Source organism: Prionailurus viverrinus, chromosome E1, assembly GCF_022837055.1.
Source record: "Prionailurus viverrinus isolate Anna chromosome E1, UM_Priviv_1.0, whole genome shotgun sequence".
Classification (NCBI taxonomy): Eukaryota; Metazoa; Chordata; class Mammalia; order Carnivora; family Felidae; genus Prionailurus; species Prionailurus viverrinus.
In genome coordinates, this window is record NC_062574.1 from 38812412 (window position 1) to 39059145 (window position 246734).

At 42.4% G+C, this 246734-nt stretch overlaps 3 protein-coding genes, 1 long non-coding RNA gene and 2 other non-coding genes across 21 annotated transcripts; 3 read left to right on the plus strand and 3 right to left on the minus strand.

Moving 5' to 3' along the window:
- Positions 1-18518: 18518 nt before the first annotated feature.
- KPNA2 (karyopherin subunit alpha 2) lies at positions 18519-29203 on the minus strand. 4 transcript variants are annotated; one of them, XM_047833625.1, is made up of 11 exons: positions 29066-29203; positions 27637-27713; positions 27341-27478; positions 25054-25142; positions 23980-24248; positions 23397-23491; positions 23031-23294; positions 22097-22330; positions 21655-21837; positions 20020-20169; positions 18519-18869 (listed from the first exon to the last, which is right to left on the minus strand). In XM_047833625.1, exons 2-11 carry the CDS (start codon positions 27709-27711, stop codon positions 18777-18779), a joined length of 1590 nt encoding a protein of 529 aa, XP_047689581.1. In that variant the 5' UTR covers positions 27712-27713; positions 29066-29203; the 3' UTR covers positions 18519-18776. The 4 variants fall into 4 exon arrangements, with proteins under 4 accessions (XP_047689581.1, XP_047689582.1, XP_047689584.1 ...); XM_047833626.1 differs by having other exon boundaries at positions 27637-27734; positions 29066-29189; XM_047833628.1 differs by having other exon boundaries at positions 29070-29164.
- Positions 29204-29235: 32 nt separating this feature from the next.
- LOC125151999 (uncharacterized) lies at positions 29236-37239 on the minus strand. The gene is made up of 4 exons (XR_007147002.1): positions 37089-37239; positions 32600-32711; positions 31255-31399; positions 29236-29544 (listed from the first exon to the last, which is right to left on the minus strand). It is a non-coding gene; the product is annotated as an uncharacterized LOC125151999 (long non-coding RNA).
- TRNAR-CCG (transfer RNA arginine (anticodon CCG)) lies at positions 33560-33632 on the plus strand. The gene has a single exon. It is a non-coding gene; the product is annotated as a tRNA-Arg (tRNA).
- Positions 37240-49019: 11780 nt separating the features above from the next.
- Positions 49020-54486, plus strand: CE1H17orf58 (chromosome E1 C17orf58 homolog). The gene is made up of 4 exons (XM_047831684.1): positions 49020-49161; positions 51539-52096; positions 52340-52531; positions 53505-54486. Exons 1-4 carry the CDS (start codon positions 49086-49088, stop codon positions 53693-53695), a joined length of 1017 nt encoding a protein of 338 aa, XP_047687640.1. The 5' UTR covers positions 49020-49085; the 3' UTR covers positions 53696-54486.
- A 4194-nt stretch (positions 54487-58680) lies between these two features.
- Positions 58681-205942, minus strand: BPTF (bromodomain PHD finger transcription factor). 13 transcript variants are annotated; one of them, XM_047831670.1, is made up of 32 exons: positions 205094-205942; positions 164193-165015; positions 155295-155518; positions 150789-150995; positions 150060-150248; positions 133859-134044; positions 128471-128658; positions 125963-126318; positions 125357-125488; positions 113458-113587; positions 112569-112707; positions 109071-109250; positions 105706-108016; positions 101346-101470; positions 100190-100318; positions 98289-98439; positions 97822-97945; positions 96085-96331; positions 95561-95722; positions 95192-95343; positions 94178-94286; positions 88164-88381; positions 85068-85290; positions 83474-84390; positions 81796-81878; positions 81256-81481; positions 74466-74800; positions 71439-71612; positions 70499-70691; positions 69579-69663; positions 64899-65085; positions 58681-59609 (listed from the first exon to the last, which is right to left on the minus strand). In XM_047831670.1, exons 1-32 carry the CDS (start codon positions 205719-205721, stop codon positions 59573-59575), a joined length of 9570 nt encoding a protein of 3189 aa, XP_047687626.1. In that variant the 5' UTR covers positions 205722-205942; the 3' UTR covers positions 58681-59572. The 13 variants fall into 13 exon arrangements, with proteins under 13 accessions (XP_047687626.1, XP_047687629.1, XP_047687636.1 ...); XM_047831673.1 differs by having other exon boundaries at positions 97903-97945; positions 133859-134047; XM_047831680.1 differs by having other exon boundaries at positions 83903-84390; positions 133859-134047.
- On the plus strand, positions 76301-76373 carry TRNAK-CUU (transfer RNA lysine (anticodon CUU)). The gene has a single exon. It is a non-coding gene; the product is annotated as a tRNA-Lys (tRNA).
- Positions 205943-246734: the final 40792 nt, after the last annotated feature.

Sequence of the window (246734 nt, forward strand, 5' to 3'; positions counted from 1 at the left end):
CAGTCAGAGCCCACGCACGGAGGAGAAAGCATTACTCTCGGAGAACAGAGTTGCAAATATGGAAAAAGAGAAGCCTGGGACAAACCCTGTGGTGTTGGCTAGGAATTGGACGTATTGGTGTGAACTCATGTTGGTGTGAACTCTTTCCATACATAGGGACATAAAAGTAATTATAGAGATGAGTATTTAATAGAGTTTCAGTTTTGCAAGATGAAGAGTTCTGTGAATGGATGGTGGTGAGGGTTGTACAATGTGAGTGCACGTAATGCCGTTGAAATGTACACCTCAAAATGGTTAAGACGGTAAATCTTATGTGTGTTTCACCCTAATTTTTAAATATAGTAAGTAGGGGTGCCTGGGTGGCTCAGTGGGTTAAGCGCCCGACTCTTAATTTTGGCTCAGGTCATGATCTCACGGTGTGTGAGTTCGAGCCCCATGGCAGGCTCTGTGCTGACAGTGTGGCACCTGCTTGGGATTCTTTCTCTCCCTCTCTCTCTCAAAAAATAAATAAACTAAAAAAAAAAATGTTTTTAATCAATAAACTAATAAGTAGATGTAGACACAAATGGTTGCGTTCGTGTGCATGTCATGTTGCATGTGCTCTGCTGTGTGTGCAGATGTGTATACACACCTACACTCACAAGTGTTCTCCCCTGAGAGGGCCAGGGAAGCCTCACCCTGGTAGCAATGAGCACACCCAGCAGCCAGATCTTGACTTCTAAACACCATTCGCACTGAGATGAACCAGGGTCCTTGGAGAAATGACTGATTTCCCAGGGCCGGGACAGGAAAAATGCGAGATGAGCCTAGAACATCTTGTGCTAGAAAGCTCAAAGAATGACAGGCCTGGCAGAAGGACGCAGCAATTAGTTTGAGTGGGCTCCCAGTGGCCAAACGGGGAATGGTGATCAAAATAAGTAATGAGAGTAACAGATTATAACCCACTGAAGCTGAGAGTGCACGCAGACCTTCCGTCTCTTGCCAAGATGGAGAGAAGGTAAGGTGGCACTTGGGGGAAGAAGGACGCTCACTCTCATTTTCCTTTTTCCTATTTTGTTTTTAAATGCTGAGTGGAAAGGACATGACACATAGAGCAAACTAGAGGCCCAGAAAATTCCTAGAGAGACTGTCCAAGGCATATGGACTTTTGAGATCTGTCCAGTGTTATTTCCTGTTGGTAGGGAGGAAAGATACAGGGGGTGCCATGAGGAATGGAGTGTGGGGCGGGGGGAGGGGAGCAGGAGAGAAGGAAGGGGGCTGGGCCACCAACTGCTGCTTGCAGCAAACCCCCTCCCCAGGTGCTGAGGGGCCGGGGCGTTGGGGGGGGGGGGGTGGTGAGGGGCCTCTGGGAGCGGCCTCTGCCCTGCTGAGTGGAGGTGCCCCACATCTGGTTCACATTGAAGGGTAAAAGCAAATGGGTTTCTGAGCTGGAAGGAGCCCAGAAGACTTGGCCAAGCCATGCTGCTTGGACACCAGGGCACAGCATCACCTCTTCCATGGGTCACCGGGCCTGGCCAGCTCCCAAGGGCCTACAGAGAGGACGTGGTTGGAAGGAGGCCATCTTCTCTGCTTAGAACCACGTTATCCAGGACCAGCTCTGCCTAATGTACAAAACAGCCATGGGTCCAGAGGGGCTGGTTCTGTGACGTGCACATGACTCATTTCAGGCCGGGAATGAGGCTGGAGTTGCACACGCACCAAATGTAACCACCTCCACCCACAGGGATTGTTTGTTCTTGTCATGGTGCCTCCCTTGGCTGGGAAGAGGCAACTGCTCGCTGGGGAATCTTGAGCAACTTTCTTAACTTCTCTGAGACCGTTTCCTCATCTGTATAATGGGAATGATGGTTCCTTCTTCGTGGGGCCATGGTTAACCTATTAAAGTCACTGCATGTAAGGCACAGTCATGGCTCCAGAAAGTCCTCCATCAGTGTTTGCCATTCCCATTGGTCATTTGGATAGCAATCTTATCTCTTCTGTTGGATAGTAAATGTTTTAGGGGAAAAGTAGGACTTTGTATTCTAGGCTTTATGCCCCAAGTACCTTCCATGGCCGTATCAGGCAGGGGGCAGACAGATGCCAGTTCACTTTCCAGTTTTGCTATTTGGTGGCTGTGTGACTCTAGCAAGCTTCCTTAACCTCTCTGAGACCCCATTTCTTTCTCTGTTGAGGTGGAACCCTTCCCCTGCATCCCTGGGGTTGGCAGAAATTGACAAGGTAAATGCCTGTCAGGGGATGGTTTATAGTATAAAATAGAGTATATATTTTCCTTCCCAGACTCATTTAAAAAGCTCAGAAAACAGTGTTGGATTGAAGGGACGCACATCAGGGACGCATCTTTTAAAAACCGCCCAGCTCTGGCCCTTTCTCTGCCCAGCATTAGCGTCCTCAAAAATCAGCAGCAGCCAGAAGAGTGCTGATTCATTCTGGGATGAGCACTGGGGCTCAGCGTCCCAGCCGGCACCCCTCCGCTTCCCATCCCGGCCTCGCCTCTTGTTGTCCTCCAACCTAAGAAAGGACATTGCTTCTCCACCGGATGGAACCAGCTTACTCTTCCCCAGTGACCTCCTGGGAGTTCAGGGGGAGCCACACAGCCGAGGTGGACACGCGTGTCCGTTGCAGGGCCCTGACCAGGAGCCAGGCCTGCAAAGCAAAGCAGTCTGGGTTCGGGGACACCACCTTGGTGCTTAGGAGAGGAAGGCGAGGCCAGAAGAGCTGGCTGCACCTTGGCAAGTCATTTGACCTCCTTGTGCCTTAGTTTTCGCATCTGTAAAAATGGACGCTACCCACCTTACAGAGTGTGATGAGGTTTTCCTGAGAGGTTCGAGTATGTAAGGGCGTACTTAGTGCAGTACCTGGCACATAATAAGTGTTTAGCGAATGCTCGCCATTACGAATATTAGCTCTCGTTTGGAATCTCTCCAGCCCTAAATAATTCCTGCGAAGCAGCTCAGAAGTTGCCAGGATTCAAGCTCTGATTTACCCAGGCTACTGGGGGAGAGAGAGAGAGAGAATCTGTCACTTGCTTTCTCTCACTTCCATTCTCAAGTGAGAAATCCAGTATTCCACCAACATCTAATCTACTCCTCTAAACCAGCCAATCCGCAGATGGAACCAGGATCCAGGCAGGTAATTAAGTCTTAATTCCTCTCATCTGATCGCTCAGATCCCGCCACACATATTTAACCCTCCCTTTTTCCCCAAATTTTATCAATCCCCCAATCACGCACTTAACTACCAGCCCCACCCCTGCCTCCGCTCAGCTCAGTGTAACCAACACACAAAATTGCAAGCTTTCACTTGAAGCACTTTCTTTGAAAACATAAACAACAACAACAGCAAACAAAACAAAACAGAAAAAATAGCCTTTCCCCACCTCTGTGAAATCCTAGATTAAAAAAGGATAAATTTGATATATAATTATAACTATTACATATAACAAGATAATTATAGAAATTATTTCTGTGTGTGTGTGTGTGTGTGTGTGTGTGTGTGTGTGTGTACACTCAACCAGGGCTAAGAGACTGCTTGTCACACTCAAGAGTGAAATGGAACAAATTATACAAACTTTGCATGAGGAGAAAGCTAGGAGAATCACGTTACGTAGGGTCATGGCTTCTCTGAAGCCGCTGTTGAAATCGACTTCATGACCGGAAAAGAATGTGATCATAGATGAGGATTGAGGACAGGCTGAGTAACTGCTTAGAGATTTGGGGGTTAAATCATTCTGTACAGCTTTCAAAATATTGCACCCTCAGAGCGCCTGGGTGGCTCAGTCGGTTAAGCCTAGCACTCTTGATTTCTGCTTGGGTCATGATCTCTCTGTGTGTGAGTTCCAGCCCCCATTGGACTCTGCCCTGACAGGACAGAGCCTGCTTGCGATTCTCTCTCTGCCCCTCCCCCCACAAAGTAAACTTTAAAAAACATTACACCCTCCAAAATAAAACAAACCCCTATCTAAGCATCTATCTGACATTTTTTGCCCCGGCCTTAAACTCCTGTCTTTTCAACTAACACTAATTGAGAGCTTACTTGTTGAGCTCTTTAGTCCATTCCTCCTTAAAACATCCTTAGGAATTAGATAGTAGCTTCATCCCATTTTGCTGAGTTAGAAGTGAGGCACAGAGCAGTTAAGTAACTTTCCAGAGGTCACACAGCTATGAAGTGCTAGAATCAGAATTCAGACTCAAATCTGTCTGATTTGAGCCCATGTTACTAACCACTAAGCTCTACTGCCTCCTTGTGGTGGTTTTTCCAGTTGGGAAGCCGTCAGCACCTTTTTCGATCCCTCCCTATGCTATAACACCCAGAACAAAGCAGCTCCCGTGTTGTTTGGCACAGCAAACCCCACACCCTGTATTCACATTTTCAACATGCAAAACGTTAACCCACCATGAGAAAAAAAAAACAACACATTTCTTTCTTTTTTAACCAATAACTTCTACTTTCTCTGATTTTAGACCATGATAGGAAAGCGGTTTTTTTTCATTTCCTATGTAAGACCAAAAGAATTCATGGTCAACTCACGGTATGTTTTGGAAGCTGTTAGAAGTCCTGGGGGTTGAGTCCATTAGGAGGAGCGTGGTGACACGTGGCCCAGTTTGGGTGACTGTGTCATTTCGACACCTGGATCCGGAACACCGGAGTAGGTTAGTGTCCAAAGCTTTAGAAACTTCTTTTTAATTCACATCGGTGTTTTAGCTACCTCATAGGGAGGAGGGGTTATTTTTTCCTGTTAAAACCTTCAAAGCTCAAAGTTTACGTTTTTGGCCTCAGAGGCTGGTTTCGGAGCGTGGCAGGTGAGGCCTGGTCACCGGAGGGGGAGGGTCCTGACTGGGGGAGAGGTTTGAGCCCTCTGATGGGATGAGGAAGGAACAAATGTGGCCCCCTTAATTCGAAGAGTAGAACAGAGCCCACAGTGGGGGCACCTGGGTGGCTCAGTCGGTTAAGGGTCGGACTTTGGCTCAGGTCGTGATCTCATGCTTCATGAGTTCAAGCCCCGCATCGGGCTCTCTCCTGGCTCTCTGCTGTTGGCACAGAGCCTGCTTCAGATCCTCTGTCCCCCTCTCTCTCCCCTTCCCCTACTCATTCTCTCTCCCTCTCAATAAATAAATAAACTTTTTAAAAAAGAAAGAAAGAAAGAACAGAGCCCATGGGGTCTGGGTGGGCTGGGTTGAATTGAGGCCTGATTCGGCATTTGCTTCCTTACCGCATGGTGTGGAGGGTGAACGGTGACAGAAAACAGTTCAAGAAGAAGGTGGAAGAGAGAGTTGGGGAGACCCACTGATGGGAATCTGAGGCCCAGAACAAGCGTCAGGACAAGGGCAAGAGGGTTTGCAAATAGGGAAAATAAAATGATTAGAAGGATACAGACATTTGTTTCCTTTACCTTTTGCAAACGTGTCTGCCTCCGAATCCAAGCTTTCTTTCGGCGTGAACTTCGCTGAGAACGGCTGGCAGGCCCCTCAGGCAAAGACCACCTGATGACAGGGATAATGGCTGAGCTTTATTGGGCACTCAATGGGCACCCTCCCCTGGGCTAATGGGCTAATCCCCTCCTAAGCAGTGACCCTCACAACAACCCCCTGAGGCGAGGACTGCTGGCCGTGTTAACAGGTGAGGAGAGTGAGGACCAAGAGGTTAAGTAACGTCCCAACATCACAGCAAGTGGGTGACTAAGCTGGGGCAGATGCTTCTACACCAGACATGCTACCCTCCACGCCGCCAGATGCCAATGTTGGCAACTTCTCCCTTGCAGGTCCCAGGACCAATCCGTGCCTTCTCTTCATTACTCCCAAAATGAGTTGACGAAAATGGGTTTCTGAGTTTTCATGGACAACATCATGTGGGGGGGGGGGGGGGGTGTTTAGCGGTGAGTGATTATTTTGTGCATATCACGTGCCTGGAACTGTTGGAGGTATGGGGGTGAGTACGAAGTAAAACGCTGTGTGTGCAAATATCTGTGTTCTCTTCCTGGACACGTCACTCAACGACACTTCCCACACTCCTGGGAAGTTACACGGGACCGTGGGATTGAGTTCTGGCCAGTGACATGTGGCCAGAAGTGATGAATGGGACCGCCGGGCCTGGTCCATCAGAACCTGCCTGTGGTCACCCGAGCTCTTTCTCTCTTTGTTTGGTTAATCAGGGGCAGAGACCTCCAGAGAATGATGGAGCCAGTGGATGGAAGAAGACTAATTCCCTGAGTGAGCTTATAGAATGGAACTCCCCTACACACACACACACACACACACACACACACACACACTCCAACCTGCATCAGAATATGATATGAGTGGGGTGCCTGGGTGGCTCAGTTAAGCATCCGACTTGGGCTCAGGTCATGATCTCGCAGGTTTGTGAGCTGGAGCCTGCTTGGGATTCTCTCTCTCTTTCTCTCTCTCTCTCTCTCTCTCTCTCTCTCTCTCTCTCAAAATAAATAAATAATTAAACTTAAAAAAAAAAAAGAATGCGGGGGCCCTTGGGTGGCTCGGTAAGTGTCCGACTCTTGATTTCTGCTCAGGTCATGATCTCACAGTTCCTGAGTTCGAGCCCCGCCCTGGGCTCAGCGCTGGCAGCATGGAGCCTGCTTGGGATTCTCTCTCTCCCTCTTTCTCTGCCCATCCCCCACTTGCATTCTCTTTCTCTCTCCCTCTCTCAAAATAAATAAATAAACCTAAAAAAGAACAGAATGTGATATGAGCAAGAACTAATCCTTTTGTGTTAAGCCACTGAGATTTTTAAGTTTGGCCTATAAACAAGGCTTTTTCTAATAAGAAATAGTATTATTGCAAAATGAAACAAAATAAAGGGGTAGAGATTAGGGAAAGGGGTGATGTCTTGGAAGGCCTTTGGAGGAGGTAACATTTGAGCCAAGACCTAATGATGAGAAGAAAGGAGCCATATGAAGATATGTGCAGAGACTCCTGCAGGAATAGGGAACAGCATGAGCTAAGGTCCTGTGGCGGCAACAAGGTTGGATAGTTTGAGGACTAGAAACAAGGCCAGTCTAGCTGGAGCACAGTGAGCTTGGGAAGGTATGAGAGAAGAGGTCAGAGATGTGGGCGCCAGATGGGGGCCAGTTCACGGAAGGCCTTATAGACTACAGTGAATTTTACCCGAGGTTGATGGGGAGCCATTGGAAAGTATGAAACAGAGGATAGGGTTTGTGCTTTAAAAAGATCCCTCTGGGGGGCATCTGGGGGGCTCAGTCGGTTAAGCATCCGACTTCAGCTCAGGTCATGATCTCACGGTTTGTGAGCTTGAGCCCCGCGTCGGGCTCTGTGCTGACAGCTCAGGGCCTGGAGCCTGCTTCGGATTCTTTGTCTCTCTCTCTCTCTGCCCCTCCCCCACTCGTGCTCTGTCTCTGTCTCTCAAAAATGAATAAATGTTAAAAAAATTTAAAGAATAACATGAAGACCATTTTGTCACATTGGTGCACATTCTCTCTCTTTTCTATGTATATGATTTATATATATATATATATAATTTTATATACTATACATAACATATATAGTATATGTATGCTTTATACAGTATATGAATATATAATTTATGTTTCTATGTATAACTTTCTAAAGATTTTTAATTTTTTTAATGTTTATTTTTGAGAGAGAGCACACACGTGCACACGAGGGAGGGGCAGAGAGAGGGAGACAAAGAATCCTGTGGAGGCTCCATGCTGTGACAGCTCAGAGCTCGATGCAGGGCTCGAACTCACCAACTGTGAGATTCTTTTTTTTTTTTTTTAATGTTTTTATTTATTTTTGATACAGAGAGAGAGAGTATGAGTGGGAGAGGGGCAGAGAGAGAGGGAGACACAGAATCCAAAGCAGGCTCCAGGCTCTGAGCTGTCAGCACAGAGCCCCATGCGGGGCTGGAACTCACAAACTGTGAGATCATGACCTGAGCCGAAGTCAGATGCTCAACCGACTGAGCCACCCAGGCACCCCAACTGTGAGATTCTGACCTGAGCCGAAGTCAAGAGTCAAATGCTTAAATGACTGAACCACTCAGGCACCTCTTTAATTTTTTTTAAGTAATCTCTACACTCAACATGGGGCTGGAACTTACAACCCCAAGATCAAGAGTCACATGCTCCACCGACGGAGCCAGCCAGGCACCCCTATATATATTCATAATTTTTAACATTTTTTCCCTCTGAATTATTTTAGTGTGCGAGATCCATACTCCTTTACGGCTAAACACTTCCGGGTTACCATCTAAGGGCAGGGAAGCCTTTTCTGTACAACCACAGTACAATTTCCAAACAAGAGATGTAACATTGATATAATGATAATATCTAACATAGAGTTCATATTCAAATTTTACTAGTTGCCCTTATAATCTTATTAATGTCATTTTTTTTCTCAGTCAAGAATCCAATCTCAGATCATGGACTGCATTTAGTTGTTGTTATGGGTTGAACTGTTCCTCCTTCAAAAAGTTATGTTGAAGTCCTAACCCCAGGACCTCAGAATGTGTCTTTATTTGGAGATAAGGTCTTACAGAAATAAGTTAAAGTGAGGTCATTAGAGTGGGCACTAGTCCAATATGACCGGTGTCCTTATAAAAAGGGACAATTGAGAGGCACTTGGGTGGCTCAGTAGGGCAAGTGTCCAACTGTAGCTCAGGTCACGGTCTCGTGGTTGGTGAGTTCGAGCCCCACGTGGGGCTCTGTGCTGACAGCTGGGAGCCTGGAGCCTGCTTTGGATTCTGTGTCTCCCTCTCTCTCTGCCCGTCCCCGTTCATGCTCTGTCTCTGTCTCTCTCTCTCTCTCTCTCAAAAATAAATAAATATTTGGGGGGGAAGGTTTAGAAATGAAGTTCCCCAATATCTTTCTAGGGGCCCAATATCCCTGTGGCTGCCTCCTGCTGACGGCTGGACAAACAGCAAGGGACAGCCCAAGGTCTCCCTGGCAGTAAGGCCTTGAGGAGGAAGGAAATAAATAGCTGCTCCCTGAATAGGCCCTGTGGGAGAAAAGGAGTACTTCGCTCTCTTCACTGAAGGGAAAACAGGACCTCAAAGCTCTGGGGCCCAATGAGGAACGATGCAAAAGTGTTCCTTTTTCAGAAAGACCACTCCCTAGATGCACGATGCGTCTGATTCCCAGGGGATGTATGGTGTGGTGGCAGGTGTCTCCAACACCCCATGGCTTTGGAGAATGTCGTCACTGCAGATGCATCTACAGCAGGGCTGAGCCAGGAGCCCAGGGTGCTCCCAGGAGCTTGGATCCTAATTTGCATGGGCTAAAAGATCACCAACATGAGATTTCGGGCTGAGAGAGGACACAAGCCAACGGCAAATCACTTTGAAACCTTAGACCAGGGTTTTCCCACCTCAGCGCTATTGACATTTTGGACCAGATAATTCTTTTTTTTTTTTTTTTAATTAAAAAAAAAAATTTATGTGTATTCATTTTTGAAAGACAAAGAGAGACAGAGCACAAGCAGGGGTGGGGCGGAGAGAGAGGGGGGATACAAAATCTGAAGCAGGCTCTGGGCTCTGAGCTGTCAGCACAGAGCCCAACGTGGGGCTCAAACTCACGATCCGGGAGATCATGACCTGAGCTGAAGTCAGACCCTCAACCAACTGAGCCACCCAGGTGCCCCTGGACCAAATAATCCTTTATTGTGGGGGTCTTTCCTGCAGCCTCCCTGACCTGTACTCACTTAGATGCCAGTAACATCCCTCTCTCCAAGATGAGACAATCAAGAATGTCTCCAGACAGTCAAATGTTCTCTTAGGAGGCAAAAATTCCCCTTGACTGAGAACTATTACTTTAGATAAAAATTAATCTTCGGAGAGGCTGGGTGGCTGAGTCGGTGAAGCGTCCAACTTCAGCTCAGGTCATGATCTCATGGTTCATGAGTTCGAGCCCCGAGTCAGGTTCTGTGCTGACAGCTCAGAGACTGGAGCCTGCTTCAGATTCTGTCTCTCTCTCTCTCTCTCTCTCTCTCTCTCTCTGCTCCTCCCCCACTCACCTTCTGTCTCTCTCTCTCTGTCAAAAATAAATAAACATTAAAAAAATTAATCTTAGGGGTGCCTGGGTGGCTCAGTAGGTTAAGCATCTGAAGCTTGATTTCGGCTCAGGTCACGATCTCACAGTTCGTGGGATCGAGCCCCATGCCGGGCTCTGCGCTGACAGCCCGTGACATCATCGAGCCTGCTTGGGGTTCTCTCTCTCCCTCTCTCTCTGGCCCTTTCCCCAATCACACACACACACTCTCTCTCTCTCTCTTTCTCTCTAAAAAATAAATAAATAAAACTTTAAAAAAAAATCTTAGACTTGTTCATTTTTTTTTTTTTTTTTTTTGCAATTACCTGAAATCTTGCTCAGAAGTCTAAAAGACCCAACTGCAAAAGCAGTATCTGAACCCTGCCACTGATTGTGGCAAAAAGCAAATCAAAAGGCAGTTAATGACATGGCGTCTCACTTGCTTTTTCCTTGCAGGCTCAGTGACATCAGGCAGTCCGCTTCCCTCGCTCTCCACTGTTTGCATTCTTGCCGAGCTGGCCGGGTAGAGCAAAAACCTCAGAGCTGGCTGCATTTCAGAAACGGCTGCAAGGACTCTCGGGGGCTTTCCAAGCTTAATTAGTTCTTATTTGTAAAGTTCCTTAGGAAGCTCAGGCCAGGATGCTATGGGAAGCCCAAGTCACTCGGGTTCTCGCCACACTCTTAAAAAGAACATTCCCGCCCGAAAGGGCTGGGAGAGCCAGAAAAAGAGCTTATAGGAGGGAGCGTGTGTGTTGAATAGTGAGGGAGGCCTTGTGAAGCGCATTTGAGACCGTAAAGAAAGAGGGTAATACTTTCCAACTCTCTGGGCCTCCTCCTATTCTCTAGAGCAGGAAATTATGTAAAGTATTTCCTGAACAGCTGAAGTATGTTAGAAACGTGCTAGCGTCCTCTACATTATCTCCAGGAAATAGACGCTGAAGAATTTCTTTGCCACAAGGAACTATTCGGGTGCCGCTGCCCACTCTCACCTGAACGGGAGGCATGTCTGCTCTGGGGGGTGAAGACAATGATCTTTTTTAGGTCGTTTTGACGTCATATTCAGTATTGTAAAGAACATGGCCTGAAAGAGAACTCTTCGTGTGTGTGTGTGTGTGTGTGTGTGTGTGTGGAGAGAGAGAGAGGAATAGGAATAGGAATATGAAAACTTTCTCTGCCAGGTAATTTAGCAACGTCAGTAACAGCTTGCTCGTTATCTACTTATCCTCACTTAATCTTCGGGCGGGGTAAGGATGAGGTCAACCTCTTCTGTTTCAAGCATCATTCTAGAAAGTGCAACCAAAGGAAACTGATGAGCCCCATCCCACCTCTGGAGATTTGCCCTCTCCAAAGCCTGAGCCCATACATCTCCCAGGGTGGGGGTCTACAGGCATCCTGCCCCAGCAGGCCGAGTTTAAGCCGCCCGAGCCCATCAACCGCGGGACGTTGGTGGGGTCACGGTACGAGGGCCATCTGGGAGCCAGCTGTGACTTTGGCTAGCAAGTTCCCCTGGTCTCCTGTGAGAAGGGAGCGGCAGAAACACCAGAGGAGAATGACAGTTGTTACCTCCAGAGCAAGGAAGGAGGCCGAGGAAGGAAGCCAATTCCTCAAGAGAATGACAGATCCGATTATGCTGGTGAAGGCCAGGCAAGTTCCCTGCTTCCTAGTATCAGTTAGGAGCCCTTTCCCCAGTGGTAGCGTGGCCCGGGATCCAACAACGCTCGGGAAGTGTGCGATTTGCCTTTCAGAGACCTGGCTGTCAGCAGGAGGGTGAGAAGCCAGACGAGTACAGTTTATACTGCCCACCCTCTGGGGCCTGCAAGGGAAGCTGAACCGGAGGCCAGACGGAGAAAGACAGACCCCTGCCATCTTCTCTTTCCGGGGACAGAGGCACCACATTCTTACTGTGTCAACCACACGCCATCTCTTAGGGACAGCAGATAAAAACTCCCGTTCAACCAGACTCCTTCCGTCCAATTATAGCTAAAGTCATTGGTCTGAGGTCTTAAACTACTTGTATGAATCCGGGCACCCGGCTGGCTCAGTCAGTAGAGCTGTGATCTCAGGCTCATGAGTTTGAGCCCCACTTTGGGTGAAAAGATTAAGGGGTGGGGGGGAAGCATTACGGCAGGAAGTGAGCTCAGATGGTGACATTAACAACAACAAAAAAGTGCACTACAAATGTGCAGAAAATAAATTGGAAAGATCTAGACCTGAAGTTTGTACTGTTTTGAAGGTGGCTGCCCCTTTGAGAATCTAATTTCCATCAGGCTAGGAGCCCCTTTTCTGGAAAAGCTCATGGACACGTGTTTCGCAATACCTTGCCTACAATTTCGGGGACTCGTGGGCCCCATGAAGGCCTACCCTGAGTCTCAGGTTACTCAGGTTAAGGATTCCCATCTACGAGAAAAGGTACAACCTAATGGTGGAACTTTAGGCTATTCTTTTAATTTTTAGGGCGTTCCGAGTTTTTAAATTTTCTAAAATTGGTATTACTTCCGTAACCTGGAAACATTATTTTACAAACTTACCAAAAAGTCTAAAGAAAAGGCAAAAACTTCAGACTCACTAAATGAAGGTTTCCTCACGGTGACAGAGACAAGTGGTTGAGAGGCCGGGCGAGAAGGGTGCAGGATGGTCACGAGTCACCTAGAACTGTGGTCTGAGTCAAAGAGTTTGAAAAGAGCTTCTTTTTCTACATGTTTCCCCACATCTCTCCTGTATTCCAAGAGTTGTGCAAAAAAAAAAAAAAAAAAAAGGTATGTGCTTTTTTGAAATGCTTATTTATTTTTAAGAGACAGAGTGCAAATGGGGGAGGGGCAGAGAGAGGGAGATACAGAATCCGAAGCAGGCTCCAGGCTCCGAGCTGTCAGCACAGAGCCCGACGTGGGCCTCGAGCTCACAAACCGTGACATTATAACCTGAGACAAAATCAAGAGTCGGATGTTTAACTGATGGAGCCATCAAGGCACTCCTTAAAATAAAACCTTAAAAAAAAGTACAGTAAAACCTTGGTTTGCAAGCATAATTCCTTCTGGAAACGTGCTTGTAACCCAAAGCACTTGCCTATCAAAGCGAATTTCCCCATAAGAAACAATGGAAACTCAGATGATTTGTTCCACAACCCAAAAATATTCATATCAAAATGATTTCAATACTGTAATATAGGGGCTCCTGGGCGGCTCAGTTGATTAAGCATCTGACTTAGGCTCAGGGCATGATCTTGAGGTTCGTGGGTTTGAGCCTCGGGTCGGGCTCTGTGCTGACAGCTCGGAGCCTGGAGCCTGCTTCAGATTCCGTGTCTCCCTCTCTCTCTCTACCCCTCCCCCATTCACACCCTGACTCTGTCTCTCTGTCTCAGAAATAAATATTTAAAAATTTTGTTTAAATACTGTAAAATAATACAAAATAATAAAGAAAATACAAAATATAAAGAAAATAAACAAATTAACCTTCACGTACCTTTGAAAACCTTCCGGGCTGGTGTGAGGGAGACAAGAGAGAGGAGGGTTATTGTGCAGGACGATTTTCACTAACACTAGTGGAATCACTGCTATCTATCGGCTCCATGGAATCTTCTTCTGAATGGGGACCATTGCATACACTGGCACCGATGCTGACCAGACTATAGTATTAAGAAACTCTTGTCCTATACTGTATTTAAGATAACTGGCAATCAGGCAGCAGAGGAAAGGGTCTCTATCTGCAGGCAGCCTGACCTAGGATGAACCAAAGCATTCGTAAGCTTATTCCTCTATGGAAAAGCAAAGAACTGTCCGCAGGTGCTTTGAAGTGACAAAAAAATACACTGTGCCCGTCGTGGGCACCTTCCGACATCCTGACCAATCACTGATTCCTGCCAAACACCACAGCCTGAGACAAAGCGTCCAAGCATGGGAGACGATCACCCACAATCCCGTAGTAAGAGAGAGAGAGAGAGAGAGAGAGAGAGAGAGAGGAGAACCATTGGCTCAGTTGTGATCGTGTGACGTTCGGGGTCATGTACTATTCATATCGCAAGACATCGTTTGTTTATCAAGTTAAAATGGATTAGAAAGGTTTGCTCGTCTTGCGGAACACTTGCAGAACAAGTTACCCGCAACCGAAGGTTCCACTGTAATAGTAAACAGCCTAGAAGGTAAAATCTGTTCTGTGGTAACACTACAGCCTGAGCTATCAATATCACATAGTATTGACTGTCTGTAGAGAACTTATTTTAAACCAGAGATCGTGCTACTTTGATGGCCCAAAGGCCATTCATTCACTAACCTTCAGAAGAGGCAGCATTTGAACTCAGGCAGATCCGGCTCCTAATTGCTAGTCCTTTCCACTGCACATCCCAGAGCTAGGATGGGGAGGACATTTCCGGTTGTGAAAAGCCTGGACGGGATGCACAAAGTGATTGTTAGGAGAGGGTTTGGTGCGCACAACTCCCCTCCTGCACAGCGTTATGAAACTGTCCCAAATATCTAGGAGGAACTGGGCGTTTATAAGACACCAGAATTATGCTTTCAAACTAGGCCAGCAACATGCCATTTAACATACAAATGCTCAAAATTAAATGGCTCCTCTGCCCTCCCCCAAACCCTCCTTGATAGCTTGAGTGTTTTTTATCATCTTTATTAGCAGGGGTTATGAGGTTTTACATCAGTGATGTTACTAAACACTTTTCACTACACTTTCTCTTGGGGGAGAGGGGGTGGGGGGGGGGGTGCTTCAGGATTTGGCCAGGTTTTGTTCATCACAAATTGGGTCAACAGCCCAATCTCAGAAGAAAGCGCCATTAATGACATGTTTCAAAGGGCTTTCCAAAATCAGCCAGCTGGGTTCTGACAAACTGCAGCAGGGTGGAGGGAGGCAAGGAGTAGCCAGCTACACTCTCCTTAACGGCCTTCTGAACCTGGGGTACTGCAACCCTACAAGGTTTCCAACTGCCCAACAAACTGAAGCTTTTGCTCCTAGAACTATTATTGGTAGGGGAAAAAGGAACATACCGCCATTTTGGTTTAATTGACCTGGTTCTCAGAGGCAAAAAAAAAAAAAAAAAAAAAAAAAAAAAGCAGCAATTTGAGGCCAAATGCTAACGCAAAATCCTAGCTAACACTGAGGATCTACTATAACAAATTATCCACAGCTTTTATCATTTCAGTAATGATGCAGCCACAGAAGGGTTGAAGAAGAGGGAATAATCCGACAACCTTAAGAAATGTAATGTTTAGGAGCGCCTGGGTGGCTCAGTTGGTTTAGTGTCCAACTTTGACTCAGGTCATGATCTCACAGTTCGCAGATATGAGCCCTCTGCATCAGGCTCATGCTGACAGCTCTGAGCCTGGAGCCTGCTTCGGATTCTGTGTCTCCCTCTCTGTCTCTGCCCCTCCCTGCTCTCGCTCTCTCTCTCTCTCTGAAAAAATAAACATTAAAAACAAATGAAATATTTATTCCCTACTTTGGTCCAAAAATAGTAGCTTGTGGGGCACCTGGGTGACTCAGTTTGTTGAGCATCTGACTCTTGATTTCGGCTCAGGTCATGATCTCACGGTTCATGGGATCAGGCCCCGTGTCGGGCTTTGCGCTGACAGCATGGAGCCTGCTTGAGATTCTCTCTCCCTCCCTGTCTCTCTGCCCCTCCCTGGCTCTCTCTCTCGAAAATAAATAAACTTAAAAAAAAAAAAAATAGTAGCTTGATAGGATATTTAAAGCTGATACAATGTAGCAACAAAAAGGATCAAAAATACTTGGTGCAATGTTTAACAATAATCGATGTTCAACCTCTAACCACAAGGTAACTCTTTGAAGATTTTTGCAACAAGCAAAGTGTTAGTTTTTTCTTTGATACTTGCCTCATGAAAATTTAAGTACAACTACTACAAAAGGGAAACAGTAATGGGCAAAGAGATATAAATTATTAAAGCCTCAAATGGGGTTTAAAATTGATAGGAGCGGGGCGCCTGGGTGGCGCAGTCGGTTAAGCGGCCGACTTCAGCCAGGTCACGATCTTGCGGTCCGTGAGTTTGAGCCCCGCATCAGGCTCTGGGCTGATGGCTCAGAGCCTGGAGCCTGTTTCTGATTCTGTGTCTCCCTCTCTCTCTGCCCCTCCCCCGTTCATGCTTTGTCTCTCTCTGTCCCAAAAATAAATAAACGTTGAAAAAAAAAATTATTAAATAAATAAATAAATAAATAAATAAATAAATAAATAAATAAATAAAATTGATAGGAGCTACTAAACGTTGTGCATTAACAAAAGCAGTTTAGACATTAACACTCTGTGAAAGAGAAAAAGGTCGGTGGCTACATAGCATTTTACTGGACTTTTAAAACTCAAGCTGAACATGAAAACTCATTCTCAAGAGATAGAAAATTTTATCCAGTTAAGTTCAATAACAACATACAAACGCCTCCGTGAATTTGAACTCCAAGGAAACTAACATGCTAAAAATGTTACCTAGAATATGAAAATGTATTTCTGGCAATCAGCTGTCTCCTGCCCATTACTTCACTATCGCGTTATGCTCTCACTCGAAAAACTACAGACCTTACACTTTTTACTAGTGTGCATTACACCAGTCCCTCTAAGCCCACTAGGCTCCACCTACCTTAAAACACCTACTGTGTCCAGGTTTACCTCCACATTATCTTTTCTCACCTTCAAGACTTCTGGACCCAACATCTAAGGGACTTGCAGTGGAGCAAGTAGGTGGGACAGGGAGGGAAGTCTGTGCGGTTTTGTGACTTCTCTCCTGCCTCCTCTCTAGGGAAGGCTTTGTACAGAGAAAACCGAGGAAATGACCAGGACTCCCAACAAGAGGCCCTAAGCTTAGGAGGGCCCCATGTAACGCAGCTTAGCATTCCAGATGAAAACCCCAGCTGCAAGTGCTTCACATAAGCATTAGCCAAAGCGTTCTTGATTTCTACACCCAAACAAAGCACTAAATATTCTAGCATTCTCTATCTCTACACCCAAACAAGCACTAAATATTCTAGCATTCTCTATCTCTACACCCAAACACTAAACATTCTTTTTCATAGCGGGAACTTCAAGAGTCTGTTATCTGCAAAGGGCAAAATGGATTCACGTGTAGGTTGATGGATGAACTGGGGTGGGGGAGAGGGAGAGGAGGGGCAGAGGAAGAGTATCCTTACGTGTGTACCCACCGAGAGAAGGTAAGTGGGTATCTGTTGCATTACACTACTGACTTGAAAAATTATCTTATTTTACTGACTACAGTGCCCTTTGTGGTCATAACTCGTTTTTTAGTCTTCAACCCAAATGCCCACCTCCACCACCACAGCTCCTGACCTTCCGTGGGAAAACAAGCAGGCAAAGCTGTTCGATTATCAGCAGTGGAGACTTGGCTCAGTATGTTTCCACCAAAGGGGCAACAGACAGAAGTGCTTATAAGTGTTATTTCATTTGTCCTAAGACTTTTGGGGCCTGTAGTCAACCTTCCCTCCCTCCCCCAAATCCATTTCCTACACTGCTAATAGCATAACTAATCCTTATGGTGGCTTTCAATCCAGACTGTATGGGAGTATATGGGAATCAAATTCAAAAGAGGACATTTAGACGTCCACTCCTTACCAATTAAACACAACTTCTGGGTAAACTTTCCCAGGTGACGTCAAGGCACAGCTTTTTTTTTTTTTTTAACTTTTTTTTTTTAATGTTTATTTTTGAGACAGAGAGAGACCGAGCATGAACAGCGGAGGGTCAGAGAGAGGGAGACACAGAATCGGAAGCAGGCTCCAGGCTCCAAGCTGTCAGCACAGAGCCCAACGCGGGGCTCGAACACACAGACCGTGAGATCATGACCTGAGCCAAAGTCAGATGCTTAACCGACTGAGCCACCCAGGCGCCCCAAGGCACAGCTTTGAAACCATGTTCAGCCCTGAAGTTTGGGAGGAGTGAATTCCACTTCTTGCTCCGAGATACTTGTGATTTTTTTTTTTTTTTTTAACGTTTATTATTGGGAGACAGAGCATGAACATGGCAGGGGCTAAGAGAGGGGGAGACACAGAATCTGAAGCAAGCTCCAAGCTCTGAGCTGTCAGCACAGAGCCGGACGCGGGGCTCAAACTCACGAACCGGGAGATCACGACCTGAGCCAAAGTCAGTCAATTAACCGACTGAGCCACCCAGGCGCGCCTAAATTTATTGTTTTTAATCCCATCTCCCTGGCCAGTGAGATTTAAGGAGATACTGGCTGAGGGCTTCTGGGAAATTTTGTTCATTTTTCTGTGAGAACTTCTGAAAAATTCTTTTCTAGCTGGTGTGTAGAGGATATGAAGTCTGGAAGCGCCAACAGCCATTATTTACAAAGCCGCAGCCTAGAACAAAATGGGAACTCAGAAGTGGGCGGGGAAAAAGTGATCACCCCTATATCCTTGATGACATCACAAACCTCACACCAGGCAACGTCTCCAACCAGAACCACACCTCTGGTTCGTCACATTGGTTTGGCTGGGTCACCCTCATCTGCAAGCTTAAGGACCCCAAATTAGAAAGCAGTACACAGAAACAGTGAAGTAAGGAAAAGGGTGGAATTTAATCTTTATTTACAGGACACTGCAAGATATGAGATTCCACAGAGAAATAAGAAACCCACCGAGAGGAGAAGCTTCATACAGTTTGTACAGTTCAGAACTGTTCAAGTATAGTTTCCATTGTAAAAAGTGCTACAATAACAAAACACATTTAAAAAGAGTTCTTAGTAGAGAAAACAGTAAGACAAACTTATACCAAACATAGTACACAACAAACAACTTTATGCCTCAGCTGTACAATCTAGAAGTTAAAGGTCCCGGGAGTGCCATCCTGAACTTGGAATGTGTAGCTTTCAGAGGTAGTTTCTGGCACAACATTTTGATCTTCTTCTTCCTGGAAGTATTAAAAAAACAAAACCAATCAATATAATCCCGCAAGTATGGCACATTTCTAAGCAGCAGCCTGCCTAGAAGTCTGTATTTACTCCTAAGGTCTTCACCTACGTTACCCCTCTAATCAATCCTATAACGTATTTCAGTATTTCAAATAGTGATCGCAGAGCTGCTGAAAACTTGCCAATTCAGGAGTGCCTGGGAGAAGATTCTGAATGGATTCAGGAATGCTACCACAAGAACAAAAAAAAAAAAAACAACAAAAAAAGATTTTCTTCCCCACCGGCCACTTTCCAGTAGGAAATGAAAAGGCTTATTAACTCCTGAGTGTAGTGATGGGGTTGGGCCCCTCCTCCATCAACTCCTACACAAACTTACTCTCCAGACATTCTAAAATCCCTATAAAGCTATTCATTTGAAAGTACAGTGGTGATTTAAAAAAATTTTTTAAAATCTCTCAAGATATGATCATCAAGCCAAATATTTGAGGAGCAAACATATACATTATGTCCTACTCACAGTGATATTTTGCTAAATTTAACAAGGTCACGAGGCTCATTTAAAAAGTCTAAGGAGGGGGCGCCTGGGTGGCTCAGTCGGTTAAGCAGCCAACTTCAGCCCAGGTCATGATCTCGCGGTCCGTGAGTTCGAGCCCCGCGTCGGGCTCTGTGCTGATGGCTCAGAGCCTGGAGCCTGTTTCAGATTCTGTGTCTCCCTCTCTCTGACCCTTCCCTGTTCATGCTCTGTCTCTCCCTGTCTCAAAAATAAATAAAATGTTAAAAAAAATAAAATTAAAAAAATTAAATTAAAAATTAAAAAAAAAAATAAATAAATAAAAATAAAAAGTCTAAGGAGGGGCGCCTGGGTGGCTCAGTTAGTTAAGCATCCGACTTCAGCTCAGGCCATGGTCTCACGGTCTGTGAGTGCGAGCCCCGTGTCGGGCTCTATGCTGTCAGTTCATAGCCTGGAGCCTGCTCCTGAGATTCTGTGTCTCCCTCTCCCTCTCCCTCTCTCTCTCTGCCCCCCCCGCCACTCATGCTCTGTCTCTATCAAAAAATGAATAAATGTTTAAAAAAAAGTGTAAGGAAAAAATCTTATGGGCTTGACTTTGTGTATTTTCCAACTTCTGTTAACACTACCCTGTTACTCACCTCTACAGAGAAATACTTCTCAATCAAGTTTAGTGAAGCTTTGTACACAGACTCATTTTCATGGTTTTGTAGCGCTTCAATTTTGTCCAAACCTCCGCATTCTTCAATCATTATACTGAGTTTCTCAGTTTCACCTAGTTTCTCAGCAGCCTAAAAAACATTCTCAGTTTACTTGAATTTACTGAATGTTCCATTTTAGTGATAAAAACAGTTTATGTTTGGCTGTTGATATATGTATCAGACATACACTTGGAAGTTCCTGCCAATAACCCTATGAGATCATTTTATCTCCAGTTTACATTTTTTTAAAAATTCAAGGTGATCAGGTGCACCTCGGTGGCTCAGTCTGTTGAGCATCCAACTTCGGCTCAGGTCATGATCTCATGGCTTGTGAGTTCCAGCCTGGCATCAGGCTCTGTGCTGACAGCTCAGGGCCTGGAGCCTGCTTTGCATCTCTGTCTCCCTCTCTCTGCCCCTACCCCTCTCACGCTGTGTCTCTCTCTCAAACATAAACATTTAAAAAAAATCTTTTTTTTTAAATTCAAGGTGATGAGATCTGTACTTGCTCTCAGCAGCTACTTCTGGAGATCTCAGAGATCTTCCAAGTAGTTCTCAGTAATTTCTTTGCATCAAAATCATCCGGACAAATTTAAAAATGACACCATATCGGGTTGCCTGGGTGGCTCGGTAGGTTAAGCGTTCGACTTCAGCTCAGGTCATGATCTTCAGATCAGGTTCATGGGTTCGAGCCCCGCGTCAGGCTCTGTGTTAACAGCTCAGAGCCTGGAGCCTGCTGTGGATTCTGTGTACCCCCCTCTTCTCTCTGCCCCTCCCTGCCCCTTGTACTCGGTCTCTCTCTTGCTCTCTCAAAAACAAACATTAAAAAAAAAAAAAAAAAAAACCCACTACAGCACCTCAGATAACACCAAAGTGTAGTCAAGGTGGAGAACCACCATCTAAGGGCAAAGATGGCCTATGCTGCATAAAAACAAATTTCCCTGAATGGATTATTTGCTGACATCAAGAATTTATTAGTATAAAAATGATATTATGGCCTTTTTTAAAGTCCTCAAATTAGAAGACAAATATTTACAGATGAAATAACTTTCTTCAAAATAACTTAGAGAGGGCTTGGGTAAGGCAAAGTAGGAAAACAGGCCAAATGTTGACAAATTATTTATGCTGGATGATGAATACACCAAGCATCATCATTCTAGACTCAACTCTTTGTAGGTAAAATTTCCATAATCAGAAGTCGTTAGGTAGGACCTACCTCCCACCAACCACTGTGACTAAGTGCCACACGCTAGGTCAATTAGGAATAGAATCAGAAAAAAAACAATTAGATAACTAAGTCATCAAAATCTAATTTCACCAAAATTCAGTAGGATATTGGAGAATTAAAGATTCTTGACAAATTAGATGGGAATGAACAGTGTCCACATACGGATTTGATTTCAATTCAGGTCATCCACTTAGATCTCTTATAATCCCTTGTCACGTCTTACCAAGAGTGTGGCCCACATTAAAATAGCCTTTCTAATTCTGTGGCCTACTAAGTAAACTTAGCTGCCCTACCCTGAGTTTAAATCACTTATCATCAAGCCCAAATTCCAATGCTACCTTAACACCTACCTGAAAGATGTTTGAAATGGCATCCAGAATAACCAGAATGATTTTGGTATCTTTTGCAGTTAAGAGGTTCATCAATGGTTCTATTATGCCACAGTGAACGAGGTATACAATCTGCTCAACTGTTCCGCCACTTGTATAGTTGGTCACAGCCCACACAGCTTCCTTTTGTGTCTTAAAGTCTGCCTAATAAACATAAGGAAACAAGTTTACTTCAGAAACGATTGTAAAACTAAAATTCCAAAAGTATTGTTTTAGAAAAACAAGGACACAAACTACCAACTGATTCCATCCAACCTTAAACGTAAGAGGTCACTGGCTACTATTTAGCAAAGAACTACAAGTAGAACCAGCACTGGCACATCAAGAATCTTATCAAGCACAGCTCTACCAAGTGTCCATCCATAAATACTAACATCCTTCGATTAAGTTAAGACTTCATCACCTTAGAGAGAACACCAACGAGGAATGGAACTAATCCATGATTCACAACTTGCTGTATCTGGTCCTGGCGACCAGCTGTGATGTTTGACATTGTCCACGTAGCTTCCTTCTGAATATTAGTTTTGGGGTTCGTTAGTAGGCTGGGAAAGACAGCAAGTGCTCCCGCATCTATTACAACCTGAGTCTGTTCATCTGTCCCAGTGACAATATTTCCTATGGCTCTTAGCGCAGGAGTCTGAAAAGGAAATGTAGATGCCAGCTGTTAACTTTTATTTTTTCAGCACTGCTCCAAAAGTCTATACCCCAAAGGTTTTGTCAAGTCAGAGCCTCATCATGGCCCTAAAATAGGTAATATGTCAGTATCAGTTTATTAATTGACCATGCTTATGTTTTCTATTCTCATCTAAAAGTTAACAACTGGGGTGGGGGCGTGGGGTGGGGAGGTGCCTGGGTAGCTCAGTCACAGTCAGTTAAGCATCCGACTTCAGCTCAGGTCATGATCTCATGGTTCGTGAGTTCAAGGCCCACGTTGGGCTCTGTGCTGACAACTTGGAGCCTGGAGCCTACTTCGGATTCTGTGTCTTCCACTCTCTCTGCCCCTTTACCACCCACACTCTCAAACATAAATAAACACTCTCTCCCTCTGAAAAATAAACATTAAAAAAAACTTAATGTTAACAACTGGGGCACCTGGGTGGCTCAGCTGGCTGACTGTCCAAATCTTGATTTCAGCTCAGGTCATGATCCAATCAAGCCCCCCATCTAGCTCCCCATGGCGCGTGGAGGCTACTTAGGAATTCTCTCCCTCTGCCCCTTTCCCCTCGTCAAACTCTCTCAAACTAACTAAACTAAACTAAGCTAAACAACCAACTAACTAACTAACTAACTAACTAACTAAATAAATAAATAAATAAATGATAAAGTTAACAACTTACCACAATGGGCAATTCAGTAGCTCCTAGAAGCTTCACAAGTTGGGGCACAACTCCTGTTTTCACGACCATTTCAATCCGTTCATTTGGACCATCAGTAAGGTAGGAAATGGCCCAGCAGGTATCCGCTAATACTTCTGGATCATCATGATGCAGAAGACGAACTAAGGTAGGAAGAATCTGCTCAACAGCATCTAATGGGGGTGCAGGATTCTTGTTGCGACAAAGGTTCGAAAGTGTCCAAGTAAGGTTCCGTAAGTAACCACACTGAGGGGAAAGAAAAATGCAATGAGAGGTCCTCTGTATTTTGAGGAGATGGGAAAAACTGGAATCAAGAAGCGAGTAACCGGACTTATGTTAGTAACTTACTGCTAAAGACGACATATCAGGAACAGCAAGGAGAGCCAACAGCGGGTCAACTGCACCATACTTGATAACCAAGTCTCGGAAAACTGAACCATCACCTAAACAAAGGCAAGGTTAGTTTGTAAACTATTTTTCTAGCACCATTAGTGTACAGTGACTGAATGCGTCTTAACACAAAGACAACACTGGGAAATCCCTAACTTACTTAGCCACCACTTTCACCCCTGATAAGCATGGAAGCAAAGAAACTTAAATCTTAACACACAGGTCACTATTACTTACGATAAGCCACTTCTTCCAACCTCAGTAGGATTAGAAACAATCAGTCAAGAGAATTTTAAATCTGGGGCGCCCGGGGGGCTCAGTCGGTTAAGCATCCGACTTCGGTTCAGGTCACGATCTCAAGAGAGTTCGAGCCTTGCCTTGGGCTCTGTGCTGACACCTCAGAGCCTGGAGCCTGCTTCAGATTCTGTGTCTCCCTCTCTCTCCCCCTCCCCCACTCACGCTCCCTCAAAAATAAACAAATAAACATTAAAAACACAAAAAAAAACCTCTCTTAAAAAAAATCTGTTTTAAATCCAAGTACCTGCAATGTTTCCTAGAGCCCATACAGCTTGCTCACTGATGTGGGCATGGGAAGAGGCCAACAGAGAAATGAATGCTGGGATAGCACCTCCATCTACCACAGCCTTGGTCTGTTCTGATGTACCGGAAGCAATGTTAGTGAGGGCCCAAGCAGATTCGAACTGAATGGGGCTACAATCAGTTCTGCCCAAGAAGGACACAAATTTTGGAATCAAACCAGCTCGGATTATGTTGTCTATGGGAGGCTGTTTTTCCCTAGAAAGCAGTTTCCTAAGGGTAAGCAAAAAGAAAAATGAAAGCTGAAGAGGAATAACAAGAGTTTGTGTAAAAATCGATTTAAAATGCAATTCAAGAGTTTAGAACTATAGATAACCTTTCAAAGTCATGCAATAATGTTGAGATATCATGGAATTTAAGAGGAGATTAACAGACTGGTTGCAATGGTGCTACCCAGGTGGTGTCTTTAACTACCTTTTATCCAAAACTGAAGAATTACCGGTAATGGAAATTAGCCTCTTCGCTGCATCCGCAGAAACTACTTTAGATCTTGTCACTTTAAAATTTCGGCAGTCTGACAGAATTACACTACCAGTGGGGTGATCTGTGTTTCCCTAACTACTGGTGAAGTTAAACATCTTTTCCTTCATCATTTGTCACTTGGATTTTTGAGCACAATGTCAAACTATAGAAATTATTAATTCTGTTACAAATGTCACAAAATACTTGCGTTTGATGGAAAGTGAGTAAATGCACCATTCTAAATGCATGTGCCAATCCCACTTACTGATTCCTTTCTCTGACACCACTTTGAAATGCCACTTTAACAAAACTTTGTGATTTACTTAAAAGGTATACCAAAACGTTGACAGTGATTATCACTGGGGGTGGGTGCGACTTGAGGCAATTACAAAATTACAGTTTCACCTACGGAAAGACTCTAATGAAATCAGGCTTTTGGCCAAATTAACCTTTATTTTACCCATGCCATCTGTCTGTCTCTTTCCCAATAACAACAAAAATCTAAAAAGGCTGGTATCTTAGTGATGTCATTCATGCTATAGCCGAAAAGACTTACCTAGCAGCTTGAGTAGCCTGGAGCTGGCTTTCCAAATTGTTGCTATTTATGCCTTTGACAATGTCATCAACAGACCAATTGACAGTGCCCTGCAAGGACGATGGGATCAATTTTGCAAATTATCATTTTTAAGATTAAATATAAACAATAAAATCTCTACCTGGCACTGTGAAGACCTTTTCTGTGAAGACCTTCTTAAAATCAGTTACTGTAAGTTTAGACTTACGCGGAATTGTGCCCGTTAACTAAATACCCATTATTTTAGATGTAGAAGAGCATTCAAACTTGGGGTTATGAATCCCTGGAATCTCGAATTATGGAGTATTAAAGCATTTTGTCACTCAAAGAGGAGACTGTGAACAATCTAGTAAATTAAATTAGAGCAGTTTGGACGTTGTTCTGCATTAGTCTCAATCACCCACATTCAGATACGCTGTCAGGGAGAAAAGGATGCAGTTATATAGGCAACGTGCTAGGAATTTTCACATCGAAGCTTATAATCTATGCATTTCCACAGTACAGTGCTACAGAAATGTCTCATGTTGTGAACACCACAGAAGAACTTGAGAACCAGTACTACAGTTAACTCAAAAAGACAGTGCCCCTTTTTCCATAAGAGCTTACAACTTGATAAGGGAAATGGGAAAAACAGACACCATAAAATAAGTGGCAAATATACACACATTCACTCTCCATTTGTGATGCACAGCTGGGGTGCTACGCGAATTCTGAAAAGGGGACATTTTTCCTACCAGGTTGATCAAGGAGTGCTGTAAGAAGATAGGATTTGAATATAGTACTCTACAGATAGCACATAGGTACTACTTCATGAAAAAAAAATATTTGGAGCTCTACAGGAAAGCATAATGTAAAAAAAGCAGGAAAGTTCCCAGTATCTTTTAAAGATAAAAAAAAAAAAAAAGATAATCTGAAAGTCTAAGATGGATCGAATTTACAAAAATAAACCTTCCAGGGGCACCTGGCTGGCTCTGTGAGCGGAGCGTGCAACTCTTGATCTCGGGGTTGTGAGTTTGAGCCCCACATTGGGTGTGGAAATTACTCAAAAATAAAATCTTAAAATAAAACTTCCAAGAACATGGATTTAAAACTACCAAAGTTTTTGAGGTGTGTGGGTGACTCAGGTTAAGCGTCCAAAACGATTTAGGTTCAGGTCATGATCTCACACTTGGGGAGATCAAGCCCTCGTCAGGCTCTGCATGGATAGCACGGAGTTGCTCGGGCTTCCCCCTCTTCCTCCATGTCTCTCCCACAAGTGCACGTGCGCTCGCTCGCTCTCTCAAAATAAACGTTAAAAAAAAAAACCTACCAAAGTTTTTTCAGCAGAGAAATAACAAGTCTAAACAGTATTTTAAGAATATTTTTAGGTATATAGTGTGTGGCATAGAATGAAGGAAAAGATAAATTAGAAGATCACTGAAAATATTCCAGGAGAGGGGCACCTGGGTGGCTGAGTCAGTTAAGCGCCGGACTTCGGCTCAGGTCATGATGTCGTGGTTGGTGAATTCAAGCCCCTCATTGGGCTCTGTGCTGACAGCTCAGAGCCTGGAGCCTGCTTCAGTTCTGTCTCTCTCTCTCTGCCCCTCCCCTGCTCATGCTCTGTCTCTCTCTCTTTCAAAAATAACATTAAAAAAAGTTTTCTTTTTTTTTTTTTTTTTTTTTTCAACGTTTATTTATTTTGGGGACAGAGAGAGACAGAGCATGAACGGGGGAGGGGCAGAGAGAGAGGGAGACACAGAATCGGAAACAGGCTCCAGGCTCTGAGCCATCAGCCCAGAGCCCGACGCGGGGCTCGAACTCACGGACCGCGAGATCGTGACCTGGCTGAAGTCGGACGCTTAACCGACTGCGCCACCCAGGCGCCCCAAAAAAAGTTTTCTTTTAAATAACTCAGGAGGAAAAACATCTGAACAAAGATGGTGGAAAATACAAAAAAATAGAGAACATCCAAAAAATTGGAAAATGATTGGTTCTGGACACACTAACTTTCAGTTAACACTGGAATGGCCAGTCAAGGTACCGAACTGGTGGCTAGAAATGCAGGGAAACCTCAAGGGAGTTTAGAGCTAAAGGAGACCTTGGAATCAGTTATGGAGAGTGGGCAAGAAAGAAGACAACTCATTAGAATTACTGATTGTGGACAGAAAAAAAGATCTTCGCAAAGTTGATAGTTAAAACCATTAGGCTAGGAACGTTATTTAAATTCCTAAGAAAAGCACCATATTGATCTTCTGAATCGACCATAACTCCTAACCTACTACGTATTTACCTGGTTGTTGCGGTTTTCCTGCAGTGGGGAAGTTGCATCATCAGGAAACGAGCTTACGTTTCTCCTTTTCAGCATCTGGTCATCCTTCTTAGCTTTCCTCAGCTCCACATTAACTTCTATTCGGCGGCGCCTCATTTCCTTGAAAAAAGACATACCACTTCACCTATTGTATCAGTTTTTCTGGCCAAGTGAGAGCACTTATTTCAAATTTCCTCCAAGTTTTGACCCCTTCCCAAGTGTCTTTGCATTAAAAAAAAAAAAAAAAATAGCATAGGAAAGCAACAGAAGGTACTCACTGTACTGTCTTTCCCCTTGTTCTTGAATCTGTTAAGGCGGGCAGCTGGTGAATTAGCATTCTCGTTGGTGGACATGGCTGTGAAACAAAGGGAGAAAGCTAGAAGACAGAGGAAAGGTAAGATTTCTCCATCATTTTGCTTGGTCAGTAAGAGGAGCATTAACAGAATCATCAGGCATGTATTGCATCCACACTTGTCTATTAGAGGAGCAATTTCCGCCTTCAGCACTACGAAGCACTGAATTGGCCAAACTGTAGTAGTCCCCTCCCCTCCCAAGGGCCGAGACTTCCTGGAGCAGGGCTGTCCATCAGAAATAGAGTGCAAGCGGTATAAATTTCAATTTCCAGGTCTGCATTTTTCAAAAAGCAACAAATGAAATTAATTTTAACGTCTTATTTAGCCCAACACACCCAATATATTCTCATTTCAACATGTTATAATATTTCGAGTCATTGAGATATTTTACACTTTCTTCATACTAATCCTCCGAAACCTTGAGATCCTGTGCGTACTTTAAGCTTACAGCATATCCCAATTTGGACCAGCCACTTGGGTTGGCTGGCTACCACACTGGGCAGTGCAATTGGACTATTTCAATTAAATAGTTAATTGAAGACAAAGTAGGAGAACTGAGCTCACAGTTAAAATCAATGTCCTAGGGGAAATAAATCCAATATCCATCCTCTGGAGGCTCTATCTACTGTTTTTAAGTGGCCAAAATAGGTACATTCTCCACACTTGAAAATTAAGGAGAAACCTGGCTCCTCATTACACTACGGAACCTTCCCTAACATTTCCCGTCCACACTGAAAACTTGAGACGCAGTTGTCCACCTTCAGCATCTCATTTCATTTCCAGGAATTTCGAGTGAATGCACTTAATTAGGCGGATCTCAACTGTGCTTCATTCAGACTGAGATCTTTAAGAGCAATCGCCAAAAAGTGCCAAGTACAAGTCCCCCTTACAATTTGTTAGCTTTCATTCCGTGTTCTTTGACGAAACGGTGTCACAGCCCGCCCTGGGCCTGCGTATTAAGAGAGAGTTCTTCCAACTGCCACCCCCATCGCCAGGCCCTGCCCCTGCCCCTGCCCCCCACCCGGGAAGACGCAGCGGGGAACGGGCGGAGGAGGGGGCCGGGCCGCCTCCCCGGACTCTAGCCCTCGGGCCTCACCGATTTGCCGGGCCGCGAAGCGCAAGGGCTCTCCGCTGCGGTTCGCACAGCCGCGGCGCCCTAAAGCCCAAGCACTCGCATCGCAAAACAGCCGCTTCGTCAACGAACGACGCCCCCGAGGCCTCGTCAACGAGGGAGGCCAAAGCCAGGTCGGGCGTGTACTCGGGCCCTCCCCTCCCGCCACCCGCAAGCGGAGCGCGGCCCGCAGCCCGCAGGCCTGCCGTTACGCTCCGGCCGGACTCCGGCCCGAGTTCGTACCTACACGGCCGGCTCAGGATTCCACAAGAGGCGGTGCGAGGCGCGCAGGGTGCAGGTCAGCTGCCCTGAAAACGTCCACCACGGCTCAGCCCAAAGACGGTGTGGCTCGTGCTGCCGGCCGGCGCGATTTAAATTTCCCGGTGTCCCCGCATTCCGATTGGCTGGTTCGAGTCTACGCCGTGTGCCCATTGGCGGATTTGAAAAACACGTTAGGGGGGTTGGTCATAGGGCCAAGAAGAAGCGAGGATAGCATCGCGAGATATGGGAGCGGCCGGGCAATCCCAGAGCACTTTGCAGTTCGGAGAGGAAGGACTCCAGATCCCAGCCTGCAGCGGGCAAGTTCTCCGCCCTGCTTTGGCCCGAACCTCGGGTCTTTGCAGGGAGATTATGCAAGTGACGTCGCTCGCTGCTCGTTTGCCTGGGCGGCTGCTTCAACCAAAACACCACAAATGATTTCCAAAATGATTCCCTTTAAAAACCTTGACATAGAGGAGGTAGATTAAAAAAAAAAAAAAATCTTGATATAGAAACATACCGCTGTGCGTTTTTTCCCTGCTAGGACACGGAAGGAACTTGGCAGGGGTTTCTGACCATTATGGAGAGAAGGGATAAGGCAGGCTTGTGTTACATTTTTTAGTTTTAATTTTTTTTAGCTTGTGTGGTAAAAGACTGCATAGAAGCCACAAATATGCTAACAAAAGGCTTTTTATGGCTTTTTCTTCAGACACTCATTTATTTTTCAATAATTTCAAATACAGAAGAATTACAAATCTTTATGCAGATTTGCCAAATTTTAACATTTTGCCACCTTTGCTATTTGTCTATGTACACACACGTGCATGTGTGTATAATACATGTATGGCTTTTACATTTACTTTCCAAACCATTTGAGAGTAACTTTCAGATATCATGTCCAAATACTCCAAATACTTAAGTGTGTGTCTTCTTTTTTTTTTAAGTTTATTTATTTTGAGAGCACAAGAGGGGGAGGGGCAGAGAGAGAAGGAGAGAGAATCCCAAGCAGGCTCCACACCATCAGCACAGACCCCCGACTTGGGACTCAATCTCACAAACCATGAGATCATGATCTGAGCCGAGATGGAGTCAGTTGCTTAACCTTCTGAGGCACCCACGTCCCCCTTCAGTGCGTATCTTCTAATGACATTCTCTTATATGACCACATCACAGTCATCAAATTCAGGACAAATGAATTTTTTTTTTTTTTTTTTTTTTTTTTTTTTAGTAATCTCTACACCCAATGTGGGGCTCAAACTCATGGCCTGGAGATCAAGAGTCACATGCTATCCTGGCTAAGCCAGCCAGAGACCCCAGGACAACTGAACTTTGATGCCATCATTTATTATATAGTCTGTGTTCAAGTTTTGACAATTGTTCCAGTATGTTCTATGTGGCATTTTACACATTTCTGAATAACACGTTTGCATTCTCTTGCCGTGTACTTTTTTTTAAAGCATCATGAATGGTTATCAGAGCATCAGAATTAAATCTTTTTGGTTTTCTTTCTGGAATTTTTTTTTTTTTTTTTGTATTCTTAAAAGGGTGTTTTTAGAAGTGTTGTACTGGTTTATTTTTTAATATTAATAAATTCACTACAAATTATTTACGATAAATAAATTCATCTATTGTTGAAGCCATTTTGCCAGCCTCACTCATTGTGTCGCAGCCATGGGATTCATAGACGGTTGATTCTACTCCCACCTACTCAAGCAGCATGATCCCATCCCCCTAAGTGCAAAAATGTGAAAGGAATTCACCCCGAAACCGGTCACTGCAAGGGATTCTCTTGGCTACTGTGAATGGTTTAGAGGCAGGCATGTGACCTAAATTCATTCAGTGGGGAAGCCTATGCCTTTTGTTTAATGACTGGAGGTAGGAAAGCAGGCTCTGTTCTTCTGAACTGGGGGATGTGAGGCCTAGACATCTGAATAGGACAGTTGTAGAGAAACTATGAAAGCTCTGATCAACAGCCTGCCCTACCTCTGAAGGTTGCAATTATATAACTTTGCAATTTTGTCATCCGACACGCTTTCTTGGTTGTTTAAGCTGGTTATATCAGGTTTTCTTTTGCTTCAAAATACGGAGTACTATGTGCCCAAAGCTGTTCTAAATGTTTTACATATATTAATACATCTAATCTTCACAACTCTGTGTTGTACCATTATTATTACCTGTACCATTTCACAGAAGAGAAGACTGAATCGTGAGTGGTTAAGTAGCTTGTCCTGGTTCACACAGTCAGTAAATGGTAGACGGGATTCCGACCCAGGCTGCCTGGCTCTCAACCACTATTCTATACCCTCACCTGAAAACAACCTGAAACAGAAATACAATGTGGAATCTGAGAGAGTTGCCTTTGAAAGATACAACGTTCCCCTGGGGTAACCATAGACCTGCCCTCTTAGCTCCATCTAGTTTGGATGGAGATTCAGGAGAGAGCCTTGTCTGGCCAGGGCCAATCAGTACCTTCCTTCCCCAGACACAGGAATTAGTTTGGTGATAACGATGCAGCATAGTGCAATAAAATGTCTACGGAGGCTTTTGAGTGTGAGATATCCTCTCTCTTCTACAGGACTGTGTGTGCTAATAGTATAGCTGGAAACTGCTTTCAGGGAAGCAAACCCCAGTGTGCCCAAGTCTGAATAATTAGTTTGTCAAATTGTTCTTTCAAGTAAAAACTATGTTCCACTGAAAAAGTTAGTTTAGCCTGCAACTCAAACATCACACAATTGTTTTTTCTTCAAGAGAAAACCATTGTGGGGTGCTTGGCTGGCTTAGTTCCTAGAGCCGGCAACTCTTGACCTCGGGGGTTGTTGAGTTCGAGCCCCAGCTGAGGTTGGACATTGCTCACAAATGAAATGTTAAAAAAAAAAAAAAAAAAAAAAAAGTGCAGGGGCACCTGGGTGGCTCAGTGGGTTAAGTGTCCAACGTCAGCTCAGGTCATGAGTTAGCGCCCTGCGTTGGGCTCTGTGCTGACAGCTCAGAGCCTGGAGCCTGTTTCAGATTCTGTGTCTCCCTCTCTCTCTGCCCCTCCCCTGTTCGTGCTCTCTCTCCCAAGAACAAACATTAAAAAAAACATTTTTTAAAATAAAAAAAAGTGCAAAAAAAAGAGTCAACCATTGTATTTTGGTATGTGGTAGAAGTGATTTATGCATATTTTGTCACACAAAATATTTAAAAGGTGTGCACTCAAGTGTGGGGATTTAATACAATTGACAATTCTTACAATCATCAAGGATATTCTTAAGTGAAGCTGGCTACCTCCACCCCCACCTTTGCCAGGGCACAAACATGAAGGATGACTATTACTACTTTGGTCCCACTGCCGTGGTTCACTGAGATGTGAGTTTTACCCACTATCATTTCTGCACCACCAATGCTACATGATGAGTGAATTGTTATTTACTAAATAGCCTCCTAGTTTTCCTTAAAAGCATTTCCTGAACGACTCAGGGTCCACAGGTAATAAAAGTGACACACTGACACACAGACACATAAAATTTGAAAGATACATACCAATATGTTAACAGTGGTAAGCTCCAAATGATAGAATCATAGTCAATTTCAGTTTTCTTCATTTGGTTTACGCATACTTTATACAAGTTTACAACTAACAGGCGTTAGGTGTCTAAGGAGAAAACGAAATTGTGTATTTTTAAAAACCACGAATGCAGCATCTTTACATGCAACACGCATAGACATACTGGGCGTGGAAACAAAGTCTCTAAGTCTTTATCCAAGACCTAGGATGGGATAAAAACAAAATCCGTATTATTTTTGTATTGACGGACGTTGTTAAATCCATTTTCCCTTTAATCCGGAGGGAAAGAAGAGACGAGGGAGGAAAATGGATGTAAATGAGTAAGGGAGAAGGGCAGATTTGGGGGAGGAAGAAAAAGCCTGTTCACCCTGGAACCCCCCAACCATTATCACATTGTGATAATAGTTTATCACAATGCTGTATGTAGAATAACTGCGGGAAAGAAAAGGGAGGAGGAGCTATAAGGGACGGGAAGGTTGCGGGTGTGTAGGTGAGGAAGGACCTCAGGCTCTGCGACAGGCGGCACTAGGCGGTCCCAGGGAACTTTGTAAAATGCAGACGCCCGGGCCCAGCCAGGGAATCAGAACGGAGGGAGGACAGGCATTGGAATTTCGTTTAAAGTTCCCCAAGAGCGCGGAATGCGCAGCCAGGACAGACGACCTTCCGACAAGAACCGTACAGGTAGGAGGCCGCCCGGAGCTGCCCGCGTGCCGGCCACGCAGCCCCGGGGGCTGTGGGGTAGGCAAGGCCACGCGCAGGCGCACGGGGCCGCGGGCGACGGGCCGGGCTCAGCGCAGGGGGGCGCAGGCGCGCGGGGCCGCCGCTGGGGGCGGCTCCCAAATCGTACGGCGCCCGTCTCGAGGCCGCGGAGCTCGGGGCGGGGCGCGATGATGGCATCGCGTAAGGAGACGGTGTGAGAACCCGGATCCTGTGGTGACCCAGTGGCCTAATGGATAAGGCATCAGCCTCCGGAGCTGGGGATTGTGGGTTCGAGTCCCATCTGGGTCGCACCGAGATTAGTTTTGGTGGAGAGAAAGGCGGTGATGGGCACTGACGGCAGTGAAGTAGATTTTGAATTGTGGTCACTTCACGTCTCTACAGCGATCTCCGAGAAACAACTGAATTTACAAGTTAGGAAATGTATGCCCGCGCTTTAAAAATAGCGCAGTTGGGACCTTGCGAATGAAGGGTGAGATGGGGGCCAAAAGAGGAGCGCTTAACTTCTGCTTAGATTATAATGGCTTCTTATTAAAAGAAAAAAATCATTAGAAAGCACGAACTAGACACATGGCATTACCTCTTTTTGTCTACCGTTTCAAGCGTAGCATGGACAGCCACACATCCAAAACCTCCCCATCCTACTCCAAAGGGGTAGCGCGAGTAAATCCAACTGTGCTGGCTCCAAACGGATTTATTTTCAGTACTAAGGAGAATTTATTGAGAAGCAACAGCGCTGTTGCAACGGACAAATATAATAAACATTTTACGGTTTCTATCCTGAAGCGTTATGAACAACAAATTGTATTTAGGACCTATGTTTTTTGGGTATGTGTAGGGGTGTGTGTGTGTGTGTGTTTGGTTTGCAAATTAATGTAGTAAAAGAAATACAGAGTTTAATCTTTTCAGACCGGTTCAGTTGACCAGCTTGAAAATTTTAAACTCTTCTTGCAAAACTTGTACAAGAAGAGTATCACTGAGTTAATTCCTACTCTTTAAAAACAACTAAATACTAAATGCGATGTGCCATCCTGGATTTCAACCGGAAACAGGAAAAGGATGTTAGTGGGAAAAACAGTAATGTACCAATGTTGATTTCTTCATTATGTCAAATGTACATGGTAATATAAGACGTTAACATTAGAGGAAACTGGGTGAACGGTATACGCGAGCCCGCTGTTCTACCTTTGCAACTTCCGTGTAAATCTGACATTATTCCAAAGTTAAACTTTTATTAAGAGCTCAACAAACGATGGAGAAATGTAACTGATATCTTTACCCCCTTTTTAAGATTAGGAATGTAGTGGTGAATTTTTAAACCAGAACTCATTGGTAAAGATCAGATAAATTTCAGCATCTGGGGACATTGGACAGTGACAATGCCTCCCGGGTTCCCAAAGGCAAGATGGCTCTCCTAGCAGAATACCCATCCCCAAGGACTGGGCAGGACAAACTCCTCACTGGTTCTCTGCCCTTCTGACTTTTGACTGGCCTGCTTAGGCTTCCAGAATGCTCACCTGACTCTCCCACGCCATTCCTCTCCTTCAACCTCCTTCTCAGCCTAGCCCCTTCTCTAAGGTAAGTGTTTTGTGGCTCACTCACCACCGTTCATTTAGCTAAAGTCAGCAAACATTGAGTGGCTACTGAAACCCCCAGACCCAGGTCACTTAATGCAAATTCCACACTTTCCTCTCCCCTCACTGCTGTCATCTGCTCCGTTTCTTCCCTTTCCCGTGTCAGATGCAGACTTGTCCTCCTCCAGTCACAGCCCAATCTCTTTCTGACCTTGCGCTGAACCCATCCCCTCCCTCTTTAGGAAACACGTCTGGCACTCAGTGGACCCTCAAAAGGTAGTAGCCCATGAACGTCCCTCTTGCTTATGCCTTTAGCTTGCCCCATTACTGGCTCTTTCCACTGAGCCCAGAAACACTCTCCAGTTTCTCCATTCCTTAAAAGCTCACCCTTGGTCCTGGGTATCTTGCACGAGTCCTGGGGTGCTCCCTCTGTGCAGCCTGGGGGCTTCGCTGGCAGGTCCCCACGTGCCCAGCGTCCCCTTTGACCCCACCTGCCATGCTCTCCTCACTCTTCCTGCTGATGGGCAAACTCCTTGAAGGTGACCTCTTTTAAACATTTATTATTTTTTAATTTTTAATGGTTATTTATTTTTGAAAGAGAGAGAGAGGCAAAGAGAGAGGGAGACACAATCTGAAGCAGGCTCTAGGTTCTGAGCTGTCAGCACAGACCCCGACGCGGGACTCGAACTCACTAACCGCAAGATCATGACCTGAGCCCAAAGTCAGATGCTCAACCGACTGAGCCACCCAGGCGCCCCTGGCAGACATGTTCCTGACATTGAAGCCTGCGTTGTCCCCAGGAAGAGCTTCACTCAAAGCTTCATGGTACATTTCAACGGTTTACTCTTTTACTTTACTCATCCGTACTTCAGTCATAGCATTGATGGGAGCAAAGGTGCCTGCCGGGCCGGCTTCGAAAACACCGACCTCCACATGGCCCACAGGGACAGTATCAATACCATGAGTCCTGCAGATGTAGAGGGGGTGATGCCAGGGCTTGTCAGTTGGACGAGCTGGTGACAGGAGGCGACCCAGAGCTTCAGGCGATGAGGTTCCCCTGCACTGCCCTGTTATGGGGGACTTTCTACCCCCCCGAACCAAGCCATGTTAACACCTGGCTCCACCGTGCTGTCACCATTCCAACCAGAAGTTGGCACAAATGCCACTGTCAGGCTCGGAGCCAATTTTCTTAATGTAGGTGTAGATTTCCTTAATGTTCTCATATCTCTTCTGGCTGTAGGGAGGGTCCTGTAGGCCCCCTCTGCTAACACCACAATGAGTTGTTTTGCACCCCGTGTGTAATCCAGACGAGCATGCTCACCGGTCTGCCCATTCTTGGAGGCACCTGCTTCAAATTCACCAGCACTGGCAGCAACAATCAGGGCAGCACAGTCAGCCTGAGATAGGCCTGTGATCATGTTTTTGATAAAGTCCTGTGCCCTGGGGCATTAATGATGGTAACCTAATACTTGCTGTTTTCTGGTTGTTGGTTTTTTTTTTTAAATTTTTTACAATCTATTTATTTATTTTGAGAGAGACAGAGACAGCATGAGCAGGAGCCAGGGAGAACGAGAGGGAGAGAAAGAGGGAATCCCAAGCAGGCTCTTCACTGTCAGCACAGACCCCGACGCGGGGCTCGAACTCACGGACCATGAGATCATGACCTGAGCCGAAAGTCAGACACTTAACTGACTGAGCCCCCCATATTAGAGCACCCCTAATACTTGCTGCTTTCAATGGCGATACCACACTCAGCTTTCAGTTTTTCCAAGACCCAGGCATAGTTGAAGGAGTCCTTTCCTGTCTCAGCAGACTCCCTCTCAAAGTTTTCAATGGCCCAGGAGTGATACACCTGCCCAAATCTACACGTCCGATCATGGTGATATCGATGGAAGTCTTTCCTTTCCCATTTTGGCTTAGATTTAGTGGTGGATTTCAGGGCACCTGTTTCCTGGCAGTAAACTTATGCCCCCCCCCCAAAAAAAACCCCCACTAGATTGTGAATTTTTAAAGATCACAGACTCTCATTACGTTTCAGAATATAAGAATATAAGGTGTGTGTCCTTGACATTATACAAAGAATAATCTGGCCCCTAATAGTGCCCAAATCTAAGAACTCTCCTAGAGGCTTGACAAACAGGGATGGTCTGAATATGTTACTGGTGTTACTTACGAAAAAACACTTCAGGGCTTCACCAATCGTCCCATTTCCTATCATTTTTCCTTTGTCCCCAAACAGTCTCAGGGGCAAACTGAGGAGTTGGTCAAAGGTGTTTCCAAATAGGCATCTGGGGGTGCTCAGAGTAAGCTTGGTAGGAAGCTGCCCTTGCTGAGGCCCTTGTTGAGTTTAGTGCCTGACTGTGCAGCCCCAGCATCACCATGGGAGGCAGGCTGGCATGCGAGGCAACAATGGCAGAACCCAAAAATGCTGGAATTTGTTGTGTAGTATATAAGCGGGGATGTTTGTACCCACTGGCATTATATTACTGTGGGCCCAGTTATTTAGAGAAATCCATGTTCCCCATGGAAAAGATATATTATGCCTAGAATCTACAATAGCATGCTTAATAAATGGAAGAATATGGCAAAATTCAGATATTTGAACTTTTTGCATAAAATTCTCCCTTTCCTTTTAATTGAGTTAGACAAATACCAGCCTTTTGCCAGGATCATGACCTTTTTTTTTTTTTTTAACATTTATTTATTATTTTTGAGACAGAGAGAGAGCATGAACGGGGGAGGGTCAGAGAGAGAGGGAGACACAGAATCTGAAACAGGCTCCAGGCTCTGAGCAGTCAGCACAGAGCCCGACGCGGGGCTCGAACTCACGGACTGTGAGATCGTGACCTGAGCCGAAGTCGGACGCCTAACTGACTGAGCCACCCAGGCACCCTGGATCATGACTTTTTGATCTCTACCCCCAATGTGGGGCTCAAACCCATGACCCTGAGATCAAGAGTCACATGCTCCATTAACTGAGCCAGCCAGGTGTCCTGATTTATTTTAAATTATAGGCTGTTCTATTTGGGGGTTAAAAACATAATTGCTACCAACATATAACTTACAAACAGAAAAGTCATGTATCGTAAGCATGCAGTTCAACCATGTTCACAAACTGAGCACACTTGTATAACCAGCACCCAGATCAAGAAAGGGGATATTACTCACTGCAGAAGCCCCCCACCCTTGACCCCTTCCAATCACTACCTCCTCCAGGGTGACCAGTAGCCTTATTTCTAACAGCCTTGGTTAGTTGTGCCTCTTTTTGTACTGGATCACTTTGGAATTTAAAAATTTTTAAGATTTTATTAAGCACAGCTATTTGTTAGTATTGTATCAGTCTGAAGTTTCAAAATTCATTTAGGAATGTCAGAACAAGGGCCAGAGTTCATATTAAAATGCAATCCAGTAGTATTAATATTCAGAAGTATCATACTTTGAAATTTACCAGATTCCAGTATTAAAACTACAGTAAAGTTAACATTTTTCTCTACTCTTCTCAGAAGCCCCACAAAAGCAACAAGAGGAAGGAGAAGAAGAACCACATGCAACATCATCAGTGAAACTAGGAGGAGACATCTGAAACCCCTCAAGTAAAAGGAGAAAGGGCTACGGAAAGCAGTGAGGAACTAACAGATTACAGGATGCTCATGGCCGCAGATGTTAGGAAAGGCCAGCAGAGGGCGCTTCTCCAAAGGGAGGGTCACAACCCGAGAAGCAAAACAATAATCCCTTGTTTGCAATGACAAGACTGGGGTGTGTGGACAGCGACTCGTCCTCATAGGGACAGATCCATGTTCTGGGTATAGGTTTGCCTTCCCTGCCTGCCGTGTGTCCGCTCGCACCACCATTCCTGGACTTACACATTGCCAGGACCCACTAGTCCAGGAACCAAGGAGAGATGGGAGTGGTCCCTACTATTATGACCCCTAAATACTCGCTGAAGAACTGTTTGCTTTCCTGGCCAGTAATCTGGGACTCAGTGGGTCTAGAGGTCCTAGTGCCCAAGGGGGAAATGTTCAGACCAAGAAACACCGTCACTGGTCCGTTCATTTGGAAGCTGAGACTGCCCCTTGGCCATTAAGGATTCCTCACGCTGCTGAATCATACACAGACAAAGGGGTCACTGTTACGGACTGAATGTTTATGTTACCCCAAAATCTGTATGTTGAAGCCCTAACCTACAATGTTATGGTATTAGGAGGAGGGCCTTTGGGAAGTAATTTGATTTAGATGAGGTCATAAGGATGGAGACTCTTTCTCTCTCTCCTCAAAAAATAAACATTAAAATTTTTTAAATTAAAAATAATCATCATTATTAACAATCATTATTAACAATAGATTTTCTTTTTTATTTCATTGTAACATTCGACAAGGAAGTCCTCAAATTAAGAAAGGACACTTTTCTCAATTTTATTATCATTAATTTAAAGGGTTATTTATTGGGGCACTTGGGCGGCTTAGTCAGTTAGGCATCAGACTTAGGCTCAGGTCATGATCTCACAGTTTGTGAGTTCGAGCCCTGGGTTGGGCTCTGTGCTGACAGCTCAGAGCCTGGAGCCTACTTTGGATTCTGTGTCTCCCTCTCTCTCTGCCCCTCCCTTGCTCACACACGGTCTCCCTCTGTCTCTCAAAAATAAATAAACATTTAAAATAATTTAAAAAAATAAAATAAAAGATTATTTCTTGAGGGGCACCTGGGTGGCTCAGTCAGTTAAACAATTGACTCTTGATCTCAGTCAGTTCAGGTCTTGATCTCAGGGTCATGAGTTCAAGGCCTGCATTGGGCTCCATGCTGGGCATGGGACCTACTTTTTAAAAAGATTATTTATTGAACTACAAGTATATGTTTATATAGGGTGTTCCAAAAATTTGGAATCAGAATTTTTTTTAACCTTCAAAATTATTTATTTATTTATTTATTTTTACAATAGTAGTTGGTATAGTCATGATAGGAGAAAGCATCCAAGAGAATGGTAGAAACCCCAAGTTGAGCATAATGATTACCTCTAGGAAGGAAAGGAAATTGGATTAGGAAGGATACAAGGGGCTTCAACTGTGTATTAGTTACCTACTGCTGCAAAAATAAATTCTTACCCCCAAATTTAGCAGCTTAAAATAATAAACACTATTAATCACGCTTTCTGTGGCCCTGGAACCTGGAAGTGGTTTTGCTGGGTGATTCTGCTCAGGTCTCTCAAAGACTTCAGTCAAGTTGTAGGTTATGGCTGCAGTCTCATCTGAAGACTCAACTGGGACAGGATCTGCTTTCAAGCTCACTTATTGGCTGTTAGCAGGCCTCAGTTTCTAACTGGCTATTGGCCAAAGCTGTCAGTTCCTTATCCCATGAGCCTGTCAATCCTTATCCCATGAGCCTGTCAAAGACTGCCTGAGTGCCCTCCCAACGTAGCAGTGGCTTTTCCCAGAGTAAATGATCTAAAAGAAGGAGAGAATGCACACCCAAGATAAGAGTTCAGACTTTTCGTAACTTAATCTTGGTAGTGTATATTATCACTTCTTCCAAATGCTGTTGGTGACTCGGCCCAGTCCTGCTACAATGTGAGAGGGACTACTCAGGGTGTGAATACCAGGAGGTGGGTATCACTGGGGGCCAGCTGTCTTGCAGACTGACTACCACCAACTATATTTATAATTTTTTAGTGTTTATTTATTTTTGATAGAGGGAGAGAGAGACAGTGTGACTGGGAGAGGGGCAGAGAGAGAGAGAGGGAGACAGAGGATCCAAAGTGGGCTCTGTGCTGACAGGAGAGAGCCCGATGCAGGTCTTGAACCCATGAACTCTGAGATCATGACCTCGGTTGAAGTCGGACACTGAACTGACTGAGCCACCCAGGCGCCCCTATTTATAATTTTTAAAAATTAAATGTTTACTCTGAAATTATGATACCTAAATTGTATTAACTAACCCGTAGTTTCTTTTTTACTTAGATCTCGCTTTGGACATTAAAATTCTTGGAATAATGGAAAAGGAGAGTAATTTTTTAATACTAAGAAAATATGAAGCCAGTATGGAAAAAAAGTTATGATTTGACAACATTGGGTCACGTATATGCGAATATTCACTGTATTATTCTCAATAACTTTCTAAATGCTTGTAATATTTCAATATCAATATTTCAATAACAATCAAAAATATCTTCCCTAGGGGCACCTGGGTGGCTCAGTCAATTGAGCTTCCGATTTCTGCTCAGGTCATGATCTTGCAGTTTGTGGGTTCGAGCCCCGTGTCAGGCTCTGTGCTGACCGCTCTGAGCCTGGAGCCTGCTTCGGATTCTGGGTCTCCCTCTCTCCCTGACCCCAAACCCCTGCTCATGCTCTGTCTGTCTCTGTCTCAAAAGTAAATAAACATTAAAATATATATAGATCTTCCCTTAAAAATGTGCAGGGGAAGAGCATACCTCAAATAATGATGACAGAACCCTGAAGACAATTTTAAGAAACAGTTACGCATTCTCAGGAAAGTATGACAAGACATACATGATCCTTGTAATCAGGAAATTACAAGAAGGCAGTAGATTGAGATGAAAGAACAATAGGATGGACCAAAAAAGAAACCAACTGAGAATTCTCTAGCCTTAAAATCCATATTGGAAGGAGCCAAAGGCAGAGTAGATAATACTGAACGTGAAATCAGTGACATGACGTGCAGATTCAAGCAAGTCTCCTAGAACAGAAAGGAAAAAGATAAAGAGATAAAAATGATGATAGAGAAGACAAAATTAATTAATCAATCAATTTATTTATTTATTTTTAAGTAATCTCTACACCCACTGTGGGGCTTGAACTTACAACCCTGAAATTAAGGGTCACAGGCTCTATCAACTGACTCAGCCAGGTGCCCCGAGAAGATAAAATATGCAGAAGACATGATCAGAAGAGCACTATTAAGGGGCGCCTGGCTGTCAGCGGAAGAGCATGTGCTCTCTATTGTGGGGTTGTGCCCAACTTGGGCACAGAGCTTACAAAGAAGATCAATATTAAAATACTAACAAGAGAGTAGGAACATTTGGCAGATTCTTAAGGTGAAAATGGTGTAGGTGTACAGATAAAAACAGCTCAATGCACCTGAAGCAAAATCAAGTTTTTAGCCTCTTGAAAGAGAAACATTTGAAGTGTTCTTCAGAAATGGTGAATATCTTTTAAACATTTTTTTTTAACTTTTTAAAAATTTTTCAGAGAGAGAGAGACAGAGAGGCAGAGCGCGAGCAGGGGAGGGGTACAGAGAGAGGGAGACGAATCTGAAACAGGCTCCAGGCTCTGAGCTGTCAGCACAGAGCTGGACACGGGGCTCAAACTCATGAGCTGTGAGATCATGACCTGAACCGGAGCCGGATGCTTAACCGACTGAGCCACCCAGGTGCCCCTGGACATGGTGAATATCAGTAGAACAAAGGGGAGGACTATGATCAATAGTATTCAACAAGGTTTTGAAAGTTCTCATTAATGCAATAAAAAAGTTACATAAAATTTGAGAACAGGAGGCGAAATATTTTTTATAGATTACATGGTTTCTTTGGGAAAACCCAAGGGAATCAGTTGAGAATAGTTTGGAATATTTTTGGATATACACAAATTAGGATATACAAAATATAGGGGTATACAAATTGTAGCTTTTCTATACATCTACCAAAACTAGTTAGAAAATGCAAAAGACAGGGGTGCCTGGGTGGCTCAGTCAGTTAAGCGTCTGACTTTGGCTCAGGTCATGATCTCACAGTTCATGGGCTCGAGCCCTGAGTCGGGCTCTGTGCTGACAGCTCAGAGCCTGGAGCCTGCTTCGGATTCTGTCTCCCTTTCTCCCTGCCCCTCCCCCACTCTCACTCTTTCTGTCTCTCAGAAATAAATGAACATTAAAAATATATATAGAAGACAAAAAGATCTTTTCCGTATTACATCAAAAATACAAAATATCCAGGAAATAAATTTAACAAGGTATGTTTAGAGCTCAGAAGAAGAAAATGATAATGTTCTAACAGAGGGAAAAAAGGCTCAAATATAGAGATATGCCATTTTCATGGACAAAAGACAATATAGGACAGTTGTCCTATACTTCCTTTACAAATGAATCTATCCATTTAAAGCAAATTCAAGGGGCGCCTGGGTGGCTCAGTCGGTTGGGCTACTGACTTCGGCTCAGGTCATGATCTCACAGTCCGTGAGTTTGAGCCCTGCATTGGGCTCTGTGCTGACAGCTTGGAGCCTGTTTCAGATTCTGTGTCTCCCTCTCTCTCTGACCCTCCCCTGTTCATGCTCTGTCTATGTCTCAAAAATAAATAAACGTCAAATAAAAAAAAAAATTTTTAAAGCAAATTCGAAAAAAATCCAACAAAATTTTAAAAATTTAGCAGAGTACAATTTGGAAAACAAAACACAGTGATAGACAATTTTTGAAAAGAAAAACATGTTATAATATCACAATATCATAATATTATAACAATGTCCTGATGTGGGCATATAGGCACGAGAGTAGATAGAGGGAGTAACAGAACAGAGTAGAAAATCTAGAAGTGGACTCAAATTTATTAGATGTTAATACTCTCAATGTTAAAGGTGACATCTCAGATTTAGGAAAGGATGGATTTATTTGCCAATTGAGTGAGACAGCTTTCTAGTTATTTTAGAAAAAAATAAATTAGATTCTTACCTCATACTACATATCCAAATAAATTCCAGATGGAATCAAGATTTAACTATAAGCACTAGAAAAAAACATATATATATATATATATATATATATATATATATATATACAAAAGACCGATGTATTTTACCATACAAAATTTAAAAGTTTGATGGCAAAAAAATCGCTAACAGGTTAGAAATCACGAAAATTCTGCGAAGAAATATTTGCAATATATATATATACTGGACAAAGGGTTAAAATTCTTGGGCTAGAAATAGCTCTTAAAAGTCACAAAAGAAATCCTAATAAATAGACAAATAATAAGAACAGGCACTTAATCAAAGAAGAAATCCAAATGGCCCATAAATCCATGAAAAGATATACAATATCACCAGCACTCAAAGGAATACAAATTAAAACAAAAAGAAACCTTTTTATTTGTTTTTTTATTTTTAAAGGTTTTACTTTTAAGTCATCTCTATACGCAACACGGGATCAAACTCACAACCCCCAGATCAAGAGTCACATGCCATACCAACCGAGCCAGCCAGGTGCCCCAGAAAGAAGCCCTTTAAAAAACAACTCTTTAAAACAGCAAGGATATCAAATAATGATGATTTGATGTCCCAATGAGGAGAAATAGGCATTATTACCTACCTACCCTGATTGTCGGTCAGCGTAAACTGGTGCAACATATTTGGGGGACATTTCAGCAATATGTGGCAAAAATATTGAAATCATCGTATCTTTCGACTCAGCAATACAATGCCTAGGAATTCAGTCATTAAAAATGACCATGGGGGCACCTGGCTGGCTCAGTTGGAAGAACATGCAACTTTTGATCTTGGAGTTGTGAGTTTGAGCCCCACGTTGGGTGTAGACATTCTTTAAAAATCTTTAGTGGTGCCTGGCTGGCTCAATGGGCAGAGCATGTGACTCTTGATCTCAGGGTCATGAGTTTGACCCCCCATTGGGCATGGAGCCTTCTCAAAACAAAATAAAATTGAAAATAAAAAAATCTTTTTTTTTAAGTTTATTTATTTATTTTGAGGGGAGGAGGGACAGAGAGAGGGAAAGAGAGTCCCAAGCAGGCTCCATGCTCAGCTCAGAGCCTGATGCAGGGCTCGATCTTATGACCATGAGGTCATGACCTGAGCCAGTTATCAAGAGTCGAACACTTAACCAACTGAGTCACTCAGGTGCCCTGAAAATAAAAAAATCTTTTTTTTTTTAACGTTTATTTATTTTTGAGAGAGAGAGAGAGAGACAGAGAGACAGAGAGACAGAGAGACAGAGCCCAAGCAGAGGAAGGGCAGAGAGAGAGGGAGACACAGAATCCGAAACAGGTTCCAGGCTCCGAGCTGTCAGCACAGAGCCCGACACGGGGCTCAAACTCAAGAACCACAAGATCATGACCTGAGCAGAAATCGAGAGTCAGACACTTAACGGGCTGAGCCACCCAGGCGCCCCACCCCCAACCAGTCATTCTTCAAACCAGAGTTTACGTGGTGTCCCCAGCCACCCTAACTTGCCCTCCACATTGCCAACCACTCCTTTCTCTCTAATGGGTACAGCTTTTTAATACTGCATTTAACACTATAATTGAATGTTATTTTTCCACAAGCGCCTGTGAGCCATGTGAAGGGAGGATTTATGCCCTAATATCCCAGGACCTAGCCTAATCCCCGGGGGGAGTAAACCTAGCAGTTGTCTTTGAAAATCTGACGAATCTGGGGAGACCCCGGTCTCCAACAAGATGGTCCTGAAATCAAAGAACTAGAACATGACCATAATTTACCTAATGGAAACTAAAGCAAATATTGTATGTACTCTTTTTGAAGAATGATTATGACTGGTATTTCTGGCTTCTAAAACAGTGTCTGGAACAAAGTATTTTGATAACAACCAGTGGTCTGTAATTCGATTCCGGCACTGACCACCCAGAGTTAGTGCAGACCCCACTATTTAAAGGGCACCGTCCACAGCAAGACTGCTCCTAATTCAGACCAACTGGCTACAGATCTAGGGGCGCTCATGATCTCCCTCAGGTGCGATTGTTTTCTACAACTCGCAGAATTCAGGAAAGCACTATACTTATGACTGCAATTTTATTATACAGGGTACAAATCAGGACCAGCTAAATGACGAGACACAGAGGGTGAGACCTGGAAGGGTCCCACATGCATAGCTTCAGTGTTCTCTTTCCACGGATTAGGGAGTGTCACCCTCCCGGCACATGGGTGTGGTCACCAACCAGGAAGCTCCACTGGATTTTCTTTGGGGTCTCATCAAACAGACTGGGTGGAATAAATCATTGGTCATCGAACTGAACCCAATCTGTAGCCTCTCTTCCCTCCCTTGGAGGTCAGACTGGCTCAAAATCCTGACCCTCTAAATGGCAGGATTGGTCTTTCTGGTGAAAGCTGGTGATAGCTCCCATCCTGGGGCTCTCAAGGGGCCCTCCAAGAGTCACCTCATTAGGATAAACTTAGGTGTGCTCCAGGAAGCTTATGAATAACTGAGACACTTCTATCGCTTGGGAGATTCCAAGGGGTTTAGAAGCTCCACGCCAGGAACCTGGCACAAATTCTTTATTATACAACACACAGTAGACGCTCAATAAATATTTGCTAAGCGGAAAGATACACTAAACGTACCTGAAATTGGCAGGGGAGAGAAAGGCAGTTAGGCTCTTAGACTCTGCCACCTGACAAGTGTATATACCTATTACGAAGACGGACACATTAGGCTACAAAAAAACCCAATACCGTTAAACATTCCAATCTTATGACAAACTCCCCCTGTTCTGGTTTCTATTACCGAGCACCCTGATGATAATTTGACTTCTCATGTGACTTGTTTATAGAAAGACAATGCTAGCCAGGCTGACGTGAGTCTGCGTGTCTGCCCGAGTTGATTTGTCCTTGGAAATTAATAAAGTGGCATCCTGGCTTACACGGATCAGTCTGAGTTCTGTGTGCCCTGCACCATTCGTGTGGTTTCTGAGTCAGATGCCGCCCCAGACCCAACCCTGGACTCTGGCAAGTTCTTCCAGGCTGGTGCCACCCCAGCAGCCTCTAGGAGCCCGTGGGAGTCAGCCAGCCAGGTCTCTCTGCCTCTACATTTCAGGGTGTGGGGCTTCAGGGCATTCACAACATTCCTGCAACAGAAGAGTTTCGGGAACACCCCAAATTGGATCTGGGAGACTTGAATATAATCTCACGCAAGCAGGTATGTCTGAGATGTGGTTGTAACTGAGAAAGCTTAAGCCTAATTAATTTTATTCCAGTTGACTTAAAGAAAGAACACGTGAAAGAAGGGGGATCTGAGGACACCTGTAAACTGGACCTCGAGAACACAAATTTCACAGTGTTTATCCGGTCCTGGCCAGAGGCTGGAGACATTGACGCTGGTATACACAGGCCTTGCAGTAACTGGAGAGATTTGCTCTTTTGGAGGAAATAGAGAACTCACCCCTCTAAAACCCGAATGAGGAAGATTAGCCCACCATGAGCTGCATTTCAGTGTTGTGCTCAACAAGAAAACTTGTGGTTAATAATTAGATCTCTGCATCCTCTTTACTGTATCCTCTCCATTGCAAATTAGTAAATGACATTCTGGTTTATACATCCTCTTTTTATGAGTTTGGTTAATATGAGTCAGTCCTACAAATCTGGTGCATTGACATAAGTGAGTTTCAAGCTGAGGAATGTTGGGGATCGGACGGCAGAAGATAGTGATCCCCTCCAACATATTGTCAGCCTGTGACTAGCCGGCCAGCTCCTCTCTAGATGAACGTATTTACCTCACTGTCTCCCTCAAACCACAATACGCGGGATTCAGGAAACTGTTCCACGGTATCCCTTAAAAAAAAAAAAAAGTTTATTTCTGGTGATCTCTACACCCAACACGGGGCTCAAACTCACACCTGGAAATCAAGATTTGCGTGCTCTTCTGACTCAGCCAGCCAGGTGTCCCTGTTCTATGGTATCCTTGAATCACATTCTCTTTGGATGCCTCCCGTGGCTCCGTGGTCTCACAACCCTTCAAAGCAGTCTGCTTTCTAGGAGATCTTGGTTGGGATCCTGAGGATCTTTTGATCCTCAAGGATCTTGAGGATATCTTTTCTTAAATTAGAATGAAGCCTGTCACCTTACAACTTTTGCCTACTGGTCCTTTCACAAAATATCACAGATGTTGTTGTGTCCCTCGGCTGCTTAGCCTCAGTTCCTGTGAAGGAACTTGGTGGTGGAATCAAGCCTCCTCACTCCCCTGTTGTGCTCCCAGCCTCCCAGGGTCTTTCTGGAAAACGTGATCCCCCCTGAATCTGGTCAGCCCGCGAGCACTATTATTTTTGAGACATGAGATACGGGTGCAGCAAAGGTTTGTTATTTCTTTTAGCAGCTACATCTCGCTGCTGGCTCGTACGCTCCAGTTGAAATGCATTCATCTCAGTGCATTTCCCCTTCCTTTTGGATTTGAAGCTGTTGGAATGAGATACACAGTGGCAAGGTTGTAGGCTTACCTTTGGGGAAGGTCCCCCTTTGGGGAGCGCCCCCTTTGGTGAATGCTGTTTCTGTTCAGCCTGAGGAAGAGGGTCCTTAGCTCAGGACTGATATGTAGAGCTGTTCTGAGAATTCAGACCTAAGCTGTGAATGAGTATATTTTTCTTAGAGAGAGAAAGAGAGAGAGAAACCGACCTACCTTTCTCGGGGAGAGGAGCCATCGTTAGAGACCTGGGAAGGTGTTTTCCTCATTTTTATCTCCTAGCACCTGGTTGGGTAAAAGGCACTCAGCATGGGCTTGATGAATCTAGCCAAGGAGATACTAATTTCAATTGAGAGAGAAGGAAAAAAAAGAGAGAGAGAGAGAGAAAGAAAAAAAGAAAGGAAGGAAGGAAGCAAAGGAAAGGAGAAGAAAAGCTATCTTGCTTAAGGCTGTTTTTCCTTCTGGTTCTAGAATATAAAAATGGCATATACAGTAAAATAGTTTAAGCAAACCTAGGTTTGGTTTCTCTTAGAATCCCTGACACATTCCCGGATGAATTCTTCCCTGTCATCTTGAATCCCTTCCACAAGCCCAAGTTGTCTTCAGCACTAATTTGCCTATTTGTTGACTTAATCTGGAAAAAACTTCCTATCACTCATTCTCCCCCCACCCTGTCCCTTAGCCCCTCAACACCCTTATTCCCTCCACTTGCCACCCCACCCTCTCCCCACCGCCCCCCCCCCCACCCCAGTCCGCAAACCCACACGGGTTTCAGGTTTAGGATTTGATGTTGTCACTGCCCACGGACATTCGCAGGGACAACTTTGAGAGGCCATGTGCTCGTCCCCCCTTAGGAAGTGGGAGAAATCCCTGCAGCTCGGTTTTGTTCCAATGGTCTGTTCAGTGAGTGATTCCCGTTTCCCCAAAGGCTGCCCCTCATTAGCATGAACGGGGGTGGGGGTGTGGAGAAGGGGTGGGGGGAGAGAAAGAGCAAAAGCCCAGGCTCAGTTTTAGAGCCTGGGAACCGTGTCTACGAAAATGACAGCTAGAGCTTTCTGGCTCCTCTGTTTGATCGTTGGATCATCTCCCGAAGCCCCAGTGGCGGAGAGAAAAGGTAAGATCGGTGAAATGCTGAGTCCTGGGAGAGGAGCAGGGGTGGGGTGGGGGGTGGGGGGACTGGGGAGAGGGCGCGCTGAAGGGCGGGACGAGAAAGGGGTCAGAGTTTGCAGGAGAGGGGACTCCCGGTCCGCGTTCGTGTTCGAAAGGAGCAAAATGTGTCCCCAGGATTTTGTGTGTCCTGGCAGCCTTTTCGGAAAGAAGCCAGTTCAGCTACTGAAATGATCTCGAGCGAGCCGGGCAGGCTGGAGAAAACTTTGCATGTTAAGTAGTTGCTCCATCGCAGAGGAGGGAAAGTGTCAAAAGGGGTCGCGGCGTGCCTTTCGGGCGCCGTGCGGGCCGGGCTCGCAGGACGCGGCGGGCGGCGGGCGCCCCGAGGAGCGCGGGGTCCGCCCCGCGCCCGGGCCCGGGTCCCGCGGGCGATCCGAGGCGCTGGGTGCGCCCGCCGGGGCTGAGGGCGACGGGGAGCCCAAATCGGGCATTTCTCCCCTCTCACTGCAGCCCCAACGAATGGCCCAGGGATACCTGAGTCTTTAAAACACACACACACACACACACACACACACACACACACACACACACACACACACAATTTCATGCATGAGATGAAAAATAAGTTACTGAGGGTATGAAACAGGGGTTCTCTGCAGGGAGAGGTTTTTGTTTTGCTTGTATTTGGATGTTCTCTTCGATTCACTATCTCTGGGAAAAATAGCTTCCGCACCTCACGGGGGCAATTCACTTTGGGTTATTTTTCCACATGGAAATTGAATGACTTCAGTGGCATTTAACACAAATATCAGACAATCTTTCCCATGACAACAGATGGTGATATCAATGGGGAAGCAGTTGTGAGGTCAACAGTTGACAGTCAGGAATTGGATATCTACCAGAACTTTATTCAGCTGTGTATGGCACAGCGTTGACCATAATGAGTCAGAATCAACCTCTCTGCAAAACATGAGCTGTAACCAGCTATTATTGCTGGGTGAAAGCTGATTTTAAAGGAGATTGTCAATTGGGCAAGATAAATCACTTTAAATGAGGTGTTGCGAGAGCTGCAAACCGGCAGACCAAGCTCTTCAGTGCAAGAGGAGAGAAATGCCAAAAACCAGCCGTTGAAACAACTGAAAAAGAAAAATAAAGACTGGTTCTTGTGCCTCCTTTGGAGGGGCACTGGGACCCAGGCAAACGGGGAGGTGATATTGTGTAACTGGGCATGGAAGGCTGCCCAGCTCCCAGGCTGGCTGAAGTTTGCTCACTAACCTGTCTGCAGAGCTGGGGGAAATCATTAATAATTCTAAAAATTTGTTCTCATGCCATAATCATTGAAGATATTTTTTTGTTTGTTGGTTTTCCTCCACCAGGGCAGGGCGGGGAGGGGGGGGGGGAATGTAAGTGATGTGTGCGTGCTTTTATACTTACCCAGGGACCTCTGCCTCCCAGCCGTGCTTTAAAAATCTTTCGTAGCTGTGGTTTACTAGTATGTGGTGTCCAAGAAGCCAGATAAAAATCCACTCACAGAGACCAAGATGACAGTGTAAACACGGATGGGAAAACCAAATAGTTCTGTTGTCAGGGGCGCTCAAACAATTAGGAGAACCTGTAATATGAGACCTTTCCCCCTGGGGTTTGCTCTTGGTACTTTCTCAACAAACTGTACATAGCAAAAAGGCGGATGTTTACATATATATATATATATATATATATATATATATATATATTAAACGGCAAAAAGAGTTTGTTAACCACAGCCGTCAGTTGTGTTTAGTCCTTAGAACAGATAGGTTGGTGCAATTTTAAAAGCTACAGATTTGAAAAGGTTCCCTAACAAAATGCAATGTTCCCATGTGGTGAGAACTTCTTCCTTGGTTGGCCTCGTTCTCAGAGGGCAAGACCCTCACCTCGGTCTTCCTGCGGGGCCTAGGAAACCCGTGCTCCGCTCGGACCTGAAGCTGGGGAGGCTTCCCTCCCCTCATCACAGGGGCGCCTTCGTCTCCCCCTCGCGTTCCCTCCCCTTCACTTCCAGGTCTCCCGGCCTCCCCATCGCTCCTCTCGCAGGTGCCTGCTAAGTTTCTACGGTCCCCCATCTCTCCTCCCCCACGGCCCTTTCTCTCCCACCCCCGCCCCTGCCATCGGCCTCTCCTCCCCTCCGCAGCCTCGTCGGCTCAGCCCGCCTTCCCACCTCCCTCAACCTCCCCGGCCTCCCCACTCGGCCTCCCCACCCCTTCCCACTGGGTCTCCCTCCCCTCTCGGCCCCTCCTCCCCTCCCGTCCCCACTCGGCCTCTCCTCCCCTTCCCACAGACTCTCCTCTCCCCTTCCGGCCTCTCCTCCCCTGACGGCCTCCCCGGCCTCTCCTCTTTTTCCCCTACAGCCTCGCCGCCCCACAACAGGAAGCCCGACCCCGGCGGCGGCCCGAGCGCGGAGGAGACGCCGGGGCCCCGGGCGCAGCCGGTCCCTGAGGCCCCGCGGCGGCCGCGCGCAGCCGAGGCCGCTCCCCGCGCTTGGTCCGAGCCGCGACGCCGGAAGCCCCCGCCGCCCGCCGAGAACCGGGCCGGCTTCCGGGAGGCCGCGCGCGCGCCCGCCGGCCCGCCGAGCCCGCGCCTCGCGCAGGCCGAGAACCGCGCCTCGCCGCGCCGCGTGCCCGCGCTGGAAGACTCCCCGCGGCGCGCGCGCGCGCGGGCCCTGCGCTTCCCGGCCGCGCGGCCGCCCGCGCGCGCCGCCGAGGATCCCGCCGGCCCCGCCCACCCCAACCGGCCGCGCGCCGCCGCGCCGCCCCCGGGGCCCGCGCCCGCGCCGCCGCCGCCGCCGCCGCCGCCGGCGCCGCGCCTCAGCCTGCCGCGGAGGGACGCGGGACCCGGCACCGAGCCCTGCGAGCGCGCTTGCAGAACGGACCTGGACGAGCGCGAGTCCTACTGCGCGAGCGAATTCGGTGAGCCCCGCCCCGCAGCTCCTCCCGGGTCCGGGCTGCAGAGCCCTGGCCGCGAGGCGAGCCTCTCCGAACCCAGAGTGCCGGGCTGTGCTCGCGGACTCCCCTAAGGGCAGACCCTGGAGAAACCCACCCACTCGATCCTGCAGTCCTCAGACCCGTGTGGACTATTTCGTGGTGTGTGCAAAACTCACTGGGGAAAGAGAGGAAATGCGTTTCTCCAAACTCTTTGTTTTTTGAAAGCAGCAGTGAACGGAATCGTGCATGACGTGGACGTGCTCGGCACAGGGATCCGGCTGGTGACTCTTCTGGTGGACCGGGACGGGCTGTACAAGATGAACCGCCTGTACATCACTCCGGACGGGTTTTTCTTCCGAGTCCACATTTTAGCCCTAGACTCCTCCAACTGCAATAAGCCATGTCCAGAATTTAAACCTGGTATTGAAACTGATCTGACCACTTTCTATACGGACTTTGTCACCACTTGTAGCTTGGGTGCCACAGCCTCGTCTGTCGGTCACCCCAGTACCGGTGGGTGGGGGAGAGTACTCGAAAATGAGTAGTTTGCAGACGACAGGCATATATTTCGGTCACTCCGATTTCAGCTCCACCAGCCTCCCCCGTGCTTCTGGTTTAAAGGTGGGAACGGCGTGTTTTGGCACAAAGGGGGCACTCAGATTTTTTTGTTGACAAATGGAGTGATGAAACAGCGTTGCCAGAGGGATGCCTAAGAGGCTTTTCGGAAAAGTTTAGAAAAGTCTTTTTTTGGAGGATGGGGGGGGTAGGAAATATCCACTCCCACATCTTCCTAGAGGTGTGCTCTGGAAAATCCTCCTGATACATTGTGATTAAGACCTTTGTTTTGTCATGTTGGCAGGTTACAGGCTGATTATCTGGTCATCTTCTAAAAGGTCACCAGACTGTTTCCACCTGTTGTTTGAGGGTGAAATGTCTGAGAATCAACATATGCAGCAAGACAATAGATTCAAGCTTAGGCTTTTTTTTTTTTTAAGGATTTTATTTTGGGGGCACCCGGGTGGCTCAGTCCCTTGAGTGTCTGATTTGATTTTGGCTTAGGTCCTGATCCCAGGGTCCTGGGATTGAGCCCTGCTTCCAGCTCTGCGCTGAGCAGCGTGCAAGCCTGCTTGAGATATTCGCCCCCCTCCCCCTGCTCACGCGTGCTCTTCTCTCACTAAAATAAAAATAATCATGAAAAAAGATTTTAGAGTAATCTCTACACCCAACATGGGGTTCGAACCCACAACCCCAAAGATCAGGAGTTGCACATTCCACCGAATGAGCCAGGCAGGTGCCCCAAGCTTAGGCATTTCTTGACAGTCTCAACATTTTCTGTTCCTTGGCTTTTAAAAGACACTGTGAATTTACATTTTGGTTACTTTTTTTTTTTTAGGCAGCAGGTATATTGTGATGGGTCACATCTACCATAAGAGACGGCAGCTCCCTACAGCTCTCCTTCAGGTCCTGAGAGGACGGCTTAGGCCAGGAGATGGCCTGCTCAGGAGCAGCAGCAGCTATGTGAAGAGATTTAACCGAAAAAGGGATGGGCAAGTTCAAGGTGCAATTCACACCCAGTGTGTTTGAAATGTACTACTGTCCTTGCCCTTCTGGATCATAAGAGACTTGGCTGTCAGCAACGAGACAGGCAAGGTCTGTCTTCGTGTAATGGGGTCTTCCTGTGGAGTGGGGCACACAGCTCCTTCGGGAAGTGATTGCGTAGTTCCAGCTCGAATCCTGAAATTGCCACTTTCTTATTTACAAAATGCTTCTTCCGTGGTATGCTTCTGAGCTGCCTGGCAAAGTTATTCAACTCTAGGGGCACTTACTCACACGGCTCAGATAACTGACCTGTCCAGTTAACAGATCACTGCTTCATGGTGTTTATTTTTAATTATTTTAATTTAAATACATTCTTCAGTAGAAATAGTTCACAAAAAAACATTTCCTTGATTTTAAATATACAACTTTGAATAGGTTATATCGCGTATCAAACCAAATTTCATACTAAAACCATCACATTTTAAATTCTGTACATAACAGTAAGTGCACTAGTCAGAAGACATATATGAAATGTCATTTAGATCAAACACTGGGGTCAGAGCTCAAGACAAGTATTAAAGTTTTACACTTAAAAAGTACTAACGGGCTTAATTCAAGCAAAATATTATTCAAACAAGTGTTCCTGATGTACCAAAATGTAAGAAATAGTTTGTTTTCATGCCTCCCTGCTCCTAAAACATATGTTGTGTGCCAAACTGGCAACACAATGTCTATCCCAATGCTAGACATGTTCTGGGCGTATCTGATGTCATTTTTCTGTTAAGACCAAGTATCATGTTTGTGTTTGTCAAGTAGTAAATCTTGCCTTGAAATCAGATCTTGGATGCACCTGTTTTGTTTGTTTGTTTGTTTGTTTTAGCCTCACTGAGCTCTAAAGGTTTAGGAAAAAGCCCTTCTCGAACTTACTCCAAAAACCCTGGAACCAATAGTCAATGACAGCTTGCAAATATGTGAATTTTAAACACTTGCCGGTTAGTTTGCAAAAGGTAGAATCACTAGCTGTATTTAATATCGATTTTATACTGGAGTCCACAAAGACATTAACAATTTTTTTTCAGAAGACCAAGCTGCACATCAGTTAATTTGAAACCTGTGGATAGAGACACGGATAATCCATGGTTGAATCCATGGTTGCATGAGGAAAGATAAACAGGAACTGAGCTGAAGGGAAAAAAAACAGCCTATGTGGTCCTAAAGGAGATGCGCTCTGGGAGCTCAAGATGTGTCTTTAGACAGTCTTGATGGCACACGGAAGCACTGTATACATGAAGGATGTTGAGGCCAGGACGATAGAGCATCCACAAGGAAGTTAGCAGCAGTAGCATTAAGATGTAACATCTGATTGTGCGGGAGATACTATTACCTGGTGTGTCCCAAACGGGGGGGGGGGGGGGGGTTAAGGGATAAAATAACTTGGAGAGGTTCTGACTGTTCTGTGGTAAAGCGTTATTCAGGGATTTTTTAGAGAATTTTCCAAAAGTGAGTCTTGCTAAAACTTACTAAAAATCATGGTAGAATTGCTTCTTGGGAATGGATCAATTGCATTGTAACACCGACTATCAGCCAGTAGAGGAAGCAGCAATTGAAGAGCTTCTGGCTGGTTTTTTTTTGTTTTTTTTTTTGTTTTTTTTAAGCATAAAGATTAACAGACATAAGTTGTGCCAGTCACAAAAACCAAAGCTGAATTTTTAAGCGTGAAAAAGCTAAGTGGTAATCTCGACCAACGCGGTGGGGAAAATTGCAAAACGGCCAAATGGATAAATTACCGGCTGGACGGTTGGAAGTTAGAATAGTTACAAGGGTTCTTCTATAAATAGCTTTGGCTTAAAAGGGAGGGGAACACATCACTTTGACAGAAGCCTGAGGGTTAGGGTTAGGGTTTGATTAGACTGATTTGAGGATAGTTTCTGAGTTTTGGAAACACACAAAACGGCAGAACTGTGTGATCTGTGTGACGCGTGGTCATACGGTTAGTGCGTACGTCCCGGCAAACACGAGCAGGCCAGCTTTTTAGGAGCTGCCCAGGGTTATGGCCATCATTCAAGACCAGGTTGCCACGAGAGACAAGTGAGGCTCCAGTGAGAGCAGTGGTGGGCGGGGGTGTGTGTGCACAGGAGGTGGTAAGACGGAGAATCCCAAGTTGGGCAAAAAAGGTTAAGAAGAATTTCATTGGCCACAATCTGTAATTTTATGGGAACATTTAAGTAGCAAATTCATTGTAGTTCCTAATCCTTTTGTCCTGATAGATTTTTCTTAGTACGTGTGTTTGTGCGCCAAAGACTAAAAGGCTATGTGCGCTGGCAGTAGTCTCTCAATAGAACACTCCATTGCCTTCGAGAGGAACTCGGTACCATCCCTCCTTTGAATTAAGCTGTTAGAACTCAAGAAAAAAAAAGTACTTGTCTTGCTTTCAGGTCTATAAAAAAAATATATGCCTTTTTTGGGCACTGACTTTTAAGTTTTTACAAGACATCATTTGGCACTGTTTGTTTAAATTCCTTCCATCGTTCTTAAGGTGGATCAAACAGCCTATATGCAGACACCTAAAAACTGGCCTACCAATTGCAATGACAATCCCCGTTTCAAGTCTGGGACTTTATTATTAAAAAAAATGGAGCTTTTCTTTAGTTGAATTTGGTCCAAATTGGATCAAATGGGGTGTGATCTTCTAAGAAACGTCTTTCTCAGTAGTTTATCCAGAAGTATCGCTCAGAATACTTCGTATTATTAAAAATACTTCTCAGCTGGCTCTTCCCCTCCAAACACTTAATAAGACACTGCTTTGCCCATGAGGTGGCGCCATTCTCACATTCAGGACTAAACTGGACGCCTCCGGGGAACACCCTCAATCACGGAAAGAGCAGGGGCCACCACTACCGTGCAGCTGTGTCTAGCTCAGCCCGTCCACGCACACTTAAAAGGTCACCACGAGGCTGGCTCCTTTAATATCAGAAACACACAAAGATGAATACAAAGAGGGGAAGAACATCGATTTACAGATTCTGGGAAGGTAGATTACAAACAACGGCAAAATCTCAGGGTCTCTAACACTCCAAGCCATTTAAAATATAAAAAGGCATTGTTTTACTTTAGAAAATAGCTCTGAAAGTTCACAAAAAATTTTTTTTAACCTATTGCAGGGCATTAGCTAAAATACAAATCCTGCAGAATCTGGATGGGAGAAAAAAGCTTTACCGGTATTATGAAAATACTTATTATTATGAAACATTTTCAAGGACTGTGAACTTGGCAGATGAGACCCCCAAGCACCAATACTTTTGGCCAAGGACACCTACTAGATGCAAATTCAGTATATTTACAAGACGAAGTAGAAAAACCCTAACCACGTATCACAAATGTGCATTCTACTACTCGGACTATTGAAAGGAAAACAGCTATAATACGTGTATCTTATGGAATAGGAGGAGCCTGTCAGAGAATACTCGTAGAAAAGCAGCTTGTGAAATTCATTATATAAGAATGTATGTTTTTCAAAAATGACTTTTGAAAGACTGAAGCTCTATTAAGTTGATAAAACTATAAAATGCCTATTTATATGGTGGCAGAAATTGCCAAAGGCTTTGTTGTTAAATGCACACATGAAACTAACAACTTCCTGGTCTGAGGATCCCCATAAAATTTACCTTTTTTTGGGTACAATTTGGCAATGCCAATGGCTACAGAAAATATATCAACCAACCAACCAACCAACCAACCACTGTTTCATTAGAAACTGCACCAAATCCAATGTCAAAAACATTACTTTATTTTTCTAGGATGAAACGTCCTATTACGTACAAAAAGAATTGCTGTTTAGAATTTGCCACAATCTGTTAAAAACATAGCAATCTATTGCCTACAGGTAGGAAAGTTCTTGCCGCAACAAGTTTTAAATGATTAAGCCCATATATATCTATATCTATATATATATATATATGAATAAATAGTACAGAAATACTGTGACGTGATGAGATGCAGAATAATTTTATAATTCATTAAATTGTAGGACTCTTGCATCAGCACAGTGCATACAATAGGTAACATTTTCTTGAAAAGTAAAAGGACAAAATAACCTGTAAATAACCTGTATTTGACTACTTCCGTGTTAGTATTTTAAGCAAAAACTCTGTTTCCACGTTTTCATATTGAGCAGTTAGTCTCCTTAAGTTTGTAAGCAGAGCTTTAAGTGACATTCGTATGTACAAAAAGGAATGGGCTTCTTGAGATAAAATGAACCCAGAACACCTGCACACCTGAGTCTGTAATAAGGAAGAACTGGGAACTGGAGCCACCTCTTTCTTTTAAGAAACTAAGGTCTGGGAAAGGCTTTGCATAGCAGGGTGATAGTAAACAGAAGGAAACTTTAAAAACATGATTAGACAAATTCCAGAAACCGGTAGGACAAAGCTAATGCGCATTAGTGCAAAATCTAGTAAAATTTTTGCAAAGCTCCACAAACCACCTACGGCAGATGTTACAGAAGCGATTATTACAACACAGTAACACAACATGGAAGGGTAGAACACCGAAAGGAAAAATCTGCAAAGTATACCTTCCTCTGTTGTTTCCATCTTTTCCCATACTTGCTTACACTACTTTTTATGAGGAAAAAAACAAACAAAAACCCCCCCCAACCCAGACAACTCAACCAATAAACAAAAAATACAAAATGGATCATGTCATCTAAAAAACGCCCTTCATAAAATAGAAGTAGCTGTCCGTAACTGCTAATTCGCCTGGTATGATATAACGTACACATGAGGGCAATGTGTATTTTGCCACATTACCTCTTTTATTAGTACGATCAATTGATACAACAGGATTAGCACCCCTGAAGATTTTTCTTGGATGTAGTGACAGTGGGCTGGGAATTCTAAAACGAAGGGCCACTATCATCCTGGAGAAACTCAGGTACAATGAAGTTCGTCGGCCTTTTGTTTACCTTGTGGCCCTCCCTTTCCCCTCAAAGGCTTACAGATAATCATTAGCGCACATTCAAAGACACCATCTGTGGGAGAAAAATGATCTCCATTTATTTTGTTTCATATACATCCATAGTTGAATTTTAATACAAAAAGAAAAAAAATTAGAATCTGACAAATGTTTACAAACAAGATACCTTCAAATAGATTTTACTCAGTTTAGCCTGGTGCAGAGTAAATGACAAATTGTACTGTTATATTCAAGGCAACAGAGTCTGTAGTCCAGGACCACTTAGCCCAACCTTTATGCAAGCTTAATTTTTATCTACCATGAACAATAAACTCATTGTTGATTCCCAGTTGTGTGTGTGTGTGTGTGTGTGTGTGTGTGTCTGTGTGCACATGTGTACATAGCAGCTCCTTTCATAGAAAGAAAAGACATCTAGAGGTCGTCTTGTACTTTTACCTACAGGAATCATGATAAGATATGGATTACATGAAACCGGGGCTGAATTTTATAAGAAAAAATAATTAGCTGACAAATGAGGGCAGCAATAAAAAAGCATCTTTTTTGCAACAATAAATAAATACAGTCAAAAGTTTTCTGTGAGACTAAACCAGCTTCTTCACTGAAGAGCAGACGTGGCATTTCCATGGAGTTACACTTGACCCCATATTATCTTTTTTCTTGCTTTCTTTTTTCTTTTTTTTTTTCTCAATAAACAAAGTTTTCCCGCTTCTGCCACAATAGTAAAACCATTTGATCTTGACAAGATAATGGTGTCGTTGACTTTGCTTTTCCCTTGTCCGTTGGACAAAATTGGCCAAGAATATAATTGGACTGTTATGACCAATAAAAACGAAGTTTAGGTCAAGTCTTGTCAGGATAACCTGACTAAAAACATCTGGCTCCTTAATTTAAAATAGTTCAGACAACCAGATTCTTGCTGTGTTTTATGTTAGGTTAACACGCTGAACTTTAAGAAGCTGTAGACTGCAGTTTGTTGTTATGAGACCTACAGAATACAGAAAAAAGGGAACAATTAAGCACCCTTCATTTTTGAAAACAATGATGCTTTATGTGGATGCCAAGGTCAGTCTGTCTGGGGGAAGAAGCAGCCATGTTCTTTCATTTACCCTTGGCAAGCAAATATATGAGAACAAGTAAGAAACTGTTAACCTACAATAGAAATTTTCACTGTACACTGAAACATGATAGTTCACTGGAAAAAGCCATTATTAAAATATATATATATATATATTCATCTAATAAAGATTATACATTTTTAGCCAATGGGACAGATAGAAACATTTACAGAGGCATTACCATTGTGGTAAAGGTGTGTGTGTGCGCGTGTGTGTGTGTGCGTGTCTGTGTGTGTCTCTGTGTGTGTGTGTGTACGTACATGCTTATTTACATTGATTCGGGGAATATGAAGAAAAAATTATATTAAAAAAAAAAGAAATAGCAGTATTAAAATCACATTTTTCTATTGAAGTCCAGAAAGTCTCCTCTCTAGTTTCACAGTTTTATTCACAACTTTCGTTAGTAAAAACCACACTCCTGCACAGCCGCCAGGACTAAGTCAGAGTGCGGTCTACTGCAGCAGTGTGGATAAATACAGCATTCCAGGAGTTTACAATTCTTAAGTACATTGTTCAACATGGCCGCTAGAATAAACCATTTACTACTGTACATATATTTTTAACATTAAAACATTAAATTAACTAGTATGAACTTTGTGGGGGGGCAATTTTGAATTAGGTAATCACGTGGAACAATAAAAGAAAGAGTGACCCCAACATCCAGTTCTGATTCCAGTTAAAAATTCAGACTAAAGATATCAGAATCTGTAAGAAAAGAAAGAACATGGATGGTATAAATGATGAATTGTAACAAAGCACAGTAATGAAAATAATGTGTGAACAATGCTAGAGATCATAAATTAAAAATGGGGAAAATATGGCAATGGAAATACTGGAAACCCATAAATCAATCCCATTTCAATGAATGGCTACATGTAGGTTTCATTCTTAAATGCCTTAAATCTGGAAAGCAACAGAAAAATTCCTTAAAATCTCCTCACATTTCATCTTATAGAATTGAGCAAACTTGTCAATTTGCTCCCACGTTCCTTAATGAAGATTCCGTGAACTCAAATAAAATAAAAAGCTGCAAAAAATAAATGGGTGACAAGCTCTCGTAAGTGGCCCCTGTACTGTGCAGACCCAGCCCCTGGACCTCCTCCTTTCCCCAATTTCTTTGTTTCGCCACAAGCCCGCAGATGCTTTCTCCTCCTTCATCGGCAGCTGCTACCATTCCCACTCTGGGTTCTGCCTGCAAGCCTGGCATGGCAGCAGGGTGGGATTCAAATCCCCCAGTTTCCACCTCACAGTTACTAGCAAAGGCTAAAGCCTTTCCAATTAAAAAAGGGCAACTATAGAAATGTAACTGGAGGAGTAACTGCAAGAGGTGCAAACAAAAAAGCAGGGAGAGACTGAAACTAAGTTGTGGTCCTCTTATCCCAATATTTACTCAGCCTGAAGCCAAGCCTCCCTAGGATCAATTACTTTGAACTCCAGTTCGTCGGCAGGTAGAGTTCTCATGCTGCTATTTCTCGTTTAAGCAACTTCATATCGCTTAAATCCTGCTACAGCAAATGATAACTAAGCTCACATAACCATTTTCCCACCTCTCTTCTTGAATCCAACTTTTACTTCTAATTTTAAATTAAATCTTACTGTGCTTTGTCTACAGGTTGATTCTACAAGCTGAACATCAACGCACTGTTTACATTATTGTGACTATGTAAATATTTTTCTCCTTGTGCCACCTACTCCTTTGCTAAGAGGGCATTCTTAGCATTCCTACACAACTTTATGGTTTTCATGGGATCTTGAATTGCCTTCCATTTTTTCCCTCTTGCATTCTTAAACTAGTAATTATCTAATGTATGAACCATTTCTCCCGCCAGACACCTTCCTCTTGAGAATGCTCCATTCTCCTGCTCCAGTTTGGACTCCCTGCTGCATTAGCCTGCTGTACCAATGTCGCCATGAGTTAGAGTGATTCATATTATTTTCCTGAACCGCTTGTTTCTTGGATCCAAGATCTTTTGTTTTCTTGAGTTATTTTGCTAGTGCACATCTTAAAATAACTTGCAAAGAAAGGATTCATGGGAAGGAGTCCCTTTATGAGTCCTTCCATGACTGAAAGTGCATTTGTTCTGCGCCTGCACTTGATTGTTTGGCTGGACACAGAATCGTAGGTTGAAAATCATTTTTCCTCAAACTTTTAGACGTATTCCTCCAAAGTCTTCTGGCATTCCATGTTGTTAGAGAAAAGTCTGATACCAGTCTAATTCTTGTTGCTTTATAGGTTGTTTTATTTTCTTTAGAAACGCTGAGAAAAACTTCTTTTATCCTTGGCATCTGGAAATTTTACAATGATGGATATGTGGGATGGACTTTTTCCCATTTGTCCAGCTGGCTTATATGTTTACCAACTGTCCTTATCATTCCATACCCCTCTCACCCCACAAGAATGAAGCCCCAGAGGGATTCGATATCTGACACACAGCAGGGTCTCAATAACCATTTGATGAATGAATGAATCTGTTCTGCTTGAACTTGAAGTCTCGTGCCTCTCATCAGCTCAGGGAATTTTTCTTGTATTAGTCTTTTGAAAATTTATTTTTCTCAGTCTTCTCTCTTCTTCTTTTCTGGAATTTCCATTGAGTACTAGAAATGCTACAATGCATTTTCTTCCTTTCACATTTTTCATTGACTTGTCTTTTTGTTCTTTACATTGAGAAAGTCCTTGATTTTAACTTTCACTGTTTACAGTAAGTTTCATTTCTTTTCTAGCCACTCCTTCTAACTGTTCTTTATTCCTAATATTCTTTTCACCATTTTGTAGATTCAAGATTTTTTTTTTTTTTTTAAGTAAACTCTACTTGCAACGTGGGGCTGGAACTCATGACTCCAAGATCATGCTCTACCAACTGAGCCAGCCAGGTGCCCCTAGATTCACTATCTCATAAAATTTCTCTTGGGACATGACTTAGAGGCTTGGTTTTTTGTTTGTTTTTCTTAAGTTCTCTTTTATCTGTTCTGCTACACCTTGACCTTTCTCTTTTACGCTGCAAGCTTTCCTTACATATCTGGTCATCCCTGGCTATCTGTTCACACTGAAAGAGAGGAAGTTGAAGGACCAGAAAGGTGCCTGCAGAGCCCTATGCACCTGTGTAAGGCTGACTGGCAAGTGTTGCCTTCGATCAAGGTTTCTTAATTTCAACACTACTGACATTTGGGGGCTGGATAATTCTTTGTTGGGGGCGGGGGCGGTCTGGTGCACGAGGACGTTTAGTTGCATCTCGTCAGCATTACTTCCCACCTCTGAGTGACCAACAAAAATGCCTCCAGGCATTGCTGAACATCCCGTGGGAAGTATGGGGGTGGGCAAATCATCCCAGTCGAGAGCCACAGCTCCAGAGTGACAGGGCCGTGGACCCAACCAAACCTCAGGTCGGGGGACTTTACTCCGAGTCCAATTCTCTTCTGCCTACTCCAGTTCTCTGCAGAAAGCTTATTCCATTTCTCCAGGGAAGAAACTTGTGTTCTTCCAGTGCTTCGGGCTGCCCACACAGGGCTGTCTGTACACAGCTTACAAAGGGTGACCAGCCCATATTCAGATCTTTAACTCCTCTCTTGCCTTTTATTGTATTTTGGACTCTTCGTGTTGGAGGCTTGCAGCAGGTCTACTGGTCAGCAAGCGGTCACCTCTGCTGAAGAGCCGGCGAACGGCCTGTGGCACCCCTGGCTTTGTCAGACGATCCTTTCATCTGCTTTCTGTATTCTAGAATCTGTGGAAACCTCGTCAGTAACATCTACCATATTCTTCTCATATTCTGAGTTTATCCCTTTTTATTCCTTCATTATTATTTTATGAGGGACTTTACCATATTGAGTAAGTCGTCCTCTTCCACTTTAGGTTCTACGGCCAATGGGTTAACAGGAGAGGATACAAATGGGAGTTTCAGAGATTCTGTAAACTCTCTTCGTTCTTGGTCTAGAGCCTGCCTACCTACCTGGTTTCCTTCCTTCCTTGCCTATACTTTTGATTCTCTAGGACACCTTAGCTAGGCTTGTCCTTCACTTTTAGTTTAGGTAAACGGATTTTAAAATGCAGTTCTTGATCTACCTTGCTGCGGGACAAGGAGAGAGACAACACCCTATGGATTTTCCTCAGAAGAAAATAACTAAGCACAGCACTGATTCTTACACTTTGATACGCAGAGTTCACTAGATAATAGAGATGCCCAGGCCCCAGACCAGCCAAGATCTACCCAGTCCGAGTACCTAGGGAGGATCAAGCATGCAAGCTGGTGGATGGGGGATGATGGTGAGTAGTGAATATCAGGGCTACAAAGTGGTGGACGTTATCACAGGAAAAGAGAACAGGGCTCTGTTGGAAAGAAGAAAGTCATGGGCTTGAGAAGGGGAGACTGAGGTTCAGAAACAAAAGGCACGAAGATGCTGTATCTGAATACCATGCAAAGTTGCTCACTGCTTCTGTGTTACCGGAGATTCAAAGTAAAGGCCGGTGGACTTAAAGTCTAGTTTTGCTCACAGGAAAAATACCCAGAGAAATAAAACATTTTATGATTTCAAAGATGTAGCAAGCATAAATTAAGGAGAAAGCGCTTAAATCCCCTTTCCTAGTCTTCCCCTTACTCTACCCTATAGAACAGTAATTTTTATGCTTTGGTAAACTCAGGAAGGGCAAGAGCTCTGTCTTGCTACTAAATTTTTGTGTGCCCCATGGCATGTTTCTTTTTTAAATATAAATATATATTTATTTAAGTATAAATATATATTTATTTATTTTATCAAGTAAACTCTACACCCAACATGGGGCTTGAACTCACTGCCCCGAGATCAAGAGTCGCACACTCTTCCGACTGAGCCAGCCAGGTGCCCCTGCCCCGTGTGGCATTTAAGAGAGCATCTTGCATTCTGTAAGCATCTGATAAGTGCTTTTTTATTAAAAAACAAACAAAAAAAAAACCCCAAAAACTTTAATTTTCAGCAGATCACAAACTCAGCAACTTCTCGTTGCTGAGTCTGTCCTCTTGTCCTTGGCAGTGTATTGTAATGCTAGAGTCTTGATTTTTTTTCTTTTTTCACGATTCTTGATTTCAAGGTTCAAATTTATCACAGACTGCACTGGCTGATCTAGACAAAAACAGTAGGAAGAACTGGAGGAACTGGGTTAATTCAGAACACGGAACGCATTTGCTCACCTGCTAGCCTTGAATCCTTTCAATTTCTGTACAAAGAATGATTCAAGAACTTCTGCACATTGGTAAAAAGGCGAGTCACTAGGATTGTAGTAACGACAGTTATCAAAAATTTTGGTCATGTCTGCCACAAATTCCGTCAGCTTTTCATAATACCGTCTTTGTACTCTTTCTTCCATGGTGGCGAGGTCTTAAAAACACAAAACACAGAACATTTTTAAAGCTTTAAGGCAGTTCCACTGTGAATACTGCCCACAGTCCTAATAAGAATATAGGTTTCCTGCCCCAGCAGCCCCTGAAACGAAGCTGATTCACCACTGGGGACTGTTCAGGAATTCATGAAGGAAAAAGGAGCACTTCTCCAATTTTGGTTTTGATTGGGGGAGTCTAAAATATAAACCGTGGCTGCTATTAAGAAGGTTCTTTTACTTTCAGTTAACGAGAGAACAGCTCTTCATTCAGTTGGGTTGAAATAAAGGAAACTACACCCACACGATCAATACGCATCTAAGCACAACACATTTTTACACGCAAACAATTATGTGTATTACATGTACAAAGAGGAGGCAATCCAAAAGTAAGACCGAAATATCTTTGGGGCTTCGTGATACCTGTATTAGATTTTAATACCATCATTTTGTTTTCTTTACTAATTTTTATTGTTACCTTATATTGGTGGCAAGTGACACCTTAACAACAATTTTTGTAATGGTTTCATTTATTTTTGAGGGAGAGAGAGACGAGAGGGCAAGCTGGGGAGGGGCAGAGGGAGAGGAAGACACAGGATCCGAAGCAGGCTCCAGGCTCTGAACTGTCAGCACAGAGCCCGATGTGGGGCTCGAACTCATGAGCCACGAGATCTTGACCTGAGCCGAAGTCGGACGATCAACCAACTGAGCCACTCAGGCACCCCAAGTGACACTAATGTAACACTTAAGGTGGCAAGGATATAAAGTGTCCACTTAAAGGGAAAAATCTTAGCTGATATGAATAAAAATATTAGTATCTAATACTACAGGTAGTATGCAGAGAGGACTAAAATCATTCAACTGGGACAAAGGTAACTGCTTTGGAATATACTGAGCTTAATCTTTTGAAATAACATTAGGTCCTAGGAGAAAGTTGTGTTTGAAGGAAAATTCCACATATGATCTCACATAAAAACCTGGGAGAATATGGGGCGTCTGGGTGGCTCAGCTGGCTAAGTGTCTGACTTTAGCTCAGGTCACGATCTCGTGGTTTGTGGGTTTGAGCCCCGCATTGGGCTCTGTGCTGACAGCTATGAGCCTGGAGTCTGCTTCAGATTCTGTGTTTCCCTCTCTCTCTCTATGCCCTTCCCCTGCTTGTGTGCTCTCTCTCTCTCTCTCTCTCTCTCTCTCTCTCAAAAATAAATAAACATTACAAAAATAAAAAAGAAAAAGGAAAAAAAAAAACCTGGGAGAATAAAAAGCTGGTGATCTCAAATCAATCTAGGTTTGACAGATTGAGAGATAATACAATTTCAAACTAAATTTCAGTGATTATTTTAGAATTTGAGAAAATGATTTTAAAGCCCAAGAATATCTAAGAAACATTTGAAAAATAAACGTAAAAGGAGAGATTTTAATCTATCAGACATTAAACAAATATTATAAAGCTGTGACAATGGAAAGTGTGGCATTATGTAGGGTGACACAAACGTTAACGAAACTATCCAAAACAGGAATAGACCTAATCATTTTCAGCAGAAGAATTTTATGTATGTCGAAGATGTCATGTCAAATAAGCCAAGGAAGGAAAATTCATTAAGAAACTGGGTTGAGGCGATAAATGATTAGCTGAACTATAGGTGCCATTGACCAATCTGGACAAAATACCTACTACGTGACTAGACTATACTTTAGCTAAACTTCTCTCTTTCCTCCAGAAGCCTTAGCTTTGACCTACTCTCATCGTAACAGACTCAGCCCTTCCTCCATAATCTCTCCTAGAAATAGGCTAATGCAGGGGGTCTGCCCCCAACCACACCACTATTCGTCATCCTAGTCTTTCTAGCCTTGTTTACTTACTTGTTTACATCCCATTCTTTCTAGCCTTGTTTACTCTTCCTTATAAAAGAAAAGCCCTTTTCTGCCTAGCCTTTGAGATGCCTACAGATCTGTGGTTGGCAGATTCTCCCTATTACAATTTCCCCACCTCCATTTATTGTAGTCATCTTCCAAACAAGGTCTGGGGTGCCTGGGTGGCTCAGTCTGTTGAGCATCTGACTTTGGTTCATGTCAGGATCTCCCAGTTCCTGGGTCTGGGCCCTGTATCAGGCTCTGTGCTGACAGCTCAGGAGTCTGGAGCCTGCTTTGGATTCTGTGTTTCCCTCTCTGTGCCTTCCCCCATTCGTGCTCTCTCTCAAAAATAAATAAACCAAAAAAAAAAAAAAAAAAAAGAAAGGAAAAGAAAAAGAAAAGTAAAGAAAAAAGAAAGAAACTGGGTTGAGGCAATTGCCTCTACAGCTGAAGAAAAAATTCTTCACACTAATGCCAAAGTAATTCCAGCTGGATTAAAATTTAAGGACAACGATGAAAACCATAAGGAGGGCTAAAAGGACTACATCATAAATGTAATTAATCACTGAATTGTGCATACTAGGTAGTTATGTTATGTATATTTTGCCACACATGTGCACGCACGCATCTGTCTCTGGCAGTGTCTGTAGGGAGCAGAAAAATACAACCGCAAACATGCTTCAGGCCTCATGAAATCCCAAGCAAGACTTGGGCACGTCTATTGTGTGCAGGGTATGGAGGCTGCACAGAAAAGGGTAAACATCTGACACACACATCATTCTTGCACTTAAATTCTGTGTGCTTACCGTCTGGCTAACTTTAATAATGTATGTGAATAGTGCTTGGATGTTTTGTGATTCCAACTTAATTAGATATCCCTTAAAAAGAAAGTACCAGGAGAACATATATGTATTTATATACCTGGGGAAGCGCAAAAGACTAAAGGCACGACTCCAGAGGCAAAATTCATAATGATTAATAGATTTAAATCCCAAAACATTAAAAATGATCATATGCCAAAAAAGTCAATAAGAAGCTTTTAAAAAACTATTTTTGGGAGAGGCAGAGTGAGTGCGAGTGGGGAGGGGCAGACAGAGAGGAAGAGAGAGAATCCCAAGAAGGCCCTGCGCTGTCAGCGTGGAGGCTGACACAGGGCTCGATCCCATGAACCGTGAGGATCGATGACCTAAGCCGAAATCAAGAGTTGGACGCTCAACCGACTGAGCCACCCATGTGCATCAGTATGAAACTTTTAAATGTCCCTGGCATATAAAGAGCCCTTAAGGAACACTGACAACAATATGAACATCCCAGAAACATTCTGTATGGGCAAAATACATAAATAGGAAACTCACATCAAGTTCAAACGGTAAGTACACAACACTAATTACTGAAGTCACACAAAGCCAAAGAACCACATTCTTTGTCCAAATTGGCAGATATTAAAATTAATACATCAGCCTATTTTCAACAATGACTCCAAGACAGAGAACGAGAGTGGTAGTACACTTCAAATTTTACTCTCTGCACCTCTGTAACATCTATACACCTAACATACTATTTTGAAATAATTATTTTCCAAGAAAATATTTCCTATCAAAAGCACGATAATACTTAGGGTTTTCAAGAGTGGAGAGAGAAGGATACAGTCATACATTATTATTGGAAACGGGTTCAATGTGCCGAAGTGCAATTCAAAAATACCTATCAAAAACGTACGGAGTATAAATACCATTTGACCCAGAAATGCTAATTCTAGGAATTTCTCCTCAGAAAACAAACAAGTGCAGGCAAATGCATGAAAGAAGATATTCACAGAAGTGTTGCTTATAACAGCAAAAACTGCACACAACTGACAACCCCAGTAATAGAGAGGTGATTAAATACAGTATCTTAATTGCATACAATGAAAAACGATGTAGGTCTATACTATAGCTCATGTGAAAAAGGTACTGATAAATTTATAAAGTATGTTATAAAACAGGATTCATTCATATAACCCTATTTCTGTTTAAAAAAAAATTATTAGAGCTGCTGATCTTATTGGTTCCCTCCTTCTCTGAAAATAAACTATTTTTTTTTCAAAAAAATTTTTTTTCAACGTTTATTTATTTTGGGGACAGAGAGAGACAGAGCATGAACGGGGGAGGGGCAGAGAGAGAGGGAGACACAGAATCTGAAGCTGGCTCCAGGCTCTGAGGTGTCAGCACAGAGCCCAACATGGGGCTTGAACTCACAGAGTGTGAGATCATGACCTGAGCCCAAGTCAGATGCTCAACCAACTGAGTCACCCAGGCACCCCTCACTCATCTTTTATATGGCTGTAGGATGCTCTGCTTCCATATCACTGATTCAGCTATTCCTCTATGACGGCCACTGATGTCATTTCTGGTATTTCTGGGATTGACAACGGTACTGTGGTGAACAACATACTTGTGCCCATGTAAATCCTAATAAATGAAATTGCTGGGTCCAAGGGAATGCAGATTTAAACTTAATACACACTCCTAGTACATCCCACAAGTTACCACACCAATTTATTCTTCCACCAGCCTTGCTCAACGTTATCGTCACGACGTATCACGCGTGACAGATAACTGCGGAAACTTCTGAAAAAAACTCCATATTCAACTCAAGTACCTACCCATAGGTTCCTTAATAACACCGTAATAATCTGGTGCGTCATTAGGATCCACTGGCTCAAGGAAAGGCCAGGCCATCTTATGGGCCTGTGATGGGAGGAGAGAACATCATTATTGTCAGGTCATTTAAGTTTCCCATTTGAATTGCTTTATCAATCAACCCTTAAGCCCCAAAAGTCAGTTTCAACCTGATAGATGAGATTATTTATAATGTAAACGTGAGTAGAGTTTTGCCCTACTTACAAATCATCTCGGGTGAGCATACTCTGTATTAACGGTTCTCAAAGGGTTGGTCTGAGGACCTCAACTGTGGGGCTGGGGCACTAGCTTAGAAGACAAGAAGTCTATACTCTCATTCCTACATGACAACCTGCCACCTGTAAAACTGGGGTGGAACAGTCACCATTGCGGACTAATGAGGTGTCAGACATGCTAATAAATAACTTCACCCACATATTGAGACCACTGTTGTCTTTTTAGTTCTTTTTTTTTTTTAAGATTTTATTTTTAAGTAATCTCTACACCTAATGCAGGGCTCGAACGCACAACCCCAAGGTCAAGAGTCGTACGCTCTTTCAACTGAGCCAGCCAGGTGCCCCCTCACTAGAATCTAATCGAACTGTTTTTCAATCTATGGTAGTGAGGAAAACTTTTCTTTAAAAATTACATTTAGGTTAAAAAAGTGAGTCGTTTTAAATACGAGTGTCAGATAAACACCATTCGAGCTAATGTGTGGATACGGTTAACCTGCTCGTGATATCGGCATGTGAAGGACTGAAGTCTGGAGTACCTCACTAGACTGGCTGGAGGTCAGTAAACGATCACAGATTCTGAGACTGGAACATTCAAACCCCAGAAATGGCTCCAGAGTCAACGCTGGCTGATTTCAGCTGCAGACAACGCACACACGGCGTCTTCTTACCTGTAAAGAACGCAGCACCCTTTTCAAACCCTCGTAATCTTTCTCCGTTAGCGGCGTGAGCACTGTCATGGCATCCTCGGTTGACTGGCACTGTGGACAGACATACTCGTCAATGAGCTCTGCCTCACTCTGCAAGATGCCCACGCAGCGCCCATGGTACCAGTTCTGACACCGATCACAGCCAATATAAAATCTGCAAGATCCGAAATGGAAATGTGAGTTCAAAACAGATGGGATCACGTTACTTACATCTACCTTAAAAAGTAAAACATGCACCTGAAAAGATTCTAACTCTGGGTATAAAATAGTTTTAGTATCACAATTGTTTTAATACTTCTGAAGACTGACATTCAAATGTGTTAATTTAGTACTTCTGATGTTAACAAAGCACTAAAAGCTTATTAAGAACACTGTGTAATATTGGAGAATATGAAGAAAAACGTAAAACATTTGATTGACTTTAAAGCTCAAAACAAAATAAAGCCAAAAATCTTTCAACTAGTACCGTATCAAATGGGAAGCTGATACTGGCCACCCAACTGGGAGCTCAAAATCCTGTAAGCTAATAACAGAGTCTCAGAGCTTTTACCCAAATTAGTGTTTTTTTCTAACCTACAATAATGCACCATTTCAAACACTGATAAAATCCAAACAAGCAGGCTGTTTTCATCTCATTCGTTTCTGTTACATATTGAAGAATCAAGTCTACCATTAAACCGTATTTTTTCCCAATGCATCTCAAACATTCGCTATGAAGCAACACAAATTTTGAAGGGGAGGTAAAGAGAGAAAAAGAGAAAAAAAATTGGAAAGGAATTTGTAATGTAAGTGTATAATATATGCAGAAAAATATCTTGCTTTTTATTAAAATAAATAAGTAACCAGTCAGAGCAATTTGGCTTCCTAAATTATTAAATATGATGCTCTTATCAGAACTCACTGTGACTCATCATAAGGTGTTCTGCAGATACAGTACAATTCCTCACTGCTGCCCTCTTGTGCCCGTTTACAATCATTACAGATGTACACATCCATTTTCTTAGCCTCCTTTTCTGTGATGCCAACACATTCTCCATGATACCAGTTAGTACAAAGATCACAGCCAATATAGAACCTAAAAGTATTCACAATGAAAATGACAATGTAATTGTCATTTTGAGCTGCATGATACTTAAACCTGTCTTCCCTGTCCTGATTCACTTTCTTACAGGATAACTTTCTGCAATGAGTCAGCTAAACATCCTGAATCCAACCATTCTACCCCTGGCAAACTACAGCATCTGACACTGTATCAAGCGTGGAAACATAAAATCACTCACATCAATTTCAACAAATACACTGTTTGGTGAAATATGGGTCTTTAAAAACATACTGGAATTGGAAAAAATAAACAACACACTGATGGTAATGTCTCCCTCTTAATGAATGTGTGTAAAACTGTAACAGGCACAAAAACCAAAGCCGAAGAATCAAAGACTTACATCTGTCAAACCTATGCCACAGAAGCCATTTCAAATTCAGGGCTATTTCTTAGATAGGTTTGAAAATGTATCTCACGATTTAAATTTGAGAACAAAGCAAAGCGCAAACACCAAGCAGAAGTTACACTACGAGGAACATGCAGGTCAGCCAGGTGCAAAAGATAAATGGTCAAAATATGGCATGAAGAAGACAACTAAGAGAGGTACATGTAGTGACTCACTTTCTACTAAGTTTTCTAAAGAAACACTGGAATTTAACCCAATGGTAACAGATTATGATGTGGGCCAGTTTTTCAGTTAATGTAACGTATGTGACAGTGTGGAGAGTGACCAGGTTAACTAACTGGAAAGGAACTGCTTCGATCCAAAACAGGGGGTACCCGGCGTGGACAGTGATACAGGATAGGTATCCAAAACAGCAAGAGGTTCCACAGTACTTGGCACGGTGGGGGTGTCGGAGTGTGTGACTGAGGGTAATCGCATTCAGCCAGGCCTCCAGGCTTTTGTAACAGAAGACCCCAAAGGATGGAACGAATGAAAAGCACCTCTATGGTAAACACAGAGTGCATTTAAAAGCGTTGACAGGAGCTGTGTAGGAACGCCATGTAAAAATCATAGCAGGAATCCGCGTGAATCATAAGGACCCGGACTGGCCTTGCTGACACGGTTCCACCAAAGTATTTCTTGGCGGATTCCCCTGGAGCGATGGAAGCAGTCCTCAAACTTCAAACTAACCTTCCAAACGAACGTAAAGGAATAACGTATGGTTGTGTGGTTCATCCTACTCCCATTAATTTTTTTCTTTTGAATTAAGACTCCTCCAGGACTTTTGCTGCCACGGGTGGGGGGTTGGGCCTTCCAGGTGTTTTGTATGTTGCCTTCACGAGATGGTGGGCTATGTGTTCTGGAAGTAAGCTCAGGACTTGAATTTCAAGTTTTAGGCATTCTCACTGGCTCTCCAAACCAACCTAGTTTGGTACAAGAGATTATAAAATACTCCTAAAAACCAGTAACTCATCCCAACTAGAACAGGGAGTGAATGAACCTGGTATACTGATATTTTAATAACACCCAACTAAAAATATGAAATATCCACAAAATAATGAGGCAATCTCAGTAGAAGGAGCACATACTTTCATGCAACTGAAGTATGACAAAGATGTTGGTGTGTGAAATGAATTTCTGTGATGTGGATGTTTTAAATAAGCCACATTTGTCTAATTACTTAAATAAGTTCCATACACAGATCTTTGTGTAAAGAAAGTAAATCATGTTCTGCTTTATTCTGTAAATCATTATTATTTTGCTTAAAGGGAGGCAACTTATATTAGAACTAAGGGGGAAAAATCAGTTAAAAGGGCTCCACCTTTCACATGATATACAATTTCCAAGAGAGACAATGAAAAGGGAAGATGCCTAAGCTGACGTGTCTAATTCACCACATAGCTAAATCTACCAACAAAACGGTGTGACCTAGAACTTGCACGTTATAATTTTAAATAGCAAGCACGAAGGCAGCTCCAATGTTGTAACTTAAAACCTCACTGAAGAGATCACAATTTTATTCTATAAATTGGTTAGGCATCCACTTAAGGTAGATATTAAGCATTGCTACTTCTAAAGAATCATATATTTTTAGCATGATCAAACATTTTGGTCCTGCAAAAAATATCGTACTTCATCTTGGCTTTAGAAAGCTGGCCTAAGTTTAAATGCTCAAAAGGAAAGCTGGACAATGGGGTGAATGATAAGGATAACAAATGAAACTGCATTAATGGATTAGTGTTTCTAAAATCTTGTATGTATATCACCAAATACAAGTCACAACAGTCAAAAAAAGCTTCCAGCTGCCATGCTTATTGTCACATTTTTGAGGGTCATTATTAAGGACTGAGTGAAAACACTCCTTGTATTTTTCTGGCTTTTGTCCCCAGTAAGAAAGTGGGAACTTTGACAAAAATAATATTAAGTTTCAGTACCCCAATACAAAAACCACAGAATTGCTTAAAATTAAACAATAAAAAACCAAAACTACTCGAACTTGAAACCTTGTACACCATTCGTATTCAGATAGTCTCTAAGATGTGATGTTATCGTAAGGTTGTGAACACATTCCAGAAAGGATGCTCTCAACTTTGGGCAGCGATAGTAACACACCTCCTTCTCCCGACAGCATTACCGATTGGTTTGGAGTTAATCCAGAGAGAAGAGGAGAAAGCAAAAGAGCAACAGAAAGCTTGTTTTTGACAGAAAAGAATACGATGAAGAACAAACACGGATCATGAACACGTAAAATACAAAAGTCTTACTCTTCTAGTGTCATGTTTAAGAACATCAGATGCAAGACCACAGAGAAAACGTTATTATCCCCACTTTCAACTACTTTCATTGACATGGCTACCAATACACTCCTTTTCTTCACAACTGGAAATTTAACAGCTAAGCTTTTAAGAAAATAAACTAAAGCTCAAAAAAGATGTACTCACTTAGATTCATCGTAAGGCGTTTTACAGATACAGTAAAGCTTTGTGTCCTTCTTAGTTTCCTTTGAGGTAGTAGAGATCATTTTCTTCTTCTTGGACTTGGAGCTCGAGTCTCTTTCCTCTTCTCGCTTCCTCTTCTGGGAAGCGGCAGGCAGCGTGGCCGTGGCCGTGGCCGTGGCCGTGGCCAGGGGGCCCGTGTGCTGTGGGGGAGGCGGAGGCGGGGGTGAAGGCGGAGGGGCCGGAGGCGCAGGCGGCGCTGCGGGGGAGGGAGCCGCTACCGCTGTGGCCTGCACCATGTCTTTTTCTTTCTTAATCCTCAGGTCTCTCTTGAGCTCTTCCTGTTGTCAATTAAAGACAATACAAAGCTGTCATCGAACTCACGTACATGTCGGACTCAGCCAGAGGACTCTGCGTTCCCTCTCTTCTCACCTCCCCTCCCCTTGTTGGAGTGGCTCCAAGGTCAGCCTCATGTGAGGGGGTTTGTAATTTTAGCGTCATCCTCACTATACTCTGAACCCAGTCAAAACAACGAGAAGTATAAAGCGAAGATTACAGAACAACTCGAGATCTGCCAGCCTCTTCAAAGGACACCTGCAGAAAGATGATCCAGTTGCTGAAAACAACGTGCCCCGGTTATTTCTGTTGTTGCTCAGAATGGGGTTACAAGTGTCTTCACCCACTAGCTAGCTGCTTTCTGGCGGCTCACCGTCTGTGTCCTTATAAAAATTTCTTTTTAACGTTTATTTATTTTTTTGAGACAGGGAGAGACAGGGCATGAACGGGGGAGGGTCAGAGAGAGAGGGAGACACAGAATCCGAAACAGGCTCCGGGCTCCGAGCTGTCGGCACAGAGCCTGATGCGGGGCTCGAACTCACAGACCGTGAGATCGTGACCTGAGCCGAAGTCAGACGCTCAACTGAGCCACCCAGGCGCCCCCATCTGTGTCCTTATAAACTGAACATGATTCTTAAAATTTGGCCTGACCAGCCACAAGTTGAAAGAGAGACAGATTTGTCTAATTTATTAGGCTCCTAGGTCTAGAATTTAAAAACGCAGGAAGAGCTATTTTATCAACACACACTCTGATATAAAGTAAAACCCTTACTTCTCTTCACGTGAAATACTTTACAGATACACGTGTTACCTAGTGCTACAACTTATTCTTAGAAATGATGATTATTTCTCTGGAAAAGGCCATTGCCATTGGCATCCATGAACAAACCTGCTGTAAATAAATCACTGCTATGACCAAGCTTTTTTTTTTAAATTTGTTTATTATTTATTTTGAGATAAGAGAGCACGAGCAGGGGAAGGGCAGAGAGACAGGGAGAGAGAGAATCCGAAGCAGGCTCCATGCTGTCAGCACAGAGCCTGATGTGCGTGCGGCTCGAACTCATGAACTATGAGATCATGACCTGAGCTGAAATCAAGAGTCAGATGCTTAACCGACTGTTAAGCATGGTAAGATCTTTTGAATATCACAATAAAAAATTTTTTTACAGTAATTTCTACACCCAACATGCGGCTCGAACTTATGACCCTGGGATCAAAAGTCGCATGTTCCAATGACTGAGCCAGCCAGGCGCCCTGTAAACATCACAAAAATTCTAACAAATAAACCTGAATGGTCCTGGTTTAATGAATCTTATTTTCTCTATTTAGCATCTAGATGGTCCGGTAAGTGAGAAGGTAAGCTGCATGACTATTCAGCAGCCCTCCTCAATGTAAAAAGTCTAAACCTTGAGTGTCATTTTCCTAATTCATATGATGCGTTTATAACGTAGTGAAATGGATTTTAGTAAAATCAAGATGATCAAGATGGTTTGGTGGGGTGGGGTGCCTGGCTGGCTCATTTGGTAGAGCATGAGACTCTTGATCTCAGGGTCATGAGTTCAAACCTCACATTAGGCAGAGATCACTTAAAAAACCCAAAGATGGTAAGTTGGGTGTACACTCGATCCCCCCTTCAAGAACACACCAATGACAGTAAACTATAAAACAGAGAAAAATTGAAAAGATAGAGCCATGTTTGAGTAAAATAAATGTCTCTATGAAATGGAAACACAATACTGAACAGGGCTAAACATGCAGGTCCGGTGGACTCCAGGTTCAGAGGTAGGAGGAGGTGGCCCAACAACAACCGGTCTCTGCAGGGAGAAAGGGACTCAACATGCTGCATGGGGGGGGGGGGGGGGGTGTCACGAGAACAGGCTCCCTGCTTGATGTGGGGCTGGCTGCTCTACACTGGGCTTCCAGGGAGGAAACAGAACTCCTCTCACTTAAGTGCCAAATGCAAATCAAATGAAAACATGTGATGTGAAAAAAGGCAAAGTCAATAACTGAATCTGAATTAATTCCAAATGAAATCAATTTTATAGAACAATTTGACCCAAAACTTCATAATATGTAGGTTTGAGATGTTCAAAGAACTAAATGAAGGTTTAATTTCTATTAAGAAATGGTAAGAAATTACTTTATCAATAAGAGAAGCAGAGAGGGTTGGAGGAAAGATAAAAAGGTGGAACACAGGACATTTTTAGGGCAGTGGAACTATTCTGTCTGTAACTTTGGTTTGACATTACACATTTGTCAAACTCCTAGGACCGTGTAACACAAAGAGTGAAACAATGTAAACCGTGGACTTTAGTTAATAGCAATGTACTACCTGGCTCATCAACTGTAACAAATGGCCACACTGATACAAGATGTTAATAATAAACGTGTGTGTGTGTGTGTGTGTGTGTGTGTGTGTGTGTGTGTGTGTGTTTTGAAGGGGGGTGAGTATACAAGAACTTTCCTGTATAATTTTTCTGTAAATTTCAAACTCTAAAAAACAGTCTATTTAACAAAAAAGAGAGACAAGCAGAAATCATACAAGAATAAAGATATAAACAGGCGCCTGGGTGGCTCATTTGGTTAAGCATCTGACTTCAGCTCAGGTCATGACCCCATGATTCATGGGTTCAAGCCCCGCATTGAGCTCTGTGCTGGCAGCTCAGAGCCTGGAGCCTGCTTCGGATTCTGCGTCTCCCTCTCTCTCTCTGCCCCACCTCCACTTGCGCTCTGTCTCTTTGTGTCTCTCAAAAATGAATAAACATTAAAAAATTTTTTTTAAAGTATAATAAATTTTCTTACTCATTAGATTATGTAATATACGGTTAAGAACACCATCCTGTATAATAGAATATTTACAGAAGCGCTGTTTTTTAAATGGCTGCACACTGTAATGAGTACAGAGACATATTCCGTATGTGTTGTCTCTAGTGTGATTCTGTTTTTGTATAAATTGAGTTTACATATGGATACATACATTAAAAATAATGTAAGTTATATTCTAAAATTATTTAACAACAGTCATCTCTGGGGGGTGCAATGACTTATAAATTTTTTTAATGTTTATTTTTGAGAGAGAAAAAGACAGAGTGCAAGTGGGGGAGGGGGAGAGAGAGAGAGAGAGAGAGAGAGAGAGAGAGAGAGAGAGAGAGACACAGAATCCAAAGGAGGCTCCAGGCTCTGAGCTATCAGCACAGAGCGTGATGCAGGGCTCGAACTCATGGACCATGAGATCATGACCAGAGCCAAAGTTGGATGCTTAACTGACTGAGCCACCCAGGTGCCCCAACTTACAGAATTTTTAAATGTTTATTTACTTATTTTTGAAAGAGAGAGCGAGAGAGAGAGTGAGAGAGAGAGAGAGAGAGAGAGAAAACGAATGGGGGAGGGGCACAGAAAGAGGGATAGAGTGGAGCCCGAGACAGGGTGAAACTCACCAAGTATGAGATCACAGCCTGAGCCAAAATCAAGAGTTGGACGCCCAACTGACTGAGCCATCCAGAATCCCTGACTTAGATTATTTTCATTTGTTGGCCAAGCTAATTGTTTTCAAAGACATCTGACTGTACAAGTCCAATTTATTTATTTATATGTAAAGAATACAGATTATAAATAAATCCCCATTCTGTGCAGAAGATGGAGTAGGAATAGCATATGACACACATTAGATGTTAAATACCAGCTGCATGAATTGAATGGATAAGTCACATTTATATCCTATTCCGCAAGCTGAATTTTTCATTCAAACTTTTCTCATGGAGAATTTTCCCCAAGGAATTAAAAACAAAAAGTACCAATTCTGCACTCACCATTTTGTTACAATGGCAGTCCATTGTGTGGACACCCAAATGCATTTAATCCAGTGGTTCCCAACTGAGGTACCTCTAGAGAGTATTTGAGAATGTAGGTGGAGGGGCAAGGCCATTTTTTGGGTTGCAGGTGACACTATCATTTAGTAAATGCTTTGGTTCTTACAGTGTGTAAAAAAAACTGACCTATGGAAAGGGCCTAAAGTCCTTCTGTTGAGAAATACCGATTACTGTGTGGATTTCAGGATGATTCCAGACTTTTATTATTATTATTATTAACATTAATTATGTCCTTGCTTATAAATCTTGCCTAATTGTTTCTTAGAAGAATTTCTAGAAGTGAAATTATGGATCAGAATATCCACATTTTAAAGAATTTTCATACACTGATGCAATGTTCTCTAGAAATACATATTTTCTCTAAAACGACAGTCTTTTCATTTCATTCCTTGGTATTTAGGTTGACTATCTTTTTGTACATTTATTGGTGTTTGGCATTTTTTAATTTGAAAATTGTGTGTCTCACACATTATTAGAGTGTTTCTTTTTTTTAATTTCAGCTTTATTGAGGTATCCCTGATAAAACTACAAGATATATTTACAGTATACATTGCAGTGACAGGATTTCCCCTCATCTAGTTAACTAATGTTCATCTTTTTCTGTTTTTATGTTCTCCTTTTTCTTACTGACTTAAAGAGCTCTTTAAATTTTAGAAATACTAATTCTGTCATAAATATGATAAAATGTTTTTTTTGTTTGCTATCTGTTTTTTAATATTGTTTATTGTATTTTCTTTATTCCAACAAAAAATTTTTTCTTCTGTCTTCAAATCTGTCTTTTTCCTTTGAAGCATTTGAGATCTGTAATGCGCGGGAGTGGTTTTCCCTACTCCAAGATTACAAAGATGACAGGCCTGTTTTCTTCTATTATTTTTGTGGTTTCCTTTTTTACATTAAAATTTTTGATCTGAAATGTATCTTTAAAAAAAACCTTCCCTACTTAAAACTTAAAATTTACTCACTTATTTTGAGAGAGAGAACACACACAAGTGAGAGAGAATCAGAGAGAAAGAGAGAGACAGAATCCCAAGCAGGCTCCACACTGACAGAATGGAGCCCAATGCAGCTCGAACTCACAAACCGTGAGATCATGATCTGAGCTGAAACCAAGAGTCGGATGCTTAACCAACTGAGTCACCCAGGGGCCCTGAAATGTATCTCACACACAAAAAAATTTTTTTAAATGTTTATTTATTTTTGAGAGAGAGAGACAGAGACAGAGACAGAGACAGAGAGTGAGAAGGGCAAGGGCAGAGAGAGGGAGACACAGAATCTGAAGCAGGCTCCAGGCTCTGAGCTGTTGGCACAGAGCCCGATGTGGGGCTCAAACCCATGCACTGCAAGATCATGACCTGAGCCGAAGTTGGACGCTTAACTGACTGAGCCACCCAGGTGCCCCTGCTATGAAATGTACCTTAATTTAAGGTGAAAGGGAATATTTGCTACTAAGAATTGGCTTTTGTTTATTGCCCTTTGACAACGGTTGTAGTCTCATTTATCTAGTGAGTGACTACCTCACTGAATCCTCTCATAAAATTTAGGGTGGGGCTGTTGATATAATATTATACATTATGATATTATATATACAATATAATATAATATTGTATCATATACAATAAACATTTTACCTTCTTTTTTTTCTTGACTTAATACACTATCTAGAAATTTCAGGAGGTAATAAATAATAATGGTGGTTTTCGGCACTGTCATCTGGTTTTTGACTTTAGTGGGAAGGTCTCTTAATGTCTCAGAGTTGTGGAACCATTGGTTGCTGGGCTGATCAATTTAAAAAAAAATACTTCTCATCTTTTTAAAATATACAAGGCACATTTAGGTATGCTTTAGAGAGCCTACTTCTAAGAAGCTGTTCAAATATGCATGAATAGATGTCTTCTTTCATTTTTAAATAACCCCAAGCAAGCAGAGGGTTAGCAATGCCTACAGGATCAATTACAAGACAAGAAAATACGGGGTCTTATTTAATGGGTGCTCTTCTTCTTCTCCTTTTTTTTTTTTTTAAGTTTATTTATTTATTTTGAGAGAGAGAGAGAGAGAGAGAATCCCAAACAGGTTCCACACACTGTCAGCGCAGAGCCCAATGTGGGGCTTGAACCCATGAACCATGGGATCACGACCCGAGCCAAAACCCATTGTTGGATGCTTAACTGACTAAGCCACCCAGATGCCGCTTATTTAATGGGCACTCTATTTTTCATTCTTCCGACACTGTTTTGTAGTTCTTGGTCTACCTTTCTCATGAAACTTGGCTTCTGATAACTTTTGGCGAGACTATGTCACAGAGAATAAACGCTATCCCCAAGAAGGTGCTCAAAATGTTTTTCTTTAAATCAATAGACTGACCTCTCTTAGAGTGGTTACTTGAGCGATTACTAGACGCCTTCAGATATAAAAGCTCTGTCGTGTTTGAAAAGACATGTGTCCCGCTGCTTTTAGTTTATGCACAAAAATGTTAAGTTCTAGAAACTAGCTGAAATGTAAAGTGTAACCAAAGAGGCAAGGGAAAAAAAAAAAAAAAGAATATAATGACATGCTAAACACTGGCCATGGAAGGAAAGGAAATCCCTTCTTACCTGCACTTGAATTTGTAGGTCTTTGTCCAGGAGCGCTCTCTTTTTTAGTATTTCCGCTTTGAGTTGTTCTTTGTGTTTGAAGAGCAGCGCGGAGAGCTTGGTGGCATTCTGCTTGCTACGTTTCTGTTCCACACTCTCTTCGCGCTTCCGTTTTTTTGCTGCCTGTTTTTCTTCTTTATCTATCTTATCCAAAATATACTTCATCACCTGGTTACAGACAATCATTCTGGAGAGAAATACACAATCCATGTAATGCTGGGCATGTCATTCTGAAAAGCTCAAGACATCATTTTTCTATGTCTCTACGGCTGATACACAAACTTTCTGTGACCGGAAAGCTTCAAAGAGTGATTCAGACCAGTTACGAGCACCCAGTATTGCCAAGTATCCACGTTTAATGAACTTCAGCCGAGATAAAAAAACCAAAACAAACCAACAAAAAAACTTAAACTCAGACGTCCTGTCCGTGTACATGCTAAAGAGGAAAGGCTGACGTACAATGAGACCCTGTGTTGCTGGGTTATAAACGTGTCTTCCTACCTTTGATTCTCTTCTCTTTCAGCTGGAGTCATGGTCTTTTTCTGCTTTAAATGTTCTATTACAGCATTATGCTTCATCACCACCTTCAGGACAGAACAAAATCCCAAAGTGCATATTTTATAATGACTACATGTTGGTATACAGATTAACAGCAGAAATCTGAGCACATGTATGTTTTCCAAAGAAAACTGTAAGAGTTTTATGTCAGAACATAAACAGAATTAGAGCTGCAATATGGCCTGAGTGCTTACCGTGTACTGGGCACTGTGCTACGTAAGCAGCACCTGACATTACCTCAATTATTCCTCATAACGACACCGAAAGGGATAATCTTATAAATGAGATTCTGAAGCATGAAAAAAATTAACTCACTTGTTTGACACGAAAAAAGGAATAGAAGCTGTAATTTTCACCTGGCTATCACGCCGCAACAGCCATTTTTGTTAACATTATGCTCTCTTCCTAGGTATTAATTTCTCCTCCCCGTCCCACTTTGCACAGAGATTAGGATAAAGACAGATATTGTAGTAATTCTAAGTTTACAGACTACACGGTACTAAAAGCTGGGTAATGATGCATTTGAACACACATAGGGCATCGATTTATAAGAAAATTACCACACGCCTTTAAAATCCCTTTGTTGTTTAAAAAGCACTTCTAACGACGTTGCATTAGAATCATCAAACGTGCTAGGAGACAGGATCTCAATTAATCCAACCACTGCAAAGGAATGTCGCTCATACGGCGTGACAGAGGTGCTGACTGCTGCTACAATGGCAATCACGTTCCAAATATCCGTGTACCAAATCAACGTGTTGTACACCTTAAATTTATACACTGCTGTGTGTCAAACATATCCCAATAAAAAATAAAATGCAAAGCGTTTCTATACACATGACCTCATTTAATCGTTACAATAGTCTCACGTGGCTGTCAAGAGAGGGAGTATTAACGAGGATGCGGAGCTCAGGGCAGAGAGGACAGTGTCGTGGACTGCGAATGGGAGACCCAGGAACTGAACGCAAGTCTCATGACTTGGGAACACTGGAAATCCACACTCAACCTCCTGACTAATGCTGAGTGGTGCACGCTGTTGACGCAAAGAAAGTTCCCCTCAGCAACGCTTCAGGATCTTGTACATGTGACTTCATTTTAAGTAGAGTAATTCCGACTCCTCTAAATTGCCTTACTTCACTAAGATGCTATCGTAGGATGCCACTTTTTATTTGAGCTATGGGATAGAAGAATCTCCACCTCTAACAAAGGTGTGGTTAGAAACGCAAATGAGTTTCAATCGTCTGTAATGTGTCCCTCACGCAAACTAAGGAGTGACAACTGCAAATAACTTCAGAGCGCTTCCGATGCCTGAGCGGCTGTAAGCTTAGTTGACCTTCAAGTCCTATATCAATGGTGCGGAAACTCCTAACTCCATCCTTCCCACCTTAGTTCTCCCCCAGTACAGGCAGTTTTTCTAATAAGCACTGATTGTCACATCCAGGAAGAGTTCCAAGCCATGGCAGTCATTCAGTGTTTTTTCGTCAATCCAGTGCTGCTTTCTAAATAGAACCGTCAATGACTTTTGTCTCCTGTAGGAAACCTGATACAACCAACACTAGGTCTACTGCACAGCACAATCATTCAAGCTACTGAACATGCTGCTTTTACTTAATAACTTTACCTGTTTCTGAATGATTTCACTTTGATTAGAAGCTTGGAGAGTGTGTTCCCGCTTAATTTCTATCTGTTGCTGCTTCTTCTTTTGCTGCTGATCCCTGAGTTGCTGAACCCTTTGCAACTGCTCTTGCACACTGGCTGCCTGCACTGTAACCACATTCTGAATGTGGTGAGTCTGCACAGGACTGCTTTGCTGAATTTGAATAGGTAACTGGAGTTTGATTTGCTGGGGCACACCACCTTGCTGAGCCTGTATCTGAGCCACAACCTGCGACTGGATCTGAGAGAGAACCTGGACTTGTTGTTGCAGCTGGGGCACAGCAATGACTTGGGGCTGCGGCTGCTGTATCTGTAGCTGAGGACGGGATGGGGATGAAACAGTAACTTGGTTTAACGTCTGTCCTGATGAAAGAGTTTGAGTTGGAGACTGTACCTGGGGTTGTGATTGTGGCTGGCCCTGGGAAGGTGTCTGAAGAGATGTATGTGGTTGAATTGGAATCGGTTGTGAGGTTGTAGTCTGAACCTGGGATTGCTGTCCGGGAGACACTTGGGATGGAGTCGATGGACGTATTCGAGTCTGTGGTGGACTTTGGACGCGAGCAGGAGACTGTCCTTGGACATTACTTTGAGGCTGACACTGTACTGCGACTTGGGGTTTGGATGACTGTGCTTGGGCGGGTTGTGCTTCAGAAGGGACATGGGATGCAACAGTTGTTGGGGTCTGAGCTTCAGGCTGAGTCTGCACTTCAGGCTGAGCTGGGGACGGGGGCTGGGTTTGGGGCTGGGGCTGAGCTGAAGGCTGAGCAGTCTGTGGCTGGGCTTCTGGAGGACTCACACTTGATGACTGAGCTGGTGGCAAGGTTTTGGCTTGTGGCACCTGTGTTGGGGGTGATAATTTACTCTGTCTTTGTTCACCTGTACCTGTGAAAAAGAAAGACCAAATGTTTCTATGACTCTACAACACAGAACCTTGGTTAAAGAAGAATCTGCAGGGGATTTCCTAAAGGTGCGAATTCTGAATTTCTGTATAGAAGACTGACACCTTAGACATTCCAGAGACACTCCAGAGACACATTTGAGTTAGGACTCTCCTAACCGGGGAGCCAGGCCCTGTCTCTAGAAATCAGCCAGGACTTCTGGGACAGGCTGACGTTAAACCCTCATTGTTTTCCTGGGGAGTGGTGAGGGCAGCCGGCAGTGGGAGGCTAACACAGTGGTTCTGGACCTGCAGCTAAGTGCAGGCCATGAGCCGGATACATCAACCTTCCCCGACATTACCTGCGTAATCCATTGGTGCCCCCGAGGCACCATGACTCCAGTGGTGCCCACAAGGCTGGGCAAGACACAAGTGTGGGCCCAGTTACCATGATACCCACTGTTTTTGACCCCCCGCCCCAATTTTCTGTATCTTTTATGGGGTGATGGAGGTGACAGGGAACCTGTAGGAACAAGAGATGCTGTGAGGTTGACCGGACAGCTCTTAGGCTCACTGGCTTCAGGCATATCTTCCCCAAGATAAACACTGGGCCTCCTTTCCCTCTGTCAGCCCAGCAACTTGTGCAACGACAAGCGGCACGTGTGCTAACCCCAAGTTCTACCTGCTGCCGTAGTGGAAACGGTGGTGGTGGTGCTGCTGGCTGCTGTGGCTGTTGTGGCCAAAGGTGTGAAGAGGAACCGCTGGACAGTACCGTTTGGCATGGCCGCTTGCATCAGCTGCTGTCCTGGGCCCGGGAGTATAGTCACCCCTTGAGGTATCAACTGCAACTGTCCAGTCGTTTGACCTTGTCCTTGAATTACTACTGTCAAACCTTGATTGCCGCCCTATGGAAAACAAAGGACAACGGGTAAACAGTGTTCAAAGCATCAGTCTTTAAGTGTACCACTTTTACGTTGGAAAGATCCTTTTGACGTAATGAAACTACGTATCTGAAGGTCTAGAGAACGGCATCGAAAGGAATTCAGATAAGCTAAAGTAACAATATTTATTTGGAAAGACTGATGTTGTTTAACGGAGAAAATATGAACTAATGGCCCAGAGTTCCAGTCCAAGCTCTCCAAATGGACAGCCAGGTATCTGTCTACAAGTAACACTACTCCTCCAGATCTAAATTTCCCTACTATCTACAAAATAAGGGCACTGAAGTGAATGACTAATGTCTCCACAAAATTCTGATTTTAAACCATCTTATATTCGTATTATTTTGTAATTTTCAAAGCATCTTTGTATATACTGTCTCGCTGGATTCTCACAATGGACTTGTGACTTCGTGGAGTGGGGAGAGAAAATATTACTATAATCTTATCACCAATTAAGAAACTCAAGGTTAGAAAGTTCAAGTCACTTGCCCAAAGCTAGAGATGAACTTAAAGGTGAGAAAAAATGAGGAACCCAGGTCTCCTGGTTTCACTTTTTCAGTATGTACCAGATTACCTATGGTGTGTGTCTGTGTGCACTGAAGGAGAAAAAGCTTAGGGTTTCGACAAGTCGTGGGTCGCTGGGCACAGGGTCGCTAATGCCCAGGTAGTTACCAAAATGGGGACCAGGAACTAAGAACTCTGTATGTACTGCCACTTCTGTCCAGGACCTGTTAATCCAGGAAAATTAACTACTAGGGACACGGCGGAGTTAGAAATCAAAGTAAAACAACCCACCCCAAATTCTCAACAGCCCAGGCTGACGCCACCAAGTTCATATACTAATGCACATATACTTTACTCACGAGTCCCTCGTTTACTCTTGCACATTCGAAAATGCATAAAACACCAAGTATAGTTTAAAAAATAATTATAAAGTAAACATCTATAAAATCAGCACTCAGGTCGTCGTCACCAGTATCCAAGAAGTCCCTGCTGAGATCTGCTCTGATCTGCGTTCCCTTCCTTTCCTCTGGAGGTAACCACTGTTCTCACTGTTACAGTATCATCACACTTCTTCATAGTGCGACTGCTTAAGTACAGACCTTTCTGGGGTTACAGGTTCACAACTTCAAGAATGCCATCCGTGAAAAACATGATGAGAATGAAGCTTCTCTTGACGGACAATGCAGCAGCCCTGTATCCTTATACAGCACAGCTGGTTTTGCCCGTTTCTGAATTTTGTGCAAATGGAATCATAATGTAAGTTTCATACTTGCTCCCTCACAGAACTTGTGGTTCTGTGTGGCCACGGTTTTTCATTTTCATTACCGTAAAACTACAACACAATTTATCGAACTGACAGTAGACAGACTTTTGGGCTGTTCTTACTTTTCTACTCTGGTGAACCATGCTGCTATGAAGACTCATGTTCATTATCCTGGTGCTCACGTGAACAAGAACTTCGTTAGGGAATACGGGAGAACTCCTGGACCAGAGGTATGCATATCCTCAACTTTGCCAGGTCACGCCTGGAGTCGTCCAAACGGCTAAACCAATTTATACTACCGCGGTTGCACATGGAAGTGTATTTTGTTTCACGTCTTTGCCAGCTCTTCATCTTGACCAACATTTCAATTTATACCAACCTCTTATGTACACGGTTCTCATATCCATTTCCCTCGTTACCAATAGAGTTCAGTAGTTTTTTTGATTTTGGATATTTAGATTTCTTCTCTCCTCGTCAAGTTCGTATGCCCCAACTTTTTTTTTTTTTTTTTTTTTTTTTTTACTGAGCTTTGCTCTTTTGCCTTATTTTTAGTAATTCTTCATGTGTTTTGGATAACAGTCTGTGTTTGTGTTACTTTTTATAATGTCTGATGAACTGAAGTTCTTATTTTTAATGGGGTTGAATTTATAAATCTTTTCCTTTATGGTTAGTGTTTTTTGTGTGTAAGTAAGAAAGCCTTTCTTTCTTATCCTAAGGTTATGAAGGTGTTCTTCTCTCTAATCTTCTGAAAGTATTATACTCTTACCTTTCACAGGTAGGACTTTTATCCTCCTGGAAAGGAGTTGGGGAGTGAGGTAGTGGCCCAGTTTCACAGTTTTCCGTATAAATTCAATTGTCCCAGCACCATTTACTGGAAAGTCTGTTCCCTTCTCAATGGCTTGTAATGACATCTCTATCATGGAACAAGTGTTCACACAGGCATGGGTCACTTTTTGCATTCTCTGCTGCGCTCTTCATCTATCTGTCCTAGTTGTCTGCACCTTTCTGTACTAATGAGTGAGGCATTACCATAAATATTTTGATATCAGGTCATCATACAGGGCAAAGCCTCCTGTTCGTCAACAGTTTTATAACTATTCCTTCTCCTTTGCACTTCCATTTTAAATTTTTAAAAAATCAGCCTGTCAGTTTCCATAAGAAAATCTCCTTGATTTTTAAAGGAACTGCATTCAACCCACTGATTACTACTAGAAGAACTGAGAACAGTTGAATCTTGCAAGGAAGCAGCTGATGTACTCAAGTCTTATTTTTCCAATGGAAATTGGTCAACTAATAATGTTTTGGTACTTAAGAGGATTATCCATCTGGCTGTTTTAGCTCACAGTCTAAGGGCTCTAGATGACTGAAACTGATTATATCTCGCCTTTAAGAAGTATTTTTGACTCTACAAAGCAGCCATTTCTTCAAAAAGTACATTTTAATCTTCTGAGAGTAAGTACCTGTTTTTAAACTTACTGCAAGAATAAAACGGATCACCTCGAGAGTTAACTAAGTGGAATTACAAATGAAGACTGGAAAAAGAGAGTTACCATGAAATGCCATTACTTACGTGGCCCTGTGTTAACTGAGTGAGTTGAGCCATGGTGAGCTTCACCTGTCCCTGTTGGGGACGAGGGGCCGGGGAGGGTGAAGGCTGCAGATTTGCACTGGATGTTCCCGAAGTTAATCCTTTCTGTCCTGGTGCTGAGGAAACTGCATTAGGGGTAGAGATCGCAGTGGAAACGGGTTGCCCTCTAATGATCTGGGTCACCACTTGCTGAGGGGCACCTACACAAACAGCAAAACGTTATGAATGCTTATATGCCCCCAGGCAGTCAACGCGTCAGGTGAAGGCACTCTTCTCAGTTTTCGAAAAGACTTATGTGATGCCGTCAGCCCAAGGATGTGCTCAGACATATATCCACGCCCACAGTCCCACCTGGTTGCCAGTGAAGCTACTCTCGCTCAGCTCACACAGCCATTCCCCAGTTCCTGCTATCTGCAGGAGACTGAAAAAACAATATTCTTCCTGGGAGGCCAAAGCTAAAATGACAAGAGGGAAGACTGAAGGAAGAAATATATATCTAATAAGCCATTTTATAAGGCTGCCTTTCCTGAGGAATATTTAAAATAAGATGACAATCTAATATATGATGACTTCATATGACTTTTAAACATAACAGGACTATTCTGAACCAACCACGTTTATGAATGAGCTCTTCCTACAGCTTTTCACCAGTTTGGGAGAACCACGGGGTCAAGATCACTATATCCTTAATATTAGGGCAAAACATTCAAAGAATGCATCCATAGTTCATTGCTTAAGAAACATCTACTGGATGAATGAATTTTAATTAGGATGGCTCAACAGTCTTCTAAAAACTTTAATTCTCATTTAACTTGCTGAAACTGGAGGAAAAGACAGGTGGAATCCGCTGCCCCCTGCCGTGGAACAGTTGCTGAGAGTAATGAGCTGGCAGCTAATTTTACATTCATAATGTCCTAATTCATTATTAATTAGTGAATCACATCACATTTATGATGTTTTACATTCACCTTCTGTCTTTTGTCCCATAGGTGAATACACAGGTATTTCTGTATGTATTTCTTTTAATGAACGGTGTTTAATATCCTTGCCTATGTATAACACTGAATGTCTTCTGTTATTCAAAATACCTTCCCCTTTATCTTTTAATAAATAACGCTACGGTAAAATCCCTGTTCATAAATTTTTATGCACTTCTAGTTCTTTCCTTAAAATAAACTCCTCTCAGTATTACTGCGTTTCTAGTAGGAACACAGTACCAAACTGAATTTTAGATAGGTTATCCCAACTCACACTCTCACCATTACTGAGATTCTATTTCACTGGACCCCTGGCAACCCTATGTACTATCGGTAAAGTACACTATTCCAGCAACCAGAAACGGTCTGATAGTATCATGGTATCTGAATTTCTTCAATTACCATAGAGGGTCAGCATTTAAATCCCTGTCAAGTCATGATGCTTCATTTGTGAGCTCTCTCTCCACACTCCTTCTCATTTCTCTATGTTTCCTACTTATTTATAGTTGATTTTTAGAGATTAAAGATATAAATTATAACTATATATTTTTCCTACTTAAAAAAAAATTTTTTTTGATGTTTATTTATTTTGAGAGAGTGAGAGTGGGCAAGCAGGGGAGGGGCAGAGAGAGAGAGGGAGACACAGAATCCGAAGCTGGCTCCAGGCTCTGAGCCAACAGCACAGAGCCCGACGCAGGGCTCGAACCCACGAACCGTAAGATCATGACCTGAGCTGAAGTTGGACGCTTAACCGACTGAGCCACCCCAGTACCCCTATTTTTCCTACTTTGCATTCTGCCTTTTGTTTCTTTTTAACAAAGTTGTGTGTGTCTGTTTTCTTTATTGTAGCTTTAGTTATTGCTTTTAAAATTTTCCTGCATTCTCTAATCAGATCTATCCTCCCAAGTAAGTGCTTAGTTACGATATATGTTGGCAGACGTCTAGCCAGCCCCCTCCCCCACAAAAATATAAACTGATTATTCTAGGATCATTTACTATAAGTACTGTCTTTCTTTCTTGATTCAAAATGACAATTTTATCACACTGCAAATTCTCACATATAATGCCTCTTTAAGTGAGTCTATTGGTTTAGTTTCCTTTGGTGACCAGTGCTGATCCTGGTCGTGTATCATATGTTCTAACAACCAGCAGCGTATGTTTTCCATCATTACGCTTTCTTCTACAACTTTTCTCCGTTATTCTCTCCCATTTATTAACATGAACCAAAAAACAAAGTACATCATGTGAAGTCAAGTGCTTTAATTTGAGAACTTCTGGACCCCACATTATGTCCCTGTACTGCAGTTTGAGGAACAATGCATGAAAAATTACTTTACTTGATTCCCCTGGTACTGATATGATGTTATCATAAACACAAATGGATTAAAGGGTTGGTAACGATCATACGATGGTCATTCGGATGATCCCCAACACGTACATGGTTGTACGTGTTCTTAATATGAAATTTATTGTCAAACTGGTTTCCCATAAAACACCCAGTGCTCATCCCAACAGGTGCCCTCCTCAATGCCCATCACCCACTTTCCCCTCCCTCCCACCCCTCATCAACCCAACAACATGTACATGTTAATTTGTTTTGAGATAATGACCAAAATGCAAATTCAAATATTAAAAAATTGTTATGGGGCGCCTGGGTGGCTCAGTCGGTTGAGCATCCGACTTCAGCCCAGGTCATGATCCCACGCTTCGGGAGTTTGAGCCCTATGTCGGGCTCTGTGCTGACAACTCTGAGCCGGGAGCCTGTTTCGGATTCTGTGTGTCTCTCTCTCTGCCCCTCCCCTGCTTGTACTCTGTCTCTCTGTCTCCCAGAAATAGATAAACATTTTTTTTTTTTTAATTTTAAAAATTGTATCACATCCAGGGAGTCTGTGGATTCCATTTTGGGAAAGGCTAGTGTGGTGGGAGGAACAGGATAAGCCGATCGATCGGACCACAATCAGAGGTACGCTACACACATCCACCCCTCCTCCACCTCTCTGGCCACGATTCCTAGAATTCCTCCTCATCTCCACTGGGCCTCACCAGACCCACTGGCCATCTGGCTTTTCCTTGACACACAAGACACACTCGTGTAATTATGGATTTACGGACTCACATATGCAAGTCAAACACATAACTGAAGCTACAGAAGGCAAAAGGGAGCAAAAGGCAAAAGGGAACAAACGGCTCTGTACATCTTGCGATCACCCAATTTTTTGTTTTGTAAGTTTCTTATCATTTGTCATCTGTAATTGTTTTTCTCCTTTACATTAGTTTTACTGTTCCCTTTAGTTACCTGACAGCTAGTTTTGAACAATAACAGATACTGAATTTTACCAATTGTTGCTGCAGCATTAAGTGAAATAATGAATCATACTTTCTTTTCTGGAGTAAGTCCTGTTTAGGCTTTAGAAAACTGACTTTAAAAAAAACCAAAACAATGGCACGTGGTTGGCTCAGTTGGTTAAGCATCTCTCGATTTCAGCTCAGGCCATGACCTCACAGTTTGTGAGTTCAGGCCCCACATCGGGCTCTACACTGGCAATGCGGGGCATGCTTGGGACTCTCTCTCTCTCCCTCCGTCTCCCCCCCACCCAAATGCATAAATAAAATTTAAAAACAAAAACAAAACAATACTTTTTATTTCATTTTAGAACTGTGCTAAAATTGCAAACTGAACGGAAAAGATTTCATCTTTTCTGCCCCCTATTCCCTGTAACTACTTCTTATAAGAAAGAAATTGCTTCCTAATCACTTCAAAGAATTTTACCATAAAACCAGGGTCTAGAATTCTTTTTTGTAGGAAATCCTCTAGCAACTTTGCAGATTTCTTTCCTTGAGATGAGTCATTGAGACTTGAAATTTATAAGCCTATATACACTTCTGCTTCATTATTCAAACATATTTAGTTCCTGAATATGGATAGTGAAAATTCTCCAAGGTCTTTGTTTTTTTTTAAGTTTATTTAGTGTGAGAGAGAAAGAGACAGCACGAGTAGGGGAGGAGCACAGAGAGAGGGAGAGAATTTCAAGCAGGCTTTGTGCTGTCAGCACAGAGCCCAATATGTGGGCTTAAACCCACGGACCAGGAGATCATGACCTGAGCTGAAATCAAGAGTGAGATGCTTAACCGACTGAGCCACCCAGGTACCCCTCTCCAAAGTCTTATTAGAAGGATAATTCTACTTGATTAAAAAAAGTTCATTCTATTTTTATAGCACTTTTTCTCATTCCTAATTCTGTAAACCAGCATTTTGTTCCCCTTTCTCAAGATTAGACTTGCAAAAGAAAGGTTTATTTTAATAACATGTGCCCTTTTCCATTTTCTTTTCCTCTTCTTCTTTCTTTAAAGATTTTATTAATCTCTACACCCAAAGTGGGACTTGAACTCACAAACCCCAAGTCAAGAGTCGCATGCTCTACCAAATGAGCCAGCCAGGCACCTTGCCCTTTTCTATTTCCTAATTATTACTTGTATTTTATTTTACTTCCTCCTGTTTTCTTTCAAGACTTATTTTATATATTTTTCTAAATACTGATTAAGACTTAAGCATATACTGGGGTGGCTCAGTCGGTTAAGTGTCCAACTTCAACTCAGGTCACGATCTTGCAGTTTGTGAGTTCGAGCCCTGCGTCGGGCTCTGTGCTAACAGCTCAGAGCCTGGAGCTTGCTTTTGGATTTGGATTCTGTGTCTTCCTCTCTCTGCCCCCTCCCCTGCTCACACATGCGCTCTCTCTCTCTCTCTCTCTCTCTCAAAAATGAATAAACGTTAAAAAAAAATTTTTTTTAAAGACTTAAGAATATGGGTTTTAGTCTGTTTTGTCCTCCAATGTATTTTAATTGCCTAGGGTAGGTGCTCAAGTATTTATTGAATAAATTTGCCTCTGAGTTTAGCTTTGGCAGCATGACTTAGGGGCTACTTAATGTGCTTGAAACTATACATTTGATGTTTCCTTCACCTAAAAGTTACTTATAAAAACACCCGTTTTTAAATTTCCAAGCAAGTAAAAATTAGCAGAATAAGTTATTAACTTCTTGCTTTACTTTGAAGAATGTGGCCTATACACCTTCTACTGTTTGGAAAGAATTCATCAGGTTTTACTATGACTCATTATGTGACCATTTTGGTACAAACAGCCCATAAATATTTAAAACCAATGTGCATTCCTGAAGGTTGAACAGTTGACATGCAGCCTGTTTCTCGTCTACAACGCTCCTGCTAATCCCTCCTTCATATCAAATAGTTTTTGCTTTATACACTCCAATGTGATCTTATTTGGTTCTTAAAGTTCCCAAATTACACCTTCGTTGCAAGTTTTTATCTTTGAGACAATGTGAAAATCACAGACTTCTACTCTGCTCAATATTATTAGTAGGGTAATCCTTATCTTCTGCCCCCAAACCTCATCCCCCTTTCTTTCTTTCTTTTTTTGGTCTTTGCCCATCTTATTATTGTGTACCTTTTGTAGTAATTCAACTTTAGGTATGTTTCTCATAAATGTACAGTTGGGATTTTCTGTTCAATCTTTTAGCGTTCAGCTTTCAATATGGCAGTTTTAACTTATTCACATTAACCAAAGGCTGACACTGTCTCTGTAATCTTTTTTTTACGCTTTCCATTTAAATGCTTCTTAGCTGTTTCCTTGATTTTATCTCCGTCTTTTGCCAAACAGACTGTTGTCTTTCCTCATTTTCTTTATTCCAATGACTTGAATTAGTATATATTCCATCTACTAGAGGTTTTTAAAACATTTTTATTAAGCAAACTTGGATCTATTTTCTCTCATCGGCACAGCCAGAGATGAAATAACATCTATGAATGTACTCCACAATGGATTAGAAATTTAGTATGCTTTGAATACTCATTCACAATGCAGAGTAGTAACCACTATATGATCACAGCCGAAGTTTTCATCCAAATTAGTGTTTTCTAGTATGTAAAGTAGCCAATACAGAGTATTATAGATTTCCCAGACTGGACGTTTAGATGTAAAATGAAAATGCTGGAGGGACGAATACCTGGCTGTACCATCACGGGTGTTCGAATAATCGCCTTTCCTAGTGTTGACTGTTGGAGTGGTGTTCTAATCACCGTCATACCAGGGCGGATCTGAGGCCCTGTGATTACCTATAAATGACACAAAGGAGAATGAATTAAAATGCTTTTAAAAGACTAAAAAAGCATGATGGACTTAGAACACAGTCTTTAAACATCCTACGTTGATAATTACATCTACAGAAATGACAAAGGCTCTTGGGCATTACATTTTAAATTATATTAAGCATCAGAATAATGATGGAATTCTGAGGGAAGAAAATTTAATCCAAATGAGATCATACAAATTCTTTGTCACTGATATCAAGTACAGCCTACAGACCAGAAGGAAGGCACAAGGCTCAGTGAAGCTCTGTCCTATAATCACCGTAGTTGTTCAGAGAAAAATGTTGGGTCGTGTTCTCCCTGAGGTCCAACACATATCTGTCACCCACAGCATACGAGATCGGAAACCAAATGTCCTTTCACAGTTTTAGAGGAGAGACTACAGAGCATATTGTTTTCAGTTTTACAGTTACGTCCAGAACATTTTCAAGTCTGCAAAACTTGAAACCTTTTCCACGATACCAGAGCCAAGGAAATGATGTATCTAATACGTGTGCATGTCGGCCGATAACCAACGAGCTCTAATGCCACAGATTCTATTTTTCATTCCACTTCTCAGTTGCATACCAAGTTTCCCTCGGGGCTCCAATGCTGTCTGCTGTTTTATATGAAGGAATTTTCTCTACAGAATCCTAGAAAGCATTTCTTCTGATTCATAAACTAATATGCTATTATGCTGAAAATTAACATTTCATATATCATTTATGCTTAGATATATAACAGATTTTTTAAAAAGTCAGTACCTTGGCATAGATGAGTAAAAGGTAAAGGAAGATGAGGAGCTAAATTAATCCTGGAAGGGGCCATTCTAAAAACTTCAACTTGATGTGGTTAACGCTTTAAAACAAAAGAAGTCTGTAAAGAATTCTTACTTGTGAAGTGCTTGTGGTTGCTCCAGAGCCTGAGGTATTGGGCCTAATTGTGACTGTTGCTGTCCTGGGCTGGAATGAAGTAAAGGTCTGCTGGCTTGTACCTGTACTTGATGGAATGATACCCAGGACTTTCTGCTGTACTTGAACAACGCCTTAAAAAAAGATGAAGAAGTCATTAGCAACTGCCCCTTTCATAACAAGCATCAGGTGTCACTGGGTTTCTGAGGAGAAACTACGTGTGGCAGGGTTTTATAGTGGGCTACATAGAATGTGAGGTCCAAGGACTGAAATCAGTGAAAAGGAAATGAAAAATAATGGCAACAGTATGATCTGGCAAATGTGAATTAAAACTCTTCACATTTCCCTTACCTCCTTGTGTTGCTGGCACATTTACAGCGACAATCTTGCTGTTTGCAGGAAGTGGCAGTTTGGTAATTACTTTTCCTGCCATAGTGACTGGATTGCCTGTAATTTGGAACGTCTGACCTGTGCTGGCAATGGTTGTAGCAGATGTGGCAGCTGTGCTGGTGGCTAATGGGGTATAAGACATTTAATAAGCTTTAGATTTAAAATAACCAGCAACGTAGTGACTTCTAGGAAGGGCACCAAGGCATGAAATGTGGCTCATTCTTGTCTTTTTAAGAAAAACATTCCTCTCCACTCAAAGTAAGTGAACTATGTAAATGTTGAGAGGGAAATAATGGAAGAGAGGAGTTTCGCTCATGTCATATCATGAATATTATCTGTAACAAACCAACTGTGGCAGCTTGATTGCTCAATCAGCTGCAGGAAGAAAACAATTCTCTAAAGAAATGTTTCATCTCAGTCGGTAAACGATCGAAATTTCTCTTTCCTGAACGAAAGCAATCTTTTCTTTAAGAACGGTCGTGTACCTGAGTTTGACTGGCCTTGCTTAACCCACGTAGCGAAGGTCTGATGGAAGTTCTTGTTTTGCTGGAATGTCACTGTCGCTGGAGATCCAACTTTGGTAGTTAGTACCATTTTAGTTCCGGTTGTAACGGAGCCACTTATGGGGGCCACCATCACTTTCGGCGCTGGGGAGATGGTACTAGTCGTACTGTTCGTTGGGGAAGTGGTGGAAGCTGCAATTGCTGTAGGCTTCTGCTGTTCCAATCGTTTCTAGAAAAGTCAGGGAGAGAAAACATGAACCGAAACAGTTCCAAATAAAAACAATACCATTCTGCAAGAAGTCCACCCACTATTTCTCCAAATCTAAGAAACTGTACCAAATTTCTCAAATATTTTATTTCTGAACCTATGTATTTAAATTTGCCCTTCAATTTAATTTCTTGATGCAGGCCAATATTTTTATGACTCTAAACCACACCTATTTTATTGAAAGTAGTAAGTCTTTCATTCAAAAATGAAGAGCAATCAAATTTTTCCAGCCTATACAAACGTCCAACCTTTCAGATGGCAAATAAAAGAGACACGGGCCATCTTATTGAAGACAGGAACACCTTGCGGCTCAGTGGTGGGATTTAGAGCACACAGCAAATGATGGGAACTGTACAACGTTTCTGGTTTACTGTAGTGTTAATTTATCCAATTATAAAACACAGGTCAGTATTTAAATAATCACTATCCAAGTTGACAAACAGGCAAGCAAGTTGAAAATTATAAGAAAACATCTTTTCTAAACTTCTTATATTACTCAGTTTAAACATTTTTTTTACAGAAAAAATATTTTAGACTATTTTACGCAGGGAAGCATAGCCTGATTACAATAGAGGGTTATTAAAGCCAATTTGTACACCTTCCATCATAGATTGCTAACATTTCCTGACCTTACCAACATGACAATGTAAGCTTCCACATGTAAAAAAAAACATAGGTGCCAATGATTTCAAACCTGATGGCAAACGCATTGTCATAATTATCTTCTTTAATGCTCAGACTGACCCAACAGAGTTGCTGGTATTATAACTTAAAGATGAGGAAACTGAGACTCAGAAAGACTCTGGCCTGGGCAGAGCTAGCTACTGCTGGAGGTGAGAGGTGTACTAAGATAATATGGCAATGCTGAACTATCTCCTGCCACTGCAAACTGCTCACCGGCGACATCACAGCCAGTCTCGACAGGAGTGCTTTTGTAAACATCCTATGCGCGTGAACAGAATGTGAGGTATTTCACACAGTTTCTCATTCCTCAGAAGAAAAGTTTAGTTTTGTATATTTAGAAATGTCATCTGATTCAATCAGTTAAAAAAAAAAAAAAAGAGACAAGGAAACTGAACACATATTAGGTAGTTATTTCCTGAGGGTGCTGAGGATATGCCTTCAAAATTGGAAACGTTGACTGCATTTGTAAATGAGTATTTTAAATACATTTTTAAAAATCACACCAAACTCTTACAGAGTTTTAGCAGAATTTGCTTTTTCATAGACTACAGAGATTTTACAGATTGGAACTTCGCATTTCAAAATTACCCTCAAACTCATGTAACACTGTGTGTCAACTATACTTTAGTAACAACAAAAAATTACGCATTGAATTTTAGATAATAGGTCAAACCACACGAATATATCAACACTGTGCTTTTGGTGTGCATGGATTTGGCTAAAAATGTCAACTCGCTGCCAGGTGGGACTAGTACCAACTCCCCCACCTGCCGGGCAGCCAAGCGCTGCTGTTTGAGGTGAGCCTCCATTTGGGCCTTGAAGTCCTCTGCCTTCTTCTGTTCACTAACCTTAGCCTGTTGCTCAACTGCTTGTGCCTTCTCTTTCTCCACTCTGCAGGAAACAAAGGAGAAATTTTATCAGAAACTACACTATGAGGCATTCGGCATCAAATATTAAGTGACATCTGGCTGACTCTCATGTTCTAAAAAGATGTGAAATTATTTCGATTTCAAAAATGAACATTAAAAGGTAATTAGAAACTGACAAGTGGATACAACACATTAAAATTAGAAATAGGACTTTAATAAGTAATATATATCTAGCACTTAAAATCCAAAGGCGAAGTAAAATTAACTAGGACATACTGAATGAATAAACTTTTAAGGTGGCAATTCTTCAGTTCTGAAGTGATAAAAGCTTCGAGTATCTGAGCACATGTTAACCATTTCCTTACCTTTCAGCAAATGCCCTGATCTCCCATAATTCCAACTCTTCCTCGGCTACCCAAGTTTCGATAATAACAGGGCCAGTTTGCTTGGGCGTTTCTGGTCTCTTTGGCCGCAATGCACTCGATCGAAGGCCTTTTCTCTGAGGTGTAGGTGTTTCTTTGGAAGAGAAATCAGAGTATTTTAAGCAATATAGCTTCTAAAATTGCAGTACTTCTGACATCTCCTCTTATATCATGAAAAACAAGAGTTGGCCAACTTTTTCTTAAAGAGCCAGATGGTAAATACTTTATATTGTGTGGGCCAGATGGTGTCTGTAACAACTATTCAACTGTGCCTTTGTTTTCATGAAATGAGCCAGAGACCATACATAAGTGAGTACATATGGCTGTGGTCCAATCAAACTTTATTAACAAAAGCAGGTGACGGGTCAAGGCTCATGGGCCAGGTCTGCTCGCTCCCGATATAAAAGGCCTAAGAGCCTGTTACATCTGCCCGTAACATTCCTCCTGGCTTCGCCCCCCCCCCTCACATGACTAATGCCTGTTCATCCCGCAGACCCCACCGTGGATACAACATTCTTCAAGAAGCCTACTGTGTTCCTCGCACCTAGTTGGGCTGAGTGTCCTTGCCATGTACATACAGCTCTGGCAATGTGTATCTCCCCATCACAGCACTGAGAAGGGGAATTTGAAAGTTGCCCGTGTAAAGAAGGGATTAGAAACTACTAACTATAGGTAAAATCTCCTAATGTAAGATTTTAAAAAGAAAAAGCAGGGAGAGGCGAGCATTGAACCTTCCCATTTGTTCAGGGACCAGAGAAGCAGCTGAAATAGCAGAAGGACAAAGTGATAAGAGCAAAGAAAAGGGACTCAAGGAGACTGCAGTGGTTTGAATTGAAGGCTCTGGGGTCAAGACTACAGACTGGTCAGAAACTTGCCTCTTCCATCTGTTTCTCTGCCTATCGACTGAGCTACTTCTGTTCCAGGACAGCACTGTTTTAATTACATTACTATTTATTTCATCATTCTACTAGGACAGGTACCCCTTATTGAAGTTCTTTTCAAAAAATCTACTCTCATTTATTCTCCAGGATAAACCTTTGAATTAATTCAATCAAATTTCAAAATTTAAATTTATACATTTTGGGACAGTTAACTTCTATTAAATAGTATGTTTATATCTAAGGACAGCATTCTCTTTTTGCCCATTTTGTCACAGATTTTTTTCCTGAATGGTTTTACTGGACTTCTAAAATAACACTGATTTTAATCTATTTATAGCTCTCGAATCTGGTCACCTGACTGAACTCTTTCTAGCGTAACAGTTTGGATGCTCGTGTCGTAGCATTATAACAACACTGTAACGTTTTCTCTGCTTCTTTGAGAATAGGGGCCACATCCAGTTCTTCCATGTCTTCGCTGTCTAATGCCCCCACGTAGGTGCTCCCTAAATGTTTCCCGAATCACTCTTTGTGCATCTTAGATCATTTCTTCCCCCTGATGTTATTTCAAAACAGCTTTAACTCTTGAGCCAACAAATGTTCAGTGACCACTCCTGCATCTGATTCTGCAGCAGGTGTCAGGACTACAACAAACCAGACGGACTCGGTGGCCGCCCTCTTGGAGCCGATGGTCTGGTGTCAATCACTGTTCCACAGCCTGATTATGAGAAGTTATTATTACAGCTCTCTGTACCCCTCCCTGTGTTCAGCGCGATGCCTGTAGGTATCACTGTGTGTCTAGTGGGATCTTGTTAACTTTATTGAGTATCAAAAGATATCTTCTTCAGAAGTTGAATGAAGAGATAAGGAAACAATTTTAATCCAATTTTAATTCATAAAAGATGTGGCCAACAGGTCAGTAACAAAGAACATTCCTTTCCTTTCTATTTCCATTCTATTCCTTACCTTTTGGTGCTTCTGGAACTCCAATGGGGCAAATGATTTTCCGGATACAATATTCAGATCGAATGCCATAAGGACCAACATCTCGCCTCTTAATTATCTCTGTCGTTGTGATTTCAGTTTCAGAGGTTTCTATGGTGATTTAATTCACATAGTATTAACAACCACCTAAAATAGTCAGAGACTAGAAAAGCACAACATCTGGTGCTTTAAGAAGGAGACACACATGGAATAAACTTTTGAAAACATTTGATGAATTAATGACTTCAGGATCATTGCTGGACTGCAACAATACTGAGTTTCTTCCTCACTGAAAATTTCTAAACTGAGCTGTTTGGGGGCAGCTTGGTTTCCGGTGGCAAACAGTCAAAATAAATAAGAGAAGAGAGAAGCAGCAAGCATAGGGTTCCGGATGTCCCAGTTTAACTGATTTGTTCTCTGTAATAAGATCTTTTAAAAATTCAGACTGATTCACATGTAAGTGCCTCACCTTATACTTTAACCCCCTTTTCCTAGCCCCCAGTATCTCACAGCACGTGCTACCAAACTTTAGCGAAGCTGTATTTTAAAAACGCAAGCCATATATATATATATATTGGGTGTTTTTTAATTTTTTTTTTTTTAACGTTTATTTATTTTTGAGACAGAGAGAGACAGAGCATGAACGGGGGAGGGTCAGAGAGACAGGGAGACACAGCATCCAAAACAGGCTCCAGGCTCTGAGCCATCAGCCCAGAGCCCGATGCGGGGCTCGAACTCCCGGACCGCGAGATCGTGACCTGGCTGAAGTCGGACGCTTAACTGACTGAGCCACCCAGGCGCCCTATATTGTTTTCTTTTTTTTTGATGGCGGTGAAGCACACATGGACGCGAGCTGGGGAGGGGCAGAGAGAGAAAGAGAGAGAGAGAGAGAGAGAGAGAGAGAGAGAGAGAGAGAGAGAGAGAATCCCAAGCAGGCTCCACAGTGTCAGCTCAGCTGGACGCAGGGCTCGAACTCATGAACTGAGCCGAAATCAAGAGTCGGACGCTTAACTGACTGAACTACCCAGGTGCCTCCCAAGCATTATATTTTAATAAGTAACAAAAATGCTTAAAATTAAGTGAACTGTCAAGTGATTTTTCTCTTTTCAACTTAGACTAGAAAAGGAAAAGCCCTTACCTGTCCGTGTGGTCCCTCCTCCTGGAGGAGCCTTGGCTGCCATGTCATCCCATCTCAGGCTTGCCCACAGTAACCGTAACATAAGGCTCACTCCAGCTAAGGACTTTACAGTCTGAAGTCTATACCTGAAAGAAAAACCCAAGAAAAACTACGTATGTATTGTGCACGCACGCGTGCGCGCACACACACGCGCGCTCTATTATTAAACTGAAGGACTATTTCTAGTTCTCATTATTAATAGTTATAATACAATTTTGTAAGCACTTTGGCTATTACATGTCCCTTAATAAAATAATTTTTTTATTCCTAGGCATACCATGCATCTAACAACTTAAAAGGGGTCTGTATGTCACTTCAAACGCCATATAAATTTGTCAAATGAGCATGTTTCATTGTAAGACCGATATGGCAAGAATTTATGAAGATCTTGTAACGTTTAGCCTAATTCCAAAATATGTGCTAGAGAAATTACAAAGGAGAACAAAATACAGAGACGTAATTGTGTTACTAAATGTGGTAAGAGTTTTGAAGGATAAAATCTTAACTAATTGATTTGTGCTGAAACAAACTGAAACTGTTTACATCTTCTCAAAACCCAAAACGAAAAGACCCCCCACAAATCCAGTAAGACCTTTCCATACGAACAGAAATTCTGTATCCAAATGGTGGTTCTGGAAAACATGAACTACTGGATGATGAATACCTGCCAATACTAGTAACACTTGAACCACATTAGTAGCTTTAGAGTTCTACAACACAATGAATAATAAAAAAGGGTAATGCTATATTAGTTATTGATCAGGAGACAAAGGAATCTGTGTGCAGGTTTTTATTAAGCACTGTGTGCAAAGTTATTGAACATTTTAGATATTCCTTTGAAAATAATATTAAAGATACATTTCAAAACGAATTTACAACGGCAATGAATATTTTGTCCCAAAATGGAACTGACCGTAAAATAGTTTTAAAAAGCCCTTGGGTCTCAATTCTCTATTAGTGGTCTTTGAGTAATTAAACACTCTGTTGACATATCCACATGCATAAATAAATAAACTGGTTGTGGTGTACAGAAAACCTATAAAACTAAAATAATTCCCTCCTCTAAGAGAGGTAGAATAAGGTGGACCTTAGACAATTTGTATTTAAGAGGCAATGCTTTCTATTCTAAACATGAAGCTGGGGAAATGAACAGTGTGGGAAGGGGACCGCTCTAGCCAAAAACTTGCTGCATGCAGCTTCTTACATTCCCATCTCCACCTGGGACACCAGTACCTCCTTTGCTGTGCTGCCGCCCTGTGAATCCTGTGACCTGGACAGAACAATGCTCGAATGGGAGGGCGAACACTAACCGCTGCAGGGGTATCCTGGGAGGGGGGAAGTACGTGTCACTTTCAGACCACACCCTACAGAAATGCCTAGGGAACTCTGGACACCAAATGGGGATGTACTTGGAAAGAGAAATGTTTCTCATTCTCTCTTCTTCCTCAGATCACTCTCTACAGTCAAACAGCAACTTCAGTGCGTCTCTATTTCACAAGGGAAACACCGCCAGGTGAGGAACACACCTGAAGCCTGTTCATTCGTGCATTCCTTGGAAGAATACTTGCGTGCCTTCCATGTGCTTTAGACTAACTGAAAGGAGCTGGAGACAGGGATGTGAATTATGATCTGCTCCTGTATCCTAAGGAGCTGTGACAGAGGAGAGCACGAGGGGCACCTGACTCGGCTCAGGGATGGGGATCAGAGCTTTGCTCGAGCCTCAAAGGACAAAGATGGGGGGGTGGCTGCACCAGGGCAAGGGACACACGTTATGTACGCTCAGGAGGAAAGTGTGCAACAGCAGACGCTTCCTCCGGGAACCACATCTGGCATGCTACGACCGGAGGGCAGGGGGGTGGCGGTGCGGCAAGAGATGAAGCTGGCATGGGAGAGGAAGGCAGAGCCAGACGTGCCGCACCAAGTGGAAGGGTAAGAGAAGAGCACTAAAGGCGATCCGTGTTAAGGCCTCGGAAGCGTCTGCAGTGTAGGATGGGTCATGGAGGGAAGTGCTTCTCACAGATGGGGGTGTACAGGCGAAGGCTGTCCCCTACCTGCCCCGCAGCTGAAGGCTTGCTCAGCTCAGTCAGAACATTCACAGGGTAGATCTGCCTTTTAGGAGGATCACTGGGGCAGAGCTGGGGAGACAACTACTGGTTCAAGGTGACAATGAAACACAGAATCAGGGCCCAGGAGAAAGGAAGTAAGGGAATGGACAGCGTGGAAGAAAAAAGAGGCCTAATGAGTTGACAAGACAAGTTTCGCTTTTCACTGCTGCTCAGCCTTACCATTAAATTAATAAAGATCAAGCATGCACCTCTGACATTCTTAGCCTCTACGCTAAGCATCAGACATAATTGATTCAAGTGTGAGTATAAAAATGCATTTCCCATGCATGATTTTTACAGCAATACACTTTTTAAAAATGCATTCTAAAGTCAAGAATAGTTTACATATTTACCCATGCCTCTGTTAGATAAAAGGGATTATGTTTCTCTCAACTTCAGCAAATTCAGACGTTAGCATGTATCTGATGGCAATATCTGTTTAAGACGTACAGGAAGGTATTTCCTTCCATTAAAAAATGAGAAATTAACTAAACAGATACCAGTGGTGCCCACAGTGCATATTAAAACATAACAATACAAGGCTCCTGAAACCCAGCCGTGCAGAAAAGGGCCCTGGGCAACACGTGATCAGAACTGGTTCAGAGAAAAGTACTTCCCAGTTGAGCCTACCTTCCACTTGAGAAAAGAAAAGAGCAGAGAGGTCGGCCTCCACAACTGCCAGGTCATTGTAATTAAAGTATTTGTACATAGTAACTTTTCCAGTGGGAAAGAAGTTACCTGCAGGACAGTCAAGGATACATTTTGGGACCGCTCTCAATGAAGAAAGCAGAAAAGTGCAGAGTAATCCTATAAATCCATGAACTGTAATGAAGAGTTCCTTGATTCCCTGCAGGATTCTGCAAATCCTTCATTGCAGGCCCTGCAGAGAAATTGTACTTTTCAGCTGTCTCTATTGAATGTGTAATGGAGTGATATTTTAATTCAAATCAAAAGATGAGTTATAAAAACCTTGGTCAAACCAAATATGACTGGTCATATTAATAAGTTAATTTCTTTATCGAGAGTACTCATTTACACTTCGTTTTGGTTTTGGTTTTCTTTGATCATACTAGCCAGCTGTAATATAAAAGAAACACACACACACACACACACACACAGGTATGATTTTAACTTAAAGAAAGTGGAACCACAGATACACAGAAATGAAGCCTAACGTGAAATGGAGTCTGCTCAGTCACTTGCTGAAATAACTTTAGGTTCCTATCAAAATCTAGCAGAAATCAAAGACTGTTCCTGACTCCTGAGCATGCCCCACACAACTCTTACGTCTTCGGTGTTTATGTTTCATCCTTTCCAGTGGTGAGGGTGAAAAGATAAAAAGACAAGGACATGAAAAAGGACACAGCAAGGACAGATATGTGAAAATGTGATATAGCAGATAAAGTAGTGGACTGGGGGTTTAGGAAAACCGGGCACTATTCCTAACTCTGTCCCTCTGTGGCCAGAGGCAAATTATTCCACATCTATAAAAGATAAGAATTTCTAAGATCCTTTCCAATATAAAACTACACGATCTTACAGCTGACAGCACTACGTACTTACGACTCATCCCCAAAGCTTAATGCCCAGAAAACCTTAATTTAAGACTATTTCTGGGTTTTAAAAACTCGTTCCTCAGGACCCTCTTGGGACCACCTCTTCGCACATAAATAACAGAGAACTCCAGAAACACATGCTTATCATGCAAATAAATTACATTAGGAAGATTTCCACATCATGATGGACCTTGTGTGATTCACAGGCATGTCTCCTGGATCTTATGTTTTTATGAATTACCTCATAGAAATAAAATACCAAACTCCAGAAAGTTGATTATCCACTTCTGTAACTCTCTCATTCCCCAGGAAAACACATGGCAGTAACTTGGAAAGTCAGACCACAAAAACAACTACGTTTTCCCTGTTTCTTCCGTCTTGTGAAAAGTAAAACTGAATTTCGTTTTAAAGAATTCCCACATATTTTTTTCAGGCTTTTAACATGTTTCCCTAAGTAAACTTTGGTACCTCCCAGCTGGCCAAATTCAAGATTCTCTGTATCTTATTTCCATTACTAACTTGGCCCATTAAATTTCCGCTTCCCTGTCTTATCTCAATTATATCTCATTTTTTACAAAAAAAAAAAGAGAGAGAGAGATGCTTACTAGATACTGCTTTTAAGACTTTCTCCCTTCCCCAAATACATTTTAAAGTACATACCTCCAAGTGATACCAAAGGTTGGTCTAGGAGAAGGATACGGCCATATATCCAAGGCAGGTTTTGCATTGTAATTAAAATAAGGGACTTCTCGGATTCCTCCTTTTCTGGCCAACTTTTTTAAGTCATCATTAGGCAACACAAATATGCTCTTCTTGCTGCTCTTGGTGATAAATTTTCTATAGGATGGCAGAGCAGTACCTGAACGAGTCTTCTTGGGTCTTGAAAACTTCATGAGTTTCACTTTGTCCCTTGTGGAATATTCTTTGCTCACGGTCATAGATGTTACCAGAGTGCCTCCTGCAGTGGTCAGTGAGTCTGTCACTGTTGTGGTGACCACAGTTTTGCTTTGCTCCTTCACAGAGATGATGTCCACGCTGCTGCCCGTGGAGGGTGTGGAAAGCTTTGTTACCGTTGTAGTGGTGGTCGTGACAGTGGATTTGGCACAGTTTTCTGTGGAAGAGACCACAGTCTGCTTATCACCTTTGGCTACTTTGATTACGGTTTTTGATTCCGTGGCCACCGTGGATGTCATAGTGGTGACTTCTGTGATGACGGTTTTCCTCTTAGACTCTCCGTTGACATTTTCGTCTTTGCTGGTAGGCAGCCCATTTTCATCAACAGAATCATTACTGAGGTTAGATTCCTCTCCAGAAGTAACAGGTGAGGGAGTAACTTTCTTAACTTCTGAGGTTTCAATTTCCATATCTTCTACCTGATTTGTTGAACTGCTTTCTGGACAAGACAGTGGAGGTGTGGTAGTATGTATACTCTCAGACTCTTTGGTTGAAGGCAGGGTCTCTAGGCCATCCTGGTAGTCACCTCCAGCATCAGAAGATCTCAGTAAACATGATTTTGTTTCCACGTTGTTTTTTTCATTAAAATCTTCCATGATGACATCACCATTCATGAACGGCTTTACAGCAGATTCTTTAATGGTCAAAGACTTAATATCATTTTCGGGAATTATTTTACTTATATTATTAAGCTTTGGTTCAACATCGCCACTTACTACTTTACTCTCAGAGATTTCTTTCAAGCATTCCCCTTTCAAATGTACTTTAGATTTATTATCTTTTCCATTTATTTGAAAGGTACTCGCTTTCTGTCCTTTCTTTTCAGACTCTCGATTTTCATTATTCTTTTTGTCAGTGCTACTTTTTAGATTGACTTGATCAATACATTTAACTGATCTCTCCTCTAATTTCTGTTCTTGACTTGTTTTTTTACCATTTGCTTCAGTTACCTTACTCTGTGGTCTCTGGTCACAGTTTCCAGTGGACTGATCTGAAACAAACTCACGTTTCAATGGTTCCAAGCCTTCAATACCTTGTTCTTGAGTTATGAACTGTTCAGAAATACTTTCACTGCTATTCTGAACAATCATATCTTCTTCACTGCTGTCTTGAATAGACATAGTATCAGAACTATTTTCCAAAGTGCTATTATATTCAGAGTCACATCCCAGTTTTCCTTCAAAGTCCATTGCTTTTGACAGAGATGGGATATCTCTATCATCGATACTTTTAGGTACTGATGGAAGTGAAGGGCTCTGGGAAGGAGAAACAATGGTGTCATTATCCTCCTGTATGAGTGGTTTTTTGTTCTTATAGATCAAAGTACCAATTTCATCTGTACTGGCTAGTTTGGAGTCATCAACGAGAAAATCACTTCCTTTGGTTTTAATCTTACTAGGTTCCTGGCCTTTACTGGTAGGTTCAGAGAGACTCTCATCTATGTCATTTCCAATAGAATTTTGTTTCTGACAGTTTGTCTCTGGACTCTGAATGGAGACGTCATCTAACGTTTGATCTTTTGGATAAAGTTTGTTTGTTGTATGATCAGGATCACTGATTCCAAGAACTGAGGAATCGCTCTGTGAACATCCCCGAATCAAATCTTCAGATTTATCATTACTTGCATTAGGGCTTTGTTCTTGTTTAATAAGCAAGTCACTTTGACACCCTTCTTTTGCTTTAGTGATTACTGGAGACTCAGAAAGACTTTTCAGAGAACTTGTAGAGGTCTTTCCGATACCCTTAATTCCACCCTCCAACTTCATCTTTTCAAGGCGCTGTTTTTCTTCCAGTGTAAACTGTTTAATTCTCCTTTCAAGAAGTCCATCTAGTTTGGATGATTTAATTTTCTTTTTATAACTAGTCCTTAGATGAAAACCCTCACTGACATTGACCACATCTACTTGAGAACTTTCCTGACAATTTATATGTGGCTCTGTTTTCACATCATCATCTATTTCCATTGGTTCTTCCTTAAAGGATTTATCATTGTCAGAATCTAAAACTTCTTTTACATCTGTGAAATAAAGACATTTATGTAAGTGAAATTTTTTACTCTCAAATGTGGAACTCATAATATTTTTATTTTAAAAACTACCAGTGGTTCTTATTTTCACTCAAGGGCTTAAACATAAATATATATTTGAAAGCTCCTGACATAGGATTAAGATAGGTCAATGGACAGGGCTAAACTTTATAAAATGTTAAAAAACACACACATATTGTAAATATTTAAATATCCTGATTCTTAGCATCTGAAAATAGAATGTTACAATGAAAAACTACTTAGCCTGTGACAGCTACTCGATACACCAGTACCTTCATGTCAGATTCTGTATAAAATATTTTGTAGTCATAAAATATCTTAAGGCTAGTATCTTACCTAGTTTTTAAAACATAGCTTTTCACAAAAGGCAATGTAAGTTCCTCAGAAGGTTGGACACCGAGTTAGCTTAATGACCCAGTAGTTCCACTACTGGGTATTTGCCCAACATGAATGTTCATATCAATATTCGTAACAGCCAGGAAGCAGAAACAACCCAAATGGCCATCAACCGATGAGTGGATAAGCAAGATGTGGCACCATCCACAAAATGGAATACTACGCAGAAATAAAAAGGAATGACAAAATCCTGACACCTGCTACGACATGGATGACCCTTGAAAACATGACGCCAGGTCAAAGAAGCCAGTCACAATGGACCACATATTACATGATTCCATTTATTCGTCATGTCCAAAACAGGCAAATCCAGAGACAGAAAGTACATTAAGGCTGGTGAGGGGAGTTAGGGAGGACTGGAGACTGACTGCTAATGAGTATGAGGTTTCTTTTTGGGGTGACGAAAATGCTCTAAAATTCACTGTGATGATGGTTGAACAACTCAGTGAAATACTAAAAACCACTAGATTGTACCCTTTAAATGGGTAGATTATCTAGAATATGAATTATGTTTCAATAAAGCTGTGATCATCAGAGAAAGACAAGGCAGTACCTCTCCCGCTGTGCGAACTAGATCCTGTGCAACCTTAGCATCCCCAGGCTGCCCTCCACCCCGGACTCTCCTTACCTTGGTCCTTCTTCTCAGCAATCCTGGAAACATCCATTTCACCTTGGTCTGCTCCTTTTGTAGCATCTGAATCTTTTACCTCATCTTTCTCAGAATCAGGCTCTGTTTTTATTTTTTTTGGACTTCGTGGACTTTTTCTTCTATCCGATTCATCCATATTTTCATCCACATTATTTTTGGCTGAAAAAGAATGAAGTATATAATAATGACAGGTATTCTGAATATTAGCAATTTACTGTAATAAATCTAGTTGAGTGGAAATTATCAAGTATTTTCAGCAATTTATACTGCTTTTTTAAATTAAACACACACACACACACACACACACACACACACACACACACACACACTGAAGACAGTATATACTTCCCTAATATGCTTGGCTGACCTAAAGCATTAAAAGAAGACTGCATTTTAGATGTGCTTCAGAAAGAAGCTTTCACATAGGACGACTATTTCAACCTGTTCGATGACTTTACAGATTCTATATCAGTGTTTCTAACATATTTTGTGTTAAAGAATCATATTAGAAGGATAAATACTTAAGTATCTTTCACCGAGACTCCATGGACAAACTTCAAAGATATCCAAGATCCAATGAAATCACAAAAGTTTGTTTACATACTTCCCCTGGCCCCCACCTCCCCCAGGTAAGGAATCACAGCATTTATCACAGAATAAAAGAGACTTAAGGGAAATGACTAAATGCAATGTTTGGCCTTGTTTGGACCTGGTTTACTGCCAGGAGTAAAATGGCCTCTCTGACACAACTGGGGTACCTGGGGTAGGAACTGAGAATCTCAAGATGAATATGTTAAATAGTGTCAGTTTGCTGACTGGATAATAGCATGATGGTTATGAATGTCCACTCTAACTAGAGAGATATATTGTACTGGAAAAGAACATGATTTCTGGAATTTGCTTTAAGTTCAAGGGAAACAACTCTAGGAAAAAAGTAGGGAGTGACAAGTGAAAGAAGAGTGACAGAACTTGATAACTGTTAAAGTTGAATGATGATTACATGGAAGTTCATTATTCTCTTTTACTTTTGTGTAGCTTCAACTTTCCAGAAGGAAAAAAAAAAAAAAAATCAAGGCTACGATATAGAACTATTGTCTAGATGAATTTTCTTAGGCCTTAGAGGCATTTCTACCTTTTCTTTTCACTTGAACCCGAATATCCCAAGGACTTAGCAAGGTGAACCTATTTTTTATTTAAATAAAAATGACTCCTTCCAAAAAGATCTGCCTGAAAGGGGAAAGAGTGCAAAAAACAAAGCCAGTATCTGTCAAGACAGCAGGATATGGGTGAGAGAAGAAAAGAATCATAGAAAACGGTGACAGGATGTGTCTAGACCCCACAGGTAACGAAACGACAAAAAACTAAACTGATACTCTCTTTCTTCAATGCTTCTGTAGTTATTTCAGAATAACTGGGCAATATTTTTTCAATGATTTCAAGTTGCTCACAAAGAGCTTTATATGTCAGTAGTACCCCATTTATAAGCTTTAAGATCCTGGACACTTAAATGGACGATTTATAAAACGTTTGGGATTTCCTCTCCATGAAAGGTCTCCTTGACAGACTATTAACAAAGGGAGCCCAGGTGGCTCAGTCGGGTAAGTGTCTGACTCTTGGTATTGACTCAGGTCGTGATCTCCCGGTTGTGGGATGGAGCCCCATGCTGACAGCATGGAGCCTGCCTGGGAGTCTCTCTCTGCCCCTCCCCCACTTGCACGCACGTGCTCTCTCAAAAATAAATAAATATAAAAATAAATTTAAAAAAACGATTAATTCATATCCGTTATTAACCCTCGCACATTAATACCTGTATTGACACTTATAAATTAATGTGCAAATCAAAGGTATACAGTCCTGAGTTAGAATGGAGGTTAGAGATAAGGGACACAGCAGTCAAGCAAGTCAAATACTCTATAGTCTTCTGATGCTGTCAAGTGTTCCCTGAACTGTGTTTCTCTCTGTTCTTTCTAACACATCTGTGCCTCTATCATATGATCAGACTAGATTAGCCATTATGATAGGGACTAATAGTTCTGAGATTATAAATTGGTGGTTACTAATGCCTTCGCCGTAATTCCTATTCTGTAGTTAAGCTAAACCAACAATGTGCTACCACCTGAGAGGAAAGGCTCCGAAGATGCTAGAAGACCAACCTGGTACCTGAACGGATAAAGGCCCGCCATTTGCACAATAGAAACCATATGCTAAGGAAACTGGATTCAAGATAAATCTGCAAAAGCCTAAATATTTTGCTTATTGATAATCTGGATTTCACTACACAGACAAACCAGGTCAGACATAAGTAAACACAGAGCTCTCTATAATTCTAAGTGCTACATGGGCGGCTGGAGCAACAAAATGGCAATAAAAAAATTGTAACCATCTTTCAGAATTTATCAAAATGTACATTTGGCTTGGATATGATCAGATCATAATAGAATTTAATATTTGCCAAGTACCTACTATCACCTAGGCTTTTTAGGAAAGAACACATTGCACCAAAGACTAGCAAATTATACTGCACAGCAAGCAGAACTACTTTTGAAAATTGCTCAGATTACAAAGGAGATCTTGCAATGTAGTGTGCAAAAAGGACAATGGAAGCCAGGAGACACGGATTCCAGTCAGGATTTTATCCCTGTGTGAACTGTACGTCACTTAGTATGAAATAATCTGCTCGTGTGCTGTGAGTTTCAAAACATATGGTCTCTTGGGGCGCCTGGATGGCTCCTTCGGTTCAGCGTCTGACTTCAGGTCATGATCTCATGGTTTATGAGTTTGAGCCCTGCATTGGGCTCTCTGCTGTCAGTGCGGAGCCTGCTTTGGATCCTCTGTCCCCCCGTCTCTCTCTGCCCTTCCTCCACTCGTGATCTCTCTCTCAAAAATACATAAAACATTAAAAAAATTATATATCTATATATATCTATAAACATAGATATACATAGTCTATAGATATAGATACATATAGTCTCTTAGTAGGGTAGTTCCCCTCTAGAGTTCTGTGATTCTAAATACTAATAAAATTGTTAGCGAGTAGCACAAATTGAGTTAATACCTCGTTTATGTGGAAGTGTTACTGAATTCTCCACCACTTGCTATTTGGTTTTGTTATGTGCCACAATGCTGAGGTTACCAGATATGTAGCTCCTTAGGAAGTCAAGTAATACTGAATTTAAGATTTCAGAAAAACAACTAGGTGGCTGAGACCTTTTTTCTTTTTTTTATTAACAAGTCCTATTCTAGCCTCTTTCTTTAACTGAAACCCTAAGTATCACGATCCTGAGAATAAAGGTTTAAATATTTTATAAAGGTTTAAAATATTTTAGAATTTATACCAACTACATTGGTAGTTCTGCCATGTTCTGTTAAAAGTTTCAGAGAAAACTTTCATCTAAAATACGGTCAGTAAACCTCATTTTGTAAGAAACAGTACAAATCAGAAACATTAATACAGGAAAAATAACTTCAATTACTTACTTCCTTCTAATGACTTTCTGTAATTCACATTAGTATTGCCTGGCAATTTAGGAACAAACCTATACACATGAGTTTTACTAATCCAGCTCCAACCACCATATCCCGTAACTCTGTATTCCTCTCCTTTTTGTTTCCAAACCTGGTGTGAATGAAAACACTCTGATTAAACAAGAATGAGGATGCTTATAAAACATATGTGGTTTTATACATTTTTACCAAACAAGATCCACAGTCAGGCAGATAAGTTTACCAATCAATTTTATTTTCAACAGGAATCACACATTCATGAAAAAACTGAAGACAGCTGAACCCTGAACAACATGGGGGTTTGCTGACCCCCCACGCAGTCAAAAATCCACGTATAACTTGCAACTCCCTCAAAACTAACTACCAACAACCTACCGTTGACCTAAGCCTTACCAATAACACAGTCAGTTAACACATATTTTGTATGTTACGTGTACTATATACTACATTCTTTACAACAGAGTAAGCTAGAGAGAAGAAAATGTTATTAAGAAAATCACAAGGAACAAAAAATACACTTACAGGTACTATACTGTATTTATCGAGACAACCTGTTTGTAAGTGAACCCATGCAATTCAAACCTGCATTGTGCCAGGGCTGACGAGACCCCTTTCTAATATGAAAAATGTAACACAAGTTTTACAGTTTTAGAACAATTTCAACCAATTAGTCTAATAGCCCACCTACATTCTACCGAGACAAACCTCTGCTTATAGAAATCGCCAGAAAGACTTACTTCGTTCCAACTGCATTAAATAAAAGACTGTGCCAAAAGCAAAACAAAATTTAAGTACCTAAAGTTGCAGAATACAAGCCTCAGAAATGGCTAACACGATTTTAAAAGACTATAATAAAAATTACCTGATGTTTAACTGGAAATGTATATTTTACCCACGTGGCTTGTTGCATCGTTTCTTCCTCTTCTTGTTTTTTCTCTTTTTTCTTGACTTTCTCCTTCTCTTCTCTTTCAATTGATGTCATTCTGTGTAACCTAAGAAGATATGAATAGAAAGAACTGCATTTAACTTTGAAACATACATTAAAAAGATAAAAATATAGTACTGCAAGTCAGGAAGTTAGAATCAAAGAATGGTTAGCTATAATCCCACAACCCAGATAACCCCAGTTCACAAAAATCAGCAACAATTCCGTAACCGGAAAAATGAAACAGCAGAAAAAGGCAAAACCATGCCATCCTTCCCATATGCCCTCCGATAAGAAATACACTCACTTATGGCTTATTCCTGCAACTACTAATACATATATACACACCAATATATTTACACAAAAGAGATATATTACAATCACAACTACACAGTTTTTAATCAATGAATAATTGCAGTAGAAGATCTTTCCATATACCAGAAGATATGGATATTCTTAAAGTATTACATAATATACACCACTGCGTGGACATACTATAATTAAACCAGTTCCCTATTAAAGAATACATTATTTCCTTCCCTCAAAAAAGACCAAAAAATCCAAAAACCTACCAACTAGTATTTCTAATTCTACCTAGCACTGGGGGGTTTAAAGCCTTTACACTAATGTAGAATTCAGGCTTTCTACATCCACAGAGAAAAGGGCTGACAAGGTTCCTGCTTTTGGGTAAGAGGAAGGAAGGACCACATTGATGAGGCCACCAGCCACTGAATAGCGCATAGGCCACACTCTTTTTCCAGGGTGGGAAACGGATATCATTGCACCCAGTAATAAGGAGACAGGCAGGCCTGGGGTGAGGCTCTACATTAAGATGATTAGACTGGAGGGATGCCTGGGTGGCTCAGTCGGTTGAACGTCTGACTCATAGTTTTGGCTCAGGTCATGATCTTGTGGTTTCATGGGTTCGAGCCCTGCACTGGGGTCTGTGCTCGTAGCATGGAGCCTGCTTGGGGATGCTCTATCTGCCCCTCCCCCACTCACGTGGTGTGTCTCTCTCTCTCTCTCTCCCTCAAAATAAATAAAACTAGACTGCATTTTTGTGAATGGGAATATTCCCCATAAACAAGGACACTGACCAAAACCTATGAAGAGAGGACCCTGTCTCTGAGACCTCTAGTGGTAGAAAACCTGCTTTATTACACCCTACCCAGATGTAGCCAATCTTGCATGCATAACTTTGTGGAAAAAAATAGAGATCTTTTGTCAACCTGGGGGACAAGGTGCTAATAAGATACGAGAGGGGAATTTAATCCTTTTGATCTCCATCCCCCCACCAAAACTCCCTACTGAGCTCCACTTTCAAGAAAGCTTTGTGCCCCTGTGAACCTAGGACCCTAGAATCTAGGCTACTGCATACCGAGAGCTCATGCCTATCAGCCGCACAACCCTAGAACAGCATTCTTCATTCTCTCCCAGTTGACGGAAGGAGAGGAAAGCGAGGAGGTTCTCCCCGGAGACTAACTTACTCAAATACCACCCGTGTGCCACTACTCGTGGAACCAGGGAGCGGGGCAAGCTCTGTAGGCGCAGCATGGTGGATAACCTGGCAGCCTCAGCCTGCCAGAGGAAGGAGTGACTGACCCAGGCTCAGGTAGCGTTTCTCAACAGAGGTTTTGTGGGCTAAGTGTTCAAATCTCTGCAAGTTGAGGTCTGACATGGCAACTGAACTATCTTCGCTGACAGTGGCCAGGAACAGAGTACTGTGGGGGGAGAATACGGGAGCAGTGACACTCTGAGAGCTCACAGCTGGGCTGGGTGCTCAGCCTGTGCTTTTGTGTTCACATGGGAAACAGGTCCATTTTCATCACCAAATATAAAGGCTCCATTTTGCTGAGGACGCCAGGCCACTGAGGTAGTATTACAGCTAATCTGTGATGTTAGCTACTCCTGAGTAAATTCTATTGCTCTCACTGCCACCAAGCCAATCTTTAGGTTTCGGCAGCAAAAACGGTGAGCTCTGAAGGAATTCAAGTCCATTTGGTTGGGCAGAAACCTGGGCTACCGCTGGCAGCCCGGAGGCCCCAGAAAGGAAGAAGCCCCATCGGGCTGGCAGCGCGTAGCCTCTAGCTGCCAGTCCATACGGGGAGGCACACGGGGTGGCAGGCGTCTCTTCTGTACCTCCATGGTTCGACTGAGAGCCTGACCGAGAGTACGGACCAAGCTTCCCTCCCACTCCTAATCTCCACGTGGTGCCCTGGGTCGTGTCGTGCCTGCTTTGCTACTACAAACAAAGCCATAATGAACAATGTTTTACGTCTTTCCTGGTAAACTTGGAGAGTGCTCACGGTGTTCCCCAGCGGTGGGGTAGCTAACTCCAAAGGTCCTTGAACTTAAAATGCTGACAAGTAAAGCTACACTGTTCTTCAGAATTGCACATTTCACGCTGCCATCAATGACAAAGCCACCGTGTTTTCCCATACCTTCACTCAAGTTAGTAACAAACTTCTAGATGATCAGCCCAAGTGAGAGATGAGAAACGATATCCCACTCTTTTGATTTACATTTCTTTAATTGCAAGAGAGTAAACATTTTGTTAATGTCTACTGGCCTTTCGTATTTATTTTTCTGCAAAATGCCTGTTCAAATCCTTTGTCTTGTCTGTACTGGACTATTAGTCCTTCTCACTTATAAAAGATCTTTGTCACTTAAGGTAACTTTCCATTTGTGGTGCAAATATTTTTCCTCAGTTTGTCATCTTTTGAGTTTGATTATAATATTATCTTTCCACTCAGAATTTTAAATACATATATCCACTTTTTTTCCTCTATGGCATCTGGGTTTTATATCTGTTTAAAAAGAAAGTATCACAACAAAAACATAAATTAATCCACGGTTTCTTATTGAAACTTTTTGGTTATTGTTTTTTAAAAAAATCTCCGTTTATCTGAATGTTTTTGCCAAGGCAGGGAGCTAGGCTGAAATTTTCTAGGTCCTGCTTCCTTCTCTGACATGCAGTGCTATCATTGCTAGATGCTCACATGTGCTTAGGCCTATTTCTAGATTCTTTGTTCTACTCTACTACCCTAAAATCTTATTTTTATTGTAGCTTCGAAAATGTTCGAATATTGGGGCACCTGAGTGGCTCAATCGGTTAAGCGTCCGACTCTTGATTTTGGCTCAGGTCCTGAGATCAAGCTCTGAGTTGAGCTTCACACAGCGCATGGAGCCTGCTCGGAATTCTTTCTCTCTCCCTCCCCCTGCCTCTCTGCCCCTCCCCAACATGCGCTCCCCTTCTCTCTCTCAAAATAATGAACACTGAAAACAAGTGTTCCAATATCTATTCCTTTCTTCCTCATACCTACTTCCCTTTTCTTGCAATTAATTTTCCTAGATGATAGATTAGTATCATTTTGATCAAGCCTGTGTGCCCCTCAAGGAGGGAAAATCTTATTCAAAATGCAAATGAATATTAATTTTAGAAGATTAATATAATTAACATAATACACGGTTTCAGAAAATGTAATATACACATCTAAACATAGGATATATCTTTATCTTTCATTTACTGAGTATCCTTTCTATCTTTTTTTTTTTTTAATGTTTTTTATTTATTTTTGAGACAGAGAGAGACAGAGCATGAGCAGGGGAGGGGAAGAGAGAGAGGGAGACACAGAATCCGAAGCAGGCTCCAGGCTCCGAGCGGTCAGCACAGAGCCCGATGCGGGGCTCGAACTCACGGACTGTGAGATCATGACCTGAGCTGAAGTCAGACGCTTAACCGACTGAGCCACCCAGGCGCCCCTCCTTCCTATCTTTAATAAAGTTTTAATGATTCCTTTACGTGATCCTAAATATTTCTTGTTAAATTCATTCCAGTTGTTTGAGTTTGTTTTTTTTGTTTTAATTTTCTTTTATGTTTATTTATTTTTTTGAGACAGAGAGAGACACAAGCATGAGCAGGGGAGGGACAGAGAGAGAGGGAGACACAGAATCCGAAGCAGGCTCCAGGCTCTGGGCTGTCAGCAGAGCCCGACACGGGGCTTGAACCCACAAGCCGCGAGATCATGACCTGAGCCGAAGTCAGATGCTTAACTGCCTGAGCCACCCAGGCACCCTGAGAGTTTTGTTGTTATGGGGATCTTTTCATTACAATTAAAAAATATATATAAAATGTAACCAGATTAAGAAAGAGAACTTTATCAATAAACCAAATACATCTGAAGCTAGTGTGTCCCACTCCCAGGCAGTCATTATCTTGACTTTAGGGTTATTATCCCCTTTTCTTTATAGTTTTACCACCCATGTGTATACCCCAAACAGTAGCAAGTTTGGCTTTTGAAAACTCAGTAGCAAGAATAAAACTAGCTGCATGAGCATAAGAGCAATGCTGTTACTATTAAAAGAAGGTTCCCAGGAAAAAATAAACCTGTCTCTGTGTCACAGCTTCCAAGAGCCTCTTCTGGTGAAATCCGAGGGTGAGGGCATGAGCAAGGTCTGGAAGACACTGGGCTCACCACACTCTGGGTCATTTGGTAGGGCTGTAAGCAGGTACGGATCCAAAGTGGACTGCTATGGACTTCCTGCTTCTGTGCCATTTGATTATTCTGTGGTATAACTTGGGAAAATTCTCAGCTCTCCCCATTGACTTAGGATATGGTCCTCTTTGGTAGGTTATCATTTGTCTACCTGGATTACTGCTTCCATGGCTTTATTGGTGCTTTATTCTCTATTGTTCCTCTCTTCTCCATGGGTTTATGCTTTAAAAAAAAAAAAACCCTTTGCCATAGTTTTCATGGAGGTAAGCAGGGAGCAAAATTAAATGTGTTCATACAATGTTATTTTCACTCAGAACTCCTACAGTATTTTCTACATAGTTACTGTCACATAAAATGCATTGTTCAATATGGCAGCCATCTTTTTTAGTTTTCAGATTGTTTCTGATAGTTTTTCAATTTTCTTGGGGTTTCTAAGTGTCTACTTAGGTCAACTGCATATAATTATGCCTTCATCTGCCAACATGTACATACATACACATATACACACACATGTATATGTATATGTATATGTATATGTATATGTATATGTATGTTTTCTCTTGACAAACTCCATCAGTTAATACTTTTAAGAAAACTTGGGAATTCAAGCTGGTGCAGCCACTCCGGAAAACAGTATGGAGGTTCCTCAAAAAACTAAAAATAGAACTACCCTATGACCCAGCAATTGCACTACTAGGCATTGATCCACAGGATACAGGTGTGCTGTTTCGAAGGGGCACAGGCACCCCCATGTTTATAGCAGCACTATCAACAATAGCCAAAGTATGGAAAGAGCCCAAATGTCCATCGATGGATGAATGGATAAAGAAGATGTGGTATATATATACAATGGAGTATTACTCAGCAGTCAAAAAGAATGGAATATTGCCATTTGCAACTACGTGGATGGAACTGGAGGGTATTACGCTAAGTGAAATTAGTCAGTCAAAGACAAAAATCATACGACTTCACTCATATGAGGACTTTAAGAGACAAAACAGATGAACATAAGGGAAGGGAAACAAAAATAATATAAAAACAGGGAAGGGGACAAAACAGAAGAGACTCATAAATATGGAGAACAAACTGAGGGTTGCTGGAGGGGTAGTGGGGGGGGGGGAGTAGTGGGAGGGGGGATGGGCTAAATGGGCAATGGACACTAAGGAATCTACTCCTGAAATCACTGTTACACTATCTGCTAATTTGGATGTAAAATTTTAAAAATAATAAATAAAATTTAAAAAAATACTTCAAGAAAAGTTAAAAAGAGGGGCACTTGGGTGCTCAGTCTGTTAAGCATCTGACTCTTGATTTTGGCTCAGGTCATGATCTCACAGCTCGTGGGATTGAGCCCCACATAGAGCTCCACACCAATAGCACCAAGCCTGCTTGGGATTCTCTCTCTCCCTCTTTCTCTGGACCCTCTTCTCCAATCCTTTTACCCAAAACTAGAAGCCCAGTGAGCCCTTCTTCTACAGATGCAGGAGGCCTGAATACTATGTTAGTGGACCCTCTGAGGGTTTAAAAGCCCTAGTGCCAGTGAGAGAGAATCAGAAATACTGACTGGCATATCCTCTCTTCTATTCTAGATGTTGGTTACTTGTGTTTTCCCCTTTGTTTTTTCTTTCCCGATAATCTCATCAGATGGGCTCTAAGGTATGTTTATTTTCTATTTCATCAAATATTTAATAGTAGTTCTTAATATTTGCTTTCTTTGAGGTGACTTGAGATGTATGCCTAGCTAACTAATTTGGAGTTTTTCCTTTCTAACGTACACATTGAAGGCTATCAATTTCCCCTAGGTACTCTTTGGTTGCAGCCTACAAACTTCAATGTATGTAGTATTCTCATAAACTCTCAATTCAAAATGTTTACTAGTTTCCATTACGATTCTTCTTTGACCATTTGTTATTTATTTAAAAGTGTATTTCTTAAAAAAAAAAAAAAAAAGAGGTTAGAGTGGGAGAGAGCCAAAGCATAAGAGACTCTTAAAAACTGAGAATAGGGGCGCCTGGGTGGCGCAGTCGGTTAAGCGTCCGACTTCAGCCAGGTCACGATCTCGCGGTCCGTGAGTTCGAGCCCCGCGTCAGGCTCTGGGCTGATGGCTCGGAGCCTGGAGCCTGTTTCCGATTCTGTGTCTCCCTTTCTCTCTGCCCCTCCCCCGTTCATGCTCTGTCTCTTTCTGTCCCAAAAATAAATAAAAAAACGTTGAAGAAAAAAAAATTTAAAAAAAAAAAAAACTGAGAACAAACTGAGGGTTGATGGGGGGTGGGAGGGAGGGGAGGGTGGGGGATGGGTATTGAGGAGGGCACCTTTTGGGATGAGCACTGGGTGTTGCATGGAAACCAATTTGACAATAAATTTCATATATTGGGGAAAAAAATAAAAATAAAAAAATAAAAGTGTATTTCTTAAGTTTCAAGCATATAGCTCTTGCATTTCTTTAAAGTTTTACTATAAATCTCTGTATCCCCAAATAATATTTTAACATGATATCAGCATATACGCTTTGAAACTTTACATAAATTGAATCCTACTCCATGTATTTTTTAAGAAAAGAAGTGTTTTCACTCTCTTGTACATGCATGAGAGCCAGTCTCGTTGACACTTACTCTGGCCTCACTGCTGTATATAATAGCCCATTACAGAACCACATCATAACTTGAAGGTGCCTCATTATGGGCATTTAGGGACTGTTACCAAATTTCACCATTACAAAATATTATCAGAAACATCTTCCTACAGGTCTTCTCATACACACATGTAAGGTCTCTCTGACGTACTTAATTAGGAGTAGAATTGCATTTTCAACTTTGTTTTTGCCAAATTATTCTCTAAAATGGTTGCAGTAACCAGTATACAATTGCTCTTTTATCAACAGTGTATCAATTCTCTTCCTACTTATGTCACATATTTACCAATACTCTTTAAATTTTTAACAATCTGATGGGTGTGAAAGAACAGACCCTAGTTTTCTTTTCTTTTTTTTTTTTTAATTTTTTTTAACGTTTACTCATTTTTAAGAGACAGAGAGAGACAGAGCATGAGCGGGGAAGGGGCAGAGGGAGAGGGAGACACAGAATCCGAAGCAGGCTCCAGGCTCTGAGCAGTCAGCGCAGAGCTCGACGCGGGGCTCGAACCCACGAACCGTGAGATCATGACCTGAGCCAAAGTCGGACGCCCAACCGACTGAGCCACCCAGGCGCCCCAGGCCCTAGTTTTCATGTGCATTTATCTCATCTTACCAGGAAGGTAAAATATGTTTTCATATTTTTTACTATTTGTGTCTCCTCTTCTGTGAATTATGTTTGTATCTGTAGCCTTTTTTCCTACTAAGTAGTTTGGTTTTTTTCTTTTTGAACTGTAGAAGTTCTTGAATATACTGTGAATACTAACCCTCTTTTGATTATAGTACCAAAAAAATGAATGTACCTTTAACCTTTCTATGGCTTAGTTTTTTAGAATGATTTATTATTACAAAACTCAAACAACAGAAAACAATCCACCATTCACTGATCTATACATATGTGATAAAACTACATAATAAAAGGGAATAACAAACACTTATAAATTATGGTTATCTCTAGGGGTGCCTGGGTGTCTCAGTCGGTTAAGCATCTGACTCTCAGTTTTGGCTCAGGTCATGATCTCGTGGTTTCCGGAGTTCAAGCCCCGTGTTGGGCTCTGCACCGGTAGCATGGAGCCTGCTGGGATGCTCTCTCCCTCTCTCTGCTCCTTCCCAACTTGCACTGTCTCTCTTTCTCTCTCTCTCAGAATACATAAATGAAAAACTTAAAAAAAAATTACAGTTATCTCTAGAAGGAGGCAGGGTAATGTAAACAGAAAGTAGATGTAATAATGATAATGTTCTTATTTGTAAATTGGTTGATGAATTCACAGGTGTTCCTCTAATTATGACCCATTATTGCTTATATATTACAATCTTATGTATGTATCAAAATATTAAACGTGAAAAAAGAAAGTCATTTGTAACTGCAGATACACAGACACATAAAGGTACACTTATTCTTACCTGATAGATAACAGCTTATAAATGGAAGAAATAATCCCACACTTAGGTACATTTTGGGACATAGTGAATGAATCAGGAAGGAAAGAAAGCAATGGAGAGTAAGAGAAAAGGATGAAGTGTGGAAGGGAGGATGGAAGAAAGGGAGAAGGAAAGAATATAGGAAAGAGGCAAAGGAAAAAGGGATGGAAGGAAGAAGAGAGGGAAGTAGAGGAGCCAGAAAGGAGAGAAGGAGGAACTGTCTTCATTCCAAAATCATAAAGAGAATCTTTTGTATTTTCTTCGTGCAGCTTTGCTTTTCACCATTTAGGATTTACTCTGCCTGGAGGGGACTATAAAGATATGGGATGTGTAGGATACAAAAAATGAAATCCAATTTTCCTCTATGTAGATAACTCAAATTGCCTCATCACACTTGTTACTGAAGAATTCACCCTTTTTAATGCTACTCTCTATCTATTATATTTCCATATATGGTCTGGTCTCTTTTTGGATTGTTTACTCTGTATCACGAGTCTATTTCTTTGTATCTACACCACAGCATTACTACCAAGTAAGTTTTGTTACCTGGTAGGACGAGTCTTTCTACCCTGTCCTTCAAATTTACCCTTTCTATTACTGCCCTTGTCCATATAAATTTCTTTCTTTAAAAAAAAATAATAATAAGTTTATTTATTTTGTAAGAGACAGTGCATGAGTGGGGAGGGGAAGACAGAGAGAGGGAGACAGAGAATCCCAAGCAGGCTCTACAGCTGTCAGCGCAGAGCCTGATGCAGGGCTCAAACTCATGAACTTTGAGATCATGAGTTGGACGCTTAACTGAATGAGCCACTCAGGCGCCCCTCAATATAAATTTCTTAATCACCTTCTCAAATTCAGTAGAAAGCCCGATGATAATTATCAATGCTATCAAAATTAATTTATGTAGTAACATGAGGAAAATTAACATTATTAAGACACTGAGTTATTCCTATACATGAACCTGAGATATATTTCCATTTATCTAGGTATGCTTTCATCTCTAGTATTGTTTTTCAACAAAAACTTTATAGTTTTCTCAAAAAAATCATAACTTATCATTATTTTTTAAATGCTCTGCAACTGTTAGATATTTAGAAGGCTCTCAAAGCTTTATTATTGACTATCACAATAAGCAACCATTTTAAGAATAAAATATCTGGTTGACTTTCTAGACTGTTCTTTAGGGCCAAATCTTAGAGGTCTGTCACCTGGAAGTTTTTGAGGAGAGCACTGAGGAAAGTGAAAGTCCTATTACTAATTTCTATTTTTTCTGAATCTCGGTGTCTAATTTTTTTTAAATTCAGAGTATTCTAAGGGCACCTGGATGGCTCAGTCGGTTAAGTGTCCGACTTCAGCTCAGGTCATGATCTCGCAGTTTGTGAGTTCGAGTTCTGCATGGGGTTCTGTGCTAACAGCTCAGATTCTGAGCCTGACTCTGATTCTGTGTCTCCCTCTCTCTCTGTCCCTCCCCAACTTGCACTCTGTCTCTCTCTCTCTCAAAAAAAAAAAATAAACATTGAAAAAAAAAATTTTTTTTAATTCAAAGCATTCTATTTTATCTCACTTCATCATATTAAAAAAGAGTTCTTTTGGGGCGCCTGGGTGGCTCAATCGGTTAAGCGTCCGACTTCAGTTCAGGTCATGATCTCAACAGCTCATGAGTTTGAGCCTCGCGTTGGGCTCTGTGCTGACAGCTCAGAACCTGGAACCTACTTCAGGTCCTGTGTCTCCCTCTCTCTCTGCCCCTCCCCCACTCACACTCTCTGTCAAAAATAAACATTTAAAAAAAAAAAAAAGAGTTCCTTCATATATATGACCAGGTGTGTCATACTAATACAAATATAATTCATGATATAATTTTATAGCTTTAAGTAACCTGTTTAGAAGACTAATCCTAATGACAAACCAGGAAGAAAAAAAAATACCTTGATTTAAAAAAAAAAAGTCAAATTCCATCTTCCATTAGAATGTTTAAAATTGAGAGATGAATTTATAAAAGGTAGGATTTAGTCACTTTAAGTTACGTTTGAGTATTGGAGTTTATTTAGCAACATTTAGCTAAGCTCTAGTTCGCAAAGCACTGATCTCTGTCACCAGAGACATGGCTGCTTAGTCCACCACCAGTAGCTTCCGGATGACCGCTGAACAGAAGAAAGTTGGGGCAGAACTGTTTTGGTCATGTCTCGAGGTAAATGGAAGAAGGAGCAACAGCCTTGGACTCTCCTTGTTCTAGCGTGATAAAAGAGATCAGTAAGAAGTAGAAAAAAGGTATTAACTGACCAGAATTTCAATAAAAATGTGAAAAAAATAAATAAAATCTTAAAAAGAAGTAAAATAAAGGTATGCCACCCATTCAGCTCTCCTCTCCCAGTGAGCACCATCTGTAGCACCTGAACTCAACCCTCTTTTTTTTAATCCTAGGAAGAATTAAATCCATCCCATTTGTGAAAGCCTCTATGAGTAGCAGCAGTTACATTCAAAATAAGAGGGAGAAAAGAAAGAAAATAAGTATCCATAAGATTTATGTGAGGAAAACACACACACACACACACACACACACACACACACACACACACACACACACACACACCTTGGAGCAATCCTTAGTAGATGAAAATTTAGCAGGTGTAAACGACTTTTCTTAAAATACTTTCCATTGAAAAACAATAAAACTTTGTAACATAAAATAAAACACAGATGTGGGAAGCAACACAAAATCTGTGTATATTAACAAAATAACAGTGTTATATGATCTGTAGAGGGGCATAAAATGATTCTTTTCACTTTGAATAGTAATTGACATTTTTTTACCATAAGCTCATAGTAGTTCTGTAATAATAACTTTTTAAAGACTAATTAAAGTTAAATCCACTAGAGCTAAAAAGTAGAATCAAGCCACAAAATTTATCTGTTTTTTTTAAGTATCTGCTGAAGCCACACAGCTCTGGGTCTACTTAGGAGATGAATGATCTCTGGACATTCAACTCTAAATCACATGCCTAGCACAGTACCTGAAACATTGTAGAATATTAAATGTGAATACTCTATTCAATAAAAATGCTTTTTATTTTAAAAAGTATTTTAATCTCTTTCCATCTTCATCCAGTCCTTTATCACAAAAAATACATATTTACTCATGTTACATATCTCATGGAGGGGAAAACGAGGCCAAGAAGAGTTAAACGTAACATGTAAATGGCCTTTTCAATACACGAACTTCCATTATTAAGAGACTAATATTCCAAAAGGGAGCGCGGCCCACCACGTACAAGGCTCAGAACTCACTTACCTGGTGTGTCCTAAAGATTCTCGCCATATTGGCAGCATCACAACAGGCTTAACCGCACACTCCAAAATAGCTAAAGCCAATGCAAATTCTCTGGGTTTGCTACACATCTGAACTGCCTTGATCCAATTCGCCCTGTATGTCAGAAGGAGAAAAAAAAATTCTTTCACTTGTTGGTCTTCAATTAAAAGCACAAGAGTTGTGATTCATGACTCCACCTCATACGGCAGATGTTTCCAGGCCAAGCAAGTATCAATACACTGCTACTGGAAGTTCCTAACTCACCGAGTCACAGATTTTGAACACTAGAAGGAATCCCAGAGGTCAGTTAGTCTTTCAACTCCTTAAATGTTCTACAGTGTTCTGGAACTTTGTCTTGCCTTCACTTGACTCCAGGGATAAAGACTTTGCTTTCCAGAAATCTTCCAAATGCTAACGCTGGTTCAATAACTTGGAAGTACACTCACATCCCTCATGTCCTCAGTGTTTTGCTGCCTAAACTGACTGCATTCAATTTATTGGTAACAAGTTTAAACCGAGCACCTGCAATAAGCATTTCGCAAATATTTAGTATATTCACAGCAATAAATGAACCTTAGTGTCCTTTACCTGTGTGAAGCCCAATTTGGATGAAGAAAGGATGAAGGGATATTGTTTTCCAGTTGGGTGATAGTCAGCCTCAGTGTAGATATGGTAAGAACTTTGGACCCATGGACAGAACCATTCCATTTGAACTCTCCTGCTGGAGTCAGACAGAATTTATGTGCAAGATGCCTTCTCTTATCATGATCTTCTCTGTGCTGGTGCTTATTCAAAGCAAATGAATTGGTGGAGTACTGATTGTGGTAGACTCGATACTTCCCTTCTTGACCCAACTTAAAATAATTGTTGATATTTCCTTTCATGACCACTTCCTTTTTGGTGCTCAACCGTGAAATTTCTCCTTGAGAGTTAACTACCAGTACCTGACCAAGAAGATAAAGAGACTCATTATTCATATCAAATATGTAAACTTGATCAACTGTCTTTTAATGATTTGTAATTTATCATTCCAAATAAGGTATACCTTATGACTGAACTTTTGAAATGTTACGTTTATTTATTTTGAGAGAGACACAGAGTCTTTAAACAGGGGAGGGGCAGAGAGATAGAGAGAGAGAGAGAGAGGGGCGCCTGGGTGGCGCAGTCGGTTGGGCGTCCGACTTCAGCCAGGTCACGATCTCGCGGTCCGTGAGTTCGAGCCCCGCGTCGGGCTCTGGGCTGATGGCTCAGAGCCTGGAGCCTGTTTCCGATTCTGTGTCTCCCTCTCTCTCTGCCCCTTCCCCGTTCATGCTCTGTCTCTCTCTGTCCCCAAAATAAATAAACGTTGAAAAAAAAAAAATTTAATAAAAAAAAAAAAAAAAGAGAGAGAGAGAGACAGAGAGACAGAGAGACAGAGAGACAGAGAATCCCAAGCAGGCTCCACACTGTCAGCACACAGCCCAACCTGGGGCTTGAACTCACGAACTGTGAGATCATGACCTGAGCCCAAATCAAGAGTCAGACGCTTAACTGACTAAGCCACCCAGGTGCCCCGTGAACTTCTGAAATTTATAAGCGAAATTAAAAGCTAAAGCTAACTGTTTACAATTAAACAACCAAGATCTTCCCACAAAGAGAATCTGTATTATACGTCAGACATTATTATTTTCATGCATCTCAAATACACACACAAAACTGCATGTGTATATCATTCACCAATCGTTAGTTCCAGCCTAAAAAACACAGGTTAGGGAAGAAGGAAACCATGGCATGTACTATTCCCCAAAAGATATATTCCTAAAAATATCTTTTCTTCTGTTCCTTTTATCATTCCAGCTTTAGCATAAGAGCCCACAGATACTTTAAAATCATGTTTTCAAACAGTTGATCCCAATCCTTTAGTGAACCATGAAATCGACAGTGGATCATATTCAACTTTATAAAAAACAAAGTATAATATACTCGAGTAGACTAGAAAACACCAGAGTGCATCATACACAGTTAGGTAAAATCCTTTTTCAGGAAACTATTGAATAGGAGTCCTGGGTTGCTAAGAAAAATGTCATACTAAGGGTCAGAGTGAAAAACCAGCTTGAAAACTGCTGCTTTAAAGCAACTCCTATAGGGGCGCCTGGATGGCTCAGTTGTGTAAGCATCCAACTTCAGCTCAGGTCAAGCCATGATCTCATGGCTCATGAGTTCGAACCCCGTGTGTCGGGCTCTGTGCTGACAGCTTGGAGTCTGGAGCCTCTTTGGATTCTGTGTCTCCCTCTCTCTCTGCCCCTCCCCCACTTGTGCCCTGACTGGCTCTCACTCTTTCTCTCTCTCAAAAATGACCATTAAAGAAAAAATAAATAAAATAAAGCAACTCCTACAATGTTTATAAAAGAATATTGTATATTCTTGCATATCTACCTTGTAAATAATTCTTAAATGTGGGAGACACATTGTGGCATTATTCTGCCACCCTGGCTAGCTGGGGGGCAAATACTAAGTCCTAGCTGGGGTGCCTGGCGGGCTCAGTTGAGGTTTTGAGTTCGAGCCCCACACTGAGTATGGAGATTACTTAAAAAAAATTTTTTTTTAATTACTAAATCCTAGCTTCGGTCTTTTTGTTCATAATCAGAGCTAGGATGCTGTGCTGTTCTGTGCACCGTACTCTGCTACTATCATGGGGCAAGCAGAGACCCATCCACTAGCTGCAGGTTCAGCTAAATTTATTATAACCAGCACTGAGCATTAGGTCATCTATAACTCTTTACTAAAGCCCACAAACAGGGTACTCATTACCATATGTGTAAAAGAAGGCTCTATCTCTTTAGAATTATATACAATAAAAGTAGCCATACAGAAAGAAAGTATACCACCCATTTATAGCATTTCCCTGCATGAACTGAAATTTGGGTACACAACTATACTTACTGTAATACAGGATGAAACTAACCACTTTCAATCTGGTTACCCACTACACTCTTGGAAGGAGAGCAAATAGAATTCAAAAGGAGGTCTACAAACTTCCCATCCCTATTTTTAAGGCATGATAAATAAAATTATTTCACACTCCAGAGATTTTTGTGTTAAGCAGAAAAAACATACCTCTTTGCCCTCCTTAAATAATTTATTTGCTTCATGGGCTGCAGCAGCCACCTGTTGGCTCTTCAGCTGACTCAGCTTGCTGTCTGGATTCCGTAATCTGGTGATAATTCGAGTTGACCCAGATGTCCCTCTTCCAGCTCCAGGAGACTCACTTATTTCTCCATTAGACTTCTCTGATTTGAAATCACCTGTTAGCAAACGAAAAGCCAAAAGTAAATGCTAAGAGTAAGTAAGTTATAACAATTTCTGATTTATCCAAAACTCATACCTGATGCACATCTAAGATCCAGAAAGTAAACAAAAAGTCCTTGAATAGCCAAAGCAAATGTATTCATTCTTAAGGGTTTTGCTTAGAAGAAAGTATGTCAGAACTTTACTGTCATTTATTATTTTACAGAAAATTCAAACATGCCAGGTTATCTGTATCAAAGCACATCTACTAGAAAACATGAAGGGCTGCTACAAATTTATAAACATCATAACTCAAAATGCACACTAATAAAATGTTGCCTCATATATTCAATGTGGATTTTGTATACAAAGTAAATGGTATAATTAATTTTAGAAAGATGTCCACTGAAATTGTTTAAATACATAATAGTTTAAAGCTTATAAACATAAATGCCAAGTGAATTTTCACCTAAGAAATCTAGATAGTTATCTGTGTATACAAGTAATTATACATGCAAAATCAACTAAATCAGGTTTTTTTAATGGTATAAAGACCTCTCACATTTTCATAATAACTTAATTTTTTTTTTTAAGTGACAGATTGTTATGCCAAAGGACATTTTCTGCTTTTCCATGAATCTCACTTTGGCTGAGAATTTCTCTACATTCTTAAAACTTTTGCATCACTATCCAATTTCCACTGGCCAGATAGCTGAACAAGATTTCTCTTTTCAATTTAAAACTTTTTAAAATTTGGGTTGCCTGGGTGGCTCTGTTGGTTAAGCATCCGACTTCGGCTCAAGTCATGATCTCATGGTCCATGAGTTCGAGCCCCACATCGGGCTCTGTGCTGACAGGCTCAGAGCCTGGAGCCCGCTTCCAATTCTGTGTCTCCCTCTCCCCTTGCCCGTCCCCTGCTCACTCCCTGGCTCTCTCCTTCTCAAAAACAAATAAACGTTAAAAAAAAAAAATTATAAAGTTTTTTAAATTAAGAATTGTGTGGCACTGGAAAATGAAAGATTAAACAGAAAACTTGCTATATTTTATAAAAATTGCATTTTGAGTAGAAAAAAAATTAGAATGGGAAAACTATTTTAGAAAATATAAAATTCAGGAAAGCATTTCTTAATTTTATCTGACCAACACCCCTTCTTTCCTTTGGAGATATGCTTTTCCCCTACTTCAGTCATATTATTCAGCCAGGGCTACAAAATAATTATCCTGCTATATTGGGTAAACAATGTCACCCAGCTTGGCCAAAGAGAGCATATCACTGCCTGGCCACAGTGACTGTCCAGATCTGGCTATGTGGCCCCAGCCATTCAGCCCACTACTCTAATTTTCAAAATCTGGTGACAGATAAAGCCTCTTGCTTTTTTAAAATTCTATTTTATTTTATGTACGTATGTATGTAATCTCTACACCCAATGTGTATATATGTATGTATGTAATCTCTACACCCAACATGTATGTATGTATGTATGTATGTATGTATGTATATAAACAACCTCTACACCCAATGTGGGGCTCAAACTCTCGACCCCAAGACCAAAAGTTGTATGCTCTTCTGACTGAGCCAGCCAGGCACCCTGGTCTTGTTTTTTGTGTTAGTGAGCAGAAAGAGTATAAATTAGGGGTTGTCTACTTTTATCTCACAACATGGAAAAAAGTTTCAACAATAAGAGACAATAAGTTATTGGGGAGGGAGGGTGGATACGAGGAAGAGAAAGACCCATGGTAACCTCGTTTGGCTCCCACGGTTCAATAATGTACCTGAGGCTGTCTGTCACTCCCTCTAGACTTCCCAGAAGCATCAGCCAATTAAATTCTCTTTTTATTGTAAGCAAGTCTGGTGGATTTCTGTCACTTACAACTAATAAATTCTAAATAATCCAGTAGAATATTTAAAAATGTTTGAGCCCAAAATATGGCACTAACTAAATCAAGGTAGGGTACAGGTATTATCAGGTGTTTTTCTGGCCCAGGTTGAAAAGCCAGAAACCTTCGATGTGTGACATCAAAGCGGTTGGTCAGACTATCAACAATTTTCTCTTGGGTCTCAGACCATGAGCCTACCAATGTTGAAGTTCATACCAAGATGTTGAACTACAGTAGCTATTTCCTGGGACCATTAATACGGCCCTACAATAAACACTTCATAGAAAGCATCTGATCTAGGCTAAATTTCCTAAAACCAGCAAGGGCAAGCACAGTGCTTTTTAAGAGAAGCCCTTCAACTAAGAACCTGAGAGTCCATCCTTTGACACTTTGCTAAGGTGCCTTTTTTTTTTTTTTAAGTTTATTTATTTATTGAAGTAATCTCTACTCCCCATGTGGAGCTAAACTCAAGGAACTAAAGATCAAGAGTCGACCCGAGGGGCACCTGGGTGGCTCAGTCGGCTGAGCGTCCGACTTTTGACTCTGTCCGACTTTGACTTCGGCTCAGGTCCCGTCATGATCTCATGGTTCGTGAGGGGAGTTCGAGCCCCACACTGGGCTGCCTGCTGTCAGCCTGCTTCCGCACAGAGCCCGCTTCGTTTCCCCAGCTTGAGCTCTCTCAAAAATAAATTAATATTAAAAAAAAAGAGTTGACCCCCAAGATCAAGAGTCACAAGCTCTTGCAACTAAGCCAGCCAGGCACCCCTGACACTTGCTAAATTGCATGCAAATAAGAGAAAGGAGGTATAAAATTCATCCTTAGGGGTAAGACTTGAAGTGGCAGAGAAAGGGAACAAGGCCTGTCTCACAGCCCGTACCCAGAGGCCACATTCCTCCCATTATAAAGGAGTGAATCACTTCCATGCAGCCTGGAGGCAGAGTACAGAGCGGCTTTAGGCCAGCCTCTGGAGCTCGTTGTTTAAGGATGGCAGGAGGCAGAAGCCTAGGCAGACTTTATTTACCTGAAGGCTAAGGAATCTGGTCTGAAGAGCAGACCCACAGAGCAAGTACGGTGGCTACACCTTCAGAGACCCTGAGCAGAGTTTCTGGGTATTAGGTGCTAGGCTGGGAACCCAGGCAATCTACCAGGGAGTGCTACTGCCAGAAAAAACTCCCCATCTGCCATGCTGAGAGAGATGATTATTTAAACCTACAGCAATCCCCAGCAACCCATTCTGGAAAACAGCCAGCAAGAACCAGGCTGCTAAAGCAGATTGGCCTCTGGAAGGGGGATCTTCCCAGGTACTTCTCACATTTCATCCACAGCCATCCTCCAAAACACCAAGGGCAGCCAGATTCACCAGAGAATACCTTCCACTATCAGGATAGCAAGTGTCATAGAAAGTTTAAATTCATAATCTGGCTCACAGATTGTGAGATTGAGAGAAGCTACACCCAGACCAAATCAAAAACAATACACAATACCCAGAAGTTCTAGATAAAGTTACAATTACCAGATGTACTTTGGGGAAGTTTTTGAAAACCTCTTCAGTTGTGGTGAGGTCTTCACAGTGTGTTCAGCAGAGACAGTTTTAAATTTGAGTAAATATGTTTGTACCAAAGGGTAGAGCTGTGGGTACTTGTTTCCTATCTTTGCAGCATCCCTCTTTCTTTGGAAAACCACTCCTACCCCGCTCCAGTCATACACTTTTGCTGGAGCCATCAAGTATAATACCTTGCCTGCCCTGGCCACAGGAGTGGGAACAATATGTCCAAGATAGGCCACTCAAATTTCTTCCTCAAGGACTTTTGATTTGGAGCAGGAGTAGGGGCCTTGCCTTTGGGTCACAGACCTTGGAAAGATAGGAATACAAACCGCTGGTGCCATCTTCCCTGCCACTTGGAAAAAGCCTGTCTGCATCAGGAGAGAATGAAGTTAACACACAAACACATGCCGATCAAAAGGTGGGAGAGAAAGAGAGGAAGACAGAAAAGCTTTGATACCTGGGGGTCCAGGTATCTGAACTTCCCAATTACATGAGCTAATTACATTCCCTTTTCACTGAAGCTACTTTGTGCTGGTTTGGCAGCTTGCAACTGAAAAGAAGTTCTAATTAAAACAGATCTCTATCTCATACCATACACAAAATTATACAGGATTAAAAACAAAGTTACAGAAGTACTATGTGAAATTACTATAAAACATGTGCATGCTTGGGGTAGGGTTTTCCTGAGTAAAACACAAAATCCAGAGAAAACTTAAAGAAAGAAATTTAACTATATAAAAATATCTGTATAACAAGATAACAGGAAGAGTTAAAAGCAAGCAGTGACTATGTAAGTATATACATAAAATCAAAGATAATAGCCAGAATACATAAAGCATTCCTAAAACTCATTAAGAAAAACTGTCAAAACTCAACAGGAAAAAACGAACAAAAGATAGGAATCAGCAATTCACTAAAAGTCCAACCAACACATAAAAAGAAACGCAACCATGTTAGTAAGCAACGATATGCAAATTTTTAAATGAAATATTTTTCACCATTAGCAAAAATGTAAACGGTGGATGATGTTGAATTCTTCTTCGTATGTATGAAGAAATAACCTATTATGTAAATTATTGGTATAAATCCCTTTTAATGTACAATTAAGCAGCAGTCATCACTATTTTTAAAATGTACCTACCATTTGACCCAGCAATTTCACTTACTGTTCCTATACTGCCAGAAATACTTACATAAATACACAAAGATATATGCTAAGGATGTTTAAAAAGGCACCACTATTTGTAACAAGAAAAAAACTGTTAACAGACTCAATGTCCACTAATAGAGAAATAGTAAATAAATTACTGTTCATCCATACTGTGGAGTACCATGCAGCAGTTAAAAAAAAAAAAAATGAACGAACTCAATTTATATCATGAAAAGGTCCCCTACATGGAAAAAAAGCAAGATGCAGAACCATACATGCAAAATGATTCCATTTTTGCAAAAAAATAAAATAAAATAAAAATAAACCTTCTTGTAAACACACATACATTATGTAACCACGTGGAAAAAAATAGAAAATGTTACACACCAAACTGCTGACAGTGGTTACCTGTGGGGAGGGGGTAGTAAAAAGATTTTTTCCTGTGTGCTTTTGCATTTTTGTAAATAAAGACAATGAATGCAAGTGCTATTCGTGCTTAAAAAAAAAAAAAAAAAAAAAAAAAAAAAGAAGCAAAAAAGGCAAAGAAAATCTAGGTCTTCCCACCCCATCAAACTTTTATTCAAAAAATTAAAAATTAAAAAAATTAAAAAGCTCGCTTGAATGGATGAAGCGTATTCTTACCTATCTCTTCTTGAATAGAGACAGGTGTATGAGACTCTCTTTCTCCATTTTCAGGCTCATCAGCTGCCTTAGCAGATTCGCTCTGGGAAGAATTTAGTTCACTGCTGCTGTTACTGTTTTCCAGATTAGGCTGGATGGAGGTAGTGGTAGCACTAGTGTTACTGCTGTCACAGGTCTTGTTAGGGTCTTCTAGAAAAATAGAATATCTGATTTTTAGATTAGAAATCACATGAAAAGCCACTGCTTTGCCAGAAAAGACATTTCGCTGTTTTAGGTTTGCATTATAAAGCTAGATTTCAAAAAGAAAAGCTGCTCACGTAGGAAGGATGTAATGTCTGAGATTTATAAGCAACACCCTAGGAGTTGTTTTTTAAGCCTTTCAGTCTATTAACTCAGACTCTTAGCATCTTAGTCTCTAGCACAAGGCAGACAGCCTTTCAGTTACCCCAGAGCTGAAGAAGAAGAATAAAGTGATAGAATTATCCCACAAAATGTAGAAATGGTTTTGAGATAATCCCTCAAAATCTGAAATTTATATTCTTTCCAAAAAGTAGTCAAACAGTATTAGGAACAGTATTAAACAGGATTATTTATCTCTAAGATTTTCTGCTTGAATTCTGTGTTCCCAAATTAACTAGAAGGTAACGCTTAAGTCATTGTAAATTTTAAGACCAATTTAATAGTTAGCAGTAAGAGTACTGCTCCTAAAAGAATCATCAAAATGAACGCTACCATGAACGGAGAGCCTAGGTCTTTCCATGGTAGTTCAGAAATTAAGAGCCTCCCTCCCTCTGTATTTCATTTTGCCACTAAGATACTTTTAAAATCAATCCCCTAAATTAAAAAGTGGTTGGCCGTATATCACAAAGGCTATCTCTAACGAATAATGAGTTCCTAGTTTTTTTTGAGAGAAGAATCCCAACAACCTGATAGGAAAATGAGAAAATCTATAAGCAGTCACAAAAGAAGTAAAACTGGCCTTGAAACATATGGAAAAATACTCACTTAATTCAAACTAACAGAAATGCAAAGAAAACTATACGGAGCTTCCCAGCTATCAGACTGGCAAAATTCCAAGTCTCACAATACATTCAGGTGAAGAGGCAGTTTGCTAACAGGCACTCCCACACACAACACTGTGAGAGTGAAAAATGGGGCAAAGCGCATAAAAAGGAACTGACAATATCTACACGTGCACTCACTCGTAACCTACCAATCCCATGTCTAGAAATCGATCCCGAAATACGCTGGCAAAAAAATACTAAATTACTTATTTACAGAGCTACTCATTCCAGCATTATTTAGAATGGCGAAAGACCAGAGACACAATGTCCATCAATGGGGCACTGGTTGAAAAAAAGGTGACACACACATGAAATATCATGCACCATAACAGGACTAGGGAAATCACGATATCCACATATGAATGGTTAAATGTAAAAAAGCGAAGTGTGAAACAGTACTTATAGTATGCCAACTTCTGTGTAAGAAGGGGAGAAAAATACAAGTTTAAGGACAGATTTTTGCCTTTACTTATAAAAATTTTTAAAACGCTGGAAAAATAACCAAAAATTAATAAAAATGACTACCTAAGAGGGAAGGAAAGGAAATGATTACCTAGAGAGGGAATATACACAGTTACACAGCTTGATTTTGGAATCATGTAACTGTTTTACATTTTTTTTAAATTAAAGTTAGAAATGCAATCCCTAAAAATTGAAAACTGAAATAAACCTAATTGTATATCAAGTTGTTGACATAACCATAAAATAAAAATTATTTTAAGTGACTTTGAAACACAGTACTTTGACTATACGTCCTTAATGGAAATACAGCATAAGGATGAATAGAGAGCTACAAAAAAAATCTGAAATGCTATTCAGTGGTCTTACTGTCAACAGTAATATTGTTATTACAAAATGGCTATGATATACAAAATAATTTCCTTTTTTTTTTTAATTTATTTGAGAGTGCACACGTGTGCATAAGCTGGGGAGGGGCAGAGAGAGAGGGAAAGAGAATCCCTCTGTCAGCACAGAGCCCAACATGGGGCTCGAACCCATGAACCATGAGATCATGACCTGAGCCAAAACCAAGAGTCAAACACTTAAACCGACTGAGCCACCCAGGCGCCCACAAAATCATTTCTTATTAATGTATACCATGGTATTAATATTAATAACATTATTATTAATGGACATCTGTATGAGAATAAAGCAAAAATGTAAGTTACTACTCTGTTAAGAGCTAATAAGGCTTTCAGTGTGAGAGAAGTGATGCAAGTTTAAAAACAAAAACAAAAAAAAAAAAGAAAAAAACACCAAAACTAAGTATGAAATCCTCAATCTGAATTGAAATGTCAATATGAATTGATGGTCTTTGTCTTTTCAAAAATACTTATTTGCTAACACCACCCACCAAAAAGGCCTAGAGGCAGTGACAGCCCAAAGCAGTAATACTCTGGGTCCAGATTGTGGTCTCTAAATATCATTCCCCACTAAAAGGAACCAGGGCTTCTTGGAGGAATGACTAATTCCAGGACTGGTGTAAGAAATACATAAGGGAAGCCCCACACGTCTTATTCTGCCAAAAAGTGGAGACGCTATCTAAGGTTACCAGGGTTATGGAAAAAGGACTCAAAAGCCAACACGAAGGGGACTGTGGTCAATATAAGCAAAATAAATAACTACAACTGAATGAAAGAAACTGAGTATATGAAGGTCCAGGATCTCAAACAGATTCTTAAAATGAGAAAGCCATGCCCTGTGTAAAAGTCCGTTAACTCATGACTCACCACTGAAGGTAACTGTTATACCAACTCCCGACTCTGAAAATTAAAATTAAAGAGAAATAATTTAAGCATTTATTCCTGCTCTGACTACAGTTCAAGGTATTCACACAGCCTTGGTTAATGAGGGAAAATTCTCCACAGAATTTCAGTTAAAAAAAAAAATAGAAAAAACAAAAATCAATGTATTATAATCTCCAAATAGATAACTATTTCTGAAATGACCATGAATGAATGAGAGGTTAACAGGAAATTTTATAATGTCACTACCTGAACTCACTGATCAATTTCACCATTTATAAAGGCAAAACAAACATACATCATATCATGAGCCTTTTGATGCTATATGGTATGAAGTACCCAGAGCACATAGCTTATGGAATATTCTTGCCAAAAACAGTTAACAATGAATGTAATCAAGCTTTTAGAATAAATTAAAGAACACTAAGAAGAAGGAAACAGACAAATTCCAAATGCAGGATACCCATAGGAGGATTACACTAGTATTCTTCAACAAGTCAACAGCGTAAAAAAAAAATTGGGGGAAACAGAGTACTCTAGACTAAGAGACTCAAGAGATGTAAAACCATATGTAATGGGGCACCTGGGAGGCTCAGTCAGTTGAGCATCTGACTCCTAATTTTGGGTCAGGTCATGATCTCACGGTGTGAAACCAAGTCCTGTGTCCGACTCTGCATTCAGCATGGAGCCTGCTTAGGATTCTCTCTCCCACTCTGCCCTTCCCCCGCTTGTCCACAGTGTCTCTCTCTCTCTCTCTCTCTCTCTCGCTCTCGCTCTCGCTCTCGCTCTCTCTCTCTTTCCCTCCATCCCTCCCTCCTCCCCTGCCTCAAAATATATAAATATTTTTTTTGAAAAGGTTCTAGGGGTGCCTGGGTGGCTCAGTCATTTAAGCATTTGACTCTTGATTTCGGCTCAGGTCATAATCTCACAGTTTGCGGGTTTGAGCCCCACGTCAGGCTCTGCGCTGATAGCGTGGAGCCTGCTTGGGATTCTCTGTCTACCTCTCTCTCTGCCCCATCCTCCCTCTCTCTCTCAAAAATAAATAAATAAACATTTTGAAAAAAGAATATATTTTTAAAAGGGTTTTAAATAATATGTAACACAATACACCTGCTATCAAAATTAAAACAACTAAAAGAGAAATATACAGTGTTTTTTTTAGCAGATCATGTAAATCAATTCAACGAAGCAAAAGCATGTGAATTATACATCACTTTGAGCTCCAGTATCAATAGTCTTGATTCCACGGTGTATCCCTTATAAAAACAAAACATGTTAGTGAACACAGGTTTCAGAGTGACAATTTACTTCAGGCAGGGGAGAGGGAGGCAGGGGATATGACTGGGGAGATGATTATAGATGCAGCTTAGTTTCAAAGCAGGACTTAGCTCTTTGTTTTAAGTGGCAGGTTCCTAAGTATTTATTTTCATTATCATTAAGCAATTTAAAACCTTAATGAATAAATTAAGGGGGACACACAATGGTCAATGATGAGTACAATTAACTAAGGATTATGATTTATCTAACAATGTACACCTAGGGTCAAAAAAGAAAACAATTTGGGGGCACCTGGGTGGCTCGGTCGGTTAAGCATCCGACTTCGGCTCAGGTCATGATCTCGCGGTCTGTGAGTTCGAGCCCCGCATCGGGCTCTGTGCTGACCGCTCAGGGCCTGGAGCCTGTTTCAGATTCTGTGTCTCCCTCTCTCTCTGCCCCTCCCCTGTTCATGCTCTGTCTCTCTCTGTCTCAAAAATAAATAAACGTTAAAAAAATTAAAAAAAAAAAAAAGAAAATTTTTTATTTCAGCAAAAAAAGGGCGGAGTAAAAAAAATCACGGGTAAAGCAAATATGACAAAATCTTGACAATTTTCTATCTAAGTGTTAGATATATGGTAGTGGGGGTGCAGCCATTATACTCTTCTCTTAACTTCTGTGTATGTTTGAAAATTTTTATAGTAAACAAATTTTATGTGGAGGATGGAAATAATTTAATATCTGACAGCTGCAAACCACTAACACAATCAACTAACTCTTGTTGGAAAAATGCATATATCTGAAACAAAAGAGGTCTCACGTGAATAATATCAAATTCTTCACTAACCATTCTTTTCACAGCTGTAAAGTCTAGATTTGTAAAGCGCAGCAGTCCTAATTTATAAAGGTCTAATTAACATCTTCTCAAATAATGAAACAATATATAAAGATAACCATCCCAAGAAAGAAAGAAAGAAAGAAAGAAAGAAAGAAAGAAAGAAAGAAAGAAATCCTCTCATTTATGAGCTCAGAGTTCAGAGTGTACTTTCTCACAGAAAAATAAGAAAAAGTGATTAGATTCTACACCAGCCCACAAAAACTTTTTTAACATAATATACTCCAAGTATGGTTTTAACTAAGAAAATACTTCTGGGGGGCACCTGGGTGACTCGGTTGAGCACCCGACTTTTGATTTTGGCTCAAGACATAATCCCACAGTTGTGGGATCGAGCCCCACGTCAGGCTCAGGCAACCCTGCTTGGGATATCCCCCACCCCCACCCCGCCCTCCCCTGTTTGCATGCAAGCTTATGCTCAAGCACTCTCTCTCAAAATAAGTAAGTAAGGGGCGCCTGGGTGGCGCAGTCGGTTAAGCGTCCGACTTCAGCCAGGTCACGATCTCGCGGTCCGTGAGTTTGAGCCCCATATCAGGCTCTGGGCTGATGGCTCGGAGCCTGGAGCCTGTTTCCGATTCTGTGTCTCCCTCTCTCTCTGCCCTTCCACCATTCATGCTCTGTCTCTCTCTGTCCCAAAAAATAAATAAACGTTGAAAAAAAAAAAAAATAAGTAAGTAAACATTAAAAAGAAAAGAAAAGAAAAGAATTCTGGAATAGGAACTTAAGAGATTCTGACTATACACATCTTAAAATTCTTTAGAGAAAGTGTTTTCTGCTAGTAGGGAGATAATGGTACTTCATAAAGAACAGGGAATCAATCCCTTACCAGGTATTCTGATATTTAAAAAAAGCCAATAACCCACTGAAAGCAAATGGGAGTTCAGATTCTATCCATTTAAACTTTCGAGGTGACAATAAGCTGAGGACTACCACAAACTCATAAAACATATAGCTTTTTTGTTAGTTTGTCCCCAGTTAATTTGTCTTGAGTGGAAAACAGTGTTTTCCTCCATTTCAGTGTAGCATACTGACTTTGGGTTTTGTTTTGGTTTTTTTCAATAATTGTTCTAGGGGCGCTTGGCTGGCTCAGTCAGAAGCGGGTACAACTCTTGATCTTGGGGTCATGAGTTCAAGCCCCACACTGGGTGTAGAGATTACTAAAAAAATTAATAAATAAACCTTAATTGTTCTAGAACTCTTCACTTCTTTATTTCATTTGGCTACAGAATTAAAGGAAATATGAACCGTTTGCTTCAAAACACCACCAAGAAGGTACTGTCTACCAACATACATTTTTTAATATTTATTTATTTTTGAGAGAGAGAGAGAGAGAGAAAGAGAGAATGCACTCACAAGCGAGGGGAAGAGAGAGAGGGAGACAGGAGGATCCGAAGCAGGCAGAGCCTAACGGGGGGCTTGAACTCACAAACCATGAAATCGTGACCTGAGCCAAAGTCAGACGCTTAACCTACTGAACTACTGAGGCACCCCCACCCCCGCAACATATACATTTCCAAATGTTCCAAAGGCCAAATGTTCTAGCCCTATGGCAAATATTGTAAGTTTTGGTACTTACGATACCATTGTCATTAGACATGATGTAAATGAGTAAAAATAAGGTAATTTTGTAGTCATCCCCCAAACCAAAAATACCCCTTGATCTTCAACGCCTGAACATTAACACCAAAGCCTAAAAAATTTCTAAGCAAAGTACTACAAAGAGAAAAAAGTAAATTTTCCTTCTGAAGGTACTAAAGGAATTTTTTTAAGGAAAAAAATGAGGTAAAATAACCAGAATGTATATGACTAGAAACTAAAACCAAACATATTAAAAAGAATAAGAAACAAAAGAGTATTTAGCTGCAGAAGTTCCCAAAGCCTTTACCGATCAACTCAGTGAGCTAAAATGTGGCTACTACATGAGATCACATCTAGTACCAATAGCTTCTTACCCACTGAATTTCCCTTGTAATAAAATGCAAAACTAAAACACAGTGCCTATCTTTTAAAATGTCATTATCTCAGAAAGTTAAGAAATAGATTAAATCAATGTTCTTTTAGTTGAACTTTATAGATGTTAGAGTTTCAATATGTCCATGGAAACGTGTTCAGACAATTATAGTTATGGAAATAAAGCCAGTTTTATCTACTACTCATATGTTCCTAATCCCAGTGATTAAATCTAGAGGCATGAATTTAAGACAGACACTGTATGCATTATGTTTGAATACAAACACTCAAGGTGGATTTGACTTTAAAATGTTACAAAGTTATGTGTCCTTCTCTCTCCACTTATGAATTTAAAACTCAACATTCTGGTACAAAAAGCTTCTCATCTAAAATCCAGGAAAAAAGTGTAATTCCTAAATTGAGCCTTTGTTAACTATAACGAAGTTATACTAAATAACATACTTGCTACATGGGGTTGTTTTTGGCAACATAAGTATTTTCATGAACTAAAGTGAAACGTCTGGAACACAGATGCAAGAAAAAAATCTAAGGAACAGGTATATTAAGAGATTAATTTTTTTAAGTGATGGCTACCAACCTTGCCCAAAATATGGCTGCCAACTTTTCAGCTTCATCTTCAATCTTAGCCACATAAAATCTTTCTGATCACTGATCGTACCCAATATGACATCATGAAACCTGCCCACTTTTCTCATGTTCCCACTCCCACAAATTTTTAGACCATAAATTTGTAATGTTTCCTTTGCGTAAATTCATCAATCATATTACATAAAAATGACAGTACTCTCTGACAAGACTTTATGTCAAAATACAGCTTGAAATACTATACATTTACTCTTTTCTTTTTTTTAAGGCTTTAAAAAAATTTTTATTTTTTTTTATTTTTATTTTTTTTATTTAAAAAAAATTTTTTTTTTTCCCAACGTTTATTTATTTTTGGGACAGAGAGAGACAAAGCATGAACGGTGGAGGGGCAGAGAGAGAGGGAGACACAGAATCGGAAACAGGCTCCAGGCTCTGAGCCATCAGCCCAGAGCCTGACGCGGGGCTCGAACTCACGGACCGCGAGATCGTGACCTGGCTGAAGTCGGACGCTTAACCGACTGCGCCACCCAGGTGCCCCAAAAACTTTTAAGCTATATCCAACGCAGGGCTCAAACCCATAATCCCAAGAGTCAGACGCTCTACCAACTGAGCCAGCCAGGCGCTCCAATACACATTTACTTCTAAAGAAATTCTAAAGTACATGTCTTTCTCAAGAGATTCTGGATATATTTCTAAGGAAATTTAAATTCTCACATTATTTAAAAAACGCCTTTCTATTCCAGAAAAGATATACAATATAAACACTAACCAAAAGCAGGCTATGGTAGCTTAGAAATGTTATTAAAGATAAAGGATTATTTTACAATGAGAAAGTTAACTGAACAAGAAATATAAAGATTATGTGCACCTAATTACACAGCCTCAAACTATGTAATGCAAAAACTGACAAAAAGAAACTCCACAGTACACTGTTAGAAGTAATTTTAAAATAACTCACAGAGAAGGAAAACAAATACTAGGAAGGATATAGATTTGAACGCCACAATTAAAAACCTTGACCCAGGGGCACCTGGGTAGCTCAGTCGGTTGAGCGTCTGATTCTTGATTTTGGCTTGGGTCATGATCCCAGAACGGTGGGATATAACCCAGCATTGGGCTCTAGGCTGGGCGTGGAGCCTGCTTAAGATATTCTCTTTCTCTTTCTCTCTCTCTCTCTCTCTCTCTCTCCATCCCTCTCTCTCCATCCCTCTCTCTCCCTCCCTCTCTCTGTCTCCCTCTCTCTCTCTCTCTCTCCCCCTCTGCCCCCCTCCCCCGCTGGTGCTCTCTTTCTCTAAACAATAAAAAAAATAAAAAAATAAACCTTGACCTGATAGTCCAATACTGCACCCAACTAAAACACATATATTCTCTTCAAGCGTGCGTGAGACACTTGTCAACATTAACCAAATACTGAACCATTAAAAAAAGCCTCAACAATTTCTCTGATTACAGTGGGGAAGCTAAAAATCAGTAACAAAACGATAACCAGAAGGGGCGGGGGGGAGAAAACTATATCATAATGAAAATTAGAAAATGGTTTAAACTCAATGACAAAGACAATATAATATTTGTGGGATGCAGCTACAACAGCACAAAAAGGAAACTTACAGCCTTGACAGCAGAATAGAAAAACATAATAAAAATAGAAATAGAAAAAATAAATAAAAACTAAAAATCATAAAGCACCCATCTTGAAGAGCCAAGAGAGAAATAACATTTTCATCTAAATGCAGAAGGATGGGGGGGCGCCTGGGTGGTTCAGTTGGTTAAGCATCCAACTCTTGATTTTGGCTCAGGACATGATCTCAGAGTTTGTAAGTTCAAGCCCTACGTTGGGCTATACACTGCTTGGGATTCTTGCTCTCTTTGCCCCTCCCCTGCTCCCTCTCTCTCTCTCAAAATAAATAAATAGATAGATAGATAAATTTTTTTTGAATGTAGAAGGATAATTAGTATCAACTAGGATACTCTTTTGAGGAGGTTTTGTTTTGTTTTGTTTTAATGCAACCAACAAAGGGCACCTGGGTGGCTCAGGTCACGATCTCAAGGTTTGTGAGTTTGAGTCCTGCATCAGGCTCCATGCTGCCAGTGCAGAGCCTGCCTGGGATCCTCTCTCTCCCTCTCTTTCTGCCCCTCTCTCACTTTTGTGTGTGCGCTCTCTCTCTCTCAAAATAATAAATAAACTTAAAAAAAAGTGCAACCCACAAAAATGCTAAAAATTTAAAAATTTTAAAAGCAGGGGAAAAAAGCCAGGTGATGAATATGTTTGTCACAGATTGTGGTGATGGTTTCCTGAGTGTATATTTATCTCCAAACTCATCGAGTATACATTAAATATGTACAACTTTTTGTATGCCAATTATAGTTCAATAAAGTTTTTTTTAAAAAACAGGAGCAGTTAAAAAAAAAAAACCACCACAAAGATGCAAAGGAAATAATAAAGACAGGATCAGAAATAAACTGGAATAAACACAGAATCAAAAAAGGATCAACAAAGCCAAAAGTTATTTTTTTTAAAGACTAATAAAAGGTGCTAACAGTTTTGTGAGATTTAACAAAGTTTTGTGAGATGATTAAAAAGAAAACAAATAACCAATTTCTGGACTGAAAAAAAAGAGAACATCACTATAGATCCCTGCAGACATCAAAGAAACAGGATGTTATTATGCCAATAAAATTTAAAATTTAAGCAAAATAGGTAGATTCCTAGAAAAATGCAACTTACTAAACCTGACATAAAACAACAGAAAATATGAATAGCCCACTATCCATCAAAGAAATCAAATCTAAAATTAATCTTTCCCACAATAAAAACCCCAGGGCCCGGGTGCCTGGGTGCCTCAGTTGATTAAGCGTCTGACTTCAGCTCAGGTCATGATCTCACGGTTGGTGGGTTCGAGCCCCGCGTCAGGCTCTGTGCTGACAGCTCAGAGCCTGGAGCCTGTTTCAGATTCTGTGTCTCCCTCTGTCTCCCCTTCCCTGCTCACGCTCTCTCTCTCTCAAAAATAAACATTAAAAATAATAATAATTTAAAAAAAGCTCCAGGACCAAGTGGCTTCATGAAAAAAATAAAAAGCCCTTTATTTAAGTAATAAATAATACCAACTCACAGAAACTCCTGCAGACAACAGAAAAAGTGGGAACTAGCCCCAACTCGTTTTGTGAGGCCAGCATAATCTGGACACCAAAGCCGGACATGGACATTAACAGAAAAGGAAAATTACAAGTCAATCTCACGTATCAGTGCAGACTCCTAAATAAAATATTAACGAACTGGATGCAACAATATATACGAATGAAAATATACCACAACCAAATGGTATTTATTCCAGGAATATGAGACGGGGTTAACACTTACAGAATCAACGTAGGAATTTCTGCTTCCAGATGGAGCAGGGGGCTGGATTTAACCCTCTGCCATGAAACAACCACAAACGGAAAAGAGACCACATAATAGAAAACAAAGGAACTAACAGGTACTTTACAAAAGAGGGTTAACCAAATGACCTATATATACACATATACTTTGTATACATGAAAAGGTGCCCAACATCTTTAGTCCCCAGGGAATTGCAAGTCCAAAGCACCAAAAGATATCCCTACATTGCCATCAGAACGGATAAAATAAAGGGGAAAAGAAAGAAGAACGCTACTGATGATACCAAATGTTAGCAAGGATGTAGAGGAGCTAGAACTCTTGTAGACTACTGATAGAAGGGTAAACTTGTACAACCACTTTGGAAAACCAGCAGCACCTATTACAGATGAGCATACATAAAATGAATGGCCCAGGAAATCCACAACTAGATTCATATCTCTAGAAAGGTACATATATGAGCATAAAAAACATGCAAAAAAATATTCATAGTAGCATTATTCACAATGGTCCCAAACTGGAAACCATTCAAATGCCCATCAACTCAGAAAATGAATAATAAATTAATAATTAATCGCCATCTATCTATATCATAGAATATTATACTGCAATAAAAAGGAATGTACTACTATTACAAGCAACATTTGGATGGCTCACACATATAGTGGAGGCAAAAAAAACTGGACATCAAAAAGTATATACTGTATGATACTATTTTTTTAAAGGTAATCCTAATTGGTGTTTCTAGAAGTCAAGATGGTAAGTACTTTTGTGGGAGTGAGGGCAGTGGCAGCTAAGAGGGGAAATGATGTGGTTACACAGGTGTGCTCCACCTGTGTAGATATTTGTAAATATCTATCAAGCTATTTACTGAATATTACTTAACCAAGTGCTATACTTTAATGAAAAAGTTTATCATAATATATCTTTCCATACCGAACACTTGCCAATCTGACAGTCTTCTACTGATAAACTTTAGTTGTTAAATTAGGTGTCTAAATACATTCTGAAGATTTAGAAAAGAAAACCCTGTGAGATGCCTTCTATCAGTTGTTATTTTTCATCCACCTAGAATAACCCCCCTCTCTAGTTCTTGTGATACCACATCTCATCTACTGACCACAGAGTGGTCAAGAATGGTAACAGAAATTGGTCCGGGGACACCACAAGGTACCTAGCACACTGCCAGGCACCATTACACTCAATAAATATTTGCTGAATAAATGAGCTCATAGAGAAAGAGAAACAGAAGGAAGCAGAGAGACACGTTATAGTCTTCTCTGAGGGTCAGAACTCTATTAGGCCTGTCTACTGCCCATTAGAAAGTAAAGTCCTCAAGGGCCTTGACTTTGTCCATTTTGGTCACTAGTGTCATTAAGTTTTACAGTCAGGGACCTACCAAAGTAGATACATTTATCTACTTTAAATGTATCAAATTCCTCTTTAAAGACTGGTGTGGTATGTTTAATTAGTATCTTTAAAAATGCTTCATAGGGGCGCCTGGGTGGCGCAGTCGGTTAAGCGTCCGACTTCAGCCAGGTCACGATCTCGCGGTCCGGGAGTTCGAGCCCCGCGTCAGGCTCTGGGCTGATGGCTCGGAGCCTGGAGCCTGTTTCCGATTCTGTGTCTCCCTCTCTCTCTGCCCCTCCCCCATTCATGCTCTGTCTCTCTCTGTCCCAAAAATAAATAAAAACGTTGAAAAAAAAATTAAAAAAAAAAAAAAAGCTTCATATTGGGGCGCCTGGGTGGCGCAGTCGGTTAAGCGTCCGACTTCAGCCAGGTCACGATCTCGCGGTCCGGGAGTTCGAGCCCCGCGTCGGGCTCTGGGCTGATGGCTCAGAGCCTGGAGCCTGTTTCCGATTCTGTGTCTCCCTCTCTCTCTGCCCCTCGCCCGTTCATGCTCTGTCTCTCTCTGTCCCAAAAATAAATAAACGTTGAAAAAAAAGAAAAGAACTATGATTTACTAAATGGTCAGGTTTCGAATTTACAGCATCTTCAGCTATCTAGCACTCTGATCCTGCTAATGGCCCCAATCCACTCTGATCACAACTACTGACAATTGCTACTATTTGCTCCCATTCTAGCTTTCTTAACACTTCTTATTCGGGTTCTCATCTAAATCAATTTTTCATGACTACGCATGAAGAAAACCACTTGAATACAAAGTTTAAATACAAAGGATCTCATTTAGAAGAATTATGTTAACTACTAGTGAGTGAATCAGTAAATGTATAATTCAACTCACCCACTTTATTATTTTTTTTACTTGCTGGGCTTTCTCACTCTTTCAAAGAGTTGACTATACAGCAATAAGGACAGTATCCAACATTTATTAAGCAGTTAACATGCGTCAGATACTATGCTAAGTCTTTTATATATATTATTTCACTTGGTGCCCTTTAAAAGTGTTAAGTCAGATACTAAGATAAGAGTATCTCCCCTTAAACCATTCTAATAACAAAAATAACAGGGGTGCCTTGGTGGCTCAGTTGGTTAAGCGTCTGACTTCGGCTCAGGTCATGATCTCACGAGCCCTGCATCAGGCTCTGTGCTGACAGCTCAGAACCTGGAGCCTGCTTTGGATTCTGCGTCTCCCGCTCTCTTTGTCCCTCTCCCCCCTCCCCCCACTAACACTGTCTCTCTCTCTCTCTCTCTCTCTCTCTCTCAAAAATAAATAAACATTAAAAAAATTTTTTTAAATTATGTTTATTTATTTTTAAAGACAGAGAGAGAGAGAGAGAGCACAAGCAGAGGTGGGGCAGATAGAGAGGGGGACACAGAATCTGAAGCAGGCTCCAGGATCCGAGCTGTGAGCGGTCAGCACAGAGCCCGATGCGGGGCCTGAACTCATGAACTGCGAGATCATGACCTGAGCCGAAGTCGGACGCTTAACCGACTGCGCCACCCAGGCGTCCCTAAAAAAATTTTTTTAAAAACAAGTATCTCAGGGGCGCCTGGGTGGCGCAGTCGGTTAAGCGTCCGACTTCAGCCACCTCACGATCTCGCGGTCCGTGAGTTCGAGCCCCGCGTCAGGCCCTGGGCTGATGGCTCAGAGCCTGGAGCCTGTTTCCGATTCTGTGTCTCCCTCTCTCTCTGCCCCTCCCCCGTTCATGCTCTGTCTCTCTCTGTCCCCAAAATAAATAAACGTTGAAAAAAAAAAATTAAAAAAAAAAAAATAAAATAAAAACAAGTATCTCAGAGAAATTAATAAGCTGGTAATAAATAACTTAAAAAGCAAATATCTGCTAAAATCTATGCAAAGTTGTTAACTCTGTTTGGTTTAAAAACCAAACAAGTAACTAGTATATGAACCCACTATAAGACTAAGACTTATATTATTAATCAATCTAAAAAGACAAATATTTTAAGAAGTATTTACTAAGGATATAATCACAATTCTAATAAAAATGGAATTTTGTTCACCAAATTATTTTGGGCCTAGTACTCTACTTTCAAATTCTGACTTATGAAGGTGTTAATGTCTTAATAATGCAATATTTTAATTAGGACCTAGAGATCTAACCATAAAATTATAAATTGAATTCTAAATCTCTGGGTCTCCAGCCCATTCAATAAAGGACTCTCACTGAAACGATCTGATAGGTATTTACTAAATGCATCTAGTGAACGGGAATTTATTATTCTCTAAACAGCTGTAATTTGAAGGAAGTTGTTAGCATTCGGTCACAATAGTCTTCACTCTTATTCCTACTTATTTGACCTAATACCCAACATTTCAAACATAAGTCTAATCTCCCCCTCCCCCAACTGACCTGTCAGTAGACAATTATAGAATTTTCATCCCACCTTCCCCTTGATAGCAAGTCTATTCTTTTCTAGGCTCAAAAATTCGTGGGAGCCTGGGCGGCTCAGTCGGTTAAGAGTCCCAACTTCAGCTCAGGTCATGACTGGCAGTCTGAGAATTTGAGCCCCGCGTCAGGCTCTGTGCTGACAGCTCAGAGCCTGGAGCCCGCTTTGGATTCTGTGTCTCCCTCTCTCTCTGCCCCTCCCCTGCTCATGCTCAATCTCTCTCTCTCTCTCTCTCTCTCTCTCTCTCTCTCTCTCTCTCTCTCTAAAATAAATAAACATTAAAAAAAAAGTTTTTTCATTAAAAAAAAAGTTGTTTTTTTTTTAAATTTGTTTCTGTATTCATTTCACCAGATAGCAGTTTCCAGACTTTTCTTCATCTTAGTGACCAGTCTCTCATTAGCATAAAACATGGTGAGCTTATTATTGTGATTCTTCGGGACCCTCCACACACATCACTGCATGTAACCTAATGTTACACTGGTGTTTTCAGCAACAGTTTACTGTTCATAGACACTCAGTTGAGAGCAGTCACACAAGCACTGTTGATCATCAAAATCCTTCAAGTTAACAGAACAGGAACACTGAGGCCTTGCAAGATTAAATAACATTGACTTAATGACAGAAGCAGATCTAGAATCAAATCTTCCAACTGCTAATGCTATCTTCCTCCCAACACATCAGAATCACATCCCCAGTATGAAATGTAGCAACGAAAATACCGCAAGTTGGAAAATATGTGATATTCTTATAATATATAGAAAAAAATCATTAAGGATTTCCATCAAGGTATTAGTTACAATTCTTAATTTCTGGTAGGATTACCAGTGTTTATTTTGTTTTACTCATTGGAATTTTTTAGTTTGCTTTTTAAAAAAATACACAGTTCCTATAATAAAAATTCTTTCTCATTTAAAAACAAGGCAAAATGAAAGGTATAACGACATCCTTCGTGTGTGATAAAACTTACTTCAAGTATAATTTTAATTTTAGAAAAGCTTAAAATATGGATTATTGGTTAACTTACATTTCAAAATACATCTTGCACAAAATGTTTTGTGACAATGGTTTTCTATCATAACATCATGGTTTGAAATGTTTAAAAAAAACCACACAAGCACATGCAAACATAAAATTAATTTGTTAGTACGTACAGAATTGGAATGGTCAAATCATTCAACACTGAGCCATTAGTATGTAAGTACTTAAAACCAAAATGTCTGCCACTATGATCTGGTGATAAAATATACAAATAAGTCTATTAGTCAAAACCAGCTAAATGAACTTAAAAAAGCATGAAGATTATGATGAGTTTCAAGCACTAACTGCAAGAATGTGTCAAACTCCGAATGTTAGGTGACAATTTAGCAATCAGGGATGGCACTTATGTAAGCAAGCAGCATGAATGAACACATACTTTAAAATTCCAGGTGACATTCAGCTCTTACTACCAAAGGGAAGGATTCCCCCCATTACAGAGGCATTGATACACTGCCCTCTGTACCTGGCACGTCCTGGGGGAGCTCAGATGCCACCTTCTTCTCTGCCATGTTGCTGCTATCATGGGTTTCTGAGAGACACCCCACGGGACTCCTCCCTTCAGAGGGACTAGTCTCTTCTGGAGAAGCATTTGTTGTGTTGTCGCCAAGATTTGCTGACACAGAGTTACCTTTATCCCCAACTTCTGTTGGCTCTACAGTAAAATGCACAACAAAACTTTAAAGATATCCTTTAAATTGCTCTAGGACAAATGGCCACATTCAATCAACTACTAAAAATGAATGATCACCAAGAAAACCTGCTTTTATTTGATGGCCATTTTGAAGCAATTAGATTTTGGGATATTTTTGCAGTAGGTAATCCAAAGAGTATTTAAAATATTAAGAACGTTTAAGTAATTAATATAAAAATGAACGTAACACATACAAAAGTGTATATTCTGGTACAAAAATAGTGATTGTTTTCACCAACAAATCTTACAGGGAAAGGGTATCTTATTAGGAAGTATAAATAGAGATATGGGTATATTATAGCAAATCTACCAATACATAAAACTCATTACAATGATTATACATGTTACAAGAGGAAAGGATATCCTAATTTCTTTAGAAATATAAAATTATAGAGGTATTAGTAATAAAAAAAAGGATTCATTTTCATTTTGAAAGCAAAATTGGAGGTTTCATAAATAACACTGATGAAATACTATTTTCTAGCCAAGTAATTTTTTTACCCTCGGATTTTCCTTGCTCAGGATCATCATCTGGTGCTTTGTCATCACCATCTTTTTCAAGGGACTGGTCTTCAAACTCCTCTCTGCTTTTCTCAGCATCTTTGGAGTTATTATTCTCAGTCTCATTCTTGTCCTTTTCTATTTCTTCTGGGCTTTTAACAATATCAATGTCTCCTTTTTTGGCTCTTATGGATTCCAAAATTTCTTCTACAATAAAAACAAAAAATTTTGTTTCCAGGTATACCAAATATAGAAAAAGTACTACAAATGTCACTCAAGAGTTTCAATACAAGTTATTAAAGTTACATATGTCAAAACACCGGAACTAAGAAATAAGGATCAAGATTACCGATACGATATTGATGCCCATAGAACACAACCAATGGGGTAATCTTCACTTCTAGAAAATATATGGTAGGGGCACCTGGATGGCTCAGTCGGTTAAGCATCTGACTCTTGGGGCACCTGGGAAGCTGAGTCGGTTAAACTCAGGTCATGATCTAGAGGTTTATGAGTTCGAGCCCCACGTCAGGCTCTGTGCTGACAGCTCGAGCCGGGAGCTTGCTCGGATTCTGTGTCTCCCTCTCTCTCAGCTCCTCCCCCACTAGTGTTTGCACGCTCTCTCTCTCTCTCTCTCTCTCTCTCTCTCTCAAAAATAAAGAAACATTAAAAAAAATTTTTTTAATAACAAAAAGTACACTACATGCTGAATTACACTGAAATATAACATGCTCATAGTAGGAAATTTGAAAAATATAAATAGAATACCAACTATAATCATTCTATGCTAGTTGGTTATTTTTTGATAAAAGCTGGTCTATTACCTAGTTAGAGAAAAAGAATTTTTTTAGAGAAGAAGAATTTAAGTACCTCAATGACCCAGGCACTGTTTTTGCATGGTATCTTGCATAATTCTCCAATTCTCTAGTGTTCCACCACATGATAATCCATAATGGAATTAACTAATTCCTCTATATTGGACACTTTTAGTTTTTCACATTCCCCTAAGTCAGACCACTAAACATTTTAATTATACATCTTATTTTGGTTTTGTTCATTAGTTAAGATGATATTATGTACATAATTTTGTGAATAGGCAAGCTCACTCTAGAAAATATTTCTAATTTAACATATTTGACAAAAACACACTTAACATTGCTTTTTAAGGGACTGGACAGTTCTTTATTATCGTACTAAAAGCTGAGAATGCAAGAATAAAAAGGAATTTGTCGATTTTTTAAATGTTTTTTTTTTTTACTTACTTTTGAGAGGGAGAGAGCACGCGTGCGAGTGGGGGGGGGGGGGGGGGGCGCAGAGAGCAAGGAAGACACAGAATCTGAAGCAGGCTCCAGGCTCTGAGCTGTCAGCACAGAGCCCGACGCGGGGCTCGAACCCATGAACCAACCATGAGATCACGACCTGAGCCAAAGTCGGACACTCAACCAACTGAGCCACCCGGGCGCCCTGAGATTTGCCGATTTTAATGCCATGATTCATGAAAGAAAACTAAGAGGGATATAGCCTGACTGAAAGTAATAAAATTTCTTACTATTTGATCTACTGTATGGATAGAAAATAGTAAGAAGGGGATACAACCTCCCCAAAGAATTCTGACAACTAAAACTTATCTGATGAAAATGTTACATATTTTTCTAAACAGATGTAACAGAAAAATACTTCCTACCACCAGATATGAATAAACACAATCCTTGGTAATCAGTCTGCTAGTTTCTGAAGACGAAGTATATTTGTATGCAACAGTATTTATATATAACAGTATGACTATAGCATTCTCAAAAAATACACATGAATTAAAGGCACTACAGACGCAGAGCATGTAGGAACAGGCTCCGATATAGCTTAAGTAGATATATTTATTAAATATAAACATTCTACTTTAAGCAAATAGAAAATGGGGAAATTTTTCAGTAAATGGAGAATGGGAAAATTAATAGGATTATATCTGTAGCAGATAACATATATAGAAGAACAGAGCCAGGCAGTTCAAGTGTACTTTCAAAGTCTTAATCATTTTATCTAAGACTAAAATGCACTATTAGAAAACACAGGTGATACTTATTAAACAAGCAGAGTATATCTGGCAGGATTTTAAAAATGGCAATAATAGCATGTCTGGAAAAAAAGTAAGGTGAAACGGGATTATGAAGGAGATTCACTTTTCACTGTCTACCCTTTTATACTATTTGAACTTTTTAAAAAAATCCTAAGTATTTATTATCTTTTACAAAGCAAGAAGTTGAGCAAGAAAGTAAATTAGGTATTGAAATATAACCCAAACTATAAAGTAAATATCCATAATCCAAGGTAACCCAAGGTAAATTAGGTATTGAAATGTAACCCGAGCGATAAGGTAAATATCCATGAGTCCACAGTGATATAAATAAATGACTGAATAATAAACTAGAAGAACAGACAAATCTCCTGTTTCCTGAAGAACAGAAAAATCCCAAATAATTTATGTAGATAGCCACTACCTCCAGGAGGGAGAGCCTAACTCTCCCCTTCCTGAGTGTGGGCTGTGCGTAGTGACTTTCTTCCCCAAAGCACAGCATGGGTAGAAGGAGTAATTTTATAGTGGAGAAACTTGACAAACGCTACCTGAGCCAGGTTAACATGATCAGTGATAAGTCACGATGACGGCACATAATCTTGGTATGATGATAAGAATGGCACTTTTCACCTCTGTAGTCTTCCTCCCCAAATCCATAATCTCAGTTGGGAGAAGAACATGAGACAAATCCAGACAGAGGGCATTCTACTAAATACCTGACCAGTACCCGTCAAAACTGTCAAGGTCATCAAAAATAAGAAGTCTGAGATGGGGCGCCTGGGTGGCTCAGTTGGTTAAGCGTCCGACTTCGGCTCAGGTCGTGATCTTGCGGTCCGTGAGTTCGAGCCCCACGTCAGGCTCTGTGCTGACAGCTCAGAGCCTGGAGCCTGCTTCCGATTCTGTGTCTCCCTCTCTCTCTGACCCTCCCCCGTTCATGCTCTGTCTCTCTCTGTCTCAAAAATAAAGAAACGTTAAAAAAATTTTTTAAAAAATTAAAAGGCTTGGACGGAGTGTTGATTTAAAATTTTTTGGGGGGCGCCTGGGTGGCGCAGTCGGTTAAGCGTCCGACTTCAGCCAGGTCACGATCTCACGGTCCGGGAGTTCGAGCCCCGCGTCGGGCTCTGGGCTGATGGCTCGGAGCCTGGAGCCTGTTTCCGATTCTGTGTCTCCCTCTCTCTCTGCCCCTCCCCCATTCATGCTCTGTCTCTCTCTGTCCCAAAAATAAATAAAAACGTTGAAAAAAAAATTAAAAAAAAAAAAAAAGCTTCATATTGGGGCGCCTGGGTGGCGCAGTCGGTTAAGCGTCCGACTTCAGCCAGGTCACGATCTCGCGGTCCGGGAGTTCAAGCCCCGCGTCGGGCTCTGGGCTGATGGCTCAGAGCCTGGAGCCTGTTTCCGATTCTGTGTCTCCCTCTCTCTGACCCTCCCCTGTTCATGCTCTGTCTCTCTCTGTCCCAAAAATAAATAAACGTTGAAAAAAAAAAAAATTAAAAAAAAAAATAAAGGTTAAAAAAAATTTTTTGTAATAAATAAATAAATAAATAAATAAATAAATAAATAAATAAGAAGTCTGAGAAACTGTGACAGTCTAGAGGAGCCTTAAGAGACATGATAAGTAAATGCAATGTGGTGTTCTGGATGCGACCATGAGACAGAAAAAGGATGTCAGTAAAAATAAGGAAATATGAATAAAGTATAGAGTTCAGGTATTATAATGTATTAATATTGGTTCACTACTTATGACAAATGTGTCACACTAACTACATTACTAACAGGGGAAACCTGGCGCAGGCTATACGGAACACTGTTCTACCTTAGCAACTTTTCCGTAACTATAAAACTATTCTAAAATTAAGTTTTACTTAAAATAAAAAAGAAAGCAAAGACTAAATTTTAAAAGAATACTATTTCTCATAATTAAAAATAGGGTTCCTAATAATAAGGTAACTTGAATTAAAGAAAACAGTTGGGGGGGCACCTGGGTGGCTCAGTCGGTTAAGCGTCCGACTTCGGCTCAGGTCACGATCTCACGGTCTGTGAGTTCGAGCCCCGCGTCGGGCTCTGTGCTGACAGCTCAGAGCCTGGAGCCTGCTTCCGATTCTGTGTCTCCCTCTCTCTCTGACCCTCCCCCGTTCATGCTCTGTCTCTCTCTGTCTCAAAAATAAATAAACGTTAAAAAAAAAATTTTTTTTTTAAATAATAAAGAAAACAGTTGGGGAAATATTAGTAATGACCGAGGCAATATACAAAATGCTAAAATGCATAGCATCCCTAATGTATGCTGGGATGAACAAGATTCTCTTGGGAAAATGAAAGTATTGGGAATTAAAATATACATATTTGAGATGTTAGTATCTTCAAATTTCGTAGTGACTTAATACCAAGAATTTATCTCAAATTTAGTGACAAGTAAAATGAGAAGATTTCCCTCTTACCATTAGCTGCCGCCAGAAAGGATTTGTTACTGCCCCGAGCCTTATTGGTCAAGTCTTCAGTTATGTCCATGTGTCGGTGGATTTCTTCACGCATTTCTTCCAGAATTTTGCAGAGTTCTGCTTCCCAGTAATCTTTATCTAGACAGTCAATTAATTCTGCAAGTTGGACCTTTGTGCTGTAGTACCAAATTTTCTTCTCATTTTCATTTTCTGTATCTTCTTCTCTGTTTAAAAGAAGAACAAAAACACTTTCTATGTTAGCTATAATGGCACTGATTTGACAGCTGCCATCTACGCAATGAAAGTTAAAGTATGTAACACAAACTGCACGTTTTAAGGTGTTCAGTATATCTGCTCATAAAAACTCCCCTCCGGTCTCATTCAAACTCGGGTTACTTTTGTTCTAGTTGAGCAATCTCTAAGTATTTGGATTTCCTAGCCCACAGCAGCTTATGATAGAATAATCTGTGGGGCCTCTGGGTGGCTCAGTCGTCGGTTAAGTATCCGACTCTTGATTTCAGCTCAGGTCATTATCTCACAGTTGTGAGACTGAGCCCTGCATTAGGCTCCACACTGGGCATGGAGCCTGCTTGGGATTCTCTCTCCCTCCTCCCCCCTCCCCTGCCCGCCCTCTCTCAAAAGAAAAAAAAAAAAAAAAAAGGAAAAAAAGTAATTTGTAATAGTGGGGAGAGAGGAATTAGTATAGCAGCAGAGAAAGGTATCTAAAAATATGACACACAGAAACAGAATCTCAAGGGGCACCTGGTTGGCTCAGTGGAAGGAGCATGCAACTCTTCATCTTGGGGTCATGAGTTCGAGCCCCACATAGCATGTAAAAATTACTTACATAAATAAAACTTGAAAAGGGAGAAAAAAGAAACAGGACCTCAAAATTCAAAGTGTGGGAGTGCTCGGTGGAGGACAGTCTTGGTTCTACTTCAGTCGACTCTGATATCATCACTCTAACCATACGAATGAAATTTTAACCAGAAATATTTAAACTATACTCAGAGCAGGTCGACACTACAATCCAGTTTATTTAAAAAAAAAATTTTTTTTTTCAACGTTTATTTATTTTTGGGACAGAGAGAGACAGAGCATGAATGGGGGAGGGGCAGAGAGAGAGGGAGACCCAGAATCGGAAACAGGCTCCAGGCTCCGAGCCAACAGCCCAGAGCCTGACGCAGGGCTCAAACTCACGGACCGCGAGATCGTGACCTGGCTGAAGTCGGACGCTTAACGGACTGCGCCACCCAGGTGCCCCTACAATCCAGTTTAGAACATTTCCATCAACATGGTATAAATGCTCTGCTAAATTCTGGTCCTTGAAGAGTGATCTCAATGAGCAATAATGTCTCGTGTCTCTTCCCTTCTTACGGACCAAGTTCAAAATGGGGAGAAGAGGAGCAGCCCCCGGCCCTGCCTACATCTCTCCAAAGGTCCCACCCACTTGTAACGGAGGTGTAGACTCCAGCAGGGATGGCCACTAACTACAAACCCAAGGCAAATTCAGGCCTACGACGGGACTATGAGAAATACATGTGATGATATTCTCTCATTCGAAAGGAGTCCAGGAGCATGTGTGTGAGGTACCTGCCGAGAGTTTAACTTTCCTGTCTACTCAACAGCAAACTCACAAAGCTGAAAGAACTAGGCTTCAAGAAAGACTTGGCTTTAGGGGCGCCTGGGTGACTCAGATGGTTGAGCATCTGACTTCGGCTCAGTTCATGATTTCATGATCTGTGTGTTCGAGCCCCACGTGGGGCTCTGTGCTGACAGCTCAGAGCCTGGAGCCTGCTTCGGTTCCGGTCTTCCTCTTCTCTGCCCCTCCCTCCCTCTCAAAAATAAACATTAAAAAAAAATTTTTTTTTAAAGAAGGATCTGGCTTTAAAATGGGTTCAGGCGTTTATGAGATATGCAACCATGAAAAAGACACCACCTCTCTGAGCCTCACCTAGCTGCTAAAATGGGAATAACAGTATCTATTTTCAGGGTCGGCAATAAGAATTAGAGGTGTTGTAATAAGGCACAGATTGTAGTACCCAGGCACATTGTTAGTAATCAATAAATATAAAATATGATTACTACTATTAAGGTAGTAAATAAATAAAAATTGAGCAGAATTCCAGGAATGAATCATCCAGTAATTCTAAAGAAAGACGGGACATATCAAGTCATGGATAAATAAATGGATATCGAAATTATCAAAACTTTTCAAACATTAACAGAAAAAAAAAGAGCAAAGCGAGATAGCATTTAAGTTTTATTTAAGTAATCTCTACCCCAAACCTGGGGCTCGAACTCATAGCCCTGAGATGGAGTCGCATGCTCTTCCAACAGAACCAGCCAAGCACCCCCTGCTTTGCTCTTTAAAATCAGCATCTGCTAACATATGAAATTAGTATATTGCTCTGTTAGAAGCTTTCTAAAAAATTGCTGAAAATCATTTTTTTTTTTAAATCTGCTCTATAAGGGTATTTTTACTGACTTCTCATGACTGAGTGATGACAACAATCTTATCCCAATTTACAATGTTAAAGATGTCAGAGTCCTCTAATCAAAAAGACTAATAAAATGCTTTCAAAAGGCAATACGGTATCAAAACTCTAATTAAGTGACAATATCAAATCAGAAAGTACTTAGCTTTGAGCGTAAGAGTTATAGGACAGCCTGATTATAATCTAAAATATCAATCTTAAGGATTTCACTGTTATAAAGACGTTAAATTCTTTCTTTTACAATGTGCTTTATCCTCTTTATTCAGAAATATCTACCAGTTTCAATGAAACAAGAGAAACATTCTGTATAAAAACATTTTGGGGTTAGAAAACAATTTACAAGCATAAGATTTCAAATGATTTCATTTTCACATGAAAATGGGGTTCTATGGGAGCCAATTTAATTAAATGGACATTCTATTTTTTCAAGTAACTCACATACTACTGAAAAAAGGTTCCTAATAGCTGACTTAATCCATATAGACACCTGCATAATTTCCATTTAAACAAAGAATAATTTCAATTTTAATCTTAAGTTTCATCTTAGAGGAGAACTCACTACTCCATATAGCAGTCCGCTCTGGATTGGAATTGCCCTTTTAGAAAGTTCTTCCTTTTAATGTCATGACACAAACCTGGTATTTCCGCCAATTAGGCCTGGTTCTGCCTGCTGGAGTTACGTGAAATAAAACTAACATATCCTCCACACACAGTCCTTCAAATCTTTCACTTCAAATCTTTCACATCTGTAATTTTGCTGTTTTTTCTCTTCAGGCCAAACATGCTCAAATACTTTAATCATTCTTTTTTTTTTTTTTTAAGTTTATTTTGAGAGACAGCACGTGTGGGGGAGGGGCAGAAAGAGAGGAAGAGACCGAGAATCTCAAGCACTGTCAGCATGGTGTCCAATGTGGGGCTCGAACTCATGAACCATGAGATACTGACCTGAGCCAAGACCAAGAGTCAGACGCTTAACTGAGCCACCCAGGTGCCCTTAGTCATTCTTTACAGCACATTTTCCAGTCTTCACTCCCCTGATTTTCTTCCCTTAAATGTCCCTCTACAAATGTGGTGCCCAGTAACTTTCTTATTCTGCTCATCAAAGGTAATACACAACACTGACAACTTTTTTCTTCTTGAAGCTGTAGAAGGATAAATCTGTTAAAAGCATAAAGTAACAAAACAGTGAACAATAACTGCTAATGTTTTCAAAGAAAAGCTGTTCTGTTTTTGTTTTTGTTTTTTTAAAGCAATGTCTGTGCCCAAGGAGGGTCTCAAACTCAACCCTGAGATCAAGAGTCACGTGTTCTACTGACTGAGCCAGCCAGGCACCTTGTGAAAAGTTGTCCCAATGCTTTTTTTTATTGTTTTATTTTCATTATTTTATTTTATTTTATTTTATTTTATTTTTATTATTTTATTATTTTTTTCATTTCCACACCCAACATAGGGCTTAAACTCACAACCTGAGATCACAAGTCACATGCTCTACTGACTGAGCCAGCCAGGTGCCCCGCCAAATTGTCCCAATACTTGAGGACTTGGGCACACGTTGTCAGAGTTTATATCATCAAAATTATTTGTTCTAATTACAAAAGTGACAAAAGCTTTCCTATATAAATATACACCGATGTGTATGTATATTTAGTTTGGGGGTCAGAATGTGGTTTCTATTGACGCTCTGACCCTACAGTGCCTACAATGTTCCTTCTGCACACCCAAACTGGCCTGGCTTTCCTAAAGACACTAATCAGCTCAAAGGAGCTCACAGGGTGGCAGGGAAGACAGGTTGGAATGAAAACGTCTGCCAAAAACATAATTAAGAGCAAACATAAATATTACAGGTCTCCATGTTAAAGTCTGTTTGGCTTTCACTCAGGCAAGACAAGGAGGAGGTTAAGACTAACAATAAGTCTCCAGTTTCATTTTTAAACAAACCCACAGAAACTAAGAGTAAGGAACAGTAGTAGTGGGTTGAATGGCATCCCTCCAAAATTTATGTCCATCCGAAACCTTAGAACGTGACCTTATTTGGAAACAGGGTCTTTGCAGATACAATGTGATTAAATCTGGTGTCCTTGTAAGTGGAAGAGAAGACACAGGGACACACAGGAAAGGTGATGTGAAGGTGCGGGCAGAGATTCGCATGGTCCATCTGCCTACAGGCCGAGAAATGTCAAGGGCAGCCAGGGACCACTAGCGCTTGGAACAGTCTCCCTCAGAGTCTCCAGAAAGAACCAGTCCTGCTGACACTGAGGTTTCAGACTTGTGGCTTCACAACTGTGAGAGACCAAATTCCTGTTGTGTGAAGCAACTCCGTGTATGGTGATTTGTTACGGCAACCCTAGGAAACTCAACTTTCGGTACGGGGGAGATGGAGCCCTCTGACAAACACCTAAGAATGGGAACATGGCTTTGGAACTGGCTGATGGGGAAAGGCTGGAGGAATTTGGAGATACTGGATGGAAAAGGCTTCGGCTTCCTTGAAGAGACAGAGGTAAGCAGAGATTGGAATTATGTTGCTCACGAGCCAAGGAACACTTGAGCCACTAGAAGCTGGAAAAGGCAAGAATGGATTCTTTCCTAGGGCCTCCAAAGGGAACACGGCCCCACTGCCACCCTGAGTTTAAACTTCCAGCCGGCACAACTGCCAGAGAATAAACTTCTGCCACCCAGTTTGTGGTACTTGGTTATAGCGGCCGCAGGAAACCAACCCAGCTAGGGATTTAGCAGTTAAAGCACCAGCTAGGTCAGGCAGTCCGAGCAAATCAGGAGCACACATTCTGGAGCCAGAATACCTGGGACTAAATCCTGATTCTGCTACTTATGACTAGTTGTGCGACACTGAATACATTATTTAACCTCTCTGTACCTCAACTTCGGTCTGAAAAATGGGGTGGCAATACTTCTATCAAAATGTTGTTGTGAGGACTGAGTTCAAACACATAAAACACTTAGAATGCTGCCAGCGTCGACTGGGTATAATAATGCAGAGTTGCTACTATTTTCTTCATCTTATGAAGTATGTGATGTCTACCTTAAAACGAATAATTACAAGTGGGATGGGTGTTTAAAAAAATAAATAAAGGAGGGGCGCCTGGGTGACTCAGTCAGTTGAGCATCTGACTTGCTTTTGACTCATGATCTCGCAGTTAGCGGGTTCAAGCCCCAAGTCGGGCTCTGCACTGACAGTGCAGAGCCTGCTTGGGATTCGCACTCCCTCCCTCTCTCTCTGCCCTTCTCCCACTCACGCTCTCTCTCTCAAAAATAAAAATCTTAAACTTTAAAAAAAAAAATCTTTCAAGGTGCAAAAGGGAAAGAGGTTCAGGGAAAGAAAGCCCTAGGAAAGGGCCTATATAGGCCAAGACTTGAGAATAAGCCAAAAGATTCTGGATGTTTTAGTTTGTTGTTTGTTTGTTTGTTTATTGATTGATTGATTGATTGGGGGGGGGGTAATGGGAAGCAAGAGAATTAAATGTACAAAATTAGGGAACTGTGAACTTTCTGTTAAGAGCAAATGGAGGTAACTGAAAGGTTTTTCAACTTGAGGGAGAAAGAGACCTGATCCAAATTGCTGAAATCATCCAGCTATGGAACAGAGACTTGAACTGGGTAGTGGGGAGTTACACACAGGGGCAACTACTAAAGGAGTCCAATCCAGATGATGTTGGCTTATGTCACGATAAGGGCAGCAAGAATGGAGAAAATCAGATTCAGAATTTAAGGAGTAATTAAAAGGTATAATAAACAATACAAAACAAAAGCCTATTCCTGAGTTTCTTGCTTGAGCAGCTGGTGCAATGGTGATCCCATTTACTACAGATAGAATCAATGGGTGAAGGGTAGGTAATGCGGGGGAAGTGACGAGTTCAGTTTTGGACATGTTGTGTTTGAGGTGCCTGCTGTGTGAGGCGGCTTACGAGCTAGAACGGGGAGGTATGGGTGCAAAGCAATATAGATTTAAAATTATAATTTAGTACATTTGAAAATGAAAAAAAGTTTTTAGGTATATTTACTTATTTAATCTCCACCCCCAACGTGGGGCTCTAACTCACAACCCCGAGATCAAGAGTTGCATGTTCCTCCGACTAAGCAGGGCCAGGTGCCCCCAAAAAACAGTTTTACTTTTTTTAAAGTTTACTTATTTATTTTTGAAAGACAGAGAGAGAGAACATGTGCACAAGCAGGGGAGGGGCAGAGAGAGAATCCCAAGCAGGCTCTGGGCCTATAGGAAAGATAGCGCTGCAATTAAAAATTGGTTCACTACCCCAGACTTTGCTTTAGGTATGCCCCCCTTGGGCAATAAGTCCACTGATTTATCATTTTAACCGTCCAGGGAGAGTATATACCAAATCTCCACATACTGTCAACTGAATAATTCACATGGTTTCAAGTTTCACCAGGCGTCCACATATAATCTACCACAAGAGGGCATCACACTGAAATTGTCTTATTTTAATCTAACTTTTAAAGAGATGTAAAATTTACGCAAATTATTGACAAGGAACACTTAATTATCACTAACAGTAATATTTAAAGTTTTGTATTTGACTTGGGGCACCTGGGAGCCCGATAGCGGGCTCGAACTCACAAACCGTGAGATCATGACCAGAGCCGAAACAAAAGTTGGGTGCTTAACCAACTGAGCCATCCAGGTGTCCAGGATTTTATTACTTTTTTTTTTTTTTTTATAATTACTCCTATCTTATAGGTCTTTTTAATGTTTATTTCTGAGAGAGAGAGAGAGAGAGAGAGAGAGAGCACGTGCGAGTGCACGTGAGCATGAGCGGGCATGAGCAGGGGAGGGGCAAAGAGGGGAGACGGACAGAGGATCTGAGGTGGGCTCTGGGCTGACAGCAGCAAGCCCGACACAGGGGCTCAAACTCAGGAACCGTGAGATCATGACCCGAGCTGAAGTGAGACGCTCAACTGAGTGAACCACCCAGGTGCGTGCCCCTTATTACTTTTTTAAAGGAGGAAGATTCTAAGAACAAAAGAGCTCTTAGAAAATAAAAATATGATAGTAAAAAAAGAAAATCTAAATAGTAGGGCTGAAAGACTAAGACAGGGAAATCTTCCAGAAAAACTGAACAACACACATATATACTCACTCCCTCCCTCCCTCCCTCCCACCCCAAAGAAGAAAAAAGACAAAGAGGAAAACTGGAGGAAAAAGGTAAGAAAATCAGAAGACCAAAACAGGAAGACCAGTGTTCAACAAAATAATAGCACAAGATAAATACAACAGGGAAAAGGAGAGGAGGAAGTTCTCAAGACAAGTTCTCAACCGAAGGACTCAACTGCCAGATTTGAAAGTGCCCACCAAACACCCGGCGGATAAAAAAAGGACTCAGACGAGGCCGTATCACTCTAAAACTGCAAAACGCTACAAGCAAAGAGAAGATTCTAAGCTTCCAGGTAAGTCCCGACAGGTCACATACAAAGAATCAACGAACAGATTCCGATTTCTCAACAGCAACACTGCAAGACGACGACTGCACAGAACTGAGGACCTGTTCACTCTGGGCCATCTTCGTAAGTGAAGGGGGGGCCTGGCTGAGACGCCTCCCTCTACCTGGCGAGGCTTGCCCAGGCGCCGAGGAAGTTCCTGCTTATCTTCTCCAAGCCCTGCTCAATGTTCCTTTCAGCCCACCACTGGTTTTATAAGATCTGACCTAATTCTGAGAGCTGCAAGAAGGCTGTGAAGACTTCAGAAGCTGAAAATACAAAGCAGCCCACTCCCTCCGATCGTATTTCTACAAGACGTCAAAACCAAGTCCATACTCCGACCCTGCCCGACACGTGACCGAGGTAAATGCTCTGCTTTCCCAGACGGTCTCCTGTCCTTCCCCCTGACCTGCCTGGAAGAGCCTCTTGAAAACCCTCAGAAAAGCAGAAGTCAGGCTGCGACCATGAGTCTGTAGAGCTTCTCTCCTCCTGGGAGACTACGGCCAATGATGACAAAACCGATCTTTCCTCAGACGGCTGGTTGGTTCTTGCCGGTCCGTTTTACGTATGGATGTAGCGAAACCGAAACGAGAGGAAAATCCTAACACCAAAATAAGGGTGGCGATCGCCTCACGATAGGCTGCAGGGATGCAGGGAATAAAGTCAGGGAAGGGCCCCCCGTGGCACCTGCCTTGTAACAGTCTATCTCCCATCCCAGGCAATTAATACCCTGGTGTGTAATTCGCATGTTTTCGCACACTCTTCTTTCCCTACAACTTAAAAAGCTGTTTTAAGGTATGTATTCCTTCAAGTCAGAAACTACTTAACTACGTAACTCGTTATTCGATCACAAAGGTTTATATTCCATCAGCGGCCGAGCTCGGTTTTCTCAGTCAGGAAGGAAACTGGCTCGATTTTAAACACACACAAAAATTAAGACCGTCACACTTACATTATGAGTCTCCGGTTTAGGAACCAGTATTTCCTTCGACTTCGGTCATAGCCAATAGGTTCGTGTCGAATGTACGGTTTGTTTTTTTGGATTTCGGCGACACAGTCGGTCACACCAGGCACCTTATGCGCTACGCAGACTTCACACTGCCACTCGTCCTCCGGCACCTCCTCGAGAGGCGGCTTCACACATTCCAAATGGTACACAGCCGAGCACGTCTCGCAGCAAAGCAAATCCCCAAGTTTGTGGCAAACCCGACAGTGGTCGTCATACTGGATCACCCCTTCAGACATCAACTCCTCCCGCGCAATGTTGGTGGTAAGAAACTGATCGACTAAGAACTGCAGAACTTTGATCTTGTTCTCTACTGGTCCATAGGGATAGTCCTCTGCTTCTTGGTAAGGAAGAACGTGATGGTACTCCTTATCGCTCTCACAGTACACCCGCAGCACCTCCGGCCACGTCATCCCGTCGATGAAATAGAGCGTGGAATTAACGCTGTCTTTCAGATCAGCAGGTCCGAAGGTAGTATTGGAAGTGTCCTCCTCGCGCAAAACCGCTTTCAAGAGCACGACGTGCATTTCCGCCATAAGCGTGCACTGCTCCTGACTCACCAGAGCCGCGCAGAAGTCCTCAAAGCGAAAAGGAGACAACCTTAAAACGGTGCCAAAGTTCCGCAGTACCTCATAAATGGCAATGACATTCATTATATGCTCATTAGGCACCATTAAATCCTCAGAGGACTTGGGAAATTCAAGGGGCGGGATGTCTTTTTCTTCCAATATCGGAGAACGAGGCCGATGTACTCTCGGTTTTCGCCTACCTGCAAATAAAGAAATGGCATAATTACAAATCAATCCGTCATTTCTGCAAACTACGGTTTTCTAGCTTCTCCCTGTCTGGACATACACCTCAAAAAACAGATAAGCACACTCCGATTTTTCTAATAACTGTCAAGTTAAAACAGGATCAAGAAGCAATGATTCAGCTCTAGTTTTTAAGTCAAAAAACATCCGAACTCAAAGTTTTCCCATTGTATCACAAACTAGAAGTAAAAAAAAAAAAAAAAAAAAAAAAACAAATTTAATTGTAATCACCTCTCAATTATCTAGAGGGGGTAAGTGGTTTCCAGGTAACTATGGTAAAAAGTAACAGTGCACTCAGTGAAAGATCTGTAAAGAACATAAATGAGAAAAAAACATCCCCATGTGAGGTAACAGGCACAAGAGAGCTCACACTGCGTCAGCTGAGATACAGAAACGGCTCTCGACAAACAGGAAGTTCTCTGGTATAGCACCCCTTCTCCTCTGCCAGAAATGCTTCCTGAGAGCCACGTATCGGAGAGTTCCACAGTGCAACACAAAAGTTAGGGCCGAGACAGAAAGGCAGAAGAAAGGAAGAAGTAAAAAAAGAGAAGAAAAAAGGGAGGCTCACCTAGGAAACAGACACAGATTGTATGCATTTTTTAGCAGTGGGTTAAGCAACTGTAGGTACCTGTTATGAGATGTGATGTCCAGGAATATATATGTATATATATAAATGTATCAATATACAACGCATTTGAGAGCTTAGTTTGTACGAAGCATATAGGAGCTCATCTAATTTTCTGAATGAATCTATGAGGGATTTTAATAAGCCCCACTGTATAATAAGAAAACTTGTTGAGGGGCACCTGGGAGGCTCTGTTGGTTGAGGGTCCGACTCTTCATCGAGGCTCAGGTCATGATCCCAGGGTCGTGGGATCGAGCCCCACATTGGGCTCCAAGCTGAGCATGAAGCCTACTTAAAATATTCTCTCTCTCTCTCTCTCTCTCTCTCTCTCTCTCTCTCTCTGTCCCTCCCTCCCTTCACCCCTCCTCCCTGCTTGCGCTTGTTCTAAAAATAAATTTTAAAAAGAAAACTTGTTGAAACAAGTGTCTCCTAAACAGCTGTGCCTATATTATTTTTTTTATTATTACTTCCAATGATGTTTACAGAATAGGAAAAGTATCTTTAAATATCAGAAACAATTTTAACAAGATAAGTTAACCTTAATTCACTGTTGTACAATTAGCTTCTATCAACCATGATTTGGGGCTACTGGTAACCTCTGAACTGCCTGCCCCCTCCCCCATTCCTGAGACCTCCTCACTTTGAGCTTAGTCTCATGACTAAAAGGGTGTAGGGTGTCAGGAGAAAAAAGCATGCTAAAGAATATAAAAGGTGAAGATATTTTAATTTATCCAATGCACACCCAATATTCATTCATTGAAAAGATTTTCCAAATAAAAGTGTATCCGTTACTTTCTGCAGAAAAAAGTCCAAAGGATGACCCTGGGCCAGACACTGTTGGTGAGCCTCCATCTCGGCAAACTTCACGAAAGTGATACCATCTACACAGATGCACTTTTCACAGATTCGATTAAATCCCAGAATCACCGTGATAATAAGCACCATGATGGGTAACCCAGCCCATTTTAGTGCCTCCTGGAAAATCTGGGCTTCATCTGTATAAATATAAATGAGAGAGAGGAGTAAAAGGGAAGGCTGAACCTAGAGGGATTCCCTCAAATAAGAGAAGAAACAAGTCCGCAAACAAGACAAAACTGCTTACAGACCCAGTCTCTGCATTCCCTCAGCTGTTTATGCAAAACACTGTCAAAGAGCATCCTCCAAGTAAAGAATTCCAGAAGGAAGGCTGGAAAGCAGTTCTGGGACCAGAATGTAGAGTCTTTAGGAGTCTGTAGAGTACTTTATTCTGGCAGTGATGAGGGTTACCAGGTTTTTTAAGCAGGGCAGGGACAAGGGTACACTGTTCCAGAAAGACTTCTCTGGCTTCACTGAACAGAAGGAACAGGACAAGGAGGAAGAGACCAGAGACAGGGCATATTCTGCAATTAAGCAGAAGATAAAGACCTGGATTCCGAGTCTGGCTGTGAGAATAACAACAAAAAGATGGGTCCAAGTGACTTATGGAGAAAGAAACCAACTGGTGTGGAATATACCACCACCTTGAGATTTAACTCTGTATTTACCATTATGTTCAAAAGCTTATTCTAATCTCCCCAGGCTCTTCTGAATTCATGTAGCCTTCTGTGAACCATGTTACCTCATATTATATTACCTTTTCATGGTATCTACTCCATCTCCCCAGCTGAACACCCAACTCTTTTTTTTTCTTTTAAGTTTATTTATTTTTGAGAGAGGGAGAGTAAGAGTGCACAGGCCGGGGAGGGGCAGAGAGAGAAAGGAAGACAACAATCCGAAACAGGCTCTTGGCTCGGAGCTGTCAGCACAGAGTCCGACGTGGGGCTCAAACCCACCAACCGTGAGATGACCTAAATCGATGTCGGGCGCTTAACCTACGGAGCCGCCCAGAATGTGGCATATTTCTTTCATTAGCAGTATTTTCCCAGCATCATTCCCTTTTAAGAATTTCCCTTCCCCACGCCGTGATTGCGATGGGGCCCCAGTCACAGTATGGCATGGAGATATGACCCAGGGCAGGCCAGCAAGACTCTCCTTGGGATTTTATATTCAGATGAGAAGTGCTCTGAAGCCCTTTCTCTCCATGAATGAGGCCAGAGCTGTCCATGGCTAAGTCATCTCTACTTCCCTCATGGAAGAAGGGAGTAAAGACGATGGACAAAAGCAGAAGCGACATGTAACTACTAACAATTCTTGAGTCCTTGGTGGAACCTATCCTTCGGATTTCCCAGTTACGGAAACCAAAACCATTTCCCTCGTGCGTAAGTGAACATGTTTGTCTTCGGTCACTTGCAAACGAGAATACTTAAAAAAAAGTATCTGACACTGTATATACAGCAGGCTTTTTATAATGAGAAACACAATAAATTACTGAAGACTATCAATGAAAGCAGTTAATGTTAAAAAAAACAAACTGCTGATAGGAATCTATTTTAAAGCGGTAACAGAAGTATTATCTAAATTAATTTAATGTCTAATTTTAAAGCATCAGCTTTCATACATTCTGAAAGACTTTGGATAACCATTGCATAGATCTGAATTTTAACGGATTATATAACTTCATATTATTAATCAGCTAAAGTTGGGGCACCTGGGTGGCTCCGTAGGTTAATGTCCAATCCTTGATTTCGGCTCAGGTCATGATACCAGGGTTGTGGGATGAAGCCCCACATCGGGCTCCCGGCTGAGTGTGGAGGCTGAGTGCGAAGGCTGCTCGAGGTTCTCTCTCCCTCTGCCCCTCCCCCAGGCTTGCCTTCCCTCCCTCCCTCCCCACTCTTCCTTTCTCTCTCAAACTTAAAAAGATTCTCTGCCCCTCCCCCACTCTCTCGCTCTCTTTAAAAAAAAAAAAAAGCTGAAGTCTGTTCATTTTGTTGGTTTTAGAAATAAAAGGGAAAAAGGCAAAAAAAAAAAAAAAAAAAGGCCCATAAGTTCTACATTCTATACATCTAGCTGGAAACCACGAAAGAGCTTCTATTCAAATCATGACTATAGTCATGTACATAGTAAACAGAGTGAGCACTTTTGAAAGTTAACATTAAATATAGGTCAGTTTCCTCTGAAGCATTATTGGGAAAGTATAAATTATTTCACATTTTAAAAGGCAATTTGGCAAAATCTATCTGAATGCATAACCCTTTGACCCAGCAATTCAACTTCCCAGAATCTATCCTACAGATATACACATATGCATTTAAGTAAGTACAAAAAAGTCTAGTGCAAGGGTTTATGAAAGTTGAAGTTTTGGGGGCGCCTGGGTGGCTCAGTAAGTTAAGCAACTGACTCTTGATTTTGGCTCCAGTTGTGACCACTGGGTCGTGGGATCTAGATCTGTACTGGGCTCTGCCCTGACAGTGTGGAGTCTGCTTGGGATTCTCTCCCTCTCTCTCTCTCTGCTCCTCTGCCATTCACATTCTTTCTCTCTCAAAATAAATAAACTTAAAAAAAATTTTTTTTAAGTTGAAGTTTTGTGGGTTTTGTTTTAGCCTGAATATACATCAATACCTAAATGAATTATGAATTATGATACACTTACACAATGGCAGTTGGAAAGAATAAAGTAAAACTCATATATGCTGAAATGAAAAAGACTTTTTTTTAATTTATTTTGAGACAGAGAGAAAATGAGTGGGGGAGGGACAGAGAGAGGCAACGAGAAAGAGAGAATCCCAAGCAGGCTCCACACCATCAACACAGAGCCTGACACAGGGCTCAATCCTACAAACTGAGATCACAATCTGAGCCAAAATTGAGTTGGACACTTAACCGACTGAGCCACCCAGATGCCCCAAGAATCCTTAATATTTTTTAAGTTAATTAATTTATTTATTTATTTATTTGAGAGAAAGAGAGAGAGAGAGCTCACACATGGGGGAGAGGGGGAGGGAGGGAGGGAGGGGGAAGAGAGAGAGAGAGAGAGAGAGAGAGAGAGAGAGAGAAGAGAAGAGAAGAGAATCTTAAGCAGACTCCACACCCAGTGCAGAGCCCAATGTGGAGCTTGATCCCAAGGCTCTGGGATTGTGACCTGAGCTGAAATCAAGAGTCAGATACTCAACCAACTGAGCTACCCAGGTGCCCCAAGAATCTTTTTAAAGTACTTGTTTCTAGGATTTCAAGATGTACTACAAAGCTGTAATCATCAAGACAGTATGGTACTGGCACAAAAACAGACACTCAGATCAATGGAACAGAACAGAGAACCCAGAAATGGACCCACAAATGTATGGCCAACTGATCTCTGACAAAGCAGGAAAGAAGGTCCAATGGAATAAAGACAGTCTCTTCAGGAAGTGGTGCTGGGAAAACCGGCCAGCAACATGCAGAAAAATGAACCTGAACCACTTTCTTACACCATACACAAAAATAAACTCAAAATGGATGAAAGACCTAAATGTAAGACGGGAAGCCATCAGAATCCTCGAGGAGAAAGCAGGCAAAAACCTCTTTGATCTTGGCCACAGCAACTTCTTACTCAACATGTCTCTGGAGGCAAGGGAAACAAAGCAAAAATGAACTATTGGGACCTCATCAAAATAAAAAGCTTCTAAACAGCGATGGAAACAGTCTGTAAAACTAAAAGGCAACTGACAGAATGGGAGAAGATATTTGCAAACAATGTATCAGATAAAGGGTTAGTATCCAAAATCTATAAAGAACTTATCAAACTCAACACCCGAAAAACAAATAATCCAGTGAAGAAATGGGCAAAAGACATGAATAGACACTCCTCCAAAGAAGACACCCAGATGGCCAACCGACACATGAAAAAATGCTCAACATCACTCATCATCAGGGAGATACAAATCAAAGCCACACTGAGATACCATCTCACACCTGTCAGAATGGCTAACATTAACAAGTCAGGCAACAACAGATGTTGGCGAGGATGCAGAGAAAGAGGATCTCTTTCGCACTGTTGGTGGGAATGCAAGCTGGTGCAGCCACTCTGGAAAACAGCATGGAGGTTCCTCAAAAAACTAAAAATAGAACTACCCTACGACCCAGCAATTGCACCACTAAGCATTTATCCATGGGATACAGGTGTGCTGTTTCAAAGGGACACATGGGGTCAGGTTCAAAGGGAACATTGGGGTCAATGTTCATAGCAGCACTATCAAAATAGCCAAAGTATGGAAAGAGCCCAAATGTCCATCGATGGATGAATGGATAAAGAAGGTGTGGTATATATATATATACAATGGAGTATTACTCGGCAATCAAAAAGAATGAAATCTTGCCATTTGTACTATGTGGATGGAACTGGAGGGTATTATGCTAAGTGAAATTAGTCAGAGAAAGACAGATATCGGATGACTTCACTCATATGAGGACTTTAAAAGACAAAACACATGAACATAAGGGAAGGGAAACAAAACTAATATAAAAGAGAGGGGGACAAAACATAAGAGACTCATAAATATGGAGAACAAACAGAGGGTTACTGGGGGGAGGGGGGAGGGGCTAAATGGGTAAAGGGCATTAAGAAATCTACTCCTGAAATCACTGTTGCATTATATGCTAATTTGGATGTAAATTTTAAAAAAATTAAATTAAAAAAAAATTAAAAATAGAACTACTCTACAACCCAGCAATCGCACTACTAGGTATTTACCCAAGGGATACAGGTATGCTATTTTGAAGGGGCACATGCACCCCAATGTTTACAGCAGCACTATCAACAATAGCCAAAGTATGGGAAGAACCCATTGATGTCCATTGATGGATGAATGGGCAAAGAAGATGTGGTGTATATATACAATGGGAGTATTACTCGGCAACCAAAAAGAATGAAATCTTGCCATTTGCAACTACGTGGACAGAACGAGAGGGTATTATGCTAAGTGAAATTAGTCAGAGAAAGACAAATATCATATGACTTCACTCATACGAGGATTTTTAGAAACAGAACAGATGAACACAAGGGAAGGGAAGCAAAAAGAATATAAAAACAGGGAGGGGGATGAAACATAAGAGACTCTTGGGGCACCTGGGTGGCTCAGTCGGTTAAGCATCCGACTTCGGCTCAGGTCACGATCTCATGGTTTGTGGTTCGAGCCCCACATCAGGCTCTGTGCTGAGAGCTTGGAGCCTGGAGCCTGCTTCGGATTCTGTGTCTCCTCTCTCTGCCCCTCCCCTGCTCGTGCTCTGTCTCTGTCTCTCAATAATAAACGTTAAAAAAAAAAATAAGAAAATTAAAAAAGGAAACATAAGAGACTCTTAAATATGGAGAACAAACAGAGGATTACTGGAGGGGTTTGGGGGGGGGATGGGCTAAATGGGCAAGGGCCATTAAGGAATGTACCCCTGAAATCACTGTTGTACTGCATGCTAACTAACTTGGACGTAAATTAAAAACATAAAATTAAATAAATAAATAAAGTTCTTGTTTCTGAGAGGGAGAACTGGGAGGGCAGGGGGAAAAAACTAATTTTTTTTTTACTTTTTTATATTTTTTAATATCACATGCGTATATTTTTATTATGGTAATTTAAAAGGAAAATGTTAAACAGGTATCTGTGCACACATATGAAACATTAATATTCAAATCAGTAAAATGACACTGGTACTAATGGCTTACTGATGGTATTGTAGGAACACAAATATAAGATCACTATGCCAAATTCAAAGATTCAGGTTTATAGAACTGAGCGCAAATTAGAATGTACAAAGAGAAAACTCAGAATTAAGCCACGTAAGCCCCTCAACTGTCAATCATCAGCATTAGCAAATCATTTCAACGGTTCATTAAAATGTATCTATCATATGCCACCAAGGATTACACTCATTACCATTTTCAACGCTATTCTAATATCTAGCAGATATATTAAATTTTCCTGTATTAAAAAAGACGGGGGCGGGGCGCCTGGGTGGCGCAGTCGGTTAAGTGTCCGACTTCAGCCAGGTCACGATCTCGCGGTCCGTGAGTTCGAGCCCCGCATCCGGCTCTGGCCTGATGGCTCAGAGCCTGGAGCCTGTTTCCGATTCTGTGTCTCCCTCTCTCTCTGCTCCTCCCCCGTTCATGCTCTGTCTCTCTCTGTCCCAAAAATAAAATTAAAAAAAAAAAAAAAAAAAAAGACGGGGGGGGGGGGGCGGGGGCGGGATTGACATCTGCCTCACTAGTTATCAGGACAAAGCAAACAAGACCACAGTGAAATACTGTGTCATACCCATCAATGGACACAGACTTAAAAATCCAACTAAGTAAAATCTGGGGGAGAAGGCAGTACAATGGGAACAGCAATCCACCATCAGCAGCACTACATACGGACACCCCCAGTTCTGAGAGTAGCTCAGTACCGGTTAAGATGGTGCACATAACCCTCAGAGAACAGTCTGCAAACTCCATGTTCATGGCCCAAAGTAAAAAATAACATTTTACATCTCAATCCAGCACACAACACCAAAGCAAAAGTCCTACAAAACGCTACTCTTAACCGTATGTCTTATAACCTCTTCTCTTCTGTCCTAACACCGTCTATTCTGTCAACTTTCAAAACATGCTGGCTGCAGTCCACAGTTTGCAAATCACTTCTCTAGGGAAACCTTCCTTGTGCATATGCAGAGTATTCAATTTGTTTAAAAGAGCAAATAAGTAGCGAATCAAACTAGAAACAACCAAAATGTTCACCAATAAGGGAAAGATTAAATTGTGGAACATACACTTGATAGGATTCCAGAGAGCAGTCTTGAGTAATTTAGGGCTACATATGTCAGCACGTATCAATCTTAAAAACAAAACACCATGGGACAAAAATGCTACAAAAGGATAAACAATTTGAAACCACGCAGAACTGTTTTATCTGCTGCTTATGGGAAAATACACATGTACATACATAAACGTCCATAAAGTAGTAAATAACCATAAGAATGTAATTTTCTTGGGCCGCCTAGGTGGCTCAGTTGGTTAAGCATCCGACTTCGGCTCAGGTCACGATCTCACGGTTCATGGCTTTGAGCCCCTGTCAGGCTCTGTGCCGACAGCTCAGAGCCTGGAGCCTGCTTCAGATTCTGTGTCTCCCCCTCTCTCTTCCCCTTCCCCGCTCACACTCTGTATCTCTCAAGAATAAATAATAAAACATTTAGGGGCGCCTGGGTGGCTCAGTCGGTGAGGCGTCCGACTTCGGCTCAGGTCACAATCTCACAGCTCGTAAGTTCGAGCCCCTTGTCGGGCTCTGTGCTGACAGCTGGGAGCCTGGAGCCTGCTTTGGATTCTGTGTCTCCCTCTCTCTCTCTGCCCCTCCCCCACTTGTGCTCAGGCTCTGTCTCTCAAAAATGAGTAAATGTAAAAAAAAAAAAAATTTTTTTAACATTTTTAAAAAAAGAATGCCTTCTTTTTTTTTTTATTTTTTAATTTTTTTTTCAACGTTTATTTATTTTGGGGACAGAGAGAGACAGAGCATGAACGGGGGAGGGGCAGAGAGAGAGGGAGACACAGAATCGGAAACAGGCTCCAGGCTCTGAGCCATCAGCCCAGAGCCCGACGCGGGGCTCGAACTCACGGACCACGACATCGTGACCTGGCTGAAGTAGGACGCTTAACCGACTGCGCCACCCAGGCGCCCCAAGAATGCCTTCTTAAAGGCAGGGAGTTTTGTCTGTTGTTGCCATGAATAGTGGCTAGCACACAGTAAGGTACATAATAAATATTTATTGAAACACTGTGTAGTTTTTAAGTGCTAGCCCACACAATTGCACAAATGTCAGAAATGTGCTTTTACTCCTCACTATGTAAGTAAACAGAGGACTACAACTGGAACCCCTGGAACAGTGGTCTGCAAACTTTGTATAACAGAATCGCCTGGAGAGCTGACTCTGGTTAAAAGAGTTGGATTTAATGGTTCTAGAATAGAGTCTCAGAATGTGCATTTCTAGTAATTCCCAGGTGCCGCTAACTGTGCTGGTCTGAGGCCCACGAGTTAAGAACCATTGCCCTACAACTCAGAAAGGCTATCCCTCTGAGATCAGACAATCAACAATACACATCAGATTAAATGCACTAATTTCAAAGAGTACCTTCAAACCATGCTACTCAAAATGCGACTGGCATCATCCAAGATGCCTGCAAGAAATTCAGCAGCTCAGGCCCCGCTCCAGAAGGGTCTCCTACAGAAGGATTTGCAGTTTCTCTAAATCTTCAGGCGATTCACATGCTCATTAAAGTTCGAGAAGCTGCCATGAAGCAGCCGTCGTAAAACTGGAGATGCAGCAAAGTCACATAGTAAGCTGTTAGAAGTCGAGTGTCAACATGCATCCCAAATTTACTGAACCCCAGGTTAAGCTCAGTAATCTGTATTTTTATCTTTCTCCCCAGATAACTCCATTGTGCAGCGAAGTTTGAAAACTACTGCTCTCCAGAAACCGGATATCTCCCCTCTCAAACAGAACGTAAGGCTTTCATGGAAACTCAGGCAAGAAAACTAAGGGGTTGTCTCAGGAGGCAAGACTGGAAGAGGACTGATTTACAAGACAGCTGAAGCCTAATCAAAGACTACAAAGCCTACAAAAAAGAAAATGCCAAGGATGGAAAGTGGTCTGCATGAATTCTGGGGGGAAAAAGAGAACCAAAGAGGAAGAATGTGTCAATGAATTTCCAGCATAGTCTAGGTTAAGGGAGAGAATTTCGTGCCTGAAAATAAAGATTCTGGCCCATCTGAAATGTTACTACTTTAACAGAAGAAATGTGTTACTATGTATAGATACTTAAAAAAAAAAATGACCAGACTTGCAAAACTTTCCACTCTTTTGTATTTCATAATAAAAGTCTAACTGAACCTGATAGGGTGTTGTAGGGATGCTCTTTTTTGAACGCTTTGGAAGAACTGGTCAACAGTTCTCACCAAGTGTTAACTTTTGGTCGGGGGCCCTTTTCTACATATCTGGGTTTTTAAAATATGCACTGTGGGCACAATCTGCACTTGTTTGGTTAATTTCTTGCTCTTTTTTTAAAGACGTTATTTTTTTAATGTTTATTTATTTGAGAGAGAGAGAAAGAGAGAGAGAGAAAGTGTGCGTAAGTGGGAAAGTCAGAGAGAGCAAGATACAATCCCAACCAGGCTGAGCACAGAGCCCAACGCGGGGCCCAAACCCACGAACCGTGAGATCATGACCTGAGCCAAAACCAAGAGTCTGATGCTAACCAACTGAGACACCCAGGAGCCCCCAAGATTTTATTTTTAAGCAACCGTTACACCCAACATGGGGCTTGAACTTACAACCTTGAGATCAAGAGACACACACACACTCCAACTAAGCCAGAGAGGCACCCCTAATTTTTTAATTAAAGGGGGGGAAAAACCCTTCTCTTTACACTTTAAACAGAAAATGCCTTAATTTGCTAAAGTTGTGAGAAATCCCAGACCTTTTCAAGGCCCTGATCAAATGTCACCTCTTCTGTTCTCTCCTGTGCCTCCGAGAACAGTGCTTCCCTGGCACTTTGTACAGCTCTCCATTACAGTTTTGAGTACATTTATACTACAGGCAATCACTCATGTGCCCCCAGCTCATTTGTTGACTTTTTTAGAGCACAAATCATGTCTGGCTTACTGAGTAACTAAAAAGTGGTTGTTCGGTGACACCCAGAAGCAACACTACTTATACAAGGTGGAGGTCCAGTGGCGAAGTCATGCCAGGATTAAAACCCTGATGCCACTATAGATTTTTCAAAATTTAGCTTATAAGTTTTTACTGAATTAATTCTATCTAGAAAATTGTCTGAAAGTGTTCAGACTTCTAGACCCCATAACTCTCTATATAATTTGTGTTTCTAGAGGGAAAAAATGTAATATTGTCTCCCTATTTCTCATCAGTATCTGAGAGAAAAATAGTATGAGTATAGGGGGTGAAGAAAGATCATTTTCATCAGAATACTCTAGATCTAACAAAATTTAATTACTTAATCTACTGTTACACATACATAAACTATGGATACATAACAAAATATCACCTATGATACCTTTACTAGTCATTTTTTAAAAATTATGAAAATGATTTGTCATAAGTAAAAAGGATTCCTCCTTTCATCTTTCCCATTCTGGCTCAGTCCATAGAGCATGCAACTCTCCATCTCGAGGTCATCAGTTCAAACAAGCCCCACGCTGGGCATAGAGCATACTTTAAAAAGTGTGTTGGGGGGGATGCTGGGGGGCACCTGGGTGGCTCTGTAAGTTAAGCATCAGACTTCCGCTCAGGTCACGATCTCACAGTTCGTGAGTTCGAGCCCTACGTGGGGCTCTCTGCTGTTAACACGGAGCCTGCTTCGGATCCTCTGTCCACCCCCCTCTCTCTGCCCCTCCTCCGCTTGCACTCTCTCTCTCAAAAAATAAATTAAAAAACCTAAAAAAAAAAAAGTGTGGTGGGGAGAGGAAAGGCACCTGAATGGCTCAGTGGGTGGAGCATGTGACTCTTGATCTCAGGGCTGTAAGTTCAAGCCCCACATTGGGCACAGAGATTACTTAATAATAATAAAAAAAAAAATTAAAGAAAACGGTACAGAAAATTTGTTCTAAAGTTCCTTATTTTTAATTATTTCAATTACTTGTTTTAATTTTTTCAATATATAGAGCTAACAGGAAGTATGTTACAGCCTGAATACAGAATAAGATTAAATAAAAAATATTAACTGTAAAACTGACAAAACTTGTAGTTTTGAAAACATCAACTGAAACAAAAACATCAACTGAAAAAAATGAAAAAACGTCAACTGAAAGAAAACATCAACTGAAAAAAAAAAAAAAAACAAGAAAACATCAACTGATACCTGGGATACAAATTACTATAACAATTCACCTATTTTTACCTCGCCTTTCTGAAAACATCTAACACCTCTGGGCACATCATTCTTCAACTTCCTGCTGCCACCTACAATTCAATTTCCTTGACCAGTTGTTCTTCCGTCATACACTGCTTTTCCATGTGGGCTCTCCCCAAAACGTAGTCCTCACCACATTCTCTGACTTTCCCTCAATTATCAGTGGACTCAATTATCACCAAAATACCAATGACTTCTAAATGGATTTCTCTACCCAGACCTCTCTTCTAAACCCCAGATACATTATTTCTAACTGCCTATTCGCTATTTTCAACAGGATGTCCCAGGTAAACTCCTGTGGTAGGAAATGAAAACGAAATGAAGTTATAAAACTTTAATTCAAAACAAAACTTTAAAACCCCTAAATGGAACAGATATTTTATAATGATAAAGGATGCAGTCCACAATGAAGATATAAAAATCATAAACCTCCATAAAACATAAATGTGGGGCACCTGGTTGGCTCAGTCGGTTAACCGTCCAACTCTTGCTTTCAGCTCAGGTCATGATCTCACAGTTTATGAGTTCGAGTCCTGTGTCAGGCTCAGCATGGAGCCTGCTTGGGATTCTCTCTCTCTCTCTCTCTCTCTCTCTCTCTCACTCTGTCCCTACCCCGTCTGCATGTGCATTCACATGCATGATCTCTCTGTCTCAAAATAAATAAATAAACTTTAAAATAATAAAATAAAAAATCTGAAAAAAAGTTGCTGCATGAATTAATAAACCAAATAAATTGGCATCAAACTGTATAAAGCAAAAATGTAAGAAATCTAAGAAGAAATGGACAGAAACAGAATTACAGCAGACTTATGACACTTCTTTCTGTCCTTAACATATCTAGTAGACTGAATCAATAGTTACATGGAATGCTGGTTACAAATTCAAATGTGTACAAAGAGGAAGTACAAGGAAAGTAAGAGGACAGAGGTATCTACAGGGTCCATTTAAACTGGAATTGACTTGGATGCCTGGGTGGCTCTGTCGGTTAAGCATCCAACTCGTTTGACTCTTGATTTCGGTTCAGGTCGTGATCTCAGTTTGTGGGACAGAGCCCCAAACTGGGCTCCGTGCTGACAGTGGAGAGAGCCTGCTTGGGATTCTCTGTCTCCCTCTCTCTCTGCCCCTCATGCTCACTCTCTCTTTCTCTCGCTCTCAAAAATAAATAAATAAAAATTAAAAGAACGCTAATAAAGTGTAAAACCTGGGTGAAGGAATGTTTGTTAGAAAATTAGTTACTAATCACCAAAACTAAATCAAAACCAAGAAAACAAACCAGTAATGATGAGAAATTACATGATCGTCTCAAAAGAAGCTAGAAAAATATTTCATAAACTACAATAGCTACATCTGATTTAACAACAAAAAAAAAAAACATAAAGCAAACAAAAATAGGTGAATATACTCACCACAATTAAAGATCTCAAACCACCAGCCAGCATAGCCATTAACAGTAATATATTGGCATCAGTCCATTAAATATGAAAAGCACAAAGATGCCCAGCATGACAACACTGTTTTGGAAGTAGTAGACAATACAATTTGAAAAAGAAGAAAAGGAGACATAAACATAAGAAAAGATTGGGGGTTTTAGGATTTTTTTTTTTTTTAATATTTTTCACTTCATGAGTCCACAGCGGAAAATTCAAAAGTGGGAAATTCATTTAAATATATCATAACTCATTAGCTAATCCTCAGTTTCTTGTACAGCAATCATCCACCATTTCTTGTATAGATTTAAATTGCATTTAACCTAATAACTGCAACACTAACAAAAGCCTTATAGGGGCGCCTGGGTGGCTCAGTCGGTTAGGCGTCTGACTTCAGCTCAGGTCATGATCTCGCAGCTTGTGAGTTCGAGCCCCGCGTCGGGCTCTGGGCTGACGGCTCAGAGCCTGGAGCCTACTTCAGATTCTGTGTCTCCCCCTCTATCTGCCCCGTCCCTGCTCATGCTCTGTGTCTGTCTCTTGATAGTAAATAAATGTTATAAAAAAAAAAAAAAAGCCTTGTAATGTACAGTATAGATAAAATAACATGAGTTTACAGTATTAGAATGTTCACTTACCAATATTATCATCATTTCTTTTTGTCAGTCTTGTAAATTTCTACTTAATGTTTGTATACCTTGCATTTTCCATATTTCATTTCAAAATTATCACTAAGAAACTAATAATTCAGGGGCACCTGGGTGGCTCAGTCAGTTGAGCGACCAACTTCAGCTCAGGTCATGATCTCACGGTTCGTGGGTTCAAGCCCCACATCGGGCTCTGTGCTGACAGCTCAGAGCCTGGAGCCTGCTTCTGGTTCTGTGTCTCCCTCTCTCTCTGCCTCTCCCCCACTCATGCTCTGTCTGTCTCTGTCTCAGAAATAAATAAACATTAAAAAAATTTTTTTTAAAAAGGAACTAATGGGGCACGTGGGTGGCACAGTCGGTTAAGCGTCTGACTTCAGCCAGGTCACGATCTTGCGGTCTGTGAGTTCGAGCCCTGCGTCAGGCTCTGGGCTGATGGCTCAGAGCCTGGAGCCTGTTTCCGATTCTGTGTCTCCCTCTCTCTCTGCCCCTCCCCCGCTCATGCTCTGTCTCTCTCTGTCCCAAAAATAAATAAACATTGAAAAAAAAAATTCTTTATAAAAAAAAAGAAACTAATAATTCATATGGATATGTGTATATGTGTGTGTGTGTAACTAATTACTATGTAAATGTACTAGAATTTGAAACGCATTGATTGAGGTAATTTGATCTGTGTCAAAGATGCTGTAAAAAATAGGATCATTCCTCATTTCTCCCTCTCAATATTTTTATTTTATTTATTTTTTTCTAAATTTATAGCCAAGGTAGTTAGCATATAGTGCAACAATGATTTCAGGGGTAGATTCCTTAATGCCCCTTACCCATTTAGCCCTTCCCCCCTCCCACAACCCTTCCAGTAACCCTCTGTTTGTTCTCCATATTTGAGAGTCTCCTATGTTTCATCCCCCTCCCTGTTTTTACATTCTTTTTGCTTCCCTTCCCTTGTATTCATCTGTTCTGTGTCTTAAAGTCCTCACATGAGGAAGTCATTTGATATCTGTCTTTCTCTGACTGATTAATTTCGCTTAGCATAATACCCTCTAGTTCCATCCACGTAGTTGCAAATGACAAGATTTCATTCTTTTTGATTGCCGAGTAATACTCCATTGTATATATACACCACATCTTCTTTACCCATTCATCCATCGATGGACATTTGGGCTCTTTCCATACTCTGGCTATTTTAATAGTGCTGCTACAAACACTGGGGTGCATGTGTCCCTTCAAAACAGCATACCTGTATCCCTTGGATAACAGATGCTTAACCCAGTAGTGCAATTGCTGGGTCATAGGGTAGTTCTATTTTTAATCTTTTGAGGAACCTCCATACTGGCTTCCAGAGTGGCTGCACCAGTTTGCATTCCCACCAGCAGTGCTAAAGAGATCCTCTTTCTCTGCATCCTCACCAACATCTTTTGTTGCCTGAGCTGTTAATGTTAGCCACCTGACAGGTGTGAGGTGGTTATCTCGTTATGGTTTTGATTATTTCTCTGATGATGAGTGGTGTTGAGCATTTTTTTGGATTACTTGTGTTTTGGGTGTTGAGTTTGATACGTTCTTTATAGATTTTGGCTATATGTTGTTTGCAAATATCTTCCCCCCATTCCGTCGGTTGCCTTTTAGTTTTGCTGATTGTTTCCTTCGCTGTGCAGAAGCTTATTTTGATGAGGTCCCAATAGTTCATTTTTGCTTTGTTTCCCTTGCCTCCAGAGACACGTTGAGTAAGAAGTTGCTGTGGCCAAGATCAAAGAGGTTTTTGCCTGCTTTCTCCTCAAGGATTCTGATGGCTTCCTGTCTTACATTTAGGTCTTTCATCCATTTTGAGTTTATTTTTGTATATGGTGTAAGAAAGTGGTCCAGGTTCATTTTTCTGCCTGTCGCTGGCCAGTTTTCCCAGCACCGCTTCCTGAAGAGACTGTCTTTATTCCATTGGACATTCTTTCCTGCTTTGTCAAAGATTAGTTGGCCATATGTCTGTGGGTCCATTTCTAGATTCTCCATTATGTTCCACTGATCTAAGGGTCTGTTTTTGTGCCATTTAAGATTTTTTTAAGCTTATTTACTATGTGAGAGAGAGTGAATAGGGGAGGGGCAGAGAGAAAGGTGGGGGAGAGAGAGAGAGAGAGAGAGAGAGAGAGAGAGAGAGAGAGAATGAATCCCAAGCAGCCTCCTCGCTGCCAGCACAGAGCCCAACACAGGGCTAAAACTCACAAGATCATGACCTGGGCCGAAACCAAGAGTCAGCTGCTTAACTGAATGAGCCACCCAGGTGTCCCCATAAGAAAAGATTTGTGCATATGATTCATATTTGCAGATGATACAATTTCATTTCTAGAAAATCCACCTCAATCAACAAATAAGCTACTAGATACAAAAAAGAACAGGTGAGTAAATACAAAGTTTACTTCTAAAATACATGGGCTCTCCACTAGATGCTCCATGAGAGCAGAATATTTTTTTAAGTTAATTAATTTTGAGAGAAGAGCGTATGCACATTCATCAGAGGCTTAACCTACTGAGCCACTCAGGTGCCCTGAGAGCAGATATTTTTGTAGACAATTTTATTTAGATATAGTAAGATCCTATTGTATAAGAGAACTACAAAGCCAATTATAGATATAACGATATGTATGTTTCTACACGTGACTATTCATCATATACATACACACATTCAAAGACGGGTTACCAAAGGAGAGCAACCAAAATATTAATGTAACCTTCTGACTTTTAAATTTTTTTGTTTCTTTCCTGATAAATGGGAAAAACAAAAGTAAAATTCTTACTAGACTTTCAGAAGTGTTATTTTAAAAATTCAAAACTTTCTTCCACTTTTAATGATCCAAATCACAGATTAATGAACATCAAGAGCTCAAAAGAGGGTTGGCTAACCATGACCGGCCACAGCCTTATTTTTTTTTAAATAAAGTTTTATTCGAACACAGCCATGCTTACTTGTTTACTTACTGTCTATGGCTGCTTTTGTGCTACCATAGCAGAGTTAACTAGTCGCAAGAGGGTCTGGCTCACAAAACATAAATATTTACTATCTGACAATTTAAAAGACAAAGTTTGACAATCCCCTGCCAATAAGATCATGTAGTCCAGGCAACAGTTTACAGATGAGTAAACTGAGGCCCACAGAGGAATGACTTTTCTAAGGTCAAACTCAAGCTAAGAAGCAATAAAGAACTCCATTCCAGCCTAGCCAGAAACTTCTCAAAACAAACATCTGCCCCCTCCCCCAGTCTGGAAGCTAAACCTCAGGCTCTCAAAACACACATATATTTACCAGCAAATGATGAGGCCTAATCCATATCCAAGACCACCTACTAAAGGTCTCAGTATAGTTGGCTAGATTCTAGAAAGAAGTTAATTTAAAAACCACATGGGGGGTGGGGGAGGGGGGCTCATTCAGGTGAGCATGTGACTCCTGATTTCAGCTCAGGTCATGATCTCACGGTTCGTGAGTTTGAACCCCAACAAGGGCTCTGTGCTGACAGCATGGAGCCTGCTTGGGATTCTCTCTCTTCCCTCCTTCTCTACCCCTCTCCTGCTTGCATGTGTATGTGTGTGTGCTCGTGCTCTCTCTCTCTCAAAAATAGATAAATAAACTTTAAAAATATATAAACAAAATAAATAAAATAAAAACCACATAAGCCTAGGGATGTGTACTGTATAGCATGACTACAGTTTTAACAATATTGTATCATATACTTGAAAGTTGCTAACAGAATAGAGCATAAAAGTTCTCATCACAAGAAAAAAAAAGTATAACCATGTAGTGATAGATGTTAGCTAAACTTACTGAGGTAATCATTTTGCATAACGTGTATGTATTAAATCATTATGTTGTATACCTAAAACTAATACAATATATGTCAATTGTATCTCAAGTAAAAATAATTAATTTAAAACTTAAGTATACATTAGGGAAGGTTTAAAAACAACCAGGTGATGAGAGCATAACCTAGTTCAGCCTATTAAATATTACCCAATAATCCCACTCTTAGGAATCTACTCTGTAAGGGCGGCTGGGTAGCTCAGTTGGTTAAGCATCCGACTTTGGCTCAGGTCATGATATCACGGTTCGTGAGTTTGAGCCCCGCATAGGGCTCTGTGCTGACAGCTCAGAGCCTCGAGCCTGCTTTGGATTCTGTGTCTCCCTTTCTCTCTGCCCCTCCCCCGCTCATGTTCTGTCTCTCTCTCAAAAACAAATGTTAAAAAAAATTTTTTTAATAAATAAATATCACTCAACAATCCCACTCTTAGGAATCTACCCTATAGAAACACTCAGTATCTAAGTAACTACAGATACATCTCTAGCACATTTAGGACAGCACATTTCAATAGGGCTAAATGGTTTGTTTTTTTTCTTCTTTTCTTTTCTTTTCTTTTCTTCCTAAGTAAGCTCTACACCCAACGTGGGCTTGAACTCACCACCCCAAGATCAAGAGTCACATGCTCTACCAACTCAGCTAGCCAGGCATCCCTCAATATGGCTAGTTTTTTAAGGCAAATAAATATTAACAGCAAATGCAGTTATGTACTAACAAATTTTAAAAAGGCCATTTCAAGTCTTTAACTTACATACTTGAACCCTGTAGGCATTTGAGGTTGTAACCTCTGCCATAAACAATCTCCACTGTTAGGTTTTTCCTGAGACACGGGGAAGATTCACAACTTAAACTACTTAGGCAATTAAGGACAATACATCTGTAAGGAGATAATCTTCTAAGTTTACAGCAGAAATCAAAGGCATTTCATCTGGATAATTTTGGACCAAAAAGTTCAAATATGTATCTGAAATTACAGTAAAACTGCTTTCTAAATTTTTTATTATTTGCATAGCACTTTGTTTAAATTTTTTTTTAATGTTTTTATTTATTTTTGAGACAGAGACAGAGCATGAGCAGGGGAGGGGCAGAGAGATGGGGAGACACAGAATCTGAAGCGGGCTCCAGGCTCTGAGCTGTCAGCACAGAGCCCGACGTGGGGCTCAAACTCACGGAGTGTGAGATCATGACCTGAGCCGAAGTCGGATGCTCAACTGACTGAGCCACCCAGGCGCCCCTATTTAAAATTGTTTTTAATGCTTATTCATTTTTTTGAGGGGGTGAGGGGCATAGACCAAGAGAGACACAGAATCTGAAACAGACTCTAGGGTCTGAGTTGTCAGCACAGAGCCTGATGCAGGGCTTGAACCCACGAACTGTGAGATTATGACCTGAGCCAAAGTCGGACACTTACCCACCTGAGCCACCCAGGTGCCCACATAGCACTTTAAAAAAAGCAGAATATGGTCATGAGTCGGAGAATAATATGGTCATGAGTCGGGATAATTTACTGAATAAGGCTTCAAGGAGTATGTGAAAATTATTTCAGTGTCTAGAAGAACAGGGGAAAATGCTTTGATAGGAGATGCTAAAATTTTACTACCTATTTTATTTTTTTTTTTTTAATTTTTTTTTTTCAACGTTTATTTATTTTTGGGACAGAGAGAGACAGAGCATGAACGGGGGAGGGGCAGAGAGAGAGGGAGACACAGAATCGGAAACAGGCTCCAGGCTCCGAGCCATCAGCCCAGAGCCTGACGCGGGGCTCGAACTCCCGGACCGCGAGATCGTGACCTGGCTGAAGTCGGACGCTTAACCGACTGCGCCACCCAGGCGCCCCTTACTACCTATTTTAAATGTTGGGACTATTTCCTCAGACAAGTCTTGATATCGCTGTGCGAGCTATTAGAAGGAAAAAGGACCAGAAGAGAAATTCCACACAGATTAATATGTGCATTTCTGAAATACTTTTTAAGCTCCATAAATAGAATATACTATAAACAGACAGATCTCAAAAGGAGGCAATGTTAAGACACTGAAATCTAGCAGGAAGCCATGACAGGAAAATATAGAAATTGAACCTAATGAACACTGCCATTTGGTATGAATTTCTCTCGGCCAAGCAGTCTCCCAAGTATGTGAATTCTAGAAAACATCGGTGAGCAGAAGGGTCTAATAAGCATTCAGTTTCTTAGCAAACCTCAGAAGGTTTCACAGTTGCAATTTAACGTCAATTAAGTAACAAAAGAATCCTACTCAAAAAAAAAAAAAAAAGTGATGTGTTTTCCTTGAAAACTATTAAATAATTTGGCCAGAGTTTCCGGAGATGTTTTATACAGCAGAATGAACACCCTGGAACACACCAGTATCTCACAAGTCAGTTCATACACCAACTGTTAAACTTTTACAACACTGCAATACTCTAAATTATCAAATTAAATTTCCCAACCCAAACCTCTAAATTGGAATCCTTATTTCCCTTCCGTCCCACATCTATGACTCTTAGCTTAATTTTATCAGGATTGCGGCAGATTTTCTAAAACTAAGTATTAACTGATTGCCTCTTCCCCCTACGACCAAGAACAACAAATGTAGTCATTTCAAAGATGATCCCAAGTCTGACTGCAGAGATACCAATTACATATGCAAATAGTGCTGGGCTGACGGTCTCAATAAAGGAGGACCAGGGCCAAACTATTGGAGCTACCCAGGCCATGCAGGATTCAGAGGAAAAAAGGCTAGAGGAAAGGCTAGAGGAAAAAAGATGTTAGGTAAATGAGCAGAGTCTAGCAGAAGCTAACTACAACAGTGCAGTCAGTCAAAGAGAACTTTCTGCAAATAGTATTAAAAGATCCAAATGTTTTACATCTATGTTTGTGCAATATGGGAACCACTAGCCACATATGGCTACTGGGTACTTGAAATGTAGCTAATGCCGCTGAAGAACTGAAGTTTGAATTTTATTTAATTTAAATTTAAATAGGCACACGTGGGGGCACCTGGCTGGCTCGGTTGTAGAGCATGAGACCCCTGATCTCGTGATTGTAAATTTGAGCCCCCCCATGTTGAGTATAGAAATTACTAAAAAAAAAAAAAAAAAAAAAAAATCTTAAAAATAAATTTTTGGGGGATGCCTGGGTGGCTCAGTTGGTTGATCAATGGACTTTGGCTCAGGTCATGATCTCACAGTTTGTGAGTTCGAGCCCCACGTCGGGCTCTGTGCTGACAGCTCAGAGTCTGGAGCCTGCTCTGAGTCTCCCTCTCTCTTCTGTGTCTCCTTCTCTCTCTGCCCCTCCCCCACTCATGCTCTGTCTCTAGCTCAAAAATAAACATTAAAAAAACATTTTAAATAAATAAAAATAATTTTTTCAATAAAGAAATAAATAAATAGCCACATGTGGCTAGTGGTTGCCATAATGGACAGCACAGAACTAAGAGTGAAAAGAATCCAGAGACTTTCTTGAACTCACACACTCTGCTGAACAATTACCTCTGCTGCCTATTCATACTGGAGACTGAACCAGGCACTAAGGGGAGGGAGATGAATGAGACCCCGCCCTAACGTAGGTTCTCATGAAGGAGACAACCATAATTGACAGTCCATTTCAGTAAAATATCTTAAGAAATAAAGATATAATGATAAAGGGGTCAAGTAATCTAGAGGATAAAATAATCTCTCCTAAAAGCTTATGTACTTAATAACAGAGCCTAAAAATACTGAGACTAATAGAACTCCAAGGAGAAACAGGCAAATCCTAACAACAGTTGTGGATTTCAACACCCCTCTCTTAGTAATCCGTAAAACAAGTAGATGAAAACCTAGCAAGGATACAGACCTTAACAGCACTGCAACCAACTTGGCCTAACATTTATGGACCACTCCACCCAAGAGCAGAATACACCTTCTTTCCAAGTACACTTGGAATATTCACCTAGAGAGACAGTATTTTGGGGCACAAAATAAGCCTCTAAAAATGTTTTGCAAAATTAAAGGCATACAAAGTATATTCTCTGCACATAACAGAATTAAAAACCAGTAACAAAAAGATACCTAGAAAATCCCCAAACGTTTGGAAACTAAACAACATGTAAGTGTACAAGGTTCTACAGGGTAGAGGAAAGGTAAAAGAACTTAGCCCTACCTGGGGAAAAGAGAATAGTGACCAGAGAAGGCAAGCTGGACAAGGTGATGGCTGGGTGGCTAGGAGTTAATCATCACAGCAGTATAAAACGATAAGGTGTGTGAGAAGAACGACAAAGAATTCCGTACCACCTGATGATCAAATTCAAGGTGAAGAGAAATGAGTTGTGAATAAAGAGAAGTAAGATTTAGAAGTCAATTCATCCTTGACCCCTTTCCTTCTTTCGCCACACCCCACCTAACCAATTTATCACTAAAATGAGTCATTCTAAACCTTAGAATATTTTTTTGGATTATTTTTCTTCACTCCTACTGATACCAACCTAGTGCACGATCTGTCAAGTGGTTTACTTCAACAGCCGAGTTGCCTTCATCCACTCATATCCCACTCCAATTCGTTCTCCATTCTATAGCCAGAGAGACTTCTTTAAAAGCACAGATCTGGGGGCGTATGGCTGGCTCCGTCGGTGGAACAGGCAACTTTTGATCTTGGAGTTGTGAGCTCGGGCCCCAGGTGAGTGTAGAGATTATTTTTTAAAAAAATAAATCAATAAAACCTGGGTGTCTGGGTGGCTCAGTCAGTTAAGCATCCAACTTCTGCTCAGGTCATGATCTCACGGTTCTTGAGTTCGAGCCCCACATTGGGCTCTGCACTGACAGTGAGGAGCCTCCTTGGGATTCTGTCTCCCTCTTTCTCTCTCTGCCCCTCCCCTGCTTGCTCTCCATCTCTCTTTCTCAAAAATAAATAAACATTAAAAAATAATAAAAATAGATAAAACCTTAAAAAATAAATTAAAACACAAATCTAATCACATTACTTCTTACTTAAAACCCTTCACGGTTTTCCCTCCAGTCCACGGCACGTGATGATCCTAGGGCCTACAATCTTCTTTCCTCTCTTTAATTTTGAGCTTAACTGTCAGCTCTTCAGGGAGGCTTTCTCTGACCCCCACAGACTAGATCATATTTACGTGCCCCCTTGCAAAACACTTCTCTTACTGACGCACTGTGCCTTCCCTGCCACATCAGGGCAGGGGCCTTATCTGATTCATTCTCAGCTCTATTCCAGATAGTGCCTGGAACACAGCAGGCACTTAATAGTTTTTTTTAATTGAACAAATCAATGAAGCAACAGAAGATGAAGTTGGGACATAAATGAAATGAAAGCAGGTCAGGCAGGCAAGCTGGTTCCTTCAAGAAGCCAAGTGATGGATGAAGAGGGCCTGATTTAGGGAACCATTAGCATGAATGGACAGAAGAGTTAAAAGATATGTGAACTGAATAGGACCTGATGACAGTCCTGCACACTGAGGGTGAGGCGTAGGGAGGAGTTTGTTACTTCCTCACTTCTGACTTGGGCAATTCAGTGGGCAGTGCCGTTATTTGCCGAACAAGGAAATGGGACGTTGGGAGTGGTCACTAAAGAATGAATTCTATTTGGAACACGTTCAATGTGATGTGTCTATAGAAGATCTAAGTGGAGGGGTGCAAGAAGTATTCACCCACTAATGAGTTAAAACACAGGAAAGAAATCATGACTACAAATAGATTTTGACATCAGAGGCCACGAAAGTATTAAATTTTATTAGCAAAGAAATGCAAATTCAAACAAGAGAGCTTTTAACCCATCGAATGCAAAGATGCTTTATAAATAACCAGTGCTGGCAAAATGACAGCTGGTGAAATAGATATTTGTATACGGCTGGTGAAAATATATTTACTGTATTTATAATATAATGGTATATCATGTTACATACATATTATAACATGCATAGTATATATTACATATATGTATTTTACATACTATTTATAATATATTAATAATACATAGTGAAGCCTTAAAAAAAAATCAGGGATGCAAACCAAGATCTATCTAAAAGAATAGCCACTGAAGGCAACCATAGCCAGTAAACAGAGTACAGCTTAACTATTTTGACAAAGCCTTAGGATGGAATCTTACGTAGTTATTAAAAGTCATATTCTATCAGTCTTCTCCTATTACAAACATCCTATATGCGGCACTTCAGTGGCTCAGTTGTTTAAGTGTTCAACTCTTGATTTCAGTTCAGGTCATGATCTCACGGTTCAAGCCTCGAGTCAGGCTCTGTGTTGACAACACAGAGCCAGCTTGGGATCTTCTCTCTCCCCCTCTCTCTGCTCTTTCCCTGTTGGTGCACATGTGCTCTTTCCCAAAATAAATAAGCTTTTAAAAAATGCTATACCTAATTACATAAATCCTATAAACCAAAGCCAGACTTTTTTTTTTTTTTAATCAGCTTTATCATGACATGTTCCACTTTTAAAACACTCAATGACTGTCAACTAAGTACCAATTTCTCAGACTGGCATTCATTCAAATTGGACCCAAATACAATCTCCCTTTCTCTATAGCCTTAGCTGAACACTCAAACCACAAGCATGTAGACCCTAAACAGGCATCTTTCTGTCCATCTGTTATAATTCATATCCTCCTTTCTCTTATTCAACCTCTACTTGGAGAAATCTTACCCAACTTACAAAGCATATCTAAAGTTCAACCTTATTCTTGACACTGGTTCTGATCTCCCAATAGAACGTGACTTCTCTCCCTAATTTCTCTTTTTCTTACAACACTTACCATGGTCTACCCTACATTATAGTTATTTTTTTTCTTATCTTTATTTATTTTTGAGAGAGAGAGAGAGACAGAGAGAGACAGAGCATGAGTAGGGGAGGGGCAGAGAGAGAGAGAGGGAGACACAGAATCTGAAGCAGGCTCCAGGCTCTGAGCTGTCAACACAGAGCCGACGCAAGGGCTCAAACTCATGGACCACAAGATCATGACCTGAACAGAAGTCGGACACTCAAGCAACGAGCCACCCAGGTGCCCCATGTTATAGTTATTTATGCACTGTGCTATCATTCCTTCTTCAAAAGAATAAATGCCCTGAAAGCAAGGACCATTTCTTTTTGGGGTTTTTTTTTTTTTTTTTTTTTTTTGTCTGTTTGTTTGAGAGAGAGAGAGTGGGGGAGAGGGGGAGAGGGGCAGAGGAAGGGGGAGGGGAGAGAATCTTCAGCAGGTTCTATGCTCAGCATGAAGCCCCACACAGGGCTTGATCCCACAACCCTCTGATCACGACCTGAGCCCAACTGCACCACCCAGGTGCCCCTGCAAAGGCCGTTTCTTATCCGTGTCTGCATCTCTTTGAAGTTTTTAACCAGTACCCTGCACACTAAGTATTAAATTTTTTAAACTTTTTTTATAATTGCATTGTAAGTAAATACTTACAGAGACTTTATATATGACTAAATTATAACATAAGTTAACATCCTTTTCCTCTTAACACTTGGAAAATTAACAGTGAAGAAATACAAAAGGCAAAGACATACTAGAACAAAGAGAAAAAAACACAATGAGATATCACCTCAGAACTGTTAAATGGCCATTATCAAAAAGGCAAGAAATAACATGTGTTGGCAAGGGTGTGGAGAAAAGGGAAACCTTGTGCACTGTTACTGGGAAGGTACATCAGTACAGCCACTCTGGAAAACAGCATGGAGGTTCCTCAAAAAACTAAAAATAGAACTACCCTACAGCCCAGCAACTGCACTACTAGGCATTTATCCACGGGATACAGGTGTGCTGTTTCGGAGGGCACATGCACCCCCATGTTTATGGCAGCACTAACAACAATAGCCAAAGTATGGAAAGAACCCAAATGTCCATTGATGGATGAATGGGCAAAGAAGATGTGGTGTATACATACACAATGGAGTATTACTCGGCAATCAAAAAGAGTGAAATTTTGCCATCTGCAACTATGTGGATGGAACTGGAGGGTATTACGCTAAGTGAAATTAGAGAAAGAAAAAAATCATGTGACTTCATTCATATGAGAACTTTAAGAGACAAAACAGGTGAACATAAGGGAAGGGAAACAAAAATAATATAAAAACAGGGAGGGGGACACAACAGAAGACTCATAAATATGGAGAACAAACTGAGGGTTACTGGAGGGGGTGTGGGAGGGTGGACGGGCTAAATGGGTAAGGGGCACTAAGGAATCTACTCCTGAAATTGTTGCACTATATGCTAAGTTGGATGTAAATTTTTTTAAATAATAAATAAATAAATAAATATAAATAAATAAATAAAAATTTGAGTGGCTAACAATATAAAAAAAGAGGTCTTAAAAAGTTCTCATCACAAGAAAAAAAATTTAATAATTTTTTTACACTGTTTTTTTTTTTTTTAATGTTTTTATTTATTTTTGAGACAGAGAGAGACAGAGCATGAGCAGGGGAGGGGCAGAGAGAGAGGGAGACACAGAATCCAAAGCAGGCTCCAGACTCTGAGCTGTCAGCACAGAGCCCGACACGGGGCTCAAACTCGGACTGTGAAATCATGACCTGAGCTGAAGTCGGACGCTTAACCGACTGAGCCACCCAGACACCCCTACGTTTAGTTTTGAGAGACAGAGTATGAGTAGGAGGGGCAGAGAGAAAGGGAGACACAGAATCTAAAATGGGCTCCAGGTTCCAAGCCCGACGCGAGGCTTGAACTCACGAGCTGTGAGATCATGACCTGAGCCGAAGTCAGACACTTAACCAACTGAGCTACCCAGGTGTCCCAAGAAAAAAAGTTTTTAACTACATTAAGTGATAGATGTTAACTTATTGCAGTAATCATTTTCCAATATATATCAAATCATTATGTTGTACACAACTACTTTAATGTTATATGTCAACTGTATCTCAAGACAAGTGGAGAAGGGAGAAAGTAACAAAAAAAAAAAAAAACAGAGGAGAGAAGAAGACATAAGCAGTAAAGCAATTTTTGAGAATTTGTGGAATGTGGAACTGGGAGAAGAGGAATCTGACTTCGCAGAGAGGAAGAACTTTCAGAAGTGGAGGGGAGGAATCAGACAGCTAATTCAGGGTTCCTAATGGGAAATTTAGTGACACGTGCATACACGTGAGAGCCCTAGCCACCTTCCGTCATCTAATTTCCCAGGATACTGGGCATACACACTCTCTCAGACCCCTAAGTTCCAGCCACAGGCAAGAAATTTAAGAAATCTTCCCTTAAGAAAGCAAACAGACTCACAGGAGAAAAATAAAAAAGAGAAAAATGAAAATACACAAAAATAAGAAATACTGGTATCTGGGGTTCCACCAAAGAAAAGGAAGTCTCACTCCCCAATCACTTTACAGTGAAACTTACCAGTTGAGAAACCATGGCCACCCATTACCCAGAGTGGGTGCTATTCAGTGTCTCACTCCATGAACAGCTAAGGTTCATGGTATCCAAAAAAAGCCTCCACTATTAAGGAGAGAAAACTGAAAGAGAAGAATGGAATCTGGGGCACCTGGCTGGTTCAGTCAGTAGAGCATGTGACTCGATCTCAGGGTTGTGAGTTCAAACCCCACATTGGATATGGAGCCTACTAAAACAAAACAACAACAACAACAACAACAACAGCAACAAATTGGACACCTGGGTGGCTCAACTGGTTAAGCATCTGACTTTAGCTCAGGTCATGATCTCGCTGTTCATGGGTTCAAGCCCCACATCGGGCTCTCTGTCAGTCAGTACAGAACCTGCTTCAGATCCTGTCTCCCTCTCTCTCTGCCCCTCCCCACTCATCGCACACACTCTCTAGATCTCTCTCTCTCTCTCTCAAAAATAAACATTTAAAACAAACAACAACAAGCAAAACAAAAAGAATGGAATCTGAGGTAACAAAAAAAAAAAAAAAAGCTCAAGAAAACTATAATAAATGTCATCAGAGAGATAAGAAGATAAGAAAGGGCATTACTTCCAAGAAGAGGATGATCTAACATAGGAACAGAGGAAAAAGCTTTGGGAAGTTATGTAACATAAATAATTATTGTTAGCTAAACTTTCCAAATTCAATAATAAAAATTAAATATTTCAGTAATTCAATAATTAAAAATTGGGCAGAATATTTCAACAGACACCTCACCAAAGATTTGCTTCACAGACAAGCAAATAAGTATATGAAAAGATATTAAGCATCATTAATCACTAGGTAAATGCAAATTAACATGGAATTAACATGGCGGTGCACAGCCTTGTATGTGTTTGCCAAAACTGAGAGTCAAAATTATATACTAAAAAGGGTGAATTTTATTATATATGAAAGGTGTACTTCAATACTTTTTTAATTACCATTAATAAGAAACATAAGAAAATATATCGTTAAACAGGATGCTTCTATAAAAAGGCAACAAAAAAAAGCAACTTTTAGAAATTAAATAACTGGGTGCCTGGCTGGTTCAGTAGGTAGAAGTGTACAACTCTTGGTTTCAGGGTCATGAATTCAAGCCCCATGTTGGTCATGGAGCCTAGTTACAATAAATTTTTTTTTTTAATTTTTTAACGTTTCTTTTTGAGAGACAGAGAGACAGAGCACAAGCGGGGGAGGGACAGAGAGAGAGGAAGATGCAGAGTCCGAAGCAGGCTCCAGGCTCTGAGCTGTCAGCCCAGAGCCCGATATTGGGCTCAAACCCACGAACCGTGAGCGTTGGTGGTACAGTGGTGAGCATAGCTGCCTTCCACGAACCATGAGATCTTGACGTAAGCCGAAGAAGGACACTTAACCAACTGAGCCACCCAGGCACTCCATAAAAAAAATTTTTTTAAAGATTAGAAATTAAATATCTGATAGCTGAAATAAAAACTTAACAGAAAGTCTGGAAAAGAAAAAGAAAGAAATCGCCCCGAAAGCAGACCAAAAGGACAAAAAGACAAAAAAAAAAAATCTAAAAAGACAAGAAACTTAGTAAGATCAGTCTAACAGATCCAACACCGAACTAGGAGTCCAAGAAGAAAACAAAGCAAATTTGGGGGCAAATGAGCAAATAACAGAAAAAACTTTCCCAAAATTAAAGAACACAAATAAATCTCCATTTTAAAAGGGCCCACCAAAAGTGCCAAGATGGCTCAGTGGGTGGAGGGTGTAGAGTATAGGAGTCCTGATCTCAGGGTCCTGAGTCTGAGCCCCACACGTGGTGTCCAGTTTACTTAAAATAAAATAAAAAAATTTTTAATTAAAAAGAAGGGAGAGGGACCACCAAGCACCCAGCACAATTAATGAAACAAAAACCTACATCAAGGGATATGGTATTACTGAAAAACCTCATGAAAGTAGAGACCATAAAAAGAGCCTAAAAACTTTACAAAGGAAAAAAACAAGTCACACGTGAAGAAAGTCATCAGAATGGCCCTAGACTTCTCAGCAGCAACACTAGATTCTGGAATACAATCAAGCAACTCTTTCAAGTGAAACTGATTTTTAAATTTAGGATCCTATATACCCAGCCAAACTATCTATCAAGTATTAGAGTTGCAAAGGGCATTTTAAACATAAATGATTTTTTTTTTTTAAGTTTATTTCTCATGCACATCCATTCTTAGGAAGCAACTAGAGGTTGTGCTGAAAAAGAGAAGTAGATCAGGAAAAATGTAAGACTCAAAAAACAGAGTCTAGGGGCGCCTGGGTGGCGCAGTCGGTTAAGCGTCCGACTTCAGCCAGGTCACGATCTCGCAGTCCGTGAGTTCGAGCCCCGCGTCAGGCTCTGGGCTGATGGCTCAGAGCCCGGAGCCTGTTTCTGATTCTGTGTCTCCCTCTCTCTCTGTCCCTCCCCCGTTCATGCTCTGTCTCTCTCTGTCCCAAAAATAAATAAACGTTGAAAAAAAAAATTTAAAAAAAAAAAAAAAAAAAAACAGAGTCTACATGGGGAAGCAGCAAAAAAGAAGTTCCAATGTGATGTTCAAAAAATCTACGAGAGCAATCAGTTCAGGTGAAAGCGTAAATGGAGAGGGGTGCAGAAGGGAGATCAACAAGCAAAAAACATGGAACTGTTATTTTTTTTTAAACATTTTATTTTTAAGTAATCTCTAAACCCAATGTGGGACTCAAACTCACAACCCCAAGATCAAGAGTCACATGCTCTACCAACTGAGCCAGCCAGGCACCCATGGAACTGTTACATTTGACAGTTTAGAAACTAGGAGATATTTTACAGACTTGACAGTGCACTGGGCTAGATACATAGAACATTAACCAAGTAAAAAAATAAGGCAATGAACTCCAGGAAAATAGTTAGTAATAATAATTATAATTATAGCACGGTATTTGGTTCAACTGTCAATATTTACATACTTATGATAATGTAATATATTCCTCAACATTTATCCAAAAATCATGCTATAATGAGAAGATATGGAAAAGGGTAATTATAATAAGGCTAAATCTTCATCTATCATTAACAAAGTCAAAAGAGAAATGTCAGAAACTGATAAACCAAATATAAGCATATTATTTTAAAATATTGTGGTAAATCCCGGGGGGGGGGGGGGGGGGTACAGCCACAAGAATTGAAAGTCACCTTTGGAGGGGTCTTGGGTGGAAAGAGGTAGAGGCAGGGAGCTGCTTTTGTTCACTATGAGCCTTTAATACAATTTTAATTTATGTTACCTATGTTCATACACTACCTTGATAAAGACCGTGACAGGGGAAAATCTTGCTATATATCAATTAAAAACAGTTTGTTTGATATAATCCTAGTTGTACCTTTTTAAAAATATGTAGGTAAAAACATGTTATAGGAAATGGTATAAAAACATTCCTGGTAGTTACCTCTGGTTGGTGAGATTATAGATTTTCATTTTCATCTTTGTATTATGTGTATTTTCCCAAAAGAGTAAATCTGCACTATTTTTATAATTTTTCACCACAATTCTTAAAAACAACTTGAAAACAGATGAGCTCCCCGGGGAAGAAGGGAGATGGTGAGAGGGCCATGCATGGGCTGGTTTGAAAACCTGGAAAACTGGTGTTGAAGGAACAGGCAGAGAAAGGCAGCACGAACTACCAAAGAGTTAGAGTAGCAAGAGTGCTTTCTATTACTTTAATGACCGCTGCAAATAACTGAAGGAAATACATTATTTATAATAGTTCTGGAATAAGTCAGATGTGAAGTAAACCAAATTTTTTTAATGGGTAAGTTAAACATTCAATATTTCTTTTTGGGGGGTATTAAAGCTCTGTTTTAATGCATATTTTTACTTAAATGGGGTCCTCAAAATATTTTTAGACCTGGCGAATAGGATGACATCTTCTGACAGAATAAAATACTACTTCACTAGACTGGAATTAAGGCCCTGATATCTTCACAGAATCTCCATCTTCAGTTCAGGAACGTATCAACAGATAATAATAGCTACTATCTGTTGAATCTTTATGCCATGTGCCACTGTCCGAGGCATTTCACATGTATTAACCATTTAATCCTCACAACACCCTGAATCAAATGCTATGATATCTCCATTTTATGAGGAAATGAGCAAAGTGAGACACTGTTAAGCAAATGGCCCATTCACCACAGAGCCCAGATTCAAATTCATGAAGTCTGGTCCAGATTCTCCACTTTAAATCTCTATGCTCCATGCTACCTCTTTAGATCCTTGACACACACAAAATTTATCTATACTCCTCAGATTCTCATACATCTTAACAGCCTAAAATTTTGTGGTGGGCTCACACACGCAGGTGCCTGCCACAAGTCCCTACACTCACAGTGTGGAAATCAATGGTATGACTCCACTCACAGTAGTCTTCTGACAAATCCTTCCGGAACAAATTATCCAAAATGACCTAAGGCAGTCCAAAAATCACAGATAATATGAAAGACTTACAAGCCAGCTCTCATTCATCGTAAGAGAACGGTTTTAAAACTATCGTAACAAAATGTCTGATCAAAATGATTTTATCAAGACTGTATTTATAATGATCCGCCAATTCCACTCCCAGGTTATACCCTTAAGAAATGAAAACACTGTGGAGACAAAAACCTATACACAAAATGTTGATGTCAGCATTATTCGTTAACAGGCAAAAAGTGGAAACAGTTCAAATTTCCGTCACTGGACGAATGGATAAACAAAATGTGGTATGTCCATATAATGGACTATGATTCAAATATAGTACTGCTACATGCTACAACATGCATGAGCCTTCAAAACATTATGCTAAGTGAAAGAAGCTACATGTTGTATGATTCCATGTATATGAAATTTCATCCAAAAAAGACAAATCAACACAGAATGAAAATAGTTATTGTCAGGGGGTGGCAATGGAGGAAAGAGAGAACCGGGAGTGACTGCTATGGGTATGGGTTTCTTTTGGGGGAAGATATGAAAAACTGGTATGAAATTAGGGAATGCCGATGGCTGCACAACTCTGTGAATATATTAAAAAACACTCGATTAGACACTTTAAAAAAGGGTGGATTTTATGAAATATATATATTTATATCAATAAAGCTGTTGTTTCAAAAAATGGAATTATTGGGGGGTGCCTGGGTGTCTCAGTTGGTTAAGCGTCCGACTCTTGATTTCAGCTTAGATCATGACCTCACGGGTTTGTGAGTTCAAGCCCCACAGTGGACTCTTTGCTGACAGCATGGTACCTGTTTGGGATTCTCTCTCTCTCTCCCTCTCTCTGCCCCTCCCCCATTCTCTCTCTCTCTGTCTCTCAAAAATGAATAAACTTAAAAAAAAAAAAAGACTTAAAAAAATGGAATTATTGGGGTTCCTGGGTGGTTCACTTGGCTAAACCTCTGACTCTTGATTTTGCCTCAGGTCAAGATTTCATGGTTAGTGAGATCCAGCCCCAAGTGGGACTCTAAACTTATAGCATGGAGACTGCTTGGGATTCTCTCTCTGCCCCCCTCCCACTCATGCATGCTTGTGCGCAGACATGCACATGCTCTCTTTAAAAATAAATAAATAAAACATTTAAAAAATTAAAAAATAATAAATACTGTTTGAGAGTTATTCAGTAATTTAGGTGTCCAATCAATGTTAGCTATTACTGTTACTATTTTAAAAAATCATTCAGTAGTCAAAACGTAATATTTGAGTAACAGAACTTAATAGCTAGAAAAATATAAAATAATTTTACATATACCAATAAACAAAACAATTAAAACATAATTACATCGAGTTATAGGCACTTTCATTCTTTCTATATGATTTTACATATACGCACTTTTAAAGTGCATTTTGCCGGGATGCCTGGCTGGCTCAGTTATCTTGGGGTTATGAGTTCAAGTCCCACATTGGGCGTAGAGATTACTTAAAAAGATAAAATCTTAAAGTGCATTCTGCAAGTGTAAGTTTTGTGTTTTCTTTTTTTTTTTTTTTTAATTTTTTTTTCAACGTTTATTTATTTTTGGGACAGAGACAGAGCATGAACAGGGGAGGGGCGGAGAGAGAGGGAGACACAGAATCGGAAACTGGCTCCAGGCTCTGAGCCATCAGCCCAGAGCCTGACGCGGGGCTCGAACTCCCGGACTGCGAGATCGTGACCTGGCTGAAGTCGGACGCTTAACCGACTGCGCCACCCAGGCGCCCCAGTTTTGTGTTTTCTTAAAGAAATGTTCTGCCTCCTGAGGCTTAACCATTTTAAAGAACTGAAAGCATGAAAAAATTAGAATGAGGGTCAATGCTAAACTAGTGCTCAACTATGAAGTTGAGCCTATGATATAGGCTATAAGCAGGCATTCAAAGAGAAAAAAAGACCAAGGTGAGCAACAGTACTCTGGGAAGACTTCTGGGAGATGCCTCCTGGAAAGCAGGAAGCGGGATTCGGGGTTCAGGCTTGGCTAAGGGGCAAGAAGGGAGGAATCAATTCAATGCAAAGAGGGTATCTGCTAGGATCTGCTCCGGTCTGAGTCCCCCACCACAATCACCACCTTACAGCCCCTGTACACCCCCTCCAGGGATCCGCAGACACAGGGAGCACACAAGGTACTGAAGACGAAAAGAGAGTCTACTAGACTAGATCAGAGCTCCTGGCCTCAACAACCCCAGTCCCGCCGTCCGTACACATTTCAGTACATAGGTCCACTTCCAAGTACATCCCGGGAAAGAAGATGAACGCAAACTGTACACAAGACAGCGTACTACTGCATACCTCAGATGTCCCTGCTCGCCACTCACAGATCAGGCTGCCCAACTTTTTAATAACTCGTTGAGGTCCTCATTTTCTTTCTTTTACTTCTCATGTTTAACCTCTTCAGATACAGATACATGAAAACAGATCCCACTCATTTCCCTTATAATCCTGAATTCCTATTGCCACTCAAAACACGACCGTTCCTCCAGAAGCCTATGTGACGCGTTCCTCTGTCTACACTTCTGATGTTGTCGAGGCCTGGAGAACTCTGAGGAACCTCCTGAACTGATCTTCCATTCAGTGCTTCCAAACCCCTCCGGATCCCCACTGGCTACCTCACCCTCCAATCCATCCTGCAGAACAGAAGCCATGCTAAACTTGCTAACATCCTACTAAAATCATACTCCACTTGTTTCCAGATCTTCTGATCGATCACCAATACCCGCAAATGAAACAGAATTGAAACAGATGGGGTAGGGGGCAGCTTCAGAAACTACCTCCTCCAGTAATACTCTCAATTTGGGGGGAATGAGCTGGCTGCAATGGTGACTTAACAAAAGTCTCCATGATTTGATTTGGTTTTGTTTCATTCTCCTGCGTGCTGCTGATGGGAATACAGCACATCCCCCGGGTGTTCCAGGAATGAAAAATGACAGAGGATCACTGATCCAGCCTGATATTTACCCTACAGATGAGAGTCGGAAAGTACAAACACTATAGCCTGGTTCTCTAGATACTGCCCAACGACAGACCTTTACAGTTTGTTTGTTTTTTTTAATTTTCTCTTAATGCACATTTATTTTGAGAGCAAGAGCGGGGGGGGGGGGGGGGGGAGAAAGGGAGAAAGGGAGAAAAAGAGAGAGAGAGAGAATCCCAAGCAAGCTTTGAGCTGTTAGCACAGAGCCCGACGTGGGTCTCAAACCCACGAAGTGTGAGATCACGACCTGAGCTGAAATCAAGAGCCAGATACTTAACCAACTGAGCCATGCAGGCACTCCTACAGTTTCTTATTTACATGCTCATGCTCTTGCTAAACCAGGTTACTGAAGACTGCCCACACTTTAAAATCAGTGCCTAGCTGGCTCAGTCTGTGGAGCATGTGACTCGTGATCTCAGGGTTGTGGGTTCAAGCCCCACGATGGGTGTAGAGGTTACTTAAAAAGAAAATCTTTAAAAAAAAAAAAAAAATCAGTGCCTTAGTTCATGTTCCTCCCTCCCTTGGTCTATCCATCATCACCTTGCACATGCCCATCCAGAAAGCATATACCCACACCAACTCCCCCAAAGAGGGTATGATCTCATCCTCCTCTAAATCTCTACTGCATTTTGTAGTTGACTTGTAGCAATCAGGAATTACACAAACACTGAAAAGATACTTGGTTGACACTGGTTGGAATAAATAATGCCAAACCAGTAACAAATTCTGCTTCAGATAAATCTACAGTTCGTTCATGGCACAGAGGTCACTGTTCTCTGTCATAATCCTTAGAGGATATAAATCACCTACTCTCCCAGGGTACCACCAGGTCTTTGGCTTTCTGAAGTCATCAGAGGTTCCAAATTTCATAATTCCAACTAAGTATAATACCTCAGAAGTCCCACACAAGTTATATGAAAAAAAAAAAAATTCAGTTTCAAGTATGATTTAATTTTTTTAATTTAGCAAATGCTTGATTTTAAGGTGCTGCCAGAATTCCACCAAATGCCTATTAAAACACATTTTTGGGGCGCCTGGATGGCTCAGTCGATTAAGTGTCTGACTTCAGCTCCGGTCATGATCTCATGGTTCATGAGTTCCAGCCCCGCATCCGGCTCTCTGCTGTCAGCACAGAGCCTGCTTCAGACGCTCTGTCCACCCGCTTCCCTCCCCTGCTCGTACTTTCTCTCTCTCTCAAAAATAAACATTTTTAGTTTTTTTAATTTTTTTTTAAACATTTATTTACTTTTGAGAAACAGAGACAGAGCGTGAGCAGGGAAGGAGCAGAGAAAGAGAGGGAGACACAGATCTGAAGCAGGCTCCAGGTTCTGGGATGTCAGCACAGAGCCCGACGTGGGGCTCGAACTCACAGACCGTGAGATCACAGCCTGAGCCAAAGTCGGACACTTAATCGACTGAGCCACCCAGGCACCCCACTCAAAAATAAACATTTAAAAAATAAATAAAAATAAAAAAAAAAACACATTTTCTATATAGTCTTTCTCAGTGTGTTGACAAAATATATCATAAAACCTACAGGCTAAAATATTCTAAATTAAACAATAAAAATAAATAAAAGAATTTTTGGCCAAATGCCTCTAGCTGAAAAAACTAGATGATTTCAATTTTATATTAACAAACTGTCATCTCTATCATACTGTCATGTGAATACCTTATGTACCCATTTAAAATTTTCCTCCATAAAAGGTAAACCTTTAACTCTCCAATGAAAAAAAACTTGTTAATCTATGATTTTAGGGGTACCTAGCTGGCTCAGTTGGTGGAGCATGCCATTCTTGATCTCTACCCATTGGGAATAGAGATTACCAAAAAAAAAAAAAAAAACCAAACAAACTTAAAAAAAAAAACTTAAAAAAAAAATCGATGGTGGGGGGCACCTGGGTGGCTCAGTCCATTGAGCCAGTCTTGATTTCGGCTCAGGTCACGATCTCACGGTTGAGGAGTCTGAGCCCTTTGTGGACCCAAATACAGAGCCTGCTTGGGATGCTCTCGCTCTCGCTCTCTGCCCCTCCCCTGCTCGTATGCGCTCTCTCTCTCAAAATAAATAAACTTTAAAAAAAATTGACGGTTTTAGAAAAGTAAGCTTGCAGTACCAACCAACGTCTTTGCATCATGAATAGTCATATTACCTACATAGTAGTCAATAGACGAATAAACTAGTGAATAATTTCTTTTGCTGGGAATTTAACATGTTAGTACTTAAGCCAAAGTTCTAGTCTACAAAAATTAATCAAGTTGTTCTAAATTACCAATAAAGAGTAATCCTTTGACAGTAGCTTTGACAGTACAGGATTCAAAGCCACCAATCCTAGTTCTTTATGTGCTCTTGGGATATCAAGTCCCACAATGTTTTTTTCTTCCCAAGCATACACATATACACATTTAGCTGACAGCCTCCTTCCCAGCCTTTATTGTCTGGAAGCACAGACAATACAACCAATGAAACTCGTGCTCAGCCTCAACAACTCACTGTCATGCACTGTTACTCATTCCAGCCAAGTGGACATATTCTCAAAGTTTAGAACACAAAATGCATGATCCCTTTTACCCTAATCTTGAGAAATAATGTGCTTTAAAAAGTAAATCATCCAACAAGTTAACACCACATCCAATAAAGAGAGGCAAATGCCTGGCAGGTAATATGAAGTAGCCGTACGAAATAGGAAATAGTGTAAACGAAACACACTAACTCTGCTACTAAAAACACTCACTGGTCAAACTATCAAAATTTACTTAGACTAATTTTTAGTTTCCCAAATCCCCAATATTTAGGAGCTATGGCACCCATTGCAGAATTATCAAAACTTCCATCTATTACAGCTCTTACCTAACAATCATTTATCTAACCAATCTTTGATGAGTGGCTGCTATGTGCAAGATACTGTACTAGGAACTGCAAGGGATAGAAGATTAATACAAAAAGATATAATCCTTAACTTCATGTAAACATAGGACAAGAATCCTACCAGGTAGGATACAAATATCATTAATAAAAACAAAATGTCACGGAAATACACAAATATACAAGTTTGCTTTTTGTTTGTTTTTTTTTTAAAGGAAACCTAAACACAAATTGTAATTTAAGTCGGCATACACACAAGCTCTCAACCCTAAGTATTGCCTGCTGGTCCCTCAAAGAGAGGTCAAAGTTAGCTGAACAACCCTGCCAAAATGCCTCAGCTCTGTCTAGCCCCAAATAACTTGCTCAGATAGTGTAATTCAGTCTCTATGGGTCTTTCAATTCTGGGCAGAAAGAACCACATGCGATTTCGTAAGGTAAAAACTATTACTATAAAAGATACTAACTTGGCGAGAAATGAAAAGTGGCATGCAGTTCCTTCTACGTGCAAGACATAAATGCTTGAACTTGATTCATTCCCTTCAATCTCCTCCCAGCCTCCCTTCCTTCTCCCCACCCCCCCCACCCCCCAACGGGGCAAAGGCAGGCAACTATTCTGTCAGGCAAAAAAATTACCTTCTGCACTTGCTGTTAAGACAACCCCTATGAGTCTAGTCTGGTTAATACACTCCTCCGTAAGTAGTTAAGCATTTATAAAAAAATGGAAATATTTTAATTGAACCTCTTCTGCTACCCTAGTCTCTTTTTAAAACCAGTGACACGCCTTAATTACTTTGTTAACATCCTATTTCTTCATAAACTTAACTTTGTAAATGATCGTAAAACTGGAATCTAATTTAGGTAATCCAGACTAACGAAAATGGAAAGGAAGACTCTTGTAGATTATTGTTACAAATTACATTTTTTTTCACAATTTAGTAACCTGCAACTGCGTATTTAATACAAAGCAGCAATTGTGTGTTTGAAATCAAAACAAAACAAAACAAATGCATCTCAGCACCAGCCCAGAGAAACTTTCTGTGAGAAAACAGGAGAGAAGTCACCCTGGAGAAATTCATTACACATCCAAGGAAGACTTATCCTTAGAAACAGAATGGGGGAAAAAAAAAAAAGTCATTTTGTAATAAATCCCCACGTACTTCTGCTGTGTAACTTAGAAGTTAGTCCAAAAGTTCACCTTCAGGAATTATGTCTGCATGATCAACTATACATCTTCTGCAACAGGTGATCCGAAACTGCATTTCTCAGGCGAAGCAAAGGGATCGAATTAGCTAAGCCGCGTGTTGCTAACGCTTTCCTACTTTTATTTTGGATTTTACCAAAATGACTTGGAATCGAATGCACTGCCAAATTCGTTTTGGTTTCGTCTGGTTTTCTACGTTGCTTTTTAATCAGCCATTTACTCGCAACTGTTGCACGAGCCCATTAGCACCCGAGAATAAAAACAAACACACAGGACCAGATAAGGCTCCCCTACTAACCCAACTGATCCATTTCCTTAACACAATTTTAAAACCACACTGCTAGGAGTGTGAAGAGAGGCATGTTTTTGTGTATCTGTGTGCCACAATCTGTCTAAATCCTCAATTCCCTTTTAAGGAACAGATATATAATAAAAATCTAAAAGAAACCACATTAGAAATGCAAAGAGGTTTGCAAAACAAGAGGCTTCTTTCATTCCAAAAACCAAACCAAAACAAGGGGAGAAAAATGAATGCAATGGAAATGTGTGTGCCAAAGTTTCAATCCTGCCCGGTGGAGACACTGCACTGGCACAAATTTTGAAGAGGAAAAAGAGGGGGTTGGGGGGAGAGAAAGAGAGAGCGAGTGTGTGGCCTGCAAACTGCAACAATGCAATCTCCATTTTGAACAATGCGCCTCTTTCCTCTTGTAAATCTAGTTTTTTGCCACTTGATGTGCCGTCGCATTTCCCCTCCGTTTGGGGGGGGGAGGTGGGGGTGGGGGGAGACCAGAGAGGGAGTGAGCAAGGGGGGAGGGTAGAGGAGGTGGGGAAGGAGTCTGCAGCAACTGGGCTGGGTGGGTACCTGGAGTGCTGCTATAGGTGCTATGGCTCCTGAAGCTGCTTTCCGTGCAGTAACTGGCGTCGTCGTCGTCGTCTTCCATCTCCTCCGGATAATCGGAATCATCGTCGTCCTCCTCCATCTCATCCTCCTCGTCGTCCTCGGAATCTTGGGTCTCCTCGGCGTCGCCGTCCTCCTCCTCCTCCTCCTCCTCCTCGGAGACCATGTCCTCCTCCTCCTCCTCCTCCTCTTCGCTCTCGTGGTCATCGTACACCACTTTGTTGACGGCCCTCCGGGCCGGGGTGGTCCGGGCCAGGTGGCCGCCGCCGCCCCCGCCCCCCGTCCTGCCGCCCCCGCCTCCTCGCCCCCCCCGGCCCGGGGCGCTGGTGCTGGGGGGGGCCGGCGGCGGCGGCGGCGGCGGCTTCCTCCGGCTACTGCTGCCCCCCCTGGGCGAGCTCAGCCGCGTCTTGGGCGCCACCTCAGCCTGGGCGGCGGCCCACCTGCCCCGGCTGCTGCCGCGGTGCCGCGAGCGGAGCCCCCCGATGGGTCCGGACGTGGGCGGAGGCGGCGGCGGCGGCGGCGGGGCCGGGGTGCAGCGCTCCGCAGCGGGAGCCGCGGGCTGCTTGGGCGGCCTGCCCCGCCGGCCCCTCATGTCGGAGCCGAGGCGGGGGGAGAAGGGAAAGCGGAGGGGGGAGGGGCGGGCGGAGGGGTGGCGGTGGGGGGCGCCGGGGCCGGGTGGGGAGGCCCGCGGGGCCGGGCGGGAGGGGCCCGGCCGGCGGAAGCGGGTGGAGGGAGAAGGCTCAATCCGAATTGCTGGGGCCCCACTCCGGATCGCCTTCAGCCGCCATCTTGTTTCTTCCCTCTCGCTCGGTGACTGGGGGAACCGACAGCGGCCGCAGGCCCGGAGCGCGGTCACGTGAGCTGCGCCGCCGACGAGCCTGGGACGGAGCGAGGCCGCGCGGCGGCCGCTAGGGGGAGCGCGGGAGCGCCGGGTCGGGGGCGGGGAAGCAGGGGCGCCTCCGCGCGGCGCGGCGCGGCTGGACCGCGGACTCGGGCGGCGCGGCGGAGAGGGGCGCGGTGCTCGCGAAGTGCCCCGGGGCACTGGCCGGGGGAGACCACTGCTTCGGCGGAGTCCCCGCCGGCGCCTGGACTCAGCAGATCCTCCCTCTCACGTCTCCTCTTCCCCGGCTCGGAGAGGAGGGCAGGAGCGGCTCCATACTCGTCCCCCGCCCGCCCCCTTGGGGGAAACTGATGCTGAAAGAGCCAAAAGATGTCCGGAGGGGGCCTCCTGCACCAGCGCGAGAGGGAAATTAACCGGGGCCCGGGGAGACGAGCCCCCAGAAATGTGAAACTCCTAAGACCTGGTTCTAGACAATCCTAAAATTGATCCCAATGACAACTACCCGGGGGCTGTGCCAGGAACCACGCCCTGGGCTGCCAGACCCTGAGGGAAAGTCGCTCTGAGATTCAGTGGATAAAATCCCCACCCGAAGAGCCTCAGCCGCAACGCAGCTATATTTCAGTCTCCTTCCACCTTTCCCAGTGTTCCAGCTAGAAACTCGACCACCTTGGCAAGAACTTTCCAATTTCTTATTAGCAGTAGAAAGGATGACTTCCCGCCTAAAACCTAGTTCGAAATGTTGTGTGTTTGTGTTATCTTTTCTGGAAATAATTTTAATTTCTTAAAAGTCACTAGATCTCAGCTTAGCCCAGGGAACGAATCATGATGATGAAGTGTCAGGGACCGCCAGACCAAGTCAGGTGTTCAACTCACAGGAATCAAGGTCAGCTCGGGATTAGAGAAAAGTTTTATACATATATTAATATCTATCAAGGGGCGTATGGGTGGCTCAGTCGGTTAAGGATGGGACTCTTGATCTCAGCTGAGGTCTTGATCTCAGGATCCTGAGTTGAAGCACTAAGTTGGGATCTGCGCTGTTCCTGAAGCCTACTTAAAAAAGAAAAAAAAAATCGAATATGTGACAACCAAAAAGTGATATATTTTTTTATGTTTTTATTTATTTTGGGGGGAGAGAGAGAGAGACAGAGCACGAGCTGGGGAGGGGCAGAGAGAGAGAGGGAGAGAGATACAGAATCTGAAGCAGGTTCCAGGCTCTGAGCCGTCAGCACAGACCCAAGGCGGGGCTGGAACTCAAACATGAACTCATGAACCTCGAGATCATGACCTGAGCCAAAGTCAGGTGGCTAACCGATTGAGCCACACAGGCGCCCCCAAAAAGTGATTTAAAAATAGTTAGGAGGATCCTGTCCACCAAGTGGCTTAGTACAACCTAGTTAGAAGAACAGAACACAAGTGAAATGAAAATGAAAATACAAGCATTAATTGCCAAGTAAACTCAGTATAATTCTATTTCATCAAGGGTGGCAAATTTATAGGCCTTCAAGGACCACGTAAGCAAAGAAAACAAAGTGGGCAAAGTGAAGACTGGCAAATGGAAGAGCCTGTGCTTTGTTTACAGAGGGCAGCTATAGAAATATGGGTGTAAGATGGCCAGATCTTCAAATTCTTCAAGAGAAGGTGGAAGTGTGCATTTCATAGGAAATCTCTTGGTTTATATAGGGCAACCAAGTCGATTAAAAAAAAACAAAAACACGGGGCGCCTGAGTGGCTCAGTTGGTTGAGCATCCGACTTCAGCTCAGGTCATGATCTCATGGTTCGTGAGTTTGAACCCCGCGTCCAGCTCTGTGCTGACAGCTCAGAGCCTGGAGCCTCTTTGGATTCTGTGTCTCCCTCTCTCTCTCTCTCTGTCCCTACCCCGTTTGCACTCTGTCTCTCTGTCTTCTCTCTCAAAAATAAACATTTTAAAAAATTAAAAAACAAAAAACAAACCACTTCAGACTGGTCAAAATAAATGCAGTTCAGATATAGCCCAGAGTCTACAAGTTTGCAACCTGTATCCTTCACTATGTAAAGCACAGCATTCTGGGACATCTGGCTGGCTCAGTTGGTAGAGCCAGCGAAGTGCCAAAAGTTGGTAGACTTCTAATTTCGGGGTGTAGGTTTAAGTCCCACATTGGGTGTAGAGATTTCTCAAAAACAGTCTTTAAAAAATAAAATCTTTAAAAAAAAGTTTAGGGGGGCGTGGGTGGCTCAGTTAAGCATCCGACTTTGGCTCAGATCATGATCTCACAGTTCGTGAGTTCGAGCCCTACCTTGGGCTCTCTCCTGTCAGCGATGAGCCCATTTGGCATCCTCTGTCTCCCTCTCTCTTTGCCCCTCCCACCTCCCCCCCTCTCAAAATGAAATAAACATTTAAAAGAATCTTTTTTTTTTTTTAACGTTTATTTATTTTTGAGACAGAGAGAGACAGAGCATGAACAGGGGAGGGGCAGAGAGAGAGGGAGACACAGAATCGGAAGCAGGCTCCAGGCTCTGAGCCATCAGCCCAGAGCCCGACGCGGGGCTCGAACCCACGGGCTGCAAGATCGTGACCTGAGCTGAAGTCGGACGCTCAACCAACTGAGCCACCCAGGCGCCCCTAAAAAAATATTTTTAAGCACAGTGTTTTATATACTATAGGGAATACAAAGATAGTAAAAGTACGGACAGCCTTTAGGGTTTGCAAGCTAGTAGTGGAGGAAGACCTTTATAAAAAAAAAAAAATTAGATGCCATAAACCGAGGCTGGTTGGTTGTTTTTACGTAAGCTCTATGCCCAGTGTGGGGCTTGAATTCACAAGCTTGAGATCAAGAGTGCCATGCTCTACCAACTACGCCAGCCAGATACCCGAGAGGTATTTTTGTATTACTTGGAGGTTTTAGTTGCAAGCAATGGAAACTGACTCTAGCTCATTTAAACAGAAAAGGAACTCCTGAGAAAGATATGAACACCTCCAGAACTGCTGGGTCCAAGTATAAATGGAATCCACGCTCTCGAGCTGTTGTCTTCCAGCTGGCTGGGTAGCTGTATTCCATGGACCATTCACTACAAAGCCAGTTGTCGGGGTCCACAACAGGGCTAGGAGTCCGATAGGACAGCCGGTTTCTTTCCTCCTTTCACTGTTTAGTTCCTTGGTCAGATGCTGTTTTGGACCCAATGTTTGCATACCCAAAAATTCATATGTTGAAACTGTACCTCCCAATGTGATGGTATTAGGAGATGGGGCTGGGGCGCCTGGGTGGCTCAGTTGGCTAAGCATCCAACTTCAGCTCAGGTCACGATCTCACAGTGAGTTTGAGCCCTGCATTGGGTATTGTGCTGACAGCTCAGAGCCCGGAGCCTGCCTCAGACTCTCTCTCTCTCTCTCTTTCTCTCTCTCTCTGCTGCTCCCCCACTTGCACTCTGTCTCTCCCTCTCTCTCAAAAATAAATAAACATTAAAAAGAAAAAGATTCCCCAGACTATGGTAATTTGTCATAACAGCCCAAAGTGAGTAAGACAGGTGCCATGATGTATACGTAAGATACCGTGATGGCGAATAAGGTCTGTAGTAAACCCATCCAAGATGGCGACGGTAAAAGCATTGCTGGTGGGAAAAGCAAATCCAAATTCAGTGTAAGCCTCTTCCCAAAGAGGCTTGACTCACTGTACCCACCGTGATAGAAAGAATCCATTCTAATGATTCTTGCAAACATGGGCACTCAGCAGTAGCAACAGCCAGGTCAGCCTCACCGAGGAGAAACCCATGTTTGTGTGACCCCAACAAACAGGCATTAGCTTGACTAGAAAAGGAGCTTGATCTACAACCACAAGGCGGGTCTTCTTGTCCACCAGCTTTAACCTTCTTTAGCCTCGGGAGCATTCTGGTAAGTGTTCAGGCAGGACACAAACGCTCTTACTTTCTCGGTCTGCTCTGAGAGGTTCGTCTATGTTCTCTCACTCAGACCTTGTCACCAATCTAAGTCCCTGACCACCTGCCCACGAATTGGTATAGAGTCTTTCTCCAGGCAAAGAGGACCACGAGAATACCCCTCAAAGCTCTACCCACTGGGCGATTCCCTTGTGCCATTGTCCTTCCAGGACCATTTGCAAGCGCAACTATAACCCCTTAGCAATCCACTCCCGGCTGACACCATCTGTAAAACAAGCTCAAGGGACCTCCTTCGTCACATGGTCATAGGACTTTCCCAGGAGGCCGCGGTTGTGAATTGAGGGAGGATGATAGTAAAATGTGAGTAAACATATTGGGAGTTGCACGATTGTGTCTTCTCCAAAAAAATGCTCAGGCCTGCTCTTATATATTCCACGTCCTCTTGAGGAAGGGAGGACTCCTGGGCACTTGATGGCCAATGGGGACAGATAACTCGGCTCATGATAAGCCATGTAGGTTACATGGTCACCTGGTACTCCAGGGCCAGACTGTCGATCTTGCCAGGGCCCAGCAGCAACTTAAGAACAGTTTCCAGAGGGGCACCCGGGTGGCTCAGTGGGTCACGCATCTGACTCTTCATTGCGGCTCAGGTCACGATCTCACAGCTCGTGAGTTTGAGTCCCACATCCGGCTCTGTGCCGACAGCTCAGAGACAGGAGCCTGCTTCAGATTCTGTGTCTCCTTCTCTGCCCCTCCCCAACTTGTGCTCACTCGCTCTCTCTCTCAAAAATAAACATTAAAAAAAATTAAAACACAAAACAGTTTCGAAAAAGGAGAATGGTTGTTAGCCAAAGAGAGCAAGCTTTGCTCCAAAAACCCTAAGCACATCATAGTGATGCTCTTTTGGGGGCCTGCCACAGGCTCTATACAGCATCCCAGCATGTGGTTGTTCACGGAGCACCAACGGACCCACTGGGTCATGAGGAACCACTTACATTGTTCCTTGCATTGCAGCCTAGATCTGCTGAAGAACCTTTTGCTTCGTGCTGTTGCTCAACGTTTGCGAGCTTTCGGGTCATTTAGAAACTGTGTTAGGGGCGCCTGGGTGGCTCAGTCGGTTAAGTGTCCAACTGCGGCTGAGGTCGTGATCTCATGGTTGGTGAGTTCGAGCCCCTCGTTGGGCTCTCCGCTTCGGATCCTCTGTCTCCCTCTCTCTCTGCCCCTCCTCTGCTCAAGTTCTCTCTCTCTCTCAGAAACAAATAAATAAATAGAAAATGTGTTAAAGCAGCATATATATAAATGTGGTATATATTTGTCTTGTGAATCTAAGAGAGTCGCCAAATATTCAGCACTGTCGGAAGAAAGCTCCACACCCCACAGTCAAAATTTTCACATCCATTGTATGTTCTATGGTTACAGCCATTCACTCTTCTAAAGACTTGCCTTTAATTCCAGGTGATGCATATTCTGTTGAATTATTTTGCCGTGAGATGTTTAAATCTCAAATCTCGGGGCGCCTGGGTGGCTCAGTCCATTAAGCGCCTGACTTCGGCTCAGGGCACGATCTTGTGCTTCGTGAGTTCGAGGCCCGCGTCGGGCTCTGTGCTGACAGCTCACAGCCTGGAGCCTGCGTCCGAGTCTGTGTCTCCCTCCCACTCTGCCCCTCCCCTGCTCATGCTCTGTCTCTCAAAAGATAAATAAATGTTAAAAAATAAAATAAAATAGAAAATAAATCCCAAATATTAGAAGCAGCATTTTCTCTATCATCCAGCTCAAAAGACTCTCCAGAAAGTCACAGACCATCCCCACCCCATTTCCCTGAGAGTCTATAGACTTCATCCAGTCTGGTTCCAATTTCTTTATCCAGTTGGGTTCTTGGTTGTAAGCAACAGAAACCAACACTGCCTGATGGAAGCTCACAGGATCTCTGGGAGTGCCCAAGAACCAGCCTTTGAGTATGCAACCAGGAAGTGCAAAATCAGGCTGGCGATAGCCTGGTTGTTGCCTCCTGGCACAGGTCCCAGCTTGTCCTGGTAACACACCGACACTAGGCCCCGGGCACTGCCCCACAGCGCTGCCAGCTTCCAGTTCCGAAGCTGGGATGTGTGTGCGTGAGTACAGAGTCTGGCTGCAGGGAAGGCCGGGAGGGGAGGACCTGGGTTTCAGCTCCCATAATGTGAAGGGTTCCTTCCCCCGGGGAGGGGATATAGACCGAGGGAGATCTGACACACAGAGAAAGAAGTCAACACGAGTTGACTTGGACTTGAGTGACTCAGAGAGTGATGGATCACAGACCTGCTGTTAAGACTCAGAAAGTCAGCATGGGCGCTGCTTTAGGAAGGAAGTGATTAGCTCTGTGACCTTAGCTCGCTCAACCCTGGCGGAGCCCGGGCTTCCTCATGAATAAGTGAGGGGGACTAGGTTAGACCTGTGCTTTCCAATCCTTTCACATGCCAGCACCCAATGGAACTAGAGGGTCATTTCAGGGGCATACTGCATTTGTAAAAATAAAGTGTTCTCTTCCTAAGTACAATGGTACTAAAAATTAAACTTAAACATATAGCGGTAGATAGAAGATATCAAACAGTGAATTTGTAACGCTTCCCCACAAGCCCTTTTTTGTATTAAATGAGAAACTTGCATTTGAATCCCGGGACCTAACTTTATATTCTCAGCTTTGTGTTTTAAATAGCTCTTGCAATTCCTGATCCAGACGCTTTAACAGTGATCTCTTTAAATGACAAGAAACTGTTTGCAGCAGTAGGTGATAAAAAAATGGAAGCGTCTTTTATAACCGTTGCAACACTTACCACGGTAGAAATTATACTTCAGTTATATTTAAAGCTCTTCCTTTTCTTTCATTGACAAATGCGCCCATGAAATTTCTTGTGGATGTTAGAGCCAATCAAACTTTTTCGTGGCTAGTATTTCCAGATAACGAGACACAGGCATCATTAGAATGGTCACCTCACGGCTTGTACATCGTTTGCGGCACATCAGCCACAGGCAAAATTGTCCAACATAAAAGAGCGCGAGGGGGCGCCCGGGTGGCTCAGATGGCTCGGGTCACGATCTCGAGGTGTGTCAGCCCCGTGCTGGCGGTGGGGAGCCTGCTTGGGATTCTCTCCCCCCACCCTCTCTTCCCCTTGCTCTCTGCCCCTCCCCTACTTGAGCTTTCTCTCTCTCTCTCTCTCAAAATAAATAAACGTAAAAAAATAAAAGTACGCGAAGACAGTTTCTGAGCTTCTGCGCTAGGATCTTCACCCCTACGCCCTCCCACCCCCCCACACACACTCACCCATACCCCCCTCTCCACCAGATTGCTCCCCACAACCCTTGGGCACCTGGGTCACAAACCCCTCCAGCCTCTCTATGTGGACACTGATGTGCCCTGCAGCTGACTGCCAATGGTTGTCTTTTGCTCACTATCAGACCGCACTCTCTTAAGGCCATCAGAGAATGAGGCCATAGTGGACAGAGAGGTAAAATGTCCGGGGAGGATGATGAACTCCGAGGGCAGGGAGGATGAACATCTCCACCTGCCCAGATCTCATTCACCGTGCTCTAGTGTGTGCCATAGCTCCCTGGTGTGGCAGGTCTGGATTCGGTCATCTCTATGCTTCCTTCCAATGCTAACGTCTATGATCATGATCCTGCCATGGTTCATACTAAGTAGGCTGGATTTGGCTTGTTGGTGGGGAAATGAAGTGGAAATGTCCAGGAGATTGTTTGAAATGCGGACGGAAGCTCTGAAGAGATTGACACTGGAGGTAGAATTTGAGAACCGGCCTCACTGAGATGTAAACGGCGGCCATGGGGGTAAATTAAGCCGTCGTGGAAGAGAGTGCAGAGAGAGTACCTCGTACAGACTTTGGGGAATCGCTTACATTCCAGGAACTAGAAGAAAAGGAAGAGAAGTCTAGAGACAGAACAGCCAGTATTAATAATGGCTCTGGGGTAAGGCGTGGCCAAACGGAAACCAAGAACTGATTGGGGACACTGGGCCCCAAACCTGCAAACCTCAAATTCGACTTTTCCTCCTATCTCTTTAGCCACTCCCCTCATTTCTTTTGTGGATTTCTTTCCCTACACCTGTTGGCTCACATGTCATTTTCAAGCTGCTGTCCTAATTACAAATTTCCCAGATCCTCTAGGCCACTCCCTTGACTTCACGAGCCACCATGAGTTCACGTCCCCCAGACCAGCCCCTGTTGTCCAGACCTAGGCTCCGATTGCTTGTTTCTCAAGCAACCTTTTGATTGGTTGTCTCACTTCCCTGGGAGCAGGGAAAAGTCCCCCGAATCCAAGCCTAAATCTTCTACTCACCTAGTCCTCTGTGTGATGCATCAGTCCTTACTCTGGGAGGAACACAGCCTGGCTCCTGCCGAGAAGACAAACCTCACCTAAGAACTTTGTAGCCTTGGAAGTTCCCTGTGCAGTGAGATAGGAGAACGTATCCCAGTTTGCTAAGGACTCTCTCCCAGTTTGGGTACCCAATGGCTGGCATCCCAAGAAGTGCCTCAGGTCCTGGCAAACCAGATGGGTGGTCACCCTACAGGGGGGCGTCCTTTGTGAGGTTGGCAAGGGCAAAGTCCTGGAAAAAGAGTGGCTGTATCTATCAAGAACCTACGTTTTGAAGACTGGGGACATGGGATGGAGGGGCAAGTATGTTCTAGCTACGCCCTAGGTCCCTTAGGGCCTTTGCAGAGGTCTGCAGGAGCAGGTGGGGGCAATGAGGCAGAGAAATTTGGGTACAAGGTGAATGTAGCTTCATTAAACCCACAGGCTGGAAAGGCCCAGGGACGTTGGGGATGTATTTACATAGCCAAGATGAGACCACATACACCCCTTTTGTTCAGTGCCTTTGTATCTGTGACTCTACAATATGTTCTCACAATTTAATGGCTGCAGAATGCTCCAACAAGAGGATTTTGCTGGTTTCAAATTTTTGCCGGCACTTCACAAACATCTTTGTGCTGACAGCTTCTTTTGCTGTATGTAAAATTCGTGTTGATCCGGCTCAGGTCATGATCTCACGGTTCATGAGTTCGAGTCCCGCATCAGGCTCGGCGCTGAACGCTCCCTCTTTCTCTGCCCCTCCCCGGCTTGCTCTCTCTCTTTCTCTCTCTCAAAAAAAAAAAAAAAAAAAATTAATTAATTAATTAATTTTTTAAAAACATGAAAAACTTTTTTTAAAAAGTTTTTTGTCAGGGCAGCTGGCTGGCTCATTCAGGAGAACATGCAACTCTTGATCTCAGGGTTGTGAGTTTGAGCCCCACGTTGGGGGTAGAGTTTACTTAAAAACCAAATTAAAATTGGGGAGCCTGGGTGGCTCAGTCGGTTAAGCGTCCGACTTCGGCTCAAGTCATGATCTCACAGTCCATGAGCTCGAGCCCCATGTTGGGCTCTGTGCTGACAGCTCAGAGCCCGGAGCCTGTTTCAGATTCTGTGTCTCCCTCTCTCTCTGACCCTCCCCCTTTCATGCTCTGTCTCTCTCTGTCTCAAAAATAAATAAACGTTAAAAAAAAAAATTAAAATTTTTGTCAACAGTAATTCAAACATATCATTGGTTAAGTGTATATATGATGAAATGTTATCTCATTTAACCCTCTCAGCGCTGCTCTGGATTAAGTATTATTTCCCCTAGGTAGAAACGAGAGCCTAGGGATTACATAATTTGTGTAGGTCACATAGCTGGTGCACGGAGCCAGGATGTGAAACCCGAGGCACCATACGTGTTTTAAAATATGCTGATGGCGAATTCTGATTCGTTCAGGGCTGCATCGACTCTTGCCTGGGTTTGCTATACTGAGCCTTACAGATGCGTCTCTTTGTTTGTGGTCATATGTTGAGCAAGTGATCACATGTGTCTCTCTTTTGCACTTTTCTCGCCATGTTGTATTTGCTTGTTCACACACCTCCACCTGCAAGTGGAGAGAGCCCCTTAGGGTAGAACTGCCTCTTGTTCATCTCCTTCCAGCGTATCTAGCATGATGGAGGAGAAACTGAAGAGAGACTCGTGGTTAAAGGCACAAAAAAGCCACCGATTGGTAGCTTGAGACTGAAGGGAAGGACTACTTCAGGGTTGAAGGGACTGGAACAGCTTGATGGGTGAAAGCTGATCATTTTGTAGGTGCTCAGAGGAGGCGGTATCCCTGGGGGGAAAGGACTTGAGCCAGGCAGACAAACCATCCTGGCCTGTGGGAATGGGGGAAGCAAATTTAGGGGGTTGCGAATGTCCATGGGACACCTTCCCTTACTCAATAAAGATTTACTTTTATTATTTATTTACTTATTTTTAAATAGGCTCCGTGTGCAACGTGGGGCCTGAACTCACGACCTGAGATCAAGAGTTGGATGCTCCACCAACTGAGCCAGCCAGGCGCCCCACTCAATATTTATTTTTATTTCTTTTTTAATGTTTATTCTTATTTTTGAGAGAGAGGGAGACAGAGTGCGAGTTGGGGAGGGGCAAAGAGAGAGGGAGACACAGAATCGGAAGCAGGCTCCAGGCTCTGAGCTGTCAGCACAGGGGGCTCGAACTCACAAACCGGGAGATCATGACCTGAGCCGAAGTCGGACACTTAGCCACCCAGGTGCCCCTGAACTGTACGCTTTAAAATGCCTAAAATGGGGGCGCCTGGGTGGCGCAGTCGGTTAAGCGTCCGACTTCAGCTAGGTCACGATCTCACCTCTCACGGTCCGGGAGTTCGAGCCCCGTGTCAGGCTCTGGGCTGATGGCTTGGTTTGTTTCCAATTCTGTGTCTCCCTCTCTCTCTGCCCCTCCCCCGTTCATGCTCTGTCTCTCTCTGTCCCAAAAAAATAAATAAAAAAACGTTGAAAAAAAAATTTTTTTTAATAAAAAATAAATAAATAAATAAATAAATAAATAAAATGCCTAAAATGGAGGCAGATGGGTGGCTCAGTTGGTTGAACGTCCGACTCTTCATGTCAGCTCAGGTCATGATTCTAGGGTCACGGGATGGAGCCTGGAGTTGGGCTCTGTGCTGAGCGCAGAGCCTGCTTAAGGTTCTCTCTCTTGCCCTCTGCCCATCCCCCGTTTGCTCTCTCTCTCTCCAAAATAAAAACAATTAAAAACTTAAATGCTTAAAAATAAATAAGTACATAAATAAAATGTTTAAAACGGTAAATGGATTTTAAGTTAAGTGTATTTTTCCATGATTAGAAAACTTATGCTTAGTGAAAGAAGCCAATCACAAAAGGCCACATATTATATGATTCATTCACATGAAATGTCCAGAATAGGCAAATTCATAGAAACAGAAAATAGCTTAGTGGTTGCTGGGAAATGGAAGAGGGGAGAATGGGGAGTGACTGCCAATGGTCACCAGGCTTCTTTTTGGGGTGATGAGAATGTTCTGGAACCAGATAGTGGTGATGGTTACACAACCTTGTGAATACACGAAAATCTACTAAATTGTACCTTTATTTAAAAGGGTGAATTTTATGGTATGTGAATTATATCTTGATAAAAATTAGTAAGAAATACGTAAGTGCTTCAAGGAATGGGGGAAAGTTATAGGTATGCTTCAAGTCTTCTTTTTTTTTAATTTTATTAAGTTATCTCTACACCCAATGTGGGGCTTGAACTTACAACCCGAGATCAAGGGTCACATGCTCTACTGACTGAGCCAGCCAGGTGCCCCACTTTAGGCTTCTTGTAATCAGTTCTCTTCACCCTTTCAGCAAAAAAATTTATTTTCAGCCGACAGTGTGTTGTTTTGTTTTGTTTTAAGTGAACTGTACCCCCGACGTGGGGTTCGAACTCACCACCCAAGATCAAGAGTCACATGCTGCATGGACTAAGCCAGCCAGTCTTATATTATTAACTATTATTACCTCTGATAATTCTGATAACTGTTATTACCCATTAGTAAACTTTCTAGTCCCTTTTCTAAGATTTAGAGAGACAGACACACACACAGAGACGGACACAGAGAAACAGAGAAAATATGCAAGGTGATTTGTGGATCTGTTTTCCTTTGTGGTTTTTACACTCTTCAAAATTAAAAACGTATTTTTAATGTTTATTAATTTTTGAGAGAGAGACAGAGACAGAGTGCAAGCGGGAGAGGGGCAGAGAGAGAATCCAAAGCAAGCTCCAGGCTCTGAGCTGTCAGCACTGAGCCCGATGCAGGGCTTGAACTCATGAACCGCAAGATCATGACCTGAGCCAAAGTCAGACGCTTAATGGACTGAGCCGCTTAGGCGCCCTGATACTTTTCAAATTTTTTCTTTTACTGTGTCTCTGCTTCTACACCTTCCTTTTTTTTTTTTTTTCTTCCCCTCCATGGACTTTCTTTCTGTCTCATTTGGACTCTGCTTAAACTGACCTAGTTTTGTCTTTAATCAAATCTTCAGGAACCAATTCATTACCATTAGAAATGATCTAACAAGCTTCATTTTGATCATTGTTAAAAACCCTTTTTTATTTTTGGATAACGCAATCACAAAGTAAAGAACGCTATCATTTATTTGACCGGTAAAAGACAACACTTATGAATAAAATTTGAAAAAAAACATATGCCAGCAGGTTTACCTTGATGATAAAAATGATTGCAGCTGAAACCTGCATCAGCCAGACAATGGTTTTAGATCTGCCGTGTGCCCTGAAAGCCGTGAAAAATGTATCGCCCGGCATCTTGATAAGGAAATCAATTACCTCCCTCATTCTGAGTGAAGGGAATGAAAAGATTAAAATAATAATAACAACCCAAAGGGCAAGGATAAAACAAACTGGGAAGAGACGCACATTTCAAGCTAGTGTTGCTTTGCCTGAAAATAGACTTTATGCTTTCAAATATTCACAGTGATTTTTAGTCCTTCATTCCCGAGTCTCAGAAGCCACTGGGAACACCCATCCTAGAAGCAGCCAGCTGCCAGCCTTCAGCCACACCCGGTGCCATTCTTCTGAGATTGTCAGGACAGTTACAGGGTCGCCTCTGATCCTCCCTACCACAGGCACACCATTCAAGAATCCGGAGCCCCCCCCCGCCCCCCCCCCCGCCCCGTGGGCCTGGCAGTACAAAACAAATTTAGTTTCCGGGGGGGCAGTGACACACAAGCTTTTTTTCTAACCGGGGGCTCCATCATACTCTTTGGGACCTCGCTGCTCCCTGAACAGCCCTGGCAAATAGGCAGTGAAACAAGTACAAGTATATCCAAGCCCCATTGGGTCTTCCTAACAGGTCATTTTCCCTGAGCGATACGGGGACGGAATATTTTTATTTCCTGACCGTGGAAAGCTACCCCGAGTAACATCGGCCCCTTCGTTATCTCCTCACCCTCACGAGTGCCGCTTTCTCAGCCAGGCAGCTAGACAGCCAACGTCTTAGGAGACTCCAGCTTTTATTAAACATTTATTTGCTTTACTCCAAAGTGAATGCATGTGAGCTTGGTCATAAAACGAATGACCTTTTTTTAGGGGAAGGGAAGGTGGTGAATGAAACATGGGACTCATTTGCCAGCTGATGCTGGAGGCATAGAGTAAATAAAGAGGCTATGGGGAGAGCTCCCCACGCCTCAGCTGGGATGGTGCACCCGTGGATTGAGACTAGAAGGAAAGGGTCCGCTTTGCCCTGCCGTGGGAACGCAGGCACACACACAGGCACACACACGCGCACACAGTGGATCACGCTTGAGGGCAGTCATGGCCAGGCTGGACCTAATTTCACAGGCTCTGCTGTTTGGAAAACTAGAAGCAGATCACAGAGGCAGGGAATGGAAGGCAGTCTTGCAGACATGCCTCAACCTGTTTGCAGAGAGGGGGTCCCCTGGTCAGAGCAGTGGCCCAGAGATGGAAGAAACAGAAGCACATCTAGCAAGGGGCCTCAGATTGCCTGTAGCTCTGCCTCCTTCCTGACCCCTCCACTAGGGGACCCTGGGCTCAACGTAACTGAGGAGGGGGCTGGCCAGGCTGCAGGACTCAGGGGAGGAAAGTATAGTGGATCCTCAATCTAGCCCTACTTGCAATCCTTTCCTTAAGGATGTCAGCTGTATCTTTGGCCTTTGAACACTCAGAGTACATTTTGATCAAGAAGAATTTTTTCTTTAAGTTTGACTTATTTAACTAATCTCTGCACCCGATGTGGGGCTCGAGCTCACAACCCTGCAATTAAGAGTTGCGTGCTTTTCCGACTAAGCTAGCCAGGCGCCCCTTAATCAAAAGAATTTTTAAGCTGTGTCATGGAAGGATTCGTGGTAAGGCCAGATTTGAAATGTTTTACGAAGAAATCAGGGTGTCGTATTTAGAACCCAGATCACTCTGGATCTAAGGGGATGGGATTTAAACACAGATTTCAAGATAGACCTGGAGCAATTCAAAGACGTGGCAGTGCTCTTAGGCTTGGGCGATGCCCCTGTTCTCTTCCAGGAGATGAAAGGGACCAGGCTAGCCCTCAGGACATCTTCCACCAGGTAACATCCTCCTCCAGACCTGCCTGAGCCTCCGTCCAGTGGTTCCAGACCAACAGCAAGGGCGCCACCTCCAGGCCAATCCCAAGAAGTGTAGTTTGGTGATCCAGACTGATGTTCCTGGACACATCTGTGTATCCTCAAGACGAAAGGTAAAAAGGTCTGGGCTCGGGGGTTAGGAGCACCTTCCCCCAGGGAATTCTAGAATCGAGGGTTTCTTTGGGGATCAAGAATCTGAACAGTCCATGCCCTATTTTTCCACCCTGATTGCCCCAAGTGACTTCAGAAAAGAGTTGGGATTCCTCCCATACCAGCCTCGCTGTGTGTTTTATTTCAGGGATCGTTCTTTATTTCTAACTTGTCCTTGACCTCCATCTAAATCACTCTAACCTTATATCCTCAAAGCCAACCCTTCCAGCCTGTCTCAAGAAGTCCCCAGCCTGGGGCGCCTGGGTGGCTCAGTCGGTTAAGCGGCCGACTTCAGCTCAGGTCATGATCTCGCGGTCCGTGAGTTCGAGCCCCGCGTCGGGCTCTGTGCTGACCGCTCAGAGCCTGGAGCCTGTTTCAGATTCTGTGCCTCCCTCTCTCTGACCCTCCCCCGTTCATGCTTTGTCTCTCTCTGTCTCAAAAATAAATAAACGTTAAAAAAAAGAAGTCCCCAGCCTAAGCGACTTCTGTTGTGACATCATGTGAGGAAACACGTAATGGCTAACGCATATGACTCTGTCAGGGAGACATTGCTACTGAGCCAGTGGTTGTCTGGGAGGGTAGTTCCCATCAGCTGACAGCCAGCTCCTGTGCCTGGAGCTCTCTTGGTTCAGTGCCTACCTCATCGCAGTCTTCAAAGAGTTGTATATTCACATTTGCCAGCTGAGCAGCCCAAACTGTCCGGTAGATACCCTGTCGCATTAGCTGAGGGTGGCAGGAAAGCCCCACCTCCAAAGCCCCATGGCCCGAGAACTTTGCATCATGCCAGTTTGGTTGCTACTGGTCTAAGCAATTCTGCAAGACTATCACCGAGTTGGCTGAAATTCAAGTCCACCCAAAGGTAAGGAATGCATGGATCCTCTACCTCCTGAACAGCCACCCGTACCCCGGCAGCATATACTGCACATCAGTGTTGAGATCAGACGAAGCATCACTCAGCGTGTCATTGAGGATCATTCAAAATCCTGAACGTGATCGTTCAAGGGGACTTTTGGTGGCCCTGTGGTCTGGAAACTGCCCCTGAGGTCTATCAGCTCTTGAGTCACAGGTACTCTGGCTGAGGACAGACAGTAATGGTTCTAAGGATCAATGGCCGCCTGCCTTGATGCCCATGGCCATCACGTCATCATGGTGGGAAGCAGGTAGCCTAACTAAGGTGGCACAGTTCACCCTCACCACTGAACCTTACCACTAGATTCCTGATGGAATACATCAGTCAAGCTCTAGAGAACTCTCTCTGCTGCTCCCTGACCACCAGGTGACACAGCTGCACCGCCCACCTTAACTCTGCAAAATTTGCATACAGTTCACTACATTGCCATGTCTACAATACGCTGACACGTATCTCCCCTTCAACCTTCTAAATCACGAACCACCTTACCAGCAAATGGTCAGGACCCCAAGGGTGTACATTAGAATCACCTGAGGAGCTTTAAAAACCCAGAGGTCCCACCAGAAGTAGACACGTATATGGCCACCTGGTTTTCAACAATGGCATAAAAGCAATCCAGGGGTGGCAAACCTAGGTGGCTCAGTCAGTTAAGCATCTGACATTGGCTCGGGTCATGATCTCGTGAGTTGTGAGTTCGAGCCCTGTGTCAGGCTGTCTGCTATCAGCACGGAGCCTGCTTCAGATCCTCTGTCCCCCTCTGTCTCTGACCCTCCCCTGCTCACGCATTCTCTCTCTTAGAAATAAATAAACGTTAAAAAAAAAAAAAAAAAAAAAGGAATCCAGTGGGGAAGGGAATGTGCTTTCAACAAATATTTCCAGGAAACTGTATATCCATATGGAGGTAAAGAAACAAACAAACCCCAACCTCTTACCTCACATCATAGACAAACATCGATCCATGATGGATCCTAGACCTAAATATAAAAGCTAAAACTTTAAAGCTTTTAGAAGAAAACACAGAATATCTTCACCACTCAAATATAGGCAAAGGTTTCTTAGGACACGGAAAGCAACAACCACAAAAGAAAAAAAGCCAACAAAATAGACTTATCAAAATTTATAACTTTTGCTTATCAAAAGACATCATTAAGAAAATGAATAGATGAGCCACGGACTGAGTAAAAGTATTCTCAAAATATATATCTGACCAAGGAAAGGTATCCAGGATTCAAAAAGAATTCTTAAAACCCAATAATGAAAACAATCCAATTTTAAAAATAGGCAAGCGATTTGAAAAGACACTTCACAAAGACAGATGGATAGCCAATATGCACATGAAAAAGTGCACTCCATCATTTGATCGGCAGGGAAACTAAAATCACAATGAGATATGTCTACACTGCCACCAAAATGGCTAAAATTCAAGACTGAACACACCAAATGTTGAAGAGAACATAGAGTAACCAAAGTTCTTTTTGGGTAGAAGCTTAAAATGGCACAACACACCTGGCTGGCTCTGTTGGCGGAGCATGCAACTCTTGATCTCAGGGTCATGAGTTCGATCCCCACGCTGGGTGTAGAGATTATTTAAAGTGAATAATAAAACTTTTTTAAAAAATGGCACACCTTTAGGAAAATGTATGACGGTTCCTCATAAAATTGAATATGCACCTTACCTATGACCCAGCACATCTGTTCCCATGTATTTACCCAAGAGAAATGAAAACAGGTGACCACACACAGACTCCAAGTTGTACAGAAATGTTTATGGAACTTTTGTTTGTTTGTTTGTTTGTTTGTTTTCCTTTAAGTGGGCTCCATGCCCAACGTGGGGCCTGAACTCACAACCCCAAGATCAAGAGTTGCATGTTCTATTGACTGAGCCAGCCAGGCACCAATGTAATTTACTTTGAAATGCATGAAAAATGAGACGGTTTGATGGATGGATAGATGGGTGGAGAGATGAATAATTGTGTAATAAGACAAATAGTAAAAGGTAAATTATAGAATCTTATGGTGAGGAGATCTATTATCACTACACGGGTTTTTCAATTTTTTTGAAGTCACAGGATCACTAAATTCAATTGGCAATTCTTATTTCTCCGGTGGTAAACACACGTGGATGTTTGTTACACATCTATCATATTTTTGCTATTGAAATATTCCATAATAAATACATCAATTACCAGATAAATAAGTAAATGTCACCTGGTGATTCTGACACCCACCACGTTGGGCCCTGACGGCTCAGAAGTCTCTGTGTATAGCATGATGAGGAGCTATACAGCACTTATCCTGAAGGTTGGAGAAGAGTTTCCTGTGTCTGTTGGAACAAAACATCACAAACGTAAAGGTTTACGATCATACATGTTTACTATCTCACAGTTCTGGAGGTCCGAAGTCAGAAATGGCTCTCGCTAAGCGAAACTCAAGGTGCTGTCAGGGCTGTCTTCCTTCTGGAGACTCTAGAGAATCAATTTCCTTACTCTTTCCATCTTCTAGAGGTCATTTTCTGGATGCCTGGCCTCTTCCTCCACCTGTGAGATAATGACCTGAGCCAAAATCAAGAGTCAGACATTTAACCAACTGAGCCACCCAGGTGCCCCCCAAATTTCTTTTTTAAGTAGGATGTATGCCCAACATGGGGCTCAAACTCATGACCCAGAGATCAAGAGTCCTGTGCTCTTCTGACTGAGCCAGCTAGGTGCCCGGGCAGTTAACGTTATTTCCCGTATAGAGTTCTATGTGTCAATGGGTCCATTATACTGATAGACTTTGCTTTGTCAAAGTCTATGTCACGTCTATGTTTTTAGCTTTAGGGACACTGCCAAACTGTGGTTATTAAAAATATCTCTGGGGGTGCCTGGGTGGCTCAGTTGGTTAAGCATCTGACTTGAGCTCAGTTCATGGTCTCATGGTTCGTGGGTTGGAGCCCTGCATTGGGCTCCAAGCTAACAGCACAGAACCGACTTTGAATCCTCTTTCCCCTTCTCTCTCTGCCCTTTCCTCCCTCCCTCCCTCTCTCTCTCTCTCTCTCTCTCTCAAAAATAATTAAATAAGCATTAAATAAATAAACAAATATCTCTGCAATGAACATCTTTATTCAAATTACTTCAGTTTCCTTTTGGGTTATTTACTTGGGACTAATCACGAACACAAGATAATTGGGTTGAGGTATTCATCTGTTCCTTCTTTGTCTGATGCACGTCCCTTTCCACTGGGAACAGCCTCTCTCCACTTTATGGTTCTGATGTGTTTTCAAGCAAAAGTCCCCACCCGTCCTATCCCTGGGGTGGGCATTTGAGCCAATTTGCTCATGGTAGAGTGATAACAACAAACCACAAATCTCGGTGGTTTATTTCTTGGTCATATCATTGCTTGATAAGAGTTTTTGGGAGATAGAGGGGGTGGGACATGGGAAGGCCCTTTTATAAGTAGAAGCTCATATATAAGTTCCTTCCTTTTAGTGTCTTCAGGGTTCGCTAGGGCTTCTTTGGGGCCCTTCATTAGACCTGTCCACCATTAACGAGCAGAGAGCAGGGAAGATTGGGGGAGGGGGTACATTTTAGGAGTCTGCTCAGAAGTTGTACACCTTACTTCTGCCGTATTTCATTGGCCAGAATTAGTCACATGCTTTCACTAGACATGAGGGCCCCTGGGAACTGTAGTCTTCTATGCTGCCCGGGAAGAAATGAAACAGTCTAGTCAACACACAGCATTGTCTTTGCCAATTCGAGTACCCCATACTTGAACATGAGGTTGCTCAGTAATGGGCATATGACCTAAGTAGATTTCTCAGAGTTATTCTGGCGGATTGCTATGGATTCTGGGAATCTTTCTAGGGATGGTAGCTGTGTAGCTCTTGCCAACATGGAGGAGGCAGGGCTTCTTCCCCAGCAAAGAAAGAGAGGAAGGTTGCTAGAAAACAAAGCCAGAGGGGGAGAGCCCAGAAGCTCAGACCCCCAGGTATGTGCTTTGAACTCTTGGATCCAGGACCAACTCTCTTGGATAGATTCCCTTTGCTTGAGCCAGTCTATGTTGGATTTCTGTCACCTTCAAACCAAGGGAGTCCTGACAAATGATACATAGGTCAAGACACAAAAAGATTTAATAATATTTGAAATCTACTTCTAGATTGCTCTCTAAAGCAACCTAGTAAGTCAGCTTGTTCCCCAACTTTTGTTTTTATCACTTAGATTTTTAAGCATGATACCTTAATATTGTCATACTCAAATGTTTTATTGCTGGGAGAGCTGAATCTTTTTCACAGTTTACATGCTGTGGTTTCTCGGGTTTATCTCTCTAACCACATGTTAAAGATATTGATTATATAAGTCTGGATAAAAGCAGTCTATGAGTCTTACTTTCCTTATATATTTTGAAGGGTAACCTGTTATTGGTTACATCCATCACGTAGAAACGTGCACAGAGGCTTAGGTGGATGGTTGTAGCAGGAATGTCTTCCATTCTCTCAGCAGAAATTTACTTATTATGAGAGCTAGTATAGCACAAGGGTTGAGTGTAGGGGCCCTGAAGCAGACTTCCTGGGTCCAAAACCTGGTCTATATACTTACTAGCTGTGTAATCTTGAGCAATACCATTAACCTCCTCCTCGTCTTGGAAATGCAGATAACATCTACACTGCAGATTTTTTTTTTCCTACAAGGTTTTTTATGAGGATTGGATGAGGTAATGTATATAGAATGATCAGAACAGTAACCGGCTTCAGGAAACACTCATTAGGACGCTGGCTTTGTTATTATTATTACCCAGCACCCACAGCTGGCCAGACACTGGCCTAGCCACTTGGGATACAGCAGCAAAGAAACCAGATAAAACTCCTGATTACCCATATGGAGCTTATGTTCTAAAACAGACTGATTAAATAAGGGAAGTATAGAGCATGCCAGATGGTGATTAATGCAGCGGAGGGAAATAAAGCAAGGAAAGGAGATACAGAGTAGTGGAGAGGGTGTTCTGATAAAGGCATCACTGAGACGCTGATGTTCAAGTTCGGACCTGAAGCTGGGGAAGAAATGAACCACACGGCTATCTGGGAGAAAGGTGCTCCAGATAGAGGGAGAGGCAAAAGCAGGGGTGCGAAGGTAGGAACAGACGTAGCCACGCTGACCTCCATATTGGTTAGAGTGGAGTGGAGTGGAGAAGTCAAGGCGAGGGAAGGGGATGGGACCTGATCATGCGGGGCCTTGATGGCCTTCTTTGTAACATATTTGGATTTTACTCAGAATAAAGTAGGAGCCACTGGAGGGTTTTGAGCAAGGGAGTGGCATGTGATGACATGTTTTAAGGGCACCGCTCTGAAGAAGCAGAGAGACTAGCTAGGGGGCTACTCAGTAATCCCCGTGGAAAATAACGCCGACAGCTCAGAGCAGGCAGCCAGCATTGAAATGAGCAGAGTCGAGTCAGAGTCCGTATGTATACTGCAGACAGAGACGACAGGGTCTGCAGGTGGATATGACACAGGGAGAAAGGTCCTTCAAGAATGACTCCAAAGTTTCGGCCTGAACAACTAGAAGGAATGCCGTTAGCAGATGTGGGGGAGACTAGGCAAGGAACAGGTTAGATCAGCGTTCAATTTCACACTTGTTCACTGTGAGAAACCTACTAGTTCTGCGTTTATTCCTCGTTACATTTGTGCAAACTTTCGCATAGCACGACTGGTAACTACTTATGATTGGTCATCTTTGTTGTAAGTAAAACCTCTATCTCAATATTTTTCCTATTACACTGGTTCTGTTGGTTTTTCGGTAGACAGAAGACGAAAAACCTCACAACACTGTGCTAAGGTCTCCGTGATTTCTCAGAGGGCCTCAGAGTTCTTTCATTCTGTGTTCTTTCCTGTTGCCCACGAAGAGAATTTTTTTTTTAAGTGACCTCTACCCCCAGCGTGGGGCTCAAACTCACAACCCCAAGATCGAGTGTCGTCACTTGCTCTACCAACTAAGCCAACCAGGTGCCAGGGCACCAGGGCACCTGGGTGGCTCAGTCAGTTGAGCATTGGGTTCTTGATTTTGGCTCAGGTCATGATCTCACAGTTTGTGAGATGGAGCCCCCCGCCTTGGGCTCCGTGCTGACAGTGCGCAGCCTGCTTGAGATTCTCTCTCTCCCTTTCACTCTGCCCCTTCCCTGCTCCCACACACTCTCTCCCTCTCTTTCAAAATAAATAAACATTAAAAAGAAGAAGAAGGAAAAGAACATGTACCAGAGGGGATGCCTGGCTGGTTCGCTGGGTAGAGCGTGTGACTCTTGATCTTGGGGTCGTGAGTTCGAGCCCCATGTTGGCCGTAGAAATTACAAGAAAGAAAGGAAGAAAGAAAGAGGAGCCAGAGGATGATGGAAAAGACCACTTTGTTACAATTAGAAATAACCCTTTGGAAACTATTGGTTTTCATTTTACTCTAAAACTGCAAAGGTAAATGGGATTGATGGTAGATCTGACCTTTTCAGTTTCATCTCATCTAGTTTTAAAATTCCATGAATAGGAGGTCAAATATGTCAAATGACATTTATCACTGGCTTTTAACCAGTGTTTCATGGAGATGTTTGGGGGAGGGGAAGCACTGAAAGGATGGGACTCCAGGGTCACCCTCTGTGTCCACGGGGAGCTCGCTCTTACATATTACATAGACCCTGTCCGATATATAAAGCTTCTGAGCAGGAAGGACTTCCTATGAAACAAGTTTCTGCCATTTAAAAAAAAAAAAACTGTGAAAATAATGTGGCACCATGTTATTTCAAGAATTAGGGTCACAGTCACATGTCCTATTTTCCCAACCAGTATTGTTTTATAATGGCTAAATTTGAGAAATGTGCATTTTCTTTTTCCTTCCTTTTTGTTTTTAAGTAGGTTTCACAACCGGTGCAGAGCCCAATGGGGGCTTGCACTCACAACCCTGAGATCAAGACCTGAGCTGAGATCAAGTGTTGGACACTTCACTCAGTGGCCCCCCGCAGGCCCCCCAGAAAGATGCATTCTCTTTGAGTGGCTCTTATATGTCCAAAGTGAAGTTAATTCCTAAATATTTACTGGTTGATTTGCATTTACCATTGTCTGTGGGACCTTTCCCTTCCCGCTGAATTTTCCACCTGTTTTTCCAGCAATGGACTCTTTATAACCTACACTCTTTTTTTTTTAATAATTTTTTTAATGTTTATTTATTTTGGGGAGTTAGAGAGACAGAGTGGGGGACGGGCAGAGAGCGTGGGAGACACAGAATCTGAAGCAGGCTCCAGGCTCGGAGCCTGTCAGCACAGAGCCCGACATGGGACTTGAACCCACAAAGCAGGAGATCATGACCTGGGCTGAAGTCAGACATTCAACTGACTGAGCCACCCAGGCGCCCCTCTTATAACTTAAACTCTTGCTGAACCCATTGCTGAACTCCAGTAGGTTTTTGTTTTTTGTTTTTTGTTTTTTTAATTGTAAGAGGGCTCCACATCCAATGCGGGGCTTGAACTCATGACCCTGAGATCGAGAGTTGCTCGCTCTACCAAGTGAGCCAGCCAGGTGCCTCTGAACTCCAGTAGTATTGGGCAAGATTTTCCTAAGTATAAATATCTTGACTGCCAAAAGTGATACATGCAGTTCTTTCTTCTCAATTCTTTTGTATCTTACTTTTCCTTCTTAGAGAATTATGACAAGCATGTCTAATATAGCATCTACTAAACTAAATCGTATCAGTTAAACTAATCAAACTACATTAAGTTAGGTCATCTTGGTTTCGCGCTTTGAAAAATTCATCTCATACATATATATATATATATATATACAGGTTTGAAAATTCAAAGGTTACAGATAAAAGCTAAGTGAAAAGCAGTCTTTCTTCCTTACCATTTATCCTACTCCCTATAAGGCAAATAGTTTTTTGAGCTTTGAAAACAAATAACTATATATGTGAAAATGTGATGTGTGTGTGTGTGTGTGTATGCACAAATTCTTTTTTTTTTTTCCAAAAGTTCTTAATTATACAATTACACCTGTCTTTAATGATTCTACTGCTTGCCAATTAAGTGAGGATTCTGGATAGGAGCAGCACTCCTTAGCCTCTTAAACCAGGAAGGAAGAGAAAGAATGCATTCACCTGGTCCTCTTCAGCATTTGCCATTTTGTGATGAAATTCTTTCTGGACTGTTGCATAGCCTCTCTTGTCATCATTATTATTTCTTTTCTGATTAAAAATACTCTGGTTAATGCTTTTTGACAAGTCTTTCCTTTCTTGAGATATGTTCATTGGGAGTTCCTTTTCAGCTCCCCTTCCCCTTTGTGGTGGACTCACTGAGGCTCCGAGGGGTGCCTGTGTTCCTTCGGGTCTTGGAATGTGAGCACGCCCCGGGCGGGGGCAAGCCCTGCCAGGAGCCTGGCTGCCTGTAAGCGAGTTATCTCCTGGGGAAGAATGGATCCTAAGAGAAAGCAGCAGCATCCAGCCAGACAGACCTGGCCTCAAGAATAAACCTCAGGTGACAATATAGAGGGGGTGTTTGTCACTCATGCTTGTCTAGTCTCCAACCTAGCCAACTGGACTGAGCTGTCTCAGCCCCTAGGCAATATATATAAACTAAATCTGGAAGAGCTGTTTCCAGTACAAAGTCTATACAGGACTGGAAGGAATGACGGCCCCTTTTACTTTGTCCATGTGACACAGTATGTTGGTAAAGTAGGGAGAGTGGCCTTGCTCTCCACTTCTACGTGGACATGTATGGAAGACAGAGCCCTGAGTCTGCCAGAGAATACAACACAGCTTTGGCCTCCTGCTCATCAATATGGTTGGCACTCATGCATGATGATCTGTTCAATGGGTCAACGTGGCTGTTAAAATATCTGGTTATTCAATCAAATAGTAATCGAAGTGTTGCTGTGAAGGCATCTTGTAGATGTGATTAATATCTACAGTCAATTGGTTTAAGTAAAGGAGATTATCCTTGATAATCTGGGTGGGTGTTATTCAATCTATTGAAAGGCCTTAAGAACAGAACCGAGATTTCTCTCAGGAAGAGATTTGTAGATTGTAACTTCAGCCCAAGAATTTCTTGCTCAAGAGTTTCCCCGCCTGCCCTGCCCTACAAATTTCAGACTTGCCAGTCCCCACAATCACAATTCCTTACAATGCATCTTTTTTTTTTTTTTTTTTTAAGTAATCTCCACACTCAACTTGGGACTTGAACCCACAACCCTGAGATCAAGAGTCACATGCTCTTTCAACTGAGCCAGTCAGGGGCCCTTAGAATAAATCTTTTTAAATCTAGGGGTACCTGGGTGGCTCAGTCAGTTGAGCATCTGACTTCGGCCCAGGTCATGATCTCACGGTTCGTGAGTTCAAGACCCACGTCAGGCTCTATGCTGACAGCTCAGAGCCTGGAGCCTGTTTTGGATCCTGTGGCTCCCTCTCTCTCTGCCCCTCCCCAGCTCTCGCTCTGTCTTTCTCTCTCAAAAATAAACTAAAAACATTAAACAAACTAAAAAAAAAAATCTGTCTATCCATCCATCCATCCATCCATCCATCTATCCATCCACCTTGGTTCTATTTCTCTGGTAGAATCCTGACCGATATACCAGGAAAGTGGCTGTGCTCAAGAAAGGCAGTGGTGAAGCCTTCGGTCAAAATGGCAGTGCCTATGTGACGTTGTCCTGATTGTGGGTATCAGAAAAATGCCAAGATGCGACCCTGTACCTTCTTCACTGGACGTGTCGCTGAAAGAAGCCAGGGTGGAAGAAACAGACGGTTGGTGAACACGTGTGCACACCCTCTGGGGATGTTCAGACCTATCTAGGTGAGACTTGAAGGTTGGTCGGGGGGTCCTTCCTCATCAGCAGGTGTCAGTGGGAACCCAAATAATACAGTTAAGCCTCATGTGACCCCATTCATAGTTCCAGAACAGTGTGGTGCAGAAAAACACGGGGCTTGGGTTCCAGCAGGAAACGGACGGCACACCCAAATTATGATCACGCAAGGCGGGTCTGACAACCGGACTCTGCACTCCAGGGCAGGCCCTGCATGAGGATACCACAAGGGACAGTCCAGTGCTCCGGGGGCTGGTAACGGCCTGTTACTTCTCCTGGGCTGAAGGGACAAGAGGAGAGAAAGATTCCCAAAACTGGAAAGAGAGTTGTGTACGGAAGTTTGCCTTGCAAGAACCAGGAAGCGGAGGGATGGTCAGAGCAAGGCGACCCCTTAGGAAGGGAGCTGATCTCCCTTTGTTTCTTTCTCTGATGTCTTGATGGGCTCTTCCCATCTAGGAGCCAGGGACACAAGAGGCCCTTTATGAGATCCATACAGGTGAGCCTCTAGCTAGAAAGCCAGATAGAGAATGATGGAGAATCATCTGGAAGGGTAGAGAAATGCTGTCTGGCCTATACAGATTGCACTGAAATACTGAACTTAGGTAGATCTATCCTCTCCCCAGAAGACATTTTAAAAAAAATTTTTTTTAAGTTTATTTATTTTTGAGACAGAGAGAGACAGAGCATGAACAGGGGAGGGGCAGAGAGAGAGGGAGACACAGAATCGGAAACAGGCTCCAGGCTCTGAGCCATCAGCCCAGAGCCCGACGCGGGGCTCGAACTCACGGACCGTGAGATCGTGACCTGAGTGAAGTCGGCCACTCAACCGACTGAGCCACCCAGGCGCCCCCCCAGAAGACATTTTTTAGTGTTATGTTATATTTATAGTTTCTCTTTCTTCTGGAGATTTTTTTTTTGAGTTTATTTATTCGTTTTGAGAGAGAGTGACCAAGTGAGTTGGTTTTATTTACATATGTGTTGCATATAAGATGTCATCAATTGTAAAACACATCCCGATTTCAGACGTAATATATGAAAAAAAAAATCAAGAATCTTAGACTTGACAAAATACAGTTCTTTAACTCGGTTCTCTCAGCAACCCTAAAAAATGTAGGTTGATGTTATTTCTATGTACCAGTGAGAAATTTGAGGCTCAGAGGGAGTAGGTAACTTCCCAAACGGGAGGTTTTAATCCAACAGGGAACTTATTTCTTCCAGAGCTTTCTCTGGAGCCAGAGATGCTCTGACATGTCCGTTTAGCAGGAATTTGGGAACAGCAAGTGGATTGGAAGGAACTGGAAGCTAGCTTGTCTTGAAACCTATCTGGGAAAAGTCATAGGCTTACTTGGGGTGTGTTGGGGGACTCATAGGGATACCGGTGGGGATTCAAATATCCCCAAGCCACCCCCTTGGGGCTGCCACTGCTTGGAGATGTGAACCGTGAGCCCTGACTTATCTGTCAGACACTAGCAGTCCGGGCTGGGGACTCCACCCTTGCCAGACCCTCTCAGGACACTGACTGACTCCGCCCACCCCGCCCTTTGGCCCCAGCTTGCCTGAAGCCACGGTGAGTGTCAGGTTTCCTGGAACCAGGTTCCTGATACCTCAGGGATGACTCTGAAATGCTGAAGGATTGTGGGGACTCCACATAGGCCACACAGCCCAGCCAGTGCTTACGCTCTGCCTGGGGCCCCACCGATTCCGGGCAGGCCCCGCTCTCCCTTGAGATCTTCTGTCTCTTCTAGAATCAAGTCTGAAGTGTCTAAGAAACAAGTCCAGAACCCTGGGCTCCATCCCCAGAGGCCCCATCAGCTCTACTTAGAAGAAAGACTATGGCTTCAGGCTCTCGTCTGACCCTGCGTGTTACGGAAACTTCTGCTTGGATATTGGGCATATCTGAGAGAAACCGGAGACCCAGGCGTGCCTCTCAACATGGATGCCCTTGCTTCTAGAAAGGTGTGCTGGGGCATCTTTGCGTATAAAGAAAGCATGTTTGGCCTACATTGGCTTATATGTTCAGCTAAGAATCTTGGTTTAAGACTCTAATGTATTAAGAATCCTAGCGAATTGGCCCTCAGTAGGGCCTTGTGGTTTCTTCAGGGCTTTGGAAGCCAATGTAACATTAAAGCAAATTTCAGACAAAGAGAAAACCTCAAACCAGAAGAGAGTCTGAAATACGGAGAACAAACTGAGGGTTGCCGGAGGGATATTGGGTGGGGGGATGGGCTAAATGAGTGATGGGCATTCAGGCGGGCACTTGTTGGGATGAGCACTGGGTGTTATATGTAAGTGATGAATCACTAAATTCTGCTCCCGAAATCCTTATTACACTCTACGTTAAGTAACTTGGATTTAAATGTTTAAAAATACTGAGACGTTAAAAAAGGAAAAAAGAGACAACCTTATCCCCAACCCCGGCACCTTAGCACTGTTTCCATAGCTACACATCACTCCTGCTACTTATTTATTGAGCATGTACTACGTGCCAAGCACTGCACATACATCACTATGTGCAGTGCTCTTAATTACATCCATCCTGGTTCCATCAGACATTCTGCTTAAAAGAGCAGGCTCGTAACTGATTCATAAACATTATTCACATTTTCACATAAGCCTCATGATTATTTTTTCATGATGACTACTTTCAAAATGTAATACATTATACAAATTTCGCAAACTAAGCAGGAAAATATCCTATCTCAGCACCTAACAAGCCATTACCTTCCCTGTGTGTTTCTCTACGCGCTTCTATACAAAACAGTAATCCCGCATGCTACTTTTCCTAATGTCCGGGTCCAAAGTGTTTCCCCACCTCGTTGCCCAGCCCTCTTTCAAAATAGCCTTTGCTTCTAGAAATTTCCAGCTTACTGGCATCTTCCTGCCCCTCACTTCCGGAGCATTGCTGGAAAGGTGCCAAGATGATTGTCTGAGTTGGGATTTGTTCTAGGTGGTTTCTTGTGTTCTTGCGGGAGTCCGTCCTGTCCCTGTGTGAGCGAGGGCTCTCCTCCATGAGCCCCCCTCAGAAAAAGGGATGAGATCGACAGAGTGTTGCAGCTTCTTCCTTTGCCCCCCCCCCCCCCCTCGCTCGCCCTCTCCCCCCATCTCTGATGCCCATTTCTTCCGGTGGTGGAGTCAGATAGTCGCGGGCTCGGCCATTCGGCAGAGTGACCGCATCTCTGAACCTCTGCGTTTCCTCAGCTGTGGGACGCAGCCCCTGTCTTCACGGGGACGTCCCTACACCCGAGGGACGGTGCAGGTAAAATGCAAGCAGAAGACTTGCTACAATTGGTGCTCTGAAGTCATTCTGCGCCTGGAGTTTGATCTCCACCACTGAGTCTCTGCCTGGACCTGACCCGTGGACTCCCAAGCCTGGGATCCAGCTACGAGCGAGTTTGGCAGATGAACCGAGTTCTCTGGGCCCGAGATTCTATAACCCTGTTACCCAGAGCCTCCACATCCTGACCTCTGCCATGCCAAGACCTGTCCCTCGGTTTGACCTCCTCACTAGAACAGTAATCCTCTTACTGACCGGTGGCAACGTCCCCAGGCCCCAAACTTCAACAGCCCCGTCCCGTCTGTGCTGCCTAACTCCTTCCCCTCTTTGCTTTGGATCTCCTGACATAAGCACCCATCCAGACACCAAAGCACTGAGACCAGCCGATGCCTTCTACTCAGGACCTGGCTCCTGACGTGCCTTGCGCATTTGTCACGTGGCTGCCTACAGCGAAGTGTCTTGCACACACGTCCTTGGCCGTGTTAAGAAAGCAGTATGATTCGACGAGTTACTAAGATAATAAAAATAAAACCTTGCATGTGTAATAACAATTGACACTATATATAAGGCACCTGCTGGCAAGTTATCACCTTGGATTATCACAGCAGTTTCCTGCGCGAAATAAGAATAATTTCACTTACTTTGAAGATGAAAGATGAAGGCACAAAGGAGTGAATTGCCCAAGATTGGTGACTTCGTGGTGGCTCCAGAATGAGTATCCCAGGGGCGCTGGGTGGCTCAGTCAGTTGAGCGTCTGACTCTCGATTTTGGCTCAGGTCTGGATCCCATGGGTTCGTGGGTTCGAGCCCCGCATCGGGCTCCACGCTGACCGTGCAGAGCCTGCTTGAGATTTTCTCTCTCTCCTTCTCTCTCTGCCCCTCCTCCCGCTCTCCCTCAATAAATAAACATTTAGAAAATTAAAGAAAATAAAATGAGGGGCACCTGGGTGGCTCAGTCGGTTAAGTGTCAGACTTCGGCTCAGGTCAAGATCTCCCGGCTTGTGATTTTGAGCCCCGCGTCGGGCTCTGCGCTGACAGCTCGGACCTTGGAGCCCGCTTCGGATTCTGGGTCTCTCTCTCTCTCCGCCCCTCCCCCGTGGCTGCGTTGAAGGCTACAGAAGCTACAGAAGCGAGCTGCCATGCCAATTTAAAAAGGAGGAGGAGGGGCACCTGGGTGGCTCAGCCAGTGTAGGCCTCGGACTCTTGATTCCGGCTCAGGTCATGATCTCACACTTCAGGAGTTTGAGCCCCGCGTCAGGCTCTGCACTGACAGTACAGAGCCTGATTGGAATTCTCTCTCTCTCTGCCCCTTCCCCTCTCACGCTCTCCCGACAAATAAATAAGTAAACATTAAATAAAAATTAAAAAATAAAAAGGAGGGGGACTGAGAGAGGGAGCAACTCCGAGGGCAGCAAGGGGGGACATAGGGAAGCAGAGAGAACTTTTAGTCCCGAGGGTAGGGGCCCCCAAGCTTACACTTTGGCACGCTTCACAGAAATGGCAAGTGCTCAGAGGAGATGGCTCATTGGCGTCCCCAGGAGCCTAGAGCCTTGGCCCTGGGGCGCCCACTCCCGCCACAGTGAGAATTCCTGGATTTCAGACATGGCACGGAAACAGAGATCTGCAAGACTTCAAGGGACTTCAGGGTTGGACAAAAACCATGGTGGGCTGACCATCCCCCATATCTCTGGCATCATCAAAACCTCCTGGTAGCTATGGAAGGTGAGGGGAGAAACCCAATCGTGACTGAGATTGCATTGCCTAGAAGTCTGCTGAAACAAACGTAAAAAGTAGGATTTAAGTTGATTTGATTTAAAGAAGAAAATTAGGGTGGTTCTTGAACCCCTGGGGCTGTGGATGCAACAGCTACCATTCCTCTTTCCTTCATTCATTAAGAATGTAGCTAATATGGGGAGCCTGGGTGGCTCGGTCGGTTAAGCACCTGACTCTGAATTTCAGCTTAGGTTGTTTTGTCGCTGTCGTGTGATGGAGCCTCAAGTCGGGCTCCGGGCTGGGTGTGGAGCCTGCTTGGGATTTTCTCTCTCCCTCTTTCTCTGCCCCTCCCCCACTGGCATGGTCACACGTGCACTCTCTCTCTCTGAAAAGAAACAAATAAATACAAAGGGGCACCTAGGTGGCACAGTCAGTTAAGCGTCCAACTCGATCTTGGCTCAGGTCATGATCTCATGGTTGAGGAGTTCGAGCCCCCATTTGGGCTGTGCGCTGATGGTGTGGAGCCTGCTTGGGATTCTCCTTCCTTCTCTCTGCCCCTCCCTTGCTTGTGCTCTCTCTCTCTCTCTCTCTCTCACAAAATAAATAAATACACCTTTAATACATTTTTAATGTTTATTTTTTTTTTTTTTTGAGACAGAGAGAGAGAGCAAGCCAGGCAAGGGCAGGAGAGAGGGAGAGAGAGAGGGAGAGAGAGAGAATCTCAAGTAGGCTCCACAATCGCTACACAGAGCCCCCCACGGGGCTCAAACCCACGAACTGTGAGATCATGACCTGAGCTCAAATCAAGAGTCGGTCGTTTAACCGACTGAGCCACCCAGGCACCCCCAAATAAACTTTAAAAAAAATAAAAAAGAGTTTAGCTAATTTTATTGAGCTCTGAGGAGGTACCAGGCATTGTGTCAGGCACTAGGAATACCTTTTGTATTGATATTACCCTTACCTGATAAAGCAAATAAATAATGGTAAATAGTTGAGGCACCTGGCTGGCTCAGCCGGTAGAGCACAAGGCTCTTGATCTGGGGTCATGAATGCAAGCCCCATGTTGGGTGTAGAGATTGCTTAAATCAACTTAAAAAACAAAGGGTAAAAAGCAATACATAGCAAAAAAAAGGAATTGAAGAAGTTGAAATGATAGAACATAAGGTAAGAAAAAGGCAAATGAACCCTACTAAGATAAGGTAGTCAGGGGGAGTCTGGCTGGCTTAGTCGGTGGTGCATGCAACATGTAACTCTCGATCTTGGGGTTGTGAGTTCAGGTCCCACGTTGGGTGTAGAGCCTACCTAAGGGGTACCTGGGTAGCTCAGTTGGCTGAGTGTCCGCCTCTTGATTTTGGCTCTGGTCATGATCGCGAGGTTTTTGAGTTCGAGTCTCACGTCAGGCTGTGTGCTGGTGGTGTGGAGCCTGCTTGGGATGCGCTCTCTCTCTCTCTCTCTCTCTCATAAATGAATGAACGAATAAATAAATAAACTAACATTAAATCACATAGGCCTCCCTGAAGAATGCTGTCCATTATCTTCTGAGAGTCCTGTTAAAAATGCAGATTCTGGGGACACCTGGGTGGCTCAGTCGGTTAAGCGTCCGACTTCGGCTCAGGTCATGATCTCACAGTTCATGAGTTCGAGCCCTGCATCGGGCTCTGTGCTGACAGTTTAGAGCCTGGAGCCTGCTTCAGATTCTGTGACTCCCTCTCTCTCTGCTCTTCCCCTGCTCATGCTCTGTCTCTCTCTCTTTCAAAAAGAAAGAAAAACATTAAAAAAAAAAAAAAAGAAAGAAAGAAAAAGGGGCCTCTGGGTGGCTCGGGCCATTGGGCATCTGACTCTTGGGTTCAGCTCAGGTCATGATCTCACAGTTTCATGAGTTCAAGCCTCACATTGGGCTCTGTGCTGCCAGGGAGGAGCCTGCTTGGAATTCTCTCTTTACCTCGCTCTCTGTCCCTCCCCTCATTCATGCTTCTGTCTCTCTTAAAATAAATAAACCTTAAAAAAAATTTTTTTTAAAAAGAAAGAAAAAAAAATGTTTTAACTTAAAAAAAAATTGTGTCTTCAAAAAAAAGTTGTGTCTTCTTTTGGGGTGCCTGGGTGGCTCAGTTGGTTAAGCATCCAACTTTGGCTCAGATCATGATCTCATGGTTTGTGAGTTCGAGCCCCTCAGGGGGCTCTCCACTCTCAGCACGGAGCCAACTTCGGGTCCTCTGTCTCCCTCTCTCTCTGCCCCTCCCTTTCTCTCTCAAAAATAAATAAAAATATTTTTAAAATATTGTGTCTTCTGTAAAGAGCAATGGTCTTGACCTCATTGTTGTCCCAGTCCTTGGCCAAACTCAGCTCCTTCACATTGAGTGTCCCCTGAGCATCTATCCTGGACCTGCCTTAAGTCCTTACCTGCAACAGTAACACCTATAGGTCCTTTCCCCCGGCCCAGCCTCCAACTTTGCTTAGCTCAGTGAGAGTGAGAAGGAAAAAATTGTTGGCAATGAGAAGTCAGTAGACTTCTAAGAGGAAAGTAACTCCAGTAAAAATAATCATTCCTTGGGGCGCCTGGGTGGCTCCGTCGGTTAAGCGTCCGACTTTGGCTCCGGTCATGATCTCATGGTCTGTGAGTTCGAGCCCCGCGTCGGGATCTGTGCTGACAGCTCAGAGCCTGGAGCCCGCTTTGGATTCTGTGTCTCCCTCTCTCTCTGCCCCTCCCCCGTTCATGCTCTGTCTCTCTCTGTCCCAAAAATAAATAAAAACGTTGAAAAAAAAATTTAAAAAAAAATCATTCCTTTCAGAGACTCCTTATCATGAGTTCCGGGATTCCTTCCAGCCTACGGGTCTGGGGGTGAATGCCCACTGGGGGCGTCCTCCACGCAGAACACTTTGGGACCATTTGATCCTCTCCCACCAGCAGCTCAGTAAGATTGTCCTGTGTGGCCATGAAAGAAAACCCTATGTGGAATATCCCTGGGAGCTCCAGGACCACCTGGGAGGACCTGGGGAGAAGCAGAATTCAGAGAGAGCTGTAGCATGAGGTTGGGCACCCCAGCACCTAGGACACCTCTGTGACAGAGCTGATACCCATTGATGATGCTGCCAATCACATTTTGCGTCTCACCAATGACAAGAATGAGAACCAGAATAACTCCAAGGACGTTCCAAGGACAATGGTTCAAGGGACCACTGCTCTCTCTAATCCCTTGAAAACTATCTTGGATTTTACCTCTGAACCCGCCCACTAGCCACATGGGAATGAGCCCGTTTTCAAGGTGGAGGATTCTTCCCCAGACCACGTCCCTTCCAAATATCCGACCCAGGGGCCTCCATCAATCTGCCTAATGTGGTCCTACTCCCATCCAACTTCTTTTGCCTGGATCCTGACACCCTCTACTCGTCCTAGGTCCTCCATGGAGCAACCGGCCATCTCACCGTCCCAGGAGCCAAGAGGCAGCCCCAGCTGTGCCGGGTGAGGTAGGAGATGCTCACTGGAGTAGGAATGGGGCCTGCGTTCTCTCAGACGACTATGAAGACAAGGGAGAACTGAGGTAACAGTGCTAGACACTATCGATACTCTATTTCAGGTGTTCTTGTGTCATGCAAGCTTCTGTGGGCTGACCTGTGGTCTGCAAGCTCTGCATGAGCCAGGATCCACATCTTTCTTCTTTTCTTTTCTTTTTTAAAGTGTATTCATTTAGGGGCACCTGGGTGGCTCAGTCGGTTAAACGTCCAACTTTGGCTCAGGTCATGATCTCACAGTTTCTAAGTTTGAGCCCCGCAAACTGTTAGCTGTGCTGACTGCTCAGAGCCTGGACCTGCTTCAGATTCTGTGTCTCCTTCTCTCTCTGCCCCTCCCCAGCTCTCTCTCTCTCTCTCTCTCTCTCAAAAATAAATAAATATTAAAAGCTAAAGAAAAATTGTTTAAGTTTATTTATTTAGAGACAGAGAGAGAGGAGAGGGGCAGAGAGAGAAAATCCCAAGCAGGCCCTGCACCGTCACCACGGAGTCCGATGGCAGGGTTCGAACTCACAAACCATGAGATCACGACTTGAGCTGAAACCAAGAGCCGGACGCTTAACCAACTGAGACACCCAGGAGCCACATCTATCTTGTTCAGTGCTGTATCCTCTGACCCCAGAACTATGCCTGGCACAAGCAGGCACTCATTTAATATGTGCTAAATGAGAAACAGCCTGGGATCAAAACTATTGTTTAAAACATTGGCTCTGGGGGCGTCTGGGCGGCTCAGTCAGTTGAGCGTCTGACTTCAGCTCAGGTCATGATCTCATGGTCTGTGGGTCTGTGAGTTCGAGCCCCACGTCAGGCTCTGTGCTGACAGCTCAGAGCCTGGAGCCTGCTTCGGATTCTGTGTCTCCCTCTCTCTCTGTCCCTCCCCTGCTCACTCTCCCCCTCAAAAATAAATAAACATTTAAAAAATGTTTTAATAGAAATAAACAAATAAAGCATTGGCTGTGGTCTAAATTCCAAATACCTAATTACCTTCATGGTGACAGCTGGCACTCACATAGAGCCGACAGTGCCCCGGGCATTCGTTCACTAGATGGCTTCAAAGCAACCTGTAAAGCAAGTCTTGTTATCCCACTTGCTGGATGTGGAAACTGGGTCTCAGGATGTGACTTGCCTAAAGTTTCATGGAGATGAAGAACTGGGGTTTGCGAAGAAAGGCTAGGGGATCCCATAGTGTGTTTCTGTTAACACATGTTCGCTGGGATACAACCTGGGTCCAGTTCCTACAGATACATTCTTCTACGAATTTATTTTTTATTTATTCTGTTCTGAGTCCCCTCTCACCGGGTGGACCCCCATGGAAGCAGCCAGGCTCAGTGCTCCCCCGGAGTTGGGTTACTGTGGACAAGTCATTTGACTCATCCTGTTAGCTTCTTCAGAGAATTTTTAGAGTCCCCATTCCCCAAAGAGATACTGTGAATGTAAGGGGGAGAGAGAGATGAAATCGAATACTATTGATAGTGAAGTTTTATACACTCATAAAAATGAGGTCTTCAGATGTGACCGAGTAGTGAACTTAAGAATACAAGTTAAGTAGTTTTTAAGACTTGCCTTCGAACCAAGATTTGACCACAGCTCCAATCCTCTCCTATGGACAGGCCAACTGGCCATTTCAACACACTTTACAAGTAGACTAGAATGAGCTAGAAACACCCTATATTTAGAAAGTATTTTGGGCACCGGCTGGCTCGATTGGTAGGGCATGCAACTCTTGATCTCCAGGTCATGAGTTCACCCCCCACGTTGGGCAAAGGGTCTACTTAAAAAAGCAAATGCAAGTAGGAAGTATTTTCATATTGATGGAATATGTGCGTGTATGAGTGTATTCAGTTTCTTTAAATCGTTATGAAAATTAATTTCGGATGTATACAAATGTAGAGAGACTAGTATAATGAATCCCATGAACTCATATGTAGATTCAACAATCATCAAATTCATGGCTTAGCACCTTTTATCTAACCCCCTCCTTCTCTGCCTCCCCATATTATTTTGAAGCAAATATTAGAAAGCATATTTCTTACATAAATATTTCAGTATATATCTCTGAAAGAGAGGGGCTTCCTTTGGAAAAATATAAAACAGCTAAAACAAAATAAAAATAATTCCTCTTATCGTCAAATATCTACTCAGAAATCCACCTTCTCTTTGTATTTATCACACGTTTTTTGGGGTTTGTTTAAACTGGGATCCAAATAAAGTTCCCGTATCACAACTGACTGATGTCTTTTAAGTCTCTTTAGATGAGACTTTCCCGCTCTTTCTTATACTCTTGCAATTTATCTTGTAGTCGAAAACCTAAATGCTATTTTAAAAGCCTCGAAATAATTAGAATTATCCTGAGATCACACGTTGGTCTTAAAGAAAAACTGTATCAATTAAGAGAAGACAATCATCCATGCTTTCTCCCTTTTGTAGTCAAACATGGATTCATTTACAAGGTGGTCATCAACAAAAAGATACATTACCTTGTAGTACACAGGCGTCCCTGCTTAAGATAATTTTTAAATTGTATAAATAAACCAGTTTTTAAGCCATGGAAATCCTATAGAGCTACTCCTTTCATTCGTGGTTTCTAAAAGGAAAAATAAAGTCCCCGAGCACATCGTATATGAAAGAACAGCATACAGAGCCGTGGCAAGGGCGAATACCCAGGGCACAGGGCAGAGAGTGTTCTGCGTGGATAAGAGCATGAAAGTGCATAGAGATTAGCTGCTCTTTATTTCGGGGCTCAAGGCTTCCAGAAACATGAAAGTTTAAAGATACCTGGTTGCTATGGCTGCACAAACTAAAGAGAGACAATCCTCCTTTACCTACAACGCAAGGAAGAGTTTAAGGGGCTGCTTTTATCTCCATAATTGCTTTAATTTCCCATTACCCACTGCGGGAGGAGAACGAGCGGAGCTCCTGCCGCTAACGGGCCTTGGCTGAAGCCCTGTGGTCCCAGGGATGAGCCTGGGTGGGGGAGGGGAGGGAGAGAGGACCTTCTCTCCCTCCTGTCTTCTCTGGGCCGTTTCACCCCTTGCCCTTTGACTCTTCCCAGGGTACACCCTGCCCCGAGAGGGTGTTTCCGGGCCGAGAGCAGAGCAGCTGGGCCTGGCGGTTGGTCAGAAGGGACTGGGTGTGGACTGTGGTCTGGATGACGCGAGGGGCGCCTGCCCTGGGAACGGAGCCAGGCTGCATTATTTTTCTGGCTATTGTGGGTCTCAGTATACATTCCTGCCTCCCTGTCCGGGCTGGAAATTCCATTGCGCTGAGCATGGTGTGTGTGAGCACGTGTGTGGTATGAAGAGCATATAGGGAGAGGCTGGAAGGACCCGGGCTGGTGGCCTTCCCAGCCCTCAGCTCCCAGCCAGGGTGTCGCCCCTTTCAGGTAGAGCAAAGAGGCCCTCAGTCCCCTCCAGACCACCTTGACGGGGCAGGGGGTGGGGGGTGGGCAGCGTCAGCTTGACATTGAGTGGAAAAATTACAACACTAACAGGCCTCGATGGAAGGCTCCGGACCACAGCCTGGCATTTGCTATGCATTGTTTATCCTCCTTGCAACTCCCCCGCTGGACGGGAAAGGCCTGGAGGGGACGCAAGGAACGGGAGCGGGAGCTGGGTGAGGCCGAGCAACGTGCTCGAAGGGAAGCCGATGAGCGCATTTGGCTCTGGCGCTGCGATTCTAGGCAAGTCATTTGGCCCCTCGGAGCCTCGGTTTCCATAGTTGCGAAGTGGAAATAATAGAAATACCCACCTGGAGAAGTTAATTCAAAGAAAAGATGAGCTAATGTGTGGAAGGTCGAGTGATGAACTAAAGCACCATCCAAAAATAAGGTCAGGAGGTCGGAAAGGAGCTTGCTCGGCCCAGACCCAGGTGCTCTCCTAGTAACAAGGCACAGCTTCTTGGATGAAATACTTCCGGTGGGTCAATTAGGTTATCTCATTGTAAGAATATCTTGTCTCTTTGCATAACATTCAAGATTTTCATATTATGTTTTATTTACTTATTTATTTTTGTTTTATTGGGGAGGGGCAGAGAGAGAAGGGAGAGCGAGAATCCCAAGAATCTCCCTCCCAAGGGGGAGAGAGAGAGAACCCCGACTCGCGGCTCACTCTCATGCACTGTGAGATCAGGACCTGAGCCAAGATCAAGAGTCAGATGCTTAACCGACTGAGCCACCCGGTAAATTTGGGGGCAGAGGGAACAGCCTGAACAAGGACTGGAGGTGGGCTGGCCCCAGGTGAGGCTCAGAGTACGGGACAGGTAGCCAGGGGCCAGATCATGCAAGGCTTGGTGGACTATAATAAGCAATTTTTTTAAATGTTTATTTATTTTTGAGAGACAAAGAGAGGGAGGGGCAGAGAGAGAGGGAGACAGAGGATCTGTAGCAGGCTCTGTGCTGACAGCAGAAAGCCCGACACGGAGCTTGAACCCATGAACCATGAGATCGTGACCTAGGCCGGAGTCTGACGTTTAACCGACTGAGCCACCCGGACGCCCCTTACTTTTATTTGTTTTAAGCAATCTCTGTACCCAACATGGGGCTCGAACTCAGTACCAAGGGTGCATGCTCTACTGACCGAGCCAGCCCAGTACAGGCTTCTTAGAGGGCATGTGTGGACCAGTCTGATTTACATTTCAGGGTCCCATTTACTGCTATGGAGAGGAAGGACAGGAGAGAAGCCGGGGGGAAAGTAGGCGGGTGAGAGAGGACGAAGGCGTGGGAGGGTGGCTGCAGTAGAAATGCCGAGGAGGCGCTTTTGAAATATTTTCTGGGTAAGGTCGACAGGACTTGGCGACGGATGGGGGGGGCAAGGGACGTGTGGCATCAAGTCCCCATGAAGTCCAGGGCAGGGTTATTTCCCCGATAAATACAGTGCAGTGCTATAAGTGTATTTCCCTCATGATTTTTTTAAACATTTTATTTTTAACAGAATTTATTTATTTGTATTTATTTTAAAATTTTATTTATTTTTTTTATTAAAAAAATTTTTTTTTGTATTTATTTATTTCTGAGACAGAGACAGAGCATGAGCAGGGGAGGAACAGAGACAGAGGGAGACACAGAATTAGAAGCAGGCTCCAGGCTCTGTCAGCACAGAGCCCGATGCGGGCCTCGAACTCACAAACCGTGAGATCATGCCCTGAGCTGAAGTCGGTCGCTCAACCGACTGAGCCACCCAGGCGCCCCAAATTTTATTTATTTTGAGAGAGAGAGAGCACACAAATGGTGGAGGGGCAGAGAGAGAGGGAGAGAGAAAGAATCCCACACAGGCTCCGTGCTGGTTTGACATGGGGCTCAAACCCATGAACCACAAGACCATGACCTGAGTCAAAACCAAGAGCTGGGACGCTCAGTCAACTGAGCCGCCCAGGTGCCCCATAGTTACATTTTTTTCTCTAGCTCACCTATTGTAAGAATACAGTGTATAATACATATACAACATGCAAAAGATGTTAATTGACTATTTATGTTACCAGTAAGCCTTCCGGTCAAGAGCGGGCTATTACTGGAGTTTTGGGGGAGTCAAAAGCTATACGTGGATTTTCAACTGCAAGGTGGTCGGCATCCCAACCCCTGTGTTGTTCAAGGGTCGGTCAACTGTATTCATAAAGTGCTTCTACAACGTCATGTTTTCGAGTGATTTGACTCTTCCTGGACAATCCATGCTCCTGTATGAGCGGCCATCCTAATTGTGGACACAAAGTCTCTGGGAGAAGTCCTGTAACCAAACACCTCACAAGGGAGTCCACTTTCGCTCAAACAGCAGTGACGGGGCCCCACCCCAGCCTCTGGGTGGGCGGCACTGGGAAGGAAGGGAAGATGTAGATAGACTTCCAACAATTGTCTTCCTGGTCTTGCCCAAATCTGTTTACTTCAATCACTATAAAACCCAGGTGCAGGAACTCAGGCAAATAAGAGGAGAGAGAGGCGCAGGAGGAAGTGCCCTTGAACTCTCCAATCAAAAAGAACCCTTCTCCCTTTGCTGAAATGATCCTTTCGCGAGCAAGGGGCACGTGCTGGCGAGGATGCTTACCAATCAGATCCCTGGCTCTAGAGCTGCCTGGTGGTTCACGGTCAACAACGTCAGGGCAGAGGGCTTCGTTTCTTTATCTCGAGGCCCTGGCTGCCTCCGTGCACCAGGCGCTGACCTAATGCTTGCAGTTAAAGCAGAGAACGAGACAGGGATTCTGTCCCCATGAAGCCCGAACAGACGAAAAAACTCCCAACAGATTAAGAAGTAAAATATAAGGGGGGCGGGGGGGAACCCGGGTGGCTCAGTCCGTTAAGCTGCCGACTTTGGCTCAGGTCACGATCTCACGGTTTGTGAGCTCAAGCCCCGCGTCAGCTCAGAATCCGAAGCCTGCTTCAGATTCTGTGTCTCCTTCTCTCTCTGCCCCTCTCCTCCCCTCCACGCTCTGTCTCTCAAAAATAAACATTAAAAAAACTTTTAATAGGGAAGTAAAATATAGGGGATGTTGGATAGTTAACAGTTTTTCTGGGTGGAAATGAATGAGGGAAAAAGACATTAGAGAGTGGCATTGTGGGCACAGAAAGGGAGGCTTCGCTGAGGTGCCATTTGAGGACAGACCCCAAGGGGGGCGGGGGGAAGAAAAAGATTCAGGAAGAAAGAATAAGGTACAGAATTGCAGGAGCAAGACAGAGCAGGAGAGCCGCAGATGAGGTCGGGAGGACTACAGTGAGGAGAGACACAGGGACGCAGGTTTGAAAGACACTCACGTGATTTGTCGCCTTCTTCTGATTTTTTAACAGGATCGCTCCATCTGTTACACTGAGAACGGACTGCAGGGAGCCAGGGTGGAAGCAGGAGGCTGTCTGGAGGCTTCTGTAGTAACCCGGTGGAGAGAGCATGCCACCGGGAGTCGGAACTAAAAAAGCAGTGCCTTTCAAATCAAAACCACGATGAGTTCCTGCCTCATACCTGTTAGAACGGCGACTGTTAACAACCAAAACCACACCCAGAAAACAACAAGTGTTGGCAAGGACGCAGAGAAATTGGCGCCCCGGTGTCCCGCTGGTAGGAATGCGACAGCGTGGCAGTTTCTCAAAAT

Excerpts from the sequence above, each read along its gene's own strand:
- BPTF (XM_047831669.1), bottom strand. The coding sequence starts at position 205,721 with ATGAGGGGCCGGCGGGGCAGGCCGCCCAAGCAGCCCGCGGCTCCCGCT. Across the intron at positions 150,996-155,294 it reads CTTTCTGGCGGCAGCTAATG|AAGAAATTTTGGAATCCATA; the intron begins GTAAGAGGGAAA and ends TTTTTATTGTAG. Across the intron at positions 101,471-105,705 it reads ACCTTTGGTATCACTTGGAG|GTATAGACTTCAGACTGTAA; the intron begins GTATGTACTTTA and ends TTTTTCTTTCAG.
- CE1H17orf58 (XM_047831684.1), top strand. The coding sequence starts at position 49,086 with ATGACAGCTAGAGCTTTCTGGCTCCTCTGTTTGATCGTTGGATCATCT. Across the intron at positions 49,162-51,538 it reads CCCAGTGGCGGAGAGAAAAG|CCTCGCCGCCCCACAACAGG; the intron begins GTAAGATCGGTG and ends TTTCCCCTACAG. Across the intron at positions 52,097-52,339 it reads CTACTGCGCGAGCGAATTCG|CAGTGAACGGAATCGTGCAT; the intron begins GTGAGCCCCGCC and ends TTTTGAAAGCAG.
- KPNA2 (XM_047833625.1), bottom strand. The coding sequence starts at position 27,711 with ATGTCCACCAACGAGAATGCTAATTCACCAGCTGCCCGCCTTAACAGA. Across the intron at positions 20,170-21,654 it reads CCATTTCAAACATCTTTCAG|GCTGCTGAGAAACTAGGTGA; the intron begins GTAGGTGTTAAG and ends AATGTTTTTTAG. Across the intron at positions 18,870-20,019 it reads AGAAGTATTTCTCTGTAGAG|GAAGAAGAAGATCAAAATGT; the intron begins GTGAGTAACAGG and ends TAATACTTCCAG.